The sequence below is a fragment of the Canis lupus genome, chromosome 4 (assembly GCF_003254725.2).
Source record: "Canis lupus dingo isolate Sandy chromosome 4, ASM325472v2, whole genome shotgun sequence".
NCBI lineage: Eukaryota > Metazoa > Chordata > Mammalia > Carnivora > Canidae > Canis > Canis lupus.
In genome coordinates this window covers 19,875,469-20,124,976 of record NC_064246.1, presented here as the reverse complement: position 1 = coordinate 20,124,976, position 249,508 = coordinate 19,875,469, and the positions used below count along the sequence as shown (strand labels likewise).

Genomic DNA, 249,508 nt, shown 5'->3' with positions numbered 1-249,508 from the left:
TTTGGCCCAGGGCGCGATCCTGGAGACCCGGGATCGAATCCCACGTCGGGCTCCCGGTGCATGGAGCCTGCTTCTCCCTCTGCCTGTGTCTCTGCCTCTCTCTCTCTCTCTGTGACTATCATAAATAAATAAAAATTTAAAAATATATATTATAGATAGATCAAGGGAATGCCAGATCAGAGATGACACAATTGAGCAATGTCTGGGTTGCAGATGATGGTAAACTGCCCTTAACACCAAAGAGCAACGGGAGGAGGGTTGTGTTCCCTTGACTCTACACTTGATGTCGGAAAAGGTGGTCCGAACATTTTTCTGAGCTATTTGACCCTGTATGTTGAGGGTGGTCATATTCACTTTACGGTTGAAGCAATGAAGGCACCAGAAGAAGTAAGTTTTTAACATGAGAAGGAATAATCAGTGGCTTTATGCCAAATTAAGACTGAGTGGGGCATTGGAATTTCTCCCTAAATGTTTGATGGCTATTGCTTCTTCTAGCAGTTAGTCATTACACAGATGAGGGAAATCAGATCTTTCATGGGCTCACAGTTGTAAGGAAAATGGTGTTCATGAAACTATCATTCCACCCAGGTCAAAACTTCGGCTGGAGAGAAAGACTCATTCCCATCATTACCTTGAACACGGTAATTTTTATTGTTTTGCACATAATTTTTATTGTTTTGTGTACTTGTTTAATAAGCATGACCAGATTGTTGTGTTTTTTTAAATATTTTATTTGTGTATTCATGAAGACAGAGAGAAGCAGAGGGAGAAGCAGGCTCCCTGTGGGGAGACTGATGCGGGACTCCATCCTAGGACCTCTGGATCATGACCTGAGCCAAAAGCAGATAGATGCTTAACCACTGAACCACCCATATGCCCCACCAGATTGTTTTTGAGACAGATTCCTAAATTTTCAACCTTTCTCACTGATTGATTCATTCAAATTTATTCCTGAGCTAGGGTATAGATAGATACACAGAGATGAATAAAATTCGCCTCTTAAATAGCAGAAACACAAATCCTGGTTTGGCAAACAGAATAAACTAATGACTGCACTACAGTGTTTTCAGTGCTACAGTCATATAAATACCTTAGTTGGAGAAAGTAAAAAAATGTGGCATTTGAGATAAATCTTATCTACAATAATGGACTTTTCTCAATGTTTCCAAAGCCTAATTATTAATACCTTTTCAGAAACAATGTCCTAGGACCTAGGTAAAAAGAACGTTGGGAGAGTTTGACTCAAAACATGAGCTCCATAAAAAAAAAAAAAAAAAAAGAGGCACCTGGGTAGCTCAGTGGTTGAGCATCTGCCTTTGGCTCAGGGTCCTGGGATTTGGCTCAGAGTCCTGGGATTGAGTCCACATCGGCTACCTGCCTGGAGCCTGCTTCTCCCTCTGCCTGTGTCTCTGCCTCTCTCTCTCTCATGAATAAATAAATAAAATCTTTAAAAAAAAAAAAAAAAAGTATCTGCCTTAGGCTCAGGTCATAATCCCAGAGTCCTAGGATTGAGCCCCACATCAGGGGAGCCCCATATCAGGCCCCTGGCTCAGCAGGGAGTCTGATTCTCTCTCTACCTCTCACCCCACTTGTGCTCTCTCCCTTGCTCTCTTTCTCTTCTCAAATAAATAATTAAAATATTTTTAATTAAAATCTTTTTTTTAAAAAAAAAGAACATTGAAAGAAGAACAAAGGGGAAAAGATTATCATGAAATTGCAATATCTTGGCATTTGTCAGTTAACTGAAATGGTAAACTTTTAAAAGTATTGAAATAGAAAAAGCACACAAAGATGCAGAAAAATGTCCATGGTGGGCAGCCTGGGTGGCTCAGGTTTAGCACCGCCTTCAGCCTGGGGTGTGGTCCTGGAGACCCGGGATTGAGTCCCTTGGGCTCCCTGCATGGAGCCTGCTTCTCCCTCTGCCTATGTCTCTGCCTCTGTCTCTCTCTCTCTGTGTCTCTCATGAATAAATAAATAAAATCATTAAAAAAAAAAAGAGAGAGAAAAATGTCCATGGTAACACTCATTCTCTTCATTCCATAAATGTAGTTGAGTCCATACTATGTGCCAGGCACAGTTCTAAACTTTGGGAAAATAGTAGTATCAAAATGAAACCTCTGCCCTTGTGGAGCTTGCATTCCATACTGGAGTGGGGGTGGGGGTGAAAATAAAGAAAGCAAATAAGCAGAATATATATAGCTTGTCAGATGGAGATAGTTAATGGGAGGGGGAGAAAAACAGGAAGGGGACAGGAAGTGCTGGGGAAAGTTGCGATTTTAAATATGACAATGAGCTCATTGACTAGACCTGAAAAAGATGATGCCTTTGGCTCAGGAGGGAGGGAGCTGGGGAAGATTTTACATGTAGGAGAAAGCAAGTGCAAAGGCCCTGAAGGTGAGATTGTGATTGTGGCAACACAATAATTTCAATGAGTTTCACAACAGTAAAACTTTGGAAACGCTATATAAAAGTATAGCTCCCTCCCATTGGCCAAGTCTGGGGCAATTTTAAGTTTGGAAAAGAGGTTTCATTTGGAAAAACAAACTTGAAAGTCATCAGCATGTAGATGATATTTATTATTATTATTTTATTTATTTACCCAATATAGGGCTTAAACTGACAGATCAAGAGTCACATACTTAACCAACTGAGCCATTCAGGCACCTCAGCATGTACGTGATATTTACATCCACTTTGGTATCTGAGTCTTAAACATCTCACCAAACATCATCAGGTCCATGTGAGGCTATTAGAAAAGGGGTCTGATATTTATAACAGAAACTAAAAGGTTGAACTAATCAATAACATGAAGTGTCTACCCAAGGAGAAGAAAAGAAAGTGAAATTCTTTCCAGAACTCAATATCAAAGAATAAATGTTTAAGCAGTTTCCCACTATCCTTACAACTACTTGCTTCATTCTTCCTTAATAGCAAAGCAAGAATTCCTGTCTTATTCCAAGCACTTCTCTAGAAAAGAGATGTAATTACACACATGTGAGTTTACATACGTAAAACTGTGCCTGTCTAACTTCTAAAGATATAGCGAATTTTATCTTAGCTGCCCTGCTTCATAATTTACCTTAGGCAGTGCCCTAGGAAAAAATATATATACTTTCCTCAAATGCACATACACAGACACACGTGCATCCACACATAGTTTCTTTCCTATAGAATATAATCTCAAATTGGCAAAATTTTTTTAAATTTGGCAATACTGGAAAAAGTCTCTTCAACAGTGTTGTGATGGGATGCCTGGGTGGCTCAGGGGTTGGATGCCTGCCTTGGGTCCAGGGAGTGATCCTAGAGTCCCGGGATCGAGTCCCGCATTGGGCTCCCTGCATGGAGCCTGCTTCTCTCTCTATGTCTCTGCCTCTCTCTCTGTGTGTCTTCATGAATAAATAAATAAATAATCTTTGAAAAAAAATGGTGTTGGGAAAACTGGACAACAACATGGAAAAGAATGAAACTGGACCACTTCTTACAACATATACAAAAATGAACTCGGAATGAATTAAGGACTTAAATGTGAGACCTGAAACCATAAAAGAAGAGAGCTCAGGCAGTAATTTCTCTGACATTGGCTGTACCAATCTTTTTTTTTTTTTTTTTTTTGGATATGTCTCCAGTGGCAAGAGAAACAAAAGCAAAAGGAAACTATTGGGACTACATGAAAATAAAAAGCTTCTGTAGTGGGATCCCTGGGTGGCGCAGCGGTTTGGCGCCCGCCTTTGGCCCAGGGCGCGATCCCGGAGACCCGGGATCGAATCCCATGTCGGTCGGGCTCCCGGTGCGTGGAGCCTGCTTCTCCCTCTGCCTATGTCTCTGCCTCTCTCTCTCTCCCTGTGTGTGTGACTATCATAAATTAAAAAAAAAAAAAAAAAAAAACATTAAAAAAAAAAAAACTTCTGTAGTGCCAGGCTGGCTCAGTCGGTAAAGCATGTAACTCTTGATCTCAGGGTCACGAGTTAAACCCCATATTGGGTATGTATCCTACTTTAAAAAATTAATAAATAGGGCAGCCCAAGTGACTCAGCGGTTAGGCGCCACCTTCAGCCCAGGGTGTAATCTTGAAGACCCAGGATGGAGTCCCATGTTGGGCTCCCTGCATGGAGCCTGCTTCCTCCTCTGCCTGTGTCTCTGCCTCTCTCTCTCTCTCTGTCTCTCATGAATGAATAAATAAAATCTTTTTAAAATTTAATAAATAAAAATATTTTTAAAGATCATCAACAAGGGCACCTGAGTGGCTCAGTGGTTGAGAGCCTGCCTTCGGCTAGGTCGTGATCCCGAGGTCCTGGGAGCCGGTCCCCAGTATCAGGCTCCATGTGGGGAGCCTGCTTCTCCCTCTGCCTATGTCTCTGCCTTGCTCTGTGCCTCTCATGAATAAATAAATAATTTTTTAAATAAGTAAATAAATAAAGATAATCAACAAAACTAAAAGGCGACCTACTAAATGGGGAAAATATTTGTAGATGACATATCAAATAAAGGGTTAGTATCCAAAATATATAAAGAACTGATATGGGATGCCTGGGTGGCTCAGCAGTTGAGCATCTGCCTTTGACTCAGGGTGTCTGTCTTTGGCTCAGAGTGTGATCCCGTGGTCCCCGGATTGAGTCCCACATTGGGCTCCCTGCATGGAGCCTGTTTCTCCTTCTGCATATGTCTCTACCTCTCTCTCTGTGCTTGTCACGAATAAATAAATAAAATCCTAAAAAAAAAAAACTGATACAACTCAACACCAAAAACCAAAATAATAGTAAAAATATGGACAGAAGACATGAACACATATTTCTTTGGAGAATATGTGTTCTCCAAAGAAGATACACAGATAGGGACACCTGGATGGCTCAGCAGTTGAGCATCTGCCTTCAGCTCCAGGCATGATCCTGGGATCTGAGATCAAGTCCCACATTGGGCTCTTTGCAGGAGGCCTGCTTCTCCCTCTGCCTATGTCTCTCCCCCTCTCTCTGTCTCTCATGAATAAATAAATAAAATCTTTAAAAAAAATTTTTAAAGAAGATACACAGTCAACAGACACATGAAAACATGCTCAACATCAGTCATCATCAGGGAAATGCAAGTCAAAACCACGATGAGATATCACCTCACACCTGTCAGAATGGCTAAAATCAAAAAACACATGAACGAACACGTTGGCAAGGATTTGAAGAAAAAGGAACCCTCCTTCACCAACAAACTAGTGCAGGAACTGTGGAAAACAGTATAGAGTTTCCTCAAAAAATTAAAAACAGAATAACCACATGATCCAGTAATTCCACTACTGGATATTTACCCAAAGAATATGAAAACACTACTTTAAAAAGACATATGCGGGATCCCTGGGTGGCGCAGCGGTTTAGCGCCTGCCTTTGGCCCATGGCGCGATCCTGGACATCCGGGATCGAATCCCACATCGGGCTCCCGGTGCATGGAGCCTGTTTCTCCCTCTGCCTATGTCTTTGCCTCTCTTTCTCTCTGTGTGACTATCATAAAAATAATAAAAATAAAAAGACATATGCACCCCTATGTTTATTGCATTATTTACAATAGACGAATTATGGAAACAACCTAAGTGTCTGTTGATAGAAGAATAAAGAAGATATGATATACACGATAGAATATTCCTCAGCCATGAAAAAAAGAGTGAAATCTTATCATTTGCAACATGGATGGATTAGAGAGTATAATGCTGAGTGAAATAAGTCAGTAGTCAGAGAAAGACAAATAGGATTTCACTCATATATGGAATTTAAGAAACAGAATAGGGGCACCTGGGTAGCTCAGATGGTTAAGTGTCTCTCTTTGGCTCAGGCCATGATCTCAGAATCCTAGAACTGAGCCTCCCTTGAGGTTCCCAGCTCAGCACGGAGTCTGCTTCTCCCACTTGTGCTCTCTCTAACTCTCTCAAATAGCTAAATCTTTTTTTTCTTAAGATTTTATTTTATTTACTCATGAGAGATACAGAGCGAGAGAGAGAGAGAGAGAGAGAGAGAGGCAGAAAAGCAGGCTCCAAGCAGGGAGCCCTGCATGGGACTCGATCCCAGGTCTCCAGGATCACGCCGTGGGCTGCAGGCGGCGCCAAACCGCTGCGCCACCGGGGCTGCCCTCAAATAGCTAAATCTTAAAAAAAAAAAAAAAAAAAAATAGGGACACCTGGATGGCTCAAAAAAAAAAAAAAGTAGAAGATCTATGCTGTCAATTTTGCCAGGAGTTCAAGAGAGCAAGAAAAACTTAGAGCAGAAAAGACTCCAGGGAATTACCAGAGAAATTGCAATAAGCAAGTCTGCAGGAATTGGCATTTACTAGTCAATTTAATAGCAGACAAAGACCTAAAACTTTTTTCTCACTCAGGTTTCCAAATTGAATTCAAAGATTGTCAAGAATATACAGGGTCAGGCAGCCCAGGTGGCTCAGCAGTTTAGCACTGCCTTCAGCCCTTCTTGATACTGAAGACCCAGGATCAAGTCCCATGTCAGGCTCCCTGCATGGAGCCTGCCTTCTCCCTCTGCTTGTGTCTCTGCCTCTCTGTCTCTCTCTCTCTGTCATGAATAAATAAATAAAATCTTTAAAAAAAAAAAAAAGAATACACAGGGTCTGGAATGCCTGGGTGGCTCAGCGGTTTGGTGAATTGAGTTTGGGAGAGATTAAAGAGAACAATCCATGGGGTGCCTGAGTGACTCAGTTGGTTAACTGGCTTCAGCTCAGGTCATGATCCCAAACTCCACTTGGGAGTACCCCCACTTGACCTTAAGAGCCCTTCTTTCTAGGATCCTCAATCTTTTCTTCAGTACTCCCTCTTTTCTGTGTCCTAGAGGTGTTTATGTTTATCACACCCAGGTCACCCCTTTGCCTGATCTGGCGTTCCCATGTGACTTCAGCCCCAGTGCTAGTCCAGGACCTGGCCCATAGCTGACACTGAATGGCTCAAGAAATTTTTGTTGGGGTGCCTGGGTGGCTCAGTCATTTGAGCGTCAGACTCTTGGTTTCAGCTCAGGTCATGATCTCATAAATCATGAAATCAAGCCCTGGGTGAGGCTATGGGCTCAGTGGAGAGTCTGCTTGAAGATTTTCTCCCTCTGCCCCTCCCAGCCACTGTGTGCATACTCTCTCTCTCTCTCTCTCTCTCCCTCTCAAGTAAATAAATACATCTTTTTTGAAAAGAGAGACATTGGGCAGCCTGGGTGGCTTAGCGGTTTAGCGCCGCCTTCAGCCCAGGGTGTGATCCTGGAGACCCATGATCGAGTCCCACATCGGGCTCCCTGCATGGAGTCTGCTTCTCCCTCTGCCTGTGTCTCTGCCCCTCTGTGTGTGTGTGTTTCTCATGAATAAATAAATAAAATGTTTAAAAGAGAGAGAGACATTTTTCTCAAGTGCCTCTCTGAGGTCTTATCTAAACTCTATGGCTACAATCCAACAATTCTATGTTTGCACAACTGAGACTTTTTTTTTTTTTTTTAGATTTTATTCATTTATTTGTTTGAGAGAGCAAGAGTGTGTGAGCTGGGGGAGGAGCAGAGGGAGAGGGGCAAGCCAACTGTGTGTTGAGCACAGAGCACAATGGGGAGCTCTATCCCACGACCCTGAAATCATGACCTGAGCAGAAATCAAGAGGCAGGCACCTGACTGAGCCACTCAGGTACCCCAAGAATTTCTTGATAAACTTCACGGTGTCATCATACCTTAAACATGATAGTAAATGTAAAGCACCTACAATAGGCCCACAGAAAGCAGGGGTTCTGCAGGTTCCTTTCCTATCACCTCCTCATATCTATAAGAAGAACTTCAAGAATATTTGTCATTGCCTTGAAGATTTACAAGGCCTTTACCATCTCTAGAATTCTATTATATAAAATCCACTGACAACTCAGTTCCTCTGGAAATTGTTCTTGAGCAACTCCACTAAATGTAAATAACCTCTGAATTAGAATTCTCTCCTCAGCATTCATGAAGAATAGTGTTGAATTTTATTAATTGTACTCACCGATATGTAATTTTGTCACTGTTCATTGGTATTACATATGTCAACATTTTATTTCCCCAACTGCCCGAAGGCTTCAGGGGAAGACTGTTTACCTTCTGTTTCTTTTGGATCTTATCTTTGTTATAGGACCTCATACTATAATACCCTCAATAAATATTGCTGGCAGGCCAAATATTGACTTACAGAAGCAATGGATAATATCTCCAAAGTGTTTCCATCTTCTGGTAGGAAAATAGTAAGTAAGTCCATCAGTGTTATTATTGCTCAAGTGTGTGAATAGTAATTGCTACTGTTGATGAAGTACGAGCACCATCTTTTTTTTATTAATTAATTTATTTATTTATTTATTTATTCATGAGAGACACACAGAGAGAGGCAGAGACACAGGCAGAGGGAGAAGCGGGCTCCCTGCGGGAAGCCTGATATGGGACTCGATTCCAGGACTCTGGGATCACGACCTGAGCCAAAGGCAGACGCTCAACCACTGAGCCACCCAGGCGTCCCATGAGCACCATCTTTACACATTAAACTCCACTCTCTAAATAGGTATGTTTTATTTTTTATTTTTAAAGATTTTATTTGTTTATTTATTCATGAGAGACAGAAAGAGACAGAGACACAGGCAGAGGGAGAAGCAGGCTCCATGCAGGGAGCCCGATGTGGGACTCGATCCTGCGTCTCCAGGATCAGGTCCTTGGCTGAAGGCAGTGGTAAACCGCTGAGCCACCCGGGCTGCCCCAATAAGTATGTTTTAAATTGCAACTTAAATGCTGCAAACTTCTATCTCTGTAAACTTCAAGTCCACTTTTGAGCTCCAGATTATTTCAACTTGGATCCTTCATAGACCTTTTAAACTCAACATTTTTTTAAAGGGGGCTTCACACCCAATGTGGAGTTTGAATTCACAATCCTGAGATCAAGAGTCATGTACTCTACTGACTGAGTCAGCCAGGTGACCCTAAACTCAACATTTCCAATACTATATTATTCTCTCCTCTCTCTCTCTCTTTTTATATTCTTATCACTTCAGGATTTTTTGTCTTTGTCTTTTATTTTATTTATTTATTTATTTATTTATTTATTTATTTATTTATTTTAACTTCAGCATAGTTAACTTACAGTCTTATATTAGTTTCAGGAGTAAAATATAGTGCTCCTACAATTCCATATGTTATTTAGCACTTATCAACCAATACTGCATTATTTTTAAAACACTCTTTTCCATTGGCTTCTATAACTCTTGTTTTTCTCTCTACATCTATAACTACTTCTTTGTCTCCTTTGCCATTATTCTCTAGCTAGCCATTAAGTGTTGCATTTATGCAAGGCTGGGTTCTATGTTTTTGCTTTCTCCTTAGCCTTGATTTACTAATGTTATATCTTCAGCCTAGGGTGCTCCTTATATATTCAACTCTTTAATATCTTCTCTAGGATGTCTCCAAGGCCTCTGCATACTCAATATGTCCCAACCAAGCAACTCATCCTTTCCTCTGTCCTTCCACGTTGTTCTAAACAAATAACAAACAAATTCTCTTTCAGTGATCCCTGCCTTGGTGAATCCATACATTTATGTTAACAGGAACCTAGGAATGATCCTTAACATCTCCCTCTCCCCATTGCCCTTATCGAATCCGTTGCCAAGTCTCATCCATTTTATCAGTTCAGTGTCTTTCCAATCCATCCATTTCCCTCCATTCCTAGGCCTTTACTCTAGACCAAGCGCCACATCTTGCAATAATCTTTTTTTTTAAGATTTTATTTATTTATTCATAAAAGACACACAGAGATAGGCAGAGGGAGAAGCAGGCTCCCCACAGGGACTCTGATGTGGGACTCGATCCCAGGACCGTGGGATCACAACCAGAGCCAAAGGCAGACATTCAACTACTGAGCCACCCAGGTGGCCCATGTTCTGCAATAATCTAATCATAACTATTTTTGTCCCAATCCCATTATCCAAGCCATGGGCAGGGATCTTTTCGAAACGTACATCTGACCATGTCAACCACAGCTTAACACTTTGGATTCATGTTGCTTTTAAGATGATGACAATAGGGATCTCTGGGTGGTGCAGCGGTTTGGTGCCTGCCTTTGGTCCAGGGCGCGATCCTGGAGACCCGGGCTAATTATTTCTGTGTGTGACTATCATAAATAAATAAAAATTAAAAAAAAAAAAAGATGATGACAATACCTCCACAGTTTGCTAGTAGCTATAAGATTTGACCTATTTCTCTATATCATCCTATATATAGTTCTTCCTACAGTGGCTTTCTTCTGTAGTGGCAAACCAATATTTCTGTTTTTGTAAACCAATAAATTTAATTTGCAGTCAAGTTTCATTTTATGCTGGACAAACACTTTGATACTTCTCTAGTCTAGCAGCTCCCTCTATTGTCTTATACATTCGTTGTGTAAGTGACCTGCTGATCCCTGGAAGGCATCTGAATTCTTGACCCTTAAAGGACATAGTGCAGTAATGCATTTGAGATTGTGATCAGACCTTTGAAACTACCAAACTCCCCCACAAGAGGCTCTGTTTCCTTTTTCTGGAATGTTTTTTTCTTATTCCTTTCCTCAGTTAAACCCTAGTTATCCTCCACCTCTGGGTTCCACATCACTTTCGTTCTTTCTTTTTTTTTAATGAACTAGATTTTATTTATTTATTTATTTATTTATTCATTCATTCATTCATTCATGAGAGACAGAGAGAAAGAGGCAGGAGACACAGGCAGAGGGAGAAGCAGGCTCCATGCAGGGAGCCCAATGTGGGACTTGATCCCAGGACTCCAGGATCGCGCCCTGGGCCAAAGGCAGGCACTAAACCACTGAGCCACCCAGGGATCCCCTCCACATCACTTTCATCACTTTCTTAAACAACTTCTTGTTTAGGTCAAATCTCTGTTTTATGGTTTTATATCACCATGCACTAAGCCTCCTTTTAAAAGTACTTATCTCAGTTTCAATTTTACATTAATTTTTGTGATCACGTGATTAAGATTTGTCTTTTCTGCTAGAGTATAAATACCCTGAAGGGCATGGATTAGGTTTGTTTTTTGTTTTTTTTTTAAGCTCTTATTTTTAAGTAATCTCTACACCTCACAAACTTCTTAACTGCCTATTATACCTTAGTCATGGAAATCTGATGTCACAATTTCAGAATATATAATATTATTTCTAGACTTGAAAATAGTGAGAATTGTGTTTATCTCATGCAATTTCTTTCTTTTTTCTAAGAGGTTTTGTTTATTTATTCATGAAAGACACAGAGAGAGAGGCAGAGTCATAGACAAAGGGAGAAACAGGCTCCCTGGGGGTCACCTGATGTGGAATGTGATCCCAGGAGCCTGGGATCATGACCTGAGCCAAAGGCAGAAACTTAACCACTGAACCATCCAGGCACCCCTATCTTATGTAATTTCTTTTTTTTTTTTTTTTTAAGATTTATTTATTTATTCATTCATTCAGAGAGAGTGAAGAGAGAGAGGCAGAGACACAGGCAGAGGGAGAAGCAGGCTCCATGCGGGAAGCCCGATGTGGGACTCGATCCTGCGTTTCCAGGATCACAAACCCAGGCTGCAGGCGGCGCTAAACCGCTGCGCTACCGGGGCTGCCCCTCTTATGTAATTTCTTAAGATCTAATTACCTTAGGGGCACCTGGGTGGCTCAGTCAGTTAAGCATCTGCCTTCTGCTCAGCTAATGATCTCCAGATCCTGGGATTGAGCCTAGTGTTGATCTCTCTGCTAAGTGGGGAATCTTCTCCCTCTCCTTCCCCCTGCTTGTGCACTCTCTCTCTCTCAAGTAAATAATAAATAGAATCTTAAAAAAGAGAGAGAAAGAGATCTAATAACCTTAGGTTGAAAATATAACCAAAGCATGCTTAAAAAAAACTCAAACCAGGGGTGCCTGGGTAGCTCAGTCAGTTAGGTGTCTGCCTTCTGCTCAGGTCATTATCTCGGGTCCTGGGATCAAACCCTACGTTGGTTCTCTACTCAGCAGGGAGTCTCTTCTCCCTTTCCCTCTGCCCTCCCTCCAATCATCTCTCCCTCTCTCTTTCTATCTCGAATAAATAAAATCTTAAAAGAAAAAAAAAAAAAAAGAAGAAGAAGAAGAAGAAAAGAAGAAGAGCTCCGGAGAGAATCTTAACCAGGCTCTGCACCTAGTTTGGAACTGACACAGGGCTCAATCTCAGCACCCCAAGATCTTGACCTGAGCTAAAATTAAGAGTCAGATGCTCAATTGACTCAACCATCCAGATGCCCTGAAAATACTACACTTTGTATGTATATAAAAGAAAATGAAGATGTTCAATTTCATGTGAAGTTGAATAGCATCTGGTTCAGTCAGAGGAGCATACAACTTTTGATCTTGGGGTCATGAGTTCAAGCCCTATGTAGGGTATAGAGATTACTTAAGTAAATAAAACTTTAAAAAATATTTAAGGGATGCCTGGGTGGCTCAGCGGTTGAGACTCTGCCTTTGACTCAAGGCATGATCCTGCAGTCCTGGGATCGAGTCCCACATTGGGCTCCCTGCATGGAGCCTGCTTCTCCCTCTGCCTGTGTCTCTGCCTCTCTTTCTCTGTGTATATCATGAATAAGTAAATAAAATATTTAAAAAAATAAAATAAGGGATCCCTGAGTGGCTCAGTGTTTTAGCACCTGCCTTTGGCCCAGGACGTGATCCTGGAGTCCCAGGATTGAGTCCCATGTCAGGCTCCCTGCATGGAGCCTGCTACTCTATCTACCTATATCTCTGCCTCTCTCTCTCTCTCTCTCTCTCATGAATAAATAAATAAAATCTTTAAAAATAAATAAATAAAAATTTAAAAATAAAAAATATTAAATATTTTAAATTTTGTAAAAACTCTGTACTAAAGGAGCAAAAATCATATATTATCTATAGGATAAATTATATATGACTCCAAAGTTATTGAAATTAATAAGGCATCTGTGATATATGATGCTTATTCCTGATAAGTATAAATAAATAAATGTTAATGATATGTGGTCTAAAAGGCTACTTAACAGAAGACTTGAAGATAGCTAATGTCCATGACGATGTTTATTAAAATGGTACACCGAGGGGTGCCTCGGTGGCTTAGCTGGTTAAGTGTCTGACTCTTGATTTTGGCTCAGGTCATGATCTCAGGGTCATGAAATTGGCCCCCTGTCAAGCTCTGTGCTCAACAGGGAGTCTGCCTCTCTCCCTCTCTGTCTGTGCCCCCTCCCATCTCACTCTCTCTCTCTCAGGTAAATAAATAATCTTAAAATGGCACACACTGATTCCTCCATTTCACGAAATGTGGGGGTACATGTGGGGATGGGGAAGTTTTCAAAGAAGGCTTTTCTTTTTTTTTTTTTTCTTTTTTTTTAGAGAGGGAGTGAGATAGAGTACAAGTAGAGGGGGAGGGGCGGAGGGAGAAGGAGCAAGAGAATATTAAGCCCCACACCTAGCAGGAGTCTTATGCATGGCTTGATCTCAGGGCCCTGAGATTCTGACCTGAACAGAAATCAAGAGTCAGAAGCTTAACCAACAGAGCCACCTAGGTGCCCTACAATGGAGGCATTTTATTATTTATTTATTTATTTTTAAATTTTTAAGATTTTATTTATTTATTTGACACAGAGAGAGAGCACAAGCAGGGGGAGCAGCAGGCAGAAGGAGAGGGAGAAGCAGGGTCCCTACTGAGCTGGGAGCCCTATGTGGGCCTCAATCCCAGGACCCAGGGATTGTGACCTGAGCCGAAGGATTGAGCCACCCAGGTGCCCTGAAGAAGGCTTTTTTAGGTGGTTATTATTATATATGGTCTATACAGTATTCATATGTTGTCCATATTTTTTTTAAGCTTTAAAAAAAAAAGTTTTGCCAAAACTTTGTCCTTTGCAAGGGACATCTGGCTAGCTCAGTCAGTAGAGCGTGCTACTCTTGATTTCAGATTATTAGTTCAAGCCCCTCTTCGAGGGTAGAGCTTACTTAAAAACAAAACAAACTTTGACCTTTGGCCAAAGTTTTCATCATCTTTACAGTTTTTTTTTTTTTAAGATTTTATTTATTTATTTGAGAGAGAGGAATGGTGTGTGCCAATGGGGGGTGCAGAGGAGGAGGGAGAGGGAAAGGAAGAGAATCCCAAGCACACTCTGTACAGAGCACGGAGCCTCTCTTGGGCTAGATTCCATGACCGTGAGATCATGACCTGAGGTGAAATCAAACTTCCCAGGGCTTAGAAGACTTCACCACTCAGGTGCCCCTATACACTATTTATTTTATTTTATTTTTAAAGATTTTATTTATTTATTTATTTATTTATTTTATTATTATTATTTTTTAAGATTGTATTTATTTATTCGTGAGAGACATACACAGAGAGGGGCAGAGACACAGGCAGAGGGAGAAGCAGGCTCAATGAGGACTTGATCCCAGGACCCCAGGGTCATGACCTGAGCCAAAGGCAGATGCTCAACCACTGAGCCACCCAGGGGTCCCTACAGTATTTATTTTAAAATTATTTTAGCTTTTTGTTGCTATTGTTTTTGCTTTTTTTTAAAGATTTTATTTTTATTTATTCATGAGAGACACACACGGAAGGAGAGGCAGAGACACAGGCAGAAGGAGAAGCAGGCTCCATGCAGGAAGCCTGATGTGGGACTCGATCCCCAGTCTCCAGGATCACACCCTGGGCTGAAGGCAGGCCCTAAACTACTGAGCCACCCAGGGATCCCTTGTTCTTGCTTTTTATCTTTAGTCTTTGTGCTAATATTTCTAACTCCTTTCTGTCCTTTAAACCATTCCCTTTCTGTCTTCCCTATTCTGTTAATATTATCAAGTCTGTTAATCACTCTAGCAAAAACATTTGCAGCAGTTTTGGCTTTTCCTCCATCCATTTCTTTGTATTTTTACTTTGCTTAAAGTTTTATTTGCTTAAGTACTCTCTACACCCAACGAGGGACTCAAAGACTCACAACCCAAGATCAAGAGTTGCACGCTCTTCTGACTAAGCCAGCCAGGCATCTCCATCCATTTTCTTCTAGGCCACTATGTTTTCTTATCTGGATTAGTGCAAAAGCTGCTTAACTGGCTTCCTTACTAAAGATGTGTCACTGTCTGCCTTTCCAAATATTCTATTCATCTCTTCCAAATTAACTTTTCTAAAACAGAACTGTCATCAGCTTCTTTTTTTTTTTTTTTTTTTTTTTTGTCATCAGCTTCTCATTATCCATTCTCAACTAAGTCTAAACTATTTGGCCAAAAATTCAACCTGTTTATGATATAACCTTGACTTCTCTAAATTGGTCAATGGTCTGCCATGCAAGCGTTGGGGAGTTATGGAGAGGGGGTCAAGGATCTTAAGATAGGCAACCTGGACAATTATTTGTTTCTGGAACAGATTGAATGTCTTTATTTGTGTGTGTGTGTATTAATGTGTGTTTGCCTCGGCCCATGTCATAGGACAGTTCAAGTACCTCCTTTCTTGATGACTGCTAACAAATGTGATCTTTCTCCTATATCCTCACTTTGGTTTGCATTATATTTATTTTACTATTAGGTTCACATTCATCCCTATCTTTGAGGAAGAAGATTGATTTTTCTTTTTTTAAAAGATTTTATTTATTTACTCATGAGATACCCACAGAGAGAGAGAGACAGAGACAGGCAGAGGGAGAAGCAGGCTCCATGCAGGGAGCCTGATGTGGGACTCTATCCCAGGTCTCCAGGATCACACCTCGGGTTGAAGGTGGCATTAAGTTGCTGGGCCACCAGGCTGCCCGATTTTTCTCTATTTTCTTAGTCTTTGGGTACTGGTTGCTAGATATTGTAAATGTGAATGGCAGAGATAGAAAAGATTGATCTTTGGTGTGCCTGGCTGGCTCAATCAGTAGAAGATGTGACTCGATCTCAGAGTTGTGAGTTCAAGCCCCACATTGGGTGTGGAGATAACTTAAAAACAAAATGTTTTTTCAAATTTTTAATTTAAATTTTAGTTAACATAGACATAAAATCTTTTAAAAAATAGAAAAGATTGGGATCCCTGGGTGGCGCAGCGGTTTAGCGCCTGCCTTTGGCCCAGGGCGCAATCCTGGAGACCCGGGATCGAGTCCCACATCGGGCTCCCGGTGCATGGAGCCTGCTTCTCCCTCTGCCTGTGTCTCTGCCTCTCTCTCTCTCTCTCTCTCTCTCTCTCTCTGTGTGTGACTATCATAAATAAAAATTTAAAAAAAAATAGAAAAGATTGGTCTTTAAATAGATCTACCATCATTTGTCATCTATTCAGTATCGAATGACATATCCAATCAAAACGGATAATCCCTACTCTCTGGGGATCCCTGGGTGGCTCAGCGGTAAATAAAATCTTAAAAAATAATAATAATCCCTACCCTCATGGAACTTACATTCTACTTTTTTTTTTTTTTTTTTTTTTTTTGCAGTTTTATACCTTTATTTGACAATCAGCGATTAGTTCTCACTCACATTAACAGTCTGTAGATTATTGAAAGTAGTGACAGGTACGTAGGTAACTAGCGTGTAGAGCTTGTTTGGTGAATCTTCATCCTCCTTACGTTTTCTGGACAACCGCACATGGATATGTAGAGGCCGAGAAAATTAAGGCCATTCCACCTCAGGTTTAGCGTTAGCACAAGTATAGCCATCTCAGGCCTCTGTGAATAAGAGCTGAACTTTACAGGAAAAACCGCAGAACACCCTTGATAGAGACTCCCATGACAGAATGAGAACAGAGCTTAATGCCCTTGACAGAAAGTCCCATATCAGAATGAAAACAGAGCTCAGAATGCCCTTGACAGAGACAGAAAGTCCCATATTGGAATAAAAACAGAGTTTAAGAAATTCCTCCACCCATTCTGAAAATCCCCTAGACCAGCCCATAAAAACCCAGCTGTAACCTGCCTCAGAGTCCAAGTCTCTGCTCCGCTGTGTCGGGTACACTGGGACCCAAGCTCAGGCTTGTAAATAAACCATTGTGTGGGGATCCCTGGGTGGCGCAGCGGTTTAGCGCCTGCCTTTGGTCCAGGGCACGATCCTGGAGACCCGGTATCAAGTCCCACTTCAGGTTTCTTCCATGGAGCCTGCTTCTCCCTCTGCCTATGTCTTTGCTGCTCTCTCTGAATGAATAAATAAATAAAGCTTTTAAAAAAAAGTGTATAACATACTGATTCAACAATTGTATACATTATTCAATGCTCACCATGAGAAGTATAGTCACCATAGAATATTGTTCTGATGTTATTTTATTTTATTTTTAATTTATTTTTATTTTTTTCTGATGTTATTTTATTGACTATTTCTCTATACTGTACTTTCCATTTATTATTTTAAAAAAACGGGCACTGAGGGGACACTTGACGGGATGAGCACTGGGTGTTATTCTGTATGTTGGCAAATTGAACACCAATAAAAAATAAATTTATTATTAAAAAATATATATATATACTGTACTTTCCATTGCTGTGATTTATCTATTTTATAACTGGAATTTTGTACCTCTTAATCCCCTTCATCTATTTTATTTTATTTTATTTTTTTATTTTTTTTAAAGATTTTATTTATTTATTCATAGACACAGAGAGAGAGAGGGGCAGAGACACAGGCAGAGGGAGAAGCAGGCCCCATGCAGGGAGCCCGATGTGGGACTTGATCCTGGGTCTCCAGGATCACACCCCAGGCTGCAGGCGGCGCCAAACTGCTGCGCCACCGGGGTGTCCCCCCTTCATCTATTTTAATCATCCCCCCATCCACCTCCTCTCTGGAAACCACCAGTTTCTTTTTGGTATTTAAAACTCTATTTTTTGTTTATTTGTTGTGTTTTTTAGATTCCACTTATATAAGTGAAATCATATGGTTTTTGTCCTTCTTTGTCTGACTTATTTCACTTAGCATAAAAGCATAAAACCCTCTTGGTCCATCCCTGTGCTGGTAATTTGAAATATTACAGCCAGGAATGGCTTCTCTGAGAAAGTGACTTTGTGTGAAGATCTGAAGGAGAGATGAAAAGGAGGAAAATACATGGAATATTTAGGGGAAAAGCAATGCTGACAGAAGGAATAGCATGTGCATAGGCCCTGAGGGGAGCATGCTTGGTGTTTATGAGGAACAAGAAGCCAGTGTGACTAAAGGGAGTCCTAGGAGTTGAGGTCAGAGAGACAATAGGAAATCAGTAGACCATTGTAAGAATTTCTGTAAATGATATGGGAAGCAACTGAAGGGTTTAGGGATAAGGAGTGACAAGATTTGTTTTAGGTTTTAAAGGATTGGTTTGGAAAAAAAATAAAAAAAGGGATGCCTGTGTGGCTCAGTGGTTGAGCATCAGATTTTATTTATTTATTCATGAGACACACATAGAGAGAGAGGCAGAGACACAGGCAGAGGGAGAAGCAGGCTCCATGCAGGGAGCCTGATGCGGGATTCCATCTGGGTCTCCAGGATCACGCCCTGGGCCAAAGGCAGGCGCTAAACCGCTGAGCCACCCAGGGATCCCCTTCATCTGGATCTTTTGGAGTTGGGAGCCATTAACTAACTGATAAGTTAAACCTGTAAAGAGCATCTCATTGCAAACAGAAATGGAAGATAAGAGATATACCAGTATAGGCTACAGGTCAGGGGAAAATGTTACCACCAGGAATTGGAATAGTTTCGCTAGTTAAGTAATATGAAAATACAGGAATTTTTTTTAAAGATTTTATTTATTTATTCATAAGAGAGAGAGAGAGAGAGAGGCAGAGACATAGGCAGAGGGAGAAGCAGGCTCCATGTAGGAAGACCGGTGTGGGACTCAATTCTGGGTCTCCAGGATCACGTCCAGAGCTGAATGCAGATGCTCAACCGCTAGCCACCCAGGCATCCTGAAAATACAGGAAATAAAATTTTTTAAATTTAAAATAAATTAATTAACATATAATGTATTATTAGTTTCAAAGGTAGAGTTTAGTGACTCATCAGTTGCATATAACACTCATTACATCAAATGCCCTCCTTAATGCCCTTCACCCAGTTACCCCACACCCCACCTTCTCTCTAGCAACCCTCAGTTTGTTTCCTATATTTAAGGAATGGTTTGTCTTCATTTCTGATTTTTGTTTTGTTTTCTTTTTTTTTTTAAGATTTTATTTATTTTTTCATGACAGACACAAAGAGAGAGGCAGAGACATAGGCAGAGGAAGAAGCAGGATACTTGTGGGGAGCTGGATGTGGAACTTCATCCCGGGACCCTGGGATCTTGCCCTGAGTCCAAGGCAGATGCTAAACCACTGAGCCATCCAGGTGTTCCTGTCTTATTTTATTTCCACTCCCCTTTCCCTATGATCTTTGTTTCCTTTCCTAAATTTAACATAGGAGTGAAATCATTTAATAATTGTTCTTTTTTTTAATTTTTAAGATTTTATTTTTATGTAATCTCTATACCCAATGTGGGGCTTGAACTCAAACCTTGAGATCAAGGGTTGCACAATCTATTGACTGAGCCAGCCAGGTACTCCCAAAATACAGAAATTGTTCCTTTGCTGTTTCATAAAACAAAAAACACGAGGAGCTTTTTCTTTGTATTTTTTATTGTGTAAAATACACTTCGTTTAAATTTACAATTTTACCCATTTTTAATTGTACAATTCAGTAGCATCAACTACATTTACAATGTCGTACAATCATTTCACTCTGGGGAGGTTTTGATTCCTGACGCGAGACACGTAAAATATAAATAATGATATTATTATACGGGTCTGTATTTTCCGGCAGAAACCAAAAATTGGGAACATGGTGAAAAATAAATTTTATTTTTTATTTTTTGGTGGAAAAATAAATTTTAAATCTGGACTCATCATTAGTGACTATTTGTGGCTAGAAACACCTTGCAGAAGCCTATCCACAGAAAGAGAAAGAGGAGATCAGTGACAATAATATGATTAAGTATTGAGAAAAATCATAATAGTTTCTGAAAGTGACGATATACGTTCAGAACAAGTTTGGCCATAAAGAATATATTTAGACTGATTTTTGTCCAACCTGGAAGTGATGAGGGCCTCACAGGAAGAGAATAGCTAATAGAGTCTTGGAGTGCAGTGGGGACAGGGAGAAGGAACCGGGGAATTCCTAAGAGTTTATTTAGGGCTGAGGCTGGGGTGGGGGCTTTGGGAGCTAAGCAGAAGGCGGTGATTCAGAGAAGGCCTGACAAGGCCTAAGTACTTGTGTAACTTGTGGGGCCCCAAGGAAAGAACAATCTGCTTTAGCAATATTTGACAGACGTGATGGGGTGGAGTGCAAGCTGAAGAGGTGGTTAGTGAGGAGCTCTGTGAAGGCAGAACTGATTTGGTTGGAGATGATGCAATTTCAGAGGTTCCTGGAAAGGGCAGCGAGGAGCCTACGCGTGGCTCTGGAAAGGCTTCATCTGAGGTAGTTCAGAAGACAGCCCCACGGGCAGTTACAAGTCAGCGCGCGGGGAAGAGCTTTCCGAGAGGGTGGGTTTGAGCGCGACCTTCCCAGGGTCGCCGCCTCTCCTCTTCCGTCAGACCGTGAGGAGGCCTGGAGAGCGAGGCCGGGGGCAGGGGCGCTGGGCGACGCTGCGCCGGGGGAGGCGGCGCGGGGAACTCCCGCCCGGGGTGCGCGCCCAGGCCCCGCCCCCGGCGCACGTCATCAGGCCGCGCCGCGCCGCGCCGCGCTGCCCGGCGTTATTCCGTCCCGCCCGCGCGGCGGCGGGTGCTCTGTCACCGCCCGCTGTGGCCATGGCCCCCGGCGGTGGATGGTAAATTGCGACCAGAGTTCCCCACGCGGCCCCGGTCCTGATGGCGGCGGCGGCGGCGGCGGCGGCTCTGGCAGCGGCCGACCCCCCTCCCGCGATGCCGCAGGCGGCAGGAGCCGGAGGGCCCGCCGCCCGTCGGGACTTCTACTGGCTGCGCTCCTTTCTGGCCGGAGGTGGGTGTCAGCCGGGGGGACCCGGCCACGCTCGGGTGGCCGGGCGGGACCCGAGGCGGATACGGTGCTTGCGGCCGCGGCGACATCCTCGGACTCTGCCTGCTTCAGTGCCCGGCGGGATATTTGCCCCGACCGGTTGTAACTCTAATAGTCACTTGACTAGTGGCAGCAGATCCTGGGGAGGAAGGGCCTCGAGCTGGCGGAGGAGGTGGAGGGACTGAACCAAGCGCCCCTTTCTTCAGGCTGGATAGTAAGGGAAAGAGCCGAGTCCTTCCTTTACAAAGACTCCAGCGTTTCTGTGAAACATGCTGGGCGCCTCTTCTTTTTATAAAGACCATGAATGACCCGGTGTAGAATTGTATTTTGCTGTTTGCTTTAAAGAAAGCAAATATTGGAGGTCAGCTTTTTTTTTTTTTTTTTAAAGACTTTATTTATTTATTCACAGAGAGAGAGAGAGAGAGAGAGAGAGAGAGGCGGAAGCAGGCTCCATGCAGGGAGCCCGATGTGGGACCCGATCCCGGGACTCCAGGATCACGCCCTGGGCCAAAGGCAGGCTCCAACCCGCTGAGCCACCCAGGGATCCCGGAGGTCAGCTTTTTAAGCTGACTGGGAAATTGTGCAAAACTGTCTACAACCAAAACGAGTTCCAGGGATCCTAGTAAAACGTTCTATAGGTACATGACAGGCAGCTGGCGCGGCCCTTCTATCCGGGGCGCTGTGAGGCCTCAAAGTTCATAATTGTCTCTCGGAAATTTCCTCTGCCACCCATAAAGAACTATTTCAATCCCTGCCCTCTCGTAATTGATTGTCTGGGTTGTCAACACTTAATTAATTAATTATGAGAAACAGAGAGAGAGGCAGACACACAGGCAGAGGGAGAAGCAGGCTCCACGCAGGGAGCCCGACGTGGGACTCGATCCCGAGGCTCCAGGATCACGCCCTGGGCCGAAGGCGGTGCTAAGCCACTGGGCCATCCAGGGATTCCCCAAGGCCAGGGACTTTTTAAATTTCCACATTATACAAGGGCTTTTATTTTTTTTATTTATTTATGATAGGCACACAGTGAGAGAGAGAGAGAGGCAGAGACACAGGCAGAGGGAGGAGCAGGCTCCATGCACCGGGAGCCCGATGTGGGATTCGATCCCGGTCTCCAGGGTCGCGCCCTGGGCCAAAGGCAGGCGCCAAACCGCTGCGCCACCCAGGGATCCCTTCTTTTTCTTTCTTTTTTTAAAAAATTATTTTGTTCTGATAAGAACGACGTTCATTTATAAGGAATATGAGTGCCTACTATGTACCTGCTACATAGTGTGTATCAGGGAACAAAACACAGATCCTGGAGTTTGCATTGATTGGAGAGTTGAGGGGAGAAAATAAATAAAATGAGAAAGTAATTTATATAGTATGTTACAAGGTGCTGAAGGCAATGGGGAGAAGTAAAAAGGAGATTGGGGCAAGGAATGCAGAGGCCGAGTGGGCTCGTTGTTAAATAGGACGGTTCTGATAAGTCTCGTGGAGAGAATGACCCTTGAGCAGACTTGAATTAGCAGGTTTAGCAAGTTGATGTGTGAAGAGGAGCATTTCAGGCCTTAAGAAAAACTATGTAAGTGGTGTTGATGGGGGAAGGAGGTTAGAGAGGTAATGGGGAGTCAAATGAAGGGCTTTCCAAACAATTGTAAAAATTCCAACTTTTGTTTGCAATGAAGTAGGAACTGCCATACTGTTTTCGAAAATGTCTGTTCCATTTTGTGTCTCCATTATCTTGTTAACACTTGTTAACAGAGTTTGTGTCCTCTGTGTTTGTGTAGGTGTGTGTGTTGCCCTTTAAATAGGTGTTTAATGGTATGTAATTGTGTTTTTAATTTGCAGTTCTCTGATGACTAATGCTGAATCTTTTCATATTCTTTTTGGCCATTTGTGTCTTACTTGGTAAAGTGCTGCTTCAGATTTTTGTAAAGTGAATAACTTTGAAGGAGTTTCTGGTCCCAGTGATATGAAAAAAGACCTTTGGGCGTACATAGCCTCCCTGTGCCTCAGTTTTTGCATCCTTTAAACCAGGAAAGAAGATTTCTTACCTCAGAAGGTTATAACAATTAAATGAGATAGTACCCATAAAAGCCTTGGCATACTGTCCTCAGGTAAATCTCTTAGCCTAGTTCCTGGTACAAAGTAAACACTCAAAATTTCTTAACTATTATTGTTGATTAGCAGTGTCCTTGGCCAATATCTTAACCTCGTTTGCTCAAAAGGAAGATCAAAGCTGGGTGACCTAACTCAATGGATTATTATAATGATTAATTGAGTTATAAAGTAATGTGATTAAGTGAGTTAAAATACTATCAAAGGTGGGGCACCTGGTTGGCTCAGTAAGTTAAGTGTCTGCCTTTGGCTCAGGTCATGATTCCAGGGTACTGGGATGGAGTCCTGCATTGGGTTCCCTGCTCAGTGGGAGTCTGCTTCTCCCTATCCCTCTGTGCTGTCTCTTGCAAGTAAATAAATACATTTTTAAAAAGATTTTATTTACCTATTTATTAGAGACGCAGAGGGAGAAGCAGGCTTTATTTCACACCCTGACCCAAAGGTAGATGCTCAACCAACTGAGCTACCCAGGTGTCCCAAATAAATACAAATCTTAAAAAAAGATACTATAAAGGAAACGAACACATTCTAAATAATTTCATTATATGGTTAAATCATAATGATTGAGAAGATAATATTCTGAATCCAAATTTACTCAAATGCAAATTATTTTTAGTTTATCAATTTTCGGTAGCTATCATGATTTTCATTAGTTCAGGTAAGAGAAGCTTGATATAGAAACTTATGTGTGGATTTTTTTTTTTATTTTTTTTTATTTTTTTTTATTTTTTTATTTTTTTTTTGTGGATTTTTTTTTTAATTTTAAAAATATTTTATTTATTTGAGAGACAGAGTGCGCAAGCAGGATGAGCAGCAGGCAGAGGGCTGAGCAGGGAGCCTGATGTGGGACTCGATCCCAGGATCCTGGGATCATGACCTGAGCTGAATGCAGACGCTTAACCAACTGAACCACCCAGGTGCCCCCTTATATGTGGATCTAATATTTAAATAGAAATGGGCATTTTGTTTTTGGATATCTCAGAATATGGATTTTAATTAGCATTATTATATGTTAGGCTATTAAATAAATGTGTGTAGACTTTGAGTGATTTTGTCTTACATTTTAAAAAGTTTATAAAATAAGACTGTACATTCGTTCATTCAACAAGCATTTATTGAGTGCCTATTATGTGCATGTACTGGTCTCTGGGGATATAGTAGTAAAGGCGACCCACAAAACCCAGTCCTCTTGTACCTTCTGAATCAAATATGCAATGGTGAAGAGCTTAATATAATCATAAAAAGACCCCAAGACTTTTTACCCATCTTTTAAAAATAAGAGCCTATTTTATCAACTGTTTATAACACGTAAGATACTTTACAAAATTGTTTTAGTCTGTTCTGGCTACTATAACAAAAATATCATAATCTGGGTGGTTTATAAACAACTTTCTTCGTTCTTTCCTTCCCTTTTTTTTTTTAAATTTTTTTAAAGATTTTATTTATTCATGAGAGACAGAGAGAGAGGCACGGACACAGGCAGAGGGAGAGGGAGAAGCAGGCTCCATGCAGGATCACACCCTGGGCTGAAGGTGACGCTAAACCGCTGAGCCACCCAGGCTGCCCTCCTTTCTTCCTTTTTATCAACCAGCAAGCTCCAGACATTTATTTCTTATAGTTCTGGAAGCTGGTAAAGCCAGATCATGGTGTCAGCAGAATTTGATGTCTCGTGAGGACCTGTTTTTTCTTTTTTTTTTTTTTTTTTTAGGACCTGTTTTTTCATAGACTGCTCCTTCTCTTTATGTTTTCACATGGTGGAAGGGGCCAGGGATTTCTCTGGGCGTGTTAAGGGCATTAATCTCGTTCATGAGGGCTTCACTATGCTGACCTAGTCAATTCCTGAAAGCCCATCTCTAAATACCATCATACTCAAAAAATAAAGATAAATACACACATACATACATACATACATACCATCATACTGGGAATTAGTTTTCCACATATGAATTTGGGAGGATACAATCTATACCACAGAGGTTTTATAGGGATGCCTAGGTGGCTCAGCGGTTGAGCATCTGCCTTTGGCTCAGAGTGTGATCCTGGGTCTAGGGATCGAGTTCCGCATCGGGCTCCCTGTGAGGAGCCTGCTTTTCCCTCTTTGTCTCTGCCTCTCTCTTTGTGTCTCTCATGAATAAATAAATAAAATATATATATATATTTTTTATTTATTTATGATAGTCACAGAGAGAGAGAGAGAGGCAGAGACACAGGCAGAGGGAGAAGCAGGCTCCATGCACCGGGAGCCCGATGTGGGACTCGATCCCGGGTCTCCAGGACCGCGCCCTGGGCCAAAGGCAGGCACTAAACTGCCGCGCCACCCAGGGATCCCTTTTTTTTTTTTTTTAAATCTTTTTTTAAAAAAGTCTTTATATATTACCATCTTAAAAGCATGACATGCTAATAAGGCTGCCCTGTATTCTGACCTAAACAAAAGCCCATGTACACACATTACTGTCATCCATATGTCTGCACAGTGGCATGTGGTAAGGACCAAGTACATAATTGCTGAATATATAAACGAATGACTGAATTTTATGGGTAAAAGTTGGTTATTTCAATGAAAGAGTCATCAAGAGGAGGTTACTTGAAACAGTTGGGTAAATACCTTTAAGTGTTTGTCTCCATAACTACATTTAGCAAGATTCCCAGTGTTCATCAGGTATTAAGGAGAAGATTTACGCTCTTCAAATTTATTTTTAAGTCTGACATACTCTATTAGGTTACAGGGAGTGGGGGCCAATCATCTATCTGCATATCCCTGCAACTGGGCAGTTCTACCCGTGGAGACCAAATTAGAAATCAGAAGGTGTGCTGGCTGAACAAATAACAGCTTCCATGTAGAAAAAATGGTAGGCAATTTCATCCTAACTGTTTAAAAATTTTTTAGGTATTGCTGGATGCTGTGCCAAAACAACAGTTGCTCCTTTGGATCGAGTAAAGGTTTTATTACAAGCTCACAATCACCATTACAAACATCTAGGTGAGTTAATGGTTGTTAAAGGTAAAAATGAATGAAAATACTGTTCATCTGCTGGCTTTATTTCCAGTTTTGAATTATAGTCGAAAGAGGATACAAAAGGGAGTTCAAGTTTGGGAGCAAATTTTATAAGAGATTTATCTCTTATTTGCTTTAACCTTTTCATTTGCAGTAGTGGTTAAATATATAATAATTTTAGGATACTGATATTCTCTAAACCAAAATCTTGGAATCATTGAAGTAAGTACTATTTGTTTATTGGAATTAAAGAGTCACATTCTTGGGCGCCTGGGTTGACTCAGCATCTGCCTTTGGCTCAGATCATGATTCCGGGGTCTTGGGAGTAAGCTCTTGTGAGAGGTTCCCTGCTCAGTGGGGAGCTTGTTTCTCCCTCCACTCTGCCACTCGCCCTACTTGTGCTGTCAAATAAATAAATAAAATCTTAAAAAAAAAAAAATAGTCACATCCTTTCTTTTCTTTTTTTTTTTTTTTTTTAAGATTTTTATAGTCACACAGAGAGAGAGAGGCAGAGACACAGGCAGAGGGAGAAGCAGGCTCCATGCAGGGAGCCCGATGTGGGATTCGATCCGGGGTCTCCAGGATCGCGCCCTGGGCCAAAGGCAGGCGCCAAACTGCTGCGCCACCCAGGGATCCCAGTCACGTCCTTTCTAAACACAAACACGACAGCGTGATTTTTAAAAAAATATCCAATTAGTGATGGAGATAAGTTTTATTCCCTTATTTATTTGTTTGTTTATTTATTTAAAGATTTAGGGATGCCTGAGTGGCTAAGTGGTTGAGCGTCTGCCTTCGGCTCAGGGTGTGATCCCCAGTCCGGAATCCAATCCTGCATTGGGCTCCCTGTGAGAAGCCTGCTACTCCTGTGTCTCTGCCTCTCTCTGTGTCTCTCATGAATAAATAAAATTTTTAAAAAAATTATTTAGATTTATTTATTTATTAGAGAGAGAGCTCGTGGGAGAAGAGAGAGGGTTGGGAGGAAGAGGCAGAGGGAGAGAGGGGGAATCCTGAAGCAGACTCCCTGCTGAGCATGGAGCCCAACATGGAGCTTGATCCTGGGATCTTAAGATCATAACCTGAGCTGAAATCAAGAGTTGGCCACTTAACCAGTGAGCCACCCAGGCGCCCCTATTTTTCATTTTTAAAATAATCTTTACACCCAACGTGGGTCTCCAACTAATGACCTCCAGATCAAGAGTTGCACTCTGTACTGATTGAGCCAGCCAGGCACCCTATTCCTTTAAACACCTAGTTAAATCTAGAAATCTTGGTGCAGGGGCACCTGGGTGGCTCAGTGAAGCATCTGCCTTTGGCTCAGGTCATGATCCCAGGGTCCTGGGATTGAGCTCCAAATTGGGCCCCCTGCTCAGCAGAGAGTCTACTTCTCCCTCTCTCTCTCTCTTTTTTTTTTCTCTCCCTCTCTCTCACCCTACTCAGGTGCCCCTAGAGCTTATTTAAAAAAAAATAATATTAATTGACTAGGAGCAATGTTCATGATGTATTAGATAAATGAAGACATTATAAAATGGTTTAATCATACTGCACTTTACGTAAATAAATCAGGCACCTGGGTGGCTCAGTGGTTGAACATTTGCTTTCAGCTCAGGTCATGGTCCCAGGTCCTGGAATCGAGTGCCACATTGGGCTCCCCACAGGGAGCCTGCTTCTCCCTTGGCTTGTATCTCTGCCTCTCTCTGTGTGTCTCTCATGAATAAATAAAATCTTAAAAGAAAAATAAATGAAAAGAACCAATTATTTTTCTAGTTGTGTTTTTAAAATGTGATTTTTCGGGATCCCTGGGTGGCGCAGCGGTTTGGCGCCTGCCTTTGGCCCAGGGCGTGATCCTGGAGACCCGGGATCGAATCCCACGTCGGGCTCCCCGTGCATGGAGCCTGCTTTTCCCTCTGTCTGTGTCTCTGCCTCTCTCTCTCTGTGTCTCTCATGAATAAATAAATAAAATCTTTAAATAAATAAAATGTGATTTTTCTCAAAAAAATGTAATGAATATTTATGTTATAAATTATAGTTCATTTTCTTATCAATATATTTTTTTTAATTTTTATTTATTTATGATAGTCACACAGAGAGACAGAGAGTCAGAGACATAGGCAGAGGGAGAAGCAGGGTCCATGCAGGGAGCCCGACGTGGGATTCGATCCCGGGTCTCCAGGATCGCGCCCTGGGCCAAAGGCAGGCGCCAAACCGCTGTGCCACCCAGGGATCCCTTATCAATATTTTTAATAGTAAGTCTGTACTTTAAAGAAAAAAATTGCTGCCTTTTCTGTGTCCAACAATGAGCACAGTGTGCTGCTCATATATAGAATCAGACCTTTGAACTTACTGAGACAGTATATAAAACTGGAAAGGAAGGAATTTATTTTTTTTCATTGTCCACATTAAGGGTAAAAAGGAGATGAATTATGTTATCCAATATCTCAGGGTGTTTACAACAACCCAACATATGAATGTCGGAGCAGGATTGTTTTATTCCTTTAACCTCCTCCCCATGCTGGTTTATGTTGTTTTGTTTCCTGATTTGTAGTCATTAGATTACATATTCACATTAGATTTCACGCTCTACAGGACTACATGCCATGGGTTACAGCATACCCTTACAAGGCATGCAAAATTTGAAGTGGAATTCCCGGAGTGAAACAATGAACTGTTGGTGTAGTGTATGGAGTTTCATGTATCTTTAAAACATATAAGCCAAAAAAATTATATATATGACTTTTAATTTTCTTTTTAAATGTTTTTGGGCATTTTATTCTAGATGCCTCTCTTTTTATATGTATGCATAAGTTAATTTATAAAATTTTGTTTTTTAGTTTTTATTATTTATTTTTAAAATATTTTATATATTTATTTTAGAGAGAGATAGCTTGAGCTGGGGACAGGGAGGAGGGATGGGGAGGGTCAGAGGGAGAGAACCCCAAGCTAACTCTGCGCTGAGCTCAGAACCTGACTCAAGGATCAGTCTCACAAACATTATATGTTCTCATTTATTTGGGGAATATAAACAATAGTGAAAGGGAATATAAGGGAAGGGAGAAGAAATGTGTGGGAAATATCAGAAAGGGAGACAGAACATAGAGACTCCTAACTCTGGGAAACGAACTAGGGGTGGTGGAAGGGGGAGGAGGGCGGGGGGTGGGGGTGAATGGGTGACGGGCACTGAGGGGGGCACTTGAGGGGATGAGCACTGGGTGTTATTCTGTATGTTGGCAAAGTGAACACCAATAAAAAATAAATTTATTATAAAAAAAAAAAAAAGGATCAGTCTCAGAACCCGGAGATCATGACCTGAGCTGAAATCAAGAGTCAGATGCTTACCCTACTGAGTCACCCAGGCACCCCAAATTTTGCTTTTTTAAAAAAATTTTTCTTTTTTAAACATGTATTTTCCCAAAAAAGATGAAAATGTGCTATTGAATAAAACTTCTACGTTAGCTTCTTTTTAAAAATGTGTATACTTCCAAGGCATCAAAAACTATTTTTTTATATCGAAGCAAAATTATCCTAGCCAAATGGAAAACAAGGAGTACAATTAGAATCTTTCTTTCCCCCACTTTGTAGTGTTAGCATAAAGATTTTTTTCCTGCAATGTATTGAAAATCTTTGACTGCCATTTAGCTTTTTACAGTTCAATATGATGTAAAAATAGGTGAATCATAGTGGGATTCTTTAAAAATCTTTACTTTTAATTTTATTGTTTTTACTTAATTTTTTTTTTTTAAGATTTTATTTATTTATTCATGAGAGACACAGAGAGAGAGAGAGAGGCAGAGACACAGGCAGAGGGAGAACCAGGCTCCATGCAGGGAGCCCGGCATGGGACTCAATCCCGGGTCTCCAAGATCAAGCCTTGGACTGAAGGCGGCGCTAAACCGCTGAGCTACCAGGCTGCCCATGTTTTTACGTTTTTATTTAAGTTTTTTTTTTTTTTTAATTTTTTATTTATTTATGATAGTCACAGAGAGAGAGAGAGGCAGAGACACAGGCAGAGGGAGAAGCAGGCTCCATGCACCGGGAGCCTGATGTGGGATTCGATCCCGGGTCTCCAGGATCGCGCCCTGGCCCAAAGGCAGGCGCCAAACCGCTGCGCCACCCAGGGATCCCTTATTTAAGTTTTTTTGAATGTGTGATGTCACAGGTTCATAATTCAAAAAATATAATAATAAACATCTTGTTATTTCCTCCTTGTAATTAAGCATTTTTACCAGGTACTTCCATTTCCTTTCAGAGCTGATGTTTACATACATCTACAAACATGCTTATATTTTACCAAATGTTATTTCCTTCTATTCCTAGCTTGATAAAATAGGTAAAGATACAGAGGATTTAAATCACACACAAGCTTGATGTACGAGATACACAGGGAACTTTGTACCCTACAGATAATATATATTCTTTCCAAAACATTTCTAACATTTGTAAGAATTGGTCCAGTGTTGGGGCACCTGCCTGCCTTGGTAGAGTATACAGCCCTTGATCTCAAACTTGTGAGTTCAAGCCCCACTTTGGGTGTGGAACTTACTTGAGACAAAAAAAATAAAAAGTATTCAATGTTTTGCCATAAAGAAAGCCTTAATTTATTCATTTCCCGAAGTCAAAATAGTACAGACTATAGGTTGAAGGAGAAAAACAATGATCTATAGTAATCTCTATGGATATTTAAGAGCCATTTGAAAACATTCAATATTGCTCTTTCTCTGTTATTTTGTTTTAGGTAAGACTTTTATTAAAAGCATATGGTTAGATATGGACTTTTAACAGAATTTGAGAATCTTTGGCTTTTTTTTTAAAGATTTTATTTATTTATTCATGAGAGACACACAGAGGCAGACACAGGCAAAGGGAGAAGCAGGCTCCCTGTGGAGCCTGATTCGGGACTCGATCCCAGGACCCCAGGACCACTACCCAAGCGCAAGGCAGATGCTCAACCACTGAGCCACCCAGGTGCCCCATCTTTGGCTTTTATTTTTTATTTATTTTTATTTTATTTTAAAATTTTATTTATTCATGCATGAGAGACAGAGAGAGAGAGAGAGAGGCAGAGACACAGGGAGAGCGAGAAGCAGGCTCCATGCAGGGAGCCCAACGTGGGACTCAATCCCAGGTCTCCAGGATCATGCCCTGAGCTGAAGGCAGCGCTAAACCACTGAGCCACTGGGGCTGCCATCTTTGGCTTTTAATAGAGGAATTTCTATTATTCTTTTTTTTTTTTTTTTTTTTTTATGATAGTCAGAGAGAGAGAGAGAGAGAGAAAGAGGCAGAGAAATAGGCAGAGGGAGAAGCAGGCTCCATGCACCGGGAGCCCGATGCGGGATTCGATCTCGGGTCTCCAGGATCACGCCCTGGGCCAAAGGGCAGGCGCTAAACCGCTGCGCCACCCAGGGATCCCTATTATTCTGATTTTTGTGTGTGTGTAATCATTTTTTTTTTTTCATTCACCATCATAATGTTTTCTCTTCATTTCTGTGCTTTTTTATATTCTGTCCTCCTGAGCAACCTCCCCCACTTTTTTTCCCCTGGATTTCCTTTTTTGAAAGTACTATACGTATTTTACTTCTACTAAGTGATTTCTCTGAAAATCCTTTTTAACAAAATATTTGTGATAATTAAAGAGTTTTAAAGACTAATATGGTAAACATATGTGGACCCACACAGAGATTCAGAAATAAACATTACTGGTACAGTTGAAACCTCTACTCTCTCATCTTCAGCCTTCCTGTCCCAACTAGGTAACCGTTATTTTAAATTTGATTATTCTTAAATTAAATTGTTACAAATACATTTGAATCAAATTAAACAGGGTCTAACCTTTGTCCCCTCTCCTGCAAGAGAATTTTTTTGGTGGTGGGGGAGTATATTTAATTTCATTATTCATGTGTTCTAGGAGAATTTTTACATATACACATATATGGTGCAATGATGATTCGAATCTTTCCCTATGGTGCAATCCATAGATATATATATGAAATAGAATTATTCTTTCTCTTTTTCTAAAGATTTTATTTATTTGAGAGAGCATGAACAGAGAGGAGGGGCAGAGACAGAGGGAGAGCAGAAAGCTGACTCTCCATGGAGCATGGAGCCCTAGCAGGGGCTTGATCCCAGGATCTTGAGATCATGATCTGGGCCGAAATCAAGAGTTGGGCTCAACAATTGAGCCACCTAGGAACTCCTCTTTTTTTTTAAAGATTGAGGGTTACTTTTTCTTTTAAAGGGTGGAAGTTATACAAGTGCTTGCTTTAGTTATTTATTTTAAGTTCCCTTTATTTGCTTAAGCCATTTTAAAAAAAATATTCATGAGAGAGGCAGAGACAGGCAAAGAGAGAATCAGGCTCCCTCCCTGCAGGGAACCTGATATGGGACTCGATCCTGGGACCCCAGGATCACACCCTGGGTGGTACTCAAGGCAGATACTCAACCACTGATCCACCCAGGCACCCTTCCCCCAAATTTAAATAGTTACAATAGGGGCTGGCTAGGTGGCTAGGTCAATTAAGCCTCTGGCTCAGGTCATTATCTTGGGGTCCTGGGATCCAGCCCGACATCCGAATTTGTGCTCAGCGTGGATTCTGCTTGTCTTTCTCTTTTCTTCCTCTCTTCTCTTTCAAGCAAATAAATAAAATCTTTTTTTTTTTTAAAGATTTTATTTATTTAGTCATGAGAGATAGAGACGCAGAGGCACAGACAGAGGGAGAAGCAGACCATGCAGGGAGCCTCGATCATGGTCTCTAGGATCTCACCCTGGGCTAAAGGTGGTGCTAAACCGCTGAGCCAGGCTGCCCTAAATAAATAAAATCTTTAAAAAAATTGTAATAGTTTTTAAATTTGTTTATTTAGCAATTCCCTTATGTATCTAGGTCAGTCTGGGAAACCTTCCTTTATCCTTCCAGAGTTAATCTGCAGTGTCTGGTCCTTGAATATATTTGTTAATATTTTTTAGATTACTGTAAGTTAATATAATTTGTAATAATTATAAATCTATTTTGCTATACTGTATGGCTGATTTTTGTTATATGTTTTATATTTTTTTTTTTAATTTTTATTTATTTATGATAGTCACAGAGAGAGAGAGAGAGAGGTGCAGAGACACAGGCAGAGGGAGAAGCAGGCTCCATGCACTGGGAGCCCGATGTGGGATTCGATCCTGGGTCTCCAGGATCGCGCCCTGGGCCAAAGGCAGGCGCCAAACCGCTGCGCCACCCAGGGATCCCTGTTTTATATTTTTATAGGAGATGTTTGTATAATTTGGACTTATGTATTTTAGGTAGGTTTAAATGCTAATCATAAATTACTATTCATGTAATTTCTCAGACAAAATTATATCATGAATGATAGCGTCATCATCTTTTAAGTGATTGTTGTGAAAATTTGAATTTAGTTTCCTCTGTTTTAATAGTATTTTTCTTCTAAACACTTTTCCAAAAATAGGAGTATTTTCTGCATTGCGTGCTGTTCCCCAAAAGGAGGGATACCTTGGATTATATAAAGGGAATGGTGCAATGATGATTCGAATCTTTCCCTATGGTGCAATCCAGTTTATGGCATTTGAGCATTATAAAACGGTACTTGAACTTTTATCTTGTTTCCTTTTTGTGTCCTGAATATCATACTTAGTTGACAAGGCATTTGCTTTGGTCTTTAAAATTACTTTGGATGAATGGGTAAAGTAATACCTTTTTGAAGGAAAAAGACTTGTGATAATTTAAATTTTTAAATATAACTTGGTTTTGGAGGTATCTATTTTAGACTTGTTAGTCATTTTTGAGCAAATTGTTTATGTACACACTTATGAAGAAGAGCCAAAATATACCTCAAGTAGATAATAGTAAATTCATAAAATATTAATAGCTTTTTAATGTGCTTTTTGTTTCTCAGTTATAGGAAAGTAACATTGTGGCTTTGGATTTTCTTACTAAATAAGATAGTGAAATCATATGGTGAAAGTCCATTTTTGAGTAATGCTATCAGTTAACAACTTTTCCCATCCTACTCATTAATTGATTTTCTCTTTGTTGGACTGAAAGTTTATGCTCTCAAATAACTTAGAAAAAGGTTAAATATGTTAAATTTTACAAGTATCTTAAAAAGAAAACAATAGAACATTCTAAGCTCATCAGTCAGAATTGATGCCATCAGTATATCAAGAATTCATTGTCCGTAGTAGCATTTTATTTGTACTATACCATTCACTCTTTAAGTATTTGTGGTCATCAACATGCAACATAGTATATTTGGCAATCCTAAATTAAGATTGTAAAAGTGCAGAACTAGAGCAGAGGCTACAGAGGAAATACCTGAACTGTTCATCATGTGCTAGAACACTGTTCACTTTTATACCATTGCACTTGTTTCACTTATGTTTAATACTGATTTTCTTTTCACTAGTCCTGTAACTTTCTTGAAATGTCTTCATTATGAAACAGTGAAATGAGAAGTACTCCAAAATATCCCATTTAATATGATGTTTTTGGTTTCTAGTTAATTACCACAAAGCTGGGCGTTTCTGGTCATGTGCACAGATTAATGGCTGGATCCATGGCAGGTAAGAGGAGTGGGTGTATTTTATTTCTGACAAATTAATTTTCTACTAAAATACACAATTTGCTTTAAGTAATATTTGTGACATTGATTAAGTAGCACACCTTTGTCATCTTCCTATACTTAGCCATGTAAGAAATCATTAATATCCCACCTCAACAAAAGTATTTTACAGTAGGAAAAGGTAAGGAATAGTCTAAATGTATAACTCTGTGAACAACATACATTCCCTTTTTTTTTTTTTTTAATTTTTTAAATTTATTTATGATAGTCATACAGAGAGAGAGAGAGAGGCAGAGACACAGGCAGAGGGAGAAGCAGGCTCCATGCACCGGGAGCCTGACGTGGGATTCGATCCCGGGTCTCCAGGATCACGCCCTGGGCCAAAGGCAGGCACCAAACCGCTGCGCCACCCAGGGATCCCTCCCTTTTTTTTTTTTTTTTTTAAGATTTTATTTATTCATGAGAGAGACAGAGAGAGAGAGGCAGAGACATAGGCAGAGGGAGAAGCAGGCTCCATGCAGGGAGCCTGACGTGGGACTTGATCTCAGGACTCCAGGATCATGCCCTGAGCCAAAGGCAGGCACTAAACCATTGAGCCACCCAGGGATCCCCATACATTCCCTTTGACAATTCTACTTCTGGAAATGTTTTTTTCTTTCAAGCATTTAAAAAAATTATAATGACTATAATAATACATACTCCTATACAATGAAAATAATTCTACTCCCTAGAAGCAATAACTATTAGCAATTTTTTATATATGCTTTTTTCCAATACTACTCTGTAAGATTAGAACCTTTCTTTTACAGTTATCTCAAGACTTGTTTTCTATATCAATACATAGATCTTTCTTCTTTTTTTTAAAGACCTGATGTTATTTTCTAATTTATGAATGTATCATGATATATTTAATCCAGTCCCCTATTGACTGGCATTTGGAATATTTTCAGTTTTTATTTCACAAATAACACATTGTACTTGTTATGGCTGTAGAATAAATTTTGACAAGGGAAATTATTTTATCAAAGGATGTGTGCATTTAAATTTTGATAAGTTGTCTAGTTGATCTTCATAATGCTTTTTTTTTAAGATTTTATTTATTTATTCATGAGAAACACAGAGAGGAGAGAGAGCGAGGCAGAGACAGGCAGAAGGAGAAGCATACTCCATGCAAGATCACATCCTGGGCTGAAGGTGGCACTAAACAGCTGAGCCACCCGGGCTGCCTTCATAATGCTTTTAATGACTTTTTCCCCTATATACCATAACAACTCTGGGTCTTTTTTAATTTTTTTAATAGATTTTTTTTTTAAAGATTTTGTTTATTTATACATGAGAAACAGAGAGAGGCAGAAGCAGGGGGAGAAGCAGGCTCCATGCAGGGAACACAATGTGGGACTCGATCCCGGGACGGTGGGATCATGCCCTGAGACAAAGGCAGAAACTCAACCCCTGAGCCACCCAGACATGCCAGCAACACTGGGTCTTATCAAATTTTTAATATTTAGAGCAGCCTGGGTGGCTCAGCGGTTTAGCACCGCCTTCAACCCAGGGCCTGATCCTGGAGACCCGGGATTGAGTCCCATGTCAGGCTCCCTATGTAGAGCCTGGTTCTCCCTCTGCCTGTGTCTCTCTGCCTCTCTTTCTGTGTCTCATGAATAAATATAATCTTAAAAATTTGGGATCCCTGGGTGGCGCAGTGGTTTAGCGCCTGCCTTTGGCCCAGGGCGCGATCCTGGAGACCCGGGATCGAATCCCACGTCAGGCTCCCGGTGCATGGAGCCTGCTTCTCCCTCTGCCTGTGTCTCTACCTCTCTCTCTCTCTCTCTCTGTGACTATCATAAATAAATAAAAATGTAAAAAAATTAAAAAAAAATCTTAAAAAAATTTTTTTTTAGTATTTAGCAGTTAATTATGAGTAAGGTTCATCAGCTTTCCAATGTTTATTGACCATTTCTGTTTCTTTTACTTTCAGCCTGAGATGTTTCTAGTTTTTTTTTTTTTTTTTTAATTTATTTATTTATGATAGTCACACAGAGAGAGAGAGAGAGAGGCAGAGACACAGGCAGAGGGAGAAGCAGGCTCCATGCACCGGGAGCCCGATGTGGGATTCGATCCCGGGTCTCCAGGATCGCGCCCTGGGCCAAAGGCAGGCGCCAAACCGCTGCGCCACCCAGGGATCCCCGGAAAACAGATTCTTACTGAACTTGTGCAACTAATTAAAATTGTCATGAAAGAAAGAATACTCATGAAAGTTTCTGAATTTTGGAGGGTACAGGTAGGCAGAAAAGTTAAATGTTTTAATTTGTTTACAAAGGAGTATTTTATTGTATTTCTTGAAGTCATAGATATCTTGAGAGAAAAAGTTTCCTTAAATCTGGGCAGCCCCGGTGGCCCAGCAGTTTGGCGCTGCCTTTGGCCCGGGGTGTGACCTGGAAACCTGGGATCAAGTCCCACATCGGGTTCCCTGTAAGGAGCCTGCTTCTCCCTCTGCCTGTGTCTCTGCCTCTCTATCTCTCTGTGTCTGTTATGAATAAAAATTAAAAAAAAAAAAATCTGGAAGAGGAAATGTTAGAACCAGCAATGTTTCAAAGAAGGGTCATAAAAACTATAACTATCTTTCTTAATTCATTTAATCCCATGTTACTAATTTTTATTCTGATTGAATGCAGCTTTTCCATTAGTCCTGGAAATTCTTACCCAGTTTAGTTTTATGATTTTATTTTATTTTATTTTATTTTTTTCTTTTTTTTAAGATTTTATTTATTTATTCATGATAGTCACAGAGAGAGAGAGAGAGAGAGGCAGAGACACAGGCAGAGGGAGAAGCAGGCTCCATGCACCGGGAGCCCGACGTGGGATTCGATCCCGGGTCTCCAGGATCGCGCCCTGGGCCAAAGGCGGGCGCCAAACCGCTGCGCCACCCAGGGATCCCAGTTTTATGATTTTAAAGATATCAGGGGGGCTCATGGGTGGCTCAGTCATTTGAGAGGCTACCTTCAGCTTGGGTCATGATCCCAGGTCTTGGGATCGAGCCCCACATTGGGCTCCCTGCTCATCCAGAAGTCTGCTGCTCCCTCTCCCCACACCGCACCCCCTGCTTCTGCTCTCTTTGTCAAATAAATAAATAAAATCTTAAAAAAAAAACATATCAAAAACCTGTATCTGTCAAATAGTCCTTTTCATGAATCTCCTCGAAGATGAAACACAGTTCAAGAGAGCAATAACTATAAATAACAAAAGACTAAAAAAAGATGGATATGGTTAAAGATTGGACAATAGTTCATTATAGTGCAGTTGACAAGGAGATCCAATTATTTCTGTGATATCCAACATTTCAATAATTAGAATGTGTTTTTTTTTTTTTTTAAGATTTTGTTTATTTATTCATAGACACGCAGAGAGAGAGGCAGAAACACAGGCAGAGATACAGGCAGAGAGAGAAGCAGGCTCCATATAGGAAGCTGTATGGAGACTCCATCCGGGTCTCCAGGATCGCACCACCCCAGGCTGCAGGCGGCACTAAACCGCTGCGCCACCGGGGCTGCCCAATAATTAGAATGTTAAATGATGACCTTATACCAGGACATGTTAAAACTTTAGGGATTTCAGATAATTTCTAGAACAGCATTATAGCATTTATTCATACAATATAACCTAAGAAGATCATCACCATTTATTTGACAGTGCTTCCTATGTAATCGAATATACCAAATAAGCAAGCCTAATTAGTCAAAAAGCCTTCATTTAGAATTTGAATCTTGGGAGGTTTGTTAAAAACCTCAGGTTTTTTAAAGATTTTTATTTTGGAGAGAGCCAGTGTGAACATGAGTGGGAGTGGCAGAGAGAGAGAGGGAGAATAGAGAATTGCAAGCAGACTCTGTGCTGAGTGTAGAGCTCAACGTGAGGCTCAATCTCACAACCTTGAGATCATGATCTGAGTCAAAACAAAAAGTCAGATGCTTAACTACTAGGACACTTTAAAAATTATTTATTTATTTATTTGAGAGAGAAGACATGAGTAGGGGGAGGGGCAGAGGGAGAAGCTAACTAACTCCCCACTGAGCCAGGAAGCCCAACATGGGTCTGGATCCCAGGACCCTGGGATCATTACCTGAGCCAAAGGCAGCCACTTAACTGACTGAGCCACCCAGGTGCCTTTTTAAAATTTAAGTAATTTGTATAGCCAGTGTGAGGCTTGAACTCCCAACCTTGGGATCTAGAGTCACTCCTCCAACTGAACCAGCCAGACACCCCAAAAATCTCAGAAGGTTTTAAAGCAGTTGCCATGGGACACCCAGGTGGCTCAGTCAGTTAAGCGTCTGCTTTTGGCTCAGGTTGTGATCCCAAGATTCTGAGATGGAGCCTTATATCGGGCTCCGTACTCAGTGAGGAGCCTGCTTCTCCCTCTCCCTCTGCTGTTCCCCTTGCTTGTGCTTTCTCCCTCTCTGTCAAATAAATAAAATCTCTTAAAATAAATAAATAAAGCAGTTGCCTTAACAAGATTACAGATTGTTATAAAACTTAATATTTAATTGTCTGTTTAACCAAGGTGGCAATAAAAGATTATAAAGAAGTCTATATAGTTATTAGCAAAATTTAGCTCCTTTAATATTGAGAAGTTTTAACATTTTTAAGTTTTTTATTTTTTATTTTTTTGAGAGAGAGAGCGCGCACAAGCAAGGGGGAGGGGCAGAGGGAGAGAAAAGGGAGAAGCAGACTTCCTGCTGAGAAGGGAGTGTAGGACCCCAAGATCGTGATCTGAACGGAAGGTAGACCCTCAACTGACTGAGCCACTAAGGCACCCTGAGAAGTTTTAACTTTCTTATTTTTTTATTATTTATGATAGTCACAGAGAGAGAGAGAGAGAGAGAGAGAGGCAGAGACATAGGCAGAGGGAGAAGCAGGCTCCATGCACCGGGAGCCTGATGTGGGATTTGATCCCGGGTCTCCAGGATCGCGCCCTGGGCCAAAGGCAGGTGCCAAACCGCTGCGCCACCCAGGGATCCCTAACTTTTTTTTTAAAGATTTTATTTATTTGTTCATGAGAGACACACAAAGAGGCAGAGACCAAGGAAGGGGGAGAAATAGGCTCCCTGTGGGGAGCCTGATGCGCAGGACTCAATCCCAGGACCCTGCGATCACGACCAGAGCCAAAGGCAGATGCTCAACCACTGAGCCACCAAGGTGTCCCGTGTTTTAACTTTCTTAAGTAATCGAAGCCCTGATAATGACAAAACATAGCCCTGGGCAGATAAAGAAAAAGGAAAAAACTTTTTATAATTTCTTATCAAGACCAGACCAACAATCCAAGAAAACTTTGTTGTTTTTAACTGAAAAGCTCAACCTATACCAGTGTACTCTTTTTTTTTAAGAGTGCACTTCTTTATTTATGTTTTTAAAAATAAGCTCTACATGGGGCTTGCACTTGCAACCCTGAGATCAAGAAGGGGCTTGAACTTACAACCGTGAGATCAAGAGTCACATGCTCTAATGACTGAACCAGCTAGGTGTCCCTACCAATGTAATTTTAAAACTCATTCATTCCTTGAGGTGCCTGAGTGGCTCGGTTGATTAAACTCCTGACTCTTAATTTCAGCCCAGGTAATGATCTCAAGGTTGTGAGATCAAGCCCTGCATCCGGCTCCATGCCCAGCCTGGAGATTCTCTCTCTGCCTCTCCCTCTGCTACCTCCCCACCCTCTACTACCAAAAAAACCAGAAACTCATTCATTCCAATCCTTGTCAGTCCTGAACACACATAAAATGAGTCATAGATATATAGACCAGTCAGCCAGGAGCTTTTGAAAGGGTATAGAGATAGTACTTCCTGTCTTGTTACATATACTCACAGACACACGAATTCCAACAGAGATCTTCCCAGATGTGTACTTTAACTTCCTGTTTACCTCATCATTCCTCAAAAACCTGTATTTGTCAAATAGTCCTTGTGGTACCTTGTCAGTACCTTCACAAGTTTCAGTGGCCCCTGCCCCAACTCCAGGCTATGCAAGCCTAAACAAAAAGGTCATGAAAACCTGACAGTGGTGCAAAAGAACCCAACAGAAGGGAAATAAAGAAGTACTGGGTACAGTATGCACTTATCGGGAACTTACCGGGAGCCAAATTTCTAGGGCCTGCTACTTCTAATTCATTTGTTTCACCAGATGTAGGTAAGGCAGTTGGTGCCAGTTCAAGGCAAGGGAGAAAGTCCTCAAAATGAAACAGGTTTCAGCAGCTCCCTGTCTGGGGTCGACTAGCAATAGCTAGCTGACTCTGACCTCTCACAGTCACTAGCTCAGGAAACCAACAGGGAGCCTTGGGCTGCTGCCACAGCTAATTGCTCTATACTGGGGAATCCTGAGGCGGCTGGATAAATGAGAAGTACAGCGCCTGGCTGACTTGCCAGAATTGCAACGGGGGCTCAGAAGTACAAGAACACCTGGCTTTGGGGTTCCCAAATAGACCAGGTTCGGCTACTCTCTATGGATAAAATCCAAAGATAGAAAGGTGGATGTGGTAAAACAAGAAAGGAATTTATTTCTGTGAGGCCATTACCCAGAAGACAGTGGACACTCTCAAAGAGTGTCTCAAAGGCTGAAAATACTTCTAGGTTTATATAAGGAAAATATGGGACAAATGTTGGTGGGCAGGGAGGTCAATCCCGCCTGGTCTTGCTGGTTCAGGGCAGTTGTCCTGTCTTGAGGGATGCTCACAGAATGCTTTGCCCACCTGGTCTTTTGCCTGAGTAAAGAGATAAGCTGGAAAGAAGAACTTAAGCAATTAGAAAGTACACACTGATGTCAAAATAGAAGTGGTTGAAGTCCTCTTTCATCTTTCCTCTACTGCCTCCTCCTTATAGTGGTAGTTCCTTTGTTAAGAAGTTATATATGCTTCTTGCTGGAGCAGAATAAAAAATTTATATTTGCCATATTTTCAGAATATGATATCTGCAGTTTTTTTTTAATTTTAAAAACAAATTTTTTTTTTTTTAATTTATTTATGATAGTCACACAGAGAGAGAGAGAGGCGGAGACATAGGCAGAGGGAGAAGCAGGCTCCATGCACCAGGAGCCCGATGTGGGATTCGATCCCGGGTCTCCAGGATCGCGCCCTGAGCCAAAGGCAGGCGCTAAACCGCTGCGCCACCCAGGGATCCCTTAAAATTTTTTTATTTATTTATGATAGTCACAGAGAGAGAGAGAGAGAGAGAGGCAGAGACACAGGCAGAGGGAGAAGCAGGCTCCATGCACCAGGAGCCCGACGTGGGACTCGATCCCAGGTCTCCAGGATCACGCCCTGGGCCAAAGGCAGGCACTAAACCGCTGCGCCACCGAGGGATCCCGATCTCTGCAGTTTTAATGACCAGGAATTATCTGTCTTAGGTATCATGATTATAAATATAATTTGCACTCATAGGGTTTTTGTATTGTATACAGTGATTATGAGGCACTGTTGAGGTCTTTGAAGCTTTGCAGATCTGCAAAATTTAATTACTGATTAATGTATGTTCTTGGGTTACCACAATTCCTGGATTCTATGTTAGGGTAAGAATTTAGGGAAAAACAGTCTCAGTAAGTTTGGATTCATCATTAAGTCCTCAATTTCTTGACTAAGGGAAGAAAAGAGAAGTTTACACATATACAAAAATTGCAGGCACACCTCAACTTGATTGAGTTTCATTGCTTCCTGGTAGGTGAAGATATACTGCTTTCTGTATTGGATTATGGTTGTAAAATGGGGGAAGAGGAAAACTATCACCACCACTATTTGAGGTAGGTAGTTTCTGATTTTCCTTAATTGTACTTGGAGGACTTTTTTGGCCTCTCAGAAAAGCAGTGCTAGTTAGACTTGTAAGGAAGAGATATGTGAGTATAGAAAAAAGGCCAAAATGGGAGACACTAGGTTTATGAATTGAAAATCCCAGTCACCATGTAGATGACTGATACATAGGTCAGTATGATTACTAGCAGTCAAGCTAAGTTCCCACTTTGTTACATATTCCTTCCCAATAATCCCAATTGTTCTTTTTTTCTTTTTGTATTATTATTTTTTAATTTTTTCCTTTTTATTTGAATTCTTGATGTATAGGAAGAGATTGAGAGTGAAAGAATTTGGGTAAAAAGAGAATACAGTTGATTTGGTTCACAAAAGAAAGGGTCAAGGGGATCCCTGGGTGGCTGAGCAGTTTAGCGCCTGCCTTCGGCCCAGGGTGTGATCCTGGAGTCCCGGGATCGAGTCCCACGTCAGGCTCCCAGTATGGAGTCTGCTTCTCCCTCTGCCTGTGTCTCTGCCTCTCTCTCTCTCTCTCTCTCTCTGTGTCTATCATGAATAAATAAATAAGATCTCTTAAAAAAAAAAAAAGAAAAGAGAAAAAAAAGAAAGGGTCAAAAAATGAATAACTTGAAAAAGACTGGGAGAATAATAGCTAACATTTTTTTTTAACATTTAGATATAATATTTTGTATATGTTGGGAATTATTTTAAGCCTTTATTTACATATATTAACTCATTTAAGCTTCATAAAACCTAATTTGGGTAATGACTTATTGTGGTGTCCGTTTTACAGATTTTGAAGCTGACACCCAGGTTAGGTAACTTGCTCAAGGTCACACAGCTAGTTAGTGGTAGAGTCTAATTTGAACTCAGGCTCAATCTAGAGTCCATACTCATAAGTTCTTTTGACCATTTGATCAGTTTTGATCATAAGTCAAATCCAAATACTTTAAAAATAATAAATTACTGAAATGAGAAAAGTTCAACCCCAAGAAAATAATGCTGGTGCTAGATTACTTACAGGTAGACTACACCCATGCTTAAGTCCCCAGCATTATTTTTTTTTTTTATTTTTATTTATTTTATTTTATTTTATTTTTTTTTCCCAGCATTATTTTGAAAAAGGATTGATGCAGTCATTGTGAGGAAAATCAGAACGTAGTTGGATATCCTCAAACTTATTTTACAGTGTAATAGTATTTTTAGTTTGAACAATGCAAGATATCATAATCTTTTTTGTTAAGGTTTGTAGAAGTCTACATCTAGCCCTGTAGAGGGGTTCATAGTTTAATACTTAGAGTGAAGGGTATTTCTTACCTCCTTGTTCTAAAAATAAGTAAACATTTAAAGTCACTAATTAGTTTTCAAGATTTAAGAGTGTGTAATTATTAAAAATTCTCTGCCTACATTCCAGGGTTTGTTTGTTTGTTTGTTTATTTATTTATTTATTTATTTATTTATTTATTTTTAAAGTTTTTACTTATTTATTCATAGACACGGAGAGAGAGGCAGAGACACAGGCAGAGGGGGAAGCAGGCTCCATGCAGGGAGCCAGATGTGGGACTCGATCCTGGGTCTCCAGGATCACACCCAGGCTACAGGCAGCGCCAAACTGCTGCGCCACTGGGGCTGCCCTCAGGGTTTAATATTACATTGAAATCATGAAGTTGTTGGGAGTCCTAGGTGGCTTAGCCGGTTAAGCATCTGCCTTCAGCTCAGGTCTGGATACTAGGGTCCTTGTATCAAGTCTCACGTTGGGCTTCTGGTTCAGCAGGGAGCCTGCTTCTCCCTCTCCCTACTGCTTGTGCTCTCTCCCGAATAAATAAATAAATAAAATCTTAAAAAAAAAAAAAAAAAGAAATCATTAAGTTGTTTTCAGGATTTGCCTTTGGCTCAGGTCATGATCTCTAGGTCCTGGGACTGAGTGCCATGTAGGGCTCTTGGCTCAGTGGGGAATCTGCTTCTCTCTCTGTGCCTCTCTCCTCTCTCTTGTTTTCTCTCTCTCAAATGAATAAATAAAATCTTTAAAAAACGGATCCCTGGGTGGCGCAGCGGTTTGGCGCCTGCCTTTGGCCCAGGGCACGATCCTGGAGACCCGGGATCGAATCCCACGTCAGGCTCCCAGTGCATGGAGCCTGCTTCTCCCTCTGCCTGTGTCCTTGCCCCTCTCTCTCTCTCTCTCTCATTCTCTCTCTGTGTATCTCATGAATAAAATCTCAAAAAAAAAAAAAAACCAATTCAACTGTAAAAATTTGAGAATCAGATTGGCTTTTTCAACAATTCATGCATTATGCAGCATCCCATCTAGCAAGTAGAAAGGAGATCTGGGGAGCTATGCAAAATGGAAAGCTTTTATAGCCAGAAGAGGGAAGAGATAAAGAAAGAGTGGGGCAAATTCCTGGAGAAGGTTGAAACTGCATTTAGGTTAAGTATTAAGACTTGATTTGGTGACATGGGCTTAGCACAAGTGACTCCATTTTGGGCCTGTGGTTTCTTTCTTTTTTATTTTTATTTTTTTTAAGATTTTATTTATTTATTCATGAGACACAGAGAGGGAGAGGCAGAGACATAGGCATAGGGAGAAGCAGGCTCCATGTAGGAAGCCGGATGCATGACTCAATTGTGAGACTCCGGGATCATGCCCTGAGTCAAAGGCAGATGATCAACCACTGAGCCACCCAGGCATCCTTCTTTTCTTTTTTGCCTTAAACTTGTTTCATTTTAACAAATGTTAACATGTTTTTTCCTTTAGGAAGATTTGATTGATTTTTTTTTTAATTTTTTTTTTAATTTTTATTTATTTATGATAGTTAGAGAGAGAGAGGCAGAGACACAGGCAGAGGGAGAAGCAGGCTCCATGCACCGGGAGCCCGATGTGGGATTCGATCCCGGGTCTCCAGAATCGTGCCCTGGGCCAAAGGCAGGCGCCAAACCACTGCGCCACCCAGGGATCCCTGATTGATTTTTTTTTAATTTAAAAGAAATCCATAGGGATCCCTGGGTGGCGCAGCAGTTTGGCGCCTGCCTTTGGCCCAGGGCACGATCCCGGAGACCTGGGATCGAATCCCACATCGGGCTCCCTGCATGGAGCCTGCTTCTCCCTCTGCCTGTGTCTCTGCCCCCCTCTCTCTCTCTCTGTGTGATTATCATTAAAAAAAAAAAAAAAAAGGAAATCCATAAAAACATGGTAAAATAAACTGGCTAAAAAATTGCAAAACTAGATCACAAATTTAGCATTCTAGTAACCATTGGCATTATTTTTTTTACCATTTTCTGATATATAATTAGGTTATGCCAATTCCTCAGTCTGACTCATGGTCCTGCCACTTTCTGTCTTGCAACTTTTAAGCTAATGCCCCCTTTACATTTATAAATTTCTAAGTATACTCATTTTCTACCATTTTATCATTTGCTACTTTAAGTCACAATCATTTCATGTTAAGCCACCTGAAGCCAGTAAGACAACTAGAAGGAAAGAAGAAATAAATGGAGTGAGAGAGAGCAAGTGGAAGAGGCAAGACCAAAGTGATGCAAGTTAGGGAAGAGAAAAAAAGAAGTTGTAAAAATTAATAGCTTTTGTAAAAATGGATAGTGATGAATTGGGAAAATCCTAGCAAAATCTGAATATTAATCAAGTTGTGTTGTGTCAGCACAATCAAGCCTTAAAATGGTCAGCCTTTTGATTCTTTTGTTACACTTCTTAATATGAAATATTCCAATAAAGATGAAACTATTTTATGGATAATATCTCCTAATTTTATTTTCCAAAAATTCCCTTGCAAAGTCTTTACCACAAGCTGTAAAAAAAAATTAAGCCAACTTGCAAAACATGTTAGTTTTATAAATATCTGGATAATAAGGTATTTGCTGTAATATAAATGTAATTTATTGCCAAATCTTGCCTCAGGAATTTTGTACTGTATTAGTTAAGATTTATCTTAAAAGAAGCCAGTTAGAAAATTACTGCCTTGCCTGCCATACATGGCTGATTTGAATACCGATAAGTTAAATATAAATATGTTAAATAGTTAAAAAATGAATAGATTGAAAACAAATAGCACAGGTAAAGAGCTCACAAACTGGCTGCAGTGGGGAATTGACAGTTCTAGTCACTAGATGATGGAATTTCTGAAATAAAAAATTAAGTTTAGAAATACTCATCAGGGCAGCCCAGGTAGCTCAGCGGTTTAGTGCCGCCTTCAGCCCCAGGTGTGATCCTGGAGACCTGGGATCAAGTCCCACATTAGGCTCCCTGCATAGAGCCTGCTTCTCCCTCTACCTGTGTCTCTGCCTCTCTCTCTGTCTCTGTGTCTCTCATGAATAAATAAATAAAATCTTAAAAAAAAAAGAAATTACTAATCGAATGTTTTGTTTAAAGATTTTTATTTACTCATGAGAGAGACACAGAGAGAGAGAGGGGCAGAGACACAGGCAGAGGGAGAAGCAGGCTCTATGCAGGGAGCCCGACGTGGGACTCGATCCTGAGTCTCCAAGATCATACCGTGGGCCAAAGGCAGCGCTAAACTGCTGGGCCACTGGGGCTGCCCTAAAAAAACTTTTTAGACCAAAAAGTTAAATTAGGCCAAGAGAATGGAAATAACTTTTTTCCCTTTACTTTCTTTTTTTTTGAGAGAGTGAGACAGGGAGAGAGTATGCATGCACAAGTATGGGAGAGGGAGAGAGAAAATCTTAAGCAGACTCCAGGCCCAGAATGGAGCCTGACTTGGGGCTTGATTTCACAACCCTGAGATTATGACCTGAGCATAAATCAAGAGTGAGTTTTGCTTAACCAACTGAGCCACCCAGGAGCTCCTAGAATGGAAATCACCTTTCAAAAAAATTAATTATTTTAAGATCTTATTTACTTATTTGAGGGAGAGAGAGTATGAGCAGAGGAGAGGGGCAGAGGGAGAGGGAGAAGCAGACTCCCCACTGAGCAGGGAGTCCTATGCGGGGCTCAATCCCAGGACTCTGGGATCATGACCTAAGTCCCTGGTAATCACTTTATTTTTTTATTTTTTATTTTTTCCTGGTAATCACTTTAAATTGCCACTTTTATATTACTTGTTTGCTATTTTGAGTCAAAGTTGTGGCACAAAAATTTTATTTTTATTTGTTAAGACTAAGAAAAAGATAAATTTATCATGTTTAAAAGGTAGTATTGGGGCACCTGAGTAGCTTAGTCCAATAAGTGTCTAGCTTCGACTTGGGTCATGATCCCAGGGTTCTGGGCTTGAGCCCTGGGCCTGCATCAGGCTCCCTGCATTGAGGAGTCTGCTTGTCCCTCTATTTCTGCTGCTCCCTCTGCTTGTGCTCTCTTGCTCTCTCTGTCAAATAAATCTTTATTAAAAAAATATTTAAAAAATATAAGGTAGTATTACAAGTCTACATAGGCATCTGGTTGACTCATTTGGTGAAGCATGTGACTCTTCATCTCAGGGTGTGAGTTTGAGCCCCACACTGGGTGTAGAAATTACTTAAAATCTTAGGGACATCTGGGTGGCTTGGTTGGTTGAGTGTCCAGCACTTAGTTTTGGCTCAGGTAGTGATCTCACGGGTGGTGGGATTGAGTGCTCAGTAGGGAGTCTGCTTGGGGATTCTCTCCCTCTGCCCCCTCCCTCCAGTCACATGCATACACACTCTCTCAAATAAATGTTTAAAAAAAATGAAATCTTGGGGCACCTGGGTGGCTCAGTCAGTTAAGTGTCTCCCTTCAGCACGGGTCATGATCCCAGGGTCCTGGGATTGAGCCCCATGTTGGGCTCTCTGCTCAGCAGGGAGCCTGCTTCTCTCTCTCCCTCTACCTGCTGCTCCACCTGCTTATGCATGCTGTCAGATAAATAAAATCTTTTTTTTAAAAAAGCCTACATAAGAAAAAAATAAACTAAAAAATAAGCCTACATAGAAAAAGGAAGTCATGACAATACCTTGCACTCTTCCTTTCCAACCTGAGCCCAGAATGGCTCTGCAAAAGAAGGGTGGTGAAAAGAAGGCTGTTCTCTTGACCACAAGGTAGTGACCAGGAAACACACCCTTACCATTCACAAATATATCTATGGAGTGGGCTTCAAGAGCATGTGCCTCATCTACTTAGAGAAATCCCAAAATTTGCCCTGAATGAGATGAAAACTCCAGATGTGCACATTAACATTAAACTCAACAAAACTATGTAGGCCAAAAGAATTAGGAATGTCCCTCATTCTGTATCCAGTGAGGTGGTTCAGAAAACATAATGAGGATAAAGATTTATCAAAGAAGCTATATATTTGTTGGTTACCTATATACTATATAGATAACCACTTTGAAAATTCTGGCACCACTTTAAAAATCTAGCACCACTTTCAAAAATCTATACAATCAATGTGAATGAGAACTGACAACTGAATGTCAAATAAAGTTACAAAACCACCAAAAAAGGGGAGGGGGGAGTCATATAAGAAGCCAAAATAAGAGAGAATGCTCTTCTGTCAATCAAATGCTGGGAAAATTATCCAATAATTGAATATTCTAATTATCTAATAATTATCTAATACTTCTGAGAAGTCAGGAAAATAGGACTTATTCTAATGGCTGACATTTATTACAAATTGGTACAATCTGGGGATCCCTGGGTGGCGCAGTGGTTTGGCGCCTGCCTTTGGCCCAGGGCGCGATCCTGGAGGCCCGGGATCGAATCCCACGTCAGGCTCCCAGTGCATGGAGCCTGCTACTCCCTCTGCCTATGTCTCTGCCTCTTTCTCTCTCTCTGTGTGACTATCATAAAAAAACAAACAAACAAAAAAACAAATTGGTACAATCTTTCTGGAAGACAATTTCTATTAAAAGCTTTATTCTTGGGCAGCCTGGGTGGCTCAGCGGTTTAGCGCTGCCTTCGGCCCAGGGTGTGGTCCTGGGGACCGGGGATCAAGCCCCACGTCGGGCTCCCTGCATGGAGTGGAGCCTGCTTCTCCCTCTGCCTGTGTCTCTTCTGCCTCTCTTTCTCTGTGTCTCTCAAGAATAAATAAATAAAATCTTAAAAAAAAGAAAAGAAAAGAAAAGAAAAAAACTTTATTCTTTGCCCTAATAATTCTGTTTTAGGAATTTATCTATAATGGAAATGATGCACAAAAATATTTATCTAAAAGGTCATTCACAAAAAAATAAAATAAAATAAAAAAATAAAAGGTCATTCACAAAAGCATTTCTTGCAATTATAGTATCGTATAGCAAATAATGGAGCATATGGCAAATTAGATTAGCCTAAAATCACCTAAAAGTCTAAGGTGATTGTTTTAATAAATTAAGTTACATCCAGGTAATGTATCTCTCACATGGGAAGATGTTCACAACGTAATGTACAGTAGAAAAAATTGACTACAAAATAGAATTATACTTTTTAAATTTATTTTTTATTTTGTAGTAATCTCTACACCTATTGTGGGGCTGGAACTTATGACCCTAAGATCAAGAGTTGAATGCTGTACTGACTGAGCCAGCCAGCTGCCCCAGAATTACATTATTATAAGTTTTAAGCACGTATTATTACATTATTATAAGTTTTAAGCATGTGTGTAAATGTACATGTATAAAGGTTTGGGATGTTATATATTTAGGTGCTTGTTAATGGTGGATAAATATGTGTATGTTAAATTTTTTATTATCTATTTTTTTCTAATTTTTCTACACTGAGCATATATTTCTTTTGAGAAGTAAGGAAGTCTATTTTACAAAAATAGATTTTTGCTACATCAAAACAAAAAGGTTCTGGGGCTCCTGGCTGGCTCAGTGTGCAATACTTGATCTCAAGATTGTGTGTTTGAAAAAAAAAAAAAAAAAAAAAAAAAGATTGTGTGTTTGAGCCCCACGTTGGGTGTGGAGATTACTTAAAAATAAAATTTAAGAAAATAAATAAATTGGGGCACATGGGTGGCTCAGTTAAGTGTCTGACTTTAGCTCAAGTCATCATCTCAGGGTCCTGGGATCAAACCCCATGTCCCCACTCAGTGGAGAGTCTGCTTGTCCCTCTGCCCCTTCCCCTGTTCATGCTCTCTCAAATAAATTTTAAAAAATAATAATAAATAAAAATCTCTGTACAGTGAAGGAAACTACCAACAAAAGTAAAAAACAGGGGCACCTGGGTGGCTCAGTCAGTTAAGCTTCTGCCTTCTGCTCAGGTCATGATCCTGGAATCCTGGCATTGAGCCCCAAGTCATGCCCCCTGCTTGGCACAGAGTCTGCTCCTCCCTTTGCCTCTCACCACACTCGTGTTCTCTGTCTCACGCTTACTCTCACTCCATCTCTCAAATAAAATCTTAATTTTAAAAAAAGAATGGCTAAAATAAACTCAAGAAACAAGTATTGGCAAGAATGTGGAGAGAATGGTACCCTTGTGCACTGTTGGTGGGAATGCAAACCAGTCATTGTGGAAGACCGTATGGAAGTTAAAAATAAAATTATCATTTGATCCAGTAATTCAACTACTGCATATTTACCCAAGGAATACAATACAAGGAATACATGTTGAATCCCTAAAACTTTAATTCCAAAAAATGTATGCACACCTATGTTTATTGCAGCATTATTTAGAATAGCCAAATTATGGAAGCAGCCCAAGTGGATAAAGAAGATGTGAGGGATACACACAGGAATATTATTAAACTGTTAAAAAAAAAAAATCTTGCCATTTGAAACAGCATAGATGGAGCTAGAGAATATAATGGTAAGCAAAATGAGAGAGAAAAATACCAAATGATTTCACTTATATGTGGAATTTAGGAAACAAAACAAATGAACAAAGAGGGAGAATAAAAGAAACCAGAATAAAAAACCACCAAAAAAAACCCCACAAAACCAGAGTCCACTATGGGGAGCAAAAGATGGCTTTAGTGGAGGTAAATGGGGGGGATGTGGGTGAAGCAGGTAAAGGGGATTAGGAGTATATTTATCTTGATGAGCACTGAGTAATGTATAGAATTGTTGAATCTCTATACACCTGAATCTAATTTAGCACTGTATGTTAACTATCCTGAAATTAAAATAAAATAAAAATTTTAAAAAGTAAAACTTCTTTTAAAGATAGATGATTTAATTAAAAATAGCTCAGTTGGATAGTTTATGCAATTTGAAAATTATTATATTGATGAAAATCTAGAACTTAATACTAAATTTGCTTATCAAATTTTTATTCCTAAAACAAATTTTTTCTATGACTATGAGCATTTATATTTTTATTATGTTTCATCAACAACAAATTTACCAAAACACTAAAAAGAAAATAATGATCATGCTTTGAAGTTTAGAAAAATGCCTTTATTTTATTTTTATAAGAATCCCTTTGGTAGGTAAAGCATCTCTTCATTTTAAGATTAGAGGTAATAAGTAAAAAGTCAAATATCTTGCCTAGTGCTAGGAGATAGTTTTTCCTTTCTGGTATCCTACCTGGAAATAGACAAGAAATAGAATTTAAAAAATACTCATGATCCACCTATACTGTACTATTTTGGTATTAATAACATAACTTCACAGTGGGAAGAACTTGGAAATATTTTACAAACTGACCCTTTGCTTACAAGGTTGTTTTTCAGCTGGTGGTATTATGATATAATTCTATTAGTAATATCATTTTTTATTTCATTAGATTTTCATCATTGCTATAATTTGAGAGCACTACTAATGATAGGAAATATATATTTATATATTTATATATTTTCTATCATTAGTAGTATATATATATTAGTAGTATATATATAGTATACTATATATATTAGTATGTATAGTATACTTATACATTAGTAGTATATATATATATATGTGTATATATATATATATGCATATTCTTTCACATTTAAGTTTCTACTTTTTTTTCAGGTATGACTGCAGTTATCTGTACTTACCCTCTTGATATGGTGAGAGTACGCCTAGCTTTCCAGGTGAAAGGGGAACACACTTATACAGGAATTATTCATGCATTCAAAACAATTTATGCAAAGGTATTTCACATTTACTTTTCTCATCTATCTTGTTTTATTTTTTAATATAAGCTCTGTGCCCAACATGGGACTTGAACTCTTGACTACAAGATCAAGAGTCTTAAGTCTTAAGCTCTGCTGAGCCAGCAGGTGCCCCTTTAATGTGTCCTTTTATATTTAGAAAAATATTTTGAATGTTATTTAAACTTTTATTTATGGATGATATTAATGATTAATGATTATGATACATCTATGTTTCAGGATGGGTCCCAGAGTAATTTTTTTTCTCTTGTAACATATGCTTTTGCTTTTTGATGTTAATAATGATAAGCACAATGTAATCTTAATCTCACTTCTAATTTTTCTTCATTCAAAAGGAGGGCGGTTTCCTTGGATTTTACAGAGGCCTGATGCCCACCATATTAGGAATGGCTCCATATGCAGGTATTTTGAAATTTGGCAGAATCTTTAGTTTTTCCTAAGAATGATTTTTTAAATTTTAGCATTTTGTATCAAACCCCTATTCCATCTGGATTTGGTTTTTCCCTCCTTAAGGATAAACATTTGACCCAACACCATTTATTAAATAGTCCCTCCTTTCCCCAGTGACCTATAGTGCTACTTCTAAAAATACTAATTGAGTACAGTTTTACAAGTCTTTATATTTGGTGGACAAGTCCCTTTACCTTATGCCTTTTTTTTTTTTTTAAGGAATGTAAGAACTATAAATACTCTATTCCATGCACGTTTTTGATTTTGCACAAAAACCCCATTAGGATTTTTTTTTAGTATTTTTATTTATTTATTCATAGAGACACAGAGATACAGAGAGAGGCAGAGACACAGGCAGAGGGAGAAGCAGGCTCCATGCAGGGAACCCGATGTGGGACTCGATCCCGGGTCTCCAGGATCACACCCTGGGCTGCAGGCGGCGCTAAACCGCTGCGCCACCAGGGCTGCCCCCCATTAGGATTTTGAATGAAGTTTTTACAGATCTTGGACATTTTTGTTAGGCATATTTATAGATACCATATAAGCTCTTTTGTGTCTTTTGGAAAATTACATTTTCAGTCTATTGCTTGATTTAATTTTATATCATCTTATAGCTAGTCATTATCCTACTTGTTGATTAATTATAGTCAGCCCCCATGTTACTTGTAGATGCTTCGGGGTTTCTGTGTGGGGAATTCATATTCTGTACAAATAATATCATTTTTCTATTTCCGTTCTAATCCTTATTTCCTTATTTATTTATGTTTATCTTAGCTACTGTAATAGCTAAGGACCTACGGTGCAGCAGTGAATAGAAGTGATGATACTGGGCATTTTGGCTCCTTAATGATTTTAAAGGGACTGTTTGTAATACTTCTTCACTTAGCATAATGTTCATGTATGGCATTAAGGAAGTTTTGGTAAGAATTTTTATCTGAATTGGTGTTGAATTTTATCAGACACCCTTTCCTGCATATATAGAGGTGATCATATAGTTTTCTCCCTTAATCTGTTAATACAATTGAAATTAATAGATGTTCTAAGATCAACCCAAATTGGTTATGACATAACGACCTTTTTATATCGCATTGAATCAAGTTTGCTAATTTTTTAAAGAAGTTTTACATCTGTATTCCTAAATGAGATTAGCTTGTAATTTTCTTTTTTTGTAATATCCTTGTGTGGTTTGGGAATCAAGGTTATATAGATCTCATAAATGAGTTGAAGAGTATTTTCTCATTTTCCATGTTCAGAAATAATCTCTAAAAACATTAGAATTATCTGTTTCTTGAAAGTTTTCATTGTGGATGATTTTTATTTTTAAATTTTATTATTTTTTAAGGATTTTATTTATTCATGAGAGACACAGAGAGCGAGAGGCAGAGACACAGGTAGAGGGAGAAGTAGGCTCCATGCAGGGAGCCTGATGGCGGGACTCGATCCCGGGACTCCAGGATCACACCCAGGGCCGAGGGCAGGCACTAAACAGCTGAGCCACCCAGGGATTCCGTGTAGGACCATTCAGGTTTTTCTCTTTTGTGAACCATTTTTGGTAGTTCATACCTTTCTTCACCATTTTCAACTTGACCCTTTGGTATTAGTTTTCAATTTTTTGGCAAAAGATTTCCCTTATTTTTCAAAGTTTTTTACATCTGCTCTATTGTGTCCCTTTTTTCATCTTTATTTATCAGTTATTATATTTTGCAAAGAATCAGTTTTTTTTTTGTTTTCTTCTCTAGTCTACCTTTATTTTCCATTTCATTGATTCTTGTTCATTTCTTATCTCCTTCCTCAGTTTTATTCTTCAGTTGGATGCTTGCTTCATTCATTTTCAACCTTTGGGTTTTTTTTTCCTAATGTAGGCCTTCGCCTCACCCTACCCCCCAAATCCTGCTTTAGCTGCATTACATGAGTTTATTATTTTACTGTTTTTACTTAAAATGTGGAAATTTTCAAACATATTCAAAAGTAGACAATAAAAGAGCCACCATTCACCTAGCACCTACCTTCAACAATGATCAAATCAAGACCAGTCTTGTTTCATCTATGCCCCTAAAAACTCTCCTTTTATCCCATATTGTTTTAAAGTCATTTTATTTCATCCATAGTATTTCAGGATTCAGCTCTCTATGCTCTTTTTTTAAAGCATAATCACACACCATTATGAACTTTTAAAAAAAATTCTCAGTATCATCTAGTATATTATCATTGTTCAAATTCCCACCTCCTCCCCTTAACTCATGATTAGTTTTTGGACATATCCAAGTTAATATTTGCCTAGTATATCTTTTTTCATCCTTTCATTTTCTACTTTTTCATGTCTTTATGTTTTAAGTATTTCTTTTGCAACCATTATGTAAGTGGTTATTTTTAAAAATCTGGTCTGTAAAATCTTTAATTGTCAATTTACCCACCTAATAGTTGTGATTTTTCATACATTTGTACTTTCTATCCTTTGCTATTTGATTTCTACCTATGGCTTTTCTTTTCATGTTTTAAAATATTTCTGCCTTATTTTTCTGAACCCTTCCCTTACCATTCTTTTATAAATATGTAAATTTATTTTGCTCCGTCCTATGGTTGGTGGCCTTTAATTATGACCCCATTACTTGATCATAATCTCTGAGTTTCAGACCCAGCGATTCCATCTTCTGCAGACCCAGTGGCATGATCCATCTCAATAGCTTTGTGGCTCTTGGCTTCATTATATAGAGTCACTTCACCACTCTCATGGGCCTACAACTCCCAAGTGGGCTCCAGCTTATGTTGTTGGAAGGCTGTAGTCCTCGGGTTCTCCTTCTCATCCTTTTTTGCAACAACAATAGCAATGACAAAGTCATTCAGAATACCTAGATTGCCATTATGTTGGAAGCAGAACTCTATAATTTTTTTGCTCTATTTTCTTCTCTAAGTTTTTTGTTTTTAAAATAGATTTTAACCTAATTATAGTATATATATAATTTTATTTCTCCATTTCTCAAACATTTTTCATATATTTGAATACTCTTCACAAATGTCATTTTTATTAGTTGTATCATATTTCACTGAATATTATTCCACATTTAGGTATTTCTGATTTTTCCAACTTACATTTAATTTGCTATGTATTTCCTCACTGTGAGCTTTTTCAAATTTTAGATTGCCTTTTATTTTTTGTTTTTTAAAGATTTTATTTATTTATTCATGCGAGACACAGAGAGAGAGAGAGAGGCAGAGACACAAAAGAGGGAGAAGCAGGCTCCATTAGAGAAGGAGCCTAATGTGGGACTCCATCCCAGGCCTCCAGGATCAGTCTGATCTGAAGCTGGCACCTGAGCTGAAGATGGCACTAAACCACTGAGTCACCCATGCTGCCCTAGATTAAGTCTTTTAAATAGATTTCCCAAATATAAAAGTATATGAATATTCTATAATTGTATGCCATCAATTCAAATACTATATTATATAAGAATTTTGTATAAAGAATAAATGCATATATTGAGGTATTCTCCTCGACTGAATTTTTGTTAGTGCTTGTTTCTTGTTAAGTATAGAGCATATTTTGGGATCCCTGGGTGGCGCAGCGGTTTGGCGCCTGCCTTTGGCCCAGGGCGCAATCCTGGAGACCCGGGATCGAATCCCACATCGGGCTCCCGGTGCATGGAGCCTGCTTCTGTCTCTGCCTCTCTCTCTCTCTCTGTGACTATGATTAAAAAAAAAAAGTATAGAGCATATTTTAAATATATTTTAAAATTTAATAGGTATCAAGTTACCTTGAGTATAGTTGATAGGATTCCTTGAATTCTATTCTTGATTTTGTGAAAGTAAGACTTTAATGGGTCTATTATAAAATCATGTATGGGATCTCTAGGTGGCGCAGCGGTTTGGCACCTGCCTTTGGCCTAGGGCGCGATCCTGGAGACCCAGGATCGAATCCCACATCGGGCTCCCGGTGCATGGAGCCTGCTTCTCCCTCTGCCTGTGTCTCTGCCTCTCTCTCTCTCTCTCTCTCTCTCTCTCTGTGACTATCATAAATAAATAAAATTTAAAAAATAAAAAAATAAAAATCATGTAAATGTTCAGCACACGCCAAGTGTGTATTATTGATAATTTAATATTTACTAGATTTCACTAATTCATATTGGATTTCGTGATCCAATATGAACATTTCTCTCATGGTAACAACTCTTCATTCGAGACAAAATTAGACACTGAGTTAAAAAAAAATTTCTTTGTCACTTCTGAAGTTTTCACCTTTATCTTATCATGATCATTATTGTAAATATAAGTTGTCATATTTACTTGTAATTATTAATCATGAATTTAACTTTTACTCATGCGAAACCTTGGAAAACTACTTAATTCTATTAATACATAAGATGGCATTTATAACCAACTCTGCCTTTATTCAGTAAACTACAGCATATATTAGCGTGTGAAAACCATGCCTATAATTTTTATAGGTAGTTATTTTGTCATCTCTAGGTTATTTATAAACATTAATTAAACCTTTTTCTTTTAGATTAAGCCAAACATCAGAAATCAGGAAATGTATAGTTTGTTTCTTGAGTTAATTGTTTATTATGAAGAATGGTGTCTTTTCATGGTTCATGTAATGTTAAAAGCATTGTGGTGAATTTATATTTTGTTTTTCAGGTGTTTCATTTTTTACTTTTGGTACCTTAAAGAGTGTTGGGCTTTCCCATGCTCCTACCCTTCTTGGCAGACCTTCATCAGACAATCCTAATGTCTTAGTTTTGAAAACCCACATAAACTTACTTTGTGGTGGTGTTGCTGGAGCAATAGCACAGACAATATCGTAAGTCTCTTCATCAACTTAATTCAATCAAATTGCAATTTCTCAATCTTGATTTTCAGTGTCAGTTAAATCATTTTATTTTTTCTAATTATTAAAACACAGGATCCCTTGCAAAATATAAGCAGTAATCTAATACATTTTTCCAGATGCACCTGCAGTTTAAGCATATTATAAATAATTAGATGCCATGTTGACCAGATTAGTTTGAACCTATCAAAATTTTTGTGGATTCATATAAAAGAAAGAGGGCCACCTGGCTGGCTCAGCTGGTAGAGTCTGCAACTCTTGATCTTGGAGTTTTAAGTTCAAGCCCCATATTGGGTGTAGAGATTAGTTAAAAATAAAATCTTTAAAACAAAATTTTTTTTAATGAAAGAAAAAAAAGTAAGCTATAAAGAATTACTAATTATAGTCTTCATATTTTCTTATGAATTTGCCTTTATGGGTTTTTGAAATTTGAGTCATTTGTGTGTGTGTGTTTGTGAAAGAGAGAGAGAAAGAATGAGAGAGAGAGTGAAGGAGAGGAGGCACTTTCTGGCACTAAATCTTGAAGGCCTCCTTTGTGCCAGGCAGTGTACTAGGCTTTGAGATACATGCTAAAGGAAAAACAAAGTTATTTTCTCAACAAGCCTATATTCTTATTAAGACAGTGGCAATACAGTGGAGTTATATATTAATATAAGTTGTAGTGGGAATATAGATAAAGGTATTACTATATTTTAATTTGGAAAGGTGACTTCCAAGAATTTCCCAGCCCAAGAGAGATTGAGTAGATGAAATAAAAAGAGGCTGGAACACTTGCAGGAGCTTTTCACGAACATGAAGAAAAGCTTTCTGTGACTGAGGAGTATCCTGAGAAACAGGAAGTAATAGTGTCACAAAGACAAAAAAGAGTATCCAATGAAAAAGAAAAGTCAAAGTAAGATAAATACTGAAACATAAGGTGTTTATTGGACTTTACAATTAAGGATTGCCTTTGTGAAACGAGATTCAGTGTACTTGTCTGTAGAAGCAAATCATACTAGGTTGAAGGTAAAGAAGAAAAGGTATATTGGTTTATTTTTGAAAACCTGGCTGTGGGGAGAGGGGCCGGGAGGACCCGGTAGGGGGTGAGGGGTGGTGGTCGGGGGGGTTGGAAGCGCGGGAAGTCCCCAAGTCCCCAATGTAGCCCCCTTGTGAGCTCGCGGTATTTTCCTTAAATGATCGAGCTCCGCTTGGCACAGCTGACCTGGAGCCTGAGAGGATTATGAAAACGTGTGGGTAAAAAAAAAAAAAAAAAAAATAGGGATCCCTGGGTGGCGCAGCGGTTTAGCGCCTGCCTTTGGCCCAGGGCGCGATCCTGGAGACCCAGGATCGAGTCCCACATCGGGCTCCCGGTGCATGGAGCCTGCTTCTCCCTCTGCCTGTGTCTCTGCCTCTCTTTCTCTCTGTGACTATCATAAAAAAAGAAAAAAAAAGAAAAAAAAAAACAAAAACGTGTGGGGTAAGGTGGGGCTGGGGACCGGGGCGGGGAGGCAGGGAGGCAGGGAGGCGGGCGCGGTTGGGGAGGCCCCTGCCCGGTAGCTGCGAGCCCCGGTCGATGATGACGTGACCACTGCGCAATCTGAGTTCTAGGAACCAGATGATGGAGTGGATGCTAAGAGCCGACTGAGACCTCCGGGGGGGAAAAAAATGAAAACCTGGCTGTGGAACCTTGCACATTTATAGAAACATGATCACTTTCCATCTGTTCTGATTCTCTTCTTGCTTTTACTGCCTTTCTTTGCTACTCACTTCTAATTTAGATTCTTAAGATCTGCCTTTTTTCTCACACTTCTTTTCTTAAGCTATATACTATACCTGTTGACTCTTACCAGGTCCAAAGACTTCCTCTCAGTCCTTTTGCTTCCTTGCAATTGTTCTAATTCTGGGTTTTTTGTCACAGTACCCTCTCTTGGCGATCAACTTTCCCAGCCTTCGCTTTTCAGTTTTCAGGTGTCCTGCTGATTCATGTCCTCCTCTTCCTACCTATCCATGCTGATTTTTTTTAAGGCCCTTGCCTGTGTTTAATCCTCTTCTCTTCCTATAAATATCTAGAATAGTTCATCTATCTTTACGGTTTCAGTGGTCACTTCTGCACAGATAACAAATTCTATTTAAGTCTCCCATTACTGTCTCTCCATTACTTCTGTAGCAGGCTCTTGGATGTTTCTACTTGGACTTCTGCCATCAGTGCAACTTCATAGTTCAGACATTACTTGTCTTTCTCCTGGTGACAATCCTCAGCTCCTAGCTTTACTGTTTGTTACTATAACCATGAACCTTCTAGCCCTGGAAATACCTTGAAATCAATTTTCATATTGTACGTTTTCAATTATCATTCTGTCTTGTTTTTTACTGTAGAATACTGCCTAGAGTGCCTTTTTTCTTTCTTTCCCATTGTTATTTCCCTTGTTCTACTCCTTGTACCTGGTCTTCTTACATTCTCTCCTTTCTACTATCCAATTCCTTGTACTCACATATATCTTTTCTCTGAAACTGAATCTTTCGGGTTGAGGTTTTTGTCCCTTAATTCCCATAAAGTTTCTTCCTCTTACAACCTTCATTAAAAAATAATTCCTGGAGATGCTTTTAAAATGTATATGGCACTTCAGTGATTGGTAATGTTATTTCTTAAGCTGTTTGGTTAAAAAATGTAGTTTCTTTTTAATTACAACATTTCATTGTAAATATAAATGTATATAAAAGTATTTACTGTTTTTGTTGTGTATCACTTAGGTATATATTAAGTTACCACGGAGATCTTTGAATAGGAAAGTAGAAAGTAGCTCTGTGATACTGGAGAATGTCTCTAAGATTCAATTTTCTTTTTCTTTTTTTTAAGGTTTTTTTTTTTTTTTTTAAGATTTTACTTATTTATTCATGACAGACTCAGAGAGAGAGAGAGAGAGAGAGAGAGGCAGAGACACAGGCAGAGGGAGAAGCAGCCTCCATGCAGGAAGCCTGGTATGGGACTCGATCCCAGGTCTCCAGGATCACACCCCCGGCCAAAGGTGGCGCTAAACCAGGGCTGCCCAAGATTCAGTTTTCTTTCTTTCTTTTTTTTTTTTTTAAAGATTTTATTTTTTTATTCATAGACAGAGAGAGGGGCAGAGACAGACAGAGGGAGAAGCAGGCTCCACGCAGGGAGCCCGATGTGGGACTCGATCCCGGGTCTCCAGGATCACACCCCAGGCTGCAGGCGGCACCAAACCGCTGCGCCACCGGGGCTGCCCAAGATTCAGTTTTTTTTTTTTTTTAATAAATTTTTATTTATTTATGATAGTCACACAGAGAGAGAGAGAGAGAGAGAGAGAGAGAGAGAGGCAGACACACAGGCAGAGGGAGAAGCAGGCTCCATGCACCGGGAGCCCCACGTGGGATTCGATCCCGGGTCTCCAGGATCGCGCCCTGGGCCAAAGGCAGGCGCCAAACCGCTGCGCCACCCAGGGATCCCAAGATTCAGTTTTCTTAATGTTGGGATAATAGTACCTAGTTCATGCAGTTTTGAAGATGGAATGAGATAATTTACATAAATTGTTTAGCACAGAACCTAACACAGGTAGTTAATATTAGCAAAATTAAAGGAATTTTAAAAAATCACCTGGGGTCACACTCCTAAAAAGAGGCTACTTTTATGTATTTCATTTCAGGTAATTCTTTTACATAGAATTTTCTATCTTCTAAATTCCGTATCTGTAATTGTTTATTTTTGCCCATAAGGAAACATTTTTGTTGGTCTACTATATACAGGGGGACTTGCTGAATAACTCTTAGAGTAGTAGTTCTCAACTAGGGGTGATTTTGCTTCCAGTGGACATTTATTAATGTCTGGAGACAATATTGGCTGTCAAGCTGAGGGTATGCTACTGGCATGTAGTAGGTAGAGGCCAGGGATGCACTTAAACATCCCACAGTGCACAGGATAGACCCCCATAGCTAAGTATTACCTAACCTAAAATGTCAATGACAAAGTTGAGAAACCCTGTCTTAGGGTTCCAACAATGAAAAATATCCAGTTTAAATCTTCAGAAAGTGGCATTTAATTTGGCCCCGAGGAATGAATAGAACTCTATATTGAGGGATCCCTGGGTGGCGCAGCGGTTTGGCGCCTGCCTTTGGCCCAGGGCGCGATCCTGGAGACCCAGGATCGAATCCCACATCAGGCTCCCGGTGCATGGAGCCTGCTTCTCCCTCTGCCTGTGTCTCTGCCTCTCTCTCTCTCTCTCTGTGACTATCATAAATAAATAAAAATTTAAAAAAAAAAAAAAAAAAAAAAAAAAAAAAAGAACTCTATATTGAAGTGATGAGAGAGAAGAATCATCTAACCAATGGACTCACATAAGCAAAAGCAAGATCTCTGTATTGCTAGTTGATTTATTCATGTGCTTATATACTCCTAGATTAGACAATAAAGGCATAGAAATGCATTCTTTCCTAAGGAAATAATATATAGGACTTTGTAATCAATAATTGTTGAATAGAACACTAAAAGTCATTTTTAAGTCCTTTTGCCTTTTTCTTCTTTTAGCTACCCATTTGATGTAACTCGTCGGCGAATGCAGTTAGGAACTGCTCTTCCAGAATTTGAAAAGTGCCTGTAAGTTCTCTATGTCTTTGATCATTTTCTTTAGGAAATGTAATGTTTAAAGTAACCCCACTCCTGGTACCAAAAAAAAAATAATAAAATAAAATAAAGTAAGTAGGGAGATAGGACTGTGGTCTTACCAGTAGTCTAGATATTATTATGAAATAGTGTTGTCAGTGAATGTTACAGACATAGTCCAAACAGAATAGATGTATTAATAAGCCCGGCAATTCTGTACATAGTGCTTGTACTTGGAATGAAGTGTTGCTTTATTGTGAATTTTCAGCTTATTTTTTTACACTTTGCTTCCAAAAACTAGTCAAGATGGCATTTTGGCTTCTTTTAGAAATGCTATTATGGGGGCACCTCGTGGCTCAGTTGGTCAAGCATCTGCCTTTGGATCATGATTCCAGGGTCCCAGGATTACATAGGGCTCCTTGCTCAGGAGGGAGCCTGCTTCTCATTATGCTCCTCCCCTTGCTCATGTGCTTCTGCATGTGTGCTCTCTCTGTCTCAAAATCTTTTAAAAGAAAAAACTCCTTTATAAAAAATTTAAAATGCTATTACGGATTTTGAAATTGTCTCTTCATGAGTGGGTATAAAGGTGTCATCATATAACCATTGTCTTTCAGTACCATGTGGGAGACTATGAAGTACGTCTATGGACACCATGGAATTCGAAGAGGATTATATCGTGGTTTATCTCTTAATTACATTCGCTGTGTTCCCTCTCAAGCAGTAGCTTTTACAACATATGAACTTATGAAGCAGTTTTTTCACCTCAACTAAAGAAAATCATGATTTTTTTTTTCCTTAGTAAAATCTCCGAGGGAGAAATAAAATGTTACTTTAATTTTAGGGAGAATATTACTTGAAGGGGGATATTTGCCTTGTCACAGGAACCACTGCTATTTTAATACTTGATTTTTTTATTCATCACAAATCAAAAGTGCTTACTGTGCTTTTTGATGCCAAAAGTTATACCTTAGAACGTTGAAAAAATTCCTAAGCTGATGCTGGCTAATCAGTGACGTTATTTGAAACTGTTTTAAAGTGTTATTTGCAAGTAGAACAAACTTAAAATGGGATTCAAGAGCTTGCTATTAGCTTTATCATGCTTTAATTCCAAGCTTTATTTATGATCATGATTTCAAAGACTCTAACATTGGTTATTATTATTATTATAATAAATAGGCTTGGTTATATTGCAGTAGAATAATGAAAACTGAATTTTTAAGTCATATAAAACATAGCTTAGGGGGCCACCGGGCTGGCCCACCCAGAGGAGCATGCAACTCTTAATCTTGGGGTCATAATTTTGAGCCCACTTTGGGTGTAGAGATTACTAAAATAAAAAAAAAATAAATTTAAAAACCTGTAGCTTAGAAGCCAGCATTGAAGATTATTCTTATCTCTCTTCTCTTAACTCTGCTCCACTGCATAGAAGGACTGACAGTTTTTCTCTGTTTTTAAATAAAATAAATGTTGTATTTAAAAATTAGTCTTGTAGAAACTCAACAATAAATGAAGAATTTTCAGGTATTGCTCAACTGTTATTTCTAGGGACTATGACTGACTTAAATTTGTTTTTAAAAGTCAATGTATTCTTCAAAAGCAGTAATAATAAATACTGAATATCTTTGCTTTCAAAACAGATTAGCATTATAGATTTGTTTTTGTTAGGTCATTTGGTATACACTAGGAAATTTAAATGGACTGTGAAATATCCATTAATATAGATGTGAATGTCAAAGAATGTTTCTAAGGTATTTTATCATGATACATTGACTAGTTCTTCCATGTAAAATAATTTTAGTGCAATATAAACTTAAGTAGAAACGTAAAACATGATTTAATTGTTATTCTTCATATTAAAATAGTTTAAAATATAAGAATTCCATTTATTGTGTTTAGAACACTTTTTATCTTTTATTGTAAGCATGACAGAAATGGGAAGGGAACAATTATAATTCTGTCCAGAAGTAGTGATTTGTAGAATTGATGTGATTTTTTTTTTGATCAATGCAAACTATTTTAATTGCTCTAACTTTATAATTTTTGTATTGAGGTAAAATTAACATATAACAATATATTAGTTTCAGGTGCACAATGTAATGATTCAATATTTGTATTTACTGCAATATAATCACCACAATAAGTCTAGTTACCATCTAATTGATGTATTAGAAAACTAAGTTGAAAGTGTTATTTCTGCTTCAGATTTTGTCTGCATAAAAGATTTTTTGTCATGCATTGGTAAAAATTAGATGAACTGGTTTCATTTTCAAAGTCTTTATTTTAAAATAAATATGTATCTTTGTATGATTTGTAAGTGTACCCACAGGTAGAAATATATGTGTTCTTAAAACTATTTTGTATATTTTCATTCCTGGGCTACATTGTAGCTAAATATTGTTATCAAATCTCAAGATAATTTAAATGTATAAAATAAGTATCTCAGTTATGTTATCAATAAAAGAGAACTGCAAATATTTTTTTAAATAAAAATTTACATTCTATGTCTGTTATAGAATACATAGGATATTAAAAATAAATTTTAGGGACGCCTGGGTGGCTCAGTGGTTGGGCGTCTGCCTTTGGCTCAGGGCATGATCCTAGATTCCCAGGATCAAGTCCCGCATCGGGCTCCTTGTGTGGAGCCTGCTTCTCCTCCTTCTGCCTGTGTCTTCGCCTCTCTTTCTGTGTATCTCATGAATAAATAAGTAAAATCTTTAATAAATAAATAAATTTTATTTATATTTTGACATTCTCTTTTTTTTAACTATTCACATTATTTTTAAAAACTTCACATTATTGAAGTACAAATGCTAAACATAAGTAGTCACAACAGAAGAATATTTAAAATAATGACTATATTTATATCTGATTTATTTCAGATTCATAACCCAAAGTGTATCTTGCTAGGCTATCTTCCAATGAAGATCAACTATTTTTTTAGTATTTTATTTATTCATGAGAGACACAGAGAGAGAGACAGAGACATAGGCAGAGGGAGAAGCAGGCGCCAGACAGGGAGCCTGATGTGGGACTTGATCCAGGGACTCCAGGATCACGCCTTGGGCCAAAGGCAGGCGCTAAACCGCTGAGCCACCCAGGCGTCTCAAAGATTGACTTTTTCTGTTTTGATTTCCATTGTTACTGTTCCTGCCCTTTGTGGGAATAGTCCTTTGATCTCTAAAATGGGACAGTGGTCTGGTCTTAGGGATTGGTAAGTGAAGTACCACTCCGAGCTCTCAAGGGTATGGAGTTAGAAAGGTATATATGATAGTATCTTACCCTAATACCTCTCTGGATATTCAACATCCATTTATTCAGCACCCATTGTGTGTCAGGCATTATGTCAGCATTATGGAGAACTTACCTTGGGAGGGCTATTAGCTGTGTACTTAAAGTCTGATTTGTATGTCCAATAGTATCTAACAGCAGGTATTTCTCTAGTAGAGTATGTACTACACTTTATGGTAACTGTTTACCTATGTTGCCCCAATTGTTTCTCACAGGGGCAGAGCTCTGCCTTCATATTCCCTATCAGGAGCACAGGGTTTGGCACCATAATAGGGACTCAGTGATGTTTGCTAAAGAAAGATGGCGTGGTCTCTGTTTTTGGAGACATTATGTTCAGTAGAGAGAAATAAGGCACAAACATTCCCTGGGAAGAGCAATTTGAAAAATTCATTCATTTGGTTTTATAGAAATGAACTGAACACTTTACACAATTGCTCACAGCTGTTCTTTGAATAAGACACTGAGGCCCTAGACATCAATGACAACATATATTTGTCATGTGTATTTCCTGAGGACTTACTATGTTTCATGGTTTGTTTTATGCACTTTTGATGCTTAAGCTCTACAACAGCTATAGGATAGGTACTATTTAATATTCCTTTTTTTACGGATGGAATAATGGAAGTCCAACGAGATCAAAAAACTTGCTCAAATTCATACAGTAAGTGGTGGATCTAGGATTCAAATTCAGACAGTCTAAATCTACAGCCTACTCTACTAGCCGTAATGCTAGTAATGCATTGTACTTCAATGCAGTAGTATCCTATCCAGATGGAATTCTAATGTCAAATTTGAACATGTCTACAAACATAAACTAATAAAAAATTATAATTTATGGAAAGCGCTTATTAAATAAGTAGATTACATGATAAAGAATAATTGTCAGGTGTAAAGACCAGAAAGCTACTTTAGAATGGTCAGGGTAAAGTTTGATATGCTATACTTTAAACTGACACATGAAGGATAAAAAGGAAATAGCCATGCAGGGTTGTGGGGGAAGAATGGCCCAGGTGAAGAGAAGAGCTTCAGACAAGAAAAAGCTTGGCTTGACATGGGAATTGTCAAAAGTCTACTGTGAATGAAACACTGTGAGTGAAGGAGTAGCCACAAGCAGTATTGGAGAAGTAGACAAAGGCCAAGTCACAGAGGGCTCTACATGATACGGTAATCATTTTGTCTTTTATCCTAAATGCCATGGGAAATGCTTCAAGGTTTTCAGCAGGGAAATAAAATTGTCTGATAATGTTTTTACAGAGATTGCTCTACTGGGGCACCTGGGTGGTTCAGTGATTGAGCATCTGCCTTTGGCTCAGGTCGTGATCCTAAGGTCCTGGGATTGAGTTCTGCTTTAGGCTCCCCACAGGAAGCCTGCTTCTCTCACTGCCTGTGTTTCTGCCTCTCTCCCTCTCTCTCTCTCTCTCTCATTCTGTGTCATGAATAAATAAATAAAACTCGTTAAAAATTTTTTTTACAAAAGATTGCTTTGTCAACAAAGTTTGCAGTTAAAACAGAAATCAACAAAATTTAAGACAATAGAGAAAATAACAAACGCCAAAATTGGTTCTTTGAAAAAGATCAACTAATTGATAAGCTCCTAGCTAGACTGATAACTAAAAAAGAACATAAATTGCTAATATCAACTAAAGAGAGGACATCACTATGGATCCTACAAATATTTAAAAGATAATAAGGAATTTCTAAATAACTCTTTGCTAAAGAATTTAACAACTTAAGTGAAATGGACAGATGTCTTGAAAATTACAACCAAAACTACCATAAATAAAATCTGCATAGCCAATTAAGGAAATTGAATTTATCAAAAATTCTTCCACAAATAAACTCCAGTCTCAGGGCATCTGACTGGCTCAAGTTGGTGGAATGAATGAGACACTTCATCTTGTGGTTGTGGGTTCAAGCCCCACATTGAGTGTAGAGATTATGTTAACAAATAAAATCTTAAAAAAAAAAACAAAAAAACCTCCAGGCTCAGATGTGAATTCTAATGCACATCTAAGAAAAAAAATAATTGGGACGCCTGGGTGGCTCAGTGGTTGAGCATCTGCCTTTGCTTCGGGTCGTGATCCTGGGTCCTGGGATCGAGTCCCTTGTCCGGCTCCCCACAGGGAGCCTGCTTCTCCCCCTGCCTATGTCTCTGCCTCTCTGTGTGTCTCATGAATAATAGATAAGATCTTTAAAAAAAAAAGTTTGGGAGATTTGTTTCTGCTTTTATATAGTCTTAGATAGCCATAACAGTTAGCCATGAAAAACCAACAACTAGCCCCGTACTAGCTGGTGAAATACTGAATGCTTTCCCCCTAATACCAGGTAGAAGGTAATAAGGATGTCCAGTGTCACGACTTCTACTTAACCAGTGAACATAGGTAAGAAAAATAAATAAAAAGCATAAAGATCAGAAAGGAAGAAGCAAAATTCCCTCTATTTGCAGATTACATGTTTACATATATAGAGAGTTTTTTTTTTTTTAAGATTTTATTTATTTACTCATGAGAGACACAGGCAGAGGGAGAAGCAGGCTCCATGCAGGGAGCCCCACGTGGGACTCGATCTAGGGTCTCCAGGATCACGCCCTGGGTCGAAGGCAGGCGCTAAACCGCTGAGCCACCCGGGCTGTTCAAATATATAATTTAAATTTTTTAAAAACTTTTATTTGCCCCCCCCCCCACAAAATATTTCACTTTTTTCAGATTTTATTTATTTATTTGAGAAAGTGAGAGAACAAGTGGTGGAGAGAGGCAGAGGGAAAGAGAGAGAGAAGCAGACTCCCCACCAAGCAGGAATCCTGACTCAGGGCTCCATCCTAGACTCTGGGATCATGACCTGAACTGAAGGCAGATGCTTAACGTAGCCACCCAGTCCCCCCTAAAAGATTTATTTTTAAGTAATCTCTACACCCAATGTAGGGCTTGAACTCACAACCACAAGATCAAGAGTCACATACTCCACCAACTAAGCTACTCAGGTGCCCCTAAATACTTTAATGCACTTTTTTTTTTAATTTTTTTTAATTTTTATTTTTTTTTATTTATTTATGATAGTCACAGAGAGAGAGAGAGAGGCAGAGACACAGGCAGAGGGAGAAGCAGGCTCCATGCACCGGGAGCCTGACGTGGGACTCGATCCCGGGTCTCCAGGATCGCGCCCTGGGCCAAAGGCAGGCGCTAAACTGCTGCGCCACCCAGGGATCCCACTTTAATGCACTTTTATGAGATTTTACTTTTAAGTAATCTCTACACCCAGGATGGGACTTGAACTCACCATCCTGAGATCGAGTTGCATGGTCTACTAATTGAGCCAACCAAGCAACTCTGGAAAACAATTTAAGAGCAATTTCATTTAGAGGTACTTGGCTGGCTCATTTTGTAAAGCATGCAACTCTTTTTTTTTTTTTTAAGTGGTAGGATACTAATTTTTTTTAAAGATTTTATTTATTTATTCACAAGAGACACAGAGAGAGAAACAGGCTCCATGCTGGGAGCCGGACGTGGGACTTGATCCTGGGACTCCAGGATCACGCCCTGGGCCAAAGGCAGGCTCTAAACCACTGAGCCACCCAGGGATCCCAAGCATGCAACTCTTGATCTCAGGGTGGTGAGTTCAAGTCCTGTGTTGGGAATAGGATTTACAAAAAAAAAAAAAAAAAAAATTCAGGAGTGCCTGGCTGGCTCAGTTAGTGTACCATGAAAGTCTTGATCTCTGGGTTGTGAGTTTGAGCCTCACATTGGGTATAGAGATTACTTTTTTTAAAGACTTTATTTATTTATTTATTTGACAGAGAGAGCATAAACATGAGGACCAGAAGGAGAATGGAGAAGGAGAAGCAGACTCTCTACTGAGCAGGGAGCTTGATGTGGGGCTTGATCTCAGGACCCTGGGGTCATGACCTGAGTGGAAGGCAGACACTTAAGTGACTGAGTCACCTGGTGCACTGGGTCTAGAAATTACTTAAAAAAATAAAATCTTTAGGGGTGCCTGGGTGGCACAGTCAATGAAACGTATGACTCTTGGTTTTGTCTCAGGTTGTGATCTCAGGATTGTGAGATCAAGTCTGCATTGGGTTCCACACTCAGCTCAGAGTCTCCTTGAAGATTCTCTGTCTTTCTCCCTGCCCCTCTCACTCGTGCTCTCTTTCTCTCTAAAATAAATAAAGGGGATCCCTGGATGGCTCACCGGTTTGGCGCCTGCCTTTGGCCCAGGGTGCGATCCTGGAGTCTCAGGATCGAGTTCCGCATCGGGCTCCCAGCATAGAACCTGCTTCTCTTTCCTCCTGTGTCTCTGCCTCTCTCTCTCTCTCTCTATCATGAATAAATCTTAAAAAAATAAATAAATGTTTAAAAAATAAAATAAATCTTTTAAAAAAATCTTTGGGGGTGCCTGCCTGGCTCAATAAGTAGAGCATGTGACTCTTGGTCTTGGGGTTGTAAATTGAAGCCCCATTTTGGGTGTAGAGATTACACAAAACATAAAATCTTAAAAATAATAGAATAAAACCTTTGAGAAAAAACACAAAAAATCTATAATAGCATCAAAAATGTAAAATATTTCAACTTAGTCAAAGGTGTGCAAGAGCTCTACACTGACAATTACAAAATATTGCTGAGAGACATTAAAGATCTGTATAAATGGAAAGATAACACATGTTTATGAATTAGAAGACTCTAGAGTGTAAAGAAATTTTTCCAAGTTGATTTATAGATCAAATGCAATCTCAACCATAATTCCCTTAGGCTCTTTTGTAGAAACTACAATCTGATTCTAAAATTTATACAGAAATTCAAACACCTAGAATACCCAAAGCAATCTTAAAAAAGAACAGAGACATCACTACCTGACCATATGACTTACTATAAAGCTGTAGTGATTATGACATTGAGGATCTGGCATAAAGATCAACAAACATCAAAAGAACAGAGAGCCGAGAATCAGACCTATACTTATATAGTCATTGGATTTAAGGGTGCCAAAGCAATCCTATGGGGAAGAAAAGTCTTTTTAACTAGTGCTGTTGGAAAAACTGGATATGCACATAGTGGGTGGGGAAGATTCAATCTCTACCTCATACCACACAGACAAATTCATTTGAGATGGATTGTGGACCTAAATGAAAAACAGAACAATGAAAGGCGCCTGGGTGGCTCAGTTGGGTAAGCATCTGCCTTCAGTTCAGGTCATGATCCCGGCGTCCTAGGATAGAACTCCCTGTCTGGCTCCCTGCTCAGTGGGGAGTCTGCTTCTCTTTCTCCCTCTGCTGCTCCCCTCTGCTCCTGCTCTCTCTCTCAAAAATGAATAAAATCTTAAAAAAAAAAAAAAAAAAGAAAAGAAAAGAAAAGAAAAGAAAAGAACAATCAAGCTTCAAGAAGAAAACAGAATATCTTCATAACATGGGTTGGAAAAGACTCTTAGGTCACAAGAAGCAAAAAGCATGGAAGAAACATGGATAAATTAGACTTCAAAAAGACTTGAGCCTCTGCATATCTAAAGATCTTCTTACTAAGAAGATGAGTAAATGGGGTGCCTGGCTGGCTGAGTCAGAGAGCATGCAACTCTTGATCTCGGTATTGTAAGCTCAAGCTCCATGTTGGGTGTAGAGAGTACTTAAAAATAAAATCTTAAAAAAAAAAAAAAAATCTTAAGAAAAAAAAAAGATGACAAGCAAACCACAGAAGGGAGAAAATACTTGCAAACTTATCTGACAAAAGTCTTGTATCCAGAATTATACAAGGAATCTCTGTAACTCAATAATAAAAGAACAATGCAATTTTATTTTATTTTATTTTTTTAGAAGATTTTAAGTAATTTCTACACCCAACATAGCACCTGAACTTAAAACCTGAGATCAAGAATCCCGTGCCCTACTGAGTGAGCCAGGCAGGCACCCCAAGAACAATGCAATTTAAAAAAATAGGCAAAGGATTTGAACAGACATACTGCATTGAAAGGTGTAGAAATGGGGGGATCCCTGGGTGGCGCAGCGGTTTGGCGCCTGCCTTTGGCCCAGGGCGCGATCCTGGAGACCCGGGATTGAATCCCACGTCGGGCTCCCGGTGCATGGAGCCTGCTTCTCCCTCTGCCTGTGTCTCTGCCTCTCTCTCTCTCTCTCTGTGTGTGACTATCATAAATAAATAAAAATTATTAAAAAAAAAAGATCCCCCAGGAGGATCAAAAAACCTTATAAAAAAAAAAAAAAAAAGAAAGGTGTAGAAATGATCAAGCATGTCAGATACAAAATAGTGTGTACTATATGATTCCATTTATATGGAGTTCTAGAATAGACAAATCTAATCTCTGGTGAAAAACAAAGGTAAAAAAACAGACTAGTTATTGCTTCTCTATTAGGGCATGAGAGAATTTTTCTGGGGTGATGACAACACACTCTTTATCTTAGTAGGGGTTTGTCTGGGCAGCCTGGGTGGCTCAGCGGTTTGGCGCCGCCTTCGGCCCAGGGCCTGACCCTGGAGACCCAGGATCTAGTCCCACGATGGGCTCCCTGCATGGAGCCTGCTTCTCCCTCTGCCTGTGTCTCTGCCTCTCTCTATCTATGTCTCTCATGCATAAATAAATAAAATCTTAATAAATAAATAAACATGTTTGTCAAAATTTAATAAATGGTACACATAAGAGCTGTGTATTTTTAAATGTAAATTTAAAAATTTTAGGGGCACCTGGGTGGCTAGAGGTTGAGCATCTGCCTTTGGCTCAGGTTGTGATCCAGGGGTCCTGGGATCGAGTTCAGCATCAGGCTTCTCACAGAGAACCTGCTTCTCTTTCTGCCTATGTCTCTGCCTTTCTCTGTGTGTCTCTCATGAATAAAGAAAATCTTAAAAAAAAATTTTTTTACACGTAAAATTTACATTAAATTTTAAAAGTACCGTAAAGAAATGTTGAACTTTAGCTAATGATATAATGATATTCATGCTAAAGTGTTTAGGAATGAAATGAGCTGATGCCTGCTATTTGTTAACACATTTTATTTTATTTATTTATTATTTATTTAACACATTTTATTTTATTTTTAATTTTTATTTATTTATGATAGTCACAGAGAGAGAAAGAGAGAGAGGCAGAGACATAGGCAGAGGGAGAAGCAGGCTCCATGCACCGGGAGCCCGATGTGGGATTCGATCCTGGGTCTCCAGGATCACGCCCTGGGCCAAAGGCAGGCACCAAACCGCTGCGTCACCCAGGGATCCCTATTTAACACATTTTAAAAAAACACCTTGAATTCATGGATATATAGAGGTATGTAGATACACATGTGATAAATCAAAGATAGCAAAATGTTAATTATAAAATCTAGGTAATAGCTATATGGGAGTTCATTTTATACTTTCTTTTTAAAAAAATATTTTATTTATTTATTCATGAGAGACAGAGAGAAGCAGAGACATAGGCAGAGGGAGAAGCAGTCTTCCTGCAGGAAGCCTGATGTGGGACTCGATTCCAGGACTCTAGTATCACTACCTGAGCAGAAAACAGGCACTCAACCATTATGCCACCCAGGTGCCCCTCATTTTATACTTTCTTATATAATTCTGTACATTTGAGAGTTTTCATGATAAAATATTGGGGAAAGGGACTGAATTGCAGGGAGACAAAAGTGAAAGCGCATTTAAGAGTGCTGTGGCTTTTTATGTTAGAGATGATGATTAGATAGTGACTGTGGAAATGGAAAAGCATGAAGATCTCTTCATGCTTACTTTTAAAAAAATTTTATTTATTTTTTTGACATAGAGCACAAGCAGGGGGAGTGGCAGGCAGAGGGATAGGGAGATGCAGGCTCCCTGCTAAGCAGAGAGCCCAATATGGGGCTTGATCCTAGGACCCTGGGATCATGACCCAAGTAGAAGGCAGATGCTTAACTGCCTAAGTTACTCCAGTGCCCCATGAAGAGATTTAAGATAACTTTAAAGGCTGAATCTATAGGTCTGCCTATGGATTGGATGTGAGTAATAATAGAAAGGAATCAGGATAACTTCTGGGTTTCTGGCCTTACCTTCTCGGTGAATAGTGCTGAGAAGAATAGCAGGTCTGTGGATAAAATTTAAAATTCCATTTTGGCCATGTTATAATGAAAGACTCCCCTCGCCCCAAATATTTCTAAGTGTAGATATTAAGTATGTAGTTGGATTTTTGAATTCAGAGGAAAAGCCTTGCCTATATACATGAATTTGAGAATTGGCAAGAGAGAGATAGTATCTCAAACCATGAGAAGAGATGAAATAACTTAGGGAGTTGGTAGATGGAGAAATTTTTCTGGAACTGACCTCTGAGGACTTTCAACATTTAGAGATTGGGCAGAAAATGAAGAGACAGTAAAGGAGACTGAGGAGGGCCTGTGAGGTTGGAGGAAAACCAACTGAGTGCAGTGTCACAGGTAGACTATCCCTATCAGAGGCAAGTCTTTTCCATTTTCTTCCCCAAGAGATTTCTCATAATTTTGATTGAATCAACATGAAAGTAAAACACAACTTTTTAAAAGTCTTGTTGTTTTTTTAAAGATTTATTTTTTTAAAGATTTTTTATTTATTTATCCATGAGAGACACAGAGAGAGAGAGAGAGAGAGAGAGAGGCAGAGACACAGGCAGATGGAAAAGCTGGCTTCACGCAGGGAGCCTGATGTGGGACTCAATCTCAGGACTCCAGGATCACGCCCCGGGTGGAAGGCAGGAGCGCAAGCACTGAGCCACCCAGGCATTCCAAAGATTTTTTTTATTTATTTATTTATTTATTTATTTATTTATTTATTTATTTATTTAGATTTATTTATTTTAGAGAGAGAGTGTGAGCACCTACACCTGAGCTGGAGGAGGGAGGGCAGAGGGAGGGAAGCAGACTCCCCACTGAGTGTGGAGACTGACCTAGGTTGGATCCCAGGACCCTGAGATTATGATCTAACCCCAAATCAAGAGCTGATTATTCAACCGACTGAGCCACCCACATGCCCCAAAAGACTACTTAAAAAAAAAAAAAATTTCTTTATTTGAGAGAGAGAACAAGCAGAGGGAGGGGTAGAGAGAGAGGGAGGAGCAGACACCCTGCTGAGCAGGGATCCTTATGTGGGATTCCATCCCAGCCCAGGACCCTGGGATCATGACCTGAGCTGAAGGCAGACAGTTAACCGAATGAGCCACCCAGACACCCCAAACAAAGCTTTATTTTTTATTTTTTTAAGATTTTATTTATTCATGAAAGACACAGAGGAGAGAGAGGCAGAGACACAGGCAGAGGAAGAAGCAGGCTCCATGCAGGAAGCCTGATGTGGGACTCGATCCCAGGACTCCAGAATCACACCCTGGGCCAAAGGCAGGCACTAAACCACTGAGCCACCCAGAGATTCCCCCCAAACAAAGCTTTTAATAAAGATTATTTTAAAATTGGATGATGGGGCACCTGTCTGGCTCAGTCCAAGCAGCATGTGATTTTTTTTTTTTAAGATTTTATTTATTTATTCATGAGAGACAGAGAGAAGGCAGAGACACAGGCAGAGGGAGAAGCAGGCTCCCTGCGGGGAGCCCCAGGTAGGACTCGACCATGAAACTCTGGGATCACGCCCCCAGCGCAAGGCAGGTGCTCAACTACTGAGCCACCCAGGCGTCCCATCTTTTTTTTTTTTTTTTAATTTATTTAAAGATTTTATTTATTTATTCATGAGAGACACAGAGAGAGGCAGAGACATAGGCAGAGGGAGAAGCAGGCTTCCTGCTAGGAACCCAACACAGGACCCCAAGACCATGCCTGAGCCAAAGGCAGACGCTCAATGGCTGATTCACCCAGGTGTCCCTTATTTTTTTTTTTAAAGATTTTATCTATTTATTTGAGAGAGAGAAGAGGGAGAGAGAGATCACAGAGGAAGAGGGAGAAGCGGATTTCCTACTGAGCCAAGAGTCCCAGGTGGGGCTCTATCCCAGGACTCTGGGATCATGACCTGAGCAAAGGTAGACGCTTAACCCCTTAACCCTCTGAGCCATCCAGGCACCTGCAAGGTAACATCTTTTGAAGGTGGGAGATAGGGATGCCTGGGTGGCTCTGTGGTTGAGCAGCTGCCGCTCAGGGCCTGATCCTGAGGTTCTGGGATTGAGTTCTGCGTGGGGCTCCCTGCAGGGACCCTGCTTCTCCCTATGCCTATGTCTCTGCCTCTCTCTCTTTCATGAATAAATACATTTTAAAAAGAAAAAAAAAGGTGAGAGATACTGGGCCATATTACAAGCCTGGGAGCAACCCAATAGTGAGGGCCACATTGACTGTACAAGAGAATGTCCAAACAGCTGAAGAGGCAATGCCCTTGAGAATAAGTACAAGTAGGATTGCTCATTCATTGATCAGTGGACTGCTTTTGGCCACTGCAGAAAAAAGTGTAAATAGGTTATGAGACAAGTACAAATATTAGTACTTTTATATATTTAGTTGTGGCATGATGAGGAAGTCCCTGACAGCTTCTATTTTCTCAATGGGTTTTTCCACTAAAACAAACAAACAAACAAACAAACAAAAAAAAAAAAAAAAAAAAGAGGAGGGGCTCCAGGATGACTCAGTCCTCCAGTGTGGACTTTTGGTTTTGGAGCTTCACCAGGGGCTCTCTGCTCAGCCTCCTAGCTACTTCTCTCACTCTCACTCTGCCCTTCCCCCCTGCTTATGTTCTCTCTCTGTAAAATAAAATAAAATAAATAAAAATAAAAATAAAATAAAATCTTAAATACAAAAGAGGAGAGATTGTTTCCCTCTCTCCAAAAATGGAAAAATCTGCAAGCTACAAAGGGACGCCTGGGTTTGGGCAATTGATTCTGTCCTCAGATTGTGTGAGCAAGAGCTGGCACGTCTAGAGAAAGTGCGGGAGCATGTAGTCTGGGCCAGATTCTGAAGAGTCCGCTTTCCTAACCCTAAGGCAAGGGAGCCAAGGCTGCTAACCCCACCCCTCCCGGAGGGGCCCCCTTCGCGCAGGTCACTGGGGACTACAGCGGAAGGGCGCATGCGCACAGCGCCTTACAGACGCGCGCTTCTTTTTTTCGTTGGAGCCGCTGGTTTCCCGGGTTTTACCTGACCACGGTTTGCATTTTCCGCGCCCGACATGGCGCTACTGGAAGAGCTGGGGCTGCTGAAGAAGAGTCTCGGGGGAGAGACTGAGCCGCCGGCGGAGCAGTGAGCGGAGGGATCCTGGGAGGATCCTGGGATCCTGGCGGGAGATTTGAAAGGAGGGAGCGGGAGAGGCTGCACCGCGCCTCCGGGAGCGGGGCCGGGGCGGGGGGGGGGGGGGGGGGAGACCCGGGGGGAGACCCCTGGGCGCGCGACGGGTTTCCGCAGCTGGAGTTCTCTGTGCCGCCACCCTCGGGGCCGGAGCCCGAAGACTGCTCACCCAGTAGTTGATGGTTTGCTCTTAGTGTCACTTGGCGGAATTCGGGGAGGGCCAGCACTTTAAATGCCTTCGTAAAGGGAGCTTGCCGCTGCTAGGTACTTTTCTCAGTGTTTAGTTGGAGAAACTTCTCCCAGGAGAACGCTCTACTCTCGACTTGGATTAAATGGTCAGGGCAGCGTGACCCACAATTACGATGTGGAATTATTTTCAATTAATAATAATGATGCTAATTATTGTTGACGGGTCTGTGCATTTTGAGTTTTGATCAGCATTATCTTTTGCAAGATCCTTAAGGCATCCCGGCTGCCCTTGGGGAATTCATGGCCTGAGGCTTCCTGAAGTAGGTGAATGAGGCGACCCCCAAGTAACAGAGCCTCGGGTTGGGTGTAGAGAGGTAATGATTTTAGACTCTGTTGTACAGTCACTGACAAAGACTGTAGTCAAACTGGAAAGACTATTGTATTGAGAAACTTAATATTTTCTAGAGCCATTAGGGGCATAGGGGCATAGGGGCACCAGGGTGGCTCTGGTTGAGAGTCTGCCTTCAGCTCAGGTCGTGATCGTAGGGTTCTGGAATCAAGTCTTGCGTTGGGCTCCCGAGGGTTCTCTCTTTGCCTATGTCTCTGCCTCTCTGTGTCTCCCATGAATAAATAAAATCTCTTTTTAAAATTTATTTTATTTTTTATTCTTTTAAAAAGAGTTTGTTTATTCATGAGAGACACACAGAGAGAGAGAGAGAGAGAGAGAGAGAGAGAGAGGCAGAGGTAGAAGCAGGCTCCATGCAGGGAGCCTGATGCAGGACTTGATCCTGGAATTCCAGGATCATGCCCTGGGCGGAAGGCAGGTGCTAAAACCACTGAGTCACCCAGGCGTCCCAATAAATAAAATCTTTATTTTTATTTATTTATGATAGTCACAGAGAGAGAGAGAGAGAGAGGCAGAGACACAGGCAGAGGGAGAAGCAGGCTCCCTGCACCGGGAGCCCGACGTGGGATTCGATCCCGGGTCTCCAGGATCGCGCCCTGGGCCAAAGGCAGGCGCCAAACTGCTGCGCCACCCAGGGATCCCCCAAATAAAATCTTTTTTAAAAAAAAGTATCCTGCATAGTTTTCAGGCAGCTAGGATCAATGTGTAAAAGTATTGTGAAGTTGACTTGCCCATTATAAGTAAGAAATTTCTGAGTTACTCAATGAAGGAATGAGCTAATATGATAGCTATTAAGCTTGCTTTTCTCTAGGTGGTAGGGGCTAGTTGATTTTCACTGAGACTTTATTTTATTTTTTAAAGATTTTTATCTATTTATTTATTCACAAGAGACAGAGAGGGGCAGAGACCCAGGCAGAGGGAGAAGCAGGCTCCACGCAGGGAGCCCCATGTGGGACTCGATTCCGGGTCTCCAGGATCAGGCCGTGGGCCAGAGGCAGACACTCAACCACTGAGCCACCTGGGCTGCCCTTCACTGAGATTTTATTTTTTTTTCAAAAATTTTTTTAATGTATTTATGATAGTCACAGAGAGAGAGAGAGAGAGAGAGGCAGAGACACAGGCAGAGGGAGAAGCAGGCTCCATGCACCGGGAGCCCGACGTGGGATTCGATCCCGGGTCTCCAGGATCGCGCCCTGGGCCAAAGGCAGGCGCCAAACCGCTGCACCACCCAGGGATCCCCACTGAGATTTTAAAGAAGGGTTTTCTTGGGATGCCTGGTTGGCTCAGAGGTTGAGCACCTGCCTTCCGCCCAGGGTGTGATCCTGGAGTTCCTGCATGAAGCCTGCTTCTCTCTCTGCCTATGTCTCTGCCTCTCTCCCTGTGTCTCTCATGAATAAATAAATAAATAAAATCTTAAAAAAAAAAAAAAAGGATTTTCTTCATTAAATAGTAGTTTGGAGTAGATGATTTCTAAGTAGGCTTAAAGTTTAATAAAATACTGTGGTTCACAGTAGGACTTCAGCAAACCACCCACACTATGCTTTTCCCTAACAAATAGCCCTTTCATTTACTAAAAAAAATAGTGTCCAAGACATTTCCTTTTGCATGTATTTTGGGGAGGTTTGCACCAGTGGTAGAAATTTGCTATTTTATGTTTTGCAATTTATCCTTAATCCTCATGATCATGGATGTCCCACAGAGCTCCTCACTAGAACTTATACAGTATTTGGAAAAATCCATATCATAAACATGTTTTAAATGGCATTTCTTCTGGGAAGTTTTTAATCATAGGAATTCTGCTATGCCTTTACTCTCTTAATTTTTACCTATTTAGCTGATGGTCATTGTGATAAGCTTTCTAGAAAAAACACACCTAGAAAATTGAGAAGGTTTGTTTGTTGTTAAAGGAAATTGGATGGGTTCTTATTTCATGCTACAGTAGTTTTGTTTGTATATGCTTTAGATTTCAGAAGCAGACGGAAGCTTCCTTTTCTAAAACAGTTCTGAGCCGAGGAGTGGATAATCGGTACCTGGTATTAGCAGTCAGTATTGTACAGAATGAAGAAGGAAAGCATGAAAAGCACCTAATCATCACTGCTTCCCAGTCACTAGAATATAAAGAACTGTGTATCCTTAGGAATGACTGGTAATTTTCGTGTGACTGGGCACTGATCTGGCTTAAGATTACCATTTTAAAACTCCTCATATGGACTTGTGTGGATGTTGCTATAATTTAATTGTTAATAAAGGGAGAAGATATGAACTTGAACTAATACCATGTAAAAATTGTGCTTGTTACCCCAGCATTTCAAGGCCCTTATTCCAAAACTTGATTTTAATTGTCATTTGAAAATTAACTACAAAGGGCCTTATTAAATGACTACTTCCGAAATTTCCTAATACATTTTGTTTTAAGATTGTAGCTTAAAACTCATAATTGTTTTCATTAATAGCAAAATTAATTACAACATGAGAACATTCTTAAATCCTAGATTTCTCTACTCAGCAAAGTATGGTATGTGAGAGGTGAAAGGGAAATGCAGAGAAAGTGGAGGTCTAATTTTGTCTATTAGACTCTTTGTCTAGATAAAAATTATAAATATGATTTTATTCTTAACACATTGGGTTTGGCATTATGCCTCAAGACTTACAGAAGCTGTAGACATGCTATAAGTCTTAACAATGAGAGAATTATTATTGAAACAACCTAATCCATAATTGGAGCTATGTATTAACACTATTAAAGATTTGATAGCTTTTACAGTAGGTGATGCTAATACCAAGCAGTTTTCCTTTTTGATATTTAAGGAAAACCCCTGAGTATTCTCAGGTGTATTTCAAAGGTAGAAAGGAGTAGAGTGACCAGGAGTCATTCAAAAGACTACACCTTGGTATTAAATTTTTTTGAAGACCCAGAAATTTACAAATACTATTCCTTTGATAAAATATTCATTTACTTTTTGACACTTCCTTAATATGTTTAAACATAGGATTCTAAACTATGTATACTTTGCTTTATTTGTAGGTGCTCTGTACCAGTGGAGCCAGGGGACATCATTCATTTGGAGGGAGACTGCCTATCTGATACTTGGATAATAGATGAAGATTTTGGATATTTGATTCTATATCCAGACATGCTGATTTCTGGCACAAGCATAGCCAGTAGTATTAGGTGTATGAGAAGAGCTGTCCTGAGTGAAACTTTTAGGGTGAATAATTTTAACAGCTAATATTTCTACAGGGTTTTAGAGTTAGAGAGCACTTTTACACTTTTTTTTTTTTTTAAAAGTAAATGCTGTGTATCTATTTTACTGTTTCCAAACATTACATTATTTTGCAAGTACATGAAAGCTGAGGATCTTTTAAAAGTATAAACATATCTTTACCATACACAATACAATTAACAGTAATTCCCTTAAATTAATATACTGCCTAGTTTATCTATAATATCTTTTTTATTTTTATTTTTTTGTGATTTTTAGAGAGAGAGAAAATCTCAAGCAGGCTCCATGCTCAGCTCATAGCCACTGACAGCTCCATCTCATGAGCCAGAGAGAGTGATCTGAGCTGAAATCCACAATCAGACACTTAACCAACTGTGCCACCAGGTGCCCCTTTAATGTCTTTTATTGAAATTATCTTTTTAGAGGTTCCTGGGTGGCTCAGTCGATTAAGTGTCTGCCTTAGGCTCAGGTCATGATCCTGGGGTCCTGGGATCGAGCCCTGTATTGGGCTCTCCACTCTGGGGAGTCTGCTTCTCTCTCTTTCCCTCTGCCCTTCTCCCCTATTCTTGCTCTCTCTCACTCACTTGTGTGCACATGTTCTCTCTCTTTCAAATAATAAAGTCCCCCAAAAATATCTTTGGGACGCTTGGGTGGCTCAGCGGTTGAACGTCCGTCTTCAGCTCAGGGCATGATCCTGGGGTCCGGGATCGAATCCCACAGTGGGCTCCCTGCGAGGAGCCGGTTTCTCCCTCTGCCTATATCTCTGCATCTTTCTGTGTGGCTCTCATGAATAAATAAATCTTTAAAATAAAAATCTTGGGATCCCTGGGTGGCGCAGCGGTTTAGTGCCTGCCTTTGGCCCAGGGTGTGATCCTGGAGACCCAGGATCGAATCCCACATCGGGCTCCTGGTGCATGGAGCCTGCTTCTCCCTCTGCCTATGTCTCTGCCTCTCTCTCTCTCTCTGTGACTATCATAAATAAATAAAAATTTAAGAAAAAAAAAAAAATAAAATAAAATAAAAATCTTTACTTAGTTTGTTAGAATCAGTCAGAATCCAACAAGGTCTTTTCTTTTTATCTTTCTTTTTTTAAAAATATTTTATATATTTTATTTTTTAAAGATTTTATTTATCTGAGAGCATGGGAGGGAGAGGGAGAGAAAATTTGAAGAGAGTCCACACTGAGCACTAAGCTCATCTTGGGGCTTGATCCCATGACCGCGAGATCATGACCTGAGCAGATACCAAGAGTCAGATGCTTAGCCAACTGAGCCACCCAAGGACCCCTTAAGATTTTAACTAGTCACTAACCCCAATGTGGGGCTTGAACCCACAACTCTGAGATCAAGATTTGTGTGCTCTGACTGAGCCAGTCAGGTGCCTGCCCCCAGACAAGGTCTTTGTATTATGTTTGGTTGGTATGTCCACTAAATTTCTTTTAGTCTATATAAGTTCTGCCTTGTACTCACCCTCTTTGTTTCAGTGCCATTTGTTGATGAACCTCGGTTTCATTTGTTAAACGGTTTCTTCCTTTCAGGATATTTTTTAAGATTATATAATTTAAATGTATGTAGAAAACCAAAAATACAGCTGAGCAAAAAAAATAAAGGAAGGAGAAATACCTAAATAGACATTTTCCAGTAGTCTTAGTTGTCAATTATATTTATTTATTTGTTTGTTTATTTATGATTCTATTTATTAATGAGAGGCAGAGACACACAGGGAGATGGAGAAGCAGGCTCCATGCAGGGAGCCCGATGTGGGACTGGATCCTGGGTCTCCAGGATCACGCCCTAGGCCAAAGGCAGGCGCTAAACCACTGAGCCACCCGGGCTGCCCTATTTTTATTTTTATTTTTGATTTATTTATTTATTCATGAGAGACACTGAGAGAGAGAGGCAGAGACACAGACAGAGGGAGAAGCAGGCTCCCCTGCAGGGAGCCTGAGGTGGGACTCAATACTGGGTCTCCAGGATCACACCCTGGGCTGAAGGCAGTGCTAAACCGCTGAGCCACCCGGGCTGCCAGCTGTGGTGGTTTTGTTTGTTTATTTATTTATTAATTAAAGATTTTATTTATTTACTCATGAGAGACAGAGAGAGAGAGAGGCAGAGACATAGGCAGAGGGAGAAGCAGGCTTCATGCAGGGAGCCCGGTGTGGGACTTCATCCTGGGACTCTGGGATCATGCCCTGAGCCGAAGACTGACATTCAACCACTGAGCCACCCAGTCGTCCCTGTGGTGGTTTAATAGGATAAGTAATAAGTATGGGATCATGTCTATTAATATGTTTGAAATAAAATGTGTGATTTCTTTGAATAGAGCTCTGATCTAGCCACACGCCAAATGCTGATTGGTACGGTCCTTCATGAAGTATTTCAAAAAGCAATAAGTAATAGCTTTGCCCCAGAAAAACTACAAGAATTTGCTTTTCAAACTGTTCAAGAAATACGGCATCTCAAGGAAATGTAAGTAATTACAAGATGTACTGGAGGTACTATTTAATTATAGGACTTCTTTCCTGGAATCTATAAGGTATTGGTTTTTGGACTATTAAATATAAATCAGAGTAATACTGGAATGCAGATCTGGATTTGTAGTACCCCCTGCAGTTCTGTGAAGAGCTTCTAAAATTGCAGAATAGAAACCTTTGAGCTAAAAATAGCTGGATATTCTGTACACGTGCACAGTAGACTCTCCAGCTGCTCTCCGCGAGTGTGAAATATGTTTTGCCTTACTTCTAGAAATGTGACACACTGTAAATTCTATGAGTTTGGGAGTTAGATTGACCTTGTTTAAAATTCTACCTTTACCAGTTTTGGGGTTGAATAGGTTACCTGAAGATTTTGAAAAAGGTGATAATATCAATTTTGTAGACTTTTTGTGACAGTAGAGAGAATATACATAAACCCACAAATGGCTGATCGTTGGCATTTTATGAGTGACTACATGCAGAGGGGTTGGCATATTCTGCTGTTTCTGTTATGACTCCTATTGGAGACCATCTTTTTTCACAGAAATATTCTTATTAGGGGTGCTTGTGTGGCTCAGTCTGTTAAACATCTGCTTTTGGCTCAGGTCTTGATGTAGGGTCCTGGGATTGAGCCCTGCATTGGGTTCCCCGCTCAGTGGGGAGCCTGCTTCTCCCTCTGTTTCTCCCTTTCCCCCTCTCCTTGCTCATGCTTGTACTCTCACTCTCAAATACATTAAGAGAATCTTTTTTTTTTAAGATTTTATTAATTTATTTATGAGAGAGGTAGATGTAGGGAGATGCCTAAGTGACTGAGCCACCTGGGATCCCAAATAAAATCTTTTAAAAATAAAACAAAAGGCAGCCCAGTGGCGCAGCGGTTTGGCGCCTCCTGCAGCCTGGGGTGTGATCCTGGAGTCCCGGGATCGAGTCCCACATTGGGCTCCCTGCGTGGAGCCTGCTTCTCCCTCTGCCTGTGTCTCTGCCTCTCTCTCTCTCTCTCTGTGTCTATGGATAAATAAAATCTTAAAAAAAATAAAACAAAAGAAGAGTTAGATGCTTAACCGCTTAAGCCCCTCAGGTGTCCCAAGTTTTTATCTTTTTTGCTCTACCCTCTTGTTAATACCTTTAAAAGTCTAGGCTTAAAGATCCTACCTTAAGTATCTTTATAATCTCAAGAAAGGCTGTTTTTTTTTTTTTTTTAATTTTTTTTTATTTATTTATGATAGTTACAGAGAGAGAGGCAGAGACACAGGCAGAGGGAGAAGCAGGCTCCATGCACCGGGAGCCCGACGTGGGATTCGATCCCGGGTCTCCAGGATCGCGCCCTGGGCCAAAGGCAGGCGCCAAACCGCTGCGCCACCCAGGGATCCCTCAAGAAAGGCTGTTACATGTTGTTTTGCTGTGACTTGGCTAAAATTAAAAAGGGAGAATTTAATGCAGAAGACATTAAATAACTAGTTATAGACTATCTGCTCTGTGAAAACTAGAACACTGAGAAGAATTTACCTAAGGAGATCATGACAATGAAGAACAGCTCCAAGATCACTGGAGGAAGTTATTTAGAAAGATTACCCAATTGTGTAGTATTTTTTAAAATAATAAATTATTATTCCTAAAAAGGTTATAAATTTGTCTATACCATATTGTATATGGTATATGGTATAGAATATATGTTAAGAAGTAAGTCCTTTCTTCCCACATCTTCATCACCTAGTTCCTCTCCCCAAAGGCAACCACTGTTATCAGTTTCTTTCTCTTTCTTTCTTTCTTTCTTTCTTTCTTTCTTTCTTTCTTTCTTTCTTCTTTCTTTCTTTCTTTCTTTCTTTCTTTCTTTCTTTCTTTCTTTCTTTCTTTCTTTCTTTCTTTCTTTTCTTTCTTTCTTCCTTTCTTTCTTCCTTTCTTTCTTTCTTTCTTTCTTTCTTTCTTTCTTTCTTTCTTCTTTTCTTTCTTTCTTCCTTTCTTCCTTTCTTTCCTTCTTTCCTTTCTTTCCTTTCTTTCCTTTCTTTCTTGATTCTATTTACTTATTCATGGGATCCCTGGGTGGCGCAGTGGTTTACCGCCTGCCTTTAGCCCAGGTGCGCGATCCTGGAGACCCGGGATCGAATCCCACGTTGGGCTCCCGGTGCATGGAGCCTGCTTCTTCCTCTGCCTGTGTCTCTGCCTCTCTCTCTCTCTCTGTGACTATCATAAAAAAAAAAAAAAAAAAAAATTTACTTATTCATGAGAGGCAGAGAGAGAGGCAGAGACAGGAGAAGTAGGCGCCATGCAAGGAGCCCAATATGGGATTCGATCCTGGGACTCCAGGATCATGCCCTGAGCCAAAGGCAGACAGTTAACTGCTGAGCCACTCAGGCGTCCCTGTTATCAGTTTCTTGTATGTTCTTTCTTAGAGATTTCAAACATTTATGTGTGACAATGTATGTGTATGTGTATATACACATATATTTTTTTGTTAGGTAAATTGTAGAATACTATGCACATTATTATGCACTTGAAGATTAAATCTTGGTGAACATTCTGTATCTGTACTTACTGAGCTGTCTCTCTTCTTCTTCTTCTTTTTTTTTTTTTTTTGGAGAGAGAGCTTGCAGTGGGGGTTAGGGGCAGAAAAAAAGGGAGAGAGAGAAACTTGAGCAGGCTCCACACCCAGCCCAGTGCTGAGCCTGATGCAGGGTCAGTCTCAGCTCCTAGGATCATGACCTGAGCTGATATCCAGAGTTGGACACTCAATGGACTGAGCCACCCAGGCACCCCTGAGCTGTCTTATTATTTTTTTTAATAAATTTAATTTTATTTATTTATGAGAGACACAGAGAGAGAGAGGCAGAGACACAGGCAGAGGGAGAAGCAGGCTCCATGCAAGGAGCCTGATGTGGGACTTGATCCCAGTATTCCAGGATCACACCCTGGGCCGAAGGCAGGCACTCAACTGCTGAGTCACCTGGGCATCCCATTATTTTTTAATAATGGCATAATGTTTCATTATATGGATGTACTATAATTTATTTAAGTATCCCCCCTCTTAAATAAATATTTCATATTATTTATTTAAGTATTTCAATCTTTGGTTTTGTTAGCAATCCTGTAAGAAATACTTTTAGGGGCATCTGGGTGGTGCAGTTGGTTGAGCGTCCAACTCTTGATTTTGGCCCAGGTCACGATCTCGGGGTTGTGGGATCGAGCCATGTGTTGGGCTCTATGCTCAGGGTGGAGTCTGCTTGAGATTCTTTCCCTGTCCCCCTGTGGTCCTACCTCTGCACATGATTTCTCCCTCTCTCTCCTCTGCTTCTCATATAAGTAAATAAGTCTTTAAAATAAAAGAAATACCTTTATACATTCTTTATTTCATAGCTCTAGGGTGTATATCTGGGTTAAATACTTAGAATTGTTGGGCTAGGGAATATATGCACTTAAAATATTAAAAAAAACTTTTTATTTGGAAATAATTTCAAATTTAGAGAAAAGTTGCAAGGTTAGTTTAGATAATATCTATATATTCTTTCTTTTTTAATTTCTTTATATATATTTTTAAAGATTTTATTTATTTATTCATGAGAGACACACAGAGAGAGAGAGAGAGAGAGAGAGAGAGAGGCAGAGACACAGGCAGAGGGAGAAGCAGGCTCTCTATGCAAGGAGCCTGACGTGGGACTGGATCCCGGGTCTCCAGGGTCAGACCCTGGCTGAAGGTGGCACTAAACCGCTGAGCCACCCGGGCTGCCCAATATCCATATATTCTTTACTTGGATTAACCTGTTAAATAAGTGTGTGTGTGTGTGTGTGTGTGTGTATAGATTCTTCTTCTAATATTAAATAGTATATATCATGACATATATGATGGGCTATATACCATGAAGACACCGGCCATAGGCTGGACATCCTGGTGTGCCTTGTGGGCTCAGGAGCCTCCACTGCAGTGGGTAGAGCTGGTCTTGCTCACCTTGCTTTCAGGCTTCTTTTCCCCACACAGCCTTGTGGCTGGGGCCCGGCATGTTGGGGCCTACGTGCATGGTGTGGCATCCTGCTGCTAGCCAAGGACTTTGGCTCATTACACATTGTCACTAATGCTGACCCAGGTGTGCTCAGGGCTTATGCCCCTGAAGTAAAAGTCATGATGTATAGTACTTATTTCCTAAGAATAGGAATTCTTACATAAAATTTCTTTATGTACCCACAGTACAGTTTCAACTTTAGGAAATTTAATATTGATACAATACTTTTGTCTGATCTCCACATTTTTGTCCAATAATGTCCTTTATAGCATTTTTTTTCCTTCCAGGACAGGATCCAGTTTGGGTACATCTAAAATTTTGAGAGTGAAAAAAATAAAATAAAATAAAATAAAATAAAATAAAATAAAATAAAATTTTGAGAGTGGCCTGACTGGTTCAGTTAGAAAAGCATGCAACTCTTGATCTTGGGGTTGTGAGTTTGAGCCCTATGTTGGGTGAAGAGATTACTTAAATCAATGCAACTTAAAAAAAAGAAAAAGAGGGATCCCTGTGTGGCGCAGCGGTTTAGCGCCTGCCTTTGGCCCAGGGCGCGATCCTGGAGACCCAGGATCAAATCCCACGTCAGGCTCCCGGTGTATGGAGCCTGCTTCTCCCTCTGCCTGTGTCTCTGCCTCTCTCTCTCTCACTGTGTGCCTATCATAAATAAAAAAAAAAAAAAAAAAAAAAAAAAAAAAAAAAAATTTAAAAAAAAGAAAAAGAAATAACATTTTGATAATTATTGTCAAATTACTCTGATAGGCATTGTCCCAATTTATATTTTTGCAATGTATGAATCCTTGTTTTCTCACATCCTTACCTACATCTTCTTTTATCAACTGGAAACAGCCAGATTTCAAGCAGCCTTTTGCAAGGATAGCTTTGCCTCTGGTAGTCTATGTGATCATTTGGGGCTTTCTGGTATTAGCAGTTGCTCCCTTGGGACGCCTGGGTGGCTTAGTGGTTTGGCACCTGCCTTCAGCCCAGGGTGTGATCCTGGAGTCCTGGGATCGAGTCCCACATCAGGCCTCCTGCATGGAGCATGCTTCTCCCTCTGCCTATGTCTCTGCCCCTCTCTCTTTCTGTGGCTCTCATGAATAAATGGATAAAATCTTAAAAAAAAAAAAAGCAGTTGCTCCCCTGAGGAATTTCATCTTCTCTTTCAGCTTGAGGTTGCTACTGTGCTCAGGAGAAACAACCTTGGCAGAACTAGAGTTGCTAATTTTGTCTTCTCTGCTGAACCAGTTCTTTAGGAGAACTGATAGGGCTGTGCTCTCTTCCATTTTAATACTGAATAATATTCCATTGTATGTGTACCCCATATTTATAAAAATGATTTTATTTATTTTTTTAGTAAACTCTGTCCCCAATATGGGGCTCAAACTTACGACACCAAGATCAAGAGTTGCATGCTCCACTGACTGAGCCAGCCAGGTGCCCCATGTATACATCATATTTTACGTCCATTGATTACTTAATGGGTAACTTGTTTGTTTGGATGTTTTGGTCCTTATTTACTTTTTTCATATTTGTGCTTTCTTGTTTCATCTCTTGTTTTGGCAGGTATCGCTTAAATTTGAATCAAGAGGAGGTAAAACAAGAAGTAGAAGAGTATCTTCCTTCATTTTCTAAATGGGCCGGAGATTTTATGCATCAATACACTTCAAGTGACTTCCCAAAGATGCAGCTCTCTCTGTAAGAAACTTATTTTGTTTATATGGTGTTCATATGTTCAGATCAGGATTTTATTCTGTACGTGCAGTTAAAGCTTTTTAAAGGTCGAGTTAGTAAAATTAGCTTTTTTTGGCTTATAGTCCTGAGTGTCTTTCTAGAACAAAAAAAGAATAGAAATTCTATTTTCATTATACTAAAATATTCTGATTTTTGTATATCAGTGTTTTTTAAGATTTCTTTTGGGGATGCCTGGGTGGCTCAGTGGTTGAGTGTCTGAGCCTGCCTTTGGCTCAGGGCGTGATCCTGGAGTTCTGGGATCGAGTCCCACGTTGGGCTCCCCATAGGGAGCCTCCTTCTCCCTCTGCCTGTGTCTTTGCCTCTCTCTCTCTCTGTCTCATGAATAAATAAATAAATAATCTTAAAAAAATAAAAAAGAACTGATAGTTTTTGAATTGGATATGGAGTGTGAGGGAAAGAATAGTCAGCAGTGATTCCAAGAGACAAAATGTGATAAGAAGGTATCAAGAGAGAATGGTAGTGGAGGATTTGGAGACCGAGAGGTAGACAGCTGTACTGAGAAGTTGTTCTATGAGGGGCATGTAGAATGGATTGGTAGCCAGAGGCTTATGTGGGGCTAAGAGAGGCTTGTTGTTGTTTTAAAGATGGGAGATAAGGCAGCCTGGGTGGCTCAGTGGTTTAGCGCCACCTTGGGCCCAGGGCATGATCCTGGAGACCCGAGATCGAGTCCCATGTCGGGCTCCCTGCATGGAGCCTGCTTCTCTCTCTGCCTGTGTCTCTGCCTCTTTCTCTCTCTCTGTGTGTCTCTCATAAATAAATAAAATCTTAAAAAAAAAATGAGGATGGGAGATATAGTGAGTTCATATGCCAATGGGGAGAATTCCATAGAGAGAGGACAATTCATCCTGAGGGATGAGAGGTCAGCTATGTCTTGAGCGCTGGAGGACGAATGAGGGCATGTAAGTGGAAGGGTTGACATATGGGACAATTATTTCTTGGCGTTAAAGTCTCAGAAATGGGGGGAATCCCTGGGTGGCTCAGCAGTTTAGTGCCTGCCTTTGGCCCAAGGTGTGATCCTGGAGTCCCGGGATTGAGTCCTGCGTTGGGCTCCCTGCATGGAGCCTGCTTCTCCCTCTACCTGTGTCTCTGCCTCTCTCTCTCTCTCTCTCATAAATAAATAAATAAATAAATAAATAAATAAAGTCTCAGAAATAGTCTGTTTCATCAGAAATATTTGGAAATTAAAAAAAAAGTGGAAATTTTTCAACCTTTTACATACTGCTGGAATTCTCTGAGAATTTTGTAATCATTTTAGAAGGTTGCTATCATTAAGTGACCTGTATCGAGATTTCAATTATTTTTATTTAATTATTATTATTTATAATTCAATGACTTTCATTGTATTTGTAGAGTTGTGTAACCATCACTACAATCAGTTTGTCAGGATTTCGATACACATTTTAATAATAGTAGTAGTAAAAAAATGAGGCTTATCTTGCTGTTCGAATTGGGTTTATTTTTCATATTCTTTTTTTCTGTGATGGTCTTAAATTTACCAGTAGCTCTCTCCCTTAAGGAAGAAAAAAAGCTGTAATAAATGGGTTAAATTTAGAAAATCTGCTTTCTTTGGAGCAGATTGCCTCTGTCTAGAGGAGTGGGTGGGTCTCGGTGCCTTAGTCTTCACTGTGATAAACAGATATGTGTTTATTAAGTAGTCATTTTTTTCCTGATTTCTTTCATTGTTTTGTAGTATTTCTGTCATTCTAGTCTCTACTGATTATCTGTAATAATTACAGACTTAATTTTTGTTTTCTGTTGTTCCTAATTATTTCTTTATACTTTGTTACTGTCCCTCAGTATGCACCTTTCTATTTCTTATTATTTACTTTGGAGTTATTTAAATTTGCTTGAGAATTAAAGTTGTAGTGGATATCCTTTTTCCTTTTTTCAGATACTAGCTTTTCTTTTACTGTTTAATTGTTTTAGCATGTTTTCTGCGTGTTTTTTCTTTTGGTTAAATTTTATTTATTTATTTATTTATTTATTTATTTATTTATTTATTTATTTATTTATTATTTATATTTTATTTTATTTATCACAGAGAGAGAGAGGGAGAAAGAGGCAGAGACACAGGCAGAGGGAGAAGCAGGCTCCATGCACCGGGAGCCCGATGTGGGATTCGATTCCGGGTCTCCAGGATCACGCCCTGGGCCAAAGGCAGGCGCCAAACCACTGCGCCACCCAGGGATCCCATATTTATTTATGTTTTAAAAGATTTTATTTATTTATTTATGAGAGACACACAGAGAGGCAGAATACAGGCAGAGGGAGAAGCAGGCTTCATGCAGGGAGCCGTTCGCGGGATTCGATCCCCAGACTCTGGGATCACTCCCCGAGCCAAAGGCAGGCACTCAACCGCTGAGCCACCCAGGTGTCCCCTCAAAGGGATTTTTGAGATCAACTCCTAGATTTCAAATAAGGAGATTGAGGTCCAGTGAGTGGTGTGACTTACCAGGTTTTATATCAAAAATCAGTGGTGGAGCTAAGTCTACAGTAAAGATTCTTTTTGTTTTGTTGTTAAAGATTTCATTTATTTATTCATAAGGACAGAGAGAGGCAGAAGGAGGAACAGGCTTCATGTGAGAAGACCAAGAACCCCAGGATCATGCTCTGAGCCAAAGGCAAATGCTCAACCACTGAGCCACCCAGGCACCCTACAGTAAAGGTTCTTTTTATTTATTTATTTTTTTTTAAGATTTATTTATTTATTCATGAGAGACACACACACACACACAGAGGCAGAGACATAGGCAGAAGGAGAGGCAGGCTCTTCACAGGAGCCCGATGTGGGACTTGATCCTGGATCCCAGAATCATGCCCTGAGTGGAAGGCAGCTGCTCAACCTGAGCCACCAGGTGTCCCTACAGTAAAGATTCTTGATTCCCAGACCAGTGTTCTCATCTCTGTATCTTGGTGTAAGATTACTTTTGTTTCGTTTATTTCCAATGGAATCTTTTATGTTTGTTTGTGAAGGAAGCGCTCCTCTGTATTTTAGCTTGTGTCATTTTCACAGCAGTTTATAGCCAGTGTTTTTAAAAAAAAACAAACAGCAAAACTTTAGCACATTTGAAGAAACAACCTTCTCACCCATAGGTAGTAAGTATATATTTTCTTCATCTTCATGATATCATATTCTCCATCAGGTAGTTCTTTTTTTTTTTTTTTTAAAGATTTTATTTATTTACTCATGAGAGACGCACACACACAGAGAGAGGCAGAGATACAGGCAGAGGGAGAAGCAGGCTGCATGCAGGGAGCCTGACATGGAACTTGATCCTGGGTCCCCAAGTTCATGCCCTGGCTGAAGGTGGTGCTAAACCACTGAGCCATCCGGGCTGCCCCATCAGGTGGTTCTTGAAGGAGTTTTACAGCATTATGTTGATTAAAATCATAATAGTTAAATTGAAATACTGTCATTTATTCCACAGATGTAAGTCTAAAGTCACATTATTTCATTTTCTAGGGGAATAAATTTTAGTAGCAAAGTTCAATTTCATTATCTTCTATTAAATATACATGTGACATTTTATGAATAATAAAGTTTGCTTTATTTCATGGGAGCATATTTGAATATGTAACATGATTAGATAACATTTGGGGAGAGAAGACAGAATAATATTTAAGAAATTTCAGATAGGGGATCCCTGGGTGGTGCAGCGGTTTGGCGCCTGCCTTTGGCTCAGGGCGCGATCCTGGAGACCTGGGATCGAATCCCACGTCGGGCTCCCGGTGCATGGGGCCTGCTTCTCCCTCTGCCTGTGTCTCTGCCTCTCTCTCTCTCTGTGTGTGACTATCATAAATAAAAATTAAAAAAGAAAAAAAAAAGAAATTTCAGATAAAAAAAAAAAGAAATTTCAGATGAGTTGTAGCTTCCCTGAATTCCTCTGTTGTCTTCTTCAAAGATTGCAGAAGTATACGTATATTCCTGGAGATTATATTTGAAGCATCCTGAAATGGTTAAAAAAAATTACTGAAGATATGATTTTTTTCTTTTATTTATTTTTATTTATTTATTTTTTAATTTTTATTTATGATAGTCACAGAGAGAGAGAGAGAGGCAGAGGGAGAAGCAGGCTCCATGCACTGGGAGCCCAATGTGGGATTCGATCCCGGGTCTCCAGGATCGCGCCCCGGGCCAAAGGCAGGCGCCAAACCGCTGCGCCACTCAGGGATCCCGATTTTTTCTTTTAGAAAATATTCTCATTTGTTAAGAAATAGCTGTTGATCTAAATAACGTGAAACTAGCAAACCAAGGTCAACTAAATCGTGTTCTGAGAGAATTCTTATACTTTTTAAATCTTGATTTTTATGATATAAAATCCATTTTATTACTAGAAAATTTATCTTTTTCATGTAAGATTTCTATTAGATTTAGTATATTATCTGGCTTTGAGTCTAGAATAGAATTAATAAAAGTTAGCACTTCTCTGACTTTTCTCCTGCAGAATAACTTACTTCTCAGGGAATGAGTACATCTTAGATAGAAGTATAAGAGGCTTTAAAAGTTATTTTCAGGGCAGCCTGGGTGGCTCAGCGGTTTAGTGCCGCCTTCAGCCCAGGTCGTGATCCTGGAGACCCAGGATTGAGTCCCACGTCGGGCTCCCTGCATGGAGCCTGCTTCTCCCTCTGCCTGTGTCTCTGCCTCTCTCTCTCTCTCTGTGTGTGTGTGTGTCTCTGTGTCTCTAATGAATAAATAAATAAAATCTTTAAAAAAAATAATAATAAAAGTTATTTTCAGGGGCACCTGGGTGGCTCAGTTGGTTAAGCAGCGGCTTCCTTTGGCTTAGGTCATGATCCCAGGGTCTTGGGATCGAGCCCCGCGTTGGGCTTCCTGCTCAGCAGGGAACCTCCTTCTCCCTCTGCCCTTCCCCCTGTTTGTGCTCTCTCTTTCTATCTTTCTCAAATAAATAAATAAATCCTTTAAGAAACGTTATTTTCATCTCCTTATTCCTTTGATATTTATATATTTCTTTTTTCCCATCCTTTCTCTGCTCTTGGTTATTTAACAGTTAAGATAGTATTTATTTATTTATTTATTTATTCATGATAGTCACACACAGAGATCGAGAGAGAGAGAGGCAGAGACACAGGCGGAGGGAGAAGCAGGCTCCATGCACCAGGAGCCCGACGTGGGATTCGATCCTAGGTCTCCAGGATCACGCCTTGGGCCAAAGGCAGGCGCCAAACCGCTGCGCCACCCAGGGATCCCAACAGTTAAGATAGTAAAGTCAGAATCCATTTAATACAAAAAACAATGCCGAGTACTTAGTTTTAAATATTGGTAGTGGCAGAAATGGATTCATTTAATGATTAAGAAAACAGTGAGGAAATGTTGAGCACAAGAAGTCCTTTGAAGATTGTCACGAGGAGTGTAGGAGTGAAGGGTTGATAATCAAGCCTCACATTGCATAGGTGATGGGGAAAGACAGCTCATTCTTACTCAGTTTAATATGGTGTTGATGAAGGAACGCATTCCTTGCCACCTTGGATACAACCACATGCAAACCATTTTATATTAATCACTGTAATCATTGTATACCAGCATATTCAGATTGGTATTATAGCTTCAGTAGTTCAAATAGTGAGAGTTTTGTAGTAATCTAGACCTGAGGAAATAAAGGCCTGAGTTAGGAAGATTGTAGTAGGAGTGAATTGAAAAGGATAGATGGGAAGTATTAAGATTTATATTACATGAGTTACAGGCTCTAGGACAGTGGTTCTCTATCTTGAGCATGCATCAGAATCACTTGTAGAGTGATTTGTAAAACAAATTGCTGGGCTTCACCTGCAGAGCTTTTGACTGAGTAGGTCTAGAGTAGAACCTGAGAATTTGCTGTTATTACAAGTTCCCAGGCTATGCTGATGCTGCTCCCATAGGCACCACACTTTGAGAATCACTGCTGTAAGGGTATGTTCATGGTTTCCCATCCCCACATTTTCTGTGTGTAATAGAATCAATACCAGCATTTGAGAAACATGCTAAGTATTCTTTTTTTTTTTTTTCAAGATTTTAAAAATTTATTCATGAGAGACACAGAGAGAGGCAGAGACATAGGCAGGAGCAGGCTCCTGGTGGAGAGCCCAGTGCGAGACTCAGTCCCAGGACCCCAGGATCACGCCCTGAGCCAAAGGCAGACACTCAACCCCTGAGCCAGTCAGGTGCCTGTATGCTAAGTGTTCTAATGAAGTATTTTTGTGTTTCAATTTTTAGGCCAAGTGATGGTAATAACAATAATTCAACATGTAATATTGAAGTCATAAACTCATTGGATATTGAAGAAAGCATTTGGTCCCCTAGGTTTGGATTGAAAGGCAAAATAGATGTCACAGTTGGTGTGAAAATACATCGAGGATATAAAACGAAATATAAGATAATGCCATTGGAACTTAAAACTGGCAAAGAATTAAATTCTATTGAACACCGTAGTCAGGTAGGTATAAGTCTTAATAAGAAAATTGTCTGAATATTTGGTATACTTAAAAATGTAGGTTTGCTTTATATATTTTGGTTCAATTTGGGTAATTTTTATTTAAGTTTCATATAGTAGTTCTCAATTTGGGATGTATCTAGAGTACCCAAATTTGCTTGTAAGTGTATACATGGCTACAGCAGAAAGTTTTCTCTAGCAAAGAATTACAACAGCTGAATTTGTAAGCCAGTTTTGCCAAGTTTATGCTGCCAAACTACTAAACAGATTCTCCTAAAAAAACGAATTCCTTGGTGATAAAAGTTGCAGAAACCAAGTGTATTTGGAGACTTATTTATTTATGCATTTATTTATTTATTTTAAAGACTTTATTCATTTATTCATGAAAGAGAGGCAGAGATACAGGCAGAGAGAGAAGCAGGCTCCCTGCGAGGAGCTCAATGCAGGACTCAATCCTGGATCCTAGGATCACGTCTTGAGCCAAAGGCAGATGCCCAACTACTAAGCCACCCAGGGGTCCCTATTTGGAGATTTATTTATTTACTTAAAGATTTTATTTATTCATGAGAGACGCAGAATGAGGTAGAGACATAGGCTGAGGGAGAAGCAGCCTCCCTTTCAGGAGCCTGATTGGGACTTGATCCCAGGACCCCTGGATCACGACCTGAGCCAATGGCAGATGCTCAACTACTGAGCCACCCAAGTGCCCCTGTATTTGGAAATTTAATTCATGTTAGCCTATTAAAGGTTATGAGAAATCAGAGTAAATAGATTTGTTTTAGGTATGTTTAAAGCATTTCCAGCATTTCCTAAGCTTAATTTACTATGGAGCTATTGTTTTCATGTAACATCTAACATAGGATACTCTTAAGAAACATTAGTCTGCATCCATTCTTTTATTTTTTACTTTTAATCTGATTTTTATGATTATTATCTAAAACAAAATATATAGGGCAGCCCGGGTGGCTCAGTGGTTTAGTGCTGCCTTCAGCCCAATTTTTTCTTCAAAAAAAAAAAAAAAAATTCAAACAAAACAAAACAAATTTCCTTTTTCCCTTGGAATCTCACACATTATTTCAGATTTTTTTTTGAGGTTCAACAGATTTTTGTTTTAAGATTTTATTTTTTATTTTATTTTATTTTGTTTTAAGATTTTATTTATTTATTCATGAGAGACAGAAACAGAGGCAGAGACACAGGCAGAGGGAGAAGCAGGCTCCATGCAGGGAGCCTGATGTGGGACTCGATCCTGGAACTCTGGGATCATGCTCTGAGCCGAAGGCAGATGCTCAACTGCTGAGCCACCCAGGCATCCCCCCCCCCCCTTTTTTTAAGCTTTTATTCATTTATTCATGAGAGGCACACACAGAGAGAGGCAGAGACACAGGCAACTTCAACAGATTTTATATAAAGTAATATTTGGATTCAGAATACCAAATTATATAATCCCAACACCAAAGGTTCTCATGCAGGCTTTTCTGTTTGGGAATTGATGTTTCTCCTCTTATTGGGTTTTACAGATATTAGAGGTGGAGGAAAAAATAGGCTTCTGCAATTAGAAGACTTGAGCTTTTCACTTTGGTAATACAGAAATGGCTAAAATGATGAAGTAAAGATTTAGCTAGGTTAAAGCCTTGGGACGCCTAGGTGGCTCAGCGGTTGAGCATATGCCTTTGGCTTAGAGCATGATCCTGGTCCAGGATCAAGTCCCACATCAGGCTCCCTGCATGGAGCCTGTTTCTCTCTCTGCCTGTGTCTCTGCCTCTCTCTCTGTGTCTCTCATGAATAAATAAATCTTAAAAAGTAAGTAAATAAGCCTTCTTGAGGAAGGAAAATCATTCATACAAGAAAAGTTGTTTTTGAAGTCAAAGATTTGAAGAAATGTACTCTATAGGAGACTGAAAACTTTACTTTTTTTTTAATGACAAGTTTCACAAGCACTGCTGTTTTTTTTTTTTAAATTGAAGTATAGTTGGTATGCAATGTTGTATTAGTTTCAGGCGTACAGTAATTGAGAACTTCATTATGTTATGCAATGTTTACCACAAGTGTAGCTACCATCAGTCACCATACACTGCTATTATAGTGCTATTGACTGTATTTCTTAGGCTGTACCTTTTATCTCCATAACTTATTCATTCCATAACTGGAAACCTGTATCTCCCACTCCCCTTTAGCCATTTTGCCCATCTCTTTACCTCTTTCTGCATTTTGTTTGTTCATTTGTTTTGTTTTTAGATCTATGTATAAGGGAAATCATATGGTATTTGTCTTTCTGCGTCTGACTTATTTTACCATAAGACCTCTAGGTCCATCCATGGTGTGACACATGGCAAGATCTCATTTGTTTTTAAAGATTTTATTTATTTATTCATAAGAGACAGAAAGAGAGAGAGAGAGAGAGTCAGAGACACAGGCAGAGGGAGAAGCAGGCTCCATGCAGGGAGCCCAACGTGGGACTGGATCCTGGGTCTCCAGGATTAGGCCCTGGGCTGAAGGTGGCGCCAAACCGCTGAGCCACCCGGGCTGCCCAAGATCTCATTTTTTATGTCTGAGTAGTATTCCATTATATATAAACACCACATCTTCTTTATCTATTCATCTATCAGTGGACACTTAATTGAATTTAAATTTTTTAAAAAGGAAAAAATAAAAAAAGTGGACACGTAAGTTGTTTCCATATCTTGGCTATTGTATATAATGCTGCACTAAACATAGCGGTGCATATATTTTTTTCAAATTAATGTTTTTGCATTCTGTGGGTAAATACCTAGTAGTGGAATTACTGGATTGTATATTATTTCTATTTTTAATTTTTTGCGGGACTTCTGTGCTGTTTTCTGCAATGACTGTACCAATTTACATTCCCACCAACAGTGTTCCTTTTTCTCCATATCCTTGTGAACACTTGTTATTTCTTGTCTTTGTGATTCTAGCCATTTTGACAGATGTAAGATGATACCTTATTGTGGTTTTGATTTGCATTTTCCTGACACTGAGCATTTTTTAATGTGTCTGTTGGCCATCTATAGGTCTTCTATAGAAAAATGTCTCTTCAGGATCTCTGCCCATTTAAAAAAAATTTTTTTAAATTTATTTATGATAGTCACAGAGAGAGAGAGAGCGAGAGGCAGAGACACAGGCAGAGGGAGAAACAGGCTCCATGCACTGGGAGCCCGACGCGGGATTTGATCCTGGGTCTCCAGGATCGCGCCCTGGGCCAAAGGCAGGCGCTAAACCGCTGCGCCACCCGGGGATCCCTCTCTGCCCATTTTTAATCAGATTATTTGCTTTTTTGGGTTGAGTTAAGTTCTTTTTTTTTTTTTTTTTAAGATTTATTTATTTATTCATGAGAGACACAGAGAGAGAGGGGCAGAGACACAGAGGGAGAAGCAGGCTCCCCTTAGGGAGCCCGATGTGGGACTGGATCTTGGATCCCAGGATTATGCCCTGAGCCAAAGGCAGATGCGCAACTGCTGAGCCATCCAGGCGTCCCTATAAGTTATTTATATATTTTTAATATTACCTTTTTTGGGATATATAATTTGCAGATACCTTCTCTCATTCAGTAGGTTGCTTTTTCATTTTGTTGATTTTTTTTTAAGATATTATTTATTCATGAGAGACAGAGAGAGAGACAGAGGGAGAGGTAGAGCCAGAGGGAGAAGCAGGCTCCATGCAGGTAGCCTGATGTGGGACTCGATATTGGGACTCTGGGATCATGCCCAGAGCTGAAGGCAGACGCTTAACTGCTGAGCCACCCAGGCTCAACCCCTGTTGATGGTTTTCTTTGCTGTGTAAAAGCTTTTTATTTTGGTAAAGTCCTAGTAGTTTATTTTTGACAAATACTACTATTTTTGATAGGAACAAAAGAACAAAAATCAATAAATTTGTTTTATTTTTGGTTTTTATAAGCCTATCTTGGGCACTTAATGATGAATTTATAGATAAAATTAATATATATGCTGCAGATAATGCTATATTAAATTGGATTAATTTATTTAGTTAAAGATATTACTTTAAGTAATCTCTATAGTCTTTACGATCCTGAGATCAAGAGTTACATGCTTTATCTACTGAGCCAGCCAGGTGCCCCATTACATTTTAAATATAGCTTAGAAAACAATAATCTGGGCAGCCCGGGTGGCTCAGTGGTTTGGCACTGCCTTCAGCCCAGGGCCTGATCCTGGAGACCTGGGATCGAGTCCCATGTCGGGCTCCCTGCATGGAGCCTGCTTCTCCTTCTCCCTCTGCCTGTGTCCCTGCCTCTCTCTCTGTTGTGTCTCTCATGAATAAATAAATAAAATCTTTAAAAAAAAGAAAACAAGAATCTTGTTATAAGTTGACCTACCTAGGCATGTTAATTATAATGACTGGTCTTGGTATTTATGATTTTATGACTTATTTATTTATTTGAGAGAGAGCATGAGCGAGGATGGAGGGGGGAGGAGGGTAAGATTGGGCTAATCAGGCTCACTACTTGATGCAGGGCTCCATCCCAGGACCCTGAGATCATGACCTGAACAAATGGCAGACACTTAACTGACTGAGCTACCCAGACGCCCCTGGAATTTTATGGTTTAAAAACATAAATCAGGGGCATCTGGGTGGCTCAGTTGTTGGTTAAGCTACCAGCTCTTGATCTCTGCTCAAGTCTTAATCTCCGGGTCCTGAGTTCAAGCCCCATATTGGGCTCCACGCTGGGTGTGGAGCCTATTAAAAACCAACCAAAGACATAAATCATTCAACATTTTAATCTTGGAATTCTCTTGAAAAGCATATTATCTTGTTTGTAGGTTGTATACGACTAAATGACTTGCTGTTGTTGCTATGGTGTTTTCATGAACTATAAAGCAGCTGTTTCTAACTTGTCTTAGGTGGTTTCTCTGGAGAGCACCACATACATTTAACGCAGTTAATAGTGACTCATGCTCTGCAAAACCAGTGAACTCTGTAAAGTTAACCTCATTTAGTTTAGTTTAGTAACTATGACAACTATAACTATATTATTTATATTATTTATAATATGCATTTTAGCATTTAGTTCACTTATTTAATCAATTTTTTAAAAAGATTTTATTTATTTATTTGAGGGAGAGATAATGAGAGAGCAAGAGCAGGGGTGGTGGGGAGGAAGGGCAAGGGAGAGGGAGAAGCAGGCTTCCCACTGAGTAGGGAGCCTGATGCTGGCCTTGATCCCAGGACCCTGACATCACGACCTGAGCTGAAGGCAGATGCTTAATGGACTGAACCACTCAGATGCTCCTAATTCACTTATTTTAAACAGGGAAAATAGTGGTTTTTTTTTTTTTTCTAAAGATTTTATTTATTCATCACACACACACACACACACACACACAGGTGGAGACATAGGCAGAGGGAGAAGCAGGCTCCATGCAAGGGGCCCGATGTGGGACCCGATCCCGGGACTCCAAGATCACGCCCTGGGCCAAAGGTAGGCGCTAAACCGAGCCACCCAGGCATCCTGAAAATAGTGTGTAAAGACTGTTAACTTCACAATGTAAAATATAGTTCGGTTAATTTTCCTCTTTAATTTATTGGAAACCTAAATATTTACTATCTAAGAAAAATTCTATCTATTTCTTCTTTGTGTAAAATTGACAAGCATAAACTGTTCATGTTGTAGAAGTTAAGTATTTGTCATGGAATTATTGTATTACCTCTGCTAATTTGCTTTATGTTATTTTTAAAATGGAAATAACTGACGTTTTTATTTTTTTTAATTTTTATTTATTTATTATTTTTTAAAGATTTATTTATTCATTTTTAGAGATAATGAGAGAGCAGAGAAAGTATGAGTGTGTGCATGTGTGTTGCGAGGAGGGGGTAGGGGTAGAGGGGGAGAATCAAGCAGACTCCCTGATGAGCAAGGAGTTGGTCATGAAGCTGGATCCCATAACCCGTGAGATCATGACCTGAGTCAAAACCCACAGTTGGATACTGACCCAACACCCAGGCACCCTGACTTTTTGATTTTAAAATTATAGTTATGAAAAAAAAATTATAGTTATGTGTTGATTGCTGACCACATATGCACACATGAAAGTTAAAGTTTTTATTTGACAAAACATACAGTGTTTTCACAGCTTGTTTTGTATACACTGCTGAGCCAAGAGAGGAGAGCTGACCCAGAAGCCGGCCTGCTCCTTTACCTCAAGACTGGCAACATGTACCCTGTGCCTGCCAACCATCTTGATAAAAGAGGTAGAATTGTTCTTTCTCAATTTACTTCCCTGGATTTTATTTGTTTGGTTTTTCCTTTAACCTTTAGTAATCAGGTATATATACCTGAAAATCATTCACTGTATTTGCTAGGCCTAAAATAGGTTATAATGTGTGGTTGTGGTTTTATTTATTTGCTTTTTTGCTTATTTATGTATTTTTAGTTGTATTTTTTATTTTTTTATTTTTTTAAATATTTTATTTATTTATTCATGAGAGACACACAGAAAGAGGCAGAGACACAGGCAGAGGGAGAAGGCTCCATGCAGGTAGCCTGACTTGGGACTCGATCCCGGGTCTCCAGGATCACGCCCTGGGCTGAAGGTGGCGCTAAACCACTGAGCCACCCTGGCTGCCCTAGTTGTATTTTTTTTCTATTTTTATTTTTTTATAATAAATTTATTTTTTATTGGTGTTCAATTTACCAACATACAGAATAACACCCAGTGCTCATCCCATCAAGTGCCCCCCCGCCCCAGTGCCCGTCACCCATCACCCCCACACCCCGCCCTCCTCCCCTTCCACCACCCCTAGTTCGTTTCCCAGAGTTAGGAGTCTTTATGTTGTGTCTCCCTTTCTGATATTTCCCGCACGTTTCTTCTCCCTTCCCTTATATTCCCTTTCACTATTATGTATATTCCCCAAATGAATGAGACCATATAATGTTTGTCCTTCTCCGACTGACTTACTTCACTCAGCATAATACCTTCCAGTTCCATCCACATTGAAGCAAATGGTGGGTATTTGTTATTTCTATGGCTGAGTAATATTCCATTGTATACATAAACCACATTTCTTTATCCATTCATCTTTCGATGGACACCGAGGCTCCTTCCACAGTTTGGCTATTGTGGACATTGCTGCTATAAACATCGGGGTGCAGGTGTCCCGGCGTTTCATTGCATCTGTATCTTTGGGGTAAATCCCCAACAGTGCAATTGCTGGGTCGTAGGGCAGGTCTATTTTTAACTCTTTGAGGAACCTCCACACAGTTTTCCAGAGTGGCTGCACCAGTTCACATTCCCACCAACAGTGTAAGAGGGTTCCCTTTTCTCCACATCCTCTCCAACATTTGTGGTTTCCTGCCTTGTTAATTTTCCCCATTCTCACTGGTGTGAGGTGGTATCTCATTGTGGTTTTTTTTTTTTTTTTTTTTTTTTTTTGATAGTCAGAGAGAGAAAGAGAGAGAGGCAGAGACATAGGCAGAGGGAGAAGCAGGCTCCATGCACCGGAAGCCCGATGTGGCATTCGATCCCGGGTCTCCAGGATCGCGCCCTGGGCCAAAGGCAGGCGCCAAACCGCTGCGCCACCCAGGGATCCCCTCATTGTGGTTTTGATTTGTATTTCCCTGATGGCAAGTGATGCAGAGCATTTTCTCATGTGCATGTTGGCCATGTCTATGTCTTCCTCTGTGAGATTTCTCTTCATGTCTTTTGCCCATTTCATGATTGGATTGTTTGTTTCTTTGGTGTTGAGTTTAAGAAGTTCTTTATAGATCTTGGAAACTAGCCCTTTATCTGATACATAATTTGCAAATATCTTCTCCCATTCTGTAGGTTGTCTTTTTGTCAGTTTTGTTGACTGTATCCTTTTCTGTGCAAAAGCTTCTTATCTTGATGAAGTCCCAATAGTTCATTTTTGCTTTTGTTTCTTTTGCTTTTGTGGATGTATCTTGCAAGAAGTTACTGTGGCTGAGTTCAAAAAGGGTGTTGCCTGTGTTCTCCTCTAGGATTTTGATGGAATCTTGTCTCACATTTAGATCTTTCATCCATTTTGAGTTTATCTTTGTGTATGGTGAAAGAGAGTGGTGTAGTTTCATTCTTCTGCATGTGGATGTCCAATTTTCCCAGCACCATTTATTGAAGAGACTGTCTTTCTTCCAATGGATAGTCTTTCCTCCTTTATCAAATATTAGTTGACCATAAAGTTCAGGGTCCACTTCTGGGTTCTCTTTTTTTTTTTAATTTTTATTTATTTATGATAGTCACACAGAGAGAGAGAGATTGGCAGAGACAAAGGCAGAGGGAGAAGCAGACTCCATGTACCGGGAGCCCGATGTGGGATTCGATCCCAGGTCTCCAGGATCGTGCCCTGGGCCAAAGGCAGGAGCTAAACTGCTGCGCCACCCAGGGATCCCAACTTCTGGGTTCTCTATTCTGTTCCATTGATCTATGTGTCTGTTTTTGTGCCAGTACCACACTGTCTTGATGACCACAGCTTTGTAGTACAACCTGAAATCTGGCATTGTGATGCCCCCAGCTATGTTTTTTTTTGTTTTTTTTTTTAATTCCCCTGGCTACACGGGGTCTTTTCTGATTCCACACAAATCTTAAAATAATTTGTTCTAACTCTCTGAAGAAAGTCCATGGTATTTTGATAGGGATTGCATTAAATGTGTAAATTGCCCTGGGTAACATTGACATTTTCACAATATTAATTCTGCCAATCCATGCGCATGGAATATTTTTCCATCTCTTGGTGTCTTCCTCAATTTCTTTCAGAAGTTCTATAGTTTTTAGGGTATAGATCCTTTACGTCTTTGGTTAGGTTTATTCCTATGTATCTTATGCTTTTGGGTGCAATTGTAAATGGGATTGACTCCTTAATTTCTCTTTCTTCAGTTTCATTGTTAGTGTATAGAAATGCCACTGACTTCTGGGCATTGATTTTGTATCCTGCCACACTGCCAAGTTGCTGTATGAGTTCTAGCAATCTTGGGGTAGAGGCTTTTGGGTTTTCTATGTAGAGTATCATGTCATTGGTGAAGAGGGAGAATTTGACTTCTTCTTTGCCAATTTGAATGCCTTTAATGTCTTTTTGTTGTCTGATTGCTGAGGCTAGGACTTCCAGTACTATGTTGAATAGCAGTGGTGAGAGTGGACATCCCTGTCTTGTTCCTGATCTTAGGGGAAAGGCTCCCAGTGCTTCCCCATTGAGAGTGATATTTGTTGTCGGCTTTTCGTAGATGGCTTTTTTTTTAACAGTTTTTTTTTTTTAATATTTTTTTTAATTTTTATTTATTTATGATAGTCAGAGAGAGAGAGAGAGAGAGAGAGAGAGAGGCAGAGACACAGGCAGAGGGAGAAGCAGGCTCCATGCACCGGGAGCCTGACGTGGGATTCGATCCCGGGTCTCCAGGATCACGCCCTGGGCCAAAGGCAGGCGCCAAACCGCTGCGCCACCCAGGGATCCCTCGTAGATGGCTTTTAAGATGTTGAGGAATGTTCCCTCTATCCCTACACTCTGAAGAGTTTTGATCAGAAATGGATGCTGTATTTTGTCAAATGCTTTCTCTGCATCTAATGAGAGGATCATATGGTTCTTGGTTTTTCTCTTGCTGATATGATGAATCACGTTGATTGTTTTACGAGTGTTGAACCAGCCTTGTGTCCCGGGGATAAATCCTACTTGGTCATGGTGAATTATTTTCTTAATGTACTGTTGGATCCTATTGGCTAATATCTTGTTAAGAATTTTTGCATCCATGTTCATCAGAGATACTGGTCTGTAATTCTCCTTTTTGGTGGGGTCTTTGTCTGGTTTTGGAATTAAGGTGATGCTGGCCTCATAGAACGAATTTGGAAGTACCCCATCTCTTTCTATCTTTTCAAACAGCTTTAGTAGAATAAGTATGGATTCTTCTTTAAACATTTGATAGAATTCCCCTGGGAAGCCATCTGGCCCTGGACTTTTGTGTCTTGGGAGGTTTTTGATGACTGCTTCAATTTCCTCCCTGGTTTTTGGCCTGTTCAGGTTTTCTATTTCTTCCTGTTCCAGTTTTGGTAGTTTGTGGCTTTCCAGGAATGCATCCATTTCTTCTAGATTGCCTAATTTATTGGCGTATAGCTGTTCTTTTTAAGAAGAATTTTAACAATATACTGTATAATTGAAAACATCTTTAACCTTTTAAAATTTTATTATATAAAAAATTATTTTAGGGATCCCTGGGTGGTGCAGTGGTTTGGTGCCTGCCTTTGGCCCAGGGCGTGATCTTTGGAGACCTGGGATCAAATCCCATGTCGGGCTCCCGGTGCATGGAGCCTGCTTCTCCCTCTGCCTCTCTCTCTGTGTGCCTATCATAAAAAAAAAAAAAAAAAATTAAAAAAAAAATTAAAAATTTATTTTAAACTTGTCTTGTGGCAGCCCCGGTGGTGCAGCGGTTTAGCGCCACCTGCAGCCCGGGGTGTGATCCTGGAGACCTGGGATCGAGTTCCGCGTCCGGCTCCCTGTATGGAGCCTGTTTCTCTCTCTGCCTGTGTCTCTGCCTCTCTTTCGCTCTCTCTGAATAAATAAATAAATAAATCTTTAAAAATATATTAAAATAAACTTGTCTTGTATTTAGATACTCTAGATAGCTGTATTTATCCTTAGCATTTAGCTAAAAATAGCAGCTTCACAATATTTATCAGTTATGAGATATATGGTTGTTTAAAAGAACTTAAGTAAACAAAAATTTAAGGAAATATACACCGAAATGTTCATAGTATCTAGTGTAATGGGAAATACAAATGTTCATTTTATGTTTTTAAATCTTGAAGTTTTACATGAGAAAGATATATAATAAACTTCACTTAATTCTTAAACACCTCCTTCCCTTTTTTTCCCACAGAATTATTAAGGCTAAGAAACCAGATGGCATTCTCTTTGTTTCACCGTATTAGTAAGTCTGCTATTGAAAAGGAAAAGACAAAGCTTGCTCCTTTGCCACAAATAATTGAAGACCAGCAATCTTGTAAATATTGTTCACAAATTGGCAACTGTGCTCTTTATAGCAGGTAAAAACATTGTCTTTCAAAAGTATTAATTCCAATTCAGTGTTAACTCAATAATAGAATGCCTTTTAAACTTTTTCCAAAAATGGTTATTTTCATCTTGCTACAAATAGTTTCTGGGGAACTGAATTAATTTTAGGACTTAATCGAATCTGGGTAAGAAAGATGTAGTACAGGGGCACCTAGCTGGCTCATTTGGTGGAGCATGTGACTTGATTTTGGGTTTTAAGTTTGAAAAAATGTAGGGTGTAGAGATAGCTGAAAAATAAAATCTTTTGTTTTTTAAGATTTTATTTATTCATGAGAGACACAGAGAGAGAGAGAGAGGCAGAGACAGAGGCAGAGGGAGAAGCAGGCTCCATGCTGGGAGCCTGATGTGGGACTCGATTCCAGGTCTCCAGGACCAGGCCCCGGGTTGAAGGCAGGCACTAAACGGCTAAGCCACCCGGGCTGTCCTGAAAAATAAAATCTTAAAAAAGGAAGTATAGGAATTTTAAATGTTATATAGCTTTTCTTAAATGAGACTTTAAGAATTCTTCTTTTTTTTTTTTTTTAAGATTTTATTTATTTGGGATCCCTGGGTGGCGCAGCGGTTTGGCACCTGCCTTTGGCCCAGGGCGTGATCCTGGAGACCCGGGATCGAATCCCACGTCGGGCTCCCGGTGCATGGAGCCTGCTTCTCCCTCTGCCTGTGTCTCTGCCTCTCTCTCTCTCTCTCTCTCTGTGACTATCATAAAAAAAAAAAAAAAAAAGATTTTATTTATTTATTCATGAAAGACATAGAGGGAGAAGCAGGCTCCTCACAGGGAGCTCTGTATGGGACTTGAACCCCAGACCCAGGATCACGCCCTGAGCCGAATGTAGACGCTCAACCACTGAGCCACCCAGGTACCCTGAATTCTTCTATTTCTTAATTGCTATTTTAGTTTTATGCCTTGTGTAGTTAAAAACAAGAAAATTGGGGTAGCCCGGGTGGTTCAGCGGTTTAGCGCCGCCTTCAGTCCAGGGCCTGATCCTGGAGACCTAGGATCGAGTCCCACATTGAGCTCCCAGCATGGAGCCTGCTTCTCCCTCTGCCTGTATCTCTGCCCCCCACTCCCCCACTATGTCTCTCATGAACAAATAAATAAAATTAAAAAAAAAAAACAAAACGGGGAAATTGGTTCTTTCAGACATATAGTTTGATATAATTCAACAGACTTGTCTTTCTGTTTATATATGTCTATTTTTCTTTTTTTAGGATTTTTATTTTTATTTTATTTTATTTTATTTTATTATTATTATTTTTTAAAGATTTTATTTATTTATTCATGATAGTCACACAGAGAGAGACAGAGAGGCAGAGACACAGGCAGAGGGAGAAGCAGGCTCCATGCACTGGGAGCCCGACGTGGGATTCGATCCCAGGTCTCCAGGATCGCGCCCCGGGCCAAAGGCAGGCGCCAAACTGCTGCGCCACGCAGGGATCCCTTTTTTTAGGATTTTTAAAAAAATTTTACTTAATTATTCATGAGAGACCTAGAGAGAGAGAGAGAGGCAGAGACACAGGCAGAGAGAGAAGCAGGATCCATGCAGGGAGCCCGATGTGGGACTAGATCCTGGAACCCCAGGATCTCGCCCTAAGCCAAAGGCAGGTACCTAACTGCTGAGCCACCCAGGCATCCATTTTTAAGATTTTTAAAGTGATCTCTACACCCAGCATAGGGCTCTAATTTACAATCCTGAGATCAAGAGTTGCATGTTCCACCTACTAAGCCAGTCAGGCAACTATGTATCTATTTTTCTATATAGGGAAAGTTTTTCAGGTATCATAAAAAGTGCTTTGTTTTTTTTTTTTTTTTTTTTTTTTTTCATTTATTTATGATAGTCACACACACAGAGAGAGAGAGAGGCAGAGACATAGGCAGAGGGAGAAGCAGGCCCCATGCACCGGGAGCCTGACGTGGGATTCGATCCCGGGTCTCCAGGATCGCGCCCTGGGCCAAAGGCAGGCGCCAAACCGCTGCGCCACCCAGGGATCCCAAAAAGTGCTTTGTATTTATACCTTCATAGGTCAGTGAATGTTTTTTTTTTTTTTTTTTAATTTTTTTTTTTTTAATTTTATTTATTTATGATAGTCACATAGAGAGAGAGAGAGGCAGAGACACAGGCAGAGGGAGAAGCAGGCTCCATGCACCGGGAGCCCGACGTGGGATTCGATCCCAGGTCTCCAGGATCGCGCCCTGGACCAAAGGCAGGCGATAAACTGCTGCGCCACCCAGGGATCCCAATAAATAAAATCTTTAAAAAAAAATTCTCATAAAGGACTTTTCAAAGTATATCATACAAAAGCTCTTTTAATGCAAAGGAGCATGAACTCTGGCACGTTTGGGCCTATAGGAGAAGCATATTTTTTTGAAATCTTGTTTTATTCCCAATGTTTTGTATGCTGTCCTATAACACTTGTTTCTGTATAAAAATCGAAAAATTAGTGCTCGCTTCAGCTGCACATATACTAAAAATTGAAAAATTAGTATTAAGCATAATTGATACTGTATGTAATTATCCGTGTTTTTATGTTGACTTTACTGGCACAGAGCTGGATGTACAAATTGTGACTTTGAGAGATGCAGGTGTACACAATGTGTAAAATTGCTATAATTATAGGAATGAAAACTAGAGTATACCAAACTTAAGTAGCTATTAGGGTGATAGTCCTTAAAAGCAAAATAATGGGGATCCCTGGGTGGCGCAGCGGTTTGGCACCTGCCTTTGGCCCAGGGCGCGATCCTGGAGACCCGGGATCGAATCCCACGTCGGGCTCCTGGTGCATGGAGCCTGCTTCTCCCTCTGCCTGTGTCTCTGCGCCTCTCTCTCTCTCTGTGACTATCATAAATAAATAAAAATTAAAAAAAAAAAAAAAAGCAAAATAATGTTATACTGGGTTTCGTAAGCATTTTGTTTTGTAAAAAGTTATTTGGCTTATAAAATGTTGAAATGGCTTTTTTTTTAAAGATTTTATTTATTCATGAGAGAGAGAGGATATAAAAATTAAAAATATTTTATTTATTCAAGAGAGACACAGAAAGAGAGGCAGAGAAGGCAGAGGGAGAAAAGCAGGTTCCATGCAGGGAGCCTGATGTGGGACTCGATCCCGGGACTCCGGGATCACGCCCTGGGCTGAAGGCAGGCGCTAAACTGCTGAGCCACCCAGGGATCCCCTGTAATGACTTTTAAAGAAAATTAGGACCTGTGATTAAAAGTTACAGTAATCATCCCTCTGGGCCCAGTGGTTTATATGATGACCTTTGCTCCGTTTACAGCAGGGTTTGAAGCAGAGCTCTTTGTCAGGAACCCTGCCCAAAGCCCTTCTGTTCACACATTCCTGTGCTGAATAAGGTGTGTTTGACTCTAAAAAAAAAAAAAAAAAAAAAAAAAGTTACAGTGATCATCATGTATGTATGCTTATTTCAGAAATAAACTCATTTTTATAGCTAGTCAGTGAAATGTTTTATATACATCTTTCTTTAGAGCAGTTGAACAACAGACGGATGACAGTTCAGTCCCGATTGGCATGCTGCCCAAAATAAAAGAAGAAACCCAACATCTAAAGCTTACACACTTGGAGTATTTTAGCCTTTGGTGTCTAATGTTAACCCTGGAGTCACAATCAAAGGATAATAAAAAGAATCACCAACATATATGGTTAATGCCTGCTTCAGAAATGTAAGTGGTTCATCTAATACAGTAAAACTTCAGTAATTTGGATTAGGTAATGGGATGGTATTTAGAATCAGGAAAAATACGGGATACATGATATCATGGCAGAGATGTGCAATTTTGTATATTCATGCCAACTCTAGATGGCTGTCAACGAATTGTCTCTAAGTAGGAGCACTATTATTTTCATTAGGTTAAGTATGTCTTGAGTAATCTTATTTTAAAAATTATTAGTCCTTTTTCATCAGTGAAAAGAGGATAAAGTTTAATATGAGGTGAATTTTAGCATCCTAGTACAAATTAATGACGTTTTACTTAATACTTTAAATACTAGTCTTTAAGAAGTTCATATTTTCAGATTCAAATTTTCTAAAATTGGTCCATCTTTTATTTTGTGAGACATATTTTTAATTTTTTTAAATTAAAAAGAACTTTTTTAGTTTCAGAGGTAGAGTTTAGTGATTCATCAGTTGCATACAGAACCCAGTGCTCATTACATCACATGCCCTTCTTAATGTCCATCACCTAGATGCCCCATTCCCTTACCCACTTCCCTTCCAGCAACCCCCCGTTTTTTTCCTATAGAGATCTATTTTTTACAAGGTTTTTTTTTTTTTTTTTTTTTTAAGATTTATTTATTTATTCATGAGAGACACAGAGAGAGAGGCAGAGACATAGGCAGAGGGAGAAGCAGGCTCCTCGCAGGGAGCTTGATGTGGGACTTGATCTTGCATCCTGGGATTATGACCTGAGCCAAAGGCAGAAACTCAATTGCTGAGCCACCCAGGCGTCCCTATTTTTTACAAGTCGCTTATAAAGTAATTTTGTATGTCTTTGCTTAGTATTTTTCTTTATGTAATATTTCATTCCATTTGATCCACTTATTTATAACTTTCCAGTATGAATGTTGGCTCTTCTGAGTCTTATTTATTTATTTATTTATTTATTTATTTATTCATTCATTCATTCATAGAGATACAGCTAGAGAGAGAGGCAGAGACACAGGTAGAGGGAGAAACAGGCACCATGTAGGGAGTCCGATGTGGGACTCGATCCCGGGTCTCCAGGATCACACCCTGGGCCGCAGGCGGCGCTAAACCGCTGCGCCATGGGGGCTGCCCATGAATGTTGATTTTTTTTTTTTAATTTATTTATGATAGTCACACAGAGAGAGAGAGAGAGAGAGAGAGAGAGAGAGAGGCAGAGACACAGGCAGAGGGAGAAGCAGGCTCCATGCACCAGGAGCCCGACGTGGGATTCGATCCCAGGTCTCCAGGATCGTGCCCTGGGCCAAAGGCAGGCGCCAAACTGCTGCGCCACCAAGGGATCCCCTGAATGTTGATTTTAATGTAACTTTAGAAATAATTGGACTGTTATTTCCTTCGTAGTAAATTTTTTGTATTTTTTTATTTTTATTTATTTATTTATTTTTCCTTCATAGTAAATTTTAACACAAGGAATCATTACAGTGGATAAAATTTAAGTTGTTTTTGATAGACTGCGTAAATATAGTGACTGTCAAGTGTACATGCCAACAAGCTTCTGAAGTTGTACTTAATAGGAGTGTCTAAAGGTTGTAAATACTTAATACTTATTTCTTAGAAGCAGTGGAATTATCAACTTGCCATTATTTTAGTAACAATAATTATAAATCCTCTTGTAAATGCTAAAGAAATAGGTACTTATTTTCTTCACATCAACTTCAGGAAAAGCATTACCATTTTGTCTTGTAATGTTACGTGTATCAGCATAGGAAGTGGGGATGTTGTTCAAGCTTCAAAGTGCTGATGCACATGTTGTTCAGAGTTCCCAGCCTGTGAATGCAATAAGGTATGTACTCCCTAGCACTTGTCCAGATGTCTTTTGATGAGGGATTATTTTAAAACTCATAGAATGTTTCTTAGCATTTCTGACACTTTAATGTAGATTGTGGAAAGTGTAAAACTGATTGAGTAGGTATTAACATTATAGCTTCCAGGGGCCAGATGAACAAGTAAATTGTGGGAAAATGCAAATTCAGTATTTTATATATGATGTAAATGGAAGCTTTCTCTCACTGTCTTTCTTGCTGTTTCTTAGGGAAGAGAGTGGCAGCTGCATTGGAAACCTGATTAGAACAGAATGTGTAAAGACAATTTGTGATGGACAATATTTACATAATTTTCAACGTAAAAATGGTGACATTCCTGTCACAAATCTAATGGCAGGTGATAGGATTATTTTAAGTGGAGAAGAGAGAACACTATTTGCTTTGTCTAGGGGATATGTGAAGGAGATTAACGTGACATCAGTAACCTGTTTATTGGACAGGTAATGAAATGTCCCTCTGGTGGGATAACAGCTTTATTGATACATAAGTTGCACACTATACACAGTTTATTCATTTAAACCATTATTCATGGTTTTTAGTATATGCTTAGAGTTGTGTAGCCATCACCAAAATCATATTTTGAAAAGAATATTTTCATCACCCCAAAAAGAACCCTTGTGTCCTTTGGTATTCATTCCTCCTATGCCAGGCAATCATGTTTCCTTTTTGATCCTATAGATGTCCCTGTTCTGAACATTTCATAGAAATGGGATCTTATACTATGTGGCCTTTTGTGACTGGCTTTTTTTCCCTTAGCACAATCTTCTTGAGATTCATCTTTATGTAGTAGGATGTATCAGTGCTTCATTACCCCCCCTCCTTTTTTAAGTAATCTCTATGCCCAGTGTAGGACTTGAACTCACAACCCCGAAATCAAGAGTCCCACAGTCCACCAGCTGAGCCAGCCAGGTGCTCCACTTTATTCGCTTTTTTATTTATTTTTTATTTTTTAAGTTTTATTTATTTATTCACGAGAGACACAGAGAGAGGCAGAGACACAGGCAGAGGGAGGAGAAGCAGGCTCCATGTGGGGAGCCCGATGTGGGACTCGATCCTGGGACTCCAGGATTATGTCCTGGGCTGAAGGCAGGCGCCAAACCACTGAGCCACCCAGGCATCCCCTTCATTTGCTTTTTTAAAAAAAAATTGAGGTAGGGCGCCTGGGTGATACAGTGGTTGAGCATCTGCCTTTGGCTTGGGTTATGATCCCAGGGTCCTGGGGTCTTGGGGTCCTGGGATTGAGTTCCGCATTGGTCTCCCTATGGGGAGCCTGCTTCTCCCTCTGCCCGTGTCTCTGCATGCCCCTCTGCCCGTGTCAAGCATGCAACTCTTGATCTCAGAGTTGTAGGTTTCGAGCCCCATGTTGGGTGTAGAGATTACTTAAAAATAAAGTCTTTTTAAAAAGAGACTTTTTTTTCCAATTTGTGGTTGTGACAAAGTATATTTATCTCTGTTAAAACAAAGTGAGTTCATTTAAAGAAAAATATTAAGTAAATAGACTAGTTGATATGAAAGTTTGTGGTTGAGACCACTATCCATGTTCACAAATATCTACATTCCCCTCTTCCTGTACTTCCAGCCTTTGTTGCATTCAAGTGCAGGCTATGCATTGCCATATTTTAATGGATGGAGATCAGCAATTGGAATGCAGTGACTTCTGGGTAACTGCCCTGGACTTGTCCAGGGTTGTTCTCTACCAGTCAGTATTTCTAGTTTAACCATAACCAGCCCTAGTCTGGGTGTCATGACATCGGAGTATAAGTCACCTTGTTTCTTTTGTCTGTTAGAGTATCCTGTAGTCCCTTGCAGTTATTTATTTAGTGCCTATCCTGCTTTGCAAAACCTTGAGAAGTTTATAATCTTATGGGTAGACAAACATATTTTTGGTCTAATATGACAAGTGTTTGAATTGAAGAGAACATGGGTGAGAAGCGTTTAATCCAATTTTAGTAGGCTCAGAGAAAGCTTTTTGAAAGAAGTCATTCTGGATCTTCATTTGGTGGATTAATTAGCCTGATGGAGCAATGTGAGAAGAGTATGCCAGGCAGAGGAACATGACACATAAAGACATGATGGTGTGATATACTGTGAAATGGAGTATTCAGGAAACTGCAGGAATGTGAAAGACGGAGAGTGTAGGGGCTCCTAGGTGGCTCAGTCAGTTAAGTGTCTGCCTTTGCCTCAGGTCATGATCTCAGAGCCCTGGGATGGAGTCCCAGTCAGGCTCCCTGCTCAGCAGGAAGTCTCCTCCATTTCCCTATGCCCCTCCCTCCTCTGCTCCTCTGGGCAAGGGCTCTCTCTCAAATAAATAAATAAAATCTTAAACAAGAGAAGAGTGTGTGATGCGGGATGTCAGTTCATAGAAGGTCTCATATACCATGTTATGTTGTGACTTTATTCAGATGTATTGAAGAGTTTTAAACAGAAGAGTAATAATCAGATTTGCATTTTTCTGTGGATGCATTGTGAGAAGTCATTAATTAATAGAGATGAAAGTGAAAGCATAGACCCCAGGAAACTTACAGGGTCCAGGCTAGCAGTAATTTCTTTGGCAGTAAAGATGGAGTGACTTCTAGAAGTATTTAGAAAGTAAAATTGGCTGACATTTGGATGTTGATTGGATGTGGAGGTTGGGAAGAGGTAAGGGAATGGGAGAAGGACGGAATAAGGTAATGGTATGGAGATAAGAGTTACTGACTGGAATCAGAATGGGGATCAGATTCAGCAGGGATGAAGATTTGTTCAGGTTTGAATGTATTGAGTTTTAAAAGGCTGGGTTTTGACCAAGTGGAAAGATTATGCTGCCTGCTGGACATCCAGACCTGAAGCTTGGGTGAGCAATGAGGTGGAAGAGGAATGTGAGGTCAGGCATCAAAGTGTAGATTTGGGATTTAGAGCTACATGAGCGCATGGAACCAAAGGAAAAAATAGTAGGGCAGGGGACCAGGGAGGGGACCCTAGGAAACCTCAGAGGTTTAGGAGCTGGGGGAAGAGTGGGAGAAGACATCAGGAAAGATCTTTGTTCCAGATTGGAGGAGAGAGGGGCCATGTGCTCAGGATCCTTCTAGGGGTGGTGAGCCCAGGCTAAATTGCAAAGCAAGGCCTAGTGAATTGTGAGCAGGTATTGTAGATTCCTGATTAATTGCTTTGACCTTAGTGTCTCATGCCCTTCCCTACTTTTCCCCCTCTTCTTTCCAATCCACCATTCTTATATTATCTGATTGGAAGTATGAATTAGGGCCTAGTAGCCATTTTTTTTTTTAAAGAATTTAATTTATTTATTTGAGAGAGCAGGAGAGAGAGAGAATGAGCAGGAGAAGGGACAGAGAGGGAGAAGTAAACTCTCCCCACAGTATGGAGCCCTATGTGGACTCGATCGCAGTACCCTGGGATTATGTCCTGAGCCAAAAGCAGATGCTTAACCAACTGAGCCACCCATGTGCCTCTGGTAACCATCTTAATAGCTATTCTGGCTCATTTACTCATTTAGGACAGTAGTATGTTTCCTATACAGACCTACTGACCATGTTAAATGAAAAACATTCATGTACACCTGTTTTGCTGTTTTAGGAACGTGTCAGTACTCCCAGAATCAACTTTGTTCAGATTGGACCAGGAAGAAAAAACTTGTGATATAGATACCCCATTAGGAAATCTTTCTAAATTGATGGAAAATACCTGTGTCAGGTTTGTAACAATGAGTGAGTCTGAAATTTACCCCACTTTTCCTAAGGAATGTTATTACTAACAGCATTTCCTTTTCTTTTTAGCCAAAAACTTCGAGATTTAATCATTGACTTCCGTGAACCTCAGTTTATATCCTACCTCAGTTCTGTTCTTCCATATGATGCAAAGGATACAGTTGCCTGCATTCTAAAAGGTATGTGGTAATCAGCATGTCTGCTTCCATTAATTGTTCTTGGTTGTATTTATAATTGAATGTGCATTATTATCTCGCATTTTTATAACTTATTAAACTTGTGATTATAGTTTTTAGACAGATTCTCTTGGGAAGAAGTTTACATTTATCCCTTAATATCACCGTGACATTTTCTTACTTTGAAAAGACGTATTGAAGAACAGAGTTGAATAGAGGCTGCAAGTTTCTTTCCTTCCTTCCTTCCTTCCTTCCTTCCTTCCTTCCTTCCTTCCTTCCTTCCTTCCTTCCTTCCTTCCTTTCAAGATTTTACTTATTAATTCATGAGAGACACAGAGAGAGAGAGAGAGGCAGAGACACAGGCAGAGGGAGAAGCAGGCTCCATGCAGGGGGCTGGATGTGGACTTGATCCTGGGATTCCGAGATCACTTCCTGAGCCGAAGGCAGATGCTTAGCCGCTGAGCCACCCAGGTGTCCCGAGGCTGCAAGTTTCTTATAGTTAATTTGCTCACTGAAATCCAACATTCTTTTTCCTATTATTTTTAAATTTAAATGCAGGTTTGAATAAACCTCAGAGGCAAGCAATGAAAAAGGTACTTCTTTCAAAAGACTACACACTCATCGTGGGTATGCCTGGAACAGGAAAAACAACTACAATATGTACTCTTGTAAGTAAGGTTATTATGCTTTTGCTTAGAAACTCTTTTTTTTTTTTTTTTTTTTTATTTATTTACGATAGTCACAGAGAGAGAGAGGCAGAGACACAGGCAGAGGGAGAAGCAGGCTCCATGCACCAGGGAGCCCGACGTGGGATTCCATCCCGGGTCTCCAGGATCGCGCCCTGGGCCAAAGGCAGGCGCCAAACTGCTGACCACCCAGGGATCCCTTTTTTTTTTTTTTTAGAAACTCTTTAAATTGGCTTCTCAGTTCGGAGAATGTGATGTTTTCTATCAGAAGAGCTGAATTTTAGATCAAAAGGCTTTATTTCAAATTAACCTTTTAGAATGACAGGAGAAATATAAAAGCTATGTCACAAAAAGTTGTAATCATGTTGTAGGTTTCTTGTATTTAGGGTTGTCTGAGATCTCTTTCTGTTGGTGGCATGTATATCATTGTATGCTTTCCTTCCCTTTTTCTTAAAAAATATTTTATTTATTTAATCATGAGAGACACAGAGAGGGGCAGAGGGAGAAACAGGCTTCATGCAGGTAGCCTGATGTGGGACTTGATCCTAGGACTCTGGGATCATGCTCTGAGCCAAAGGTAGACGCTCAACATCAAGCCACCCAGGTGTCCCATCCTTCCCTTTAAAGTTGAGAAATTTCAGAACACCTGGGTGGCTCAGCAGTTTGGTGCCTGCCTTTGGCTCAGGGCATAATTCTGGGGACCTGGGATCGAGTCCCCCATTGGGCTCCCCATGGAGCCTGCTTCTCCTGCCTATGTGTCTGCCTCTCTCTGTGTCTCTCATGAAAAAAAAAAGGAAAAAAAGATAAATTATACAGAGGTGGTTGAAAATTTTCTGGGATTTTTTTTTTCCACTTCAGTAAATTTCTGTGTTAATCTTAGAATAGCCATAATATGGCAACAAATATTTATTTATTTATTCATTCATTCATGAGAGACACACACAGAGAGGGAGGCAGAGATACAGGCAGAGGTTGATGCAGGCTCCATGCAGGGAGCCTGATGTGGGACTCGATCCCGGGACTCCAGGATCATGCCCTGGGCCGAAGGCAGGTGCTAAACCACTGAGCCACCCAGGGATCCTGGCAACAAATATTTAATTGATTGATCCTGTGTGCCAGGCACTATTCAAAGTTTGTATATACTCAATTTTATCATCACTAATAATATATTATTAACATATCTAATAAGATAATGCCATGTGGGATGCCTGGGTGGCTCAGTGGTTGAGAGCCTGCCTTTGGCCCAGGGCATGATCCTGAAGTCCTGGGATCGAGTCCCACGTCGGGCTCCCTGCATGGATCCTGCTTCTCTCTCTGCCTGTGTCTCTGCCTCTCTCTCTCTCTCTCTCTCTGTGTGTGTGTCTCTCATGAATAGATAAATAAAATCTTAAAAAAAAAAAAAAGATAATGCTATGTTATTTTCATAAAACCTTTTGACTTCATAATTTTGTAAAATGTTACCTTGACTCAGCTCAAAATGATGCTTCTTATTAAGTTTAAGCATGTTAAAAATTATCTGGAATTAAAAGTAATGCTATTTTCCTTTCTTTTATTCATTATTAGGTAAGAATTCTCTATACCTGTGGTTTTAGTGTTTTGTTGACCAGCTATACACACTCTGCTGTTGACAATATTCTTTTGAAGTTAGCAAAGTTTAAAATAGGATTTTTGCGTTTGGGTCGGACTCAGAAGGTACATCAAGACATCCAGAAATTCACAGAAGAGGAAATTTGCAGATCGAAGCCCATTAAATCCTTAGCTCTTCTGGAAGAACTCTACAACAGTCATGTAAGTACAATTATTGCATAATAATACCAGTAGTAATTTTTGTAGACAGACCAAGTGGAGAAACACCATTCTGGGAAATTTTGTCACATTGACCAGTTTTTTTATTTTTTTATTTTAAAGATTTTATTTATTTATTCATGAGAGACAGAGAGAGAGAGAGAGAGAGAGGAACAGACACAGGTAGAGAGAGAAGCAGACTCCATGCAAGGAGCCTGACGTGGGACTCAATCCCGAGTCTCCAGGATCACACCCTGAGCTGAAGGCGGTGCTAAACCGCTGAGCCACCTGGGCTGCGAGACCAGTTTATTAATTTATAGTTTGTCTTTGCTTTTGAACTGAAATGATGTTTCTGGTTTATTCAGGGCTCCCATCTCCTAGTTTAAAATACCCTAGTTATGGAAAACGCCCATTTCTCTCTACTCACAAGGCTTCTGACACTAGTGGAGTTAGTGCAGATTCCACAGGTTACGGCTCAGCCGCTTACTAATTTTGCACTACCCTCTTTAGTTCTCAGTTCTCAATTGGGGGCCTTCTGTTCATCTGAACAACCAGGCATAAATCAGGGTTCCTATGACCCCATCCTTAGGTTCAATAATTTGCTAGAATGGCTAACAGAATTCAAGTAAGTGCTTTACTTATTATATTACCGGATGTGTTATACAGGATGCAATTCAGGAACAGTCAAATGGAAGAGATGCATAGGTTTAGGAATGTGGAAAGGGGCATGGAGCTTCTATATCCTCTCCAGATGAACCACCTTTCCAGCACCATGATGTGTTCACCTTTCCTAGAACCTCCCTGAACCCCTTTGTGTAGGGTTTTCATGGAGATTCCATCATGTAGGCACAATTGATTAAATCATTGGTGGTTGGTGATTAGCTCAATCCCTTGCCCCTCTACCCTTCCCTAGGTAGAGGATGGGGCTCTATCCTTTGGGTAGGGTTGGGTAGGGATGGGGTTGAAAGTTCTAACCTTTTAATCTCTAGATTGGTTCCTCTGGCAACCACCTCCTGTCCTCTCAGCATAAATGCAGGTATTGTTGAAAGGGATTTACTATGAATAACAAAAGATACTCCTCTCACCCCTAACACTCAGGAAATTCCAAGGGTTTTAGGAGCTCTGTGTCAGGAACCCAGAGGAAGATGAAACATGTATTATTATATTACAATATCATACCTAGAAAACTACTAATAATTAGTGTTTTTTAGCAAGTTTGAATTCAAGACAATGGTACATGAATAGTCTAATGATAGGTGTTTCTAGACTTTGAGACTTTCATATAGAAAGTAGTTTTTGTTTTTTTAGTTAAGTCTGTATATAGGGACATCTCAGTGGCTCAGTGGTTGAGCATCTGCCTTTGGCTTGGGTCATGATTCCCAGGGTCCTGGAATTGAGTCCCCGCATCAGGCTCATTGCAGGGAGCCTGCTTCTTCCTCTGCCTGTGTCTCTGCCTCTCTCTGTGTCTCTCATGAATAAATAAATAATCTTGAAAAAAAAAGTCTGTATACATTTTTCTGGGAAGGTTTTTTATTTTATTTTATTTTTAAGCAATCTCTATACCCAACATGGGACAGGAACTCATGACACCAGGATCAAGAGTCACATGCTCTACTGACTGAGCCAGCCAGACACCCTTCTGTGAAGTTTTTCTTTTAAAGATTTTATTTATTTATTCATGAGAGACAGAGGGAGAGGCAGAGACACAGGCAGAGGGAGAAGCAGGTTCCATGCAGGGAGCCCGATGTGGGACTCAATCCCAGGTCTCCAGGATCATGCCCTGGGCCGAAGGCAGCACCAAACCACTGAGCCACCTGGGCTGCCCCCTTCTGTGAAGTTTTAAGTGATATTTTTGTCTTTGAAAAAAAATCATCTAAAATAAATTTAATAGGCTGTTCCTTCAGCTCCTTTGTCTATTATCTATACTGATTAATGAAAAATTTTGAAGTGGCTAAGGTGTATATTTAATTAACTTTTTAAAAATTAAACTTATTTGAGGTAATTATAGATTTGTATGCAGTATTAAGAAATAACAGAGAGATCATGTATATCCTTTGCCCAATGGTACTATTTTACAAAACTAGTAAAATATAACTGGGATATGAACACTGATACAGTCTGGATACAGAATAGCTCCATTACCACAAGGAGCATTCATGTTGCACTTTTACAACTATACCCTTTTCATTTCTGCCCCACCGCCTCCTTAACCTCTGATAACCACTTATCTATTTTCAATTTCTACAATTTTCTCATTTCAAGAATGTTATATAAATGGCATCATACAGTATGTAACATTTTGGGGTTGGTGTTTTTCACTTTGTCAGTGCCCTGGAGATTCAGGTTATTGTGTTTATGAATAGTTTGTTATTTTATATTGGTGAGTATTGTTCTATTGTAGGGATGTTCCACAGTTTGTTTAACCATTCACCTGTTCAAAAACATCTGGATAGTTTTTGGCTATTATGAATAAAGCTGCCACTCTACATTCATGTGCAGGATTGTGTGTGGATGTAAGTCTATGGGATAAATGCTCAGAAGTGGAATTTCTGGGTCATTTGGTAGTTTCATGCTTAGTTTTTAGGTTTTTTTTTGTGTGTGTGTGGTTGTGGTTGTTGATATTGTTTTATCTCTGTGCCTATCATGGGGCTCAAACCTCACCCTGTGGAATCAAGGGTCACATGCTCTACAGACTGAGCCAGCTGGGCTCCCTACATGTTTAGCTTTTTTTAAAAAAAACTACCAAACTGTTTTCCAAAGCAGCTGTAACATTCTATATTACCATCAGCAATGTATGAATGATCCTTGTCTGCATTTGGTGATGTTACCGTTTTTCATTTTGGGTATTCTGATAGGTATATAATGATACCTCACTGTGATTTTATGTGTTTTTTTTTTTTTTTTTTAAGATTTTATTTTTTATTCATGAGAGAGAGAAGCAGAGACACAGGCAGAGGGAGAAGTAGGCTCCGTGCAAGGAGCAGGATGCGGGACTTGATCCTGGATTTTGGGATCACACCCTGAGCCAAAGGCAGATGGCAATTTGCAATCGCTGAGCCATCCAGGCATGCCCTCATTGTGATTTTAATTTGCATTTTCCTAATGATGGTAATTGATGTTTTTGTGTGCTTGTTTCCTATTTCTGTATCTTCAGTGAAATATTTCTTCATGTCCCACTTGGATTTTTTTTTTCTGTTGAGTTTCAAGAATTTTTTATATATTCTGGATGTTATTCCTTTAATGAATATATAATTTGTGAATGTGTTCTCTCACTCCACAGTTTTTTGTTTTTGTTTTTTTCACTGTCCTCACAGGGTCCTTTGCAGCAAAAACGGTTTTAATTTTGATAGAGTCTAGTATATAAATTTTTTACTTTTATGCATTCTGCTTTCAGTGTCAAGTTAAAAAACTCTGTCTACTTCTAGATGCTGAAAGTTTCTCCTTTTTTTTTTTTTGGAAGTTTTACACTTTTAAGTTTTACATTCAAGTCTGTGACCATTTTGAGTTTTTGTGTAATTTGTGAAGTTTAAGTCAAGGTGTATGTTTTTGCCTGTTGATGTCCAGTTGTTACAGCAGCACTCCTTGAAAAACCATTCATCCGTCCATTGAGTTACTTTTGCACCTGTGTTTTAAAAAAACAAAAACCCCCAAAAAACATGAAGCCTGGCTGGCTTAGTTGGAAGATCACGTGACTCTTGATTTTGGGATTGTGAGTTTGTTTAAACCCCACATTAGGTGTAGAGATTACTTAAATAAGTAAATATTTTAAAAAACCCGTTGGGCATATTTGACTGATGCAAACATTCTCAACAGTATATTCACAGATAGGATTCAGCAGTGTATTAGAAGGTTTATATACTGTGAACAAGTGGGATTTATTCCCATGATGGAAGGATCATTCAGCAAGAAAATCTATTAATGTGATCCTCCAGCTTTTAATTTTTGACATGCCTATATCATTAAATTTGAAGTGACTTTCTTGTATAAAGTATCTAATTTTTGACATGCCTATATCATTAAATTTGAAGTGACTTTCTTGTATAAAGTATAAAGCCGGATAAGGTTTTTATCTACTCTCCAGTCTGGTTTTTAGTTGTTTTGATTTCTGTCTTTTAAAATGTACATGGTAGGGTTGCCTGGGTGGCTCAGCAATTTAGCATCTGCCTTTTGGCCCAGGGTGTGATCCCGGAGTCCCAGGATCAAGACCTACATCGGGCTCCCTGCATGGAGCCTGCTTCTCCCTCTGCCTGTGTCTCTGCCTCTCTCTCTCTCTCCACATCCCCCCCCACCCCGTGTCTCTCATGAATAAATAAAAAATAAAATCTTAAAAAAATATATTTTAAAAAAATGTACATGGTACATATAGACCATTTGCATTCATCTTAAATATAGATACATGTTAGGGCTTAAGACTGCCATTTAATTTTTGTTTCATGTTTTCTGTAGTTTTTGTTTTTGTTTTGTTTTGTCTTAGTAATCTCTACACCCATCTTGGGGCTTACCCTCACAACCCTGAGATCAAGAGTTACATGTTCTATCAGCTGAGGCAGCCAAGCACCCTTCTCTCTTTTTTGATTCCGTTCCTTTTTCCTGCCTTATCCATTACTTGAACATTTTTTAAAATTCCATTTTGATTTCTCTATAGTGTTTTTGTGTGATCTATTTGCATAGCTTTTAATGGATGCTCTGTTGTTCTGTGCATTACATTATATGTATAGAACTTATAGTCCATTGATTTTGTCATTTTACTAGTGCTAGTGAAGTTTTGGAAAGCTTACTTCCATTTATGTTCCTTATCTTATCCTATATATGATTGCCTTAAATATTTTCTTATGTAGATTATGGCAGACTGTTCTAATTTTTGCTTCAACCATCAAATATAATTTGGAGGAAATGAAAAACCTAATGTGTATTTATCTGTATTTTTGCTTACTATGTTCTTCCCTCTTGATGTTCCACATTTCTGTTTTTAGAATTCTAATTATGTTGTGTTTCATGTTTTTTTTTTTATTTATCATATTTGAAGTTTTCTCAGCTTATTGAATCTATAGATTTAATATCTCTTGACAGACTTGGGACATTTTTAGCCATGATTGCTTCTAGGAGTTTCATCTCCTTCCTCTTTCTTTTCTTCTAGGACTGTGAAGACAGAAATGTTCAATCTTTTTTTTTTTAAGATTTTATTTATTTATTTATTCATGAGAGACACAGAGAGAGAGGCAGAGACATAGACATAGGCAGAGGGAGAAGCAGGCTCCCCACTGGGAGCCTGATTCGGGACTTGATCCCAGGACTCTGGGATCACTCCCTGAGCCAAAGGCAGATGCTCAACTGCTGAGCTACCCAGGTGTCCTGGAAATGTTCAATCTTTGAATTATTCCACGGATCTGTCAGTCATTGTTCATTCTTATTTTTCTTCAGGCTGTTTTCTTTCTGTTAATCAGGCTATGTAATTTATATTTTTCTGTGTACTCAGTTCACTGTATCTTTGCCCTCTCCCCTGCTGTTGAGTATAATTCCATGATTTTAAATTTTTGGTTATTATATTTTCAGTTCTAAAATTTCCATTTGCTTTTTCTTTTTTCCTCTATTTTTTTGTTGAGACTTTCTGTGGGTTTTTTTTTTTTTTAATTTCATTCAAGTATGTTTATAGTTGCTCAATAAAACATTTTTATCATGGCTGCTTTAAAATCTTTGTCATATACTAAAATAAATAAATAAATAAAAATAAAAAAATAAAATCTTTGTCATATACTCTTGATCTTGGGGTGGTGAGTTTGAGCCCACATTGGGTATAGAGATTACTTAAATAAATAAAAAGTTTAAAAAATTATTAACTTCCTGCCTCTCGAGTGTTTCAGTTTTCCATTTGGAAATACTCAATTTGAGCATTGTTATAGTATCCAGAAAATTTACTTGATTTTTCAATTAATAGTAAAAAAACACTAAAATTTTTTTGCATACCATAAATGTTTCAGAATTAAACAATATTGGGGAATTCCTCTTGTTTCAGACAAAAATCTTCATTTTGAACTTTTAATTTAAAAACTGGTGAGTACCTGGCCTGCTCAGTCAATGGAGCACAAAACTCTTTTTTTTTTTTAAATTAAAAAAAAAAATTTTTTTTGGAGCACAAAACTCTTGATCTTGGGGTTGTAAGTTCAAGCCCTACATTGGGTGTAGAGGTTACTTAAAAGTAAAATCCTAAAAAAAATAAATAAATAAGGGGTGCCTGGGTAGCTTAGCTAAGTGTCTGCCTTCAGCTCAGGTCATGATCCTGGAGCCTCAGGATCAGGCCCCACATGGGGCTCTCTGCTCAGCAGGAAGTCTGCTTCTTCCTTTGCCTCTCACCCAGCTCCATGTTCTCTTTCTCTCTCTCTCTTTCTCTCTCTCTCTCAAATAAAATCTTTAAAAATAAATGAATAAGTGAATAAAATATGGGAAAAATAAGTCACATTACTTGGATATGTTAGATAATCCATCTATTTTCTTTCTTTGTTTTTAGCGTATAGTTGCAACAACATGTATGGGAATAAACCATCCAATATTTTCTCGTAAAACTTTTGATTTTTGTATTGTGGATGAAGCCTCTCAAATCAGCCAACCAATCTGCCTAGGGCCACTATTTTTTTCTCAGAGATTTGTGTTGGTGGGGGATCATCAACAGCTTCCTCCCCTGGTGCTAAACCGTGAAGCAAGGTAATCAGACATTGAAGTTTTAATTTTATTTTAATTTTTTAATTTTTTAATTTTTTTTGAAGTTTTAATTTTAAATTAGATTCTTCTTATGGGACAGTTTCAGTGCACTGATAAGCCTTAATTTGATTTGTTGACAGAGCTCTTGGCATGAGTGAAAGCTTATTCAAGAGACTGGAGCAGAATAAGAATGCTGTTGTACAATTAACTGTGCAGTACAGAATGAACAGGTATTTATAAATGTCAGCTATGAGTGAAATTCATGTTGATTTTTATCTACCAAAACTAAAATTATTTTTGTAATTGCCGTAGTAAAATTATGTCCTTAAGTAACAAACTGACATATGATGGAAAGCTGGAGTGTGGATCAGATAAAGTGGCCAATGCAGTAGTAAACCTACCTAACCTTAAAGATGTAAAGCTGGAACTGGAATTTTATGCTGATTATTCTGAAAATCCTTGGATGATTGGAGCATTTGAGCCAAACAATCCTGTTTGTTTTCTTAATACAGACAAGGTAACAAAAAAACCCAAATCTGAATATTTGCTTTGGTTTTTTTCTTTTTATCCTGTTATTTAAATTCTTCAGTTTTTAATAGTAAATGCTTTAGTGGAGCATATCAGTAAAAACTAGTGTACTTCTTACTTCAACACAAAGAATCTTTTCTTTCTGTAGAGCCAGTGTCTTTGGAAGGAGATTTATTCTGGGGAATAATAGATGTCAAAATTGACTTTTGAAGGAGGAAAGCTAGAAAGTGAACTCAAGTGTATAAAGAAAAGAAGTTGGCATTGATATTATCAAAGGGCTGAATTTAAAATAGAGATTTTATTTTTTAGAGCAGTTTTAGGTTCATAGCAAAATTGAACTTCACAGTACATATATTTACTACCTCCTGCCTCCACATACTCACATAAAGACTGTTTAACAGGGGCACCTGGGTGACTCAGTGGTTAAGCATCTGCCTTGGGCTCAGGTTGTGATCCCGGGGTGCAGGGATCAAGTCATGAGTGAATAAATAAAATCTTTTTTTTTTTTTTTTTAATTTTTATTTATTTATGATAGTCACAGAGAGAGAGAGAGAGAGGCAGAGACACAGGAAGAGGGAGAAGCAGGCTCCATGCACCGGGAGCCCGATATGGGATTCGATCCCAGGGAGCCCGATATGGGATTCGATCCCAGGTCTCCAGGATCACGCCCTGGGCCAAAGGCAGGCGCCAAACCGCTGCGCCACCCAGAGATCCCTGAATAAATAAAATCTTAAAAAAAAAAGACCACTTTATAAACTTATTAAATAAAACTCTTCACAAGGACTATAAATGACTTCTTATTTCTAGGAACTAAGTTTTGACCCTGTTATTTCTACAGTTTATCTTATTTAATGCTTCTCAGCATTGATTTGGAAGTCTTTACATGACTTCAGATAAAAAATAGTGATGAATTATATGTATGCATATTACTATAAAATAATTATATCTTTTGTTATTATGATGAGTGGTTATTAAAAACAGGTCCCCACTTGCAGGGGAACCTGGTGGGCTCAGTCAGTAGAGCATGTGACTCTTGATCTCAGGATTGTGAATTCAAAACCCATGTTGGGCATAGAATTTACTAAATAAGTAAATATATAAATAAATAAATAGGGCCCCACCCTCTGTGCCATGATGGAATTTTCATTCTCTTGGATATTGCCCTTATTAGCATTTCAGGTTCAAGGATTAACAAGTAAGAGCTGGTGGGCACTGGGAAATTTTTCAGTAAACTGACCTCACAAATAGCTGCATTTAGAAACCTTCGTTCTAATGTATTAGTTATCATTTATAATTATTTACCCTGACAGTGATCACTCAGATTCTGTTTTTGGTACTTACATTTCTTCTTTCTTTGCAACAGGATTCCAAGTAAAATGTATTTTTTTAAGATTTATTTATTTGAGAGAGAGAGCACAAGTGGGTGGAGGGGCAGTGGGAGAGGGAAAAGCAGACCCGATGTAGGGCTTGATCTCAACATGGGGCTTGAACTCAAAACCCTGAGATCAGTACCCCAGCCAAAGGCAGATTGAGCCATCCAGGTGCACTCCAAATAAAATGTATAAAAAATAGTCAAAATTGCAGTACTTGGCTGGCTCAGTCAGTAGAGCATGCAGCCCCTGATCTCAGGGTTTTGAGTTCAAGCCCCATGTTGAGTGTGGAGCCTACTTAAAAAATTACAAAAAAATAAAAATTAAAAAATAATAATAACCAAGATTATGTAAGGATTGTGTAGGAGCAAAATAGTCCTTGGAGAGTTTTACCAGGTATGGTAGAACCTGGGGAACTTTATCTGCTCCATTATTTGTATGAACGGCAACAAGAAAATGGAAAGAACACAGATATTAGAGTCAGATCTAAGTTTGGATCCTACTGCTGTGATTTCCTGTGAAGCTTTGGGCGAGTTACTCATCTTTTCTGGCCTTTGTTATTTGTAAATTAGGGGTTAACAAAGTAAAGTACGTGAAGCCCAATGTGTGGTTGGGTCTCAGAGATTTTAATCTGAGCTGTAGGATTTTTAAGATGGGTTGCCTTTGGGTAGCTTTCTGAAGGTGACTAATCTTCATTTTTGTTAATTCTTTCACCTTCCACTCTTTTCTTTTCTTTTCTTTTCTTTTCTTTCTTTCTTTTCTTTTCTCTTTTCTTTTTTCTTTTTCTTCCTTGTACTGTCAACTTTTAATATAAAGATATTTTTCATTTGTTTCCACAACTGATATTCTCTATGGCAACCTGTGTACTGACCGTACTCTTGACTGTTTTCTCTGTGTAGGTTCCAGCACCAGAACAAGTTGAAAAGGGTGGTGTGAGCAATATAACAGAAGCCAAACTAATAGTTTTCCTGACCTCTGTTTTTATTAAGGTAATTAATTCTAAATTTTAAATTTAATTCTAAAATTTTGAGGGCCAATAAATATTAAGGTGATGCATAATATAACATTAGAATGCAAGGAACTCAAGACCTAGCATTAATCTTCATTCATTAAGATGAGAGGACTGAAGCCTAATTGCTTTCATTCTATTTTGAGAAAATTATCTAAGATGTAATTTTTTATAACAGCATTTTCGGTTTCCATTTAGGGTAATTTTTGGTAACATCAGCTAATTCTGATTGTATCAGTATAGGGTTGAATCTGTGTTTAGGGATTGAAAACTTCAGTGTAAGGGATAGCAGAAAGTGTAATGTGTTTCTTTGTACTTTTTTTGTTTTTGTGTAGCAGCACTGTTCTAGTGGTGTGCATTAATCAGACGCATTATGTAAACATGTAATTTAATAATTTAGTAAAGCTTAAATAACAGAAATCAGGATTTTCATTTTCATTGTTTTTCTTTTCTGTATAGGCTGGATGTAAACCCTCTGATATTGGTATCATTGCACCCTACAGGCAGCAGTTAAAGATCATCAATGATTTATTGTTCCATTCTTCTATCAGGATGGTCGAAGTTAACACTGTAGACAAATACCAAGGAAGAGACAAAAGCATCATTCTGGTATCTTTTGTTAGAAGTAATAAAGATGGACCTGTGAGTTCATTATATATATATATATATATTTTAAATATGTATTTATTTATTTGACAGAGAGAGAAAGAGAGAGCACAAGGAGGGAGAGGGAGGAGGAGAAGCAGGCTCCCAGTGGAGCAGAAAGCCCGATGTGGGGCTTGATCCTGGACTCTGGGATCATGACCTGAGCCAAAGGCAGATGCTTATTAACTGACTGAGCCACCCTGGCGCCCCTTCACTGTAATTTTCTGCTGATTTGTTTGGGACATTTTTTTTTTCTTTTCTTTTTTTTCAGGTTGTGGTAAAAAACCCATGTAATATAAGATTTAAAATCATCGCTGTTTTTAAGTATACAGTTCAGTGGTGTTAAGTGTATGCACAGTGTTGTGCAGCAGATGTTTTGAACTTTTTCATTTTGCAAAACTGAAACTATACCCATGAATAACAACTCTCCAGTTCCCTCTCCCTCTAGTCCCTGGCAACCACCATTCTGCTTTCTGTCTTTCAATTTGACTAGTTATCTCATATAAGTGGAATTATATGGTTTATTTGTAAGAGAGAGATAGCAAGAGAGAGCACAAGCAGAGACGAGACAGAGAAGCAGACACCCTGCTGAGCAGGGAACCCAATGCAGGACTTGATCCTGGGACCTCAGGATCATGACCTGAGCCAAAGGCAGATGCTTAACCCACTGAGTCATCCAGGTGCCTGGTATTTGATCTTTTTTTTTTTTTTTTTTTTTAATTTTTATTTATTTATGATAGTCACACAGAGAGAGAGAGAGAGGCAGAGACACAGGCAGAGGGAGAAGCAGGCTCCATGCACCGGGAGCCCGACGTGGGATTCGATCCTGGGTCTCCAGGATCGCGCCCTGGGCCAAAGGCAGGTGCCAAACCGCTGCGCCACCCAGGGATCCCTTTTTTATCTTTTGTAATTGGCTTGTTTCATTCAGCATGGTGTCCCCAAGATTCATCTGTGTTCTAATATGTATCAGAATTTTATACCTTTTAAGGCTGAATGATACTCCATTGCATGTATATGGCACACTTTGTTTATTCATCTATCAGTGGACATTTGGGTTGCTTCTACCTTTTGGCTGTTATGTTTGGGGCATTTTAAACAAATAGAGGCTTCCTTAGATATACTTCTGATTTTATATACAATTTCATTTTGTTTTTTGCATTTTTACCTATTTTTGCTTCATTTTTCTCTATTATGTGATACCTTCTATATGGTCCTAAAAAATATATGTAGCAAGAAGTCTCCTTGCTACCCAGGTCCTCTTCTACTCAGTTCTTACCCTCACAGATAATCACAATTTGGTGTTTTTTCTTTTTAATTTTAATTTCATTATAATTAATATACAGTGTTAGTTTCAGGTATATAATACAGTGATTAAAAAATTCTGTACTCCGGGCTCATCATGATAAGTGTACTCTAAATCCCCTTCACCAATTTCACCCATTCTCCTACTCACCTTCCCTCTGGTAATCATCAGTTTGTTCTCTATAGTTAAGAGTCCATTTTTTGGTTTGAATTTTTTCTTTGTTCATTTGTTTTGTTTCTTAAATTCCACATGAGTGAAATTATATGGTATTTATCTTTCTTTGACTTATTTCAGTTAGTCTTATACCCATTAGATCCATCCATGTTGTTGCATTTGCAAGATTTCATTTTTTCTTATGGCTGAGTAATATTCCATTATTTATATGTACCACATCTTTATTCATTTATCTGTGGTTGGACACTTGGGCTGCTTCTAAAATTTGGCTATTGTAAATAATACTGCAGTAAACATGGGGTGTGTACATCCTTTTGTGGTTTTTTGATTTGGTTTGGTTTTTGGATTTTTTTTTTTTAAGATTTTCTTTTAATGTATTTATTTGAGAGAGAAAAAATAAGAGAACATCAGGGAAAGGGCAGAAAGAGAGGGAGAAGCAGACTTCCCCCTGAGCAGGGACCCCAACGTGGGGCTCGATCCCAGGACCCCAGGATCATGACCTGAGTTGAAGGCAGATGTTTAACCAACTAAGCCACCCAGGCACCCCTAGGGATTTTATTTATTTATTCATGAGAGACACACACAGAAGAGAGGCAGAGACACAGGCAGAGGGAGAAGCATGAACCTGGAACCTGATGTGGGTCTTGATCCCAGGACCCTGGGATCACACCCTGAGCCAAAGGCCAATGCTCAACCACTGAGTCACCCAGGCATCCCATCCTTTTGAATTGATGTTTTTGTATTCATTGGGTAAATGCCCAGTAGTAAAATTACTGAATCATATGGTAATTCTATTTTTAATTTTTTGAGGAACCCCTATACTGTTTTCCATAGTGGCTGCACTAGTTTGCATTCCCTCGACGAAGCACGGGGGTTCCTTTTCCCTACATCTTTGTCAGCATTTGTTTCTGGGTTTTTTTATTTTTGCCATTCTGTCAGGTGTGAGGTAATTTCTCATTGTGGTTTTGATTTGCATTTCCTTAATAATTAATGTTTTTTCATGTGTTTTCTTCAGAGAAATGTCTGTTCATGTCTTCTCATTTTTTAATTGGATTATTCAGTTTTTTTGGTGTTGAGTTGTATACAATTTGTGTTTTTTTCAGTAACCTATATAATTCCTTTAGGCATAGACAAACAGACATGAATCATTATTCATATTTACCTGTTTTTTTTTTTTTTTTTTTTACAAAGGAGGTAATATATACACTCTAATGGACTCTGCTTTTTTCTTAATAAAATAGCTTGGAGGGATCCCTGGGTGGCATAGTGGTTTGGCGCCTGCCTTTGGCCCAGGGCGCGATCCTGGAGACCCGGGATGGAATCCCACGTCGGGCTCCCGGTGCATGGAGCCTGCTTCTCCCTCTGCCTGTGTCTCTGCCTCTCTCTCTCTCTGTGACTATCATAAATAAATAAAAATTAAAAAAAAATAAAATAAAATAGCTTGGAGATCTTTCCATGTCATCACACAGAGACTTGATTGTGTTCTTACAGTTCCATAGTTTTCTATTGTATGTATATATATGTGTGTGTGTGTGATGGTATATTTAACCACTCCCCTGAGTCTAAGGCTATTACAAGTTTTTTTTTTTTTTTTAATTCATGAGAGACAGAGAGAGAGAGGTGGGGGGTGGGGAGCAGAGACACAGGCAAAGGGAGAAGCAGGCTCCATGCAGGGAGCCCGACGCGGGACTTGATCCCAGGACCCCAGGATCTTGCTCTGGGCCGAAGGCAGGTGCTAAACCGCTGAGCCACCCGGGCTGCCGTATCCATAGAATTTTAAATGTGTCAGTGGATCTTTTTTGGAATATATGCTTAAAGTAGGAAAATAGTTCACAACAAACTGTGTTCTTTGCCAGAACAAACTTAAATGTATAAGAAAACCCAAATAACTGAAAATTCTTTCTTTCAGATTGGTGAACTCCTGAAAGATTGGCGACGTCTTAATGTTGCTATAACCAGAGCCAAACATAAACTGATTCTCCTGGGATGTGTGCCCTCATTAAACCGCTATCCTCCTTTGGGGAAGTTACTTCATCATCTAAACTCAGAAAAATTAATATCCTTTTTGTGTTGTATATGATCACATCTGTGCTATTGTAAGTATTCTATTTATGAGCTTATATAAATTAAAACTTAGTGCCCTGTGCTTTCCATAGGCACATTTCAAAGACCTGATTCTACAAAGGAAAAAGAAAACAATTCACAGGAAGTAATCTTAAGCAAAAAGTGAAATAATGAAGGTGAATGGAAAAGGATAGTTTGTGAAGTGAGAAAGTGATCTGTGCCCTAGGAGCAGGGTACATGCTTCCTAGAACACACCTGGGAAAAGTGGTTACGCCTTCTGGTTCTTCTCACTCCAATTTATAATCTTTTTTTTCCTTTAATCTAGGACAAAGCATTAAAATTTTTTTAAAAATTAAGAGAATTGAAAAAAATGGAGTTATTCTTTGTCATATTGTAGATAATGATTAAAAATCATTTTAAAAAATTACTTGGAGGTCTTAGGCTAAGATATGTAAACTTTATGGTTTAAGTACATTATTATCCACAGAATGCCATAAAATATTTTTTAGCAGTCTTGTAAATCAAATTACAAAATATTAAATAATGTCATAAATGTTTTTGTGTAATTCCATTTTGTGTTAAGTATATCTTCCTTAATTTATTTTACATCATGGATCTTCCATCAGAGGAACATGAAAGTCTTTGTCATGTATTGGGTGATTTTCAAGGAAGATAAAGCATTGTTTTCCTTGATTTCTCATACTGGCATAGTTATCTCCTCTAAATATTACCTGTTATTTGCAATTTGGATATGCTGTGAAAGCAGTGCCTGGTTTGATTGTGAAGATCATTTTTATCCCAAGGAAATGAAATGATATAAATGTTCTCTGTTGAGAGTTCCAGTTTTTTATTTTATTTATTTATTTTTTTGGTATAATCTAGTTAAACACAGTTCTATCACTGTGTAAAATTTAACACACTATTAAATTTTTTCAGTACAGGTGTACCCAAAACTGAAAAGTCTGTTTTATAGATACTTTGTGTTTTTGTGTGAGCTAGAAAGAGTTTGATAAGTTTTTACCAGCTTTAATGATGGATTAACTTTTGGATCTGAGGAACTTTAAAATTTCAATACTGATTTGATTTTGTAGATTTTTATCATTTTGTTTGTTTAAGAGATTAGGTAAAGAAAATTGATTTGTCTTTATCACTTGAGCACAATCTTGTGATGATGAGAAACACGGGTGTGATTCTTTTCTGTGTTTTGAGATCTGTGATTCAAAGACCATTTCGTTGGGTTTTTCCCCTGTTGGTTTTTGGTATAATATACATTTTCACTTTAAACCTAGGCTTTTAGGGCGGCCCCGGTGGCTCAGCGGTTTAGCGCCGCCTACAGCCCAGGGCGTGATCTTGGGGTCCCGGGATCGAGTTCCATGTCCAGCTCCCTGCATGGAGCCTGCTTCTCCCTCTGCCTTTCTCTCTCCTCTCTGTGTATTCTCATGAATAAATAAATAAAATCTTTAATAAAATAAACCTTTTAGGCTTTTAAATTATTACTTATAAATTATTTCCAATTAATTTCTGATTCCCCCTTTCTCACTTGTTATTTTGTATTCGGTATTCTATAGTAGACTTTGATATAAAAGAAAATAATTCTTTCCTTTGAGAAATTTTATTTGCTAAACTGATGGCAAATTAAAAAGGTATGTCCCAGGCAGCCCAGGTGGGTCAGCAGGTTAGCACCGCCTTCAGCCCAAGGTGTGATCTTGGAGACTCAGATCAATTTTTCTCTTTTCTTTTTCTTTTTCTTTTTCTTTTCTTTTCTTTTCTTTTCTTTTCTTTTCTTTTCTTTTCTTTTCTTTTCTTTTCTTTCTCTTTCTTCTTTCTTTCTTTCTTTCTCTCTCTCTCTCTCTCTCTTTCTTTCATCTTTTCCTTCCTTCCTTCCTTCCTTCCTTCCTTCCTTCCTTCCTTCCTTCCTTCCTTCCTTCCTTCCTTCCTTCCTTCTCTTTTCCTCCCTTCCTCACTCCTTCCTTCCCTCCCTCCCTTCCTTCCTGACCAATTTTACCTCAGTGTATCAGTCTTTGGGAGGGGTCATCTCTTTCAAAGTTGTTTTTTCTTTGTTTAAATGAATGTTAAATATGTTAAAATTGTTGCTTCTACCTCATGTTTTTAAAAATTACTTGCAGTTTTTATTAAATAGTTTTCTACTTTTAGACCTGTATGTGTCAGTTATTAATCTTGAATAAGGGCAGCCCGGGTGGCTCAGCGGTTTGGCGCCGCCTTCAGCCCAAGGAGACCCATGTCGGGCTCTCTGCATGGAGCCTGCTTCTCCCTCTGCCTGTGTCTCTGCCTCTCTCTCTCATGAATAAATATATAAAATCTTTTAAAAAAAATCTTGAATAATGATTCACAGTTGTCTAGCATTTTTTTTCAAGTAGTAAATGAAGTTTTCTGAAGTTATTGAACCTTTCAGAAGTTATTTTAATCTGCAAGATGGAGACAGTTCCATTCTCATGGGGTGGTTTTGAAAATGAAAAGGCCTAGGAACTGTACAATTACATGCTCATTCACACTAGAGGGGGCATGGAAAATCAGTGGTGAAAAGATAATGCGATAGTTGGCTATACATATGGAAAAAATGAAATTTGATCCTGTTCCACACCATTCATTAAAATCAATTCTGGGTGCAATTATCAATTCTGGGTGCAATTAAGAGACCTAAATATGAAATTTAAATCTTTGTAAATTCCTCTTTTTAAATTATTTATTTATTTATTTTAAAAGATTTTATTTATTTCTTCATGAGAGACACAGAGAGAGAGGCAGAAACACACAGGCAGAGGGAGAAGCAGGCTCTCTATGGTGACCCTGATGTGGGACTCGATCCTAGGACCCCAGGATCACACCCTGAGCCGAAGGCAGACACTCAACCACTGAGCCACCCAGCTGCACCCAAAACGTTTTTAAATTAAATGTAGAATTCAGTAGTTTTTAGTTTTTAAACCATAAATTCAACTACAAGAAAAGTAAGAATTTATATTTATCAAAGGTCTCCATAAAGAGGGAAAATATTAGCCAGAAAATGGCGACACATTACTGACACCAAACTAGTATGTAGAATATTAGGTAATGTATATAGGCCAGTAAGAAAAAGATAAGGCAATAGAAAAATAGGCTAAAGACCTGAACAGTTTTTTTGCATAGAGACTCCAAATATTAAAACATGGGGAAAGTGCTCAGCATCATTAGTAATGAGATCTATACAAAATAGACCCATCCTATAATCCCCCAGAAGATTGGCCAAAAAAATGAAGAGATTCTCACAATTCCAAGCATTAGAATGAACATGGAACAACAGAAAAACCATACTGCTGATATGAGAGTACATTTTGAGAAAAGTTTTGAAAAGTTTGCCTTGCATTTATTTATTTTTAAGGATTTATTTATTTTAAAGAGCTAATGAGCAGGGAGAGGGGCAGAGGGAAGAGAGGGAATCTCAAGCACACTCCCTGCTGAGTGCAGAGCCCAAGGACAGGGTGCTAGATCTCAGGATCCTGCCATCGTGACCTGAGCCAAAGTCAAAAGTAGGATGCTTAACCAAATGAGCCACCCAGGCGCCCCGCCCATAAATTTAAAGAAAGGCATATCTTATTTTCAGTTATTCTATGCCTAATTATATGCCCTAACAACGCTCTTGGACATTGACATAAGGACATGCACAATTTGGAAACACCCCAACCTGGAACTTCTCTTGGACATGGATGATGTTGAACAAGTAACAAAATTTTTACTGTTACTCCATTTGTGAAACGTTTATCAACAGGCAACAATAAACTACATGGTTTAGGGGCACATACTTGTGAGGTAGAAAACAGAAAAGCAAGGAATTCTCATAAAAGCCAGAAGAGTATTTCTCTGGGGGATGGTGAATGGTGGCTAGGGGCAGTTCCCGGGGAGAATGAGTCTATCCTGTGCTTAGTTGATCTGGTGGCAGTCACCCAGTTCACTTTATAATGATTTTTAAAACTGTATGTAGAGAGCAAATGGGAGTCTCACTTATGTCAGGCAGGGGCCTGTGTCAAGCAATGACGCAAGCAGTTAAGGGTACTGCATTAATCAGGTATCCACCAAGACCAACCCCAGCTGACCATACCCCAAAACTGATAACAAGCAGAACCAGAAGAGGTCTGTAGGGGCCGAGACTGATTAAATCCCTTTAAAAGGAGGTGGATTGGGGGTCCCTGGGGCACCTGGGTGGCTCAATGGTTAAGCATCTGTCTTTGGCTCAGGTGATTCCGAAGTCCTGGAATCCAGTCCTGCATCGGTTTCCCGGAGGGAGCCTGCTTCTTCCTCTGCTTATGTCTCTGCCTCTCTCTGTCTCTCATGAAGCAATAAATAAAATCTTTAAAAACTAACAACGGGAGGATTTTGGCAGCAAACCGTCAGCCTCCTCAGACACTGACCCGCTATGTCTGACCACTTAAAAAGGCAGCTGCTGCTGAAGGTTCCGCATGACAATCTCGGAACAGAACTGAGATCCTTCACGGCTCAGACATAATAAGCAGTAAGTGCCGGAGATGACCCTGACAAGAAGGAGGCCTTATCTCAAGGGCGCACTCACACACTAGCTTCTTGTTTGGTTCCATAACTTCCTACCCGGTTATCTTCTGTCTTGTCTGGTAAGAGGCCACGTTAATCACGTGGTGAAATGCCACGGAGTCTGAAATCCTGAACCTGCTTTATAATTATGTTAACCTCGCTCTACGACCTAGTAAAGATGACCTTGTGCAAAGACCTAGCAGCTGTGTGTGCACATTCAGAGTGTGCTCTGGACTTTGTGTAGACGTTTGATACTTTCTTCTCCATGCATGAATATCTCACAGTGAAGAAACCTAATACTATAATGTATAATATAGTATAAACCTAATACTATAGTATTTTATAACTATAAAATACTAAAACCTAATTCTATACTGATCAAGAGAAAAACAGCCCAATTTTCATGAAATACATCCGTCTTTCTAGCTCAGCCACTGCCTTAACAATTGCTAACTGAGGTAATAGCTTACTTGTCCTAAACCGATGTCACCTAGTGCCCTCTGACCATGCGGGTTTTCTTCTGCCTGAAATGAGAAAAAAACCCAGCTCCATCTCTACATCCGTGTCCCTTGCTAAGTGCGGCCCTTCCCATAGCTGGTGTGTTTACTGTCAGAAGTCGTGCCTGGGCTGCCTAGTTCCAGCGGATCTCTGCCTCCTGGCTCCCCGAGGAGCCTGTGAGGCGTGAAGGGAAGTGGCCGCTGCGTCCGAGGAACCCGGCCGCCGCGCGGCTGGAGGCGTCTGCACGTGGCCCACACCCCGGCCGAGCGGCCCGGCGCGCTGGCCAAGCCCCGGCTGCGAGGCCCGCGGTCCGCCCAGGGGCCCGCCCGGCTCCTCAGTCGCGCCGTCTCCCTCACGCCGCTCTTCCTCCTCCTTCCGGTCCGGCTGGACGCGAGGAGGCCTGGCGAGGGCAGGTCCGTTTCCTGCCGGCTGCAGGCCCCACGGACCCCCGCCCCGCTCGCGGCGTCGCGGGACCGCCCGGACGTCCTCCCGCCGCCGGGAGCGCTGTGGGCCGCGGCGGGCCAGCTGGCAGACGCCCTGGCGGCCGCCGCGCGCCTGAGGGGAACTGCTGGCGGGGCCCAGGGCGTCCCCGCCCGAGACCGCGCCGCCGCCGCCATGGGTAAGGGGAGCGGACCAAGAGCCGACCCTGGGCTCTCCGTCCCAGGCTGAAGGCCGCGGCCGGGCGGGGAGAGGGGGTGGTGGTGGGCATCGAGGCCCCGGGGCGCAACTGGGGCCCGAACCGGGGGCCGGGGCCGGGGCTGGGCGGGGGCGCCCGGGGTCGCCATGGCAACGCGCGGCCGCCCCCGATTCCCTCAGGTCTCCGCCCCGGTTCTACGGCCTAATGGCCGAGGGCTCGAGGTCCGACGGCTTCCAAGGGGCGAAGACCGGGCCGGCCGGGGGGCTGCTCCCGGGTCGGTGGAACAGTCGGGGACGGGCGATGACTTTTCAGGTTTGGGGGTGGCGGAGGGAAGACGCGCCTCAGGTTTTGGCCTGGGTGCCTGACGCCGCGGGCGGGAGAGGTGCAGCGATGCGGCGCGGGACCCCGGGTGAGCCCTGCGCGGGGGGTCCTTGCGCGCCCGGGCCCTCTGGGGAGCCTTGGTGCGCGGAGGAAGGGAGGCGGGAGGGGGCCCTAGGCCCGGGCGAGATGCGGGGACTGGCCTTTGGCCTTGTCGGGGCTGCAGCCCGCGAGACACCTCTGCGAGCCTGGGCGGGGCGCGGCCCGAGGGTAATCGCCGCGGGGGCGAAGCTGCTGCCAGCCCCCAGCCCCGACCTGCCTGGGAGCCGCTGCAGATGCGCCCTTTGTCTGCTCGTCGCATCGCGAGTCACAGACCGTGATGGGCACCGTTAAGAAAAATGAGAATTAGTACAGATTATGAAACATCCAAGGGTCCCCTCCCCGCCCCCCAAAAAAGGGAGAATTGTACCACCATGCGGATTTGAAGGAATGATGTGTGTGCAGATTTTCCACCAGGTAGCTTGCTCATAGCAGTTGTGGCTGTTCGCATTTTTTTTTTTTAGATCCTGGGATTCCGTTTCAGGCTTCGCCCTTAGCTATCAGCTGAGAACTCGAATGCTAGATCGTTGGGAATCCTGGACTTTTGTTTAGTGAGGGAAAAACTGGTTCACTGAGACTAGTAAATTTACCAGAGATTTATGACATCCAAATTTCTAGGTTAACTAGGGATGAAATTTGTGGGAAAGAGAAAAAATAGATTTTTGTGAATTGAAAATAATCAATTACAAATCAGTTATTTATTTACTTACTTATTTTAAATATTTTATTTATTTATTCACGAGAGAGAGACAGAAGAGACACAGGCAGAGGGAGAAGCAGGCTCCGTGCAGGGAGCCTGATGCTGGACTCAATCCTGGGACTCGATCCCGGGACTTCAGGATCACTCCCTGGGCGGAAGGCAGGCGCTAAACTGCTGAGCCACCCAGGGATCCCCAAGTTTTTCCTTTATTTTAAAGTGGATCCGTTAACTTAGTTTTTGACTAAATCAGCTGTGTGGAAGGGTAGGGAACTTAACTGTGAAACGGCTGTTTTTATTTCCTCTGGGAAAATAAAGGTGTTATGCAATACAGAATTACAGTTGCGATGAAAAAACAAGATGGAAAGAGGGTTAAAATGAGCGAAAGAGGGGCACTTGGGTGGCGCAGTTAAGTAAGTGTCTGCTTGAGCTCAGATCAAGATCCCAGGGTCCTGGGAATCGGGACCCACATCTGGCTCCCTCTTCAGCAGGGAGCCTGCTTCTCCCTCTCCCTCCTGCTCCCTCTGCTTGTGCTCTCTTTTTCTCTCTCTATTAAATAAATAAATACAATCTTTAAAAAGGAACTTAAAAAAAAAAACGAATGAAAGAATTGAATGGCTTCTCCTGTATTCCCTTATTTTTTGGTGTGTTTTTATTTATCATGTTTATGGATGATATCATAATCTTAGCATTGTAGCTACCTTTTACTGCCAATTTATTCTGAACATTTTTTGCTTTGTGATTTATCCGTAGACCATGCCTGCTGTCTACCTTTTCATGAAACTCTTAGATATGTTGTTTATTACTCCAAACTTATCTACACAAAACATCATTTAAAAAAAAAAAAAACAAACTCATTATCTCTGAAGACGTACCACTAAAGTAAAACAAATACCAGAAAAGAACCAAGTTGCACGATCTTGAGAATAATTCATAAACTTTGGGGTGGACATGGTAGTGTTCTCTGGTATGTGTGAGAGAGACCTAAAGGGAAGTTAACCTAGGGGTGTGGATTAGTTAGGGAGACTAATTTGTCAACCAAGGAAAAACAAATCATTGTTGGTTTTATAAGGGGAATGAAAGGGTTTGTGTATTTTTCAGTGTCATGTCTTGCAAATGATGTTGATCTCCTTTCTTGTGCTTTCAGCTACAAAAGACCCCACAGCTGTAGAGAGAGCAAACTTGTTAAACATGGCTAAATTGAGTATCAAAGGACTCATTGAATCTGCTCTAAGCTTTGGCCGCACTTTGGATTCTGACTATCCTCCCTTGCAGCAGTTCTTTGTTGTTATGGAACATTGTCTGAAACACGGTCTTAAAGGTATCATGAGATTTTAAAAAAACTAATTAAATTTAAAATCCCCCCATTTCCATCTTAAACATCCTTGAAAATGTGATATTTGTTGAGGCCATAATTATTGTTACTTTATGTTTAAAAATACTGGGTGGGGGACGCCTGGGTGGCTCAGCGGTTGAGTGTCTCGTCTGCCTTTGGTTCAGGGTGTGATCCAGGGGGCCCTGGGATCGAGTCCCACATCGGGCTTCCTGCATGGAGCCTGCTTCTCCCTCTGCCTGTCTCTGATGAATAAATAAAATCTTAAAAAAAAAAAAAAAAATACTGGGTGGGTTGGTTTTGGGAGAAAACAGCCTACTGCTTTATGTTTTCTAATTGTCTTCAGAAAATGCCTTGTTAGTGTTTTGTAAAAACATTTGAAAAAAAAATTTGATTTTTCATTTCTTTCAATATACTCTGAACTGATTTCTATTTTCTAGGAAGTTATAGTTATTTAAAAATTTTTAAGCTTAGTGACTCCAATATGAAGTCTTATTACTAGTTTGAGCCTCTTGGCACCCTGGCACGTATCTAGAAAGGTTATCTTCTGGACTGGATTATTGTAGGAAAGTGAACGCTCCCTGGAAATTATGATAATATTGGATATTTTCATCTGTACAGTTAATACTGGTTTATCATCATGTAAAAAGTTTATATTAGATTTAGCTATTTAATATACATAGTATAATAACTGTTCTTTTACTTATTGTAATAACAGTTGTTGGTATTTTGGTCTTTAGTGCTTCTGATCAGCTATGTGAAGGGCTATGTAAGAGTTTATACTAACTTGACTATTACAAAGCTAAAAGAAACTTGGTTCCTTATGGGTATACTAGAAACCTGGCTAAGTTGGGAAGGCCTAGACATTCTGACTAAGGTACATGAAAATGGGGGTAAATGTAAACAGCACAAGAGGAGATTTACATAAACATGGTTTTTAAAAAATGTACTTCAAATTTTAATAAAATGTACTGCCAAAGGAGCCTTGGCATCAAAATTTAAGAAACTTGCAAATAGGGATCCCTGGGTGGTGCAGCAGTTTGGCGCCTGCCTTTGGCCCAGGGCGCGATCCTGGAGATCCGGGATCGAGTCCCGTGTCGGGCTCCCGGTGCATGGAGCCTGCTTCTCCCTCTGCCTATGTCTCTGCCTCTCTCTCTCTCTCTCTCTCTGTGTGACTATCATAAATAAATAAAAATTAAAAAAAAAAAGAAACTTGCAAATAGAACTTCAATAAAAACAAATTAAAATAAATAAATAATAATTTTTAAAAATTTGAGAAATTATGTGATGTTATTAAAGTATTCATTTCTCTTTTTGTTTGTTAAAAATTTTAGCTGAGATATAATTAATACATTAGTTTCAGGTGCACAACATAATGATTTGATATTTTTATGTATTGTGGAATGATCACCATACTGTCTAATTGATATCCATGCACATACATAGTTAAAATTATTTTTTCTTATTATGAACTTTTAAGATTTACACTCTTAGCAACTTACAAATACACAATACTATTAACTGTAGTCATCATGCTGTATATTACATCCCTATGTCTTATTTTATAACTGAAAGTTTATTTTTTTTATTTTTATTTTTTTAAATTTTATTTATTTATGATAGGCACACAGTGAGAGAGAGAGGCAGAGACACAGGCAGAGGGAGAAGCAGGCTTCATGCACCGGGAGCCTGACGTGGGATTCGATCCTGGGTCTCCAGGATGGCGCCCTGGGCCAAAGGCAGGCGCTAAACCGCTGCGCCACCCAGGGATTCCGAAAGTTTATATTTCTTACCCATTTCCTTTACCCCCACCCTCTGCCTCTGCATCAATCTGTTCTGTACCTATGAATTTGGTTTCTGTTTTTTAGATTCCACTATTTCTTTAGTTAAAGACAAAGTAATTTTTAAAAATTACAAATAATAGTAAAACCTACTCTTTTTGTACAAGAATCAAACAACATAGAAGCACCTAGAGCAAAAACAATTTCCTTCATTGTCTTCCATTCATCTCCCTAAAGGGAATTCTTGTCATTCTTCTGAGGCTCTTTTCCTTTTTTTTTTTTTTTTTTTTACTCTGCATAGAATTATGCTAGTATTATTATTCTGTGACTTTGTTTAAAAAAAAATTAATGATATGGTTTGGAGATCTTTCCATTTATGTTGAGGTCTTTGTCACATTTTTAATGGCTCTATATAATGGCATAGTATATGTGTGCCAAAACTTACTTAATTGCCCTCCTCTTAATGTACCATTAGGTTGTTTCCAATTTTTTACTATTAAAATTGTGCTGTTAAGAACATGTTTTGGATATATGTGTTTATATGCTTGTTCTGTAGGATAGGGTTCCTCAGAGTAGAATCACTGGGTCAAAGGATATAGGCAACTGGCCTCTATGAAGGCTTCATGGTTTTATCAAATGTCAGTGGATGTAGGTGTGTTTCCCCACATTTTGCCTACTCTTGATACTATCCGTTTCTGCTTTTTTCAATACATCAGGAACTCACCAGTCTGATCTAACAACCTGGAGGATTTTGTTTTGTTTTAGTTTTTTTAATTTTTAAAAACATTTAAAAGATTTTTTCAATTTTAATTTTTTTAATACTTTCAGTTTTATTTATTTATTTTTTAAGATTTCATTTATTTATTTCTTAGAGCACAAGCAAGGGAAGCAGCAGGCCAAGGGAGGAGAAGCAGGCTCCTCACTGGATAGGGAACCTGATGGCTGGTTCCATCCCAGGCCCCTGGGATCATGACCTGAGTGAAGGCAGACTTTTAACTGACTGAGCCACCCAGGTGCCCCATACCTTGAGTTTTAATTTGCTTTTTGAAAAGCTTTCTATTTAAAAAAAAATAGCAGTGACCTAAATCTTTATTTTCCCTTAGGCTACAGAAATGGAATTTGCTAAATGATGGCCAAATAGTTCAATTTTAAGCTTTTTTTCTGAATTTATTTTCCTTTACTTCACAAAATGTCATAAGGCATGTCCTAACAGTCATATCATAGGCTTGTCTTGATGAATCATTATGAAGCCACATTGTGCTGATTAATTTTTTCCCCCCAAGGGAAAATTGCCTACCTTGTCCTTGATTGGTGATTGTCCTTGAGTGGTACATATAATAGGTGCCCTTGATCTGCAGGAGATCTGGTCAGTATTAAGAAAGAAATGTATAGTGATTTCATGGTTTTATATTACCCAATTCTCAGAATAAAAAGTCACAATTTTTCATGTTAAAAGTAAAATAACTGGACGCCTGGGTGGCTCAGTCAAGTGTCTGCCTTTGGCTCAGGTCATGATCCGGGTCCCGGATTTGAGCCCCAAGTCCTGCTCCCTGCTCAGTGGAGAGTCTGCTTCTCCCTCTCCTTCTGCTGTTCCCCCTCTGTCAAATAAATAAAATCTTTAAAAAAGTGAAATAACTTTTTATTTGTCCTTGGTTTATTTAATAAACTGATAAAAATCAAACTACTAGGGCTGCCAGCATTTTAATTTTTGGTACTGGTAAAGAATAAGGCCTGTTGTTTTTTTTTACTTTGATTATGTGCCTGCATATTTCTGATAGGGAAGAATGGCCAAGATATATTTATGTGTGTATGTTTGTTTATTTTCTTTTTTTTCATATTTCTGATAAGAAAAAAATACCAGGATCCTGATGAACAGGTTCCTGATCAACAGTGCTGTGTTGTGATAGGAGAGGAAGGTTTCTGAATAAGTGTATTTTAAATTAGGAATGTTGAAACTAAAAAAAAAAAAAAAAAAAAAGGAACGTTGAAACTAAATATTTAAAAGGTAGCTATTTCAACTTTATGTTTTTATTTTTTTTTTTAAAGATTTATTTATTTATTCATGATAGACACAGAGAGAGGCAGAGACACAGGCAGAGGGAGAAGCAGGCTCCATGCAGGGAGCCTGATGTGGGACTTGATCCCGGGACTCCAGGATCACACCCTGGGCCAAAGGCAGGCGCCAAACCGCTGAGCCACCCAGGGATCCCCTTATTACAACTTTATATATTGAAGTTGTATGCATTATATATACTTTTTTTTTTTCAGTAAGAAAATCATTTTTGAGTTATAACAAAACAATCTGGGGCCCTTTGGAACTGGTAGAGAAATTGTACCCAGAAGCGGAGGAAATAGGAGCCAGTGTTCGGGATTTACCTGGTCTTAAGTAAGTAATCTTATTTCTTGTTCATTTCTAACCACAGAAGTATATTTGCTGTTCCTTAAAAGTAGTTCACACCCTCTTAATCTTCTCTCAGCCTTAGTAGCCTTCTTCCATTCTCTTCTAATAAAATTCTGTTCTTTCTTTATGGCTCAGCTCAAATTTCATTTTCTTTATGAAATTTCTCTTAGTCCCTTTAGCAAGAATTAACTGCTTTTTCTTTTATACCTTATCACTATAGTCACTCCTTTATTATGTATCACTGATTTTACATTGTATTTCAAGAAACTACAGGTCCCTTTAAGACAGGATGTATCAATCATGCATTTCTATTTCCTGAGTGTTAAGCTAATTTGCAGTAGTAAGCTAGTAGGCAACCAGTAACTATTTGTTGAAGACTGATTTAGGTTAAATCCAAGGCAAAGGCTCAGGAGATTTGAATTCTCAGATAAGCTATTTATATATATGGAGCTTGTGCAAATTACTTTTCTTTCTCTTAAAATTGGGACCTATAGTGTCATCTGCCCATTTCACTACACAAATGTATGTAAAATGTTATAAAAGCTTAATAAAGATTTAAAATGATAAAGCCAAGTTCTTATGTTTTCCTTTAGTTTATCATAAATCTTGTGAATGAGATAGCCTGTCAGATCAGTTTGCTTTCTCTTAGCTTAATAATTGAGAGTTTTACATGTTATAAGGAATATAATAATGTTTTCTTGTTGTTAATATCCAAATATTTCCAAGTTGGATTTAATTGAATGATAAAAGTAAATGGCTACTATTTATTAAGCACTGTCTCAGGGTAATAAAATAATTGGTTTATGTGAATTATCTCATTTAGTGCTTACATCAGTCTTACAGGATAGAGATTATTATAATAAGTGCATAGAACTGAAAAATAAAGGTCAGAGGAGTTAACAGTTAATAAGTGGCAGAGCCAGGTTTCAAACCCAGTTTTAAAATTTATTAAATTTATTATTATTATTTTTGTAAGTAATCTCTCTACCCATTGTGCGGCTTAAACTCATGACACTGAGATCAAGAGTTGCATGCCTGACTGAGCCAGCCAGATGTCCCTCAGACCTAGTTTTTAGAGTTAAATAGCAAGTGATGTTCATATTTATGTTTCTTTTTTTTAATAAATAAATTTTTTTAAAGATTTTATTTATTTATTCATGAGAGGCAGAGAGAGAGGCAGAGACACAGGCAGAGGGAGAAGCAGGCTCCATGCAGGGAGCCCAATGTGGGACTCGATCCTGAGACTCCAGGATCACGCCCTGGGCCGAAGGCAGGCGCTAAACCGCTGAGCCACCCAGGGATCCCCATATTTATGTTTCTTATAATGGCATAGAGGTGTAGTGATTTTTAGCAAAGACAGAAGAAATAGGGAATTATAACTCTCCAAAAGAGAAATATAAGAAGGGGTGCCTGGCTTGCTCAGTCGGTAAAGCATAATGACTCTTTATCTCGGAGTTGTGAGTTCAGGCCCCACATTGGGTGTAGAGATTATTTTAAAAAGAAAAGAAAAGAAAAGAAAAGAAAAGAAATATAAGATTTGGTCATTTTAATATGAAAATACATGTTCATATTGTTTTTAAAAGCTTAACTCATTAAAAGTAAAAAATTTTCCTTCAAATGGCTAAACCATAAGAAGCTCGTTAGCTGTTTAGTAGTGAAGATTGACTTTCCTCCCGCACTACCTGCCAAAAAGTTCTTTGTATAAGAAAACATAAAAATGTGAATGATATCTTTCTCTTTGAAAAACCATACATATTCTGTAAAACTTGCTTTACTTTTACTAAATGATGGAACTTGGAAAAGAGGTATGAGATTGAATTTTTTAAGGACAACCTCATAGAGAAACATTTGAAAAATAACAAGCATCCTGGTGGTTTCTCTTTTTGATTACCAGGTTGTACCTTCTTAGCTTTGTTATATTTTTAAAATTCAGATATAATGTCAGTTACTTTTTGAAGGCATCATACTGCTTTATTTGATAAATTTTGCATATCCTTTTTTTCCTTTTTTAAACTTTTTTTTTTAAGTAACCTCCACACCCAGTGTGAGTCTTGAACTCACAACCTGGAGATCAAGAATCATATGCTCTATTGATTAAGCCAGTCAGGCTCCCCTTGCATATTCATCTCTAGAGGGATAAGCCCATTCGGTCAAAATATTTCATGTAGAGATAATCCTTACTATTTAGAGATTCATTTCATCCAAGTCATAAAATGGTACCTAGATGTCCTATAGGTACAGGTTTACCTTAGAGACTTAAATAGCTTCCAGGAACTGCTTTGCATGGTCAAAGAACTGGCTTTGAACTGTAGAAACAAACTATAGAAACAAAGACAAAACTATGATAAATTGCAGTTTTTCTTTATTAATATGGACCTTGACTGAGAGAGAATATGTAGTCTCTTATAATATATAGACTGGGCCTGTCTTCTGACCTGTTGGTTTTGCTTTTTAGGACCCCTCTGGGTCGTGCAAGAGCATGGCTTCGATTAGCCCTCATGCAAAAAAAAATGGCTGATTACCTGCGTTGCTTAATTATCCAGAGGGATCTCTTAAGGTTAGTACGATTAAATCATGTTCATTTCCATTTTTTAAATCTCATTTATATCCTGTTTTCCAAAAAGAATTACAGATGTAGTACAAAAGCATACATAGAATACCGTAAGATGGTATAAAATAAAAGAAGAACAACAGGAGAGAGAAAATCTTGTAGGGACATAACATGGATCATGAACTAGCCTAAAAAATGAGTACCATAAGCTTTGTATTGACCAATAAGAGGGAGATTTATTTATATTTATATGTTATATTTCTTTTTTTTTTTTTTTTTTATGATAGTCACAGAGAGAGAGAGAGGCAGAGACATAGGCAGGGGGAGAAAGAAGTAGGCTTCATGCACCGGGAGCCCGATGTGGGATTCGATCCCAGGTCTCCAGGATCGCGCCCTAGGCCAAAGGCAGGCGCCAAACCACTGTGCCACCCAGGGATCCCTATATGTTATATTTCTAAGCTAGTTTCATTTTTTACCTGAATTACAGTTGAATATGAGTAAAAATTTGTGTTGGGATTTAGGGCCTTAATTCAACAGGTTTCTTTTTATTTATTTTTTTAGAGAGGAAGATGGGATTGGGGGCAGAAGCAGAGAAAGAATCCTAAGCAGACTCTATGCCCACCATGGAGCCCACTCGGGGCTCAGTCTCACAACCCTGAGATCATGACCTGAGTGGAAATCAGCAGTTAGATGCTTACCTAACTGAACCACCCAGGCACCCCAATAGGTTTCTTTTTAGATTTTGGATGTCCAAACTACAGCTTTGGCTGTATTGTGGGCACTTTTTAAATTGTCAGTTTAAATTGAAGGCCAGTGGAGCGCCTGGGTGGCTCAGTGTTGAACATTTTGCCTTCGGCTCAGGGCGTGATCCTGGAGTCCTGGGATCAAGTCTTCTCCGTCTGCCTATGTCTCTGCCTCTCTCTGTGTGTCTCTCATGAATAAATAAATAAAATCCTTAAAAAATAATAAAATAAATAAATTGAAGGCCATTGAGTGTTGACAATTAAGTGGCACAGTGAAGATGACTGGAAAACATTAACTTGTTATTGTTAGTTGACATTGTGCTGAGGTTGATGGGAAGTTGAGTTTATAAATAGCCTGGTCTATGCACTGATTTAGATATCTCAATTTCAGGGATAAGTCTCATCATACGGACCATTCATTGTTTATCTTTGAAGCTTTTTATTTAACAGAATGGATTCATCCTTTTGAAAAATGTAATAGTGAACATAGCTGTGATAACACCCCCATTGAAACTTTTGTTTTCAGTATTAATTTCTTGAGTAAATTGCCTTCATATTGTAATAAGTAGAAAGGAGGCCAGATGTTTACGACTTTCAAAGTATGGTAATCTGTTGTTAAAGGGAGTGGCCCACAGCAGTCTCTCCGTTTGCCCTTTTTCTCATGGAGTGCCTCTCTGACGTCCTGGAGAGTCTGGTCATTTTTGATAATAACTTATGACTTTGGTTGTATACCTTGGTTTTCCCACCTGTTAAATGAGAATGACCATACTTTAAGCTCCAGCAATTTCTCAATAATATTGTGAAGGTCAATTAAAGTGATTAAATAATGTACATGGGACTTCTTAAGGAAGACATGAGACAGTGATAATTAGCTCTATGAATACATAATTGTCAAGTCTTAGTTGTTTGGGTTTTTTTTTAAGATTTTATTTATTCATGTGAGACACAGAGAGAGAGGCAGAGACACAGGCAGAGGGAGAAGCAGGCTTCCCACAAGGAGCCTGATACGGGGCTCATTCCCGGATCCTGGGATCACGCCCTGAGACGAAGGCAGATGTTCAACTACTGAGCCACCCAGGCGTCCCAAGTCTTAGTTTTTAGACTGTCCTTTTTCTTTCACAAGTCTCTTGTTTGAATATTTTTTAGAATATAGATCTGCGTTAAGTATTTTTAATTGATGATTATTAAGAAAACTACAATATACATGTCAAATACACTGATTTGAACATGGGCTTTGGAATATTCATATGTTCATTCTCTGCCTTAGTCTTCATCCCAAGATTCTTTTTTTTTTTTTTTTTTTAAGATTTTATTTATTTATTCATGAGAGACACAGAGAAAGAGAGAGAAAGGCAGAGGCACAGGCAGTGGGAGAAGCAGGCTCCATGCAGGGAGCCTGACATGGGACTCGATCCCGGGTCTCCAGGATCAGGCCCTGGGCTGAAGGTGGCACTAAACCACGGAGCCACCCGGGATGCCCCAAAGATTCTTAATAAATCCTAGAACTGAAAAGTCAACTGTAACAAAAACTACTGTAATCAAATGAGTGACAGTCACTATGTCTTCAGAGAGTCACAGACATTCCAGGCCTCAGTGATACCTCTTTTCTTTTCATATATATATTTTTGCTTCTCTTTTCTTCCTCTCAAGGTTCCTTTTTCCTCTTTCATCACCTTCAGTACCTTTCTTTTACCTTGTCTATATGGATGTTAACATTTCAAAAAGTTTAAATTCTTCAGATATAGAAAGGCTAATTTGAAGAGACCAAATTTGTATGGATTCTATGTTTATATTATGGGGCTGAGATTTTAAAATTTAGTGTTTGAAGTAAATTTGTGTTTTAAGGTTTTTATATTAATTTCCACAGTGAATTTTATGAGTATCATGCACTAATGATGGAAGAAGAAGGAGCAGTAATTGTTGGGCTGCTGGTTGGCCTGAATGTGATAGATGCTAACCTGTGTGTAAAGGGAGAAGATTTAGACTCACAAGTAAGTGAAAGTGACTAATACCAAATACAGAGTGATTTTTAGTTTGCACCGTTCCTCTTGGATCCAGTTTATAACTCTTAAACACTAAAGAAAAATTAAGAATGAAATTCAGTTGCATGTTAAGTGTACTTCTAATATTTCTCCCCTTTAACTAAAAACAGCATGATTTACTTTAGGTTGGAGTGATTGATTTTTCCATGTATTTAAAGAATGAAGAAGATATTGGAAATAAAGAAAGGTATGATTTCATAAGTTATTTCACATGTTGTATTTTTTATGTAGCCCTCACCAATTACCATGAGATCCATCTACTGATAATGTAGTATTTTTATTTTTCTTTTTGATTATGTAGTTTTTATTTCCCCTTTTTGAGTGTAGTTCCTGTTTTGTTTTGTTTTAGCTTCCACATACAAGTTTTACAAAGCAAAAATCACATTGAATGAGGCTTTAGTATGAAGTATGGCTTTTGATCACACATGTAGTTCCTGAGACCCTTTTTTAAAAAATATTTTATTTATTTATTTGAGAAAAAGAGAGAGAGATTATAAGTGGGGGGAGGGTCAGAGAGAGGAGCAGACTCCCTGCTGAGCAGGGAGCGTGATGCCAAGCTTGATCCCAGGATCCTGAGGTTAGGACCTGAGCCAAAGTCAGATGCTTAACCACCAGAGCTGCCCAAGTGCACCGAGATCCATTTTTTTTTTTTAATTTTTATTTATTTATGATAGTCACAGAGAGAGAGAGAGAGGCAGAGACACAGGCAGAGGGAGAAGCAGGCTCCATGCACCGGGAGCCCGACGTGGGATTCGATCCTGGGTCTCCAGGATCGCGCCCTGGGCCAAAGGCAGGCGCTAAACCGCTGCGCCACCCAGGGATTCCCCCCCCCCTTTTTTTTTTTTTTAAGATTTCATTTATTTATTCATGAGAGACACAGAGAGAGGCAGAGACACAGGGACACAGGCAGAGGGAGAAGCAGGCTTTTTGCAGGGAGCCTGATGCAGGACTCAATCCCAGGACCCCGGGATAACGACCTGAGCCGAAGACAGGCTCAGCCACTGAGTCATCCAGGCGCCTCAACCTAGACCCTTTTTTTTTTTTTTTTAAAGATTTTATTTATCTATTCATGAGAAACATACACAGAGAGAGGCAGAGACACAGGCAGAGAGAGAAGCAGGCTCCAGGCAGGGAGCCTGACCTGATGTGGGACTCAATCCTGGGATTCCAGGATCACTTCCTGAGCTGAAGTCAGACGCTTAACTGCTGAGCCACCCAAGGCATCCCAAAAAAGTTCTTAAATACACTTTTTAGGGCAGCCTGGGTGGCTCAGTGGTTTAGTGCCACCTTCAGCCTAGGGCGTGATCCTGGAGACCTGGGATCGAGTCCACATCAGGCTCCCTGCATGGAGCCTGCTTCTCCCTCTGCCTGTGTCTCTGCCTCTCTTCCTCTCTGTGTCTCTCATGAATAAATAAATGAAATCTTTAAAAAATAAATAAAAATTTCTAAAAAATCAAAATTCTTTAAAAAAAATAAATACACTTTTTAATGGAGATGCCTGGGTGGCTTAGTTGGTTAAGAATCTACCTCCAGCTCAGATCATGATCTCAGGTTCCTGGGGTCAAGCCCTGCATTGGGCTTCCTGCCCAGCAGGGAGCCTGCTTCTCCCTCTCCCTCTGCCTACAACTCCTCTGCTTGTGTTCTTTTTTTTCTCTCTCTGTCAAATAAATTAAAATCTTTTAAAAATGTCTGTATAGGGGCACCTGAGTGGCTCAGTGGTTGAGCCTTTGCCTTTGGCTTGGGTCATGATCCTGGAATTGAGTTCCACATCAGGCATCCCGCAAAGAGCCTGCTTCTCCCTCTGCTTATGTCTCTGCCTCTTTCTCTCTGTATTTCTCATGAATAAATAAATAAAATCTTCAGTAAAAAACGTGTGCATGTACATACTTTTTAATGGTATTGTTAGATTACTTGCTAATACTAGACTTAAGAAGGGTTGTAATTAGTACACAGCCTACTGCTACATTATTATAAAGATTCTTGAATTTTATTTTCAAGGCAAGATAATGTTTTTTGCCATTATGGTTTTACAGCAATTTTAGATGATGTAGGCATTTTTTTTTTTTGGTCATCCAGTAAATACCTTTCCAACTGATGCAAAGCTTCTTTTCCTCCTCTTTAGGAATGTTCAAATTGCTGCCATATTAGACCAGAAAAATTATGTTGAAGAATTAAATAGACAACTGAAGTAAGTATTATGGATACTTGGATACTTGTGAATATTGTTTTAAAGGTTTTCTTCACCATTTTCAAGTCAGCTTTATCCTCTTCCTTCCTATTAAGCTCCTTTGAGAAAGGGTTGAGGGAGGGATCCCTGGGTGGCGCAGCGGTTTGGCGCCTGCCTTTGGCCCAGGGCGCAATCCTGGAGACCCGGGATCGAATCCCACGTCGGGCTCCCGGTGCATGGAGCCTGCTTCTCCCTCTGCCAGTGTCTCTGCGCCTCTCTCTCTCTCTCTGTGACTATCATAAATAAATAAAAATTAAAAAAAAATTTTAAGAAAGGGTTGAGGGAGTAGAGAATGGAAATTAAGATACAGAGAAATTATTGGAGAGAATTCAGTTTCAGCAAAAAAATCAGAGTCAGATTTTCAGATAGGACCTTTGGAGAATTTAAAGATAGAATTTCTGAGGAGGGATCAAAAAAAACAAGGACAGAATTTCAAACTTCTCCTGTACCCTTGAGAAGAAATGACTAGATAGAGCAGAAATTTATATCCTTTGCATGGTTCTAAAATTTATTTTTCTTACTTCAAAGAGCTTCATGTGTAAATGTGGCTGTTGTCTCCAATGGTGGGAGAATTTTCCTTACAGTGTCACCTGGACATTGAAGGTGTCAGTGAATAGTTGGAAGAATTTCTGAGATCTATGTGTAAAATAGTATAATGCAGTTCTAAACTTTTAAAATTTTATTTATTTATTTATTTAATTTATTTATTTATTCATTTATTTGAGAGAGAGAGAGCATGAGATAGAGGAGGGTCAGAGGGAGAAGCAGACACCATGCTGAATGGGAAGCTGGATGCGCGGTTCCATCCTGGAACTCCAGAATCATGACGTGAGCAGAAGGCAGCTGCTTAACTGACTGAACCTCTCAGGCACCCCTAGTGCACTTTGGACTAATAGAAGTAGGATGTGAGTCATGTAGACATTTAAAAATTTTTAGTGACCACATTAAAAAGGTAAAAAAAGAGACATGAAATTAACTTAAAAATGCATTTTATTCAACCTAGTTTACCCAAGGTATTATCATTTTAGTATGTAATCATATAAAAATTATTCATGAGATATTTTATATTCTTTCTTTGTATTGCCTTTACAATCCAATGTATATTTTACACTTACAGTATATTTCAGTTTGGACTAGATAGCACAGGTATAGGGAATAATATTAGAAATGAGTTAGAATTAGAATTAGAAATTTCTAACTCTAATAATAGTTAGAAATGGATTGTTCCCATTAATTAAAATGAATAATTAGCAAAAATGACTTTCTCTGGGTGATGGGCATTATGAATAATTTTTAAATTTTTTTATACTTTTCTGATTAAGTTTCATTCAGTCAGAAAATACAATTAAGCATTTTCGCATTTTAGAAAAAATCTAAGAAGCTGTAAGTTTTGCTTTCTCTGAAGTTAGATAGGAAAGATCTTGTAGCATTGTCCTTTTAATCATGGAGTTTTAATGATTGATGTTGTAGGAAATACATGTATGTTTGTTTTATAACTTTTATTTCTGAGATTATATTTCTAAATGCAACTTTGTATTGCTTACTTATTTACTTTTAATGCTTTATTCACTTTTGGGAACAGGTGATATAATCACATAGTTTAACAAAAGGAACATCGAACAAAAAGCCTCCTTCTTCCCTGATCTCCAGCCACCTAGTGGTTTCCCTCTTTGGGATTAATAAATATGTTCTTGTGTATGCCTCCAGAGATACTTTATACAACTAGACAAGAATATGCGTATATATTCTTAGAGTTCTCACCTTCCCCTCAGTTTTTTACACATAAAATAGTATAAATTTTATACTATTCTATACTTCACTGTTATTACTTAACAGTTTATATTAGATTCTGTTCCATTTGGTTCAGTTTTCTCATTCTTAAATATATGTATTAAATAATTTACAACAGCACTAGTGCCTTTTTTACATTTTACAGATTTAAAACTGTTTTGTTGTTTTTCCGATTAGAAGGTTTCTGTATATTTAGAGCATTTTAAAAAGTATAGGAAATAGACAAAAAATAGATCTCACATATTATCCCTCATTCAAAGAAAACTGGTATTGAGGATTTATTTTCAAAAGTGCTTTTTTTTTTTAAAGGTTTTATTTATTTGACAGAGGGGGAGAGAGAGCACAAGTAGGGAGTGGCAGGAGGTAGAGGGAGAAGCAGGCTCCCTGCTGAGCAACCCTCACTCCCCCCATGGAACTCTGATCCCAGGATCCTGGGTTTATGACCTGAGTGGAAGGTAGATGCTTAACCCGCTAAGCACCCCCCACGCCCCTAAAAGTGCTTTTTTGATTAATATTTTACTGATTCTCGCATAAAGGTAGGACAGGTATTATCTGATTTATAGATAAGGAAATTGAAGCTCAGAAAGGTTTTACAGCTTTCAAGGTGACATAAAGTAGAAAAGCAGGGGACTATAGCCTTGGTCCTTTGTCTCTTAGTCCCACACCTGTTATATCTCCCCATTCAGATACCCTGTTGCTGTTTGTGAAAAACTCAAGTTGTTTACCTAAGAATGATTATTTAAAAATGATTTAGTATGGGGGCACCTGGGTGGCTCAGTGGTTGAACGTCTGCCTTCAGCTCAGGGCGTGATCCCAGAGTCTGGGGATCGAGTCCTGCATCGGGCTCCCCTCAAAGAGCCTGCTTCTCCCTCTGCCTGTGTCTCTGCCTCTCTCTGTGTCTCCCATGAATAAATACATGAAATCTTAAAAAAAAAAAGATTTAGGGATCCCTGGGTGGCGCAGCGGTTTGGCGCCTGCCTTTGGCCCAGGGCGCGATCCTGGAGACCCAGGATCGAATCCCACGTCGGGCTCCCGGTGCATGGAGCCTGCTTCTCCCTCTGCCTATGTCTCTGCCTCTCTCTCTCTCTCTCTGTGACTATCATAAATAAAAATAAAATAAATTTTAAAAAAAAGATTTAATATGAATGAAAAAATATTTTTCTTGTTTCACCAGTTAAAATGCCAATATTTATTTCTGAGGTTGGTATAAAATTTGTTTAAATCTATTGTAGGTTTTATTGTGATGTAAAATATTATGTTATGAAAGAAAGCTTGAGATAGTAGAATCAAGGCCTTGAAAACAGACTAAATAAAATGTACAGTAGTGTCCAGTCTGGATCAATTTAAACAAAGATGCAAAAAACTAAGTTGTTCATTCAACTTAACCTGATTTTTAACTATATCTTTGAGAGTCAGGGTGTTTGCTTAGCTGCAGGCTGACCAGGTACTGATGTGAATTTCATATTCACATTTCCCCAACTATGAGTGATGTTAGAGGTCTGTAAGTGATTGTGAAAATGGAGAATGGAAACAAGATGGGGGCTTGTGTTGAAGATAGCTATGAACACTTGTTAAGCCACGTGATTATAAGGTGGGTATTTAAAGTTCATCCTTTGAAAGATAATTTAAACTTTTAGTTTTAACAATATTTGACAGTCTTTGTGTGGAATCCATTCCTAAGTATTACAAGTTAAGTGTAAGAAGAACTCTAAGACGGTAACAAAAAATGATGAGCAACACAAAATGGAATTTTGATAGAAATGATTCTTTTGATCCAGTCTTTATTGCTTTCCTAGCCAAATCAGGTTATTCAACTTAATGAAATATCCCACACTCAAAAATTCAGGGTAATTGGTGCATGTTAGTCATCATGATAAGTCCAGGATAGCATACTTTTTCTTGCCTTTGTGAGTTTGTGTGATTTGAATGAGTTGTTTTTTTGTTTTTTTGTTTTTTTTTAAATTTCAGCAGCACAGTCAGCAGTCTCCATTCAAGAGTTGACTCATTAGAAAAGTCAAATACTAAGCTGATTGAAGAGGTATTGTAACCCAGCCATAGATAATTGCCTTTCACGGACCGAGTATTTGTGATTCTTTTCCATTTAAGTAGGAATGCATTAAGTACGCATGAGCACATACACACACTTTTTCATCATTATGATGGAATATTTGCAATGTAGTTGTAATTGATTATAAGTTCTAGAGAAACCACATTTTCTCAGGTAAATTCTCAGGTGAATCTGAATTGTTTGAAATACTCCTAGAAATGAGCCCCAAAGATGGCACTCATACAAGCTCTTCTGTAAATAAGCTGTGATTCTCATTTTAAAATCTGGGTGATCTGTATTTAGATAACGAATCACCTATAGTTAGAAATTCCTGTTATAGTGATACTGTCCCTCTTGTTCCACTCTTGAGATTACTTTTATTTACAAGCACTGCTGCATGATCATGGCCCCCCTTTCTCCACCCAAGTATAAACCTCATTCCCCATGCTCTGTTTTCCTGTGTTGTCAAAGTGGTTATCTGGTGCTACCAGACCAGAAATTTATCTCCATTCTCTTTTTAGTACTGTTTGTAAAGTTGCTTTAGATAAGTTTTTTTTTTTTTTTAATCTGTCAAACCACAGAATTACTGCTTTCTATTTTCAGAATTATTTAGGCTAGTGGAAGAAATCTGTTATGAATGCTCTGAACCTACTTTCTGTGTTAATTAAAATTCTTATTTCTTTTAGAATTGGCTTAATTTTTCCAAACCAGGGAGCACTTAAATATGATTGCAAATCCATTTTTATTTTGATAATTTGGGACCATTTGATAGTGGGATTTTTTTGGTTTTGGTTTTGGTTTTTATTATGATGAGTGTACTCTTTAATCCCCATCAACCTATATCATCCATTCCCCCCAGCCACCTTCCCTCTGGTAACCATCAGTTTGTTCTCTATAGGGAAGGGTCTGTTTCTTGGTTTCTCTCTCTCTTTTCCTTTGCTCATTTGTTTCTTAAATTCCACATGAATGAGACCATATGGTATTTGTCTTTTTCTGACTTATTTTGCCTTGCATTAAACTGTGTAGCTTTATCCATGTTGTTACAAATGGCAAGATTTCATTCATTTTTTTTGACTGAATAATATTCCATTGTATATAGATACCACATCTTCTTTATCCATATTCATCTATTGATGGACACTTGGGCTGCTTCCATAGTTTGGCTGTTGTAAATAATGCTCCAATAAACAAGGATGCATGTATCTCTATGAATTCCTGTTTTTGTATTTTTAGCTAAATACCCAGTAGTGTAATTACTGGATGGTAGGATAGTTCTATTTTTAATTTTTTGAGGAAACTTCATACTGTTTTCCACAGTGACTGAACCAGTTTGTATTCCCACCAACACTGCACTGAGGGTTCCTTTTTCTCCGTATCCTTGCCAGCACCTGTTGTTTCTTGTATTTTTTATTTTACCCATTCTGACAGGTGGTATTTCATTGTAGTTTTTACTTGCATTTCCCTGATGATGAGTGATATTGAGCATCTTGTCAGTGTCTGTTGGCCATCAGGACCATCCGATAGTTTGATAGATTGAGACCACATTAGAGCTGCTCAATAGTTTGTGCCTCTTCTTGGCCTTAGGTGCACTGTGAAGTTCAAGTTATATCTGTAATGAAGTGTTCAGAAATTTATTTGCAAGTCAACATTGAGAGTGGTCCCTTCTTTCCTTTCCTAGAATCCTTCTTTTCATTCTAGGCCTCAGAACCAAACCACTTAGTTTAACTCTGATGGTGAGAAATGCCTCATATTTGTGATGGTCACTCAGTGTTGTGTATTTCAGAGGATGTCCTGTTTGGTTATCATGAAGGTCTATATCACATTTTCAATGATGGCACAGCCTTCTTTTCTTACAGATCTTTTTATTTCTACACAAGTTTTTTTTTTTTTTTTTTTTAGAACTTTACACAAGTCTTTACAGACTTACTGTTTCATGACACTGTATTCAGAACATATTTAAATCAGATACTCATATGTTTTAACTGACATTTTGACTAATAAGGAAATACTAGAAATAAGAGTTTAACTTTTTTATTGGTATCTTAGGATAACAGCACATTTTTCTTAGGAAAGCTTCTGTAGATATGAGACATTTGATTAGTTTTAAGATTTTATATTCTATTGTTTGTAGCCATGAACATAACCTGTAAAGCAAGTGTAAGTAAAGATGTTTAAAATCTTTTTTCTTGTCCCTGTTTCATAATTTTTAGTTAGCAATAGCAAAGAATAATATCATTAAACTCCAAGAAGAAAATCATCAGTTACGAAGTGAAAATAAATTGATTTTAATGAAAACCCAGCAGCACCTGGAGGTAAGATGTATGTACTGACGTAGACTGTCTTGTGTCGGAAATTGCCACCTAGGGAACTTTTGCATACACTGGATATTTATTTCTATGTGTAGTGATTACACAGTAAAAGCTTTATGTTTTCTTCCTAGGTTACCAAAGTGGATGTGGAAACTGAGCTTCAAACTTATAAGCATTCTCGGCAGGGGCTGGATGAAATGTACAATGAAGCCAGAAGGCAGCTTCGAGATGAATCTCAGTTAAGACAGGTAGGTTACATTAGCAAAAATAATAATTATAATAATAATAATTTACTCTTAAGCACCACTTGAAATCTTTTTTTAGCCTTATCTCCTTGCTATGGGATAGAAATCTCACTCCCTTACAACCGCTTCAAGTTCTTTGTGTTCCTACTCTATCAGGTGTTTTTAAACTGTGTTACAGTGTGTGAAATAAATGTATTGTGACCAGCATTAAATAGAATAGAATGATATATTCAAATATGACTAAAATAATATTTAAATTAACTTATTTTGGGGGCACCTTGCTGGCTTAGTTGTTACAGCATACAACTCTCTCTTTTTTTTTTTTTTTTTTTTTAGCATACAGCTCTTGATCTTGGGGTTATGAGTTCCAGCCCCATGTTGGGCATAGAAGTTACTTTAAAAAAAATTAATGAGGCATCTGGGTGGCTCAGTCTGTTGAGCGTCTGACTCTTGATTTTAGGTCAGGTCTTGAGCTCAGGGTGATGGGATTGAGGCCTGCATTGGGGTCCACACTCAGTGCAGAGTCTGCTTGGGATTCTCCTCCTCCCTCTCCCCAACCCCTCCCCTGGCTCATACATGCATGCTCTCTCTCTCTCTCTCACTCTGAAATAAATAAATGTAATATTTTATTCTATTCTATTTTTAAAGATTTTATTTATTCATGAGAGACACAGAGAGAGAGAGAGAGGCAGACATATGCAGAGTAAGAAGCAGGCTCCCTTTGTGGAGCCTGATGTGGGACTTGATCCCAGGACTTCAGAATCACTACCTGAGCAGAGGGCAGACTCAACCACTGAGGCACCCAAGTGTCCGATAAATACGATGTTTTAAAAAAATTATTTTTTTAATCTTTTAAATTGATACAATACCTACAGAAAAATATAAATGTACAGCTTAGTGGCTAATAACATAAATACCTGTGTAATCATCACCTGGGTCAAGAAGAAAGTATTGCCAGCCTTTCCATCCCTTTTGCTATTTGTTTTTATTTGTTTTTAATTTTTTTTAAAGATTTTATTTATTCATTCATGAGAGACACAGAGACAGAGGGGCAGAGGAACAGGCAGAAGGAGGAGAAGCAGGCTCAAGGAAGGGAGCCTGATGTGGGAATCGATCCTGGGACTCCAGGATCACGCCCTGGGCCAAAGGCAGGCACTAAACTGCTGAGCCACCCAGGGATCCCCTATTTGTCTTTAATATTAGCAAACTTCTTTCTGTTTTGATATGAAATTAAAAAAAAAAAGATTTATTTAAGTTCAGTTAATGTATAGTGTACTATAATTTTCAGAGCTAGAGTTCAGGGATTCATCAGTTGTGTATAACACCCAGTGCTCATTATATCATGTGCCCTCCTTAATGCCCATCACCCACTTATCCCATCCCCCACCCCTGATGTAAAATTCTTTAAGAGATGAAATTAAAACTGTGAAGTGGAGTTTTTGAATTATCTTTGGCTTTCACTTTTATGGACTACTTTATTTCTGTTTTTTTTTTTTTTAAGTTTTATTTACTTAAGTAATCTTTATACCCAATGTGGGGCAGATCAAGATCAAGAGTCGCATGCTTGTCCAACCAACTGAGCTAGCCAGGCACCCCTGGACTACTTTATTTCTTTGATTAAGGAAAATTAATACTGAGTTTATGAGACATAAAAATACTTAATTTTTGAACCAGTAAAGTAGTAATAATTAATACCTAAAAACTGCATTCATTTTCGCAAAATATGCGGTTGAAATATTTAGAATGTTCTGTTTTTATAGGACCTGATTGATTCCTTTTAGTGGGGCTTAAACCTCAAAAGAGTAGTCTACCTATTTTTTTTAAAGAGTAGTCTATATATTGAATAGAAGTTCCTTCTTTTTCTCATTAACTGTCATGTGTCTGATTTTTGACATCCTGGAGTATGTGAATTGAGGATATGTTGAAATTGCAGGAAGTGGAAAATGAGCTAGCAGTACAAGTTAGTATGAAACATGAGATTGAACTTGCCATGAAGTTGTTGGAGAAAGATATCCATGAGAAACAAGATACTTTGATAGGCCTTCGGCAACAACTAGAGGAAGTTAAAGCGATTAACATAGAAATGTATCAGAAGTTGCAGGTAAGGATCATTCTTTTTGTTTTTGTTTTTTTAAAAGATTTTATGTATGTATTCATGAGAGACACATAGAGAGAGGGAGAGAGGCACAGACACAGGCAGAAGGAGAAGCAGGCTCCATGCAGGGAGCCCAACGTGGGACTTGATCCTGGGTCTCTAGGATCACACCCTGGGCTGAAGGTGGCACTAAACCGCCGAGGCACCTCGCACTACACCTACAATCATCAACACCTAGCACTCATCATAACCAGGGCCCTCATTAACCAGTCACTCTTGCAGCCCATCTGCCGCTCATCTTCCAGCAAGCCTCAGTTTGTTCTCTCTCAGTAAGTCTCTTATGGTTTGTTTCTCTCTCTTTTTCCTTCCCCCCCTTCCAAATGTTTATCTGTTTTCTTTCTTAAATTCCACGTATGAGTGAAATCATATGGTCTTTGTCTTTCTCTGACTGACTGACTCTGCTAGGTATAATACACTGTAGCTCCATCTGCATCATTGCAAATGTTAAGATGTCCTTCTTTTTGATGGCTGAGTCGTAATCCATTATGTATAAATACCAAATCTTTATTCATTCATGAGTCAATGGATATTTAGCCTCTTTCCATAGTTTGATTATATTGTTGATAATGCTGCTCTAAATATCAGGGTGCATGTATCCCCTTCAAATCTATATTTTTGTCTCCCTCTATCTCTCTGCTTCTTTCTTTCTGTCTCTCATGAATAAATAAATAAATAAATAAATAAATAAATAAATAAATAAATAAATAAATCTTTTTAAAAAATCTATATTTTTGTATCTTTTGAGTAAATACCTAGTAGTGCAATTGCTGGATCATAGTGTAGTTTTATTTTTAACTTTTTGAGGAAATCCCATACTGTTTTCCAGAGTGACTGTATCAGTTTGCATTCCTGTTGTGCAAGGGGGTTCCCCTTGTGCCTGCATCCTCACCAACACCTGTTTCCTGTGTTGTTAATTTTAGCCATTCTGACAGGTGTGAGGTGGGTCTCATTGTGGTTTTGATTTGTATTTCCCTGATGATGAGTGATGTTGAACATCTTTTTATGTGTCAGCCATTTGGATGTCTTCTTTGGAAAAGTGGCATCATGTCTTCTCATTTCTTAACTGGATTATTTTGGGGGGGGGGGTGTTGAGTTTGATAAGTTCTTTATAGATTTTGGAGGTAACTATCATTCCTAAATTCTTGGAATTTCTTGAGTTTAATGTAAATTGAAAATGACTATTTGTATGAAGGATTTGTTTTTTATTTGTTTAATTTTTATTTACTTTTAAAGGTTTTATATATTTGAGAGAGGGAGAGGGAAAGAGTGAGCTCGAGAGGTGAGGGGCAGAGGGAGAAGCAGACTTCCCATTGAGCAGGGAGCCTGATGCAAGGCTCATTCCCGGGACTCTGTGATCACGACTTGAGCCAAAGGCAGGTGCTTAACTGACTGAGCCACCCAGGCATCCAGGATTTGCTTTTTAACTGGGCCATATTGGTAATAAAAACCAGTGCCTTTTTTTCTATATGGAAGCTTAAGAAATATCTCAGTGGAAAAGGTATCAACAAATCACCTATCTCAATTTCTTTTTTAATACCAAAAGATTAACTATGAAGATTAAATCTTTTGGGAAAATTCAGTCTAAATTTGTAGGACATTTTTGCGAATTCTTTATACAGGTATAGTCCTGAAAAAGATTAATTTTTTTAAAGATTTTATTTATTTGACAGAGAGCACAAGTGTGGGGGAGGAGTGAGGGAGAGGGAGAAGCAAACTCCCTGTTGAGTGTGGAGCCCAACACAGGGCCTGACCCCAGGACCCTATCCCAGAACCCCAAGATCCTGACTGGAGCTGAAGTCAGACGCTTAACCGACTGAGCCACCCAGGCATCCCTTTAGTTTTTTTTTTTAAGATTTTATTTTTTTAAGTAATCTACACTCAACGTGGGCTCAAACCTATAACCCGAAGATCTAGAGTCATATACTTTACCTACTGAGCTAGTCAAGGGCCCTGAGAAAGATTTAATTTTGTTTGAAATGTTTAAGTGTAGGGGCACCTGGATGGCTCAGTAGGCAAAGCGTCTGCTTTCTGCTCAGTTCACGATCCCAGGGTCCTGGGATGGAGCCTGCATAGATTCCCTGCTTGGTGGGAAGCCTCCCTCTTCTTCTGCCTGCCACTCCCCCTGTTTGTGTTCTCTCTCTTTCTTTGTCAAAAATCTTTTGAAAAATCTTTATTTTTTAGGGATGCATGGGTGGCTCAGAGGTTGAGCATCTGCCTTTGGCTCAAGGTGTGATTCCAGAGTCCCCAGATCGAGTTCTACATCAGGCTTCCTGCATGAAGTCTGCTTCTCCCTCTGCCTATGTCTCTGCCCCCACCCCCCTCTGTGTGTGTCTCTCATGAATAAACAAAATAAAATCTTAAGAAAAAAAAACAAACTTTATTTTTTAAAATTTTAAAAAGATTTTATTTATTCATGAGAGACACAGGGAGAGGCAGAGACATAGCCAGAGGGAGAAGCAGGCTCTCCATAGGGAGCCTGATGTGGAACTCAATCCCAGGACCCCAAAGTCAGATTCTCAATTGCTACTCAGGTGCCTCACAAATAAAGTCTTAAAAAAAATGCTTTAGTAATTATGAATTCTCTCATAAAGTTACATCACTGCTTAGGTAGATTTGTTGCCAAAAAGCTCTTTAGTATTTAATTTGAAAAATAGGGCATTTTACAAGTTTATTCTGTTGTCTTCCAGAAACATTGAAGGCAGTGTATTTTTATTTTCTTTTTTACATTTTAATTGAAGACTAGTAGTACTGTTGCTTTATATCATAGGAGTATTTTAATGTACAAATTAACTCTGCTTATTTCAAAGTAAAAATTCTCTAATGAAAGGATATAAAAAACTTAAAAATATTCAGGTTTAAAAATCAAAGCCACTGGGATCCCTGGGTGGCGCAGCGGTTTGGCGCCTGCCTTTGGCCCAGGGCGCGATCCTGGAGACCCGGGATCGAATCCCACGTCGGGCTCCCGGTGCATGGAGCCTGCTTCTCCCTCTGCCTGTGTCTCTGCCTCTCTCTCTCTCACTGTGTGCCTATCATAAATAAATAAAAATTAAAAAAAAATCAAAGCCACTATAATTTTTTTTTCTAAATAGGGTTCTGAAGATGGCTTGAAAGAAAAAAGTGAAATAATTGCCCAACTAGAAGAAAAAACCAATAAAATTACTGCAGCCATGAGGCAGCTGGAGCAAAGGTATAGCATTTCCAGTCTTAGTTTCTTTTTTTCCTTTTTTTCCTCCCTTTTCTTTATTCAATTCTGACACCTGCCACAAAAACCATTAAGAAAATTTAGATTAGGACTTTTTTTTTTAAAGCCCAGCAGAATTTTGCCTTTTTTGTTTTGGTTGTTGCATGGAATCAAGTTGCTTTATATTAGGCTGATTCATCTGAATTTGCCATTTTGTGGATTGTTTTAAAAGGTTTAATATTGGCAGTTTCATGTGGTTCAAGCTATTACATAAAACAAATACACAAACAAAAACTTTAAAAAAGTGAAAAACGAACAAAATCTATGGTGGAATTATCCCTGATTGATTTCCATGCATATTGATTGTCATATCCTTTGTCATTCACCATCTCTTTATCTGAAATCAAGCTTTGAGTTGGCAGTTTAGTTGTGTTTCTTTGAGCTAGGACCCTCAACCCAAACCAAGAAATAATTTTATTTAAATTGAATTGTTTTATATTGGCATTTTTCACTTTTATTGTTGGAAAATGTAATGTATTTCCATTGACCTGTCATGTTGGTGTCAACATATGTCTTATCATTGCTTTCTTTGAATCTACTTATGAAAAACATAACTATTAATGCTTTATTGACATGAATATTCTTTTATTGACATCCTCTTTCTTCTTTTTTCTTTTTTGTTTTCTTTATCCCCATTTTTACATTTTGGACATCTTTATTACCTTTTTCTGTCTTTGATTTCTGTCCATTCCATTATGAAGTGACAATGATTTGTTAACTCAAACTAGGACAATTGCAATGTCATTGGTGAAATATGCCAGCAGTGACACTCAGGACCAGTACAAGCTGGTCAAAGATATATCTTTCTGAAAACCACTTGTATTTAAACAGACTAAAAGAGAATCAACAATTTTATAATATATTAAATAGAAAATAATTTATGCTATGAAGTATTTGAAAAGTGTATTAGGAACCCTGTATACTTCTTGATCAGCTGCTGTGGTAATACACTGCCAGAAAGCAGAGTGGGTGCACTTGGATTTCCAAAAACACAATCCTCAAACCTGGTGCACAAAGGCTGATTTGAGTATTGACCTTTTGGAGGTCAGGATTTTCAAGTGCAGTTTTATCTTTTTAGCTACTTTTTGATGGAAAATATAAACATTGTTTAAAAATAAGTTAACCTTTGGTTTCACAATGTGTTGGCACAAATTTTTTCCCCTTTTGGCCCACTCTTTGCCTAATGGCTCCTTTACTGATTTTTTAACATGTTTTAAAATAGTTTTTTTTTTTTTAAACTCAGATTGGCCACTCTCTTGTACTCTAGCACCTCAGTTCCCCAGTTCCCTTAGCCCTCTTCTGTGATAGCACAACTTCAAGCCCTACCTCACTCTGAGTTTTATTTTAGTTTCTGTAATCTTAGCGAAGTGCTTGAGTCCTCTGTCCCCCTGCCCTCCCTAATATTTTAAATTTCAATTTCAATTTAGAGTTAACTTGAATGTTACTCTCTTTTTGCATAGAAGTGGCATTTATACTTCTGAAATGTGTCAGGTTACCCCACTGGTACGTTTTAGAAAGAAAAGAGGCAGTGTTTTCAGCTAGTTGAATAGAAATTTTGCCTGTGATTCCCTACAAGGAGTTAATGTCCCTTGAATACATGGGAAATATTTTCTTATAAAAATATTAAAGTTAAATCTAAGAAATCTTAGATGGGAGGCAGGGAGTGGAGCTAATAAGCACAGGGAGAAGCAATGACTTACAAATAAAAACAGAATAAATGAAAATCACATTTTTTAGCTAATATTTAAACATCAGTGATGAGTAAAAATGATCTCTAGAGAATGTTGCCAATTAATACTATATTCTTTTGAATCTTAACACATATACACACACACACACATACACACAAAAACACACAGCTTTTGGCATAATTTAGTAAATGCATAAAGATCCTACAGGGAGGACTTGGCTATTCAAAATAATTGCAGGTCTTTGCTCTTGGCCTTGTAGCACACTTGATTCCTGGCATACACATCCTAGCATAATAAATAACAATGTGGCTTCTTCACCTAGTGTAGACCTAAATACTGTGCTTTTACATGGTTTTGTAAAAAGGCAGTACGCACCCATTATACTTTCAAAGTTGATTCATTCTGCTCTACGTAAGTGGTAAAGGCTGTATTGCTTTGCATTGTTAATTATGAACAAGAAATAAAACAAATTTGAAGATAGTATTTTGGGCATATTATACGTTATATTGAAAAAAAAATCACAAAACAATTTCTAGACATTGTGTGGCTCTTTCACGTTTGAGTTTGTGAGTTTCCCCCCAAACTTTGTTTTCATTTAGAAATGTTTCTATTTCCCCATTTTTCTTTTATTTGTCTTCTTCACCCTTTTTACACCCTAGTTCTAGCCTCAGTTTTACCCAAAGTTGATTTGAATTACACCAGATTGCAGCAAGCAGAGAAGGCGCAAATGGAAGCTGAAGATGAAGACAAGAAATATCTACAAGAGTGTCAGAGTAAATCGGACAATCTGCAGAAACAAATCTCCCAAAAGGAGAAACAGCTGTGAGTATTTCACTCTTGGAAACAAATACTTGTGTTAATAATAATCTTACTCCTTCTTTTTGCACATAATAGTAGGATACCTATATTTTCATTTAGTTAATGATGCCACCAGATTATGGAGTTCTCCTTGAGAAGTAAAAAAATTAGCAAACATAATTATGATAGAACTTATGTTTTTGTCCCTTTATTTTTCACAGAGCACTTTGAACAGTCTTGTTATGTTGCTCAAGGAGAATTTTATTCTTTCTGCTGGTATAACATTAATCCGATGGCCATTATATTTCTAGATACTGAGTGTAATAGGCCTTTGTAACTCAAAGGAACTTATCAAAGAACATGGTGTTTTCTGAGAACATTTTTATTAGTACTTCATGTGATAGGTCTATATATCTATTACCAAGTAATAAAAGTATTCATATATGTCATTAGACTGAAAAAAAGCAAGTTGCAGACAGTTATGCAAACTATGATCCTATTTTTTATAATTAAAGCTGTGCATATTTACGAATATATAGAAAACAGTTTAAAGAATACAGATTCTGGGGAATGATTATCTCAGGGGAATGATGGCAGATTGACAGGGGTATTTTGTTTTTATTTTATAAACATCAGTATTTTTCCCCCTGTAAAGATGTGCCATTTTTGTTATTAAAATGAAGCAACAGGGGCACCTGGGTGGCTCAGTCTGTTAAATGTCTACCTTGGGCCTGGGTCATGATCCCAGGGTCTTGGGATTGAGCACCACATTGGGCTCCCAGCTCAGTGAGGAGCCTGTTTCTCCCTCTCCCACTTCTGCTCCCCCTGCTTGTGCTCTCTGTGTCAAATAAGTATAATCTTTAAAAAATAAAGCAATGAGAGAAAATAGTTCTATATTATGTTTAATGGATCATTAAGACCATATGCGGGATCCTTGGGTGGCGCAGTGGTTTAGCGCCTGCCTTTGGCCCAGGGCGCGATCCTGGAGACCCGGGATCGAATCCCACGTCAGGCTCCCGGTGCATGGAGCCTGCTTCTCCCTCTGCCTGTGTCTCTGCCTCTCTCTCTCTCTCTGTGACTATCATAAATAAATAAAAATTAAAAAAAAAAATTAAAAAAAAAAAAAAAGACCATATGCCATTTATGATATGTAACTTGCTAAGCTGCCTTGGGATCCATTGGTTGAGGTGGCATTAAGTCCTTCTTAATTCTTGCTAATTTTCTAATAGTTCTGTCAGTTATTGAGAGGGGATTTATTGAATATCCCAACTATAATTGTGGATTTGTGTATTTCTACTTTTAGTTCTAACAGTTTTTACTTCTTGTATTCTGGAGTTCTTTTGTTTGGTGCCTACACATTTAGGATTGCTATGTCTTCTTGGTGAATTAACCTTTTTATCATTATGAGATATGCTTCTTTATCTGATAATTTTCTTTATTTAGTATTAATAGAACTATTTTCTTTTGATTAATATTGTATAATTAATAAAACATTAATCCTTGCTTTTATCAGTTATTAAACTTTCAGCCTGATCTTTATTATTGTCATCAGTATATTTGAAGTAAGTTTCTTATAGTTCATGTTTTTTTATCTGTTCTAACAATCTCTTAATGATATATTTAGTCCATTTAAATTTAGTGTAATTGTTGATATGAGTGCTTAAGTCTACTGTTTTATTGTTTGTTTTTTTTGTTTGTTTTTCATTCATTTCTTTTTTCCTGCCTTCCCATGGATTACTTGAATATCATTTGGAATTCCTTTTTGATTTATCTATAGAGTTTTTGAGTATATCTCTTTGTACAGATTTTCTAGTGATTGTTCTAGATACTGTCTTGTATATTTGCAACTTTCACAGTCTACTGGTACCAGCATTTTACTACTTTGAATGAAGTGTGCTTAAATATTTTCTCTGCATAATATTGAGAACCACATCAGACAATATTAGAAAGTTGTTTTTGTTTTTGTTTTTGTTTTTTAAGTAAACTCTAGGGACCCTTGGGTGGCTCAGCATTGAGCATCTGCCTTCAGGTTAGGGCGTGATCCTGGAGTCCCAGGCATGAGTCCTACATAGGGCTCCCTGCATGGAGCCTGCTTCTCCCTCTGCCTATGTCTCTGCCTCTCTCGCTCGCTCGCTCTGTGTCTCTTATGAATAAATAAATAATATCTTTAAAAAAAAAAAAAGGAAACCTTAAGTCCAGTGTGGGGTTTGAACTCATAACTCTGAGATCAATAGTTGCATGCTTTGTGACTGAACCAGCCATGTGCCCCTATATCAGATAATATTATAGTATGTGCTTCAACCATTAAACATAATTTAGAAAACTCTTTTTTTTTTCTTATTCCTGATACTACAAGTTTTCTTTTATGTCTGAAGAACTTCTTTTGTTGTTCTTTTAGGGTAGATCTCTGGCAACACATTCTTTTTTTTTTTTTTTAATCTGAACTCTTGATTTCACCTTCATTTCTGAAGGATATTTTCAGGATATCCTTAGAAATTTGAATGGACAGTTCTTTTCCTTCAGCACTTGAAAAATGTCGTACCACTTTCTTTTGGTTTTCATAGTTTTTGATGAAAAATATTGTCATTTGAATCACTGCTCCTCTGCCCAAGATTATTTCTTTGGATTTAGTCTCTTTGAGCTTTGGTCAGCTTCTTGAATCCTTACATGTATCTTTACCAAATTTGGAAATTTTTCAGCCATCTTTTTTTTCTAGGTATTTTTCCACCTATTTTCTCTCTTCTTGAATTTTTTCTAAAATATTTATTTATTCACTTAGAGAGAGGAAGCAGGGAGCAGCAGAAGGAGAGAGAGAATCCTAAGCATAGTGTGAAGGCTGACATGGTGCTCAGTCTCACAACCCTGAAATCATAACCTGAACTGAAATCAAGAGTTGGAGGCTTAACTGATAGCCTCCCAGGCTTCCCTCTCTTCCCTGGAATTCTGATAACCTCAAATATTAGATTTTTAAAAAATAGTCCTATAGTTCCCTGATACTTTTTTTTCCCCAGTCTATTTTTTTCTCTCTTACTCAGATTGGATAATTTCTGTTGTAGTGTTTTGTATATTTATTTATTTACTTACTTTTTAACTTGGAACTAATTTTATTTTATTTATCTTTATTTAAATTCAATTTGCCAACATATAGTATAACACCCAGTGCTCATCCCATCATGGGCCCTCCTTGGGCCCATCATGCAGTCACCCCATTCCCCTGTGTTTTGTTTTAAAGTAGGCTCTGAAAAAAAATAAATAAATAAATATAGTAGGCTCTTTGCTCAATGTGGGACTTGAACTCATGACCCTGAGATCAAGAGTCACATGCTCCACTGACTGAGCCATCCAGGTACCCCTCTGTTGTAGTGTTTTGAAATCCATTCTTTCCTCATCATCATTATTCTCTTGAGCCCATTTAATGAGGTTATTGTATTTTACAGTTCTAAAATTTCCATTTGAATATATTGCCACCTTTGTCATCGTCGTCGTCGTTGTTGTTGTTTTCTTCTTCTTTTTTTTTTTTGCTAAAACTTAATATTTTGTGTCAAATGTGTTCTTAATTGGTCATAGGAGCATTTTTATGATGACTGCTTTAAAATTCTTATCTAGAATTATCTGATATGTTGGCATCTGTTTTTTTTCTCATCCAAGTTCAGATTTTTCTTGGGGGACGCCTGGGTGGCGCAGTCGTTAAGTGCATCTGCCTTTGGCTCAGAGTGTGATCCTGGAGTACCGGGATTGAGTCCCATATTGGGCTCCCTGCATGGAGCCTGCTTCTCCCTCTGCCTGTGTCTCTGCCTATCTCTTTCTGTGTCTCTCATGAGTAAATAAATAAAATCTTTAAAAAACAAAAAGATTTTTTCTTGGGTCTTGGTATGACATGTGTTTTTTTTTTTTTTTTTTTGACATGTGTTTTTTAGTTGCATTCTGGACATAATGAAAATTACATTATGTTACTGTGTCTTACTTAAATTTTAGTAGCTCTCCACTGAAACCACACCAGCAGGGGAATATAGATACTGGTTTTTTTTTTGTTTGTTTGTTTTTTTAAAGATTTTATTGGGCAGCCCGGGTGGGGTGGCTCAGAGGTTTAGCGCTGCCTTCAGCTCAGGGTGTGGTCCTGGAGACCTGGGATCGAGTCCCATGTCAGGCTCCCTGCATGGAGCGTTCTTCTCCCTCTGCCTGTGTCTCTGCCTCTCTCTCTCTCTCTCTGTGTGTCTCTCATGAGTAAATAAATAAAATCTTATAAATAAAAATAAATAAAAGATTATTTATTTATTTATTTGTTTGTTTATTTATATTTTATTTTCACAAGAGACTCGACATAGGCAGAGGGAGAAGCAGACTCCCCTCAAGCCCGATGTGGGACTCGATCCTGGTACATCAGGATCATGCCCTGAGCTGAAGGCAGTTCTCAACCACTGAGCCACCCAGGTGTTCCTATTTATTTATTTTTAAAAGATTTTTATTTATTTATTTATTCATAAGACACATACTCACACACACACACACACACACACACAGAGGTAGAGACATAGGCAGAGGGAGAGTCAGGCTTCCCGCAGGGAGCCTGATGTGGGACTCCATCAGAACCCTGGGATCACAACCTGAGCCAAAGTCAGATTCTCAACCCCTAAGCCACCCAGGTGCCCCTGATTTATTTATTTTAGAGCACAAGTGGGGTTGGGGAGTGGGCAGAGGGAGAAGGAGAAGGAGAGGAGAGGGAGAGAATCCCAAGCAGACATTGCACTGAGTGTGAAGCCTGGCATGCAGCTCAATCTCATGACCCTGAGATCATGACCTGAGCCAAACCAAGAGTCAGACGGTTAACTGACTAAGCCATGCGGGTGCCCTGACACTGACTATTTATATCAAGTAGGGATAGTAGAATCCTAGAACCATTCTGGGTGAGATGGAGAAAAGTGCCTAACTTCTGGCACTGAAATCTGTGCTTTCCACTCAGTCTCTACTGACACTGTAGAGAAGAGGAATGATGCTTTGTTACTTTCACGTAGGAATGAAAGTCCAGGCTTTCACCATGGTCTCTCTGACACCATTCTGGAGGGGAGAGGTAGGGGTACCTCATTTCACTAGGCAGGGTAGAAATCTAGGCTTCTCACTTTGCTTTCACTGATCGTGTGGGGAGGGTGAGAAATACCTTGTTATTGATTTGGGGTTAAAACTCCAAGTTTTCAATGTGGTCTCCGTAAGAGAAGGGGGGAGACACCTCATTACTGCTAGGCAGTAGTGAAAGTCCAGGCTTGCCACTTGGCTTTTTTTGATATTACCACATTGGGGATTGGGAGAGGCATTATTATTGCCAAGTGGCGGTGGAAATCTAAGCTCCTCACTTGGCCTTTGTTGACAGTCATTGGGGGCCCATTTTTTTTTCCTCTGGGTTTTTTCGTTGGTTTTTTGTTTTGCTGGAATAGGGCATTTATCGTCAAAAAGGTTGGTATCAGGGACACCTGGGTGGCTCAGTGGTTGAGTGTCTGCCTTCGGTTCAGGGTATGATCCCAGGGTCTGGGGATCAAGTGGCGCATCAGGCTTCCTGTGGGGAGCCTGCTTCTCCCTCTGCCTGTGTCTCTGCCTCTCTCTGTGTCTCTCATGAATAAATAAAATCTTAAAAAAAAAAAAAAGGTTTATATCAATGCTAAGCTGCCTCTTCCCAGTTTTTTAGTAAGAGAGAGCAGGCTTTTCTTGGGACTTTTTTTGCGGGGGTCTGTATCCATCTCGTGGTGGTCTGTGGGCTTCTTCAGCACCACTCTGAGCTCTATAGGAGACAAAAAGCCTCAGGGGGGCAGCCTGGGTGGCCCAGCGGTTTAGTGCTGCCTTCAGCCCAGGGTGTGATCCTGGAGACCCGGGATCAAGTCCCACATCGGGCTCCCTGCATGAAGCCTGCTTCTCCCTTTGCCTGTGTCTCTGCCTCTCTCTCTCTCTCATGAATAAATAAATAAAAATCTTAAAGAAAAAGAAGCCTCAGGGTACTCATCATCATGTTATCCTTGGCCTTCTTGGGTTCCTACCTGGACCGCTATGGGGCTAACCTACTCAGTTAGTCTTGGGTACAACTGTAGAAAGAAGATGTTTGTTTCTGCTGAAACCATGAAAATAATTTTGTCTCTCAAATGGTGCCATTTTGGTAGAGCATGAACATGTGAGCAATTTGGAGATCAGGGGAATCCCTGGTGGCTCAGAAAAATTAAAACTGTTTCTGTAGAAATGGGCAGCTGACACTATGTCCAAGAAAAACAAATTCAGTTTTTTTCTTGCAAAATGTTAATAACTTTATTGATTTCTGACTATGAAAATATTACATACTGTTGGAAAATATTATGAAAATAAAAGTTAGAGATAAACTTTTTTAACATTTTGATGAATATCCTTTTTTTGGCGTGCATAGATGTTTTTTATGTATTTTAGAGAGAGTATCATACTATATGCTCTTTATTTATTTTATTTTTTTTAAGATTTTATTTTTATTTATTCATGAGAGAGAGAGAGACAGAGACACAGGCAGAGGGAGAAGCAGGCTCTATGCAGGAAGCCCGACGCGGGACTTGGACATGGGACTCGATCCCGGGACTCCAGGACCACAGGCCAGGCCAAAGGCGGTGCTAAACCGCTGAGCCACCCGAGCTGCCCTATATGCTCTTTAGTATCTTGTTTATCATGTGTACTATGTCATGGGGAATGTATCCTATCAATTGATATAGGTCTGCACCATCATGTCAATTAACCTAAAGAAATCGTTAGTCTGAAAAATTATGCTTTATTGTTTGAGTTTGCATATTTTTGATTATTGGTGAGATTCTTTTGTATTTCTTAATTTTGTGAATTGCCAGTTTATATCATCTACTTTTTTTCCTAGGGTGTTCCCTTTATTAATATTTGTAAGAGTTCTTTACTCTGCATATTTCACATACAGTGAAATATTTTCTAAATTTACTGTTGGTTTTAAATTTTGTTCATAGTGGTTTTTTTCATTTAGGCATTTAAAAATTTTAAATAGGTATATTTTTCCTTTTTTGTTTTCCTTTATGGTTTCTGCCTTTGGTGGTCAACATGTATTTTGGCAGTATTTATAATAACTTGCTTTATTTTTCCTTTGCTTTTTCACTTCGTGTTTTTTCTGATTCTGGATGATGAGGCCACTCAAGGCATGCCATACTTTGCTTACTTCAGTGTTAGTAACATATACCTGTCTCCGTATTCCTTTTGAGTTTGTAGTGAAATAGTACTTATCAACAATTTGTAAATTCCATTGAGGGGTATTTTTCTCTTCAGCCTGAATAAAAATCTAAAATTTACTTCAGGGGTGCCTGGCTGGCTCAGTTGGCAGAGCATGCGATTCTTGATCTCAGGGTTATGAGTTCAATCCCCATGTTGGGTGTAGAGATTACTTAAAAATAAAAAAATATATAAAATATTTAAAAAAATAAAATTTACTTCATAGAGAAATAATGTGGCTATCAATGGAAATGCTAACTTTATGAGGAAACAAAAGTAAACAGAATATTAACACAAAAATATTAAAATGATGTAATATTGTGATAGCTTCAACATTATATATTGCTATTAAAATTTAAAGTATTTGAAATTGTAGCATTATTTGTTTATGCCCCTTCCGTTAATACCTACTTATGAGCAATAATCTTCAAAATTATGTCTTTTTGGCATTCTAAAGTGTACCAATTTGACTACTTTTGTTTTGCCAGATAGCACCTATTAGAATGATGAGGTAGTGCTTTCAAAGGTGAATTGGCATTTCCAGGCAGTATAGACACTAGACACCTTGCTGGTGTCTCTTTGGACTTAGATCTGTCCTGTGAACAATCTGTAAAGTGACACTCTGTACTAGGGTTGATTTTTCTGTGACTGATGTTAAGTTGATTTAGTGGTTGCTGTAATTCTTATATCAGAACAATAGTCTGTTATAAAATTTTGCACATGGCACAGAGATGTAAATAACTAAAACTTCACATTTTTCTCCTTTGTTCCATTCCCCTAATATATAACCAGTTTTAATAGTGTGGTGTATCCTTCCAGGCATTTTCTATGCTTATGTAGAATTTATGTACATAGAATTGAAAAATAACGTAAATTACTGTTTAGCAAGGAGTTTTTGTGGTTGGCAAATAAATGATATGTTGGGATCAGAAAACCCTGTGCTGCTGAACTTGTTTACCAAAAAATACTTATGAAAGAAAATACCTGAAGAAATGCACAAAAGTAAAAACAATCAACCAAAAAGATGGTTTTGTTAAAGAATACAGACAGCTGTGAGAAATAGCACTAAGCTACTGTATGTTTGTCATTCAAGGGTGCAACTGGAAACTGATCTGAAGATTGAGAAGGAATGGAGACAGACTTTGCAGGAAGATCTTCAAAAGGAGAAAGATGCCTTATCTCATCTTAGAAATGAGACCCAACAAATTATTAGTCTTAAAAAAGTAAATGGTGGTAAAACTTAAAAAATTGTATCTTTGAAAACTAAATTACTTAAAAAAGAAATCGTAGGGGATCCCTGGGTGGCGCAGCGGTTTGGCGCCTGCCTTTGGCTCAGGGCGCGATCCTGGAGACCCAGGATCGAGTCCCACGTCGGGCTCCCGGTGCATGGAGCCTGCTTCTCCCTCTGCCTGTGTCTCTGCCTCTCTCTCTCTCTGTGTGACTATCATAAATAAATAAAAATATTAAAAAAAAAAAAAAGAAATCGTAAATTATACCAAAGAGACAGAATATACTGGTCATCTTTAAAAATACCAATAAGAAGGAATGCCTGGCTGGCTCGGTTGGTAGTGCATGGGACTCTTGATCTTGAAGTCATGAGTTCGAACCCCCTGTTGGGTGGAGAGTTTACCTAAAAACAAAACAAAACAACCAAACCATGGGGTGCCTGGGTGGCTCAGTTGGTTGAGTGTTTGACTATTAGTTTTGGCTCAGGTCCTGATCTCAGGGTTGTGAGATCAAGCCCTGCTTTGGGTTCCATGCTCTGTGGAGTCTGCTTGAGATTTGTCTTGAGATTTGTCTCCTTCTACCCCTTCCCCCCGCCCCCCCCCAAATAAAGAAATCTTTAAAAAGAAAAGGGGATCCCTGGGTGGCGCAGCGGTTTGGCGCCTGCCTTTGGCCCAGGGCGCGATCCTGGAGACCCAGGATCAAATCCCATGTCGGGCTCCCGGTGCATGGAGCCTGTTTCTCCCTCTGCCTGTGTCTCTGCCTCTCTCTCTCTCTCTGTGTGTGACTATCATAAATAAATAAAAAAAAAATTAAAAAAAAAAAAAAAAAAAAAAAAGAAAAGAAGAGAAAACTGGTAAGGAGATTAAATGAATGGGAAATAGGTGATAGTTGATGGAATAGCTATGAAAGAGTTTGGACATAGAGTTCTGTTTTTTATAAAAAGCTAAAAGATGTTCCTAATCGTTGGTATGTATACAATGGGGAGTTTCTTGTTTATTTCTTTTAAATTGCATTTTCTGTCTTTTATTGTTTTGAAGGAGTTCCTTAACATCCAGGATGAAAATCAGCAACTGAAAAAAATTTATCATGAACAGGAGCAAGCTCTTCAAGAACTTGGCAACAAACTTAGCGAGTAATTTCTCTTTTTTCCTTCATCTGTGTAGTCATTGACTTTTATAAAGGTAGGAATGTGCCAAACCAAGTAAGCAGAAAAGTTTATAGAAAAGAAAGATATGAACTATTAAAATCAAAACCAAACAAAAACCTTAAAGCTAAACATACAAGACTGTGGATTGGAGAAATTTTGTTTGAAGTTAAGTTCAGGTTAATAAATTTTAGCTTTAAATGCTTTCCTGTAGATGAAAGTTGACTCTTGTTTAATTTCTTCAAATTAGAGAATTCAGAAGTTCATTCACTGTATCTTCCCCCAGAACCACAGAAACCAAATTTCCAAAATCTCTGGAGAGATCTCAGACTGTTTTGAGAAGTAGCCAACATTATAAGAAGTAGAGAGTGTTATGCTAGAGTTGGGAGCTTAACTTCATATAGTGTGGTTGGTTCTGTTGCAGTCAAGTCTTACTGCATTGCTAGAAAGACAAGAAGGAGAAATGGTGTTCTGTCTTTCTCACCTTTCTCTTTGTTCCATGTGGTCTGTGTTTTGGGTTAGCAGCTTCATCTGTATGCCCTGATTGAACATCCTGTCAAGTATCTGGGATAAGCTCCCGAAGGTTTAACTCAGTATTGAATGTATCACTGCCATGTTAAAAAAAAAAAAAAAAAAAAAAAAAGTCACTTTTTTTAAACACGGGAAAGTAAGAAAGCTACAGTGCCCATAAACTCATCACTTACATAAATCCCTTTGATGTTTTATATGGTTAGAAATTCAACTAGCACAATTTCCTCCCTCTCCCAAGTATCAATCCCCAAAGTTAGTGAACCTCATAAGAAATTTATGTGAACATCTCATCATATATATGGATATGATTAGTTATATACACACACCTATATATCATTTGTAACAAACTCAGTAGAAATCATAAGCAGAATGGAGACTTCACTGATTGAGATTCCATTAAGAAGCCTTGAGACCAATTTCCAAGGCCATAAGAAAGGGTAGTTCACTAAATCACAAAAGGAAGTACTAGTTCTCAAAAAAGATAAAGCTGTTGGGGTGCCTGGCTGGCTTAGTTGGTAGAGCATGCATCTCTCTTGCTCTCAGGGTCATGAGTTTGAACTCCACATAGAGGGTAGAGTTGGCTTTTAAAAAAAAAAAAAAAAGATAAAGCTATTTTTGTTCTATAAATTCAAAGAACAGTTTACATTGTGACTCTGATAAGCAAGATTTCGATTCTCATCTGGCATTTACCTAGTGAGCACTTTGACCTAGACTCTATGCTAAGTGCTTATTACCTTATTTCCCATTTATTCATTTGACAAATGCTAAGCTTGTTTTATTTGCTAGGCACTATTCCAAGTGCTAAGGATTCAGCAATGTACAATCCCTACAACAAAAATAATATTTACATTTAAGATCATAAAGGTTTAATATTAAAACAGAATAGTAAAAGGGGTATGGGTATTACTTTCCACCATCTCCCACGCAATGCTAAAGACTGTATAATTTATTAAAGGCATAATCACTTGAATGTTTAGATAGCTGAATTCACTTTTTGAATTTTATTTAAGTTCAAGTTAATTAACATATAGTGTAGTATTGGTTTCAGGAGTAGAATTTAGTGATTTATCACCTTACATCTAACACCTAGTGCTCATCCCAGTAAGTGCCTTCCTTAGTACCCATCGCCCATTTAGCTCATCCCCCCACCCACCACCCAGCAACTCTCAGTTCTCTTAACTATAGAGTATCTTATGGTCTGCCTTCCTTTCTGTTCTTATTTTATTTTCCTCCCTTCCCCTATGTTCATCTGTTTTGTTTCTTAAATTCCATATGTGAGTGAATCATGATATTTGTCTTTCTCTGACTTACTTATTTAACTTAGCATAATATACTCTATAGAGTCCCTCTTTTTTTTTTTTAAGATTTTATTTTTAAGTAATCTCTATATCCAATGTGGAGCTCAAACCTACAACCCTGAGATCAAGAGTTGCATGCCTGGGGGGCTCAGTTAGTTAAGCATCCATCTTTTAATCTCTGCTCTAGTCTTGAATTCAGGATTGTGAGTTCAAGCGCCGCGCTGAATAGGCCTACTGTGAAGCCTACTTAAAAAAGAGTGGCATGCTCTACCAACTGAGCCAGCCAGGCACCTCTAAATTCACCCCTCACCTTTTCCCTTTAGTCAGGTTCATTGTTTCTCAGATTTTAGTTTGCATAAAAATTACTGCTCAAGGTTGGATATACTCAACAATCTATACTGAACTTTACGGGCTATTTAAGAAATTTTCAAGGGTTATGTTCATTGTTTTTTTTTTTTAACTAAGTTTTTTTACACATGCCTAACCCCTGTATAACTACTGTATGCATGTTCTTCTGAAGTTTGTGGGGGTTTTTTTGTTTTTGTTTTTGTTTTTGTTCTTTTTTACTTAAGAATATCTTAGATATTTTTCTATATCAGTATATTAAGATATTCCAAGGATGGGTGTCTTTTAATTTAAACTGTTTGTAATTTTTTTATAAACAATACTGCTTTGAATATCTTTGTATATGTGTGTTGATATATCTTGATATACTTTAATGATTATATCTGAAGAATAAGTTCCTAGAGGTGATTGCTGGGTCAAAAAGAATGTGCCTTAAAAAATTCTGGTAGTGCCAAATTATCCTCTGTCTCCAATAGTAGGAGAGAATGTTTTTGCCAGTTTTTTTTTTTTTTTTAAGATTTTATTTATTTATTCATGAGAGACACAGAGACAGACAGGCAGAGACACAGGCAGAGGGAGAAGCAGGCTCCATGCAGGGAGCCCGATGTGGGACTAGATCCCGGGATTCCAGGATTCTGCCCTGGGCTGAAGGCAGATGCTAAACCACTGAGCCACCCAGGGATCCCCAGTTTTTGCCAGTTCTTATTGTTTTGAGCACCTATATTTATTTAAGTAATCTCTACACCCAGTGTGGGGCTCAAACCCATGACCCCAAGATCAGATGTCACATGCTCCATGGATGGAGCCAGCCACGTGCTCCTGAGCTTCTATATTTATTTGTGTTCCATTTGTATTTATAGTTTACTGCCTGTTCATATTCTGTGCATATTTTTTGGTTGGATTGCTCATCTTTCCTTATGGGATTTAAAACATTGTACACAGTGTACATCTTCTGTTTGCTTTTTACTTCATTTATGATGTTTTTTTCCTTGTTAATCTTTGAGTTGTTAAGGCACAGGTTATCCTCTTCTGTTTCTGGGACCATAGTCCCTGTATAGGGCCAGCTTTGAGTCAGAACTCTTTTCTTTTCTTTTTCTTTCTTCCTTTCTTCATTTCATCCTTTCTTAACCATAGTCCTCTTGAGTAGTGAAAATAATTTATCAGGGCTGGAGGAGGGACAGTGGCCCCTGTGAGTGTTGCCCACACCAGTTTATCTGTGAAATACTTTTATTCTTACTCTGCATCCTCCTGCTCCTGTGATTATAAGCTATCAGATTCCTTCAAAGACACAGGGTAAAGAATATCTTTTTAAAAATTTGTTGAAGAGAAAAAAAAAAAAATTTGTTGAAGAGGAGGGACTGAGGTTGGATCAGTACTTTTTAATCTTTGCTTCTAATTTACCAGAAGCCTTTAGGCTTTATTATTTTTTTATTTTTTTGTCTTCAGGCTTTATATAGACCATTTGCGTATTATTTAAAATGAGGGGATCCCTGGGTGGCGCAGCGGTTTGGCGCCTGCCTTTGGCCCAGGGCGCGATCCTGGAGACCTGGGATCGAATCCCACATCGGGCTCCTGGTGCATGGAGCCTGCTTCTCCCTCTGCCTGTGTCTCTGCCTCTCTCTTTCTCTCTCTCTGTGACTATCATAAATAAATAAAAATTAAAAAAAAAATAAAATGAGGAGTGGGAGGATAAAGTTCATTTGGAATAATAAGAACCATATTTAATTTTATTAAAAGGGAAAATATGTTTTGGAAAGAACCATTCACAACTATTTTCAAGTTAAGATTAAACTTAAAAATTAGTATTTATTAATATCACTCACAGGAATAAGTATTCCTCTGCCATTTACCAGTTTGTGACTTAGGGTTATTTAACACTTTAAGCCCACTTCCACATTTGTAAATTGGAGAGTTATAAAATCTCCAAAGGGTTCTTTTCCTAATTAACTGAGAATAAGTATGTGAAAACCCCTAGCACAGTACCTTTGCTTATCACAACCAGAATATCCCAGAATATCCATTTTCTTGTCAGATGAGGTTGGGTATGAAAATACTCTCTAGTGCTCACTTTCAGAATCTGTGATTTAGAATTTAAATGAGAATTTTAACTAGAAAAATTTTAACTAGAAAAATAATTTCACTAATGAAATATTTATTCTTATTGGTTTCTTATTAAAGGATTCTTAAAAAGAATTTAAATGAGAATTTTAACTAGAAAAATTTTAACTTTTTCAGTGTCCATATTTGTGAGTAAAGGCATTTTAACCAGAAATATGTCAACAACCAGTGAATTTTCATAACTATTTCTGTAGTGAATGCCATTGGGCTACTTTGATTCCGTATTCAGTTTTTTTACGTGGCACAGTTACTGTTTTGGCCATTATTCCCACCAGCATTAGTTTTCTTCAGGCACATTTTGTAAATGTGAATTCATCCAAGCAAATTTTACTATTGTGTTTGTATTTTTAATTTGTGTAATTTTACGTTGATTATTCCCACTGTACAAGTATGAACCAGACAGAAAACTAAAATTTTGTTTTCATGTCTTGGGATAAGAAGCACCTGTAATATGAAGCAGTTTTCCTGTTCTGCCTCAGAAGTAGAGACTTTAGTTTATGTACCTTTTGATTCAGTAATTTCATTTCTAAGATGTTATCCTGAGAAAAATAATACAAATAATTTGGTCATTCCAATTTTAAGAGCAATTTTGCAATGAGAAACTTGAAACAAGCAGTAGATAATGATACAAAGTATATTTTCCATTACTTAACCGTGTACCATTCATGTCCATTTTGTGTATCAGTCACATTCATTACCATTTAACTGTAATGATATGGGAGATACTTAATGATAAGTCAGTAGCTCTCAGCCTTTCAGGATATGTTATTGCTTGAAAAGAGCTGTTCATGGAAAACTGTGTAAGTGATGACTCCGTTTAAAATATACATGTACTCGGGGATGGGGTAACTGGGTGATAGACATTAAGGAGGACATGTGATGTAATGAGCACCAGGGTTACATACAACTGATGAATCACTGAACTCTCCCTCTGGAACTAACAATATACTATATGTTAATTGAATTTAAATAAGTTAAAAAAATAATATACACATACTCATCAACATGTAGGTTATCCTCTCTAGGTAATAGGATCACAGATAATTACTGCTATTTATAATCTGCATGTTCACTGATACGTATTTGCAAAAGGTATCACAACTGTTTTCCTTAATATTTCTATTCTTACCATTCTTTTGCATCTGGTAGAGAAATAGTGTACATAAGTGCTAGCACGTGGGCTTCAGCATCACAAAGACCAAGGTTTGAATCCTGGCTTCCCTAGTTACTACTTCTTTGACCTGTTACAAGTGATGAAACCTCATCAGGCTTTACTTTTTTGATACTGATTGATCTTTAAGATAGGTTTTTGATTTTTAAGATTAAATGAGCATATAGATACAAAGGTCATATAGCGTGATGTCTGGCACACCATAAACTTACAATAAATTATATCTATTACTAATAATACCACAACCACATGAAAATGCCAATATTCTTATATTAAAGCAATTTTTAAATTTAAAAGGACATTTTTGCCTTAAGACATTTTGAAAATACGGGAAAATATAAAATATAATCCCACTAGTCAAAGAAGATCATTAGTATCTAGTATATACAATTTTATATCCTCTGAAAAACCAATACCCTAATAATGAATTGCTAGATATTCTATATTTAATGTATTTACTGAAACATGGACTTATCTGTAATCTTTTCAGATCAAAACTTAAAATAGAAGATATAAAAGAAGCCAACAAAGCATTGCAGGTGAGTAGAAAGTGTTTCCCTCAAGTAGGAAAGTAGAGATCTATGTGAGTTTCCAATAGAAGATAAAGTCCTGGGGGCACCTGAGTGGCTTAGTTAAGCATCTGCCTTTAGTTTAGGTCATGATCCTGGAGTCCTGGGATTGAGCCTCACGTTGGGCTCCCCAACTCAGTGGAGTGTCCGTTTCTCCCTCTGCCCCTCACCTCAGCTTGTGTGTGTGCTCTCTCTCTTCACAAATAAATAAAAATCTTTTTTTTTTTTTTTTTTAAAAAGGTAAAGCCCTATATAAATCTCAGGTATTATTACTGAATCCCAAGATTTTTGAGGCGAAAGCACTGAACAGGTAGCTGGGATGATGGAGATCCAGTTCCTCCCTATTATACCTCTAGAATCAATCAGTAATCATGTTGGAAATGACCTTGGAAATAATTTTGTCTACCTTCCTATGAAGTGTGGCCTGATAGAGTGAAACTGTCTTTGAGAGTCTTTAGTTCCTATGCTGTTCTGTTACTTACTAGCTTTGACCGTCAAGTCATACCTTCGTGGAGTTTGTTTCCTCTTCTGAAATGGCTTATGAAATGGGCATATGCGTAGGATTTTGCACAGGGTTGCTTTGAACATTGAGGTTAATATGTATGAAAAGTAATTAGTACAGCTTATCAGTATATGGTTCTGAATGCATCTGGATGCAAGAATCCCTTCTACGACATAGGAGAAAACAGTCTGTGAGCACTTCAGTGAGATTGCCTCCTGTCATAGTTTCCCATTGTTTTTTATCAAAGAGTTACATGAAAATAGTTTTTAAAAGTCAGTTAGTACTAGAAAGAATTAAAGACAAAATGGTAGCAGTCTCTTGTTCTTCACCCCCTTGTCTCTATCCACTCTAGCTCCTGCCACCTGAATGAAACTACTTTCAATTCTTTGGTTTATACTGGCATTTTTCCCCCTATTTCAAAATCATAGGCAGTATATATTACTCATTTATTTAAGACTTATTTTAGACCTGCTTATGGCCTGGTTAGCATAGTAGATGAGTATTCTTTGGCTATTTTTAAATATTGTTCTTTGCTGGACCACATAGTATATTGTGATTATGTTTTCTTTCTTGGACTATTTATTTTTTCCTTGGAAGTTAATAATTGCCTTTCTCCTAAAGCTCATAATATACTATACATTAACTAAATTTAATGTTAAAAAAATTTTAAAAAGAATTGCCTTTGAAAAAGTTTTGTCGTAGAGCATCTGAGTTTTCTTATACCTTCAAACACTTCTCTAACATGTTTTTTTTTTTTTTTTAAGATTTTATTTATTTGAGAGAGAGGGTGAGCTAGTGGGGCAGGGGTTGGATGGAAGAGGGAGGTTAAGGGACAAGCAGACTCCATGCCGAGCATGGAGCCCCGATGCAGGGCTTGATCATGACCTGGGTGGAAACCAAGAGTTAGATGCTCAACTGACTAAGCCACCCAGGTGTCCCACTCCTAACCTCCTCCTTCTTCTTCTTTCTTCTTTCTTCTTCTTTTTTCTTCTTCTTCCTCTTCCTTCTTCATCCTCCTTCTTCCTCCTCCTCCTTCTTCTAGATTTTATTTATTTATTCATGAGACAGAGAGAGAGAGAGGCAGAGGGTGGAGCAGGCTCCATGCAGGGAGCCTGATGCAAGACTCGATACTGGGACTCTGGGATCATACCCAGAGCCAAAGGCAGATGCTTAACTGCTGAGTCACCCAGGCGTCCCCTAACATGCTCCTTGATTAAAGTTTTTCCCATGGTAAAATGAATCAGATAATTGTTCAGTTCTTTTTTCCTTGGAGTCATCCCTCATGGAGTTCTTTGCCCTCCCGCTCCAATATGGTCTGGTCATTCCTCTCCTGATATTTTCCTTTGCTACATTCTTAGATTAGAGCTTAGCTTCTATTACTGGAAACTCTTAACTTTCTGATTTACTCCCTTGTTTTGAGTAATGCATACTTTAGTAGCTTCCTGGGAAATGCTGAATGAAATGATAAAGGTTTTAAGAATTTATGCATCTGCATATTTACCTTTTATTTTGCTCTCATTTTTTTGGATAGGTAGGAATGTCTGCCCAACTGTCATTATTTAAGCACTGTAAAATTTTCTTCATTGTGAAACATACCATGTATGTAACTTTATAAATACAACTTAAAAACACTGGTCTCTTCTCTGGTTAGCTTATAATTGAACATGTGTGCTCTGAATATATTTTCCTTCTTATAGTAATAATCCTCTATTTTGTGTTCATCATTATGCTGTTTTTCTTATAGTTTTATCATTTATGTCTATCTTTAGCAAAATATGTATATTTCTCTGTTTTGCTATATAAACATTGATTTATATGTGACTTGATTTTTTTTGTTCTTGCTATTGGCCAATTGATGTGTTTGGGACAGCTGTCCTATAGAGTTTCTTATATTCTGAATTTTATCTGCTGGTTCCTAGTAGTCTTAAGACTCTGTTCTCTTATTACCTAGAAACTGGAAGTTAAATCTAAAAAGTTTGGTTACATTCAGGTGCAACCTTCTGTGAGAACTTTTATCTCTGTTACCATATTTTAATATTCAGCAGCCCTTATTTACTCATTTTTCCTTTTAAAAATGGCATCCTGGGATGCCTGGGTGGCTCAGTGGTTGAGCATCTGCCCTCAACTCAGGGCGTGATCCTGGGATCCTGGGATCGAGTCCCCGGATAGGGCTCCCAGTAGGGAGCCTGCTTCTCCCTCTGCTTATGTCTCTGCCTCTCTCATGAACAATCATTCATTCATTCATTCAATCAGTCTTTAAAAAATAAAAATGACATCCTAAAAAAATGTAAAAATGGCATCCTGCATTTTATCTCTGAGGATATTCATTATAGTTTATTTTTAAAAATATTTTATTTATTCATGAGAGACACAGAGAGACAGACAGACACAGGCAGAGGGGAAAAGCAGGCTTCATGCAGGGAGCCTGATGTGGGACTTGATCCCTGGACTCCAGGATCACACCCTGAGCCGAAGGCAGATGTTTAACCGCTATTATAGTTTCTTTAAAGTTTTCTTTTGCTACTGCCATTCTTTCTTCAGAATTCTCTTCCTGGGTTTGTTTGGCTGAAGTACCTCATGCCTGTTATTCCTTAAATGTTGGAAAATCCCATTTCAATAAAGGCACAAAAAAGTCTTGAAAGCCCTGTGTGTGATGGTTGGGTAGTTGGGAGTGGATTGTCATAGATGGTAGGCCTCACCATAGAAAAATCTGTTAACTAGCAAACTGTTGGGCACCCTGTACAAGTTATGTTAATATCTACAAGGCTTTTCTCTGTGGTGATTTAATTTCTCCAGAAAAGGATTCTCTAAAATGTCATCTGCTGAGTCTAAGTTGGGTGGCTGACATTCTGGAATTGGGCAGAGAATAATAGCCATGTTTACAGAGCAATAGCTTGCTCCCTTCTAGTTTTGGCTTTGCTTAAAAACAGCCGTTTTCTTTTTTTTTTTAAATTTTTTTTATTTATTTATGATAGTCACAGAGAGAGAGAGAGAGGCAGAGACACAGGCAGAGGGAGAAGCAGGCTCCATGCACCGGGAGCCCGACGTGGGATTCGATCCCGGGTCTCCAGGATCGCGCCCTGGGCCAAAGGCAGGCGCCAAACCGCTGCGCCACCCAGGGATCCCAAAAACAGCCGTTTTCTTGAGGAAGCAACTTCAGCTCTGTGGAGAAGTTTTTTTTTTTTTTTTTAAGATTTTATTTATTCATGAGAGACACAGAGAGAGAGAGAGAGGCAGACACACAGGCAGAGGGAGAAGCAGGCTCCACGCAGGGAGCCCAACGTGGGACTCGATCCTGGGTCTCCAGGATCACACCCTGGGCTGAAGGCGGCGCCAAACTGCTGAGCCACCCGAGCTGCCCTGTGGATAAGTTTTCATATTTGTAAAATGGGAGCTGTAGTTACTGATCTCTGAGGTCCCTTTCCACTGACACACTAGGCCTGACCTGCAGTTTAAAGCTTTTCTCCTTGGGAGACAGAAGGGTATGTTCAGTCTAATTAAAAGGGGCATCTGGGTGACTCAGTCTGCTAAGCATCTGACTTGATTTTGGCTGGAGTGGTGATCTCGGGGTCATGAGGTGGAGCCACGGGTTGGGCTCTGGGCTCAGCAGTCTGCTGCTTTCCTTCTACTCACTGCCCTTCCTGCATGGGCTCTCCTTCAAATACATAAATCTTTTAAAAAAGATAAGTAAAATAAGCCTGGAAGACCAACCCCTGATGTCAGAAAGGTTACTTCTGAACTGATGCTGCTGCTTGGAAATTGATGCCGCTTGGAAATCTGTTGAAATCAGGCATTCCATCCCTTAAGGGATAGCTTGGCAGGAAGTAAAGCTGCTTCCACTAAGTGGCTTTTGGACATGTGGGAAGTTGCTTTCCTTTTTAATGGCATTCATCAAGTAGCACTGGATTATCTTTAAGGTCCCATCTTGCTTTAAAAAAAATTCTCCAATTCAGGCAGCCCAGGTGGCTCAGTGGCTTAGCGCTGTCTTCAGCCCGGGGTGTGATCCTGGAGACCTGGGACCCAGTCCCACGTCGGACTCCCTGCATGGAGCCTGCTTCTCCCTTGGCCTGTGTCTCTGCCTCTGTCTCTCTCATGAATGAATAAAATCTTAAAAAAAAATTCTACAATTCAAGTCACTTGATTCTTTACTAGTATTTGTCTGATATGAGTGATCCAGGTTTTTTTTTTTTTTCTTCTGGCTGACTTGATTTTAAGAATATAATAGTATATGTATACATGTAATACATATACAAAATACGTGTTATTGGTAAGGCTTCTGATCAACAGTAATTGTAATTAAATGTAAATTTGGAGGGATAGTCAAGAATTATATGCAGCTTTTTGTCTATGTAGAATTTGGTACCCCTAACCCTGTTATTCACAGGTCAGCTGTACTTGATTCTTTGGCAGCAGCAACATGGCTTAGTCCAGTCCAGGCTGTTTCAAAAGGGAACACATGATGAGATTAATCAGAAGCAATGAAGACTGTTCCTTCACTTAGGTCTTCCCGTTATAAAACTGGCATCATCTACAAAGCTGCTTTTGTAAGGAAAATTATGTTCCCTAGCCAGGATCTTGGATGGGTTAAGAATGGGTCAGTTTTAAAATTTCAGGTGTCATGTTAACTCTTACTTGTTAAAGACTACTTACATACATTTTGTACTCATCTACACAGTAGCCATTAAATTTGTTATGGAACTTAAGGGAAATTAATAGCCATGTAAGATTTAATATAAAGTGAAGTCTTCTCTAAAATAATGAATTTGAACATCTGACTTCCAAATTCTCTTCAAATTTTAAGGACTTACTGAGGTATATAGTATACATAATGCCAAACTCCTGCATTTTCATAGTCAAAATGTATCAAGTTTTGTTGGACTAGATAATCTCTAAGGTTCTTTCATCCTTTTTTTTTTTTTTTAGGCTCTTTCATCCTTAAAGAGAATTCCCATTAATAGATTTTTAAACATTTATAATGGAAATGTCCAAACATACACAATTATACAGGGAAAAACTAACCCATTAGCAGTATATGGCCGATCTTGTTTTATTTATATTTAACCCCATTCCGTTCTCCCTCACCCAGATAGTTTTGAAGCAAATCCCACTTTATTCTCCAGATGTTTTAGTACGTAAGAAAAGGGCTCATTTCTGATTCATCTCTATTCCTATAAGATGTTCTTGGTTGAAAATATTTTCACATGTAATTTTAGTGTTAACAATTTGAGTATATTCACACTTTTTCCTTCTAGGGACTGGTTTGGTTGAAAGACAAAGAAGCAACACATTGTAAACTTTGTGAAAAGGAGTTCTCACTCTCTAAGAGAAAGGTAAGGGAGATGGGAAATGAGTTAAAAAAATTTGGTGCAAGCGTGGATTCTAACTTTACTCAATTTTTAAAATTTTTCCATTTAAAGCACCACTGTAGAAACTGTGGGGAAATTTTCTGTAATGCCTGCTCTGACAACGAACTGCCTTTGCCTTCTTCACCAAAGCCAGTACGGGTTTGTGATTCCTGTCATGCATTGCTGATCCAGAGATGTTCGTCTAATTTGCCATGAGACTCCAGAACGAAGTCCTTACATATGAAAGTACCTACAATGAATGGTTTATGTATGAACCATGTATATGATGTATTTAGATAGCCCTTCTTAAGCAGCTTTCAGACAGTATTGGTACCAGTTTTATCTTCCACGTATTTCAACTCATGGGAATTAGTAGCTGTAGAATAGCTCCTGTTATTCAAAAAGAACTTTCAACAGGGCATGCTTTAAAGTAACTTTAATTCCTAATTGATGTAATAGTCATTTAACTTTTAATGCCACTAAAAAGGCCAGAAAACATAGCTAACACACATTTGCCTTATTTTTTAAAGGCCTTCTTAAAAATAGGGGTTCAGATTGTTTTATTCTACAAATTGTCAAATTGGTATTTGATGGTGCCTGTAATTTTAATGCACTTTAAAGCTTCAGAGTTCTCAGATCAGAAATGCATTGAATTTTTACAAGTATTCGTATTCCAGTTCAACAGACTTGCTAAGATTTCAACCTTAATTACTTGTCCTTTCTGCCCCACTTCCTTTTCCCATTTTGCATTAGAAAAGGCCACTATTTTATCCTATAAAATTTCCTTTCGATCCTTCTCTAATCAGTGTATTGGTATTTTTCAGATATACTAGGTTAAAGAGGTATTATTTTACCTCAACTTTTTCCTTATTTTAGAAGGAAGTTATTTGAAATTATTACTTGCACAGCTTTCCATATGCTACATACACCTGACTCACTAAATTCCTAATTTTTTTAGGGAGGGCTCAACATCTCTATAAATGAAAAAAATGTTTACTAGTAAGGGATTATAGGCTCCTGATTGATTCTCCTGGAGAAGCATTAAAGGAGAAATCTAGTTTGCCCCATAGGACTGAAGTAAAAATTTTCAGATTTCCATTTCAGTAACTTTTAGGAAGCATTACAGTGCAGTGATCCTCTACTGCACATATGTATACAGTGAAATATTCACCATTTACTGAGTGCCTAGAGCCAGGATCTTGAGCAGATGAAGATGTGGTCTCAGCCCTGCCATGAAATACATGAACTATTTCAAGCATGAAAGATTCAATAAACACTAATCCCATTATACCATACTTGTAGCACACCAAGAATATTTAAATGTTACCCTCGTAAAATTAATCCTTTAAGCAGCATTACCACTCGGGAGATCACTTTTTCCCCTTTTGGTATTAATTTCAGCCATGCACTTTAAGCCTGTGAACCTTTGTAACAGATCAGATAGGAATCTTTGATTATTCCTAGGAGCATTGTCTTTAGTGAGTTAATCATGGCCACTCTCTTCCCACCTCGAGGTTTGTCTGTAGGATCCTTTCCTCAGAGTATAAATAGTTTCAATAGGGTTTAAAAATAATTTTCTAAATTGCCAAAGTATGAAATCAGTATTTTACTTGGATTTATTTTCTTCATATTCACTTAACTTTTGAGGTCTTCAGTTAGAACCGCTGTACAGGTTTTTAAGGTGGTCTTTCTTGAATGCTGATGGAAATAGTCGAGATGCATTATATTCTTGAACTGTTTTGTATTGATGAGTAAACATTTTTATGATTGCTAAAAATGAGAATAAGCAAATAGGAAATTTCAAATACTAAGTGTTTTTTTATTGTGATTAGTACAAATTTTAAATCGTGATTTTGCTTAAATTCCAAGGCTGGATTTCATTTGACAAACCATGATTTTCAGTCCCCCTTTAAATTCCTTGCTATTCAGAACTGTTTATCATCATTGGTTTTGGGTTTTTTGTATGCAAGCTTTTATGACAGCAATATAATTTGCTTCATTTAGTTTGGGCTCTTATTTAAAAGCCATTTATACTAAATTTTGGATTTTGTTATAAAACTTCCAATTTGTATTGTGAACTAATTTTCAAGATTTGCCCTCATAGTATTTATCTTAATGAATTTCACATATCATTCTCTTGTCTAGCCAGTACTACCACAATAATGCTATCACGGTGCCAAGGAATTGTGACTGTAATTCTTCTACTCTGCAATGTTTTAAAATGTGAATTTTATAAGCCAAATAAAAGATATGAAAAATTAATTAAGCCTTTCGAAGAACTTGCATTACAACTTTTATACCGTAACTAAACATTTTAATAGGATGGGTCCTGGGAAAATAAAACATGGGATCTTAAAAAAAAGTAAGTGGTAGAAGTCTAAATGTATAAGATGGATCACTACTTGAGCTAATGGGCTCCATTTAAGCTAACAGTACAAAATCACTACTTAGGTATGTCATTTTGTCTGATAGTCACTTGAGTATCTCCTACCAATTGGATTTATAATCAGTAACCGACAAAAAACATTCTAGGACAGATATTATCTCCCACGTTGATATTTATTACATTAATAACATTTCTAGCAAAAACAAGTAACAAGGTCAATAACTGAATTCACATTGACAGGTTTCATTTTGATCCATTAGCCAATTTGGAAAAAAGCCATATTGATTAAAGGGATTAAAAGTAAAAAGCACCTTTTCCTTGCTACATATAGTATTTTTTTTTTTTTTAACACAGTGGCTCTAAAACTCCAAACAGATATCAAATGCAAAATCCAACTTCCAGGACTCATTTTAATTAAAACTATCACATGGACTTGTCTCTTACATTTGTTTAGTCATTTACACAGTTATTAAAAAACAATATGCTTTATTGGGTAGGAAAACTGAAAATACAGCTGAGAGAATTATACTCCATAGTAAATACTTTTGTAGTGAATTCTCATGTCACTGAGAACCTTAACCTAGTCTAAGACATTTTGAGATAACTTACAACTATCACTTTTTTGGAAACATTTTTTGGTACTTCAATCAAGTGCTGAGTGAATTTTATTCTAAAATCTAGGGCTAGAATTTAAACTTCCAATATTCTCATCCCCAGTAACACAATTATGAATATTCAGAAATCCAGATACCTCTTAAGATCTTCAACATTTCAGAGCTATGCCTGATAAATGACATTTGAAAAAGAATGTAGAAATTAGCTGAATTTATACTCCTGAAAACACCTACTCATCTTTAGGATTTATATTTACAGTATTGTCCAGGAGAAAAGAAAAAAGTTACACTATTTTCCAAGTTCTATTTCAGATGTCTGCTTATTAATAAGACTTGTAGTTTATGCAAACGTGAACCATTGTCCTCTAAAATTACACTATACTACTTCTTGTAGAGCTAATAGTAAAATACATCAACCCAAATCTTATGAAAGCAGCACATCCTTAAGGAGTAACTAGTATATAAAAAGTATCAACATCAGTGGTTTGAATATAAAAATTTATTTTTAAGTCAAAGTATGCAACAAATAAAACCTACAGAAAACAGATTTTCCCATCACAATCTGTTGCTTTACCAAATAATATTTTGAAAACACATTCCTTCAGTCATTATAAAGTTCTTAAAATACAAAAGAAATTAAATCTGTAAGAAAGTCTAGTAGACCAGACGCTGTTGTCAGGACTTTTATCTTGGTGGTTATGCTTTAATACATGCCACGCCATCCACCTCCACTCATGCCACCTTGCCCATAGTAACCGCCACTGCCTCCACCACCACGGCCTTAAAAAGAAAAAGTCAAGAACTGTTTTACCAGGAGATAGCAGCACATACTTCATTGAATATGTCTACACACATGGGGCTAATCAATCAAACCACAGTAACCAAAGACACTTACCATAACCACCCAAGCCATCAGGAGTACCATATCCTCCACTGTAATTGTTACCCATTCCCATTCTTCCAACAGATCCATAACCTCCCTGATTATCTTTAAAAAGGGGGGAAAAAAAAAAAAAAAGGTTGAGACTGATTGCTAAGTGTATAATTCTACTCATTTAAAAATTTTACCTACCCATTCCATCTCTGCCATAGCCGCCCATTCCAGAACCTCCCATTCCAGAGCCACCTCCAGGAGTAGAATTCAAGAAGAGTTCAATGTACCGATGTTCTTGAAGATAAAAAATAGTAAAAGGGAAGGAATGATGGATCAAATTTATCAATAAAAGCATAAAAGATAATTAGCTAATATTAATGCTAAAATTAATCTGAAATTATGTTTATGGAGACTTCCTAAATCAGTAATAAAAATGAATGCCAGATAGGGCTAAAACCTAAACTACCAAGTTTTGTTCAAACTGTACAATCTTGAACAAGTAAAAAAGTGGTTGGGGTCTTTGCTTTCCTTATCTACAAAAAGGGCTGATTCATTATTTCAGAACCAATTAGCGTGCTTCTTAAAAATACATTCCATGCCCAAAAAAGTGAATTAGAATCATGAAAATAACGTCCACGAAAACTTATTTTTTACTGAGTACAAAGTGATTTTTTTTGTCACCAGATTTAGGAAGCATTGGTCAGGGAAAAATTTAATGGTTTGAAATGTATTTGATGACATGCAGAAATAACAGATGGGTTCAAGAGTGGTAAATTTGCAAATGGCACAGGAACTCAGGCAAGTACCAAGTAATACCTATTTTCCCTCTTTAATAACTTAAGCTCAGATAACTGGTTAAGAATGGAGTCTGAATTATCCCTTCAATAAAAGCCCCCTAGAAAGCCATTAAAGTCTGAACTTTTTTTTTTTTTAATTTTTATTTATTTATGATAGTCAGAGAGAGAGAGGCAGAGGGAGAAGCAGGCTCCATGCACCGGGAGCCCGACGTGGGACTCGATCCCGGGTCTCCAGGATCGTGCCCTGGGCCAAAGGCAGGTGCCAAACCGCTGTGCCACCCAGGGATCCCAAAGTCTGAACTTCTTAAAGGCCATATGGTTTCAGATCCCAGTGACTGCCAAGAGTTACTTAGATCCTGTAACATCTTACATTTGAGGAATTACAAACTAGTTATTTTATAAGCAAGCTCACACTAAGAAATGAAATAGCAAGCCATGGATACCACTTACGCATGTTATTCTTATCTTTAGACATGGCAGCTACAGCATCTTCATGTGTCACAAATTCTACATCTGCTTCTCCTGTTGCTCTGCCATCAGCTCCAATATCAATATGCACTCGTATTGGATTTAGTGGTGAGAAGAACTAAATAAAAGAAAGCACTTATTAATTTTCTATTTACAACTTGTTTCTTATTCATTCTACTTAGATTATTGAAAATAAGTTCAATAACCAACCTCTCTACTGCCTTGTATTACAAGGCTAACAAATCAACTACAAAGGTTCTGGGAATATAAGCTTATACACACTTTCTTCACTTCCAAGAAAGAAATTTCAAAACTGTTTAAAGGATAAATAGGTCACCAGAGCCTTAGAAACATGTGCAGAGAATTAAAGTGCTATGATTCAGGACCAATGGAATTTGACAAACTGACAAACTGTATATGGATAGCTCCCAAAATAGATCACTTAGTTCTAATCACAAGTTAACCAGAATGAAGCAATCCTAAAAGGTACCTGGAACTTAGACCAATCAGTTCCCGGTAAGATCTATAGCTTAGTTTCTTTTAGAGCTAAATAGTAAACAGTCTTGGCTTTGGAGACCAGTGGATCTCTACTACAACTACTCAACAGGTAAATCAATGGGTGTGACTAGATGCACATGGGCTGAAGTCTGCAGATACGAAACCAACCAGTTTCAAATGAGCATCTACACCCATTATTTTTAACACCTTCTGTTTCTAATCATGCCGTGGCTACAAAGCTGAACAACTAAACCTCATGACTTTATTTTCTTATGAAAAGGATTTTGATATTAAACTATAAAGAAAAAGATGAGAACATTAAGAATGCTTCAAAATTAGATACCAGGATAAAATACAAAGTCAGTAATAAATTACTAAAATCACTCACATTAGCAATGTCATTTTCAGTTGCACGAAAAGGTAATCCTCTCATATGTACAAAATGTCCACCATGAAAACCTGAACTTGCATCACCAGCTCCACCATAGCCATGTCCTCCCATACCTAAGAGAATAAAATTTCCAAAGATTATAGAAACTATTGATACACGTAGTAAAGCGTTTCAACAAAACCTTTTCCCCTATATTCTGACAGTCAATAAATCCGTACAGTTGTTCTAAACATGGACTCACATCAATGTTTACCTGTACATATACATCTGTATAAAGCCCCACATACGTATGCACTAAAATATGCTCAAGTTGATTATTTCAATCAAGTCACCTCACCTATTATTACCACTAAATGACTGTAAAATACTAACATACACCTGAGTATGACTTAATTTACCTCTTCCATCTCTCATTCTGTCATCAAAGCCATCGTTTCCATAGCCATAATTATTATAGCCACCATAGTCATCAAAACCTCCATAACCTGCATAATTTAATGAGAAATACATGAATATACTTTCAAGAGATAAATTTCATAATCCAGTAAAAAAAAATTTCATAATCCAGTTTATAAAATCATTTTGTGGTAAGCAGTATGGTTATATTATTACAAGTTTACAACTCCCAACTTAGTGCATGTGGAAAAAGAAAGCAGTTAGTAACATTCAGTGGAAATAAAAAATCTCAAAAGGACGCATTTAGACATTAAAATTAACTCTCACCCTGATGTCAAACAAATAGTGTCAAAATATGCCAATATCTTCATTCTAATTTCTGTATAAACTTATCTAGGTGCCAATATGTGCATCAATCAAGTCCCATAGCTGGCCACGGGAATCCGTATTTTCATGAACAGGTTTTAAAACCCAGTAGGTACTGAAATTACTGCCATTTCTGTATTTCTTGACAAAGTGTCAGGAATATTAAGAAAATGACAACAGAACCTTTGTTCATTAGATACACATACCACCATCATATCCATCACCTCCTCGTCGCATTCTGTCATACATACTTCCACGCCCAGCTCCATAATAACCCCCTCTTCCTCCTATCGGTCTATCATATGGTCCCGGTCGCTGGCCCAGCAATCTTCTTGGTGGATCATAAAATCCTTTGATTTCACTTCTGCTACTTCTGAAGATCTCAATATACCTATTTAAAAATGGTTTAAGGTATAGGTTTCAGCATAAATGTATTAGAATGAATAAGATATTGGGCAAAAATGCAGTAAGTTTTTCTACATCTAGGCACATAACCCAATTTAAATTGCCTAAATACACCATAAATTAACATTTTTTTTACACCTACAAACTTAAATAATTAATATTTAAGTTTTACATAGACAAACTAGTCACTTGAAAACAATTCATATAATATAAATATAATTTTAGCTTGTTTCCTTTAGTACATGATAGGTGTTTAGAAAAAATAGCTGATTAAACAAAAGCATCTATCAACAACATCCTACAGAGAAATGGAAACAATCTAATTTTAATTTAAGCAAACTATTAGCATTAATTCCCCACCCAAATCTGTAGTTTCCAAGTTAAATTTAGATAATTATCAATTCTTTTAAACTACCCCAGAAAAATGTTATTGTAACCCCCCCATTTAAGCAATAGTGACCCACAACCCCCAAAAATAAAAATTTAACACCATCCCAAACTCTCCATCCCCACCTGTGCCCTATTCTTTCCTTGTGTTTCCCCAGAGCATTTTCTGCTATCTCCTTTGAAGCAAACTGCACGAAGGCCTCCCCTGTGCTTCTCCCCTGGTAGTCCATCGTCAATGTTATCCCATTTGGCACGATTTCCAACCCTTTAACCCAAGGACAAATAACCCCATCAAGGGGAACAGTGTTAAAGGCTGAAACATTCCCATCTGAATCAAATATTTAAAACAAGTCTAAACAAAACAAAACAAACAAAACAAAAAAGCTTAAGTTTCCCATCACCCCATAATACAAGCGGAAGATTTTTTCAAATATTATTGGATTACATATTTTTTTTTGCAACCAGTGTCTTTTTAAATTATGCTAAAAGCTCACCTATGTTACATTTAAAAAGCTGAATCAAATTTAACTATTGCTCCATATGATAATTCATGGTTCATTTCATCATACATAATTACTCTCAATTAAGTTTATTGCACATTAGTTAGGTTTTACATATTCTACACATTCTATACTGAATATTTAAGTGGAGCATATTTCATAACTTAATACATTAACCAAGATATCATACTCAAAAGTCCCCCCCAAAAAATGGGTTTTACAAATTAAAAACTGAGTAATAATAAAAATATAAAATTAAAATACTACTAAACTTTGACTAATACTAGAGGTACCTTGAAAGAACTGAACTATTTCCTCTTTGCTGCAACCAAATGGCAGTCCACGAAGTCGTACTGTCCCATCACTAGCGTCATTTGGACCATTATGTTTCATAACCCAATCCATCTCAATAACGTTTGATTTAAATGCTATAAAAAATAAACAAGCACATAAAGCAGTCAATCAAAATATACTCTTGCTACAGGTACTGAAGAAACACCACTCAGTGGTGCAAAACAGGAAATATGTGGCTTGTTGACAATGCCACAGTTCAAAGGCATGACACTTTCCATTTTGGGATAGACAAAAAGATTGGGAAAACTGAGTGAAACCCAACTCCTCCGACCAGAAAGTACCAAATTTCTAAGAACCAAGTTTTATTTAATGCTGAATCTTAAGAAAACTTCATCTTGATGTCCACTTCAGCCTTTTTCCTCGTCTCTCAAATTTTCATTCACATTTTTCAGGTTTTACTTCTTATTCATTGAATCACTTTGTAAATTCTTTAAAACTTAACTTATTCAAAAGCTGCACATAGCATCACTGTCTACTCACAGTAAGAGGCTAAGTCAAAAGTTCAAGGAGTACTTTGTTTATGTCATTTTTCTAACATCAAAGTCTTAACTTTTTAGATGCATTTTAATTCTAACACATCAAAATTGTTTTTGAAGGAGGAAAAACTTTATTTTAACTAAATCTAAACACTCCTCAAAAACGTTTTAAAATGAATTAGGGTGAGCTTTAAAACTGAGGTAAGCCACTCAAAAGTGAATGCCTTCCAACAGTACCAATGTTTTTGGAAGCTACCTGTTGGGAAGTTATAGGAGATAGTACATTAAAAAAAAAAATCAATTCACTGCTTTACTTTTAAACACAAATTAAAAAAACAAAACAAAACATAATACATTCACATTTAAAAAGTATTTTAGGGTACAATGAGAAGCCCTCCTAGCCCTCCAAAAAGAACCCCTCCACATCCAGTTCCCTTCCCAAGAGACAACCATCTTTTCTTTTAGAATTCCAGAACAGTTTAAAGAGGCTAATGCAGAAGTCCTTCAGCTGCAGAAACTTACCAGACCTTACAAATTCCACTAAACAACTGTAGGAATCCTACTCACCTGAGCATTTCAAACCTTTCCCTCACCACCTCCTCCCCTGTAAACAAAACAGTTTGTTCACTTGATTCCTTTACACTTCAAGATATTGCATAACCATGTTCACTAATATTTGATTTCACACCATCTAATTATATCAGTCCAACAGGGAGAACATCTGCAAGAGTAAAATTTTTTCCCTAGGATCTGTGCATTTAAAATGACCTAAGGTAGAAATTTTCCAAATGTGTTTATTAATCAAATACCTCTGGCATATGAATCACCTTTGATACTTGTTTTGCGGTTTTTAAAATTCTGGGAGTCACTCTAGACAGAGAGGTCCAAAGTGGGAAGGCTATGATTTTTGTATCAGAGTTTACAACTAATTTTTAGGCACACCAATACCAGGAATTTTTGAGAGAGAACTGGTTTTGAATCCCTATTCTGCCACTCACTGGCTGGTTGATTTAAGCACACTTAACCTCTGTATTCAGCTCTAAAATATAGCAGCGGTGCCCATACCTTGCTGGACTGTTTTAAGACTCAAATCATTTATTAATGCTAAGTCTGCAGTATGGTAATCATTCAATGGTAGCCATTCTTATTGGATTTTAAGGGATCCTGTAAAACTATTGAAATATACCACAAACCTTCAAGAATGAAAAACTATCTTGAGTCTTAAAAGGAAATAAAGATAGAAGTCATTTCCAAAGTCAACATAGGCTTAAAGCTTTCAAGTTTCTTAGGACTTGTCCAAGATAGAGGAAAAAAAGGAGGATTTTGGGAAAGGTTTACTAGAACATGTGTTAGGAAGGTAAAAAATACTGTTCTAGAGTAGTCCTGAAAGACAGAGACCCTGAAATCAGTTTGGCAAAAAAGTTGAGACATAGAGTGTATCTACCATTTTCTTAAAGCAAAAACAAAACACCCCCCCCCCCCAAAAAACTTTTTAAAAATGACACCAACTTCAAAAAAAGAAAAAAGAATGGCTTTCCCATAAAAGGTGATTCAAGGGGATCCCTGGGTGGCGCAGCGGTTTGGCGCCTGCCTTTGGCCCAGGGCACGATCCTGGAGACCTGGGATCGAATCCCACATCGGGCCCCCGGTGCATGGAGCCTGCTTCTCCCTCTGCCTATGTCTCTGCCCCCCCCCCCCCTCTCTCTCTGTGACTCTCATAAATAAATAAAAAAAAAAAAAAAAAAAAAAAACAACAACAACAATCTAATCTGTTGTGAAAAGACCTTAATGTGTGATGCTTCTTCTCATTTAGCCCATTTCTTTCTTCATTGTAAAGACACTTTGGGGAACAAAAAAGGATGGAAATTGACTTATCTTTACTATAAAACTTAAGCCCTTTCCAAGAAACACCAGCAAGCAAAAGTAGTTTTTTCAATCAGTCCATACCAAAGAGAACTATATAAACAAAGTATTAAGTCTGTAAAAACCACACAAGGCAATTTTAACTTGAGGAAAAGTTCATCAGATTCAAAAGACAAACTATTTTATAGGATGACTCTCCACCCAACATGTATCATGTATTAATAAGAGTATGCATCTTAAAGCCACACTAGACTTCTTCAAAATTCAAAATGAGTCTAGAATTCTAGTTACAAAACAAAACCAACAAACTCTTGAGACATACAAAAGACAATCTGCTCTAATACATTAATAAAGTGTCTCAGAAACTACCTGGAATTTATTAATTATTCAGGATAATCCATCTGAACCTTTCTTTGCAACAGTGTCATGACTAATCTTAATTCTGCTTTAAGACTTCCCAAGTGTTAGCACCAATTAAAAAAAAGTTGAACTAAGATAACTGTAGTCAGTTTTGAATGAGACTTTAATTTCCTAAAAGTTATGCTAGGTCAAAGAGACCAGTCACAAACGTCCACATACTGTATGATTTTTAAATGGGTCAAGTCTGTTCTTTGTAACACAGGCATATGCTATCTCCTGAAGCATTAATACATAAAAGTTACAGTGTGATGCATCAAATAACTTTATAAATGGAAACCCACTCGCCCTAAAAAATGAGAATGAACTTCAAACTCTGGCAAAAAGTGGTAATATGTCTAACTAAAATGAAAAATTTACATCATTTCCCCTTCCCAATGTGCTCGGTCCTTAATTTTCAGTAGAAAAAAGACAATAATACCTAAAGGGAGGTGAAGTCTAAACTTACAAAGGAGTTTCTTTCCTAAAACAAAGTAACCATCACCTACTGCAGCTCAGCCACTTGTTTACCCAAATAAGAACACGGTTATTAAAAATATAAAGGCAATTAGCAACCAAGATGGATTTCCAGATTGTGATGCAGATGAAAGAGAGCAGAAAAAAAGGGTTTCTAGGGTAATCCAATTAGGAAAGCAGTTTTATCATGAACTGTATCACAGGAAACTGGGCTTTTTCAAAGACTACTAAAGTCAGACCATCTTCAACAACATAGAAGTTTTTTCTTTTTTTTTTTTTTAAAGCTGAAAACGGTAGGTAAGAGTTCTTGTAAAGATTCACAGCTGTTATTGGAAACTGTTACTCTCAGGCCTTGCCTGTCACTTTTGTATCCTATTCAGTAGAAATTACCAAGTTCTCTCCTAAGGACCAAAAATCATCACCCTACCATATGACTGGGCTTTCGGTTTGTCTTCTTGTTGAGTAGGCTTATTTTCTAGGTCAAAATATTACCACAGTCCTATACCAAATAAAAAAACATGCTCAGCTACCAAAAGAAAAATTAACGCTAACTGGATGCTGGATGTATTTTACTTCTACAACCTCCTTGCACAACGTGTAATCTTTGGAGATTTAATACTGAAAAGCCAATAACTCAATTCCTACACAAATTTATGCCATCACGGATTGTTTTAACCGTCTCCTAAAGGTAAAACTCCTACTTAAATTATAACCCAGTATGTGCCAAACTACACAAAACCATTGCCAAACCACCCACCCCCGCCCAAAAGTTCAGAAAGCTCTATCATAATTCACTGGGCCCAGACGACCTATTTGAAATAGGCCCATTTCACATTCCTAGGACAAGTCACCCGCTTTTTACTGCTTACAAAACAAACTACCCATAAAGTCTTTACGTTTAAGATAAACGTCAGAAGGAATAAAAAAAAAAAGAAAAAAGAAAAAAGAAAAACCAAAAACACCCTTTGGAAAAATAAGTACGTACTCTTTTCGAAGTTCCAAATCTGGAATATAAGGGCCGGCTAAGCGTCCTTTATTCCTCCCCGGAGACTTTTCGTTTATCTAGCTGCCCTAGAGACCAGAGAGCTAAGGAGAGTACGCCCCTTCCCCCCCTCCCCACACCCCTCCGTCCGGCAGCCAAGCTTGGCTTTAAAACCTTCGCCACCGGGCGGCGGAATTACAAAGGAGGCCGTCTGCCTCCTTTGTCCTGGATTTGGGAGTTGAGCGCCTTCGTCGCCATTGGCTTTCCTCCCCCAGCTCCAGCCTCTCTCATCTTGGGAATCTGCGTCAGAAGTCACTCGCAGTCCCGCCAGCCCTGGTAGCCCAGCCGAGACTGCGGAGGAAGGCAGGCCGCGGTGGGAGGCCAGGCCCATCCGGCGCCATTTCCATCGGGAGCGCGCCCGCCAGCCCAGACCGCCCCCCCCCCACCCCAAATGCCCAGCCTTTCCCTGCTCGCTTCGTTCCCCACCCTCATCCCTTCCGGGGCGCTCTGACCTCCCCCCCCGACCTTCTAAATCAGTTTTCGGAAGCTGAGGGGCAAAAAGTAGTAAGAGAGGGGAAGGGCGGGAAGCCGAGGTGGCCGCGCCACCGTACCCAAGATGGCGGAGGCCAAACCAGCAGGGAAAGAGGGGAAATGCTGGATGACCCCCCACTCCGGGCCTCAGTTTCGTCCACCGAATTTCACCTGAGCAAGTGTTCCCCCCGCCCCGGCAGGCCGCCCTCCGTGAAGTGGGAGATCGCCTGGGAGGCGTAGTGTGGCCGCCTCCGAACGGCGACCTCCACACTCCCCCCCCCCCCGCCTCTCTTTCGTCCTTCTCCCGACTCAGCTCTTGAAACCACCAGCCCAACCTACCCCCTTTTACTTCAGATACCCTGTCGGGCGACAGTAACGCCGACTCCGGTGCCCGCGGGGTCGGTCGTGGAAGAGGGAAAAGTCGCTCGCCTCGTGTAGCGCTCACCACAACGGTTCTTTCAACCGTCTCCGGCGGCGGCAACCGCTAAGGGAGCTGCGCAGCAGAGCGACTGGCTTGGGGGGATGGGAGAGAGCGAGCGAGAAGGAGGGGGTGGGGCGAGAGCAACGGAGACCTGCCGGCCCGCTCTCGCGAGACCAGAGAGGCGAGCCCGCCTCGGTGCTGGCCGCTGGAAGCGCGCGTGCGCGCTGGTGGGTTGACCAGTTTGTTGGGGGAAAGAAGTGGGGAATAGCGGAGCTAGTCCAATTAGAGAGACGCGGGTTACCGTAAAACTGTTAAATGCGCAGAGCCCACCTTTCCGCCCCGCTCCGGAGGATGTGAAGTGGCAGTGGTAGTTCTGCCAGTGTGTGTGTGTGTGTTGAAGCGGTGCGGAGAAATTCTCCGAAGGACAGATTCCATAGAGGCCCTACCTACCCTTGCCCCAGCGTCACGTGCGGGGAAGGGATGCCACGTGGTTCGGCGGCCAAATGCGAAGAGGGCTTTTCTTGGGAGGTTTGCGTTATGCAGTAAAAGTAAGTGTTTCCCCGCTGCGAAGATACAAGAGTGTCCTCCAGACTCTCATTTGGGCTTAGTCCGAGGCCCCTCCTCCTGGTACTAGGCGCCGGCCCCGCCCTCGCCCTCCTCCCCTCTCGGTTTCCCTCTAGCTCGTCTCGAGGGAAAGTTACTCGCTTTCTCCTGTGCCTGCCTTCCTGTTTGCTCGCTCCTGCTTTTCAACTCTTCACTTTGTATTGAAGTGTAATTAACGTACAGTGTTTATATTACTTCTAGGTGTACAACGCTGGTGGCACAATTCTTTTTTTTTTTTTTTTTCTTTTTTCGGTGGCACAATTCTATACTCAAGGCTCACTAGGAAAAGTAGTCACTGTTACCATAGCCTTTTTTTTTTTTTAATTAAGATTTTTATCCATTTATTCATGGGAGACCCAGGGAGAGAGAGGTAGAGACACAGGCAGAAGGAGAGGCAGGCTCCACGCAGGGAGCCCGACGCGGGACTCGATCCTGGGACTCCAGGATCACACTCTGAGCCAAAGGCGAATGTTCAGCCGCTGAGCCACCCAGGCGTCCCACCATATAGCCTTATAATACCGACTATATTCCCTATTTTGGGCTTTTCACCTCTGTGACTTATTTTGTAACTGGAAGCTTATACCTCTTAATCCCCTTTATCTATTTCACCCATCCCCTCTGGCAGCCACCTGTTTCTTCTCCCTATTGAGTTCATTTGTTTTTTGTTAGTTTCACCTCTCCTACTTTATAACCTCAGTGACAAATTAGGCACTCATGATTGACAAGTTCAAGTTGTTTTCTAAATAGGGCTTTGCATTCTTGAAAATTGCACGTACAAGTGACACCTAACACCTTTGGGTTGTGTTGTCCTACCGCCAAGGTCTTAAGTGACACCGAATGGCTTTTTTTTTCTTTGTTTTCTTTTTTTTTTTTAAACATTTTTTAAAAATTTTTATTTATTTATGATAGTCACACAGAGAGAGAGAGGGAGGCAGAGACACAGGCAGAGGGAGAAGCAGGCTCCATGCACCGGGAGCCTGATGTGGGATTCGATCCTGGGTCTCCAGGATCGCGCCCTGGGCCAAAGGCAGGCGCCAAACCGCTGCGACACCCAGGGATCCCTTTTTCTTTGTTTTCTTTCGTTCTTTCTTTTTTTGTTTTGTTTTGTTTTGTTTTGTTTGTTTTTAAGCCAAATTCCTGTGGGAAGGTTGCAGGGCGGTTCTGTTAAAGAGATCAATGCAAGTTAAAGTGCAAATGTAGGAACCGTTTATGAAGTGCAAGGGAGGAAAGAAAATGAATTTGAACACAGGGATGTTTCTGTAGGTTGGAAATGTGGATGAAAGTAGGATGCAAACCTTTCGTTTCCAGCCAAAGACCTATTACAGAGACTGGGAAGCCCTTGAGGTGGGATAAGGTGGGTAAAGGGACGTTAGCAGTGGAGAAGCTTGAATAATGTTTTACCCCATGAGATCTCATGTGTAGGGTGGAGACAGGAGATCAGTTACCTGCATAAAATGGAAATTTCCATGTCATGGTTTAATTCACCCTCAAACCTGCTTTACACAAGTGTGGGACAGTAAGAATTGTCTAGGTCATAGTGCCCTATTGCTTTTCTTGAGCCGGCTCCCTCAACCTCTTAGAGAAAGGGGGATGGGACAGTGTGGTCATCATTACAAGACACAGAAAAACAAAATGTAACATTTTGTTACAAAACCATAATGAAACATTGTGGTTCACATTTATTAAGAGCTTGCTTAAGCTAGTGCTGTGCTCAATCCACTGAATCCTTAAGATCCTAAAGGAGCATAATTATTGCTCCCATTTTACAGATGAGTTGCCTGAGTTTGAGAAGTACAGAAAGTTGCTCAAGGTCACACACTTGGGGATCTCTGGGTGGCGCAGCGGTTTAGCGCCTGCCTTTGGCCCAGGGCACGATCCTGGAGACCTGGGATCTAATCCCACGTCGGGCTCCCGGTGCATGGAGCCTGCTTCTCCCTCTGCCTATGTCTCTGCCTCTCTCTCTCTGTGTGTGACTATCATAAATAAATAAATAAATAAATTAAAAAAAAAGATATGTATATATATATTTAAAAAAAAAAACAAAAAAGGGTCACACACTTAGTGACAGAAGCTAGGATTTGAATCTAGATGGTTCTTACTCCAGGGGCTAAGATCTTAAAGCACTCAGGACCTTCTTTGGGTTGCATATAACTTAACTATGCTTTAAGGGAACAAGCATTTTAGGCAAATTGAAGTTACTTCCCCTAACAAACATTACCAACTCAGGAGACCTGCAGTTAATGGTTCATTGGCTGGAGACTTTTGAAAGGGCCTGAAACTTGATGTCCTGATGTCACTGACACCTTGAGCCCCTCCTCCAATTAAAAAAAAAATTGCTATATTAGTAAGATTCCAAACTTCCACACTTAAGATAGAGTTCTTCCCTGGGTTCAAGTTCTATCACTTTCAGCCTGATTTGGTAGATGGAATTCTGTAATCCCTTTCATCCCTTGCCTGAATTCAAACAATATATTTAGTGCCTGATTGAGTTTGGCATTCTTTCCACATACTAATTTGTATGGTTATGGGCCACAATCCTAAAATCATTCTAATGACTTTTCACCCCTGAACTTCGAATTTTCTTTGTGTTATAGCCACAATTCCCTTATATCAGGCACTCTGTTGTTTGCCACAGTGAATGCTTAGGAAGAACTTGAAATTAGGACATGCATTCCTTTTAGTTTTTTATTATTACAGCAAGTAGGAAACTTTGAATTAAAAAAAAATATGCACTAATTTTGGGGCAAACCTAATTTAAAAAAATTTTTTTTTTGATAGTCAGAGAGAGAGAGAGAGAGAGAGGCAGAGGGAGAAGCAGGCTCCATGCACCGGGAGCCTGACGTGGGATTCGATCCCGGGTCTCCAGGATCGCGCCCTGGGCCAAAGGCAGGCGCTAAACCGCTGCGCCACCCAGGGATCCCACAAACCTAATTTTTAAAAATAATTTTGTTTTTATTTATTTACTTAAAGTAATCTCTACACCCAATGTGGGGCTTGAACCCACACCTCAGAGATCAAGAGTCTCATGTTCTATTGACTGAGCCAGCCAACCAGGCACCCCAGGGACAAATCTAATTTTTCTTTGGCTTCCTACTTTACTACTTTTCTCAAAAAAAAAAAAAAAAAAAAAAGGTCTATCAAGTATTCCCATTTGCAAATTGAATTCTGTAAGTCTTGGTGAGATTGGTTCACCACTGCTCCAGTGATCCCCTACAGAATTGTTTCCAGATTGATCTCTGTGGAATTGTTTCCATAGCGATGGTTAGAACTAAGGGCTCCCAGCTGCTTTCGGGATTTTGTTTTCTCTTTGTCTTCCTTTTGGTCATTTCAGTGCTTCAGTGCTTTCCTATTAGCATAGAGATCAGAGGGACCCTGGAGAGGATCTTCTTAGAGGCCATAATGAGAGAAAAGATGAAAAAGGAGAAGGAAATGGAAGTACACCACCAAGAGAAAAACAAGACAACGAACATGTGATCATGTATTACACCATCAGGATGAAGAGGAGAGGAAAATTCCATGCAGAGCCCAGAGAAAGAGAAAGAGAAATTAAAAGAAAATGCACTCTCCTGGGAGAGAGAAGCACATTCACTAAAAATTAGTTAAAATAGTTGTTTGCATTACCCCACTGGCATTCTAAAATAACATAAAAACTGGGTTACCATAATTTTATTGCCTATATGGAAAGCAAATAAGCTAAAAAAAGGTAACAACTATTTAATTATTTTTTAACACTAAATCTGTCTTACTAAGGTTTTGTGAAATGCTTGTTTGTATTTATCTGTCTTTAGAAAGCACTGATCTTGTCATGACTCAAAATTATTTCTCAAAACAGGCTTAATTACATAGTTTACATTCTTTTTTTAAAAGATTTTATTTATTTGACAGAGAGGAAGAGAGAACACAAGCACGGGCAGTGGCAGGCAGAAGAAGAGGGAGAAGCAAACTCTGCTGGGCAGAGAACCTGCCATGGAGATTGATCCCCATGTGGGGCTCAATCTTATGACCTCAACCTAAGGCAGATGCTTAACTGAGCCACTCAGGTGCCCCTACACAGTTAACATTCTTGATACTTTATTTCTTTCAGCCACCTAAGTGTTCATTCAGGGACTAGGGAAACCAAAAAGTTTCTTCTAATTTTAATTATTACATACTAAGTAAACAGATGGGAACTTAAAAGGAAGAAAGCACCCAACACACTCTCTAATTTTTGAAAATAATGAGAAGTATTTAAAAGATTTTTAAAAATATTTATTTATTCATGTGACACAGAGAAAGAGAGGCAGAGACATAGGCAAAGTGAGAAGCAGGCTCCTTACAGGGAGCCCCATGTGGGACTCAATCCCGGGAGTCCAGTATCACGCCCTGAGCCGAAGACAGACACTCAACCACTGGAGCCACCCAGGCGTCCCAAGAAGTTTTTTTTATTTTTTTATTTTTATTTTATTTTATTTTTATTTATGATAGTCACACAGAGAGAGAGAGAGAGAGAGAGAGAGGCAGAGACATAGGCAGAGGGAGAAGCAGGCCCCATGCACCGGGAGCCTGACGTGGGATTCGATCCCGGGTCTCCAGGATCGCGCCCTGGGCTAAAGGCAGGCGCTAAACCGCTGCACCACCCAGGGATCCCCCAAGAAGTTTTTTTTAAAAAAGATTTTATTTATTTATTCATGAGGGACGCACAGAGAGAGAGGCAAAGACAGAAACAGGCTCCCTGTGGGGAGCCTGATATGGAACTCCATCCCAGGACCCAAGATCATGACCTGAGCCAAAGGCAGATGCTCAACCACTGAGCCACCCAGGTGCCCTGAAAATAATTAGAAGTATTGGACATTCTTTCTATTCTGGTGGATTGTTGTGAAGAACGGGGACAACAGCTACAAAAGATAGCTGCTTAGGAATTTATTTTTTAAAGGTTTTATTTATTCATGAGAGACACAGAAACAGAGAGACAGAGATACAGGCAGAGGGAGAAGCAGGCTCCATGCAGGGAGCCCGATGTGGGGCTCGATCCTGGAACTCCAGGATCACACCCTGGGCCAAAGGCAGGTGCTAAACCGCTGAGCCACCCAGGGATCCCCGCTACTTAGGAATTTAAATCAAATTATTGTACAGCTTTTAATGTGTCATAAGCATATTAATAACTAGAAATAGCACAGATAATAGAGCAACAGACTGTTTCCTGTTGATTTTAAATTTCTGAGTGGCAGATGAAAATATAGTTTTAATTATATATATATACACCTGTGTCTCAGTGTACAAACAATATTGGTAGAGCACTTTAAGGAACTAATTCTTTTTTTTTTTTTTTTTAAGTAGGCTTCATGCCTAGTGTAGAGCCTAATACGGGGCTTGAACTCATGACCCTGAAATGGAAACCTGAGCTGAGATCAAAAGTCAGATGCTTAGCTGTCTGAGCCACCCAGACACCCCCATAAGTAACTAATTTGCAGTACAATCTAGCAAAGTTATTACTTTGGACCAAGAAATAGACCAAGAAATAGAAGAACCAAGATATAAATTAATGCTTTAGAGTTTACAAGGAAAATCAATGGCAAAACTTAGAATTATTTTTATAATCAAGGAGCCAGACAGGCCTTGGTTCCAATCCCAGCTTCAGCACTTCACTATTAGCTGCTTGATTCTGAGGCATTTAGCTTTTCTGAACCTCAGTTTCATAATCTCTAAAATAAGTGGTTAGATTGTTATATAGGATAGAGATTAGTAGTTGAAATAATGCTAGTCCCATCCTCTTTCATGTGTTTGTTATGTCATTGTTAGTAAATATGGCTCATTCTTGATAAATTCATTTCAGCAGTGAATTTTTTAAAAAGATTTTATTTATTCATGAGAAACAGAGACAGAGGTAGAGACATAGGCAGAGGGGGAAGCAGGGAGCCCAACGTGGGACTCGATCCCAGGTCTCCAGGATCATGCCCTGGGCTGAAGGCGGGGCTAAACCACTGAGCCACCCAGGCTGCCCTCAACAGTGAATTAATTAATTAATTAATTAATTTATGTATTTATTTATTTAAAAGAGATTTTATTTATTTATTCATGAGAGACATACAGAGAGACAGGCAGAGACACAGGCAGAGGGAGAAGCAGGCTCCATGCAGGGAGCCCAATGTGGGACTCGATCCTGGGACTCCAAGATCACACCCTGGGCCAGAGGCAGGTGCTAAACCGCTGAGCCACCCAGGGATCCCCTTATTTATTTATTTTTAAAGATTTATTTTTTTCATTTATTTATGATAGACATAGAGAGAGAGAGAGGCAGAGACACAAGAGGAGGGAGAAGCAGGCTCCATGCCGGGAGCCTGACGCGGGACTCGATCCTGGGGCTCCAGGATCATGCCCTCGGCCAAGGCAGGTGCTAAACTGCTGAGCCACCCAGGGATCCTCCTCAACAGTGAATTTAATAGAATTTTTAAATTAAGTATGGTGTCCTAAGCACTGTGTTGGGAGGCAGCAAATTATTTCAGAGTAATCTGTGAACTCCTATGAATACCAAGTGTCACCTCTGGACAGAATATGTTACATATAAGGTACTGCTACTTTTCTAATATTGGCAGATACAGTTGCTGTAAATAAAATAGAAATTGAGGGCATTACTGAATTCTTGGTAGGTCAGTATATATGTTTTAGTCCACAAAAGATAAAGTACATAAAGTGAAGCTGTCCTTGCATTTCAGAAGCATATAGGTACATTCCATTAAATAAAAATATTAACTATAGCAAGTATTCAAATAAGATAAGCATAGAATGATTGAGGAGCATAGAGTAAAAACAACACAACCTGGGGCTTCAGAGAAAGATTTCTTTTGTTTCTTTCTTTTTTTTTTTTTTTTCAGAGAAAGATTTCTGAAGGAGATAACTCCTGAGCTAAAAGTTGGAGAATAAAAAAATAAATAAAGATAAATAAATAAAAATAAATAAATTAATGTCCTTTTTCCCAGGATCCTATCCAGGATACTACCTTATATTAGTCATTATGTCTCCTTACTATCTGCTGGTCATGTATTTTGTAGAATATCTTTTTCTTTTTTTGTCTTTTTTTTTTTTTAAGATTTTATTTATTCATGAGAGACGCAGAGAAAGGCAGAGACATTAAAAAAAAAAAAGAAAGAAAGAAAGAAAGAAAGGTAGAGACATAGGCATAGGGAGAAGCAGGCTCCTCGAGGAGAGCCTGATGAGGGACTTGCTCCCAGGACCCCAGGATCACACCCTGAGCTGAAGGCAGACACTCAACCACTGAACCACCCAGGTGTCCCTGTAGAGTATCTTTCAACTGGGATTTTTCTGATGTTTTTCTCATGATTATACAGGGGTTATGGGTTCTTGGGAAGATGATCACAGAGGTAAAGTGCCATTATCCTTACAGTGTCGAGAGTACATATTATCAACATGACTTATCACAGATCACCTTAGCTTTGACCACCTGGCTGAAGTATTTGCCAGGTTTCTGCCAGGTTAACAAGTTTCACTGTTACTTTTTAAAATTCTCTTCCTATGTTCTACTCTTTGGAAACAAGTCACTGAAGGCAACCCACACTCAAGGGGGCAGGGGCATATAAGTTCATCTCCTGGAAGGGAGAGTAGATAGATAAATTATTTGGATTTTTCTATAAAAGAAATTTAGCCTTCCTTCCTTCCTTCCTTCCTTCCTTCCTTCCTTCCTTCCTGTTTTCATGTCTGTACAGATTATTGGATATTAATTTTATACTTTGAGTTATAATCTAATATTACCTTTTTTTTAAAAAAAAGATTTTACTTATTTATTTGAGATAGAGTGCAGAGCAAGAGAGCACAAGCAGGGGGATAGGGACAGGGGGGAAAGAAGCAGGCTTCTCACTGAGCAGGGATACGGGTCATGATATGAGCACCCTGGGATCATGACCTGAGCCAAAGGCAGAGGTCCAACCACTAAGCCACCCAGGCATCCCAAACAGAGACTTGTTTTATGATCTAACATATAATCTATTTTGGAGAATGTTCCATGTGTATTTGAGAAAAATGTGTTGTTCACTGTTGTTGGGAGATGCTGTATAGATGTCTGTTAGGTCTAGTTGGTTTATAGTTTTATTAAAGTCTTCTTTCCTGATCTTCAGTCTAGTTGTTCTGTTACTGAAAGTAGGCTTGAAATCTCCAACTATTATTACTAAGTTATCTATTCCTCCAATTCTGCCAGTTTTTGCTTCAGGTGTTTTGGGGTTTTGTTGTTAGGTGCATATATGTTTATAATTATTATATATTCCTAATGAATTGATCCTTTTATCATTATAAAATGTCTCGCTTTGTCTCTAATAACAACTTTTGTCTTTAATGTCTGTTTTGTCTAATATTAGTATGGTCACTTCAGCTCCATTATGCATAGTTAGATCATTAAAAACAATTTTGCTGATCCCTGCCTTTTTTTTTTTTTTAAGATTTTATTTATTTATTCATGAGAGACACAAAGAGAGAGGCAGAGACACAGGCAGAGGGAGAAGCAGGCTCCATACAGGGAGCCTGATGTGGGACTTGATCCCAGGACTCCAGGATCACACCCTGGGCCGAAGGTGGCGCTAAACCGCTGAGCCACCCAGAGATCCCTAGATCTCTGCCTTTTGATTAGAGAGTATATTCCATTTACATTTGATATAACTACTGATTAAGTAGGGTTTAATTCTGCCATTTCCTATTTATTTTCTTCATATGTCTTTTTGTTTCTCTGCTCCACCATTACTGCTTTCTTTTGTGTTAACTACATATTTTATGTCTGTATATGAATTTGCATATTACCTATATATCATATATATGACTATATATAAAGAATATATGTATATTTCTTGAAAGCATGCATTTATTTGATTGGTACCAAAACCTGGGATTGAATGTAAGCATGCATTTGTAAGTGTACATAAAAAGAACAGAAGGGTATATATAAATAGGAAGGCTACACAGTTTTAAGAGTTATTATTTTGTTTACTTATTTAAGAGATTGTAATAAAATCCATAACATTTAAAAACCCACTACTTCCCACCATTGCTAAAAGTTAAACCCCGATAGTATGTGTATATAGAGAGACTATTTTTCTCTAAAGACTCTGTAGACTCACTTTTACCCATTAATTCCAAGATAGACCAAAATTTCACCCGTGCTTTATAAAGAGATTGATGAATCTTATGAAACTAAAATATAAATTCAGAATTCAAAAATAAATTCAGAATTCAAAAAATAAATATGTAATATAGTTGGATCGTCAAATATAGCTTCTTTATAGAACAATAGAAAGAGCCAAAGCAATTTTTGGCATATGTGAGAGTTTTACTACTGCAAAGTACTGAATCATGTTTTTATTACTTAGAATCATAACATCAGTTTATAATCTATTTTCTGTAGTTCATTCTAACTCCTTGAACTTCTTTGGAGGCAAGAATGTGGGTCTCTCTTTTTTTTTAAGATTTTATTTATTTATTTGGCAGAGAGAGAGCAAGTGCACAAGCAGGGGCAGAGGGAGAGGGAGAGAGAGAAGCAGACTCCCTGCTGAGCAGGGAGCCCCATGCAGGGCTCAATCTCAGGACCCCAGGATCACGACTTGAGCCAAAGGCAGATGCTCAACTGACTGCACCACCCAGGCACCCCAAGAATGTGGGTCTTATTTTCAAGTAGTCAAAGTATTTTTTAAAAAATTATTTGATAGAGGGCACCTGGGTGGCTCAATCAGTTTAAGCATTTGCCTTCATTCAGGTCATGATCCTAGAATCCCAGGATCGAGCCCCACATCGGGCTCCCTGCTCAGTGGGGAGTCTGCTTCTCCCTCTGATACTCCCCTCTTCGTGTTTTCTCTCTCTCACAAATAAATAAGTAAAATATTTAAAACAAATTGGTTGATAGGGCACCTGGGTGGCTCAGTCAGTTAAACATTGTACTCTTGGTTTTGGCTCAGGTCATGATCTCAGAGTTGTGAGAATGAGCACTGTGTTGGGCTCCATGCTCAGCAGGGAGTCTGCTTGAGATTTTTTCTCTCCCTTTTCTTCTGCTCTTTGCCCCTCTCATACTGTTTCTATCTCTAAAATAATTTTAAAAACAATAGAAATAAAAATTTGGTCAATAAATAGTCATGATGAGAGCCAATAAACCAACAGAAATGTAGAAATTTCAAACAGTGGGTGTTTGAACATAAAAATAGTTGATGGGGATCCCTGGGTGGCGCAGCGGTTTGGCGCCTGCCTTTGGCCCAGGGCGCGATCCTGGAGATCCGGGATCGAATCCCACATCAGGCTCCCGGTGCATGGAGCCTGCTTCTCCCTCTGCCTGTGTCTCTGCCTCCCTCTCTCTCTCTCTCTCTCTCTCTGTATGACTATCATGGATAAATAAAAAAAAAAAAAAAAAAAAGGAACTAGAGTATGGTTCCATTATAAAAAAAATAAAAATAAAAAAAAAATAAAAATAGTTGATGAAATCAAAACCAGGCTATTCTTTTAACAAAACCAGGCTAACATTTTAACAAAGGCAGTATTCCAGAGGTCTATTGAGTCTGGGAAAATGCATAAAAGTAAACACAAAGTAGTAGAGTACCATATATATTTCTTCATAGCTAGATGAAACTAATTTAAACATAAATTTTATTCCAAAAAAATTTTTAAATATTTTATTTATTCATAAGAGACACAGAGAAAGTCAGAGAGGTAGGCAGAGGGAGAAACAGGCTTCCCATGGGAAGCCAATTTGGGACTCAATCTTGGGACCCAGGATCACACCCTGAGCCAAAGGCAGACACTCCCTCAAACAGTGAACCACCCAGGTGTCCCTTTTCTTCCAAATTTTGCACTTAGATCTTAGCCAAGAGGCCACGAAGCTATTTCTTCCAAATTTTGATGTAAAACTAATTTTACTTAAAATAGTATTTTTAAAAAAGATTTTGTCTATTTATTTGACACAGAGAGAGAGGGAGAGAGCGAGGACAAGCAGGGGGAGCAGCAGGCAGAGGGAGAGAGAGAAGCAAGTTCCCCATTGACCAGGGAGCCTGATGTGGAATTTGATCCAAGACTCTGGGATCATGACCTGAACCAAAGGCAGATGCTTAACTGACTAAGCTACCCAGGTACCCCAAATGTAATTCTTTTTTATAGTTATTTTCTTCCTACCAGCTAGTAAAGTAGACAGTGTTGATGTACACATTGAATGCCAGTACTCTGTTTTTAAGTGTTTACATTTTCAAGAAACTAAACTAGTATTTACTAATGAATAGCGTAATTTTGAGGCAGCAGTTATAAGCAAAAACTAAGTAAGTTCTTTTGTGCAAACAGGATATAACATGAATCCACTTTCTGTTGTCTCTAGCCACAGGAGACCCATAAACAAACTAAGTATTATAGAAGGACGAATAAGTATTAGTGTTCCCAAGCACACCCATGAGCAGGTTAATGACTAAGCTATTTGAACAAGGGAGTCTTATGATTTCTCTACATTTACATGGTAGATTAGAATTCAGTAAAGTATCTGTTCTTCTCAGAAATAAACGTGATAGAGCTCTGGGTAAGGTAGTGGGACAGGGAATTGTCAAATGGGATTTTTGTTTTTTTCTGTACCATCTTATTGTTTATAAGGAGATTCTATTCATATACTAAATTGATTAAAAACTATAAAAAATTTTATTTTTTATTTTTAAAAGATTTTATTTATTCATGAGAGACACAGAGAGAGAGACAGAGACATAGGCAGAGGGAGAAGCAGGCTCCCTGCGAGGAGTCTGATGTAGGACTCGATCCCAAGACTGCAGGATCATGACCTGAGCCGAAGGCAGATGCTCAACCACTGAGCCACCCAGGTGCCCCTAACTTTAAAAAGTTTTAAAAAGAGATACAAGTATAGTTGAGAAATCATAAATTTAGATTTATGAACTTGTACCCTCTGGGGGTGATTGATTTCTATTGAAACAGCATTATTTGTTTTCTTTATTTTAAGGACACAATCATAAAGCTTTAATAAGTTCTATAAAAGTATATCTTTTTTAATATTTGTTTTTATTATTATTTAAATTCAATTAACATATAATGTATTTGTTTCAGAGGTGGAGGTCAGTGATTCATTACAGTGCTCATTACATCATGTGCTTTCCTTTTTTTTTTTTTTTTAAGATTCCATTCATTCATCCATGAGAGACACAGAGATAGAGAGAGAGAGAGAGAGGCAGAGACATAGGCAGAGGGAGAAGTAGGCTCCATGCAGGAAGCCCGACGTGGGACCCAATCCCAGGTCTCCAGGATCATGCCCCGGGCTGAAGGCTGCGTGAAACCACTGAACCACCTGGGCTGGGCTGCCCCCATCATGTGCTCTTCTTAATGTCCATCACCTTTTCTTTTTCTTTTCTTTCTTTTTTTTTTTTTTTTAAAGATTTTATTTATTTATTCATGACAGACACACAGAGGGAGAGAGAGAGGCAGAGACATAGGCAGAGGGAGAAGCAGGCTCCATGCAGGGAGCCCGACATGGGACTCGATCCCGGGTCTCCAGGATCTGGCCCTGGGCTGAAGGCAGCGCTAAACTGCTGAGCCACCCGGGCTGCCCCTGTCCATCACATTTTCACTTCATCTCCCCACACCCCTCCCCTAGCATCTTTGTTCTAATGAAGGATAGTTGGAAGAAAGGCAGGCAGAGACAAGGGGCCCCCCCCTCCCTAAAAGGATACCACTCTTAAAAGAATTTTACACCATCCTGGAAGGAACACTCTGCCTTTTCCCATGTGATAGATAGATGACAAAAACCTGATTGGGTGACAGGCTCTTGGAGGGTTAATCAGATTAAACAGTCTGCCAGCAAGCCCATAGAAACTTCTAGACTTAGAAATTTCAGTGGCAACCCTCTTGGGTCTCCTCCTTCTTTGGGAGCTCTGTGCCAAATAGCTCAACAAATTGCTCAATAAACTTTGCTTTGCTGCCTACCAATCTCTCTCTGGTCTACCTCTTCATTCTTTGAAGCATGACCAAGAACTGTGGGCACCAAAGGAGAAGAAATCCTGTAACGGTTTAACATTATTGAAGGGCATATAAAACCACTCTAGGGGCCCAAATGGAATGTGAGTAAAACTAAAGAAGAAGGGTGCCTGGGTAGCTCAGTCTTGGTTAAGCATCTGCCTTCAGCTCAGGTCATGATCCCAGGGTCCTGGGATCAAGTCCCACATTGGGCTCCCTTCTCAGTGGAGACTATGCTTCTCCCTCCATTCCTCTGCCCCTACTCCTACTCGCTTGTTCTGTCTCTCAAATAAATACTAAGAAAATTTTAAATTATTTTGGTCAGGGCAGCCCCGGTGGCGCAGTGGTTTAGTGCCGCCTGCAGCCTGGGGTGTGATCCTGGAGACCCGGGATCGAGTCCCACATCGGGCTTCCTGCATGGGGCCTGCTTCTCTCTCTGCCTGTGTCTCTGCCTCTCTCTCGCTCTCTCTGAATGAGTAAATAAATAAATCTTTTAAAAAAATTATTTTGGTCATTTGAAAAACATCCTGCCTGATACCTGCACGTCAGGAGCAGCCATTAGGTTAACCAGGATGCCAGAATTTGTGCAGACCCACTTACTAGTTAAAGAAAAGCAAGCCGCTTAAACTTTACCTGTCTCAATTTTTCTCTCACTGTTTTAATGGAAGGTTATGCTGCTTTTTCCTTACAGAAATGAAATCAAGGGATCCCTGGGTGGCTCAGCGCTTTAGTGCCTGCCTTTGGCCCATGGTATGATCCTGGAGTCTCGGGATCGAGTCCCACATCAGTCTCCCTGTGTGGAGCCTGCTTCTCTCTTGGCCTGTGTCTCTGCCTCTCTGTGTGTGTGTGTGTGTCTCTCATGAATAAATAAATAAAATCTTTAAAAAAAAAGAAATGAAATAAAAATTAATTTTAAAGGTGGGGGGGAAGGGAAAAGAAAGACATCTTCAGAAATGAAAATTAGAACCTTGGGATAGAGGGGTGTAACTCACTCATGAGGCTCTCTCCTCTTCCTGGGTACTTAGCATTGGAGCCTCACACACAGTCACTGTTGAAGTGAACTTTGGATTTCTGAATCTACAGAGATGAAGACCAAATTATAGACATTGGCTCCAGGAGATCTTTAAAGCCTCATCTTTACTCTCTCCTATCCTCCTCCCCTCTCTATTTCTATATCCAATTTACCTTGTCAACAGTCCATGCACTGTGCCTAAGATGCCTGTTTCCAACTTCTGGAAATGCCAAACACTTTTTTTTGTGTACTTGGACCAACTCAAATGTCACTTCAGCTCTGGAGCTCCCTCTGACTATCCCCTGGGCAGAGTTATTGTTCTCTTACTGTCTTCCTAAGTATTTTAGCTATATATTACTTTCATATTTATTATTTTTATGTTGGTTTTCCCACTAGTTGAGAATTATTTGAAAGGGAGTGACTTGTCATTTTATCTCCGAAGTCTAGAATGTGCTTGGTATTTAAGAAATACAAAGTAATTTTTTAAAAGATTTTATTCATTTATTTGAAAGAGAGCAGGAGCAGGGGTGGGGGAGCAGCAGAGAGAGAGAGGGAGAAGCAGGCTCCTCAGAGAGCAGGGAACCCAACACAGGGCTCAATCCCAGGACCCTGAGATCATGACCTGAGCTGAAGGCAGACGCTTTTTTTTTTGAGTAGGCAGACGCTTAACTGACCAAGCCACCTACACACCCTATGGAAATATAAAGTAATTTTTGAAAAATAAATTATTGTGAGCTCTACCTTAAGCATAATCTGTCACCATAGAGTACTAACAGGGTATCAATTGATTAAACAAACAAAAATTCCTTGGGTCGCCTGGGTGTCCAGTCAGTTGAGCGTCAGTCTCTTGGTTTCAGCTTAGGTATTAATCTTGGGGTCATGGGATCGAGCCCCAAATTGGGGTCCCTGCTCAGTGCAGAGTCTGCTTGAGATTCTCTCTCCTTCTCTCTCTGTTCCTCATACTTGTACTCTTTCTCTCACTCAAAAAAATAAATAAAGCTTAAAAATTGAAGACCACACAAGCAAATGGAAAGATATTCCATGCTCATGGGTTATAAGGACTAATATTGTTAAAATATCTGTAGTACCCAAAACAATCTACAGATTTAATGCAATCCCTGTCAAAATACCAACAGCATTTTTCACTGAGCTAGAACAAATGATCCTAATTTTTTAAAAAGATTTCATTTATTCATGAGAGGCACAGAGGCAAAGACAGAGGCAGAGGGAGAAACAGACTCCATACAGGGAGCCCGATACAGGACTCAATCCCAGGACTGCAGACGAAGGCAGATGCTCAACCACTAAGCCACCCAGGCGTCCCATGATCCTAAAATTTTTATGGAACCACAAAAGACCCTGAATAGACAAAAAACAATCTTGAAAAAGAACAAATTTAGAGGTACCACAATTCCCAATTTCAAGTTATATTACAAAGCTGTAGTAATCAAAATGTATAACTGGCACAAAAATAGACACATAAGATTAATGAAACAGAAAAGGGAGCCCAGAAATAAAGCCACAATTACATGATAATCATTCTTTGACAAAGGAGGCAAGAATATGTGTAGGAAAAAAACAGTCTTTTTAACAAATGGTGTTGGGAAAACTAGACAGCTACATACAAAAGAATGAAACTGGATCACTCTTTTACACCATACACAAAAATAAACTCAACATGGATTAAGGACCTAAGTGTGAGACCTAACACTGTGAAAATCCTTGAAGAGAGCACAGGCAGTAATTTCTCTAACCTTAGTCATAGCAACATTTTTCTAGGTATATCTCCTGAAACAAGGGAAATAGAAGCAAAAATAAACTATTGGAACTACATCAAAATAAAAAGCTTCTGTACAGTGAAGGAAACGAAATAAAAGACAATCTACTGAATGGGAGAAGATATTTGCATATGACATATCCAATAAAAGGTTAGTATCCAAAACATACAAAGAACTTGTACAACTCAATACCAAAAAACCAAATAATCCAGCTAAAGAGTGAGCAGAAAACATGAACAAATATTTCTCCAAAGAAGACACAGATGGCCAACAGACACATGAAAAAATGTGCAACATCACTCATCATCAGGGAAGTACAAATCAAAACCACAATGAGATATCACCTCACATGTGTCAGAATGGCTAAAATCAACAACACAAGAAACAAGTTTTGGCAAGGTTGTGGAGAAAAAGGAACCCTCATGCACCCTTGGTGGGAATGTAAACTGGTGCAGCCACCGTGAAAGACAGTATGAAGATTCCTCAAAAAATAAAAAAAGAACTACCATATATATTTCAGTAATTCTACTACTGGATACTTACCTAAAGAATAAGAAAACACTAGTTGGAAAGGATATCTGTACCTCAATGTTTATTGTAGCATTATTTACAATAGCCAAATTATGAAAGCAGCCCAAGTGCCCATTGATAGATGAATGGATAAGGAAGATGTGATATATATCTCCAAATACCATCATACTTAAACTTTTTGAGCCTCCATATATTTATCTGGGAGATGGGAATTATAATAGTATTTATCTTATGGGAGTGCTCTGAGAATTAAATGCTCTTAGAACCATGTCTAGCACATAATAAATGCTCAGTAAGTATTGACCATTGTTATTCTTAGAATTTTGTAGAACAGGATATTAGACTGTATTAATTTCCTATTGCTGCTATAACAAATTACCACAAGTTTAGTGGCTAACAACAACACAAATTTATTATTTTATAGTTCTGGTGTTCAAAAGTCCAAAATGGATTGCACTGGGCTAAAATCAAGGTGTTTGCAGGAATGGTGCTATGGACTGAATTGTGTCCCCTACCCAACCCCACCCCTCCTACCCCCAATTCATAAGTTAGGGTTGTAACCCCGACTGTGATGGTATTTGGAAATGGAAGCCTTTGGGATGTAATTAGGTTTAGATGAGGTTATGAGGGTGGGGCCCTCATGATGGGATTAGTGCTCCTATAAGAAGAGAGCTTGCTCTCCTTTCTGTCACATGAGGACACAAAAGGTGGCTGTCTCTATACATACATATACATTCATATGTACATATACATATATATGATTCTTTGATGGGGCTGGGCATATTGCCTCTCCAAACAAAATCAGAGTTCTTTTAGGAAAAGTAAAGTACTAGTGTGTTATGGGTAGAGGATGGGTGGGACTGAGGGAAGTGGTGTTAAATAGGCAAATGATACTGGCTATTAGCCTTTAAGAATCTTTTCCCTTTATTTATTTTTTTTTTAAGATTGATTGATTTATGATAGACATAGAGAGAGAGAGAGAGAGAGAGGCAGAGACACAAGAGGAGGGAGAAGCAGGCTCCATGCCAGGAGCCTGACGCAGGACTCTATCCCGGGACTCCAGGATCAGGCCCTGGGCCAAAGGCAGGTGCTAAACCGCTGAGCCACCCAGGGATCCCCAGATCTTTTCCCTTTAAAGAAACTGTTTCCATTTAAGAACCAATGCAATTTAGAAACCTCATAAAACTTAGTTACAAAATTTATTCTTTTAAACTATTTTTTTTTTTTTTTTAGATTTTATTTATGTATTCGTGAGAGACACAGAGAGAGAGGCAGAGACACAGGCAGAGGGAGAAGCAGGCTCCACGCAGGCAGCCCGATGTGGGGCTCCATCCGAGGTCTGCGGGATCATGCCCCGGGTGAAAGGCAGGCGCCAAACCGGTGAGCCACCCAGGGATCCTCTCTTTTAAACTAGTTAAGAAGGGATCCCTGGGTGGCGCAGCGGTTTAGCGCCTGCCTTTGGCCCAGGGTGCAATCCTGGAGACCCGGGATCGGATCCCGCGTTGGGCTCCCGGTGCATGGAGCCTGCTTCTCCCTCTCCCTCTGCCTATGTCTCTGCCTCTCTCTCTCTCTCTCTCTCTCTCTCTCTGTGACTATCATTAAAAAAAAAAAACTAGTTCAGAAGAGGATTTAAACACTGTATTTTAAAAACTTGTGGGCAGCCCAGGTGGCTCTGTGGTTTAGCGCCGCCTTCAGCCCAGGGCCTGATCCTGGAGACCCAGGATTGAGTCACGTCAGGCTCCCTGCATAGAGAGCCTGCTTCTCTCTCTGCCTGTGTCTGCCTCTGTGTATGTGTGTGTCTCATGAATAAGTAATATCTTAAAAAAAAAAACTTTCACATGTAATTCATGATCACTATGGAAAAATTAGAAAAATCTTTTCAATACATATTTTTTCATCCAACTGAAGATGTAGCTGACAGCTAGGACTAATGAGGCTGAAGTTCAATGAGGTTAAAAATATGCTTCTTTGGGCACACACATGACTTCCAAAATTGCATTAATTCTATTAAATTGATGAAAACTATGCTTCATTATCAGAACTTTAATTTGTTTTCTATGTTTTCTAAAATAATAAAGACATTCTATAATAAAATTTCCATGTAATTTCATAAATGAACTGTAATTGACAATAACAATGATGCCCCTGAAAGAGAAATGTTGGCTGGCAGATGATTCTGTGTTAAGAACTCCTAAGTATTTGTCAGCAATATATCAAAGTCCACTTTTGGTGTATGCTCAGTGTAAAAATTTACTTAATTAATTCAATAAATATTGTGTGCCAGGCACTATTCTAGGAACTGAGATCATCACAGGAAAAACAAAAAGAGGTTCTGACTTTCTGCTCTATACAGTCTGGTTAGAATAATCTAAGAAACACAAATAAAAACTCAAGATATGTTTTATTCTATCATGTTACTAATGGTGGAACACTTTCATATGCTGTCTAACTTGGTATACTCTTTCTGAAGGTAAGTTTATATGTGTGAGTTAAGGTGTCTATATACTTTGACCTAGGGATTTTGCTTTTAGGAATCTGTTATAATTACAGAATCAGAAATGCAAATGATATTCAACAAGTTTCATCACTACATTATCTATACAAGTGAAAAATTAGAAATAACTTAAATATTCACCAAAGGGGAAATACTTAAATAATTTATAGCCTACCTAAAAGCCTATCGTAAATCTATTAAAATGATGTTTTTGAAGGATTTAGTGCCCTCAAAAATACTCAAGCTATTCTGTTAAGGTAAAAATTCTGATTAAAAATATATCTAAAATATTAATAATGTTATTGCTTGTAGGTCGAAAGGTACAGGCTTACTGGGATGCCTGGGTGGTGCAGCAGTTGAGCATGTGCCTTTGGCTCAGGTCGTGGTCCCAGGGTCCTGGGATTGAGTCCCACATCGGGCTCCCCACAGGGAGCCTGCTTCTCCCTCTGCCTATGTCTCTGTCTCTCTCTGCGTGTCTCTCATGAATAGATAAAATCTTACAAAAAAAAAAAAGGTACAGACTTATTGAAGATACTGAACTGGGTCAAAAGGTATAACCTTCCAGTTACAAAATAAATGTCATGGGAATATAATGTACAGCACAGTATAGTTAGTAACTATAGATAGTGCACATTTGAAAATTGCTGAGAGTAGATCTTAACAATTCTCATTATGAGAAAAAAACTTTTTTGTAACTGCATGGTTACAGGTTTTAATTAGATTTAGTATGATCTTTTTATAATATACACAAGTATCAAATCATTATGTTGAGTTGAAACTATTATCATGTTCCGTACAGTATACCTCAATTAAAAAAAAAAAAGCTGGCATTTGGCAAGAAAGTTAAGCAAAACACTTGCATAATTAAAAAAAAAGGGGGGGGGGCACCAGGGTGGTGCAGTTTTGGCTCAGGTCTTGATCTGGGGTTTGTGGGATCAAGCCCCAGGCAGAGCAGGCTCTGCATTCAGTGTGGAGTCTGCTTCAGTTTCTCTCTCCTTCTTCCAGTGCCCTCTGCACTTTAAATAAATATTAAAAAAAAAAAAAAAGAAAGAAAGAAAGAAAACTAGGCCTGGGAGCTGTCCATAGGGCTGGGGCTGGCAGGTTGTTTATCTTAATCCTCTTGAGAACAGGAAATGTATGTTAGGATTTTTTTTTTCTTATTCTTCTTTTAAATTTAAACAAGCATCCCTAATTTGTTGAAATTTTTTAAAGTTCTATAACTTTGGGAGTGACGAATCCCTCCATTGCTCTGAGAAGGCCCATGCTTTCTAGAAAAGCAAAAGAAACACCCTGAATGTTAACATAATTTATCTCTAGGGAGGGGAAGTACAGATTTCCCTTATAATGAAAAACTTTATTTAACAAATGTATATCATGAGCTCAAAAAAGTGTCTATGTATATAGGTTTATAAAATAATACAAAATTAGTTAAAGCATGAGACTCCTTTACTATGTTAAGCCTTAAAAAAAGCTATTGTTGATTTTTGTGATTATGGGTTGCTTTTTAATTTTCCAAGTTTTTTATAATGGGGATATTTATTATAATTGGAAAAAATGCATTATTTAAAAGGATAGTGATACTCATTGGGAGACTATAGGAGTCTATATATAGTCTAATGAAGGATAGTCAGAAGAAAGGCAGGCAGGGACAAGGGGCCCCCACCCTAAGAAGAAACCACCATTTTTTTTTTTAAGATTTTATTTATTTATTAGAGTGTAAGTAGGCAGAGTGGCAGGGAGAGGGAGAAGCAGGCTCCCCACTGAGCAGAGACAACCCCCCTCCCCTACCCCACCATGTAGGGTTCTATTGCAGGACCCTGATATCATGACCTGAGCTGAAGGCAGACACTTAATGAATTGAGCCACCCAGGCACCCCGGGAACCACCCATAAAAGGATTTTACACCACCCTGGAAGGAGCCCTCCACTCTTTCCCACATGATAGGTAGATGACAAAAACCTGATTGGGTGACAAGCCCCTGGAGGGTTAATCAGTAAACAACCCAGCAGCAAGTCCATAAAAAAACCCTAGACTTAGAAACTCAGGTGGCAAACTTTTGGGTCCTCTCCTTTTTTGGGAGCTTTGTACTATTGCTCAATAGACATTGCTTTGCTGCTTACCACTCTTCATCTGGTCTACCTCTTCATTCTTTGAAGCAGCATGACCAAGAACCTCAGACACCAAAGGAAAAGAAATCCTGCAATGTATCCCCTTGGATATTTCAAGTACTTCATTAAAAACAAAATTGAAGCTAGTTTGGCTACTCTAAGAAGGAATATGATTATGTTCTTAAGTATAGAGTATAAGAATCAATACAAAATTTGAAAATAAAATATTCTATTCATCCAGTATTTTAAAACAAATTCAATTTAAAGACTTAAATATTAGAGGATCATCTATCTTTAAATGTAGGTATATTAGAGTTCTTGGTTGACCTGGGTTGTTAGTTGCTTCTGTACACCAAGTAAAACATTAACTTCCTGATTTTTTTCAACAGGTAGAAGTACAGCTACCTGCAATTTTGAGAGCAAGAAAAATGAAGCTCCCTATTTTCATAGTAGATGCATTTACAGCAAAAGCATTTCGTGGGAATCCTGCTGCTGTTTGCCTCCTAGAAAATGTAAGTACTTGGTTTTGAAGTGCAGTACTTGAAATTCTAGATTCCTGTAGAACAAAATATTTCTTATAAAAACAAAACAAAACCAACCAAACAGACCTATCTGTTTGTCTTTGGTTTGCGGTCTTTGTCAAATGATACCAGCAATGTTAATGTCTGCAAGTTGATTTTGACCAAATTATATGATGAGAATGCTTGCACCCAGCTGCTTTAAGTCTGGAAAATTAATGATTTATGTAAGGAAGTACTAGAGCCAATTAAAAAAAATACAGAGAGTTCTTGTTTAGCCATCAGGTTTTTGTTTAGTGAGCACCAAATGTGAAAATGAGTAACATAAAATATTTTAGCTGGATATCTTTAACCTTACCTATTTCAGATAATTAGAAATTCTTTTCAGGACCAAGCAAAAAACATTTTGCAAGGAATTAAGTAATGAAGTAGAAAGAAGGCATTAAGCTCTAATATAGGGAGAATTCTGTTTCCTGAAAGTCTTATTTTAAAAATGGCTTTTGAGGGGCACCTTGGTGGGTTAGACTCTTGATCTCAGCTCAGGTTTTGATCTCAGGGTCATGAGTTCAAGCCTCATGTTGGGCATGGAGCCCACTTAAAAAAAAAAAAAGAAAAAAGGCTTTTGATTAGGATAAGTATTAACAAAATAGTTAAATATTTATTGATCTTAGGTGCTTTATGTTGGTACCTGGCTATTAGGAAAGAAGCCAAGGAGCCCTTGCACTCAGAGCATTTAGTTCAAGAGTAGATTATCTGAGAATTACTCCAGAAACACAGTAAGCAATTGATTATTTTATTTTTTTATTTTATTTTATTTTATTTTATTTTATTTTATTTTATTTTATTTTATTTATTTATTTTATTAAGATTTTATTTATTTATTCATGAGAGACACACAGAGAGAGGCAGAGACACAGGCAGAGGGAGAAGCAGGTTCCATGTAGGGAGCCCCATGTGGGAGTCGATCCCCGGTTTCCAGGATCACGCCCTGGGCCGAAGGCAGGCGCTAAAACTGCCTGCAATTGGTGGTTTTAAATAAGTTTTACTTATTTGAGCAAAGTGTATTGGGGACTTCCAAGTGCAGTGAATTTCAAGCTGCACATAAAATCACCTAAGGAGCTTTATTTTTTTTTTAAAGATTTTATTTATTTATTTTAGATAATGGAATGAGGAGCAGAAGGAGAAGGAGAAAATCTCAAGCAGACTCCCTGTTGAGCACAGAGCCTGATGCAGGGCTCCATCTCACAACTCTGAGACTGTGACCTGAGCTGAAATCAAGAATCAGACTCTTAACCTACTGAGCCACCTATGTGCTCCACCCAAGGACTTTAAAATTCCTATGTCAGGGGAACCTGGGTGGTTGATTCATTTAAGCATCTGGTTTTGATGCTTTGGCTCAGGTTCTGGGATAAAGCCCCACATGGGGCTCTCTCCTCAGTGGGGAGCCGCTTCTCTCTCTTCCCTCTGCTACTCCCGCTGCTTGTGCTCTTTGCTCTCTCTCCGTCAAATAAGTAAATAAAATCTTTTTTTTTTTTTTAAGATTTATTTATTCATGAGACACACACACAGAAAGAGAGAGAGAGAGAGAGAGAGAGAGAGGCAGAGACACAGGCAGAGGGAGAAGCAGACTCCATGAAGAGAGCCTGATGTAGGACTTCATCCGGGGCCTCCAGGATCACATCCTGGGCCAAAGGCGGCGCTAAACTGCTAAGCCACCCGGGCTGCCCAAATAAATAAAATCTTAAAACAAAATAAAACAAAATTCCTATGCCAGAATCTCTGGAGGTGGGATCCAGGTAGGACTGTTTTTTAAAGCTCCCCAATTAATTCTAGTGTGTTCTCAAGATGATGAATGGCTGAGGTTTTACTAAGATGGGTGAACATTGTTGGTTGAGTCCTTGGTACACTTATTTTTTTCTTCAAGCAGAGCAACAAAATGGTGGAGTCCTCATCTCACCTTAAGAATACATGCATTATGCAACCTTGCAGCTCGCATTTTCCAACCATAAAATGCAGAAAGTAATAAAGTTAACAGGCTTTATCAAGTAACACAAGAGTTCGGGAGGATTAATGAGAGAATGATTAACAACCAGATTCTAAATTGTGAACTTTCTTTAGAAACAATCTAAATCATGAACTTTCTTTAGCAACTTTCTTTAGGCAAACAACTTCATGTCAAGGAATTGTGGAAATGACTGAAATTGCTTGTCAAGAGTCTTAGTATATTTGTTGCATGTCTCCATGTAATATTCTTGAAGAGTTCTGAAAATAGTTGCAAGTGATTTACATACTCAGTTTTCATCAGATGACAAGAATGAGCATTATTCTTTAGCTTATTCCTTTTACTTCCAGTACATTCACTGCACACCAGAGCCTTTCTCTCTCTCTTCAAATATATTTTATATTATTTATATTTTTGGGAAAACTAGGATATCTTATTAAGCAAGGAACTTAGCATAGTTCAATGCAATATGCTTCTAAGAATGGAAGAAAGAGGGCAGCCCCGGTGGCGCAGCGGTTTAGCGCTGCCTGCAGCTCAGGGCGTGATCCTGGAGACCCGGGATTGAGTCCCACATCAGGCTCCCTGCATGGAGCCTGCTCCTCCCTCTGCCTGTGGCCTGTGCCTCACTGCCTCTCTCTCTCTAGCTGTGTCTCTATGAATAAATAAATAAAATCTTAAAAAAAAAAGAATGGAAGAAAGAAAAAAAAATAAAAAGAAAATAAGGAAGTCCATAATTCAAGGATGCTCTCTGAAGAGTCTCCCAATTCATTTCCAAGCTTTGGACCTGTGGCACCAGGCTAATTTGGTGGCCTATCAGGGAAAACTGAATAGATAATCTAAGGAACAGTTTACTATTTTCCTATTCTGTGGACATGAGAATCCTGTTCTCCTGGAGGCTAATTTGGCATTTTTCCCAATTCATAATCAATAAAAATTCTCGAGTAGGTACAATTTGTGGTTTATGCCATTGGATTCCTTTACCCATGGTTGGACACAGTGGACACCTGAAACACCTAGAGAGAATGCAAGTAAACTTAGGAAAATATCAGAGACAAAAAAAGCACTAACCTTATCATGTTCCCACAGTTTAGTAGGTGTTTAGCTTGTCATTGCCATATTCTACAAATATTTATTGACATCTACCACAACCCAGGCTTTGGGGGTAGGGATAGGAAGTACAAAGATTAGTAAATTTGCCTGCCTTTAGGTGCTCAAAGTCTAGGGAGAGAAACAGACATCGAAACCTGATCATCACTTAGTAGTTACCACTGAGGCTAAAAGATCTAATGGTACCGGGTACAATATGGACTCAGAAAACAGAACAATGTTGGATTTTACAGAGGAGAAAATACTTCAGATTTTAAATGAAGGGCTTCAAAGGAATATTCCTTTTTGTTTTGTTTAAAATTATTTAAAAATTTGACTGAAATGAGACTAATCACAAAAAAAATCGTGGACAGACTTAAAGACAAGGCAATTGCACTTTGAGCTGTTTGAATACTTGAAAAAAAAAAAGAGTTCTTTTTTTTTTTTTCTGATAAAAGACTTTTGGAAGGAAAGGAAAGTAAAAAATTCTAGGTAGCAACATTCCAAGATCTAGAATATTCTAGTTTGTTTTGTTTTCTAGGCAAATCCATTTTTAAAATTTTCACATGAGTAACATATAACACCAAGCAGAAAATAAAAACAGATTAATGGCAAAATGGAACATGGAAGAGATATTTGAAAAAAATATTTAAAACCTCAAAAAATTGGGGCACCTGGGTGGCTCAGTCAGTGAAGTGTCAGACTCTTGATTTTGGCTCAGGTCATGATCTCAGAATTCTTAAATAGAGCCTGGTGTCAAGCTCCATACTACATGGAGCCTGCTTAATATTCTCTCTGCCCTCGTTCCCTCCTCGCTCTTGAAAAGAAAAGAAAAGAAAAGAAAAGAAAAGAAAAGAAAAGAAAAGAAAAAAGAAAAAAGAAAAAAGAAAAAAGAAAAAAGAAAAAAGAAGAAAGGGGAGGGGAGGGGAGGGGGGAGGGAATGGAAGGGAAGGGAAGGGAAAGGAAGGGAAGGGAAGGGAAGGGAAGGGAAGGGAAGGGAAGGGAAGGGAAGGGAAGGGAAGGGAAGGGTAAAGAAGGGAAAGGAAGGGAAAGGAAGGGCAGCCCCGGGTGGCTCAGCGGTTTAGCGCCGCCTTCAGCTCAGGGTGTGATCCTGGAGACCCGGAATCGAGTCCCACATCAGCCTCCCTGCATGGAACCTGCTTCTCCCTCTGCCTGTGTCTCTGCCTCTCTCATGAGTAAATAAATAAAATCTAATTTAAAAAAAAAGAAGGGAAAAACCCTTAAAAAATTGATGGTTTGGGGATGTCTGGGTGGCTCAGTGGTTAAGCCATCTGCCTTTGGCTCAGGGCATGATTCCAAGTCCCCGGATGCAGTCCCACATCGAGCTCCTTGCATGGAGCCTGCTTCTCCCTCTGCCTATGTCTCTGCCTCTCTCTCTCTGCGTCTCTCATGATTATTTATATAAAATCTTAAAAAAAATGATGGTATCCTCAAATGCCCGTTGATTAATTTGACCATAAAGATCATGTAGAGACATGAAAAATGTATAGAAACAATATTTTTTAAAAAAATTTTCAGGGGAAGAGGGACAGAGGGAGAAGGAGAGAGAGAATCTGTAGACAAATAAGTGCTAAACCTTATCATATTGCTCACAGTTTGGTAGGTGTTTAGACTGGTAGGTGCTGGGCATAGAGTCCAATGCAGGGCTTGATCTCACAATCCTGAGATAATGACCTTAGCTGAAATCAAGAGTTGGACGCTTAAGCAACTGAGCCACCCAGGTACCCCTAGAATATATATATTTAAGATTTTATTTATTTGAGAGAGAACAACAGGGAGGGAAAGGGAGAGAGAATCTGAAGCAGACATTGCAGTGAGTTCACAGCCCAATATGGGGCTTGATCCCACCACTGTGAGATCATGACTTGGGTTGATACCAAGAGTTGGATGCTCAATCAACTGAGCCACTAGATACACACAGGAACAACATTTTAAAAAATGAAATAGATACAGTATTTTGACAGCTGTTAAAAACTACAAGAACTCATAACTAGCTACCTGAAGAGGTCAGAGGGCTGGGGTAGTGCTGAGGATTGTTTACTTTTCTTTAAACCAGCTTTATTTTTATTTTATTTTATATTTTATTTTATTTTTTAGATTTTATTTATTTATTCATGAGAGACACAGAGAGAGAGGCAGAGACACAGGCAGAGGGAGGAGCAGGCTTCATGCAGGGAGCCCGATGTGGGACTTGTTCCTGGGTCTCCAGGATCATGCCCTGGGCTGAAGGTGGCGCTAAACCACTGGGCCACTGGGGCTGCCCTATTTTAAAAATATTTTATTTACTCATGAGACACACACAGAGAGAGAGGCAGAGACAGGCAGGGGAAGAAGCAGGCTCCCCATGGGGAGCCTGATGTGGGACTTAATCCCAGGACCCCAGGATCATGATCTGAGCCAAAGGCAGACGCTCAACCATTGAGCCACCCAGGTGCCTCTGTAAACCAGCTTTAATTAGTGAAAATAACACATCAACAGGAGCAGGGAGCCCATATTTATTCTTCATATTCTAACAAAGCCTCAGGTTGTTTTGTTTTGTTGTTCTTGCTCGTGTTGTTGTGCATATGTGTATGTGTATATGTAGGTGTGTGCTCAGGGTGGTGTTTGTCAACAGCAGCAGTATTGATATTCTGGACCAGGTAGTTCTATGTTGTGTGTCATGCGCAATGTTCGCAGTATCCTGGGCCTCTGCCCACTAGATGACAGCAGTTTTCCCTTCTATCATGACATCAAAAATTGCCCCCAGTTGAGAACCACTGCTTCAGAGGATCTTTTCTAAAGATTTTATTGATTGATTGATTGATTGAAAGAGTAGAACAGGACAGGGGCAGGGTGAAGAGAGAATCTTCCAGCAGACTCATTACCGAGCATGAAGTGATGCAGGACTTGATTGCAAGACCCTGAGATCACGACCTGAGCTGAAACCAAGAGTTGATGCTTAACCTCCTGAACCACCCAGGCACCCCTCAGAGGATCTTTTATAAACAGCAGTTTATTTTTGGGTTTCCCTGTTAAAATTATCCATAAAAACAACTGTGTTGTGTGTCTAGTGTATACATTTATTCCAATTCAGCTGGCATTTACTGGTCATGTACTATGTGCTGGACACTATGCCACGATCAGACATGATATTCCTATATATGCATTTTTATTATTTTAAACACTAACCCAATTATTTCCAGTGACAGCAACGAGGACTGGCTTTGCATTTTTAAAGAGGAATGCCTAGTTTTAGTTCTTAAACTACTTACTGTTCCAGTTTTCCTGGTTAAATTTAGAGGGTAACAAAAGCCTTTTTTTTTAAGCCTCTTTGTAGCTTGGTGTGTTATATAATTTAAGAAAAACGAGCATATAGTAATACTGTGTTCAGTTTCTGCTTTAACTCATTTGGGGAAGCTTTTGATGCAGTGGCCACTTCCAAACTTGGTACCCTTCCATTGAGGATCACTGGCTCTGTGTGCCTACACTGGGTGAGAGGCTCCTGGGGGTTCTAGGGAATTCCAAAGTCATATTTCATTTTTATACGCAGAAAAGGAATGTTAAAGAATGCAGAGAAGATTTTTCCCAGCCATTGAAAGGTTTCCTCTTGCCTGGTATTTGATGAAAAAGAGCAATAAAAGGGAGGGGGAGATGCTGATGTGGGAATTTCTACTTCATTGGCTACTAGAACATAACCCTCAGCTTTGGGAGCAATAACTTCAGGCAAGTTCAGCCAGATACTGTGCTAAATTGCTTTTTATATATTCTCTCACTTTACCCTTACATCACTCTAAGAGTAGGGTTTGTTTTTGTTTTTGTTTTTTGACTAGGCTCCACACCCAGCATAGGTCCCAATGCAGGGCTTGAACTCAACAACCCTGAGATCAAGAGCCAGACATTCAACAAACTGAGCCACCCAGGCACCCCTAAGATCAGGTCTTATTATCCTCATTTTACAGATGAGAAGACAGAGGCAGAGGCAGGATAAATGATTACCTAAGTGGCTGACTTCAGGATCCCACAGCCCATGCTTTTAACCCAACATACTACCAGACTAGATGTCCTCCCCTTTTATATTGTCTCAATGGACTCTTTACTTCCCAGTTGGTAGCATGCATTGCTTTTGTTGTAATTCATTCAATGCCTGTCTTCCTCACTAGACTGCACATTCTATGAAATCTTAACCTATTCTAACTTACTCTATGACACATGGCCTGGCACATGAGAGTCACTAAATAGCTATCTCTTAAGTGAAAATAAATATGTTAATTAAATTATGGTAAGATCTCTTTCTAAGAGTTCTAGCTGACTAACAACTAGTGATCTCTTACTGTTATTGGTAAGCAGGGTGTGCAAAGTGGTGGTGAGCTTTGGGTTCTATGATGGAGCTGGAGAGACTAGGCACCCATGAGAATCATCAGAAACAAGATGGCCTACAGTTTGAGGGCTACATTGTTGTGGACATAATTTCAAAATAGGAAATCCATGTGCTTCAGAAGGAATCTCCCATTTCTTCCTGGATGATTTAGAACTTTCTATATCTGGGGTGCCTGGGTAGCTCACTCTGTTCATCGTCTGCTTTCTGCTCAGGTCATGATCTCAGGATCCTGGGATCAAGCCCCACATTGGATCCTGGGGATTGAGCCCCTGCTCATGGGGGAGCCTGCTTTTCCCTCTCCCTCTGCTGCTGTCCCTGCTTGTGCGCATGCTCTCTCTCTCAAATAAGTAAACAAAATCTAAAAAAGAAAGAAAGAAAGAAAGAAAGAAAGAAAGAAAGAAAGAAAGAAAGAAGAAAGAAAGAAAGAAAGAAAGAAAGAAGAAAGAAAGAAAGAAAGAAAGAAAGAAAGAAGAAAGAAAGGAAAGAAAGAAAGAAAGAAAGAAAGAAAGAAAAAGAAGTGCTTTTCCTTTGCTGGGATCTATCTACAGCAGAGGGACAAATGATCAAGGACTGATAACAGGATGATCATGTTTAGACTGTCATATTTCCAAGCTGCCACAAGATGGGAGTATTTTAAAACTTTGCTCTGATTTTCTGATCATTAATGTTTGTGGACCATCTGGTGATTAAACCTGTGTCCCAATGCAGCACACTGGAACTCTGAAAAACAAACACAGCTCTGTCTTTGCTGTTGGAAATTTGACTTATGAGATTGCCAAAAGGAAATGGATATTAAATCAAGAGAATTAACAGTTGTTGGTGTGTAACTGTTATGTGCTGCATTTGAAAATAACTATAATGTAAAATGAAAAGATTATTGCAATGGAAATTCAGTTTTTTGCATGAATGCAGTTTCTTTTGTTAGAGCTTCCAGAGTTGAAGCTTTAGCCTAATGATTGACCATTATCTTGACCTGTAGTTCCACTGTAGAAATTCGTTTGCTTGTGGTGCATATTGCTACTATCAAACTTTCTACGTTTCTGGTCCTTCAGGCAAAAAGCAAGTGTATCTTAAGTGTCCTGGGACAGAAATTACAGTTTTAGAAATTCAAATCGCAATTGGTGTAATACACCAAGGTAGAGAGGACTGAAGAGCTTATGGTTAGTGAAGTGTGTATACTAGTTGATGTGCAAAAAGCCCATTTGCAAAGAAATCTATTCTATTCAGAATAGATGGTGAGCTTGGCTACAACATGGGATACTTTAGTGCTTTTTGAGACTCTTGTCCTAAAGGTGGAGGGAGGGAAGCAATAGACAAGGAAAAGAAGGACAAAGATAGGGAGTTTGGTCAGATTGGAGGAGGAAGGACTGGCAGGCACTGCACGTTTCTGCAGCCATGGTGGCAAATCCAGAAAGACCAACACAGGCTTTTCATTATCACCCCTTCAACTGCCACTGAGGCCTGTGATTGCAGACTCTGCTGTAGGGAATTAATTGGCTTCTAGTTTCTCTCAGGTGTTATATGCCCAGGCACATGGGCCTGTTTCCACACAGAACATTCAATGAGCCAAGAGACATGCTTCTTAACATAGTTGCTTTGTTGGCTGGTCTGTCCAGCATACCCTATACCCTCTACTCAGGTGGACTACTCACTCCCCAAGCCCAGGGGTGACAGGTATTCATGCCACTTCATTCCTACCATCCTAATTTTCCTTACCTCAGTTCACAGAATCCTAGAGTGTCAAAGATTTAACAGAAAGAGAACAGAAGTGAGGTCAAGTGATTTGCCCAAGAAGCATCCCCAATATGAAGCTCTTTGCCCACATTTTCCTGTCCAACTCACCAAAATATGCCCCATTTCTAAGCCCACCTCACAGCTTCATCTTTAAAGTCCTAGATTATTTATTGTAAAAATCTATGTGTCTCAATTACATACCCTCTGCTGTTTCTCACTGTTGCTTTTCGATTCCCTGCCAGGTGCTAGGTCCCTTGAACATGGGGTTGTATCTTATCCACCAGGGCTTCTCAAACTTTAATGTGCACCCAGATAACCTAGAAATATAGTTTAAAAAAAAAAAGGAGAGTCTGATTCAGAAGGTCTGGAGTGGGGCCTGAGACTCTGTATTTCTAACAAATTCCCTTGGTAGTGGTGCTGGTGCTGCTGGCCTAGCACAGCATTTGGTAATTGGCTGATGGCTGCTTTCTCTTAGAAATGCTGAAGGAATCCGTCAAATCTGATAGACATTGGTTTTCCTGTCTGCAGTGTTTTAAAGGGATAATAAAAGTTTGTCTTTGTTATGGGTAGGTAGAGTAGTGTGGCTGGTTAAAGCATGGGTTTCAAAATAAAAGCTAACCTTTACCAAGTACTTACTGTGTGTTAGGCATTGTGAAGAACACTTTATATCATTATTGGATTTAATCTTTGGAAAGAAAAATGTTAAGTAAAACACAAAACCATTGTGTTATGTTTGGGTTATCAGATAATGAAGACCAATTTAAGTCATTTCTCTTTCTCTAGGACTACCGAGTGTCTATAGATTTTGAATACAGTGCTCCTTTAAGAAAAGCTTTGTAAATCCACTAGAATTTTTATATCAGCTGATAGTTTAAAAATCATGACTGATTTCTCACAATAACCACTTATTTTGTGCCTTATATGAGGATGTGGAAAGTGTTTCAAAATAATTTGAATCAACTAAAAGATAATGGATGCTTAACCTATATAAGTCAGATAAGTGAATTATGAATTTATTAGTATAAAGTTATACATCTTATTTCTGGGTTTTGGGGTCTTAAGAATAGTAAATTTGGCCAAAGCAAAAATGCATTTGTCTTGAGAATTCTTTAGAATTCAAAATCTAACTAGTAGCAAGCATTTGTTGATTAAAAAATTTATTTTCGTTCTCTAAAGGAAAACTCATATTTCTGACCCTTTTTTTCTTGAGTTGAGAAAATGTGTGTGTATGTGTATATATGTATTTTTCTGATTTTACAGTAACTCTTTTGTCTAAGTACTGTTGTCTTCATTTTATAGGTGTGGAAACTGAGGCTCCATGAAATTAAATGACTTGTCCACCCTTGCACAGCTACTAGGACTTGACCCAGGATACAAATTCACATCACTTTTTAAACCATTTATTTTGAAAAATTAAAAACTTACAGAAAACTTTTGAGAATGGTACAATGAACATCCATATACCTTTCCTCTTGATTCACTGATTGTTACCATTTACAAAGCCCACATTCTTAGCCACTTTACCATTTATTCAGCATATTGTGACCTTAGAATATTACACAACCTCTCTGTATTTGATTTCTTTATGTGCAAGTAGTTAAAAATATCTATACTGAGTGTTTTAAAAATGAAGATAAAGTGGGGCGCCTGGCTGGCTCAGTTGGTAGAGCATGTTACTCTTGATCTTGGGGTCATGAGTTCAAGCTCCATATTGAACATAGAGCTTATACACACAAAAAAAGTAAAAATGAAGATGTGAGTCCAGCAAATGTTTATTGAGCTGCTACCATTCTGGGATGAATCCAACATATAAGCCAGATAAAAATCAAGATAGCACATTGTATGCCCTCATAAAGTCAGATGTTGGACAACAGACAGTGAAGGGATACACTGGGCAAATTCAGATGGTCTAAGCACTGGGAGAAAACAAAGCCTTTAAAGCAGTCTGGAAGGCTTCCTGGAGGAGGTGACCTCTAACCTGAGGCTTGACTCATGAAAGGGATCGAACCACGTATAGTGGGAGCAGAATGGGCCAGCCTACCCAGAGTGGATGCTGAAGATCTTTTTATTCAACAAGAAAGGGAGATTGTGGAGTTTCCCCTTGTGGAGATTGTTTAGAAGAGAGCACATGCTCTCAGGTAGACCAGATAATAACCTCAAGAAAGGGCTGGCCAGTAGGTTTTCCAGAGTCTGTTCTAGCTTTGTGCATCTATAGCTCCTCACAGAGTGCTACAAGCATAGATTTCTGAGAAACAATCTTTGTAAAAGTGTCTTGACTTCCTTGGCAATTATTTCCCTTTAAGCTTGTAACTTTTAATACTAATAAGCTGTGTTATTAACTAATGGCAGTTGCTGTCCAAGGAAGTCTGATTTGTTTTTCTGGAATCTCAATAAACTTTTGTTTCTAATTTAGAAATTGGATGAAGACGTACATCAAAAAATTGCAAGAGAAATGAACCTCTCTGAAACTGCTTTTATTCGAAAACTGAACCCAACTGACAACTTTACACAAAGTAAATATGCTTTTTTTTTTTTCTTTAAGCCATTCTTGAACAGTAGCAGAAGCTACTTTTCCAGTGGGGGAATGATATTTAAGAGAGATGCCCATATACTATTTGCATACAGACAGGAGAGAAGGTGGGGAGATTCTAATTTGGTTTTGTTCATCTGGGGGAGCCCTAGGATGTTAGATAATTTGAATGTTTCTGCTCCAGATCTGTCACTGGGGAGCCCTAGGATGCTGGCCTAGACTTCACTCCTCCTTCACAGTGTATTTCAGCTATTATTATAGTGAAATATTTAGAAAAGAATAAGAAAATGAAAAGTTTGTGACCACTTGTATGGGAATGATCTTGTCTCTCTTTGGCTTTCCTTCTGAAGGTTCCTGCTTTGGATTGAGGTGGTTTACACCGGCAAGTGAGGTTCCGCTCTGTGGCCACGCTACCCTGGCTTCTGCAGCTGTACTGTTTTACAAAATAAGTAATGTGATTTTCTTTTATGAACCTATAACTGAGCAAATAGCAAATATTTTTAAAAATTGTCACTCTTTGTAATGAATCAAAGTGACTGCTATAAAGACATTGCTGAGTCTATTCATGCCATTCATTACACTGAAACAAATATAGCCCCCGAAACTTTGGCCTTTCTGAGTATGTTCCAGGCCTGTAGGGAAGCCATGGTCATTGTTCCCTAGAACGCCATTTTATTTTTTTATTTTTTTATTTTTTTCGCCATTTTATTTTGAACACGAGCTCTTTGGTGTCTGACCAGCACAGGAAAGGAGCTTGCAAGACCCAATAGGCATCCTACATGATGTGACATTTTGCTCCAAATATGTCCCCACCCACATTCAGACTCATTTCACAAGAGCTTCTTCTTCTTTTTGAAGTAAACCATGCTCAACATGGGGCTTGAACTCACGACCCCAAGATCAAAAAGTCACATGCTCTATGGACTGAGCCAGCCAAATACCCCTCACAAGAGCTTCTTCACTCTGATGTTTAAAGATTCATGAGCCCCGACTATATACATTTTCCTTGTGAAGAAATGAAGCTGCACCGAAATTCTACCAGTTTTCATCTTAGCTACATTTAGTATAATAAAGATTAGGGCTTGGTGGGAATGAGGCAGAAGAGAGATGCCTAGAAACACCTTGTAAGTGGAGATGGAAGCAGCCATGAATAGGTGTAGACAACAAACAAGAACTTAAACAAGGAAATAAACAGGAAGATATGATGGAGTAACTGTAAGGAGAACAGAGTTGGAAAAGGAGGTTCTCTGGGGAGTTACTTAGATAGGGACAATACTGGGAGGTGTTACAGCGCAAGTTTCCCTAGGAAGCACATTGCATGCCAGAAGAACTGTGGGCAGTATTCTTGAGTAAAGAAAGCTGAATAGAACAGAGGGAGAAGTTGAGCTGCAAAGTGGTAGCAACAAAAAAAAGGCATACACCAAATCCACAGGTAGATCTGAAGCTGCGAAGATCCTTCAGGTGGTACAGTTCCAAATAGAAACAAAGCTTCAGGCCTTTATACCCTTCATCGACCAGCCCCTAATGCCCAGAATAGCAGCATGACTTTGGGTAAAGAAGCTCTACTCACCCAAGGGCGATTTGCAGAGTGGGACTCAGCTGAGAGCTATCAGTCATGAACACCCCTGGCAGCTGGGGCAGGGCTGGGTAAAGGAGACAAGGCTTCAGGTTGCACCTGAGAGCAGGTGCCTCCTTAAATGTTGCCTCTGTGTTGCCTTGCCTCACCTGGTCCTAGCCTTCAGAGGGGAAGGTTGAGATGCTGGACAGCAGTATCCACTAGATAACGGGACCTTGAGGTTGAAGAATATGAAGCCACCTGTGCAAATAATTAGAGTGGGAAGAGGAGCATTTGGGCAGAGGCAGTAGCAAATGCAAAGCCCTGAGGTGTAGTCTGTACACCTGGAGTGGCTGGAGCTCCCTGGGGGTGGCTGGCAGGAGATAACATTGAGGCTCCTCTACAATGTAATCCATTATATGTCTTAACAAGATAATTTTGGTTTCTGTGGATAGGGGACAGAATGAAGGCAGGCCGCTACCCTGAAATATTGTTTAGGAACTCAGTCTTAAAAAGATTTAACTGAAGTTGGATTGAGTGCCTTTTGAAAACTCCACATTGTTTGGTGTGAGGCAGAGATTTGGAATAATAGCCTTTAGACTGATCTCCCACAGGGTGGTCTTAAGGTTAGATAAGATAAAGTATGGAAAAATGCTTTGCAAATAATGATGTCTTCCACCAATTATAATGAGAAAATTTTATTTATTTATTTATGTATTTATTTAATTCATGAGAGACACAGAGAGAGAGGCAGAGACAGAGGCAGAGGGAGAAGTAGGCTCCATGCAGGGAGCCTGACGTGGGACTCAATCCTGGGTCTCCAGGATCATGCCCTTGGCTGAAGGTGGCGCTAAACCACTGAGCCACCCAGGCTGCCCTATAATGAGAAAAAATAAACTTTGAGTTTTAAAGTATAAATTTTATATTCAGGGAAAGTTAATGAACAATGCCAGATTTCCTTGCCTTTTAGGTATGGTTAAGTTTTACAGAAATATTAAGGGGTAGAAAAGACTTAGGTCACAAATCCGTTTTCACTAAAAATGTTACCCACATTGAGATCAGATAAGTGGTCCAAGTTGTATCAGTAACATGAAGGGCTAGTATATCAGCGTTGTGGTCCAGTCTTTAAATAAAAATTTTTTGTATAGCTTGGTTTATTCAGGGTAAGCTTGATTTGTTTCTAGTAGATTGTTGTTTATAGTTTGTATATTCTGTTTGTCATCCCCTTGGCATATTTTAGACTAGTATTATTTATACAATACAGTATTGCAGGTGGATATTTAAAAATCTGCATTAGAAAACACTATTATATCCCTATGAGGTAGGTTTAATTATTACCCCATTTTATTGATGAGGAAATTGAGGCTTAAGGAGGTTAGGTAATTGCTCAGGGGCACAATTAGTCATTATAATAAGGAGCTGGCATTTGAAGCCTTGCAGTATGATGTCAAGTCCAATCAGTTATGTTCTCTTAAGTGAGAATCCAGTGAGGGCTGTCTCTACTCTGACCCTAGTAACCCAAACCTGAACCTCTCCTCACAGAAAAAGGCAGCATTGCCAGGGAATCTAAGGCAACACAATAGTGATCAAAACAGATGTACAAATATATAACAAAATTAATTTTCCTATTTCTTGATTTCCTTTCATAGAGTTTTCTAATTTACAAAGTAAGAATCCTTTTTTTTTTTTTTTTTTCTGGCCAGAAAATGTGAATAACACTCTAACCTTTGTCACTCTGAGTGGGGAACTAAAGGCCAGAAGAGCAGAGGATGGTATTATTCTGGATCTGCCTCTTTATCCTGCCCACCCCCAGGTCAGCTCTTTCTTACTATTGCCATGAACTGTATTAATGGACAGCTTTCCTGTTTTACAATGGTCTCATCTTTTTTCCTCATCTAGGACTTCCATGAAGTGGAGGACTTGATAAAAGTAGGTAAAAAAGAATTAAACCTAAGCTCGTGTGATTTGGTCACTTGTTTGAACACAAAGATTCAGTACCATTTGGGTACTGGGTGGCTCAGTTGGTTAAGCATCTGCCTTTGGCTCAGGTTATGATCCCAGGATCCTGGGATTGAGCCCCAGGGTCCTATGATCCTGCAATTGAGCCCTGGGTTGGAGTCCCTGCTCAGCAGGGAGTCTGCTTCTCCCTCTCCCTTTCTCCCACCCTCTGCTTGTCCTCTCTCACTTTCTCTCAAGTAAATCAATAAAATCTTAAAAAAAAATTCAATAACATATGATCCCCAAAGATAGGCCTTCTATCAGTATAAATGTTCCCGCATATGCTTGGATGTAAAGTGCATTTGAGGTGTGAATTTTAGTATTGACTCTATTTGGTGAGAAGTTTGAGCAGTTGTCCCTAACTCTTCATTGCCAGCAGTAGCCTCCTGAAGTAAGGGGGAGGAGAGACTGCTGGTGTTGGGCTGAGCATGAAAGCAATAAAAACTGCTGGACAGGGCAGCCCCAATTTCTGTGGTGAAGAATGAGCTGAGGTGAGGGGCTGTGCTTTGATGGAGGGGGGCAGGAAAGCACGGGCAACTTGACAGAGAAGGCAAGATTCATACATAGTCTGGCTTCCTCAAGAGATCTAGGTAGGGGTGGGTCTTCATAACAATAATAACAATCATGCTAATGAATATTTTTGAGAGTCGCCCCTGCGTAGTCCATAGTACTAAGCTTTTCACATGCAACTATCTCATTTAATACTGTCACTGGTTGAAATCGGTGCTACAAAAAAAAAAAAAAAAAAAAAAAAAGAAATCGGTGCTACAGTTGTCTTATGGGGATTCCAGAGGGCCAGAGGGCCCGAACAGCCCTGGATGACCTGGGACTTAGTTTGTAGAGAAGGAAGGGCCCAGTCAGGACCAGGGCAAGGGATGCAGTGAGAAAACCAATTCTCACTAAATGACCTATTATGGGTACCACTGGGGTGTTTCTCTGTGAATTTTCAACTACAGCATTTATAATTTCATTAGTGTCTTGCATTATCTACATTTTCAAAGAATAAAAGCAAGCATTACAGATTCCGATTTTACACTCTGCCCCACCTATGTCTTGGGTTTTACGAGACAAGCCAAATTCATAAATGAACTGCTTTAAGCATGTTGACAAGAAAATGGAAAATATCCACTGTATAGACCTTGTTCATGGTAGAAAGAACTTAACATGGTATCTCTAAGCCTCAGGGTCAGCATTGGTAATGGGGTGATGATTAAGGGCTTTTTATCCTGAGTATTGTTATTTTGTGTTCCTAGAAATTGGCAATAAGATTCTCAGCTGAAAATTAGACTTTCAAATTGACATAAGAATCCATGCAGAGGAAGGCTGAATGACCCCTTCGAGAAACTGAAAAGCCCTGAGAACAGATGGGATCTGGCTGCAAGAGATTCCATTTTCAGAGGGAGGGACATTATTTAGTAGTGGTCACAGGAGCAGATAGCCGAGGCACCACCCAAAGTGGAGGGAGTTTTGGCTTTGGGACCTGGAGCATCTCAGTCACTAAAGAAAGTTAGAGAACCTGAAGTGACCTAATGATAGCCAGATAACTACTGTGTAATTTTCATTACTCTACCCACAGCCAGGGGTGGTTCCAGAGGGTGACTTGGAGGGGTTTCCACCCCCTCCTTCCTCATCCCTTTCAGTGCTCCAAGTCAACAAACAATGTTCTAGGTCATGTGCAGTCTTAGGTAAAGGGTGAATCAAGGTATCTTTAGAAAATGTTGCTGTGTTACTGATCTGTAGCATACAATCTAAGTGAAAACAGTGCTTGCCACACAGAGCAGCATTAAGATGAGTGCTGTAGTCCCCACTTCCATTCAAACTGCTGGCCTGGAGACCTTACCATGTAGAATCTTCTAGTTACTGTTGCTGGGACTCCATATATATTATTTCATTTAATCCTCACAACAATGCTAAGAGGTGTGCCTGAGGCCCCCATTTCTACAGACAGTAGACAGTAGTGATTCAGAGTTTTGATGCCAGGACCCCTCAGACCTGGGTCAAGGTGTGTGTGTGTGTGTGTGTGTGTGTGTGTGTGTGTGTGTACGCGTATCCCTGTCCCTGGGCCTAAGTCTTCCTCCTTATTTGTGAGGAAAATGCCCATTTGAAGGATTGTGATGAGGCACATAGTGATACTTATGAACAATGCCTGTCTTTGGCTCTCAGAGGGTAAGCTCAACCCCCTTTAAAGGTCGCTGGTCTCCAGAAAACTGGCCTTCCTTAGGCAATACCTTGAGTTCTGAAACTGAACTAAAACTCTTGGGATTGGAGACATTGGGTGTGCCTGGCATACAGGAAATGCTCATGAGAAGTTGCTCCCCATACAGAAGATCATGATTTGATCCAGGGGGCACTCCTGAGGAGTTTTTGGTCTATCTTCACAGACTGCTATAGGTGACACCCTGGTCCAAGACATTCGCTATTCTCCAGATACCCGAAAGCTCCTTGTCCGACTCAGTGACACTTATAAGAGGTAAACAAGATTTCTGGCTTCATCAGCACTTTGGGGAGGGCTGAGAACTCTATAGCTCTGGCTTTGTGCTATATCCAGTCAAAATGTGATTTATGCAGTCAGAGAGCTTTATTCCCAGGAAGAAAGATATTCTCCTTGCTCTTTCCTCCCCTCCTGCTGAGCTGTTTGGGCAAGCCGCACCCTCTTTTGCTTTATAGACTCTGTGTAGTGGTCTGCGAGATGGGTTGTCTTAATCCATCCCATTTATGAACAAGGTCATTTCTGGAGAACCTGAAGGTGAACACACAAGATCTGTTGCAAGTGGAAAACACAGGGAAGGTGAAAGGACTCATTCTCACCCTTAAAGGAGAGCCTGGAGGGCAGACCCAAACATTTGACTTTTACTCCAGATATTTTGCACCGTGGGTTGGTGTGGCTGAAGATCCTGTAACAGGTACTTTTTGACTTGGATCCTGGGGAGGGTTCAGTGGTAGAGGAGGGTAACAAATAGCTCTATAAGTGCCCTTCACATGACCTTTCAGGTTTTTGAGCTGTTTTTGTTTCCCTATTTCCCCATTCCTTCACTGAAGTCTCATGTGAAAACCACAGAATGAAGGAGGCAGTATAGCAGGGTTGAAACTTCATTCGGACAGCCTGGGTTTGCATCCTAGCTGCTTTACTGTTGACCTTGGGCAAATGACTTAACCTCTTAAAGTTTCTATTTCCCTTGTTGTGATGAGTACCGGATGTTACATGTAAGTGATGAATCACTGAATTCTACTCCTGAAACCAAAATTACACTATATGTTAACTAAGTAAAACTTAAATAAAAAATAAAAAAATAAAAAATAATAATAAAGTTTCTATTCCCTCCCCTATCGAATGTTAGTAATACTTCATAGAGTTATGTAAAAACAATGCATGGTAAGTGCTTAGCCCAGTGCCTGGCACATGATAAGTGCCCAATAACTATTAGCTGTTTTAATAATAATGATGAAACAGTTCCTTGAACCAACACTTCCAGATCTGCCATTTGCAAAATTCAGGGGCCTATGTCCACTATAGTCACAAAGCTATTTTTTTTTTCTTTTTCTTTTTCTTTTTTTCTTTTTTCTTTTCTCTTCTCTTCTTTCTTTTCTTTTCTTTTTTTCTTTTCTTTTCTTTTTTTCCAATGACCAACCTGCATGATCATTGGCACCTAAATAAGATTTGTTTTTTGAAGGATAAGCTCCTGGTATGTAGGTGGGAAATTGGGACAGGGATGGCTTTCCCAGAACTGCCCCAAAGTGGGTGGGATGGGTTTGGGAAGATAGGTACTCAAGATCTACTGGCCAGAAGCAGAGGGATGACATCAAGGATGGGCAAGAATGTGAAGTTTCCTCCTTTCATCCCCTCTGAGAAGAGTGAGCTAAGCAGAAAAAGGGAGGAATGCTTGATGGAAGAGGTTGGTGGATAGGATAGTGGCCAGGGCAGAAGGAGGCTGGGAAGAACCTTTGAGGCTCCAACTCTGGACAAAAGACAGAGGCCGGGATGGTTTTAGGACTTTTACTTAGTCTCTGAGAAAGAAAACATATGAAATTCAAAGCTCAGCAAAGCACTTTTTTTTTAGAGACTCAGGAAAATGCCCAATGACATCCAAACAGTACCACTTGATGCTCCCCCGTGAAAAAGAAGTTTCAAGTAGATTTATATATAGCTGCTTTATGAAGATTTTAATTGGTACAGAGGGCAAGTGTTTTCTCCTGTAATAATGCTTTTCTCAAGTGGGACAGTCTTGGGACAGTGATGATCAGCCATCTCAGCTTGTTGGAGGGATTTCTCAGCATATAGGCCCTTTGGTGCTAACACCAGGACACCCATGGGCGAACTGGGATGATTGGTCACCCTAGATGGAGCTCTTCATGACTTTTAGTAAGTTTTTCTGAAGAAAACTCATCCTTTTCTCTCCCCAAAGACTTTTCTGTCAGTTATTACTTTATATTTTGTTTCTTCATTTTATTTATTTATTAGATTTTAAAAATTTATTTATTCATAAGGGACACAGAGAGAGAGGCAGAGACACAGGCAGAGGGAGAAGCAGGCCCCATGCAGGGAGCCTGACGTGGGACTCTATCCCGGGTCTCCAGGATCATGCCCGGGACCGAAGGCAGCACTAAACCGCTGAGCCACCCGGGCTACCCTGTTTCTTCATTTTAATATCTATTCACTGATATAAAACTAGGCCACAATTGAGTGAAAAAAATACCTCACTAAAAGAAAGTTCATTTGGCATCAAAAGCCTGAAAATGTACGCTTAATGGAAAATTTAACCTTTTGTCAGAGTTCCCAGTTTTCCTTGCATGTTCATCCTAGGAGGAAGGAGATCTTTCCTTTGAAAGATAGAGATTTGGGTTGAAGCCCTCACAGGCTGACAATGAACTGATAGGACAAAAATTATATCCTGCAGTTTACTAATTCAAAAAGATCTATGCACCTGTGTTTATTGCAGCATTATGTACCAAAGCCGAGAGATGGAAGCAACCCAAGTGATGGATGGTAGCTACGCTTGTGGTGAGCATAGGGTAACATACAGAGAAGTTTAATCACTATGTTTTATACCTGAAACTAATGTAATATTGCGTGTCTACTAGACTCAAATTAAAAATTAGAAAAACTTGCAGTTTAATTCAGCTTTCAGAAAGTGTAAAACATAGCAGATATATCACTTGATGGAACTTATTCAGAAATACTGTGTCTTCCTTTCTATGTCCATTCGTAATTTCACACTCTACTGTGGCCATGGCCAACATAATGACTAAGGCATCTAAGGTTTAGTCAAACCACATAGTTGTTTGTGATTGCTTCTAAATTTATAACAGTGTCACTCCTGTTTTTGTATCATAATTTTTCACTTCTTTTTAAGGGTCTGCGCATGCTGTTCTCAGCAGCTACTGGTCCCAGCAACTGGGGAAGAAAGACATGCATGGTAGGGCAGGGTTTTTGTTTTTTTTTCAATTTTAAAAAAATTGCTAACTTTAGGCTAGGATTCCTTCTCATATGTACTATTTACTTGAAGGTGTAATAAAATGTCATGTATCACCCATGTGAAAATGAAAGGTTTTCAATTCCTTCATCTTGAATCCTCTACTTAGAACATCTTCCACCCCTGTCCTTTCCAACACACAGATACACTTCTAATACAGTATACAGTAAGTGTCCAATAAATGTATGTTGAATAAAATTAACTGAATAACTTTGGCTCAGTGAGGTTATTGAGAGTGTGACAAGTTGAAATCAGATGATTGCCAAAGTTCCTTATTGCCATTGCTAGGCACAAGATTGAATCAAACAATTTGCTTTTGAACCAAGTACTCCAGTGATTAATATATTGCTTGGGGGCAGAGAAAATAGATTACAGCCAATGGAGGCTACATAGTCCCAATAATCAAAGTAGGAATCTGACCCTACAGGATGGAAGTCTGACCTAGTGGGAGGGTGAGGCCTCTGTGAGTCTGATTTGGGGATAGCTGGTTGGCTCGTCTTGCTTTAGTGATCCTAGTTACTCCCCTACGCACTGAACTCCAGGAAGGCTGAAGCTGTGCCTCTTTTTTTGCCTGACGTGTGGTTGCTTGATATGCACAACAGGTGAACAAATTCCTTGTCCCTTTTGGAAAGATGAGGCTGTCTCAGGAGGGCCAAGATCACCCCTCTTTATTTATTTAGACTTCTAGTCCATGCCTCTATCTTATCACATGTCCTTGCTTATTCCTAGACGGAAGTGGGGAGGAAACTCTGGGTGGGGTGTGTCTGGGACATTGTGGGAAGTAATAGAGGAAATGACTCAGGAACAAAAGATGTGGAGCTGTGTGTTTTGTGGATCAAATTGTGTTTGTGGCCCCTGGATCCTCAGGAGAACAGAGCAGGCTGGGCAGTATGACAGATGGATGAAGAAATTTATACTTTAAACTGAGCTGGGAGGATTCTGGAACTTATACTAAGAGGTCTTTCACTATGTTTTGTTAATTAGAAAGGGTGAAAAGGAACAATATCAATTTGTGACTTGTTTTATGTTTTCTTTAGCCTTTCAGTGTTCCCGCCGAGGAGGAGAACTGGAGATTTCACTGTGCCCCGATGGACGAGTTGACATTAAGGGTGGCACTGCTATTGTTTTAGAGGGCACTCTGACAGCCTAGATGTGGTCGTGGTTCTTTTGATTCCACTATTTTGCTATTTTGAATGACTAAGTATTTTCTGCATAAAAAGAAATGGAAGTGGCTGCCTTTACCAAACTTGCATAGCAGTTCACTTCATCCTCACATTAGAAATAGAAAAATGAAAACATATTAATGGAAATTTAATCACGCTTTCTAACTAATTCACTAATGGAGTTTTGACTCTACCTGTGAGTGTATTTGCAATGGAAGTAACCAGTAACAAAATAATGTTGTCACCTGATTATGACTACCAATAACACGATGAGGAACAAATTTATGGGGAGTAAGAGCAAACCATTTAAACTCAGGTATGAGTATTTGATAGACTATTTTGTAGTCTTTAAAAAGACCCAATAATCATTTGGAAATATTGAAAAATACTTCATGATATAATTCTAAGAAAGAGAATTCAAAATGTTAGCATTGTTATGTCTGTATACAATATGAATTTATATGGACAAAGATGGGTCATGAAGATAGAAAGGTGAAAGCTATTCATATGTGTGTGTGGACAGGTAAGATTAGGAGTCATTTTAATGCACCTAAGAAATTATTTCCCTTATTGGAACACACTCATGTTCAATAACTAACAATCAGAACATATAACAGAATAACCAATAAAGTCAGAAATTTCAAAAGATGTATGTGTATTAGTGTGGTAGTAAAATTAAACACTAAAAGCAAATGTAATGTCTTTATCTTGATGTATGGCTTTAGAGCTATAGCTTAAAAGGCATTCTTCTCTTACCTTAATAAAATTGGTTTTGGGATGCCTGGATGGCTCAGTGGTTGAGCATCTGCTTTTGGCTCAGGGTGTGATCCCGGGGTCCTGGGATTGAATCCCACATCAGGCTCTCCGCAGGGAGCCTGCTTCTCCCTCTGCCTATATCTCTACTTCTCTCTGTGTGTCTCTCATGAATAAATAAATAAAATCTTTAAAAAAAATAAAATTGGTTTTAACATAGCTTTCAGTTAAATCTGTAATGTTGAATATCTGTTATTGGCTCTGGGATGGGGGCTTTTTCAAGTCATTAATAGTGTTTGTTTAAGGTGATCTCATTGATGGTAATTCTTAGCCATCTCAAAAACTGCAAGCTAATCAGTTAGAAATTCCAATAGTGTCCCAATTTTGTTTTCTATTTTTATTAATTTTTTCTAAGGCATATAACAGTGAATTTATTCTAGCAATAATCTTGTATTTCCCCTAATTTACAGTGAAGTAAACAATGTAAATTGTTAAAGCCTCCAAGCTTTAACTTAATGAGTAACCAATGATCTGCCACATACCTCACAGCTTCTCGCAACTCATCAGTGGATCATGACACCAAGGGTGAGAATTACAGAGGCTTTTCACAAGGTTTTCTCAATCTGGTACTAAATTGTATGAATGATTTTATATAAACGCATAGTTGAAAGGGTCTGAATTTTATCATCCAAATGTATGCTCTTTTAAAAATATTTATTTAAAAAATTACAGTATAATTAATATACAGTGTTATATTAGTTTCAGGTGTGCAATATAGTGATTCAACAATTCTGTATACTCAGAGCTCATCACGATAAGTGTACTCTTAATCTCTTAAATTCTTAATAGATATTTTTGGGATACAAGTTCCTGAGGTGACTCTGCATTCTTTTTTGCATGAAAGTTGTTATTTGAAACATCTGAGTTGACTTTTCATCCTATATTTTAAAGGATTTTTATTTATTTATTTGATAGAGTGTGCAGCAGGGGTGGGGAGGGGCAGAGGGAGAGGGAGAAGTAGACTCCCTGCTGAGTTGAGTCCTCCTCAATCCCAGTATCTTGAGATCATGACCTGAGCTGAAAGTAGATGCTTAACTGAGCTACCCAGGTGCGACTTCATCCTATATTTTAAACTTTATATTAACTTTTATAAGTTACTTTTAAAAAATCGTCCATTTAGAAATGAGCAGTTGAGTCAGAATAGTCAGGGCATAGTCTGATCATATTTACTGTGTTTACTTGGTCAACCTGGTCAAAGACTGAGTGGCTGTAGGGGTCATAGTGCTCCAGAGGGGCAGCCAAGGAAACGGGTGGGGCAGGAGAGGGATACCCAAATGGATAATAAGAAGAAATGAAATGACATCTTTGGGTAGCAGGAGCAAAGAGCTTCTAGAATCAGCATACTGTGCAGAGTGAGTTTTTTGCTGATATAAGTAGGGTGGGTTTGAGGGTGCAGATTTTCCCTTGCCTCTTCTGCTTCTGCACACTTCTTACCTACCTACTCTGATTAAGAGTGGACATAGTGTAATGTGTAGGGAGATTGTTAGAGATGTATCCCAGCACTCAAGTATAATATTGCCATTGCTTGAAACAAGAGCTCCCATCAAAGTTGGCATCCTTGGGTATACTGAGTTAGATTGGGTTATCTTAATGTAGGAAATACCTACAAAATCAGAGGCTTGATATAATAAACTTTTATTTTCACTCCTATCACTTGTCTAGTACAAGTCAGGAGGGGTTCTGTTCCTTGGTCATGCAGTGGCCCAGGCTGATTTTGCATTCTGCTATTTCAACATGAGGCCTCAGGTGCTGCAGCAGGAGGAAAGAGTGTATGGAAGTCTCCCTCTGATTGCCTCAGATGTGATAGGTGTCAATTCTGCTCAAAGCTTATTGGCCAGAACTGATTATATACCCTTATCTAAGAGCAAGGGAACTGAGAAATGTGGGGGAACTCATGGATATATTCTGCATATGGTAAATATAGCTGCCACACCTGGGGAAGTTGTTTAAGCCATTCAGATGGCATGCACTCGGTGGTATTACTTGGGTAAATTCATCACAGACCAGGGACTCAGCGGTGCAGGTTCAGAAGCCTATTATGTAAATGTACCAAGAATGAATCTATCTTTCAGGTGCAGAGTCACATTTACCTATACTGATGTGTAAAACCAGAATGCCAATTTTTTATTTTACAATGAGAAGTTTAATCCTAGAATGGATTAGATCAGAGCATTTTCTCTCCATTTGCATATGTTTGGGAAGCCAAATTATTATTTTTAAAGATTTTATTTATTCATGAGAGAGACAGAGGCAGAGACACAGGCAGAGGGAGGAAGCAGGCTCCTTGCAGGGAGCCTGATGCAGGACTTGATCCCAGGACCCAGGATCATGACCTGAGCCAAAGGCAGACGCTCAACCACTGAGCCACCCAGGTACCCCAGGAAGCCAAATTATAATCAGAAAGTGGCTTTATGAACATGGATCTGAAACAAGGAGAGTCAGCAAAATGGACCTAAATGACAGATATCATCAAGACATAATCTTCCCCACTTTAACGACGTATTAGATTTCCATCGTAATGCATTTAGTTTGCTTGAATTTAACTATATATGCTCTTGGCATGGTTTAATGTTTTTTAGTGTTTAAATATATTTATTTTTAAGACGCCAGTGGTCCCTAATTCAAGCCAACAACTTTATCTAGCACTCAACCAGTGAGGTGGTCCAGCACTAGAAAAAAACTGGCACTATTGAGCTTGTACACTGATATATCAGTCTACTATGCTTTATAAGTTATGTACAGGATTTTCAAGGACATTTTGGACAGCACACAATTTTTGCCTTATGTACTACGTGTGGTAGGTAGCCTGCCTCCAAAATGACTCTCAACAATCCTGCCTTCTGCTACTCAAACCCTTGTGCAGTCTCTACTCCCACATTTCACAAGGTTTGGTCTATGTGACCAAAAGAATATTCAGCAGTGATGGTATGTTACTTCTGAGATTAAGTTATAAAAAACTGCATTTTATGTTTCCATAGATATGTGTATGTGTCTCTTTCTCATCACTTGCTCTGTGAGAAGTCAGCTGCCCCTTGTGACCTTGTGAACTGCCTTAAGGAGACGCTGATCAACAGCCATATGAATGGGCTTGGAAGCAGACAGTCTAGCCCATCAAGACTTGGATGCCTGTAGTCCTGCTGACATTTCGACTGTAGGCTTCTAAAACCCTGAACCAGAAGCACCAGCCTAAGCTGTGCCAAATTTCTGACCTGAAAACTCTGAAATAATAAATGTTTGTTTTTAAATGACTAGGTTATGAGGTAATTAGTTTTATAGCAATAGAGAACGAATACACATGCTACCTATTTAATTTTATTCTGAAAAATTCAAACATATACAAAAGTATGAAGAATATTTAATAGGCTCCCATGAACATATCAGCCAGGTTCAACAATTTCTCACTCATACCCAATTATACCTACTTCTCCTCCCCCTCTGGATTATCATTATTATTTTAAAGATTTTATTGCTTTATTTGAGAGAGAGCATGAGAGGGAGAAGGAGCAGAGGCAGAGGGAGAAGCAGACTCCATGCTGAGCAGGGAGCCCAATGTGGGGCTCGATCCCAGGACCTTCAGATCATGACCTGAACTGAAGGCAGACACTTAACTGACTGAGCCACGCAGGTGCCCCCTTCCCTGCTCCCCCCCCACCCTTTTTAAAAGATCTTATCCTCTGGATTTTTT

The 249,508-nt window shown here is 39.2% G+C and overlaps 5 protein-coding genes and 1 non-coding gene across 33 annotated transcripts; 5 read left to right on the top strand and 1 right to left on the bottom strand.

Moving 5' to 3' along the window:
* The first annotated feature begins 20,632 nt into the window (after window positions 1-20,632).
* Window positions 20,633-64,955, top strand: SLC25A16 (solute carrier family 25 member 16). 3 transcript variants are annotated; one of them, XM_025434690.3, is made up of 9 exons: window positions 20,633-20,897; window positions 25,921-26,013; window positions 33,472-33,605; window positions 34,522-34,585; window positions 52,206-52,327; window positions 52,684-52,750; window positions 57,434-57,596; window positions 62,146-62,214; window positions 62,807-62,912. In XM_025434690.3, exons 1-9 carry the CDS (start codon window positions 20,768-20,770, stop codon window positions 62,910-62,912), a joined length of 948 nt encoding a protein of 315 aa, XP_025290475.1. In that variant the 5' UTR covers window positions 20,633-20,767. The 3 variants fall into 3 exon arrangements, with proteins under 3 accessions (XP_025290475.1, XP_025290473.1, XP_025290474.1); XM_025434688.3 differs by having other exon boundaries at window positions 20,639-20,897; window positions 62,835-64,955; XM_025434689.3 differs by lacking the exons at window positions 20,633-20,897; window positions 25,921-26,013; window positions 33,472-33,605 and adding an exon at window positions 42,280-42,358 and having other exon boundaries at window positions 34,529-34,585; window positions 62,835-64,955.
* On the top strand, window positions 59,170-59,252 carry LOC112652044 (small Cajal body-specific RNA 18). The gene has a single exon (XR_003131211.1). It is a non-coding gene; the product is annotated as a small Cajal body-specific RNA 18 (non-coding RNA).
* Window positions 64,956-76,475: 11,520 nt separating the features above from the next.
* On the top strand, window positions 76,476-133,363 carry DNA2 (DNA replication helicase/nuclease 2). 3 transcript variants are annotated; one of them, XM_049109006.1, is made up of 21 exons: window positions 76,476-76,663; window positions 79,267-79,449; window positions 80,329-80,512; window positions 82,850-82,995; window positions 88,553-88,684; window positions 94,953-95,172; window positions 101,277-101,394; window positions 106,022-106,187; window positions 109,695-109,889; window positions 111,963-112,193; window positions 115,324-115,440; window positions 115,524-115,633; window positions 116,189-116,298; window positions 117,880-118,104; window positions 124,607-124,800; window positions 124,938-125,027; window positions 125,110-125,314; window positions 127,595-127,684; window positions 128,164-128,346; window positions 131,736-131,884; window positions 132,500-133,363. In XM_049109006.1, exons 1-21 carry the CDS (start codon window positions 76,593-76,595, stop codon window positions 132,564-132,566), a joined length of 3,186 nt encoding a protein of 1,061 aa, XP_048964963.1. In that variant the 5' UTR covers window positions 76,476-76,592; the 3' UTR covers window positions 132,567-133,363. The 3 variants fall into 3 exon arrangements, with proteins under 3 accessions (XP_048964963.1, XP_048964964.1, XP_048964965.1); XM_049109007.1 differs by lacking the exon at window positions 111,963-112,193; XM_049109008.1 differs by lacking the exons at window positions 79,267-79,449; window positions 80,329-80,512 and having other exon boundaries at window positions 76,532-76,663.
* A 3,929-nt stretch (window positions 133,364-137,292) lies between these two features.
* On the top strand, window positions 137,293-189,772 carry RUFY2 (RUN and FYVE domain containing 2). 9 transcript variants are annotated; one of them, XM_025434821.3, is made up of 18 exons: window positions 137,293-137,546; window positions 139,826-139,999; window positions 144,061-144,178; window positions 146,649-146,750; window positions 149,355-149,478; window positions 149,655-149,716; window positions 151,652-151,717; window positions 155,516-155,585; window positions 157,805-157,906; window positions 158,035-158,151; window positions 160,082-160,249; window positions 163,393-163,490; window positions 165,938-166,057; window positions 174,354-174,483; window positions 175,525-175,619; window positions 181,585-181,633; window positions 187,418-187,495; window positions 187,583-189,772. In XM_025434821.3, the coding sequence occupies exons 1-18, from the start codon at window positions 137,543-137,545 to the stop codon at window positions 187,724-187,726; spliced, it is 1,821 nt and encodes a 606-aa protein (XP_025290606.1). In that variant the 5' UTR covers window positions 137,293-137,542; the 3' UTR covers window positions 187,727-189,772. The 9 variants fall into 9 exon arrangements, with proteins under 9 accessions (XP_025290606.1, XP_035571260.1, XP_048964953.1 ...); XM_035715367.2 differs by lacking the exon at window positions 137,293-137,546 and adding an exon at window positions 137,696-137,876 and having other exon boundaries at window positions 155,519-155,585; XM_049108996.1 differs by lacking the exon at window positions 137,293-137,546 and adding an exon at window positions 137,696-137,876 and having other exon boundaries at window positions 187,661-189,772.
* Window positions 189,773-190,050: 278 nt separating this feature from the next.
* Window positions 190,051-201,511, bottom strand: HNRNPH3 (heterogeneous nuclear ribonucleoprotein H3). Of its 11 annotated transcripts, none has more exons than XM_035715372.2 (10): window positions 201,423-201,511; window positions 195,886-196,020; window positions 195,219-195,357; window positions 194,507-194,691; window positions 193,937-194,023; window positions 193,536-193,651; window positions 192,632-192,767; window positions 191,583-191,678; window positions 191,406-191,498; window positions 190,051-191,290 (listed from the first exon to the last, which is right to left on the bottom strand). In XM_035715372.2, exons 2-10 carry the CDS (start codon window positions 195,995-195,997, stop codon window positions 191,214-191,216), a joined length of 1,041 nt encoding a protein of 346 aa, XP_035571265.1. In that variant the 5' UTR covers window positions 195,998-196,020; window positions 201,423-201,511; the 3' UTR covers window positions 190,051-191,213. The 11 variants fall into 11 exon arrangements, with proteins under 11 accessions (XP_035571265.1, XP_025290613.1, XP_025290615.1 ...); XM_025434828.3 differs by lacking the exon at window positions 201,423-201,511 and adding an exon at window positions 201,117-201,235; XM_025434830.3 differs by lacking the exon at window positions 201,423-201,511 and adding an exon at window positions 201,011-201,217 and having other exon boundaries at window positions 194,552-194,691.
* PBLD (phenazine biosynthesis like protein domain containing) lies at window positions 201,301-245,796 on the top strand. Of its 6 annotated transcripts, none has more exons than XM_049109000.1 (11): window positions 201,301-201,319; window positions 222,965-223,087; window positions 234,707-234,806; window positions 235,174-235,272; window positions 238,082-238,191; window positions 238,278-238,307; window positions 240,758-240,846; window positions 241,101-241,279; window positions 243,289-243,375; window positions 243,728-243,790; window positions 244,885-245,796. In XM_049109000.1, exons 2-11 carry the CDS (start codon window positions 223,004-223,006, stop codon window positions 244,995-244,997), a joined length of 954 nt encoding a protein of 317 aa, XP_048964957.1. In that variant the 5' UTR covers window positions 201,301-201,319; window positions 222,965-223,003; the 3' UTR covers window positions 244,998-245,796. The 6 variants fall into 6 exon arrangements, with proteins under 6 accessions (XP_048964957.1, XP_048964958.1, XP_048964959.1 ...); XM_049109001.1 differs by having other exon boundaries at window positions 243,289-243,386; XM_035715376.2 differs by lacking the exon at window positions 201,301-201,319 and adding an exon at window positions 201,503-201,640.
* Window positions 245,797-249,508: the final 3,712 nt, after the last annotated feature.

Excerpts from the sequence above, each read along its gene's own strand:
- SLC25A16 (XM_025434688.3), top strand. The coding sequence starts at position 20,768 with ATGGCGGCGGCGGCGGCGGCGGCGGCTCTGGCAGCGGCCGACCCCCCT. Across the intron at positions 52,328-52,683 it reads TCAAAACAATTTATGCAAAG|GAGGGCGGTTTCCTTGGATT; the intron begins GTATTTCACATT and ends TTCATTCAAAAG. Across the intron at positions 52,751-57,433 it reads AGGAATGGCTCCATATGCAG|GTGTTTCATTTTTTACTTTT; the intron begins GTATTTTGAAAT and ends TTTGTTTTTCAG.
- DNA2 (XM_049109006.1), top strand. The coding sequence starts at position 76,593 with ATGGCGCTACTGGAAGAGCTGGGGCTGCTGAAGAAGAGTCTCGGGGGA. Across the intron at positions 79,450-80,328 it reads TGTATCCTTAGGAATGACTG|GTGCTCTGTACCAGTGGAGC; the intron begins GTAATTTTCGTG and ends CTTTATTTGTAG. Across the intron at positions 125,315-127,594 it reads GTTTTCTTAATACAGACAAG|GTTCCAGCACCAGAACAAGT; the intron begins GTAACAAAAAAA and ends TTCTCTGTGTAG.
- RUFY2 (XM_035715366.2), top strand. The coding sequence starts at position 137,711 with ATGGCAACGCGCGGCCGCCCCCGATTCCCTCAGGTCTCCGCCCCGGTT. Across the intron at positions 140,000-144,060 it reads TCTGAAACACGGTCTTAAAG|TAAGAAAATCATTTTTGAGT; the intron begins GTATCATGAGAT and ends TTTTTTTTTCAG. Across the intron at positions 157,907-158,034 it reads AAACCCAGCAGCACCTGGAG|GTTACCAAAGTGGATGTGGA; the intron begins GTAAGATGTATG and ends TTTTCTTCCTAG.
- HNRNPH3 (XM_035715372.2), bottom strand. The coding sequence starts at position 195,997 with ATGGATTGGGTTATGAAACATAATGGTCCAAATGACGCTAGTGATGGG. Across the intron at positions 192,768-193,535 it reads CTGAAAATGACATTGCTAAT|TTCTTCTCACCACTAAATCC; the intron begins GTGAGTGATTTT and ends TCTTTTATTTAG. Across the intron at positions 191,499-191,582 it reads CTATGGCAGAGATGGAATGG|ATAATCAGGGAGGTTATGGA; the intron begins GTAGGTAAAATT and ends CCCTTTTTAAAG.
- PBLD (XM_035715376.2), top strand. The coding sequence starts at position 201,596 with ATGCGAAGAGGGCTTTTCTTGGGAGGTTTGCGTTATGCAGTAAAA. Across the intron at positions 223,088-234,706 it reads CTGTTTGCCTCCTAGAAAAT|AAATTGGATGAAGACGTACA; the intron begins GTAAGTACTTGG and ends TTTCTAATTTAG. Across the intron at positions 243,791-244,884 it reads GGGGAAGAAAGACATGCATG|CCTTTCAGTGTTCCCGCCGA; the intron begins GTAGGGCAGGGT and ends TGTTTTCTTTAG.